The sequence below is a fragment of the Zootoca vivipara genome, chromosome 9 (genome assembly GCF_965207765.1).
Source record: "Zootoca vivipara chromosome 9, rZooViv2.hap1.1, whole genome shotgun sequence".
Taxonomy (NCBI): domain Eukaryota; kingdom Metazoa; phylum Chordata; class Lepidosauria; order Squamata; family Lacertidae; genus Zootoca; species Zootoca vivipara.
In genome coordinates this window covers 1,955,993-2,162,911 of record NC_142592.1, presented here as the reverse complement: position 1 = coordinate 2,162,911, position 206,919 = coordinate 1,955,993, and the positions used below count along the sequence as shown (strand labels likewise).

Sequence of the window (206,919 nt, the reverse complement as noted above, 5' to 3'; positions counted from 1 at the left end):
ACCATCTAGAGAAGATAGAACTATCCCCAAACCCCTAAGATGGGAATTGTGCAAAAGGAGGGAATTCAGAAATCTGCAGCTGCTAGCTGGCTTTTCACGTTGAAGGGGATGGAGATGCACATTGATTTCCTGTAAAAATCTTTCAACGATGAACCAGATACTAAAGCACCAGTCATAAAATGGAACACAAAGACAAAAAACACCACCCCAATTCTAAATTACAACACTTTATTGCAGCATCGGCAAAGATCAGTTTTCTGAAGCTGGTGAAGATCGGGCGGCATTTCTGACTGTGTGTACGCAAGTGTGAAATGTAACAAGTTGTACAAGTTTCGTTTTAAATTCTACATGCAGAACTCAACAGAGGTAAAAAGAATTTTAAAATAGTTCAGAATTATTAGCATACAGATGTGCTCTTTAACTGAATGTACTAGACCTACGTGAAAGCAAACAAACAAACAAAAAAATCCCCAGAACTATACTAACAAACAAGATTGTCAGAAACTGACCCAGAAACCTCATTTCCATTTAGAAAAATAAAAATTCTACTTGTTGCCAGCTAATTTTTCATTGTGTTTTAAAATATAGACACAGAGGCTTATCAACCCATGAAAGTCAACAGAACGTTCAACTCCACTTCTCGGCATCTGTCTGTCATGCTGACTGGCACATTTTGGTATTCAATGGTGCTTTAACGAGCTCCTCTAGATCCGTTCTCAGGCTGTTTGAAGCAACTTTGGGTCAATGCTCTCTACCTTCCCATCCACTCTGACCTTCAGTAGACCATCCCACTTCCCTGGATCTGCTCCCTTCATCACTTTCCCCCTCCCGCAACACATGCAGAGAAAGGGTTTCCCCCTTGAAACAAAATCATCTTTCTCGTGGAATATCTGGTGTTTGGGTAAATCAGATGTCTATTTTACCCTGCATGTTGGGGTTTACTATACGATAATTACCTCTTGCTCTACCACTTCTCTAATGCAGACTGGAGCCCCAGATTAATATTCTCCTGACATGACATGCCCAATTCAGAGAAAATGCCACTCCTATTAGGTTTGCTTTCCCCCATACTTCGCCATCAATACCGTCTCCATTCCAGCGTAATCCATCTTATTTAAGTTGCGCTTTGTTGTAACTGAATTGCTCACTGGTAAAGTTAACCATCTCATTTATTTGCTTCCATTCTCATGAGAAGATTAATCCTCACATGGTTCCATAACAAGATGCTTTTTGTTTGTTTGGTAGGCTGTGACTGGGAGCTTCCGCTATTTCTGTTTTTAGTGGAGGCTGGTGTATCTGCTCTATGGCTCCAGCCTGTCCCAGATTTTCGATTCTGAACTCTCTAGACCGACATGCTCCGATGTGTCCGCTGCTCTCGTTTAATTGCTGGAGGACTCCACTAATCCACAACATTGGAGATACAGGACCTAATGAAATGACGCTTACTGCTGGATCAACGTCTCCTAACAAAGAAGAGAAAAGACAAAGGAAATATTTATCAACAACAAAGAACTTCCAGTGAAAATATCAGAAGCCCAGAAGAGGAGCTCAATAAAATTTCAAGTGGTCAGGCTGGAGCTTCTCTGACTAAGACTCTGTGACTAAAAGAAACAGGATAAATGTTGCAAATTGCATAATTTATACATGGGGCAGAATACAGCTTCTCAATGCAGTAATTTATTATTTATTTATTTATTTATTTTACAGTGTAGTAAACTGACTCAGAACTGACTACAATGAAATTAACCATCTATGCAAGGTGCTTCAAGGACTGGGATCTAATGACATTCTTAGGCATGTGCAGCCTGACAATTTTTCTTCCTCATCACTCCACAATCTATGTCAGAGGTGGGGAGCTGGATTTGACCCACCCTCCATGGGTCTTTTTTTTTTGCAGTCCCATTTTTTAAAATAACAGAACAAGACTGTGTTAAGTGTGCCATGTATAAAATCCACCCTAACCCTCAGTTCACTGATTCAGTCCTTAGGGCAGAAGTCAGCTAACCAGTCCCATCAGTGGAAGTCCTGCACAAGAGCTCCCTCCTTCTGAAATTGACATGGGGTTGGGAGCTCCCTCAGAACAGCATACATAGGCAGGAGGGGGGAGAATTTCTCATCTGACAAGCTGCAAAGTTGACTTCCACCATTAGAATCCAAGGCTCAAATGTTGTTGTTCCCAAGTCACATTTTTTTCCTCCAAGTATATCTTACACTCAAAGCTGAATCGGAGTTGATCTTTCAAATATGAAGTTCAAACCTAGACCTACATATTTTGAAAAAGGTATATGGGTGAACTAATTATTTTTGGTGTCTTGGGTGGTCTACTATAGCCTCTCTGCCTGTCCCAGCCAGCAAAATGGCTGGGGCAGATTCCACAGGGGGGGGGGATGCACTGGGACAACCGATCTCAGTGGTCACGGGTAGGAGGAGGAGTTACGCTAAGACCAGACCATGTCATTACCGAGGAGGCAGGTTTAGTCATTGTTTGAGGACTATCTCTGCCTCCGGGTCTGGTCCTGACCGGATGGATACTGGAATCGGCAAGGGATACCCACATGACCTGAAGGTGCTGCTGTGCAATACCAGGTAAATGATGAATAAGACCACTGTCATTCACAACCTGATTGTGGATGGAGGATTTGACCTGGCATGTGTGACAGAGACCTGGTTGGATGAAGCGGATGGGCCTGTCCTTGCTGCTGCTTGTCCACCAGGTTTCTCTTAAGCACAGCAACCCAGGCCATCTGGGTGGGGAGGGGGGGTTGCAGTGATTTTTAGGAAGTCATCAGTTTGCACCAGGGGTCCTATTGGTAAGACCGAGTTTTCTGCGTGCATGTTCTGGAAGTTGGGCAATAGGGGCAGTACAGGATTCCTTTTCGTGTACCGACCTCCCCGCTGCACGACCTTACAAGGAGCCACTTGGGACTTCGTGGAAAGCATGGCCTCCATGGGGCTGTCCCTGAATAAGTGTGGCCCAACTCATAGCCGCGGACATGCCTTGGACCTGGTGTTTACCTCTATGGGTGTTGGTGATCTGACATTAAGTAAAAGTGAAACAAAAGAAGTGTCATGGTCAGATCACTTCCTGGTGCAACTGGACTTCTCCGCGACCCTTCCCCTCTGCAGGGAGGTGGGACTGATTTGGATGGTCCGCCCCCACTACTTAATGGATCCAATTGGCTTCCAGAGAGTGGTAGGGGATGTTTTATCCCATGTTGATGGCCTTTCAGCTGCTTCCCTGGTGGCCCGCTGGAATGCGGAGTTAACCAGGGCTTTTTACTGTCTGGCTGCGAAGCGCCCTCTCCGATTGCACGGAGCCCGGACAGCCTCGTGGTTTTCCCCAGAGCTGAGGGTGATGAAACAGTTGTTGAGACAGCTAGAGCACCGGTGGCGAAAAACTCATTCTGAATCAGACCGGACACGGGCTAGAGCTCAACTTCGAGCCTACCAAGTGGCAATGGCGACAGCAAAGAGGACCTTCTTCACCGTTTCTATCGCATCTGCAGAAAACAGCAATTTAGCGGAACCACCTGCTCCATCCGGATCTCCTGCACATGATCTCCTGCAATGCTTTTGCAAAGTTTTTTGCAGATAAAGTTGCTCAGATTCGGGAAGAGGTAGACTCCACTGTGGGAGCAGGGCCGGGGCAGGGGAGTGCTAAGAGTCCTGTCTAGTCAAGTTGTGTGGGATCAATTCCAATCTGTTACCTCCGAGGATGTGGACAGGCTGCTTGGACGAGTGAAACCAACCACCTGTCTCCTTGACCCTTGCCCATCCTGGCTAATAAAAGCTAGCCGGGAAGGGCTGGGCGATGGGCTTCGTGGGTTGATGAATTCTTCTCTGTGTGAGGGAGCCTTCCCAGACCCACTGAAAGAGGTGGTTATTAAACCACTTCTTTAAAAAACCATCTTTAGATGCAGCCAATATGGCCAACTATCGTCCAGTCTCAAAATTTCCATTCCTGGGCAAGGTGATTGAGCGAGTGGTTGCTGAACAACTTCAGGCACGCCTGGAAGAAGCGGAACATTTGGATCCCTTCCAGTCGGGATTCAGGCCTCATCATGGGACTGAAACTGCCTTGGTCGCACTGGTTGATGATCTCCGGCAGGCTAGAGACAAAGGTGAGAGCTGTTTCCTAGTTCTGCTGGATCTCTCAGCGGCTTTTGACACCATCGACCATAACATCCTTCTGGACCATCTAGAGGGCTTGGGAGCTAGGGGCACAGTCATACAGTGGTTCCGCTCCTTCCTCCTGGGCTGTGTTCAGAAAGTGGTGGGGGGGGGATGAGTGTTCAGACCCCTAAGGACTCACTTGCAGGGTGCCTCAGGGTTCCGTCCTCTCCCCCATGCTTGTTAACATCTATATGCAGCCGCTGGGAGAGATCATCAGGGGGTTTGGGCTGGGTATTCATCAGTATGCGGATGATACCCAGCTCTACCTCTCTTTCAAATCAGAACCAGTGAAGGCGGTGAAGGTCCTATATGAGTGTCTGGAGGCGGTTGGAGGATGGATGGCAGCTAACAGATTGAGATTGAATCCTGACAAGACAGAAGTACTGTTTGTGGGGGACAGGAGGCGGGCAGGTGTGGAGGATTCCTTGGTCCTGAATGGGGTAACTGTGCCCCTGAAGGACCAGGTGCGCAGCCTGGGAGTCATTTTGGACTCACAGCTGTCCATGGAGGCACAGGTCAATTCTGTGTCCAGGGCAGCTGTCTATCAGCTCCATCTGGTACGCAGGCTAAGTCCCTACCTGCCTGCAGACTGTCTCGCCAGAGTGGTGCATACATTAGTTATCTCTCGCTTGGACTACTGCAATGCACTCTACGTGGGGCTACCTTTGAAGGTGACCCGGAAACTACAACTAACCCAGAATGCGGCAGCTAGACTGGTGACTGGAAGCGGCCGCCGAGACCACATAACACTGGTCCTGAAAGACCTACATTGGCTCCCAGTACGTTTCCGAGCACAATTCAAATGTTGGTGTTGACCTTTAAAGCCCTAAACAGCCTCGGTCCAGTATACCTGAAGGAGCGTCTCCACCTCCATTGTTCTGCCCGGACACTGAGGTCCAGCGTTGAGGGTCTTCTGGCAGCTCCCTCGCTATGAGAAGCCAAGTTACAGGGAACCAGGCAGAGGGCCTTCTCGGTAGTGGCACCCACCCTGTGGAATGCCCTATTACCAGAGGTCAAAGAGAACAACAATTACCAGACCTTTAGAAGGCATCTCAAGGCAGCCCTGTTTTGGGAAGCTTTTAATGTTTGATGGATTTCTGTATTTTAATGTTTTGTTGGAAGCCGCCCAGAGTGGCTGGGGGAACCCGGCCAGATGGGCGGGGTATAAATAAATTATTATTATTATTATCCCTTACCTTAAAATGCCATGTTGACTCCTAGAGTAACCTTTTATGCTCTATGGCATATTAAACCGTAGTGCTATGGTTTAATGTCAACAAGAAACATGCTAGTGCATGCTGCTCAAAACCTCCTACAGCACATGCCCCTTGCTCCTGGTAAGCTATCAATCAAGCAAGGCCAAGACTGGTTAGTCATGTTATTCAAATCTGGACTTGTGGTTGGTCGTCGTCGTCGTCCCCGCCCGGCCGCCCACCACAAACTAACTGTGGTTACTGTTCATGGTTGGTTGGAAGAAATAAACCACAACCCTAGGTTCAGACAAAACAATGGGCCGTACTGGCTTGTTGCATTCATGGCATGGCATGAGCAGGGCAGATATGCAGCACAGCAGGAACTTTTGAGCAGTGTGCACCAACATGCTGCTCTTTCACATTAAATGGTTTCATGTGAAATGGGAACTGGACCTATGCCTGGAACCCTCCTCCCCCAAAACTCACTTTTCTTTCTGTTTCCGTGACTAATCTCAGCTTCGGCGCTGTCTGTTCCCTCTCTCTCGCCTGATCATATTAAAAAAATAGGAATGATAATGAAATTGAGAAGTGCTCTAGTTTCTTTATGAACTGCATTCTTCTGCAATATACTTATTTAGTTAAAGCATTTTATACTCTGCTCTTCAGCCAAGAGTCTACCAACCAACTTAAAGTTATCCTATTTCATCTTTTTTGAGGCTCAAAGTAGTACCTTTTTCATAAGTGGAAATACAAGAGGCACAAAGGTTAATTTTAACTTCCAAATCCCCACTCGCTGTAATTTTACACTGCAACTGCTCTGTTACACCATAGATAATGACTATGGTTAGGCAATGGATTCACAATCATGATCATGAAGTAAAACAGACATTGCATATTTTTAGAGACATTAATGTGATTTCATCCCGCCCCCCACCCCCCCAGTACAGAAACTGGTAAGGAATAACCCCCGAGGTGACCTGAATTGAGCCCTGTAACAGCTATCGCTGCTCCTCTGGACAGGAGTTGCTGGGCAAAGGGACTAATTCAAGAGAAAGAACGGAAGTGAACAGAAAGCGGTAAATGGTGCATGCTGCTGCTAAGGCTAAGTGTGAAAACCAGGAAACTCCCAGTTCAAATGTCATTGGATAAGTCGCCATTTCAGTTTCCTTCCACCACTAACAGCAGCACAGACAAACTGATATAAAAAGATAGAAAAAAAGAACTGGATTTCCATTTTGATGGGTATCTTGAATAAGTTTAACAACAATGTCCTCAAACTCCCTATCTATCAGCTAAGGTTAGGATTGCCTGTATGCTAGAATCAGACATCTGGATATCATAAATGTCCAGGGTATATATGGGAACCTTTTCTCCCCCAACAAGGGCAATTCTCTCAGAAAAGTAGAAACTAGACTACCTCTCTGGATCTTAAGAGTTTTCTCGTGCCTGTTCAAAAGATATTGCCAATTAAATAACCACTCTCTTTGTTTTACAGAGTTTTGGGCAACAGCAAGCCTCCTGCTGGGAGCTGAAATTCTGTTTTGTATGCATCAAGGAGGGGGTGTGGGTAGGGCATATACAGCAGGTCCTTGCCATGCAAAAACAGTTAAAAGCTTAATAAAAAAATTCCTTCAGTAGCACCTTAAAGACCAACTAAGTTTATATTTTGGTATGAGCTTTAAAAGCTTGTAACTCATTAGCTGTGTGTTCCTGAAGGAGTTGCTTTGTTCTCTTCTTAATAGCCAACTCTAGTTGGATTTCTTCTTCCCCCTTGTTGGCCACGGGGAGACCAGCAGTCTGCATGACATGTGCTGGAGGCTCTCTGTTTAACGTGGTATTGTAAGTTTGCCTAGCTAGATGGGCAAGTTTCAGTAATTAAAATATCTATTTTATTTTATTCCTATCCTAATACCCAGTGTTTCTCAAGCTTGGGTCTCCACCTGTTGCTGGACTACAACTCCCATCACCCCTAGCTAGCAGGACCAGTGGTCAGGGATGATGGGAGCTGTAGTCCAACAACAGTGGAGACCCATGTTTGAGAAACACTGCTAGCCCCTCAAATCTAGTTTTAGGTATTCTGTTTGTTCCAACAGTTTTCCATCTGGTGAGCATTATGCCAGAAAGAAATAAGGGCTGTCAAGAAGAGCCATAAAGCTGAGTGGGTGGTGCCACCTGTGAGCATCCAGAGGTGCTGGGTGATAACTCCCATGGCCCCATGCTGGCTGAGGCTGATGAGAGCTGGAAGCCAGAAAGATCGAGGGGGGGGGGACATAGGGTGCTCAACCCTGCCATGAAGGGACCTCTAGATAGGATTGCTGAGAGGAAGGAAGAGCCAAAGACATATAAACAAACATACAAAAATTGTAGAGATGGCAGTATTATTAAAGCATTTTGATTTGAGTTAGGTAAATTCTGCAACAGGAAAGACAAGTTAAGCATCTTAAGTTATAAACTCTCAATCCTTTTTTTTACAGAACCCTTAGAGAAGTAGATGTGGCTGGGGAAACCCAGCCAGATGGACAGGGTATAAATAATAATAATAATAATAATATTATTATTATGCATGGGATATGCTTTCTACACCAGAGATGGAAAAAAAAGAGGCGCATCTAAGGAGCAATCTCTACCCCACCTCAAAAAACCTGTAGCACCTTGAAGCTATAATGGCACTTATATGACAATACAGTCCCCCGTTCCCCGTAACTTCCAATTACACTTCTATATTTGTCAATATCCTCAAATACTTTTTCATCATCTTGTTCTTGATATTCTAGAGTCACTGGAGTAGCAACTGGATTACAATCATCCAAGCCATTTGACTCTAGCAGAGCTTGAATTTTACTACTTTGGCTAATAAAAAAAGAGCCTGATTCATCTCTTTTGCATGTCTAAGTAATTCTTCACTGCTCCTAAATTTTTAATTTCAAAATGTGCTTTCAAACCTTTTTTCAAACTTGTTTTTCTACTTATCTGAATTATAAATCAATAAAAGATCATTAACATAAACCACCAAATAAGCAATTCCATCATTATCAGTGTACAGACATTGATCAGCTTTGCTCTGCTCAAATACAAAAATTTTCAACACACTGTCTAATTTCTTGTTCCAACATCTAGCTGCCTGTTTTAAACCATAAATGAACTTTTTTACTTTGCTTACCAGACTTGGATCTTTCACAAAACCCTGCGGTTGAATAATGTATATTTCTTCTTCAAGTTCACCATATAAAAATGCAGTTTTAATATCAAAATGTGAAACTTTCATTTTATTTTCTGCTGCTATTTTCAACAGTAGCCTAACACTTGAATATTTTGTTACTGGAGCAAAAATTGATTCATAGTCTTCATTGTATTTTTGTGCAAATCCCCTTGCAACCAATCTAGCTCTAAATCTCTCTGCTTGACCTTGTTCATTTCTTTTAATTTTAAATACCCATTTGGAACTGATGGGTTTTCTCCCTTCAGGTAAAGGTACAAGTTCCCAAGTTTCATTTTTATGCATTACTTCCATTACCTCAGACATAGCATTAAACCAACACTTCGCTAATTTTGGTTCCATATCATCAATTTCTTCAAAACATTCTGGTTCTTAACTTACTTTCATTGCTTTATGTCAGTGATGGCCAAATTTGGCCCTACAGCTGTTTCTGGACTACAACTTCCATCATCCCTAGCTAACAGGACCAGTGGTCAGGGATGATGGGAATTGTAGTCCCAAAACAACTGGTGGGTAGAGTTTGGCCATCACTGTTTTATGTGTAGTCTGATAATTTTGAAATTCACTCCGATAATGTACAGGTGCTCTCCTCTCTCTTTCTGAACGTTTTAAAATAGGAGTACTCACTGTTTCAAGTTCTACCTTAACATCAGTTTCTCTATCCTGAAAAGTTTCTCCACTCATTGCTGTTTGTCTCTTAACTTCCTGTGTGATTTTTCAGTTTGTTTCTGTGTCTCACTTTGAGATAATCTCTGACTTGAAGACACACTTCAGAAGTATTTTGTCTACCTTGTGCTTACGCTCATGAAACATGACATCTCTACTCACTATTGCACTTTTGCTTTTTAGAGACCCAGTCTATACCCTTTTGTTTGAGAATCATAACCAATAAATTTACATTCTAACCCCTTGAAGATTGTGCTTGAACATGCACAAAACATTTACATCCAAACACACGCAAATGTCCTAACTTGGGTTTTACACCATGAAGCAACTTATAAGGAGTAGTGTTAGTTACAGAGGTATACGATCTATTTAGAATGTAGTTTGCTGTAACCAATGACAACAAGGCGGTGTTCCTATCACCCCAAGATTCTAAGCAGAGACATGAAGCACTTAACCCCTGAAAGAATTCCCTCTTACCTTAGGATATTATCACTTCTATCCTAAGGGGTTTTTTTATGCTTGAAATAGTGAAAGCTGCAGGAAGTTGAAAACAATGCAATAATCACCCTGTTTCTAGAATACCTACCTTCCGCCAGTTTTAAAGATTAGATCGGCATTAGGTGCTCCCTTTGGATGCTGATAACGAGGCCGCCGTTCCCTGTTGGTATTTGCTGGAGCTGGCCGCTGAGCCAAGGATTGCATCATCTCTGCATATTAAAGATACACATATATAGATAAAAATTTTAAAAGTAAAGAAGGCAGCAGAGGATATGGCTCAGGCAACCCCAAACTTCGGCCCTCCAGATGTTTTGGACTACAATTCCCATCATCCCTAAGCACTGGTCCTGTTAGCTAGGGATCATGGGAGTTGTAGGCCAAAACACCCGGAGGGCCGCAGTCTGGGGCTGCCTGGTGTAGCTTCATTGCAAAATCAAAGGAGTTCCAGGGATGGCTCTCAATTTTTTAATCTTTCAATGAAAGAATCCTGGGAAATGTTCTTTTGTGAAAGAGTTAGACCATGATGCAGCTGAAATACATGAACAATCAATGGAACACATTTATCACAATTTTCCTATTTTTGACAAAATACATTTTTAAAGGCAAAACCAGGCAACCAGCCATACAGGTTGGGTGAAAAAGCCACTTCAAATGATGACAAATGTCTATTTAATTGACACTTATTCGAAAGATTGAATCTTTTAATATTGTTTAATATTGTTTAATTTGGTAGTCAAGAGAATACAGGATCTGTCAATTCCTTCGCAGGAATCTGGAGCAGGTCCACACAAAACCAGTCAAATGGTGCTATGTGGTAGAAGGTTGAACCTCAGCAATAACCTCATCTATATGAAGGCCCTTTGGAAGAGTAACTCATACCTTGATAGTCCTCTTGTTCCTGCCGTTCATTGATATCCAATGTCAATTTTTTCATTCTCATCCTCTCCTCTTGCTCGGCTTGTTGTTGATTCCAGTGATTTGCAGCCAATTGAGATGACATTGGCACATTTAGGATCTTAAACTAAAAACAGATAAGACACCTCTGAGAACTTGTGCTTATTGTTTTATTGCTTGCATATTGCATTTGCATTTTTATCCTGGCTGCATTTTAAAAGTTACTGTAGATATTTATTGTACCATTGTATGGTTATGAGGAAGATTTTTTGTACAATTTATTTCATGTGGTGTCTTATATGTAAGCTCAATGAAAGGAACAAATGTATGACTTAACATGTTCTAGATGGAAGAAAAGTGCACAAATGTTGCTGGTTTTTATTTGCACCAATACTTGCAAACTCTGTAAGTCCAAACTATTTCCAGAAGTGGGTTTTGAGTGAACAGTGGAATGTCAATCAGGTTAAAGCTGACAAAACACCGAGCTAATCCCACAGATTTCAACAGAACAGAACTTCTAAAATGAAAAGGTGAATACTTAGGAAAGAAATGTGCCATTAGCTACAGAACTTTGCTACTTTAAAGTATTTTGTACATTATCATGCCAAGCATTCACACAGAGCTTTGGAATGTACTCAGAGCCTTTCACAGACATTCATTTGTTCTATTCCTTACAACTATCCTGCAAGGTAGATCATTATGATTCCCATATCTCAGATGGACGGCCCAGGAGAGACAGTGGCGCCCCTAGCAAGATCATAGGAGAGGAAAGATTTGAAGTAGATGCTTCATGATTCATAGTTTTTGGTTTCAGATCCCATGTTAACATCAGCTCTTGATCCAGTCTAACATGCGGCTACTGCTGTGCTATAATGGCTGTAATATAATTAAGCTAAGTGATATCCTTTAAAAGTGAAAATATTCTGGGAATACATTATTCTATTTTAACAGCAATTTCACCATTTTCATGAATCACAGCTAGATAAAAATTATTCAAACGTATATCACTCTCCATATATTTTTTAGAAGTAGTTTCTTGCTTTAGGCCCATATTTATGAGATGGGGAAGGATTAATGGTATTTTTTTTAAAAAAAGTTCTCCCAAAGGAAGGAAGGCAAACAGAAAGTCCATTTGACGCTTCAGTTCCTTATGATAGTCTGACTAAGACATGTGAGAGCCACAGCTGGCATTCCTATTTGCCCTCCAAAAACAAACCAGTTTCAAAAGGAGATGACGACAACTATGCAGCCCCTTTCCAAAATCAAGTAGTAGAGTCACTGAGCCACATTTCCCAAGACAGCAGTCAGTGAAGTATACAGGATGACAAAAATTATGAATGAAATTAATGTTGAAAAGGGCAAAAATAACTCCCTTGTACACAAGGCCTCACCTGTTGCTTGTTGCCTTTTCGCGTTAACATGACAAAAGGCATGGTGTCTCCAGATTCAGACTCTCCTTCCCCACCACCCAGAGGCGGACCCTTCTTCAGCTGGCTCTTGAGATGCAAAGGAATTGCAACGTCTAACTGATGCACTTTCACCGATTCCCCACTCCTTTGCTGAAAAGGCAAGAAAGGAAGGTAACGACAAAACCAGGATACTATTCTTTAATTTAGAAAAACAAGCAGGGTTGTGCTTAACAAGTTAATTCCAGGGCTGCCTCACACACCACCAGGTGGTTTTTAAGGCTCCTATAAGTCATAATGAGAACCTAGGCCTTTCAGCCTTACTTCCAGGTTCAAATGTTTGGAATTAGAAATGGTAGGTGGGTCAGCAAAATTATAAATTAAAGGCATATGCTGACAATGTGGTTTTAACATTGGAAAACCCACTAGAAAGTGAGCCGGCAGTACTGAAAGAAATGATGGAGTCTGGTAAATTGACAGGTTTTTAATTGAACAAAGATAAAACAAAAATGTTGAGTTAAAAAACCTGGATAGTCAACTTATGAAGGGTTTAGAAAGAGTCAGTGGTTTGAAGAGTGAAAAAAAGTGAAGTACTTGGGGATATGGTTAACAACGAACAATCATATTATTATGGTTGTTGTTTAGTCGTTTAGTCCGACTCTTCGTGACCCCATGGACCAGAGCATGGCAGGCACTCCTGTCTTCCACTGCCTCCCGCAGTTTGGTCAAACTCATGTTGGTCCCCTTCTCCTAGTGCCCTCCATCTCTCCCAACATCAGGGTCTTTTCCAGGAAGTCTTCTCTTCTCATGAGGTGGCCAAAGTATTGGAGTCTCAGTTTCAGGATCTGTCCTTCCAGTGAGCACTCAGGGCTGATTTCCTTCAGAATGGAGAGGTTTGATCTTCTTGCAGTCCATGGGACTCTCAAGAGTCTCCTCCAGCACCATAATTCAAAAGCATCAAGAGCCAGTGTGGTGTAGTGGTTAAGAGCGGTAGACTCGTAATCTGGGGAACCGGGATTTGATTCTTTAATTCCTCCTCACTTTCTGCCATCAAGGTTGTGTCATCAGCATATCTGAGGTTGTTGATATTTTCTTCCGGCAATCTTAATTCTGGCTAGGGATTCACCCAGTCCAGCCTTTCTCATGATGAATTCTGCATATAAGTTAAATAAGCAGGGAGACAATATACAGCCTTGTCGTATTCCTTTCCCAATTTTGAACCAATCAGTTATTCCATAACAAGTTCTAACTGTAGCTTCTTGTCCCACATAGAGATTTCTCAGGAGACAGATGAGGTGATCAGGCACTCCCATTTCTTTAAGAGCTTGCCATAGTTTGCTGTGGTCGACACAGTGAAATGATTTTGCGTCGTCAATGAAGCAGAAGTAGATGTTTTTCTGGAACTCTCTAGCTTTCTCCATAATCCAGCGCATGTTTGCAATTTGGTCTGCCCCTTCGAAATCCAGCTTGCACTTTTGGGAGTTCTCTGTCCACATACTGCTTAAGCCTGCCTTGTAGAATTTTAAGCATAACCTTGCTAGTGTGTGAAAAGAGCGGAATTGTGCGGTAGTTGGAGCATTTTTTGGCACTGCCTTTCTTTGGGATTGGGATGTAGACTGATCTTCTCCAACCCTCTGGCCACTGCTGAGTTTTCCAAACTTGCTGGCATATTGAGTGTAGCTTCTGAATTCCTCTTTGCAGCCACATCAGAGAAGATAAGCACACAAGCTGGGGTGGGGGGTGGGGGTTGATGTACAAGGAAGAATGGTAAAATAACCCCTCCATGCTAAGTGTCATTGTGTATAATGGATACCAATAAGAGTGACTGAATGAAAAGCCCATTAATACCTGTAAATTTTCAAGCATCATTTTGTCCAATGCCTGAATGAAGTCTTCATCTTCAGCACATGGGACACGCTTAAGTCCACCTCCTTTAATCATGACTTCCTGTTAAATAAGGGAGGGCAGGGAAACAACGTTATTATGTTCTTTAGATTAATGTGCATGAATTAACCCTCAATTGGGGTTGGCCAACAGGCTGAATCTTGCCTGTGAAGCAATATATGGCCACCAATAGTCATGCAAAGTTTTAAAATAAAAATGTGGGATAATTTCAATCATTAGGACAAAATGCTTTCAAAAAGGTAGAGAGAAGTAGAAAATAGTCCATGTTTTAATGCTCTGGCATTTGTATGTAATGCAGCTCAGGCATGTACTGAAGTGCATGTGCTCCGCTCACTCCTTACTGCTACATGCAGCTGGCTGTATTCTTTGGAACCAAGCCACTCTGAAGAAGTTGGGAGGATGGCAAAAATAGGAAGGTGGCTGGAGTATGTGCCTGGCTCACTGAGGCTAAACAGAAGACAAGGAAGCAGGGCTTTTGGATGGGTCAACAGCCTTAAATTCATTCAGACTACTGGTCAGAGGGAATTCGTACAATTACAAGCTCTCACTATAATTAAGGCTTTCTAGTTCTAACTATTAGGTTTAATGCTAAATTCTTACTTTGAGTTATGTAGGTTTCATATTGGGTTTTCTCCACAACACACACATTGCTTCAGATAGAGGAGGAAATAGGCTTGCTTTATAAAAGGGACACCAGGACACCACTTGTATCTCTCAGAAAACAAGGCTACTTTTCAGATTAGTTTCTAATACCGGAAGTTGAGTTAGCTGAAGCACAAGTTTTCTTTAGCCGCCCCTTATTTTAAATTACAAATAAAGGAGCTGCACTATGTATTTGTTCTCATAAAGTCTTAGCTTCAGATCCTGTGCATAGATGTTGCCAATACAAAAGCTGGCAATACAACAGTAAATTTCGTTCAAGGGTAATATGACCAATTCTATGAGGTACTATTTGTTTTCATTCATGCTCTTCCATAACACAAGACTTCTACGGTAGGCATTTTGTAGGTTTCTGATAAATCCAGTCTGGAGCCAAACATGTTACATCTTCGTAACTTGATATTCATATGAATTCGTGTGAATTGATAATCCAAACTAATTAATATTAACACCTGCGTACTTAATGGCCTGGTTTGCATGCACCTGGTTTGAATTTATGTGCTTGTGTTTTTCTCTGCACTGTGGTGCACAGGAGTTTTGCCAAGTTTAGATTCACTTTCAAAGAATCTCAGCTTAGACTCACCTAAGAGCCAAGATCTTGGCTTACAACAAACAGTGGTTTAAAAAGCCAGCTTCATAACCCATGATTTGAAATTGACTCGTTTACTAACCAACCACCATTTTAAAGGAGAACTCTTGGTTCTATGTAATGCTGAGCAAGATTTTATGAATGAACACTAAATTCAACCAAAGTCCTTTTTCTGGCAACTCAAGAGTAAGAGAACAGAGGGGGAAAGAGTTCAAGTCCAATGTTTTGCTTGGGCTTGTGGACTCTTGTCCATGTAATACTGCTGAAACAGTAAACCATGATGTGTGGTGTGACTTGAATGCAGTGTGCACAGAGCTTTTGGTATGCGATGTTCATCTTAAAGTTGGAATTTGCTCCAGAATGCAGTGTGAAGTGTGGAGATTGTTACCCATTCCAAGAAGAACTGAAGTGGCTGCCAATCCACCTGGCCAAGTTTAAGGTGGTGGTTGTTGGCGTCTTCTCTCAATAGATGTAGCTGTTCATAGAGACCTTCAGATGAGTCAGCCTACTCAAATTCATCTTGCGGTATCTGGGGGGAGGGTGTTTTCTGTTGTGGAACTCAGCTTTTGGAATATGGCAAGCACCAACTTGGATGTTTTGGTGCTTGCTAAAGACATTTGTTCATCCAGGCATTTGCTGGTCATTAATATCAAGCCTACAGTACTTATGCGGCTTGCTGTGGATTGAGACCACTTCTACTGTTATGAATCGACCTTCTAATGAATCTTTTAAAGAAATGTTTTAAATAAATAAATAGTACAGCAATACATACAGTATTTTCTTCATCAGTTTCATTCTCCTTATTAGAGTCTGTGAGATAATCAGTATTTTCTTCTTCCTCCTCTTCTCCCTCTTCGTCGTCATTATCAGAGCCCTCCTGAAATGTTTACTGGAGTTTTAATGCATAATCATAAACCATGTTTTAATGAAATTGATATACACGCACTTAAATTTACACTGTTTCAGAAACCTCTCCTCCATGTTCATTTTAGTTCTGCTTAGCCTGTTGATGGTGAGTGAAGCTCACTCAGAACCAGTTGCACTGTGCATGGCATGCATATGCTCATTCAAGTTCAGAAACTCATTTACCCCCACTTCTACCCTACTTAATAAATGACCAGAGCTCCGAGAGACTCAAAGGGGGTCTGGCAAATCATACTTCTCTGCGGCAGTAGAAGGACCTTGAGTGCAATAACTATCAGGTTACCTCAGTCTTTGAAATTTGGAGCCTCAACTGGTAATTGCTCATTATGATTGGCAAACAGTTACACAGCCCATCCCCTCAAATTATAGTTAAGTAAATTAATGGTGGAAAAAGAATACCTCCTCCTCTGGCTCATTTATTTCACTTTCATTTCCAGATTGCTCTTCTATCTCGACTCCACCTTCTTCTTCCTCCTCATCTTCCTCAAGGGTCTCTCCCTCAGTAATTGACTCTTTAGAGTCCTTGTCATTCACAAGGCCTAAGAAAGGAAATAAGAAAGGAAATAAGAATTATTAATGAGTGGCATTAGAAATAATTCTGACCATGTCTGAGATCCAACACACACGTACTTTTAAGGACTACTGAAATCAGTGGCTACTCACTCCCAGGTAACTAAGGTCAGGACTGCAGTTTTACTTGAGATACATGCAAAGGGTCAAGCTAAGTTTACCAACAATTCTCAGTCCATTTTACTATTACTATTTTCTTTTGATACATGCTTACCCTATCTTATTAACAGAGAACCACAAAAATAATGGCTTTTGTTACTTGATTCAATTGCTTTTTATAGTTTTGTTGCCAGCACTAAGCATGTGATCAAAATGTAGAATGCGTGTCAAAGGAATTATGCCATTATCTAACAGAAAAAGGGGTTGTGAGAATTGATATTAAATGCAAGGTTATTATTTATGTTATATTCTGATTCTAGGGAACACTTAGTCCTTCTGGGAAAGATAAAGGAACAAAAGATCTCTGCACATTAGAAGTAGCACAACACACAGGACAGTAGCACAACACACTCGGGTTGCAAATGTGATCCGTGTGGGAGGCACGTTCTCAACCCGCAGCGCCATGTCTGCGCACAAACAGGTCGCAATTCTACGCAAAGCACGATTTAGCGCTTCTGCACATGCACCGAAACCTGGAAGTAACCCGTTCGGGTACTTCCGGGTTCGGCGCAGGACACAACCTGAACAGATGCAACCTGAAGCGTCTGTAACCCGGGGTATGACTGTATAGCCAAAAAATGCAGAAACAGACAACAATGATTTCAGTTCCTTTCATTCTTGATGTAGCATTCTTACCTAGTTTGATTAAAAATTCCCTTTCCAGTTCTTGTACCTGCCTAACAGATTCTTCCAGGGAATTGCAGAGTTTTATCTTTGGTCTCAATAATTCTAATGTATCACTGATCATATAGTCAATGTCTATAGGGAACGGGTGATCTTTTGTCCAAACATCCAGGCTTTTCTTCCACCAAACATACCTCTGGAAAGACACAGATAATTGCAAAACAGATAGGCAACCACTAGAATTAGTCTAGTAGTGTAATTCAGATCTTAACATACAAATCTAAAACAAGGAACAAGGCTAAATTATCCCTAGGAGAAAAGCTTCAGGCTTTGGAGGAATAACCAGTTTAAATATCTTTTTCATTTTATTATGCATTGTTTCCCAAAAGCCTTTAGCTTTTTCACATGTCCGCCACATATGAAGAAACGTCCCTTCATTATGTTTACACTTCCAGCATTTATTTGACATAGTCTTAAAAATCTTTACCAATTTATTTGGCATTAAACGCCACCTGCATATAATTTTCATGTATTTTCCTTTAAAGTAAAACAGGCTGTATATTTCATATTCACTCTCCACAGTAGTTCCCATGGGGTCATATGAATATTGTGACCAAAATCTTTAGCCCAGTGTATCTTTGCTGATTTAACCGATTCATCTTTCGTTTCCCATTTCAATAACATTTTACAGTGTTTTTGAGATCAGTGTAATGGTGCCAGGCAAGCCTCCCTTCCACAAACAGGCCAACTATTGATTGAATGATACTACAGTTTCTTCTTCATTTAATTCATTTAATTGTTTTATTAACTTCTCTTGTCTCTCTCAATGATTTTGTTTTGTCCTTATAATTCTTCTCCTTTTCATCCTGGGATTACTCTTCAGTCATGCCTTCTTCACCTAATTTGCACTGCTGAACAAATGTGGCATAAATTCCACCTAGTGTCAGTCAGATTTAACACAATTTTATTGTCCTCCATTCTACCCTTTTCATTCAACTATTCTGCAACTCTTACTTTGGGCTGGTGACCCAACTGCGATCCTATCTGGACAGGGATAGTCTAACTTCTCTTGTCTATGCATTATACATAGGGCTTCCTCTGAAGACAGTTCAGAAGCTTCAGCTGGTGCAGAATTCAGTGGCAAGGTTGCTAACTGGGGAAATATGGTTTGAGCATATAATGCCAATCCTGGCTCACCTGCACTGTCTGCCTATTAGTTTCTGGGCCCAATTCTAAGTGCTGGCTTTGACCTATAAAGCCTTAAACGGTTCAGGGCCACAAGACCTCAAGGATCACCTCTCCACATGTGGACCGACCCAGACCCTGCAATAATCATTTGAGACCCTTCTTCAAGTACCTCCCTCAACAAGATGTCCAGAGAGTGGCAACACAAGAACAGGCCTTTTCTGCAGTGGCTCCCTGTTTGTGGAAGGGAGGCTTGCCTGGCATCATTATTATAAATCTTTAGTCACCAGGCAAAAACTTTCCTCTATATTTAGGCCTTTGGTCTGTAATTATCTGTGGCCTTTTAGAAGTGGATGATATGTCTTTAATACAATATATTTCTTTTTCCTCTTGGCTTTAATGTATCTGTTGTTGTGGGGGTTGGGGGGGTGTCTGTCTGTCTGGTTGGTTGTAAGTTGCTTTAGGCTGCCCTGGGCAGGATAAAGCGCCTAACAAATTTAATAAATAACATTCTTCTGGTGACCATCCAAATACATCTTAATAGTACTCTCATTTCTATATGTTACTTTGTGAGGGGTATGCCTATTTCCAATAAAATAATAAATAAGTAATATGTAAGAGACAAATTTGGTCACAGGGAAAGATGAAGCTTGTTCCTACCTGGAAATAGACCAAGAAGCAATCAAGTTTCCGTTTGCTGGATCCTCTGTCAAAGTATTGCCCACAGGTGTCAAGGATGGTGCACACCAGTCGAATTCGGAAAAGATGTTCTGGAGGATCAAGTGGGCTAGATGTACCATCCGAATTCACACCAAATGATGTAAAGGAGTACAGAGTTCGAAATATTACTGCCGACTCCACCATTCTGTAATTGTACAGTTCACCCAGGAACTTGGCACTGCTGATCCTCCGCTGGTTAAATTTTGGCTGATTAACCTTCAGCAAACAAAATACCACTGACATGTTAACATACACTTCTGAAACACTAGATGAAGTTCGATACCCTGCAGAGGCCTCATAATGTACTATGATTAAGCAAAAAGCTGTAAAGATGGAGGTAACGGTGGGGCTGCCTGCACTACTGTTCATGATAAATTAGCATAATTTAGTGGAGTGCAGTGTAAACATGCAGATTAGAGAATTTTGATCCAGGCCTCTCCATCCCTCAGTATCTCACATGCATACTTTATCAGTTAACCAATGAAAACTTGTCCTAAGAACTACCAATCCAGTCTAGCCATTTATGTCAAGGACAACGATGCTATAAAACAACCATGTCAACTCCTACCATCCTTCCTCAACCATGGGCCTCAAATGATTATAAAAAAGTTAAAGTACATAATTTCTAAACTTCTTTTAAAATGTTTTGTACTATGTTCTATTTCACATAGAAAAGCTTAAAAGTGTTTTACCTCCATTCCTAGCCGAATATCCTCTAGGACACCATCCACAACATGAATTCCAACATCCTCTTGGTAAAGTACCAGTCCTGCTAAAAGGTTGGCTACACAGTGAATACTATTGTATTTCACATTCCAGATGTTGATCATACAGCATATCACATAGTCTTTCACTTCAGGGTCATGCCAGGGCAATTTGCGCATCTGTCTCAGGACCTGAACAAGATTTTAAAGAAACTTAACTCAAAAAGAAAAAAAACAAAGTTGGATGCTTTACATACATATATGTTGATTATTAAGTAAAATTACTCCCCCTCCCTCAAAGAAAAAAGTACTTTGGGATACCCATAGTTCATTGTGACCCGTTATCTTAACACACACACACACACACACACACACACACACACAAAAACTCAGAGCCGACATATGAATCCATCACATAAAAGTGCTACTGCTGTCTTTAGTCATGCTACAAAGGATTTCCCATTCATCCCTTGAAGAAAGGACTGAAGCCAAGAAAGGACTCCCAGTAGAAATTGGAGAAATTGGTACCAACAGACTTGGTACACTCTGACCTGTGAATCTTTGCTGACGAAGAATTGTCGAAACAGGGCCTTGTATTGATTTTTTACTGGAATTTATTTTTATTTGCCTACTATACTGGGAATGATTCCTATTTGAACTCTTCATCACACAAATAAAACCTTGTGAAGATGTATTTGAAATTCGTTTTTCTTCTGGCCCGAGTTCTTACAATTTACTGTTTATTTCAATGAGGACTCACAACTCATTGTAAACCCCCAAAAGAGTAAAGGGAGGATTCACATCAAGAACCCCACCAGAAGCAAGCCCTGTGGAAGGGGTTCTGCTTGCACAACAGGATTTCCCCCTTCTCCCCCCCCCCGAAATTTGCCTGGGGAAGAGCAAGAGAAGCCCCAGAACAGTACCTGAGGGAAAGCTGATGTTTCCACAGGCAGAACATTTGTAAAATTTGTTTTTTTAATAACTATCATGCTGTTAGATGTGCCACAAAATGCATTAGTATGCTGCAGAGAAACAGACGGGCTTGTAGAATGCTATAGACAAGTAGTTTTTGGAGGCTTATTTTCAAAGTCTAGGTGCTAAACTTAACAAATGTAAGAATCTTTGCTATGGTCCATGGGGTCACGAAGAGTCGGACACGACTAAACAACTAAACAACAACAACAACAACAAGAATCTTTGCTTTAAGTAAATCTTTACATGATATACTTAACATATTGCTCCTGAGGACTTAAGTACTTTAATGTAATTTAATATTCAAGACAATATTCAGGTGTATTAGTTTGCAGTTAGCTTTCTGATCTACACTTTCCCATTCATTTTAGCATCCTTCAGCTTACTTCCCTGATTGTCTCATTCATTTTAAAAATATTAAAACAGGAAAAAAATTAATTTAAAATCCTATGTACTTTAGATTTCGTGCTTTAGAAGTTATTCTAGGATAAAATTCCATTCTTCTATTCCTGGGAAATGGTTTTGGGGAAAACCCACCAAGATTGAAGAGAACGCACCTTCTCAGTAGTGACTTTGGAGAGATCCTTATAAAGGAGCTTCCGAATATACTCCTGGAGAGGAGGGCGTTTCTTTTTCACTGTTTTCTCAGCGGGAGGAGGATTGCAGTAGTAGTAGGCATTTTCCACCATGGTGACATAGCGTGCATCCAGGTGCATTGCTTGTTTCTTTCGCATCATTTGTTCCTGGAAACAAAGAGAAATAATCACCCTGTGCAGAAATACTAAGTTTTCATAAGAACCATCTGTTGTGTTCTTCTAGCTCAGGGGTGGCCAACTCCCAAGAGACTGCGATCTACTCACAGAGTTAAAAACTGGCAGTGATCTACCCCCTTTCTGGGGTTCAGGTCAAAGTTGTTGAGTTTTTCAGGGAGGAGCTAAAATGTTGAGCTTTTTTTTAGGGGAGCCACAGTTGTTCAGCTTCTTTGGGGGGAGCCAGTGATCTACCGCAGACGTCCAGTGATCTACCAGTAGATCACGATCGACCTGTTGGACATCATGCCTGTTCTAGCTAAAGCAAAAGCCAAAACCTATTTTCTACCAAGACAATCATACTGTGAAATATTATATGGCTCACAAGCTAAAATCTACTTAGCTTTCCTACATTGCACCTCTAACAACTATTGCTGAATGTGCAGCCCTATATTTTTAACTATAATTTGATAATGTAGGAAGGTAAGACACATATCCTTGCTCCTTGTGCTTTCTACCCACCAAGGCCACAGATAGCTAAGCATATAATTCTCCACTGAAATTCAGATGGCTACCAAAGGGGGAGCCAATTCTCCCTGTCAGTAAGCAACTGCCACAAATCTCAATCCTCAAACCCAGGGGTCAGCAAGGCTTACCGGGCATAGGCCAGATCACTCCTGCAGAGATCCTTTGTGGGCCAGATTGGCGCAGCGTGACGCCGGAAATCGCTTCTGCGCATGCCCAGAGACTGAAAATCGCACCTGCACAGAAGCGGTTTTTGGCGCCTGGGCATGTGCAGAAGCAGTTTCCGGCGTTACGGACGTGTGAAGACGCGATTTCCAGTGTCTGAGCATGCAAAGAAGCGATTTCTAGAGCCACAGAAGAGAGTCCCTGCACCGTGCCATGCCTGTTTAGCGCAACACACGGGGACTCGCCAAGCGAGCAGCTCGGTTCGGGGGTGGCTCATGGGTTGGCGACCCCTACACAAACCCTTATCCCAGGCATCCCCAAACTTCGGCCCTCCAGATGTTTGGGACTACAATTCCCATCATCCCTGACCACTGGTCCTGTTAGCTAGGGATCATGGGAGTTGTAGGCCAAAACATCTGGAGGGCCGCAGTTTGGGGATGCCTGCCTTATCCTGTAATATATGTGGATGTTCCAGGAAGCGACTTGTAGGAGGAAATAGCTGATTTGTGATTTGTGTGACTTTGCCCCCGAGGACAGACTGCATAAAATAAAATGTGTTACACTGGGTATGGAAGTGTCTCTTCTGCCACAGGAATTGGCCCACCACCTGGTAAGCATTAGAATAATATCTTAGAACATTTTATTGTAACTATGGCTTTGAAAGAGTTGTCAAAGAACAACTTGAGGAAAGGTTGAAGTGTTTGGGGACTTTTTAGTTCAGAGAAAAGATGAATAAGAGGTGACATGATGAAAGTTTATAAATTTTTGCATGGCATGGAGAGAAAACATTTTTCTCCCTCTCACAAACTAGAATTTGTGGGCATTCAATGAAGCTGAATGTTGGAAGGTTCAGAACAGCTAAAAGAAAGTGCTTATTCACGCAGCACAGGGCTTAACTATAGAACTCGCTCCCACAGGAGGCAGTGATGGCCACAAACCTGGATGCAGATTAGACAAATTCACAGGGAAGGCTACTAGCTACGATGGCTATGCTCAGAAGCAGCAATACTTCTGGATACCAGCTGCTGGAAGCTGCAGGAGGGAGAGTGCTCTCGTGCTCAGGGACTGCATGTGCTTAGCCCACTTAGTAAGAAAAGGAGACTGGACTAGATGGGCCATTGGCCTCACCTAGCAGGCTGTTATGCTTATGTTTTAAAAACAGCTCTTTAAAAAATTTATTCTTACCAAAAGGACACTAGTTCTCAAATGAGATTCTGGAGATCTGAACAGGAATCTACCACAAGTCTCCAACAATGTACATGCCATTTCAATATGGTGATGAGAGAAGTCAGACAAGAGCATCTGTGGAAATAAATTACATTTAGAATGCCTTACATACTAAAAACATTAATTTATCAGAGTATTCAGAGTGGGATCAAAATAAACCTTGTTAGGGGCTAAAGTAAAATGTGAAATTCTTAAAGTGGTAACACAGCTTCATCCCATCTTATCTATAGTGATGGAATTCCAATTCTTAAAAATATGCAGTACTGTACATTAAATGATAATATACAACCCCACCCACTGTCGATCACGCCCAATTATTCTCTCTGCCATTATAAAAAGTATATTGAGACACAGCTTTGTATAGAGAACCTCTGAGTATCCCAGGAAAATAAAAGAAAAAGGGGATGTGAACTGATCCTCAGAGTACTTGAGCACCAACCTTTAAGCAATGCAGAGTGTCACTTTTGGAGAACATTTTAAACTTAGTAAGTTCGCCAATGAATCGCACAGTTTTATTCTTTGTTTCAATGTTGATCTGGTCCTTCTTTCTCACCTAAACATAGGAATATAGGAAGATTTACTTTTAGTATGCAACGAATTAATATTTTATTGCCTACAACAGATATGCAGCTGTCTATTTGATTGTTCGTGTGTGTGCATACACACACGCCAGAGTGTAACAAGGGGGTGGGGTAGTGCAGTACAAGGAGAAGCAGAAGAATGGTATGAGAATAGCCTTAGTTGTTAAATTGAAATCTGGCTTTATTACTGCAGTTAAGGCAGTTAAAAAATTAAAACAGTGTTTCTTGGTATAAAAATTGCCACTGGATGTACCGTATTTAGGATGCAAATAATAAAAACAGTATAATATTTTCAGGGATATAGCTAAAATATTCAGTTCTTTTTCTGGAGGATTTCAATTAGTTAACTGAATTACAATCAAAGAAGGGGTCCTATAAATAATGTTTGGACGTTATAAAAACATGGGTTCAAAATTCACAACAAAGGCAAACAAATGATATGTGGATATATTTGCATCAGGAAATATGGAATTATGTTCCTCCATTCTTCCCAAATATTCTCAAGATTTCCCTCTTGGTGCCAGATTCTATGCATCCAGGACTGCCGAGGCCCAGATTGTCCTGCTTCTTTGTTCATGAACAGGTAAAAGATTCCATAAAATAACCAATATTAAATGCAATTTATTGATGGGATATTGAAACACAGTGGCCAGAATCCAAAGAAGTATACAGTGAGTCTCACACGCCCCAGGAGTATTGGGCTTGTGCTTCATTAACAGTCCCTCTCCATGCTAAGTAGAAATCAAGTGGACTTTCAAATGCAAATTGAGATATGGCACAGGAGATTGCTGTTTAAAGAAGTAACAAGCCAAAACTCTGAGTCCCAGCCAATAGTCACATTAGTACTAAAAGTTAATGCAACAAATATCTTTATAAGATTGGACTGCAGATTTAATCGGTAGAGTTATCATCATATTGGTACTCTTTATAACAGTAATAACATCCTATAGACTTTTAATTTCTTAAATTAGTTCTTAACTTATAGTGAAGTGGCCAGGTGAATCATTAAAAATTAAATATGACTCTCTCTGGCCAAATTAGGTTTTTATTACATACCTGTTTATTTGGGGTGGGGGTATTTTTGAAGAATGACTGCTTTATGATATACAAAAACGCACAATTACAAAACCATGCGAGAGCAGAGACATTTATTGATTTGATTTAGTATTCTGTATGCATTCTGTATTCAGGTGGAGCTGTGTGATCAGAAGGTCGGCAGTTCAAATCCCCACAACCGGGTGAGCTCCCGTTGCTCGGTCCCAGCTCCTGCCAACCTAGCATCTCGAAAGCACGTCGAAGTGCAAGTAGATAAATAGGGACTGCTACAGTGAGAAGGTAAACGGCGTTTCCATGTGCTGCTCTGGTTCGCCAGAAGTGGCTTTGTCATGCTGGCCACATGACCTGGAAGCTGTACGCCGGCTCCCTCGGCCAATAACGCGAGATGAGCGTCGCAACCCGAGAGTTGGTCATGACTGGACCTAATGGTCAGGGGTCCCTTTATTCATTAACATTTTTATTTTATAAAATTGTTCAAATATATCATCCTTGGCGTTTTCTAAGAATTAATTGTTCAACAAAATCTCTCTTTTTTTAGTACCAGTTTGAGGTGTCATACTTTTGGGGTACCACATGAGAGGATGCGTGAGAATATTCCAGATTAAAAATGCAACTGCTGCATATCTCCTTTGTTGATGTGGTCCAATGAAGCTCTTTGCTGGAAGTGGGGGACTGCAGTTACATGAACTGCTGTAAAGGCAACTGGTTTTTCTATTTTAAACTTCCAGATTTAAACTAGCAGATAGGTTGCATTTTCTGCATACAGTGCACACATCATAGAACTCTGTAGCATTTTCACTGAGCTCCTGAGACCACACTGCCTCATGGAAATCTATATCTAATATATACCACTGTATCATATATACCGGCATCACATTGATTTACAACAAATCAAAGAAACGAAATAATAAAATAGCAGTAAGTTAAAAACAAATTAAAAGCAAAAATAAATTAAAGCAGCTCAAATCAACAGCTCAGTCAGTAAACCATGAGACTCTTAAACTCAGTGATCAAGCTGGAATACAGGCAGTGATCATTTTGCATGTGTCCAATTGACACACGACCACCACCATGTGTGTTATTTCAGCCCCGGAAGGGGGCAGAGCAGGCATGCAATGACCTGGAACGCAAACCCCGCTCAAAGGGAGAGTTGCTTGTATATGGGTTCAGGTGGTCCCTGGGGTATCCTAGATCAAAGTTGTTCAGGGATTTGTAAATCAGTATAAGAACTTTGAATTGGGCTTGGTAACAGACCAGCAGCCAGTGCAGCTGTTTTAAGAACTGTGTCGCATGTTCTCAAAGCTCCCATCAGAAATCTGGCTGAAGCATTCTCTACCAGCTGGAGCTTCAGAACCAGACCCAAAGGCAGCCCTACATAAAGAGCATTACAGTAACCTAACCTTAAGGTTACCAATGCATGGACTACAGTGGTGAGGCGTAGCTGGTGAAACAGATGAAGCTGGTAAAATGGTAACAAAAGACACCTGGTCTTAGGATATTCTGAAGATTAACATCTATAACAAAACCCATTCTCTTGTTAGATACAACTATTAATGTCTGTTCAAAAATATACATATTGCTGGTCAGACATCAGTTTATTGAGTAATACATTGAAAACTTACTCTCACAAACTGAGTCTTACTCGATAAAAACAGCATCATCATATTCCATTATGACAGCATGTCAGCATGATTACTTTTAACTTTTCACATTGTGTATTTTAAAACATTTCCTAAATGAATGTATCTGTGAGATGCAAAACAAATATAAACTTACATGGAATCTGAAGTCACCTTTTAGCATGGAACAGAGATCCTCTGCTACATCAGACATACAAGGATGTAATGTGCCAACCAGCCGTGCATAAAAGGGTAGCAAATCCAGCCTGCAAACAAAAGGTTACACATGCAATATAGCATTATTTTATAAAGAACAATATTACAGTTCTAACTGTTCTGTTTCGTAAATGTACTTCTGATATATTTATACATGTACATTCAGCTACCTTCTTGGAAGGAATATCTCTTTTTTTCCTACAGGTAAGTAGATGTTGATCATATTTCTTTGACTATACAGAACTACATACATGAAGGTGGAGAAGAAATGAATGGAATCTGCTCACCTGTTCTGTAAACATTCAAATGCCACTACTGAAATGCCATTTCTAGAGTCCACTGCCTATTTAACTTCATAGAGTCCACAAACACTGCCTATTTAACTTCATAAAATCCAAATTTGTCTAAATACTAGGGTGGGGTATGAAACTCTCATGAGGGATGAAATGTGTCAATATTTAATCCAGTTACCTGTTGGAAGATGATGTTTGAAAGCCTTTTATTCTTGCTAGGATTAATTAATGACTAAACAGTGGCATCTGTTTGCATTAGAGATGACATTTTTTTTTTGGAACTAATTAGGCATCTACATGTTTTTGTTTACCATGCTCCTGTTGCTTTGGGAGGTCATTTTAGCTTAAACCATTGTTTGGTGTCCCCGTTACTTTAGGTATCTCTGCCATGACCATTAATATGACATTTACATTAACACTTACCTTTGACGAGGAACTATGAAGAGAGCACGAACCAACTTCCGCCTATTTGCTTTTGTATTCATGTTCATGCAAAAATCCATTGCTGCCTGCAAGAACAAAGGTACTTAAATCTGACAATACACAGATTGTTTAAAAGGTGAAAAGAAAGAGTGTCACATACTCTTCGACACATGGGGAACAATAGTTTCTTTCATCCTAAAGAAGGCCAACTGGCAGTCCCTGGGCAAGATTACATCTGTTATGTCATTCCCTTTGACTCCTGGTGGTCCAACCATTTTTTAATTAAGTTAAGTCAATCACAGTTCACTTGGGAGGATAGAATATTGCTTTTGAATAGTCTATATACACATTTATTTACCCATAAAGCCACAGCCACGTCAGAATGTGTCTGCTCTGTACATTAGAAATGTAACTGTTGACAAATATCCAGGTCAATTTATGAGCACCTGAGGTAATTGGTACACAATTCACTGGTATATGTCCAAGCAAGAAATGTTGACAAACTGAAGTATATTTCTAGCAGTGTTCACCAATCTCTCTCAAATTTTAGGACATTTTTTACAAAATTTATTTGGGATTGTTACTGCCAACAGTCACCAAATTCCTGCTATACTGTATATTTGAATCTTACCATATTAACAGTGGGTGTAAGAGTGGCATACAACAGTAAAACTATCTAACAGATTATATCAACATCCAATAACCAACTTATGGATATAAAGAAGAAACACTACAAGTTTACTGTACCTTGTCTATTAGGTCTCTATTTACACAGTTTGGGAGCTGCTGAAGAAAAGCATCTACTATAAGTTTCAGATGTGACCCGGTACTGGCTTCTTCATCTTCTTGTTCTAGCCATTTTTAAAAAATAAAAAATAAACAAACGAGAGAAACCAAAAGCTCTCACACACTGTAGTACTGATACATTAATTGTTCAAGTATGCTTGCAAGTGCTATATAATCACTCACCTTAGGGAAGTGAATCACACTTTTTTCAATGAGGAAATAAACATAAGAAAAATGGTCAATCCCTATAGGCCATTCCCTAGTAACATCTTTGAAGGGAAAGATGAAATAGAAATGAAGAAATGTAGATTTGAAATGCACATAAAAGAGACAGCAAAGTTCAGTGCTACTTTCATTAGCAACAGCAAAGAAGGACACATGCAAGAGGGACGAGTAGGCAAGAAATAAAGAACTAACCTATGAAGACCAAAGAGATCTGGATTTGTCCTCTCCTAGTAGAACTGAGAATGACAACATAGACGTTTTTGGGAGCCAAGGTCCCATTTGCATCTAGGTTTGTGGATTCCTCAGAGTTCCAATCCTGGGAAGCTTTGATATCACCACCAGTTTCTGGTTTCAGGTTTGAAATTGAAAGTGGCCTTTTAAACACCAAGGGAAAGATCCTTCTATGAACCCAATTACCAACCCTCTACAGCAGGGGTTGCCTGCCTAGGCTTTCTATGTGGCGCCCAGTCTCTTGTTTCATATTATACTTTCCAATAGCAAAGGATTACAGAGAATTCAGAAATCAGTCTCCTTTCCTAGAGCAACGATTTGTACTCTCAGTAGGTTTAAGCCACAGTCAATTCTCTCACTTCCAGATTGTGCATGTATTTTTTAATGAAACTTGGTTCCTTTTACCTAAATACTATCTAATACAGACAAATCTTACATGCTCATCCACAACACTTCTCTTACTGTTATGAAAACTAATGCAGCCTAGTCAGACTATATACACTATGGATTGGACTGCAAATAGGTCTCACAGGTAAGGAAGATGGAAAATTAACTAATGTGTGGAACTATTTCAGCAATTAGGCCACATTTTTAAAAAAGCATTTAGGAGCTTTAAGGCAGACACTGAAACAAAGAGTTGCCCCTCCAAACTTTATGTGATGCGGAGGGACCCACAAATTTTGGTTTGCTTTAATAGACAGGCAAAATATGTCGTCACCCAACCTGCCTTCCCCAGTCCTGTCTTGACTCAGGGGAGGGGAGAGGTCTTGCTGCCAGCATCGTATTAAACTTCAAAGGCACTCTGCACAACTATGAACAATGGTTGCAATATTTTTAAAATGTTTTTGATAATAAACTAAATTAGCCATTTTAAAAACCAGATTACCCTCACATGTTATCTGAACCATTGCTGATACCGTATTTCGGCGCGTAATGGTCACATTTTTGATGCTGATTTTTCCTTTCAAAAAGGGGGGTGCGACTATTACATGGGGAAATACTAAAGTGCAACTATTATGCAAGGAATAAAGTGGGGACAACAGCAGGTGGATCTGAGGAGCCGGGCCAGCAGTGCAGGGAGAGTGAGGGAGAGTCAGAGACAAAGTCACTGTTGTTGTTGGAACCATGGGGAGAGAAAACGGACAGACATTAGTGTACCTTTCTGTAAAAATGAAGCCTCCCTTGTGCATATGTTCTCTTGTCCAGCCTACTGAGATGCAGCAGCATTGCTCATCTATCAGAATCTGTACGGTGAACAAAACCACTCTATACTTTGCATTGCAAGAGTGGAACAGCCATTCAAATTTGGACAGGAAGTTTCATAAGGAATGCCGTAGGAGCAGCAAATGAGGGGTGACGGCAGCACCTGTGGCCAGGCCTGCTGGGGGCCGCCGCCATCTCCCCTCAGCGATAAAAAGGCAGCAGCAGGAGAATGGGGAAACATTCCCGCCTGCTCCGCTCCCCCTGGGAACTCATGGCTGAGATGGTGAGGTATGAGGGCGGCTGGAGAAGGAAAGGAAGGGGCTTGAGGCCTAGTGGAGCTTTAGATGTTACCCTACAACTATTGTGCGGGGAATGCTCTGGGACCATTTTCAGAGTCCGAAAAAGGGTGGTGCAACTATTATGCGGTGGCAACCAGTATGCGGTGAAATATGGTATTTCATTGTCTTAGAAGAAAAACTTTACTCTCTCTAAATTTTTAGTGACCCTGGTTGGGTTTCTGAACTCAGATTCATAAGCAGTCATTGAAAAAGCAAGGTTTTCATTTCTGATAAATGTGGTGAGTCTAAAAAGTTTACCTTTTATGTGACCAAAAACACAATTTACATTTGGGTGAGGTTTGTCTCAGCCCTCACTGAAAAATTTCCTTCTGTTTCCACTTAAGCTTTTTACATTAACTTCTACGTGCTTTCCAAAAGGAATGCATTCAAAGTGGCAGCCAGAACACAAAGTCATCATTGGCTACCTACAGGAATTAGTATTTCAAGTTCTCTCCTAAGTTAATTTGATTATCAGTAGGGTCTGAACCATTTTTTAAAACCATTTTAAATATTTTGTTTTGCTCCCATATAGAAGCTTGACACAGCACTTATCTAAAACGGCTTTAGTTCATAGCTGTCAAGTTCTCCCTTTTTTTAAGGGAAATTCCCGTATGCTGAATAGGCTTCCTCACGAGAAAAGGGAAAACATGACAGCTATGCTCTAGTTACAGAAAATTTGGCATGAGTCACTCTGCCTAGAACTTCTATCTGCTCCCTACCCCCTATAAGCTTATCTGCTTGGTGCGGCTTCTTCTCCTTAGGTACCACCTATAAACTCACTTCGTGCAGCTTGCTTTCCGTCACTATTTTCAGCTCCGGTGCTATCTGCTCCCTGTTTCTTGCCTAATCGTATTAAAAATAGAACAAAAAAATTTAAACACACCCATAACAAAACATGACACAGAAGCAAATCTTTATTATGAAAAATAATAATTTCCTCTTCCTTTATGTAGATGTTCCCTCCCCAAGTTCATGTTACTTTCCATATTAATAGTATGCAATCAGGGTTTTTATTTAAAGTGCCTTGGGGTACAAAACATATTAATATTCTACTCTCACTACCACCAATAAACTATGTGAAAAACAAACTGTGCTGAGGTGAATATCCTAAAATTTGAATCTTAAACCAGACTGAGAAGTGTTCAAAGCAATGGGTTGCTTCTTGTTTAAAGACAACCACCACCATATTATCAGCAGGTCAAATATCCACACAATTTTGTAGACTTTTAGTATCAGTTTACAATTTGGGAGAGAATTCAATGAACGGAATTGAATTATTGTCCTCTCCCTGTCCCTCATCTGCTTTCTCTCACTCATACACAGATATCATTATACTTTTAACCACACAAAGTGCTTCACAACCAATCTCATTCATCTTAACAGCCTTGTAAGGTAGGTCACTATATAATTCATATTCCATACACACAAGAACTAAAGTTGAGAGAACATGACTTGTGCAAGGCTAGGCAGCAAGTTTGTGAATACTATCCTCCAAACATGACTAAGTTCCTCAAGAATTGCCATTTACCCTGGAAAATGAGGCTATAGCTAGCAGAGAACTATTTCAGGAAAACAACTTTGGACAGCAAAACTGGAATTGGAATTCACATAATCCAAAAAGGCTTTCTCTATAGTAAGATTTATAGTGGCCTGATTCACAAGTAGCACTGACCCAAACCATGGCTAAGCATGGACATAGAAGCACAGCAGAAATCCCAGACACTTTATTCCTCCCCTGGTCCTTCTGCTGCTGTTACCTGAAGCTAAGCCATGGCTTGGCTTAATGGTACATCTGAACCCAGGCTTGAGGCTTGTTTCACTTTACACAAACCAAGAAAGACTGGTAATCCAAAAAGAAACCTTGGCTGCATATTGTGGTTTGTCTGGAGTGACAGATAGCATGGCAGCAGCAGGAGAAGCAGGGGAGGAGTAAAGTGGCCAGGATTTCTGCTTTGAGTACCTGCACACTTGTACGCCCATGCTTAGCCATGTTTGGTTTACTGCCACATGCTAACTGGATGTTGATAAAAAGCCATGCAAATGGCTATCCTAATGGGAAAATGTGGTAACACTTTGATGAGATCAAACAAAATCTCATTGCTTTCTACGTCAGGAAGATATATTATTTTGAACAGCTGAGTAATCATTACCTCACTGTGTTTAGAAACAAAATTTCCCATGCTCCTCAGTAGAAAATCTCACATCAATTCAATAATATAGAAAATATCCTGCACCAGTTTCAACAGCTGTTTATCACATCTGGGTATGCCACCGCTGGGTTGTGTAAGGAAGCAGAACATGCTACCTTGGCATTATTAATGAACCCTTGCCAAGGAGCAATTTTTCTGCTCACAGGCAATGATATCAAATTACAGGGAAGAAGTATTACTGACAGCATGCCCTAGTAGTAACGAAGATTAGTTCACTGAAAGCAATTCCCTGGCTGAGGCACAGAAGCATCTTTGGTCATGGAAACACTAAAAAGAGGTCATGTAACAGAGTGGATGAAAGGACTATTGTGCATAATTGCAAATGCTTCCAAAATGAAGTAGCATATCCACAGTTTTGTCAATACCATGAAAAAAATTATATGCATTGCTATAGATTGGCTTGGTAATAAATTCAATTTAGGAAAACTAATAAAGACAAAAATATACCTCTCCATATTATTTTTACCTTGTTCATCAAGCAGCTTTTTTGTGAGATCTTCTGCTTCATCACCACAGTCTAATTCAAGAGCATCGTCATTAATGTCCAGATTCTCCAGGTCCAACTCCAGATCATCAGTACCAGACACATCTTTGTTTTCCTTAGTTTCTTTTAACTCTATTTTAAAAACAGTAAGATGTACATAATTTCCCCCATTTTTACCTGGCCCTTTGACCCTCCATGTTCATAGTTTACAGTTTCTGAAGAAAATATAACACAAAGAGTGAGCGTCTCTTTAATCACTGACATTTAGCACAAAATGTTGTGAACTAGGTAACTGCCTCTTAGAACAGCTTCGTTTTTCATAAGTTTTAAGCACTGTTCTTACTCCTCCAAGAAAATTAAGTGTTCATGTGATTTTTCAGTAGGCATGGGTAGCATAATAGCAAAGTGCAATTTGTTAAGAAGATACACTTGTGCTGCAGAGCTAGCATATACACGGATCAGGATAAAATCCTGCTACCCTCTCTACCACAACTTCTAAAACAATGTTGCAAAAAAATAAATGTACCTCTAGAATCATCTTTACCAGAGTCCTTAATCTGGGAACATTTTTCATTATCCTTGAACAAAATAGCTGGCACAAATGCTTTTAAATCAATTAGGTTCTCATAGAAGTTTCGAGCATCTTCATCCTCCCAGATGCCCCCCTCCAAATCATATTCACCAGGTTTGCCAGGGGTAAAAATGTCAATGCCAGGCCCGTGTTCTGGAATATAAAAAGCAGAAGGTTATGTATTACAGATTTCAGTATCTGTATAAATTTGACACATAATTCCTTTTAATATAAACTGGGATGAAATTAGTGCAAAAAACAGACACACCAAGAAGCAATACTAGGAGGAAAGCAACAAAACAAGCGCAAGAAGTTTCTCACTTTGCTTTGTTTTAATTCTTTTAAAAAAGTGTGCCGGAAGGAGGGGGGGAGAATAGCTATTAATATGCTTTTGTGTTTCCATCAGAACTAAAAAGTTTGCCTTCTGAACTAGGAAATCCCATACCTTCAGGCACTGGTTTATCCTGTGGGAGATCAGGCATATTTTCATCCAGGAGATCAGCTAAAGACTGGGAATTTGCCAACAGCTTTTGATAGGACATAGCAAATTCTTCATACTGCTTATGCCGATCTTCACTCAACTCTCCTTTAGAGTGCAAAATACGCCTAGAAATATAAACCAAGAAAAAAGAGAGCAATGAAGATTCCAAGTATGAACAAACTACAGTATTGTAACTCTAGCTTTTAATTCTTCTTAGAATAATCCAGAGTTAAAATGCACTAAGAATATTCAACATCAGCAAATATTTGACTATTAAAATCATACTAGCTGGCCCTGCCACGCGTTGCTGTGGCTAATCCCTGTGATTGCCCCCACCCTGTCCTGATGCATGATCTATTCTGTTTGTCCCCCGCCCGTCGGCTTATCCCTGTGAATCCCCCAACTCCCTCTTCCCGGTAACCCATGATCTCCTGGGCAGGTGCGGGTCCCTGGGGAGTGGCCTGGTCTCCGATGTGCGATCTCCGAGGCAGGCTTGGTTCCCTGAGGAGCGGCTTGGTCTCGGGGCAGTTTGCTCTCTGTTGGAGGCATGGTCTCCGGGGCGTGAAGGATTGTGGGAGTATGTTTGTCCGTTGTTCGTGGAATGTCCAAAGGAGGGCACAATTTTTTTGAACACAAATCCAGTTTTTTACCTGTGTTCGGTGTGTCAGCTGGTCAGTGTAAGTGCATGATTACCTGCTCACATATGACTCTGAGGTTGTGGCCAAATTTCAGGACGATTGGGTAAGTGCTTGTGGGAGAAAAGTGGGGAATAACACACATGCACCTTCACCATTTATATATATATAGATTACTGAGCCCATAAAAAGGGAGGATAAAGCTGCTTTGCAATCTTTAAAGAAAAAGATATGATCAGTAAGAGCAAAAAATGTTTTCTTTGAAGCCATACGTTTTCAGCAGCAACCTATTTGTAAGCTGCTCCGAAAATAATTATCAATACCTTTGAAATAAAATAAATTCGCATTCTTCACTTTCTCATAGCTATTACTACTTATAAGTATAGATTCGATTTTATTTTCAAATTATACCCCATATTTTGGCTAAAACAATGATTGTACTTAAAAGTTAAGCAAGCATAGCTAGAACCCTGAAGGGTGAAATATAAATTTCAATAATGGGACAAGTGACCCTGTACACATTCAGTGGCATGCAGCTAGGATGAAAAAGCTGCTAACACAGTATCTCAGTTGGCATCTCAAAGCACTATGCTCCAGAAAGCAATTGCTCTGTAAACACTTGCTTCCAAGCATATTTTAGTCACACAGTAGCACCACACTCACTAACAAATAACTCCGCTTCACAGAACTGCCTTTTCTTCTCCTGAAGATGTCCCACAAGGCAGCAGGTACTGATTTTTCCTTGGGGTTTACTCCTGAAGCCTTTCTCACAAATGAGTTATCACAAATGCAGAAATCTCTTGACATAATGATCTTTCCCCTCCCACCAACGGGAACAACCAGTAGCGCTTGTACCATACGCTAATCAGGTTGATCTTATAACTCATGACTGCCACCTCACATTTTGTTTCTCTGTGCAGCACCGAAGTGACCTCTCTGGGGCGCAAGCCAGGGCAGTGTGTATGGAGGTCCTGGGCTGCCCACCCCACACCTTGGCCTTGCAGATGTGGTCCAGGAAAAAAGCAGAGCAATATGTCTGGCACCAGCTTGGCTGCAGGAGTTATTGGAAGGAGGCAGACAGGACACCATCCAACCGCCTTAGGGACTCCACTCCAAATTTGTGTAGGAAGTTACTCCTTAGCCTTACAAACCAAAGACCAGTTCTATGAGGAACTAGACCAGGAGGCTGTCAGGAGAGTCCCAGATTGTGAACACCTATTCCTGCTGGGATATTTAAATGCCATGGGAAAGATGTAACAACTGCATAGGCTACTTTGGTATTGGCAGCATGAAGGAGAATAGACAAAGGCTGCTTGAGCTGTGCTCATATCACAGCCTCTGCATCACAAACATGTTCTTCACTACCAAGGCAAAACACCTAGTGTCCTGGACATCCAAGGTTAGGCCATTGGCACCAACTGGACTTTATTGTCACCAGGCAACCAGTGTCACACACTCCATGTCACACGGAGCTGCCACAGTGCCAATTGCAACATGGATCAGTCCCTGGTAGTGAGCAAGATCCATCTCCAGCCAAAGAAGGCCTATATTACAAAGCATTAAATGTGGCCCTCAAATCAACACTGCTAGAACAGTCATACCTGAACTTTGTGTCGCTTCTCTGATTCTGTTGAACAAGATCTACTCAACTGCCACAGAGATAGTGTCAAAGCAAGGTGGAACCACTACAGTGAGGAACTTACAGCACAGCTAGGTCTTCCTTGGCAAAAGAGAGCAACAGACCCTTGACTTGTATGAGGCCAGCATAAAGGACATGGAACCTATTATTGCTGCAAAGTGTGAGGCTCTCCTGAACTACAAGCATGCTCCCCTACAGTGAGAAAGGCAATGAGTGATGCCCAGCGGATTGCTAGATGATGTGCCAATGACTACTGGCTAAAGCTGTGCCAGAGCATCCAACTCGCTGCTGACACTGGAACATTCACAAAATGTACAAAAGCATGAAGAAAGGCTTTGGACCAACAATCAAGAAAGCTGCACCGCTGAAAACCTTGTCAGAAGATATCATCACAGACCACAGCAAGCAGATGAAGCAATGGGCAGAACACTATCAAGAATAGTACTCGTAGGAAAACATGGGCTCTGGCACAGCAATTACGAGTATCCAGATTCTGCCTGTCTTGGAAGAGCTGGATGTTCCTCTCTCCCTTGACGAGTTATAGGATGCCATCAACTCTCAGGCATGTGATAAAGCCCCAGGACAGGATGGAACCCCAACAGAAGTGTTGAAAGCCAACGTAAATACTTTCCTCATTACAAACCTCCACAGCCTCCTCTTGCAGTGATGGGAGCAAGGATCCATTCCACAAGGCATGTGTGACTCCAGCATTGTGATGCTCTATAAGGACAAAAGCAACAACTACTGTGGGAGATCTCTGCTGAGTACCATGCAGAAAGCCTTCGCCCATGTAGTTCGCAACATATTACAGTCACTTGCTGGAGGGTCTAGCCCTAGTCACAATGTAACTTTAGAGCTCAGAGGTCAACAGTAGATGTCATTTTCTCACTGCACCACCTGTAGCAGAAATGCCAAGAGCAGAAGCACCCCTTGTACATTGCCTTCAGAGACCTGACAAAGGCCTTATGGTCAGCCACCATAACCAGCAATCTCTCAATCAATGCTGAGCTGAACAAGCGTATTGGCAAGGCAGCTATGACAATGGCTTCCCTCTCCAAAACAGTATGGAAGAATGTGATGCTAACGTCCAGTACTAAGATGAAGGTCTACCAGGCTTGCGTGCTGAACACATTGATTTCTAGAAGTGAGTCGTGGGCAACTCGCAACTGTCAGGAGCAACACCGTAACGCCTTCCACATGTGCTGCATCAGGAGGATTTGGGGTATCACATGGCAGGACAAAATTCCAAACAAAGATGTGCTCTCCCAAGCAACATTCTCAGCGTGTTCACACTCCTGTCTCAGGGACATCTACACTGGCTTGGATGCCCAAGGATGTGCTCTGCAGGGAGCTGGTTTCAAGCACCAGACCCGTTGGCAGACCAACTCTGTGTTACAAAGATGTCTGCAAACGTAACGTGAAGATTGGCAACACCAACCCTGCCATGTGGGAATCCCTTGCAGACAACCACAGTGCCTGGAGACAGGCAGACAAGTCGTGTATCCATAGTAGTGACTAAAGGAGAAATTACCTTTGGGAGGAGCACAGAGAGGAGAAACACTATGGTGCACCTGCAAGAGCACAACTGGATGCTTTCATCTGCCCCAGCTGCAGATGAGCATGTCTCTACCATAACAGTCTCTACAGCCACAGCAGGCGCCACAACTTTTCAACAGCTTGACTTCACCCCCAAAGGCGTACTGCTTCATTGTCTCCCGAGACAGACAGATACCAACACAGAACTGCTCATTCAGAAGACATGTTGCAGAAGAGCAAGTTCTTTCTGTGCAATGAGTCCAGAGTTTGCAGGTGCACCTCAATATTTTGATTAAGACCTATGCTGGCAATACACCCAATGCTATCCACAAAATTACAAACTGGATGTATCATCTGAGGGGTGAGGAAGAGGTTCTTTCATGCCAATGGGGAAACTGTATTCTTAAAGTAACACCTTCAAAGTCAGGAATTTTAAAACTCAATTTTATTCATTAAATGTAATGCACAAGAGGAAGATAAGAAAATAGTCAAGGTGGGGCAAGTCAGGAAACACAGGTGTTGGAATGGATTTACTATTCCTGCAGAATTAAACATATTTATGTGATATTGTATCTTGCTTCTCTGGTTACACATAACTTCCCTTCCCTTTCTCATTCCCCCATTTCCCTAAATTTATGTGGCCCTATCCCACACTTAGCCCATCCACTTCTCTTCTATACAAATCTGCAAACAATTCTTAAGGAATGCAGGACGATATCTAACTACATCATACTCAGTGTAGATCCACCCACCAAAAGTCCAACGATTTTAACATATCTACTCTTGAGTATGAATAATATTTTGTTATAGACACATAGAATAGTAGTACTGGAAGGGACCCTGAGGGTCATCTAGTCCAACTTCTTGCAATGCAGAAATCACAAGTAATGCATCCATGACAAATTACCACCTCTATGTTTTGATTTTACATTTTAAAAAGATTAATGATTGTATTGTTTGATTTTAATGTACACCTCCCTAGAATCCATGTTTTGTATGAAGGTCCAGTTTAGAATGCAGCTGTTGTTCCTCCACCCCCATTAACCATATTTTATGGTATACCAAAAGTTTACTAAGGGAAAGCGGGCACAATGAGATTTAGGAGGCTGTAAAATACTTAATATTGTAAACTAGAGTGCATCCACATGGAAAAACAGAAGCTGCTAGGGCTTTAAAAAAAAGGCTAGCACATTCCTAAATTACAATGTGAATAATTCCAAATCAGAGCCAGAAGACACTGATAAACCTACAAGACGGTTATAAGACTAAGGGTTGTATCCAACATCATACTCAGAGAAGACCCATTTAAATTAACAGACATGACTTTGGGCACATTAAGTTCAGCGGGTCCACTGAGAATTTCATAGAATCATAGAGTTGGAAGAGACCACAAGGGCCATCCAGTCCAACCCCCTGCCAAGCAGGAAACACCATCAAAGCATTCTTGACATATGCCTGTCAAGCCTCTGCTTAAAGACCTCCAAAGAAGGAGACTCCACCACACTCCTTGGTAGCAAATTCCACTGCTGAACAGCTCTTACTGTCAGGAAGTTCTTCCTAATGTTTATCTGGGAGTAAGCCCACTGAACTCGCTGGGACTTGTTTCTGACATGTAGGATTGAAATGTTAGTGCATTTCCCCCATTCAAACCTCAAAGCATGAAATCATACTTTGTCGTCTCTTGGGGGGGGGGGTTCCATTTTGAAACTCTAGCAAGTATTAGAAACCTGTCAATTCATTTAAGAGCATTTAAAATATTACCTGTTTTGTCTTTCAATATTTTGCAGTTCCCTGTGGTCCCTTTTCAGATGTTTGGTCAAAGATGTAAAGTATTCTTTCAGCAGATTTTGGAAAGGCTGTTGTTTTTCTGGGCTAATGATTTCACTGGGAGGAAAACTCAAGTTAAATTTATCTGATGCACTTTTAACCTTCCTTGGTACCAAACCGGCAATGTCATCTCCACAGTGCCGACAAAAGCTAATAACCACTGAGACATGGGTGTGGGATTCGCGATCAGCATTAATAATGTTTTTTAGTTGTTCATAGATTAAAGACAAGCCTTCCTTATCAGTGAAAATCCCAACTATTGTCAATTCTGCAATAAACCGCAAGTCTGTTCTTAGTTTAGTAATGTTGGATGTCTTCTCTTCTTTCCTGGCTTCAAAATGTTTCTTCCAGACTTGAAGTAGTGATGGAGCAAAATCAGCATAACGTTGATGGAACAGAGAACACAAGTGCACAGCGCAATTCACATCTGATATTTTCAATTTTGCTTCCACTATAGAAGCAACAGCCTCCGCAATGTACTTGCTTAAATTGAGGCCATTAAAGTCATGGGACAAGGAGTCTCTCTGCTGTTCTGTGATAGTTTTTAACTTCTTAACAAAGGCAGTGTTCTTCTTGAGACTTGAATCCAGCCTGCTAAAGAAGTTCTCTTCAGGGCGGCTGTCTGATGCATTCTGGTTTTTACTTCGGAGTTCCTTTCTTGCTTGGTGGCGCTCCCAAGCTTCTTGGTGGAGCTGATGGGCTTCTTCTTTCTCTCTAAACAGAATATGAAGAATATTGTGTTTAAGTAGGGCTGAAATTTTAAACATTGTAATAGACTAAAAAGGCAAGCCTAATTAACAGAACATCTTTTTAATTTAAAGGTTGCAATAAATGACGTCTTTCTGGCAGCAGAACAGACTTCACCTTCCTTTCCAACCCGCCCTCCCAAAATCTGCTCTGGAAGTTTAGGGGGCCCTCTAGAGGAGATTTGGGGGGACTTGGACAGTTGCAGGGGAGAGACGAAGAGGGTGAACTCCTGTTGGTCAAGTGGATGCAGCACTGGATTTCACCCAAGAACTTGGCACCAGGCGCCATCTTAGAAAATGCTTTCCTCTTTCACTCTCACAAGGGACTGTTTCACTAAGATGGTGCCAGCTGCAACATATACATTCGCTGTCTAAGAGTATGTTTTTTGTTATTAAAATGCTTTCAATATATGCAAATTTAAATCAGAACTAGTCTGAGTAATCAACAAATTTATTCAGTCTGGTGACAGCACTAATTTTAAAGCAGAAAAGTCCAGATAAATGAATTTCCTAATGAATTGCAAAATTCATTAAACAAGTAATCTTGCTTTAATTTTTCCTTATCTCTGAACTGCAACATTTTAAAATGACATTATTGTTATAATGAAGTGATGCTTCTAACCAGCAACCCTTTGAAAATGAAGTAGCTTGTCAGTCAGAAATTTTTCACAAATACTCAGATATTTTGACCAGCAAACCTACCACTTAGCAAAGTCTACTAAGCTCCAAGAGTGGCTTATGATGTGGAAAAATAGATCTGTTGTTTGAGGAACACAAAGAGAGCTACCTTGGGTGCACAGAACTAGTTATATTGGGTTCCTGGGCATCAGTATTTCTTAAGATTTTGAAGTGGGGCTTGTCTAATTGTATTGTACTTCCACAGCCCAACAACCTAGTAGCAAGCATTTCTTTTGCACAAGGGAAAAAGGCAGCTCTTCTTTCAGATGGAGCAACTTCCCTTGCAATTTCCAAGGAGCTATTCAACCCACCCAGCCCTTAGCTCCCCGTGCTTCCCCATCTGTGTCCCAGCACCCTCTCTTATATAGTCTGAAAACCTACCGGCAGGCACTAGCAACAAATAAATAATAAAGTCTTACTTCAGCTGGGCAGCTGCCTCTTCTTGTTGCCGCTTTACTTCTTCTTCCTGCTTTTTTCTCTCCTCTTCAAGTTTTTGCTTTTCTTCCTCCTCTTTCTTCTTCTGCTCTTCTTCAGATTTTATCTTCTCATCGTCTTTTTTCTTCCGCTCCTTGTCTTCTTTTTTCCGTTTCTCCTCCTCCAGTTTTTTCTTTTTATCTTCAGGTGGTTTTAACATTTCTCTCTTCATGCCAAGCCTGACATCCTCTTTGGGTTTGTCCCGGCTGCTACCTGACCGCCTCTCATTGAACTCCTTATCTTTATTACTTAATGATGTTTCTTTTTCTTCCATGCTGGCTGACTTCTTATGCTCTGCTGGCATTATGTTACCCAGGCAGATCTGAAAGATTATTAACAACACATTGTCATTGCATTCACAAGTTATTAATCAAGGCCTCAAAATGTTGTTTCTAAACTACAGATGGATACTTTTTTCCAGAGCTATGTGCTGTCAAACTGGCTTGATTATTAGTGGAAGGTGATAAGTACTGCTAAATGCACAAATGCCTTCCTTCCTTCAGCACACAGTACATAACAAGACATTTTGATAACTGATAAAGAAAATCCAAATGGTATCCTTCTTCTCACTAATGAACATGTGGTACAATCTACAGAAAATTCTCCTACACAAATCCCACTGAAATGAAAAGCTGCACAATTGAGTCCTTCCCTTTCTCAGTTTAAACCCTCAATCTGCTGTCTAAAGCAGTCATCTCAACTTAGCTCAGGGTTTTGGCGCCTCTGACACAACAGAAAAACCATGAACAGCTGAGGGCAGAACATCGAGCTAGCACCAGAAACAAACTCCTGTAATAAATTATCTTCCTTCCCTTACATATGGTGGCATCTTGAGTTTTGACTTCCCGTTTGTCATCACCGGCTTGTGGTGGTAAAGTAAAAAAATACAGCACTATGACCTAGAGCAGGGGTGTCAAACTCAAATTAATCGGGGGCCGCATAAGCAGTTTGGTCACCCTCAAAGGGCCGGTTGTATCTGTAGGACTATGTATCCACTCTTTATTATCATAAATTATTGTCACTGCATTCAATTATTACTGTTTTTTTGTAATAATGTAAGTAATAACTAGCTCTGAAAGCAGAAACATAGTCAGAATAATGGCAAGTAGATATTCAAATGTACAATTATTGTACAATTTATTGAAAAATGATTTTTGGTAACTGCACTGGGTGGTGGAGGCTCGCTAGGGTTTCATGCAGGACCTTTGCAGAGCTACTGGTACCTAGAGATGCTGGGGTCCTTCTGCATGCAGGACAGATGTTCTGCCAGTGAGCCACCACCCTTCACCAAAGGGACTAGCTGAGGTTGACTCACTGGAGCTGCTCTCCTGGTTCCAGGGTTTAAGGGCCAGAAGTATAAAGCAGCATCCTATGTTTCTGAGGAGAGGGAGAGGGAGGGGGAGGGGAGGGAGGGAGGAAGGAAGAAAAGAGGGAGTGGGAGGGAGAGAGGAAGGAAGGAAGGAAGGAAGGAAGGAAGGAAGGAAGGAAGGAAGGAAGGAAGGAAGGAAGGAAGGAAAGAAAGAAAGAAAGAAAGAAAGAAAGAAAGAAAGAAAGAAAGAAAGAAAGAAAGAAAAGAGGGAGTGGGAGGGAGAGAGGAAGGAAGGAAGGAAAGAGGGGAGAGAAAGAAGAGTAGTAAATAAGGAAGAGAATAAAGAAGGAAAGAAAAAGAAAGAGGGAGAGAAGACGGAAAGGGAGAAAGAAGGAAGGAAGTAGAGGGAAAGAAAGAATAAGAACGAGAGAGAGAGGAAGAAAGAAAGGGAAGTGGGGGGTCGCCGCCTTGATTCAGCGCCAGAAAAGAGCGCGAAGGGACCCAGGGGCAAAAAGCATTTCCCCGGCCCCAGCTGTTTGTCAGCGCTTTGTTGGTGCGGCGCTTCAGCAGCAAGGTCCCACTGCTGGGTCCCGCTGGCTGGGGCGCTCGGCGGGCCACATGACGAGGTCTGGCGGGCCGGATTTGGCCCCCGGGCCTTGTGTTTGACACCCATGACCTAGAGGAAGTTTTCTACTTGCTGGCAAAGGGCAGACCTTGAAATGAAGATACAGTACTGTGTCCATTGGAAGCCCCGTTGCCTGTAAGAATTAATTCCTCTCAATAATATACACTGGATTGCCTTTTTTTAAACCAAGTGTCACAATCAGAGGACTAACGTCACAGCAGCTTAACAAAAGGAACTACTTCCAGTAGCACCTTAGAGACCAACTAAGTTTGTCATAGGTATCTGAAGAAGTGTGCATGCACACTTCTTCAGATACCGATGACAAACTTAGTTGGTCTCTAAGGTGCTACTGGAAGGAATTTTTTTATTTTGTTTCAACCACGGCAGACCAACACGGTTACCTACCTGTAACTAAAAGGAACTACAATGGCATACCAGCAGTTATAAAATAAGCAAAAAAGGTGCTTGCTTGAAAACGTTTTCAAAACATCTGCTTATAAGTGGTTTATCATTAGAGAAGGAAATTCGGGATAATATACTCATAGTAGGCCAACAGTGATCTATTGTTCAAGGGCTGACAACTTTACACACAACTATAACTTATTTTCTAGCATGTTCATGAAAATACACATAATTCCTTTCAAGCAAATAAGCTATGGAACTTACAAACTCATTGTATGGACCTGAAAAGCTTCTCCGAGTTAAACAAATCATCATGCACATTTGAGTATTATGTACACCTTTACAGTAGTGTATTGAATCCTCTAATTCAAAGCTGCACACTGATGCAATTAAAGAACAAAACCTGCAAACAATTAAGGAAGTTTAAGTAAACGCATTCGACTGGTGCACCATCTCCTTTGTTGGGAGGAGGGATACAGTTACAGAGGAGGGATATTTTTGATAGAACTTTCTTATTCCAGTCCTACAAATACTAGCTCTTTAAGATTCTTTAAAATGAGCAATTCACTATTAGATAGGTTAAAACCACAACATTCCAGTAAAATGCACACTGAAGTGCCTTCAAAACTAAGCTCTGAATTCTTACAGCACACACATTAAAACGTATATTCACCATTAAAATCTAGAAGAAAAAAACCAAGACTACATCAGCTAATTGTTACTGCTAAACAACAAATAGGATATTTACCACCTAATAATTGTTTGATAAAAGCAAGTATTACAGTCAGTTTTGCACTCTATTAGTTACATTCCAAATCTCTGCCTACTCTTAAGCACACCTGAAAAACAGTGAGAATTGCCACAACAGTTGCTTTTAAGCATTGGCACTACAGTACTTCCTTGATGGATCTACTACTGAACATCTTCCAACCAATCCAACATTAACACTCCTACAGCATTTATAACACTTGATCAGTTGTAATTTAACACCGAAGAAGCAGAAGTAGTACTCTACTGCTGTTAGACAGTGTATACAAATAACTTTGGAGTAGAACTAACTACTTCTGCTCACCTTGGCTGTTTCTTTTGCACCCAGGGCTCTTTACTCAGCTCAAGACCCATGTCTTCCCAAACCAGATACAAAGCAGGAAACAATAGTCCTTGTATATTTACCCTGAAACTGATGTATTATTAGTGCAAAAGAAAAGCACTATACTTAAAGGTGCATTCACAGCCATCTATTCAAAAACAAATACCATTTCATGACCTCTACTGGTAAATGCTTCCTCCCCCTTCATACTTTACTCTTTGACTACCAAGCTTTCTATACCTAGTCCTAGGCAGTGATATGGGTTGAAATGTTGTCCAAAAGAGTTCCACTATTTTATTTCTCTATCGAACGTTTTCAACTTTTAAAATGGATTGCTTCATAAAAATAATTAGCAACATGATGAATGAAGATAGTAATAGCCCAAAATTTAAGAACTGGAATGGTTACAATATTAATCTGATCTAAAATCAAATTTGTAATTAATTATTTTCAGGTGACTATCACTAGGAAGCATGCATATTTATGTGCACACGTCACTTGAAATAGTTGTGCAGGCCTGATCTGGTCCATTTTATATCAATAAGCCACCCCTTATGGAGATTCTGATAGAAAGTTTTACAAACAAAACTTCAAGTTCCCAGAAAAGCCAATCACTAGGTGATAAATTGAAGTTCACAAATGAAAGCATATGAAAATCTAGAAAAGAAATGAACTGTAACATAACTTCTGTTCAAAGCTTGTTTTGCGATTAAAGAATTACCAGGTTAAAACCAACAGCACTTAAAAAAATTCTGAAACCACTTAATTACAGTGCAGTATTTTAAGTTACAGCACAACAGCAATTGTCCTCAAAGCAATGCATATTCATTTATTTTGTGGACAAATTTCAGGTGCTGCCTGTACTTGAGTAATATTGGAACACAATCAAACTAAAGGAAGTCTGATGGATAAAAAGAATCTAATGGCTAATTACTATGAAGCTCTTTCCCACAGCACACACACACAGAGTGATTTTCCATAGTCTGGCAAAGAAATGTGTACTATTTGCTTGCATGCAAGGAAGGAAGACAATGAAAACAGAGCAGAAGTTGAGTTGTGCTAGCTAAAGATCAACTGACAACAACCTCTGAAACATTCCATCAGCGTTATGTACTGTCAAATTTCATTATTCAAACAGCTCAGAAACACTACATCTAAAGTTTTTTTTTTAGATTCCTGGATTTTTTTAAAACACAGAAGACTTTTTTGTAAGAGCTTTCAAAATTTCTTCCTCAATATCTTGCCCCTACTGTAAGGGGGGGAGCAGAATGAATGCATGTCTTTCCCTAAAATATACAGCCTGGCTCACTAAACTGAGCCATGAACATTATTTTACCCAGTAATTCCTTAAACCTCATAGACTCCTCAGATATACATATATTTTCAGCATTTCTATCCTTCCTTTCTATAAAAATGTAAGCATGCCTCTGCTCTCTGCTTGTAGCACAGTAATATGGATGAGATGGATTAATCTGCATGGGTGTGGACAGGCTGGTGTTGGTCTATTGATTGCCTTTTATTTGACTATGGTCAAATATCCTGTCAAGCCACTAACAAGTGTAAGTGGAGGTCCTACCTTTTAAATTGCATTTTCACATCCTCTGATACAAGATAGACAAAAGGTATGTGGAGCTGCAGGAAACATGGGCCATTACTCCCCAATATGCAATTTCATTCAAGAGCAGGGAGGGACATCCTGCTCTCTACTCAGCAGTTTAAAACTGAATTTTATCTTGTTACTACATGTTTTGTTTGTTTGATGCCTTTTCAAAAAGTTGAACAGCTGCACTATTTACTGTGGTTTAGGGGTATAAGTATGAACATATTTGCATAACATCAATAACTTTAACAACTGATTACATTTGTTAATTTCATTTGTTAATTCCCTTATAACACCCAGGTAATGGTAGGGGCTGTAGTAAGCACAGGTAAGAATTCTGTAAGAATTCTAACAAATTGTTTTCAATATTTGACCAAAGTGGTTTAAAAAAACACTAACCCAAGATATGTATAAGGAGCTTCCTGTCTTAGGGGCAAGTGTTCAGACTCTATGCTCTTTAGATCCCTTACAGCCTATGAAAGTTCTTCTTTCAGGTCATAATGCTGTGTACTTAGACACTGTCACTAGGGTATAAAGTACATAAGACGCAACAGCAGTAATCCTGCAGGGTTCCTAGTAAGCCATGTTAAAGCATTCTAAATACAAGTATGTGCTTTTTGAGATACAGGTAGGTAGCCGTGTTGGTCTGCTGTAGTCAAAACAAAATAAAATAATTCCTTCCAGTAGCACCTTAAAGCTCATACCAATGACAAACTTAGTTGGTCTCTTGAGGTGCTTCTGGAAGGAATTCTTTTATTTTGCTTTCTGAGAATAAGCAATGTGTCATTAACTTTCCCAACCTCTCTCAAACACTGCACTGTTGCTTACCGCATGTCACAGTAGGCAAGAAAGTCTACATGCACATTCTAGTTGCATTATCTTCATCACTTAACTTATTGAAACAATTGGCAGAGATTGTTCCACCCCCATCATTCTGCCCAGACACTGAGGTCCAGCACCGAGGGCCTTCTGGCGGTTCCCTCACTGCAAGAAGCAAAGCTACAGGGAACCAGGCAGACGGCCTTCTCGGTAGTGGCACCCACCCTGTGGAATGCCCTCCCTTCAGAGGTCAAAGAGATAAAAAACTACCTGACATTTAGAAAACATCTGAAGGCAGCCCTGTTTAGGGAAGTTTTTAATCTGTGACATTTTATTTTATTTTAATTTTTGCTGGAAGCCGCCCAGAGCAGCTGGGGAGATCCGGCCGGATGGTCAGGGTACAAATAATAAATTATTATTATTTAATCCCCTATCACACATCAGCAAACTACAGCAGCCTGATATTATGTATATTTAAACAATGTTTTAAGTCCTACTGTGTTCAGTCAGTGCACATGCCCAGAACTGCTGCTTTGTGGAGAACTAAAAGCAAAACAAAGCAGAGTTGAGCCATGCTTGTAAGTAAAATCTAAATTTAAAACAATCCTAAAGTGCTATGAATTGTGGACACTATTAATCCTAAATCACAATGAATTGCTTCAGAAAACACTTCACAGAAGGAATGGCACTAGGTGTTCCCGATACTGTACATGTTTGAGTTAACTATCTAAAACTATTGGAAAGAGAAAGTGAAGGGAGAGCCCATGGGCAAAACAGCAAGGAAGAGAGCAGCTTGCCATACTGAGAATTATTTCAGAACAGCAAGGAATAGAGCGGATTACCGTATTGAGAACAATTTTGTAATAGTAGTAGTAGTAGTAGTAGACCAAGCTTTAGACAGCTTTAGACAAGCCTACCTCATAGGAATAAGCAAGAACTGAAGAAGTGAAGACTGAACTTTGGAAAAGTGCAAAATTTCTGCCCCACCAGATGAGCATTTGTCACTCACCACTTCACACCATGGGAAGCATCACAACCACTGGGAGCATCTTTGTCCGCTCACCTTCCACAAGGGCAGGGCTACTGGCAATGGAAGTGGCAAAGGACTGAACCAGCCAGGCTGTCTGTAGACATGGGCAACCTCCCCAGTATCGAAAGGTCGGCCTTTCCTTTCCAGTAAACAAGGCAATAACGTTCCTCCTGCCCCGTCCCCGCTCTAAGGAGCTCCCAGGTGAGAGCTGGGAGGGTCCACCACTTTCTGTGTGAGACAAGGGCTGCCTCTGAGAGGCCTCTGCATTTCCTTTTCTCTCCGTTTTCGTTTTTATTCAGATAATATCTTCTTTTATCTTATTGTATTATGGAAAAGTTTTAATACATTTTACTATTATTATTATTATTATTATTATTATTGCTATTACTATTAATTTAAAAAAAGACCTCTTTTAAACCGACTCAAGAGAGCCGCCCTCCTGTCACTTTCAGGCAGCGGGGGACGCCCCCCCCCCGCACGCGCAGATGAAGAGGCCGCCGCGAGAAGCCCGAAGCGCCGTCTTCCCTCCCAACGACCTCTCCGTGCCCAAGGAGCGCGGGCAGAGGCCTCCTCCTCCTCCCCCACTCCCACCCCGCGGACGACTCCGTCCTCAGGCTGCCCCGTCCCCGCGCCGCCCCGAGTCCCGCTCCGGGCTCCTCATCTCGACGCCCCTCCCCCCGACGGAGCAGCCCCTCCCCCGCCCACCTGGGGCACCGCCGTCCTCTCCGTCTCCCCCGACTATGGAAGCTGAAGGGGCGGTTACCTCGGCCCGCTGTAAACATCGGTTCCAGCTTCTGCAGCTCCAGCTCCGCCAGTCTCTTCTTCTTCTCCCCCCCCCCCACGCAAACGAGGACCCCGCCTCCCCAAGGCTGCCATCGGCGTCGCCTGCTCGGAAGCAACCCCGCCGCCACCCGCCTTTCGGTCCAGGGCGAAAGGTGATGGAAAGATGGGTTTGACGGTTCACCTACCGGCGGACGCGGTCCCTTCCCGGGACGGGCTGCTGAAGACAGGGGCGGACGCTTGCCAGGCATCGCGTAGGGCAGCTCTGGCTGGCGGGGTCCTTCGGACGGAGTGGGGAGAGCAGGGCAACCCCGTGCTTTGGTTACCAGGGGAAGGCGGAAGTGCCCGCGGGCGGGGGAGGAGGAGGAGGGGGTGGAGCTAAGAGCGCCTCTTCCGCCCAACGCCGAAGCTTTTGAAATCGAGGCGGTGCAAGGCGGTGTTTTGCTCCCTGGGGAACTCGGGCCGAGAGCCGACGGTTCCCAGAGTTTACCTACCGGGGCTGCAGTCCGAGGTGCCGCACCCCAGGGAGCGCGCCCCGGGCGTAAACGTGCACACGCTCTTCTCCTAAACATATCGAAATTTGCTTCTGTTTCTTTAGACGAAAGTGGTAAGTAATGCACACTGCAAAAATGTAACTTTTAAAAACTGCAGCTAGCATTCTTTCAAGGCTAAATCTCTGCTTCCATTTGTTACTATTTTTGACTCTGTTTTTTCCAAATTTAATTTCTTTTACAGGTAAATAAAAAATAACCCACTCCTGTGCTGAGCTGGGTGTGTATAACTCAGTAGTTCTGAAACTTTTTTCCCTGGGTCAGACTTTCAGAATAAAAATTTGCTCGTGCCACACCAATTTTTTAATATAATAAATACATTGGAAAGCAAAAATAAACAACAAGTAGCAGTGCCTAATTTATAGCATAGAACTAACTACTTTATAATATGATCATGGGACATACAGAACATATTAAATGATGCAGCTACATAAGAAAACAAATCATTCCCAAAATATAATTATACTGTAAGTGAGTCTCTTACATATGTGCCTTAAGTAGCTACCTATACAAACACAACAAGAGGTGTTAGCTTGCAATCTCATTTATATTATGTCTCATTTGAGACAAACTCATCAACACAAAGAAGCATTTCTCTTTTCTGATCTTTCATATTTCTCAAGGGTTGGAAATCTCTGTTCACAACAGAGAGCTGTAAAATAGAGGCATGGATGTTATTTCGGGGGGCGGGGCATTTTTCTAGAAAAAGAGGTGCTGGAACTTGCCACGAATGCCTCTCTTGTTCACTTAGAATGGCAATGGTGCCCACCTGAGGGGTGCCAGAACTGAGTTCCGGTTAGTTCTGGCTGAAAAGATGACCTGTTAAAATTATACTATACTATACTATACTATACTATACTATACTATACTATACTATACCCAGTGCTTTTTCTTTTGGGGGGGATGCAGGGGTACACATACCCCTAAACATTTTGTGAATCTTTGTACTTTTGTCTATTTACTTTATTTATTTTTCCTGATTTGAACTATAAAATGGTGGTTTTCTTGAGTCAAAATGAGAGTACCCCTAAACATTTTAAAGGAAAAAAGCACTGACCATACTACACGGAAATGTTTAGATGTTTCTTTTATTGTCCTTGAATTGTCTTGCCACACTTACCCTCCTCTCTTGCCATACCCTTCAAGAACCACCGGTATAACTCCATTAATTTCAGTGGGTTTAGGTGTGCAGACTTTTGAATCATAGATCATAGAGTTGGAAGGTACCCCCAAGGGTCATCTAGTCTAACCCGTTGCAATGCAGGAATCTCAACTAAAGCAAACATGAGAGATGGCCATCCAACCTCTGCTTTAAAACCTCCACAGCCACTCATGGGAGTCCAACAGCTCTTGCTGACAGAAATATCTTTCTGATGTTTAGTAGGAATCTCCTTTCTTGTAGCTTGAAGCCATTGGGTAGGGTTCTAGCCCCCAGAGCAGGAGTAAATAAGCTTGCTCCGTCCTCTGTGTGACCAATATTTGAAGATAGTTATCATAATCTCCTCTCAGTCTCTTTACCAGACTGAACATACCCAGCTCCCTCAACTGTTCCTCATAAGGCTTGGTTTCCAGACCCTTGGTCATCTCAGTCTGCCTCCTCTGCACACCTTCCAGCTTGTCAACATCCTTCTTACACTGTGGATGCCCAGAACTGGACACAGTATTCCAGGTGTGGTCTGACCTAAGCAGAATAGAGCATTACTATTTCTTCCCTTGACACTAGACTTCTGTTGATGCAGCCTAGAATAGCATTAGCTGCTGCTGCTTCTTTGCTGTCAGGAAAGGCTGGATATATTCTTTTTTAACTAAACAAACAACAAATAGAATAATCCATTCAAAAAATAATCATATTCAGTTTTCAGTGGTTGAATTGCACCTCTTCTACATTAAATCTACTTCTACAGCTAGGCAGAATGAGACAGCTACCTCGGGTGGCAGATGCCAGTTGTGTGGGGAGGGACAATCTGGGGAGGGACAATGGTGATAGGACAGCCTGTCACTCCTCCTGAGCCCCCATGCTGTTTCTCACTTCCAGGATAGATCTGTGTGTGCTACAGCTTGCCCTATAATATATCCCTTAACCAAACAGTGTCTGGTCACATTACCCGTCCAGTTGACTTCTGTATGTGGGAAGGAGGGGGCGCGTCATCTTGTTCTTCACCTCAGGCAGCCAAATGACAAAGGAAGTGACTTTGTGCCAGAGGACAAATGGGTGCCCCCACCACTGCATCCCTCACTGTGCAGGGAAATTTTTGTAGGGAAAGAGTTAGGGCCACAGGCACCAGCTTGCGAAGGTGATGGGATGAGGACACCACACGCACCTCCCTCCCTAAGCCAGGCAGAAGCTTCCTAGGCTTTGGGAAGGAGGCACTGGGCTTTAATACTTTAATACTATAATTTACTGGGAACATTTAGGGGACGAGCCTTGTCCCTCTAGCTCACTGACCACATGCCACTACTCACCTGGCTGGTAGTGAGAAGTACAATGGCCAGAGTGGTGTGTGTGAGAGCTGGGCTAGAACCAGATAGAAGCCAGGGCTGGAAGCCAAAGCTGGAAGCAAGACCTTCTGGGGTGTTAATGCCATGAACTCCTCCACTGCAGGCTCAGGTTGTATATATTAGAATCATAGAATTGTAGGGTTGGAATGAACCACAAGGGTCATCTAGTCCAACCCACTGCAATGCAGGAATCTTTTGCCCAACATGGGGCTCAAGCCCACAACTCTGAGATTAAGTGTTTTATGCTCACTATTTAATAACAAAAACAAGCAGCAAAGATGATGACTACTTGTAGCAAGCCTGAGTTTCTGTGTATTCCAAATATAATGGGGTGAGGCAGAAAGATTATATGTGACCCTGAAGTACAAAGGTGGTGGTGGGGAAGAGCTTTTGTTTTGAATGCCACACTGCTTCCCAGAGCAGTCGTAGCTACCGGGGGGGGGGGGCGCTAGCCAGGTTTTTCCTTGGGTGAGGCCTCCAGGGGGGTGCCATTGAGGGTCTCAGCCTATGTATGTGTGAACACAAATGTGGATGGAGGGGTGCCAAACTGGGACTTTGAATGACCCGGGTGAAATAAAGCCTAGTTTCAACCCTGCCCAGAGATGGCTTCCCGTTTCTATATGTGTACGTATATAAACCACATATTTTACTTGAGCCACATTTTCAGAAGTAATATTTGCGTGAGCAAATGCAGCTACATAAGAACATGAATAATTCCCAGAATATATAGATGAACCTCTTGCGTTTGTTCCTCTTGGCAAACTCAACAAGAGGTGTGTGCATGCTTTTGCCAGGTAATCTCATTTATGTTAGGTCTAATTTGAGACAAACTCTCATCTCCTCATCAATCCAAAGCAGCCTTTCTCCTTTCTGATCTTTCATAGAATAGCCATTGCTCTTGCTCTCATTTTGAAGGGAGATCTATCCATATTCTGCAAATTAATATATTTATATAGATACTATATTATACTCTCCTGAAAGTTTTAAACGTTTCTTCAGTTGTCCTCAAAGCTTCCCTCCACACTTGCCATCCTCTCCAGCCACACCAGTGTGGCACAGCCTTTGGGAAGCAATGCCATATACAGTACTCTAAAGACGTTGGCTAAAGGTAAAGGGACCCCTGACAACTAGGTCCAGTCGTGACTGACTCTGGGGTTGGGGTGTTCATCTCACTTTACTGGCCGAGGGAGCCGGCGTACAGCTTCCAGGTCATGTGGCCAGCATGACAAAGCCGCTTCTGGCGAACCAGAGCAGCACATGGAAACACCGTTTACCTTCCCGCTGTAGCGGTTCCTATTTATCTACTTGCACTTGGACGTGCTTTCGAACTGCTAGGTTGGCAGGAGCTGGGACCAAGCAACGGGAGCTCACCCCGTCACAGGGATTCGAACCGCTGACCTTCTGATCAGCAAGCCCTAGGCTCAGTGGTTTAACCACAGCGCCACCTGGGTCCCTAAAGACGTGGACTAAGCAACAACAAAATAGACACCACATTCTCCGCTGCCCAAGGAATCTCTCTACAGTATTTAGGGTTGCCATATGGCCTCTCTTTTTAATGGGCATGTAAGATGAGAGTTCTCGCAGCGACCCACAGCTTTTTGCTCTTCAAAATGTGGCAACCCTAAATCTCCCTCCAAGCACTGACTCTGGTGCCTTCCAAAGGCGTCTTTTCCCTGGGCGAGCGGGGGCCCCGCACTTCCCTTTCCAGCACCAATCCGGAGCCGCCGACTCGCTTCTTCCCCCCGTGGGGCGGTCCCGCGTGCTCCTCCTGCCCCGCAGCTCAACCAACCGGGGCCGGGGGAGGGGGCCGGGCCGGGCTGCCGCCCCCTTTCTCTTTTGGGCTCCGAACAGAGCAAGCGGGGCCGGACTGCGATGGCGGCGGCGGCGGCGGCGTGGAGAGCCCGAATCGGGGCGCCCCTGGTGCTGCTTCCGCGGCGCTGGTACCGCTCCGAGAGGGGGGTTTACGGTTACAAGCCGAGCCGCAAGGTGGAGAGCGGAGCTGCCGACGGCGCGGAGCCGCGCGATTCCCGCAGGAGAGCAGGTCGGGGTGCGGGGGGGGGAGGCCGGGAGGGGGGAGTAAGAAGAAGAATACTTACGAATTCCATGCATCCTGATCCCATCCAGATCCATTCAACAAGGGGTCCAAGGTGGAAGCGCCTCCCTCCACTTATGCACGCCATACAAACAGAAAGGTACCTTCAAAGGTACCCTCACCTGAGAATAAATTCCTCTGGGCCATAGCTGCCAAGTTATCCCTTTTTTTAAGGGATTTTCCCTTATGCTGAATAGGCTTCCTCGCGAGAAAAGGGAAAACTAACTTGGCAGCTATGCTCTGGGCACACTGGGACTTGCTCTCACTACAGAGTGGATCTGTACAGGATCAGGCTGCTAAAAGTGGTTTGTCACCAGGCGGCTTGTGCCACATTTTTATAATGCATGCCTTTTAGTCAACAGCATGTTATTTCTTGGTCTTGGGACGACCCCCCCTCTTTCCTCTGTCCCCAAAGTGCATGTCTATACATGTCTGCTCATGAGTAAATCCCACTGTATTTGCAGCAGTTACGCTGTGTAAGCTGTGTACACCAAAAGGTGGCCTACATATAATTTTACAAGTAAATATAAATAAAATAGAGTTTACCCCCCAAATGAATGAGCACATGAATGCGGTAATAACACACTGATCTTTAAAAGGGTTACATGGAAGCAAATTCAATTGATTACAACCGTTTCCCCAAACTTTTCAGTAAGTATGGGTAGGACGGACTATGTGCAAAGCTGGTCTTGGAATTTTTCCAGCATTTCTGCTATGATGTAACAAGACCCTTTTCGCTCTTGTCGGTTCCCACACATGTAAACTTCCATACAGACACTAATTACACAGCATACTTGAATGTCTTTTTCTTAAGCGCTGCTCCTCTTATATTCTATAGCTGCCCTGACCATTTGTTCCGCAGGGGAGCATGTACATATCTTGTGCATGGAGATGCACAAACTCATCAGTGAAGGGATACTAATTCTGCCCAGGCTTTTGAATAAGAACAGAACCAACATGATATCATTGGATTGTGGGGTGGGGGCTTCTTCAACATTATTACTGATACTGATCAATGCATATCAAGCGTTCTTTGTTACTTACTTATTTTAAAAAATAGAAGAAAGACAAGGCAGGACCTCTCCAAACTTCCAAAGACTAGGCAGAGGAAACCGCATTAGAGCAAAGCAGTGGATGCCCGCTTGCACTATAGATCAGTAATGAGTCCTCTGAGGAGGAGAAATTAAAATAGTCTAATATTTGCTAAGTTTCAAACCCTTCCATGATCTTGTATCTCACCCCACAGTGTGAGAACCAGGGTGCTATATAGAACACATATTAACTTGAAAATAAAACTTTGAAACTCATGGCATTTTTTACCCTTGGCGATAAACATTGTGGGCAAACAAAGGGTTTAGTCTAGTCTACCAGGCTTTTTCAGATCTATGAAAAACCACGATGGAATATCACCTGGTGATTTGGGGTGAAGTGCTCATGGTAGCAGCTCTGTTTCTCCTTTCAACAAAGCCAGATGAAGTGATGGAAGTTCTGAGCAGAATTCATAAACTGAGTCCAGACAAGACAGAGGTGTTAATAGTAGGGAGCCTGACTTGGGAGTTCATGCTTCCCTGGTTCTGCATGAGGTCATACCAGCCCATCAGGAGTGCCAAATGATCCCATCAGGAGTGCCAACTTGAATAAAATATTGGGGGGCGGCACATAATTCCCACCCTGCATCACATGATATGGCTGGCACCCTCAAATACTTTGGGGGAGTGAAGGGACCTCAGCTCCTAGGAGTTGGCTCCTATGAATCCCATAAAGGTTAATAGCCTGAAAAAAAACCAATAAACCCCAAAGTAGTGCTTTGCTTTCATGCTCATCATGGAGAAAATGGCTGCTCTGCTGTGATCATTGAACTACTGGTTATTAACCTCTTAGCAGGCTATGATTCAATACAGAGCTGGGGGGGGGCATGCCCTCCAGAGGGGTCAGGTGCTGCCGGATCCTGTGCTGCTCCTGGATTCTTAGGCTGTGGCTGATTCATCTGCCAGGACCAATCCTAGAAAAGGACCATCTGCCAACTGTTATTCAATACATTAATTATCACCAAGATCTGCTACTGGTAATGAGCTCTGTAAGGGGAGACTCCTTTGGATTCTTCCCAGAAACATACAAATGTGGCTGCTTGGTTAACCTTAAACTAGCTAACAGGGATTGCCCAAAAGAGAGCTACATTGCTGACAGGGACCTGCAGTTGGTGGCTTCTTGTACATCAAAGCATTTCCATAGGCTCACAGAGCTTCCTTATGTGGAGGTAGGAGAGTTCACATAGTAGAGCTTTCCTGACAGCTCCAGGCATGTATCCTTTTGAATGCACATGAATTGAAGTGCATGAGAGATGGAATTCCATGGGTGCCTTAGAGAATCCACAGAGCTCAGTGCAGGGAGACAGGATTTTTTCTTCAAAGCTTTCAAAACAAAATACACTTAACATTTTTAGCCAGCAGTTTCTGTAACCACACCATATTGGCTTTCCAACTTAATTTTTAATGGTTTATAATAATTGGTATCTTTGCACATTGCTAAAAAGTAGTCTCTGTTCTCTTGTTTTTAGTAGACCATGGACTGGCTCGCTTAGTGACAGCATACTATGAACATGGCCACAAAGCTGCCAAAATCAACCCTTTATTTACTGGCCAGGCTGTGATGGATATGGTACCTGAAATCCAAGTTTTGACTGAAGTTATTCAAGGACCTTTCAATACAGCAGGTAGGAAAGAAAAGTGACTTTCATGCCGGAACGGTGTGAAGTCGTCACCCCCCCCCAACATGGTAAGTGAATGGTTAGGTAGCAATCAAGGAAATAGTACATTGGATGGTTTTGTTAATACAGTAGACCCGCAGCTTACACAGGGATTACCTTCTGGGAATAGTGCATAAAGTAAAAATTGCATATAGCCAACACAAATTGGGTGCAATGGTGGGATTGCCAAAGCTTTTTTCCCTGGATGCCCACCCCTTTTATCATTTTTAAAACAGTTTATACCAAGTGTGTACAAGTTAAATGTGTGTAAGTTGCGAGTCTCCTGTACAATGTTTGAGAATTGTGGATCTGTTACACTGCAGCAGTAACTTCAGAATGAACACCTTTGAGCTATTTTCTAAAGGGAAGAAAAAGAGAAGTTGCCTTATTGATGGACCACTTGGTAGAAGAGCAACTTAGAGCTTGATGCTCAGCGTTATTAATGTATCAATATAATCTATTAGACAATATTTTATTCCAGGACTTTTGAACATCAGAAAGGAGGAGGCATCCCTAGAGGATATATTGTCTTACCTGGGCCACATATACTGTGAACATATGTCTATAGAGACGAGTCAGCTGTCAAGCTTGCAAGAAAGAGAATGGATTGCTAAACGGTTTGAGGAGCTGAAACAAGAAGCATTCACTACTGAAGAGAAAAAGTATTTGTCCAAGCTCATGCTAGAATCTCAGGTGCATTGTATGTGTGTGCATATAATATAAGAAAGAGAATGAAATTATCTCTAGGGGTAAAAGTAGCACCTTAATGAAAGGATTATTGATTCATTTCTCAATATGAATAAAGTGTTCAATTGGTGGATTAAAATAGCATAATATTTTAAAACAACTGAAATCTTGAGGATTTTTCCTCAATTAAATGCTGGCAAATAAGTTAGCACGTAGTTGCATTAGGTAGTTTTGAAATCTTAACTGCAAGGGGAAATTTGTCTTGTTTGATTTGCACAAATGGGCTTTTCAGGCAGAGAAAATGGAAAGGCTTACATCTATGGAATAGAGCAGGGGTCCCCAAACTAAGGCCCGGGGGCCAGATGCGGCCCAATCGCCTTCTAAATCTGGCCCGCAGACGGTCCGGTATTCAGCATGTTTTTACATGAGTAGAATGTGTGATTTCACTTTAAAATGCATCTCTGGGTTATTTGTGGGGCCTGCCTGGTGTTTTTACATGAGTGGAATGTGTCCTTTTATTTAAAATGCATCTCTGGGTTATTTGTGGGGCATCGGAATTCGTTCTTTCTTTTTTCAAAATATAGTCCGGCCCCCCACAAGGTCTGAGGGACAGTGGACTGGCCCCCTGCTGAAAAAGTTTGCTGACCCCTGGAATAGAGAAAACACAGGATACGTTCCGAAGCACCGTGCACTTATGTGAAATTGTGTATAATTGGAGCACCCATTTTAAAAGCCTGCAAACACCCCGTTCTGCCCCTTTTTCTGATGTATTTTGACATTTTCAGGTCACTTTCAGGTTCCGCGTGATGCACGCATGAGCAGTCACGCATCCATCAGACGTGCCTAAAACGGTTGCTGCCTGTAGTGCATTTTGATCCTAGTCTCATCACAAGAGTGCAGATGATAAGCTATACAAGCCCCTGGTGTGTGTTTTTTGAAAAAGAAGGTGGAGTCATGCTGCCCCACTGCATGTAGGGCATATCAGTGTTGCTGAGTCGGCCCAAATTCCAGGAGGCAATGGATGACATTGCATGAAAAACTACTAGTGCTAAATTTTGAGTGTGAGTTTTTAGTAGATTTACTAGTGTAATTAACTATTGCTAGACCAGTGTATATATGTATAACCTAGAAGACAGCATTATCGGCAGTAGTTCCACAACAAAGAATTCAAGTAGTCCTGTCAAAATGCTTATTTCCCCAAGGTGATTTTTGAATATGCTGACAGGGCTGATCTGTGAGATCATCATTGCAAACACAATATATTGTTTTGTGATGCCCCAACTTTTGTAACAGACTGTTTTGAAGCAAATTTGTTGAACCAAACTGAAATAGGCTATTTGAGTATTCTTGAAGGAAGCAAATAAACAATTTTGTTCAGTTTTCTTGAAGTATATTTTTATAGCTATGACCAGGTGGAGAAGTAACATTCCAGAACCTCTTATCTACAGTTTGTGGATTACACAAATGATTACTGTGGTTATATCCCATGGGTTTGCACAAACCTTCCACCTCCCTCAGCACCTCTCTGTCTAACCAGGATCGCCCTCACAATTTGACCCGTGTTTCAAAATGCATTTGCAAGCCATAGTTGGTTAGCAAGGCAGTCCTGGTTAGCATTAACCACGGTTAGCAGTGGTGGCAGATGTAATGCTTCTTAGCACTCTCACCAAATCGTAGTAGTGAGAAGATTGCAGCCTGAATCCCTATCAAAGATACATTCTTCTAAATATGTAAATATATAATCACCATTCACATCTTACAGGAATTTGATCATTTTTTGGCTACAAAGTTTGCCACAGTGAAAAGATACGGTGGTGAAGGAGCAGAGAGCATGATGGGTTTCTTTCACGAATTGCTAAAGATGTGCTCATACAGTGGAGTGACGGACATCGTACTTGGAATGCCTCATCGAGGCAGACTTAATCTCCTCACCGGCCTTCTTCAGTTTCCTCCTGAGGTAAGTGGGGTTTTCTCTTAGGTGTGACTAATTTTGATTGGAAAATACACATTTCCATAAAATTGGTGGCAAAAGCTGCAATGATACTAGATTCTTTGGGGTTGCCCTCTTAGACATATTTAAAATTTCTTCTGACAACCCAGATGTAACGGTTACAAATCTATTAACACAAAACAATGCATTATTTAACTTGATGTGCAAAAGTCATGTGAAAATGCTTAAACCTTGACCCAAAAGCATCATTTACTTTAATTTATTAAATGTATCTCCCTCCCTTCCTCCGAAAGGAATTTGAGGCGGCAATTCCAAATAACCCACAAGATGAAACATCTGTGAGAAATATTTATGCTATGTACTTTCCTTGACATTCCTTGTCAAAACACACTTGATACTTTCACCATTCAGACTGCGTTACATATGTTGCAAGTTCAGAGGCTTGTCTCTAAAACAGTAAACCAGGGCCACTGTAATGTTCCAACTTAATGTTAAATAGAACTAGTAGCAAATACAGTATTCACAATTGTCTTTGGGACACAGGCCCCTAACCTCTAGCTGAAACATAATGGCTGCCTTACAATGGCAACTTCAAATGCTTCTACATAGCCATGGTTTTGTGCGGAGGTCAAACTTTTTGCCCCCGTCCAGTCCAGTGTTGCTTCTTCTGATAAGCAGAGGCCTTTCCCATCATGGTAGCAGATATTTTAAATTGTAGACCCCTGGTGTGGAATCTGGGACCTGTGCGTCTGCGCACAACATGTGCTCTGATATGCGTTTGGTCCCTGAAGGCCACTTAGTGTGTGGTTTGGCCTAATCCTGAAAGAGACTGCATGTGAATGTAGCATATGCAGAGCCAATATGGATGGAGCGAGTGGTTTCTAGGGAATCCTGGATTCAAACCCCCATTCAGCTGTGCCTTTGGGCTGGTCTCACTCTCTTAAGCCAACCTTCAAATGGATTGTTATGAAGTTTAAATGTGACAACCCATGTATGAAGCTCACAGTTCCCTGAAGAAAGTGAGGGCATAAACAGTATTAGGCCCATTGGAGCCAACTCATGGGGACCAAGGTCCCTTTGCCCCCAATAAAATATTTGAGGGGGCCAGGCCCCCTCTTGTGATCAGTTGTGTGGTGTGGGGCTTACCTCCCCCCCATATTTTATTCAAGTTGGCAGGGTGGGCTGCAATAGGAGGAGGGCTGAGATTATTATTTTGAGACCTGAATCTAACGGGGAAGTCCTGGGTCATTGCTCCTAAAGTTTGGGAACCCCTGTAATAGATTGCTTTTGTTCATCTGCATTCAACATACTCTGCAATTGTGTTTGAAACTTCATATTCATATCCTCCTGTGAAGCTGATGTTTCGTAAAATGCGAGGCTTGAGTGAATTTCCAGACGACTCACCGGCGATTGGAGATGTCCTCTCTCACCTGACTGCTTCGGTGGATCTTGATTTCGGGTCTCACCGACCTATTCATGTCATCCTGTTGCCAAACCCTTCCCATCTAGAAGCCATTAACCCTGTAGCGGTTGGCAAAGCTAGGGGGAGGCAGCAGTCTCTGCTCGATGGGGACTACTCTCTAGACAGCTCTGCACAGCCTGGAGACAAAGTCATCTGCCTGCAGGTATTTTGACAGCCAGTGAACAGGGTTCGGGAAGGGGTATCTTAACATTTCAGACAACTAGATGTGATGTAATGACATAGATAGGACTAATTTTCTGGTCACGGGAAATAGCCTGCAGACATATAGATCTGTTGTATTGTCAAAGCTAAGCAGGACACAGACTGATCAGTGCCTGGAAGAGAGGGTAAGAGCATGCTATTGGTTTAATTAAATCAGTAACAACATTTTACTTAGAATTCAAGTTCAAAAAAATATGGAAGGCCTGTGCCTTCCCTAGCAATCTTTAGATTGAAAGTAATGGCCCTCTGTGCAGGGTGGGAATGTGGGGCTTACTTGATTTCCTGGCAGATGAGTTGCTGCTGTTTACTGGGAGCCAGTGTGGAAGGGGCTGGTGCATTTGCACAGTGCCAAGCACCCTACTGTCCTGCCCGCCCCCCCCCTCTCCCAGTAAATAGCAGCAGCACATTGCTGCCACCTCACCCCATCACCTGCCACTTCTGGAAAGCTACACTCTACTTCCTAACTAAAGATTATAGCTGAAACATTTTAATCCCTCCCCAGAACAAATAACAAGTCCCCTCAAAGAACTGGCAGTGGTTCCTGACATAACTTCTCCATTTCTTTTTGTAATATAGGTTCACGGTGATGCATCTTTCTCTGGCCAAGGCATTGTTCCTGAAACTTTTACACTTTCTGGTCTGCCACATTTTAGAATAGGAGGAAGCATTCATCTCATTGTTAACAACCAGTTGGGCTACACCACTCCAGCCGAGCGAGGGAGGTCATCTCTGTATTGCAGTGATATTGGTATGTATCATGGGATTCTGCGGAGGCGGAAAGGTTATATGTTCTAAGGATTGAGAACGTGAGTGTCTGTAACCAGCAGTGGAGTGTATGATACTGCCATGTGGGGCGGCCGCATGGGGTGAACCCCAAGGGGGGCAGGGTACAGAGGGAGTCCGCTCTGTGCCCCTGGGTCATGCACGTAAAGTGGAGCTATGCTTGAGAAAGCTGCCTTGGCAGCATCCTTGTGCATCGCTGCCCAGCCGAGGAGAGGGGTGGCAAATTTGCCTCTTCTCTCTGCCCCCAGGTCAGGCTTGACCCAGAAGTGGAGCTGCGGCTGGCAGGTTTGGGCCATTACACAAGAAAGCTTTCTTCGCAGGGGGGTGCCTGGTTGCACCCCCTCGAAAAAATATGCCTGGTGCCATGCCCCCCCAGCCCCCACGCTTTACCACTGTCTGTGATCAGTTTTGAAAGTTAACAGCAACAATAACAATAAATTACTTCCCATTGGACTAGGTTGCCTCTTGAGTGGTTTCCAACAGAATATAAAAACACACATGATACATCAGACATTAAAAGCTTCCTGATACGGGGCTGCCTTCAGGTGTCTATGGAAGGTTGTAGAATTGGTTATCTCTTTGACATCTGGCAGAAGGGTGTTCCACAGGGTGGCGCCACTACCAAGAAGGCCCTTTCTGGGACGGTATTGCAGGAACAGTAGCTTCTACTTACTCTTATCACTTCTGAGTTCTTTTCCAGAAGTGAGAGGAGTTGGAGTGACTGGACCTGTATTTGAGAATGCTGTGGAGGCTTACGGGGGCATCATTAGTGAATGTGAAACTGCAAAAATATAAATAGACTGATATATTTAAAGTGATTTAATTTAATTATAAGCCTGGCTGGTGGCTACAGTGCACCGGACGTGCTATGTGACCAGCCAGGTGCTTGAGAATCCATTCTGCTTTTGCATTCATAGGCAACAAATGCAAAAGGAGGTGCGTCCTGCCTCTCATGAACTGTCATAAATTTCTGGTGAGCTGCATTTGCCTTAAGTTGGTCATATGTTGCATGAGACTGAAGTATTCTTTCTCTCATTCTTAGGCAAGATCGTTGGTTGTGCAGTTATCCATGTAAATGGAGATGACCCTGAAGAAGTAATCCGAGCCACTAGATTAGCTGTTGAATACCAGCGCCATTTTCGTAAGGACGTGATTGTCGATTTGCTGTGCTACCGGCAGTGGGGTCACAATGAACTGGATGAGCCATTCTTCACTAACCCCACCATGTACAAAATTATCAGGTATGGCTTAGTGCAGGGTCAGGGAACCTTTTTTGAGCTGAAGGATGCATTCCCCTCCTGGAAAGCTATCTCAGCCACATTCTAGTAGGCATTGGGCAAGGCCTACACACAAACAGATGCCCTTAATCAGGGGTGCCAACTTGAATAAAATATTGGTAGGGCCCATGTAATCCCTGCCCCACATAATTGATCACTTGAGGCAGCGCTCATGTACCATTTGAATGGCAATGCCAGACCCTTGGCTTCTATGCCCTTAATATTCACATAGACATACACAATCACACCCACTTAAAGCTGTTTTGCATGGAAGTGGAGGCATATATTTGATTCTTAGTAACTCCACTAAAATTTTACCTTCAATTTTTTTCATAGACTTTTTTTTTCACTAGCCCCCCCCCTCAAAAAAACAACAACACCACATCTTTTTAAAGTCTTGACTATGGAAAAGGACAAAAAGAACGTTGCAATCTCAACTGAGAAAAGCGAATAGTATCAGTGCACAGCTACATTAAAAAATTTGCATCGAAACAGTTGCAAAAGCAATGGAGGTTTTTTTTCTTTGCATATTTCTAAGTAGCACAGTGCAGGTGGCACTGTGGTGTAAACCACTGAGCCTTGAGCTTGGTGATCAGAAGGTTGGCGGTTCGAATCCCCGCGACGGGGTGAGCTCCTGTTGTTCGGTTCCAGCTCCTGCCAACCTAGCAGTTTGAAAGCACACAGTGCAAGTAGATAAATAGGTACTGCTCCGGCGGGAAGGTAAACGGTGTTTCCATGTGCAGCTCTGGTTTCGCCAGAAGCAGCTTAGTCATGCTGGCCACATGACCCAGAAAAACTGTCAGTGGACAAATGCCGGCTCCCTCAGCCAGTAAAGCGCCGCAACCCAAGTCGTTCGCGACTGGGCTTACTGTATTTTTCACTCCATAGGACACACCTAGTTTTTAGAGTAGGAAAACAAGAAAAAATATATATTTTGCTTTCTTGAATTGTCCTAGGCATAGCAGCCAACTCCTAGAGGCCTAGGTGCATTTGCACACACACACCCATTAAATATTTGAGGAAGCTTCTTTTGCAAAGGGGGAAAGCTCCATTTTTCTGAGGATCAGCTCAAAGTTGTGCATCTTTTTTGCAAAAGGGGAAAGCTCCATTTTTGAGAATCAGCTCAAAATTGTTGAGCTTACCTTGCAAAGGGGAAAATCCTGTTTTTATGGGGTTCAACTCACAGTTCTGCAGCTTCTCTAGGAAAGGAAAGGGACCCATTTCTACAATTTCCAGACAGATAATCTAATCAGCCAGTCACATGTCGCTGGGGAAACAAGCAACCTCTCTCTGCAGACAGCAATTGAGGCCTGGGCAAGGGGCCTGGGCGGGGTGGGAAGGAAGCTAGCTCCCTTATCTCCCCCCCTCCCCGATCTCTTGCAATCAGCTGCTGAGCGGGTCCTTTCAACACTCTTTCCCCCTTGTTAGCCTTTATCTCTTTCTATTTTTTTTTTAAAAGGCACGATTTGCCTTTCGCCCCTGGGGAATTTGGCTCCAGGGACCACGCATTCGCTCCATAAGATGCACAGACATTTCCCCTTACTTTTTAGGAGGGAAAAAGTGTGTCTTATGGAGCGAAAGTACCGTAATTGTCAGGGGTCCTTTGCCTTTACCTTTTTAAGTAACACGAAGATCTACATCTCAGAGACATTTTCTCCTCTGCTTTGATCTTCTTGTAGCAGTCCTTCTTGCAGAGGTAGAAGTTACATTTGTTGTTGTTGTTTAGTCGTTTAGTCGTGTCCGACTCTTCGTGACCCCATGGACCAGAGCACGCCAGGCACTCCTGTCTTGCACTGCCTCCCGCAGTTTGGTCAAACTCATGTTTGTAGCTTCGAGAACACTGTCCAACCATCTCGTCCTCTGTCGTTCCCTTCTCTTTGTGCCCTCCATCTTTCCCAACATCAGGGTCTTTTCCATGGAGTCTTCTCTTCTCATGAGGTGGCCAAAGTATTGAGCCTCAGCTTCAGGACCGTCCTACCAGTGAGCACTCAGGGCTGATTTCCTTAAGAATGGATAGGTTTGATCTTCTTGCAGTCCATGGGACTCTCAAGAGTCTCCTCCAGCACCATAATTCAAAAGCATCAATTCTTCGGCGATCAGTCTTCTTTATGGTCCAGCTCTCACTTCCATACATCACTACTGGGGAAACCATAGCTTGAACTATACGGACCTTTGTCGGCGAGGTGATGTCTCTGCTTTTTAAGATGGTTTGTCATTGCTTTTCTCCCAAGAAGCAGGCGTCTTTTAATTTCGTGACTGCTGTCACCATCTGCAGTGATCATGGAGCCCAAGAAAGTAAAATCTCTCACTGCCTCCATTTCTTCCCCGTCTATTTGCCAGGAGGTGATGGGACCAGTGGCCATGATCATAGTTTTTTGGATGTTGAGCTTCAGACCATATTTTGCGCTCTCCTCTTTCACCCTCATTAAAAGGTTTTTTAATTCTGCCATCAAGGTTGTGTCATCTGCATATCTGAGGTTGTTGATATTTCTTCCGGCAATCTTAATTCCGGTTTGGGATTCATCCAGTCCAGCCTTTTGCATGATGAATTCTGCATATAAGTTAAATAAGCAGGGAGACAATATACAACCTTGTCATACTCCTTTCCCAATTTTGAACCAATCAGTTATTCCATATCCAGTTCTAACTGTAGCTTCTTGTCCCACATAGAGATTTCTCAGGGGACAGATGAGGTGATCAGGCACTCCCATTTCTTTAAGAACTTGCCATAGTTTGCTGTGGTCGACACAGTCAAAGGCTTTTGCATAATCATTGAAGCAGAAGTAGACATTTTTCTGGAACTCTCTAGCTTTCTCCATAATCCAGCGCATGTTTGCTATTTAGTCTCTGGTCCCTCTGCCCCTTCGAAATCCAGCTTGTGCAAGAGAGAGAGATAGGGAGAGGGGTAGAGAGGGAGAAGCAGAGAGGGGAAGATAGAGGGAGGGGGGAGGGAGAGAAAGAGAGAGAGAGAGAACTCCCTCAGGTTTACAGGAGTGATTCACATTTACCCCATGCTTCCATTAATAAGCAGGTAGCCACATTTTGTACTAACTGGAGTTTCTGAACCATTTTAGAAGGGCAGCAGAATGTAGAGGACATGGCAGTAATCCAAATAATAGGCAATGCCATACATTTTAATACCATGTTTCCCCTCACAGGTCACGTAAGAGTATTCCAGACACTTACGCAGAGCGTCTGGTAGCCCAGGGACTAATGACAGAGGAAGAAGTGTCTGAAATAAGGACTTCCTATTACTCTAAATTGAATGACCATCTTGCCAACATGACTTTGTACAGCCCTCCATCCACCAATCTTCAGGCTCATTGGAGTAACATGGTGGAGCCCTCGCCAAGGATCACCACATGGGATACCGGCATACCAATTCCTCTCCTTCAGTTTGTTGGGGTCAAGTCTGTGGAGGTGCCAGCAGAAATGCAGCTGCACAGCCATATTCTGAAGACACACTCCCAGGTGCAAGAAATAAAATAAAATATGAAGTTGCACTAACTGAAAGCACGTACCTGCAAGCTGGTTCAAAACTTTCGTTGTGCACAAACAATGCTGGATGGCTTTAGGGAAGCCAACTAATTAGTTTTTTTATAATTACATGCATTTGCATATTGCTAAAAGCTCCTTTTTGTGACATACTAACAACTAAATAGCTTCCTATAATATTTGCTTATAGGAAGGGATTAAAAGGTCAAGGGACCCCTGACCATTAGGTCCAGTTGTGACAGACTCTGGGGTTGCGGCACTCATCTCGCGTTATTGACCGAGGAAGCCGGAGTATAGCTTCCAGGTCATGTGGCGAACCAGAGCAGTGCACAGAAACACTGTTTACCTTCCTGCTGTAGCGGTACCTATTTATCTACTTGCACTTTGACGTGCTTTCGAACTGCTAGGTTGGCAGGAGAAGGGACCGAGCAACGGGAGCTCACCCCGTCGCAGGGATTCCAACCATCGACCTCCTGTTACTGGATAATAGAGATATAACTATTGTACAGAAAGTTGCTGCTTTTGCATATACAGAGTAGCCAAAGATAAAAATGTGAAGTAGATAATGCATCTGAATCTCTTGATGATGTGTGATCCAGAAACCAGACAGAAGCTGGGTAGACCTTCCAGAAGTTGAGGTAACAAGGCTGTAATATTTGAATATTTTTGTTTTGTACAGTCAAGAATGCTGAAGATAGAAGAAGGAGAAAAGTTGGACTGGGCCACGGCTGAAACATTAGCTTTCGGTTCTCTGCTCTGTCAAGGTATTTTATGTTTTGAAATATAATAGTTTTTCTATTGTGACTTCTTAGCTACCTTGTGTTCCTTGGGAAGCAAGAGGGATATGAGTTTTTAAAACAAGTATCTTGTACAAAAACTGCCCTCAAAAGTAATCAGTAGAATGCATCCAAAATGAATATTTAGATACAAGTGCTAGAAGAAATGGATAAAGGGATGTTTCATCAAGAAAGGGAAACAATTTGGTTTTAAGATCTGAATAAAAGTCAACATTAGTTTAAAGAGAATTCCTGCAGGATACTTGGTATCTGTTGTTCTGTTGGTTACTGTAGTGCATGGACCGTGTGTGTGTGTGTGTGTGTGTGTGTGTGTGTGTAGCTTCCCTCATGACACTGGCATTGCTCCACCTCACCAAGACAGTGCAAGGTGGCAGCCAAGTCGGGGTGGCATGGAGGCACCAGTGGGAAGCCCACAGTGGCTTCGCTGCAGTATCCACACAGCCCTGCCCTTGCCCTGTCGGGAGGAGGACACTGGTAGCTGTGCTTTTACTCCATTCTTTGCTTTATACAAAGGTTTCAATATTCGCCTGAGTGGACAGGATGTTGGCCGAGGGACATTCAGCCAGAGACACACCATGCTGGTTTGCCAAGAGACGGGTGAAACCTACATTCCTTTGAATCACATGTCGCCAGATCAGAAAGGTTTCCTTGAGGTAAAAGTTGCATTTTTAACCAAGCAGCATTTCATTGACATCATGATCCTACTGTAATCTGCTCTTCATACTTCTGAAATGCTGCTTCATATCTAAGTTTTTGAACAGATGAAAACAAAGGTCCCCAGTTTTAAGCTTGCTAACTTGCTGAGTTTCTCACAGTGTCTTCAGAAGTCAGTGACCTTGAGGTCAATGGGACTTATTTCTGGGTAAATGTGTATGTTGCAACTTCCTATGTCCACCCCTGCATTAACCCTCTTTTAAAAAATAACTGGTAGCCTCCTGCAGTAGTTTGGATTAAAAAAGAAAATGCTTTTTTCTTGACGAGCCACTCTTTAGCTTCTGAATTCTCACCTTCTTTCTCTGTTAGGTGAGCAACAGCCCCCTCTCCGAAGAAGCGGTGCTTGGCTTTGAGTATGGAATGAGCATTGAGAGCCCCAAATTGTTGCCTATTTGGGAGGCTCAGTTTGGTGACTTCTTTAATGGAGCTCAGATAATATTTGATACATTTATCTCTGGAGGTGAGATTCCAATGCCAGTGCCAAACAGAAATGCATTTAGATCGGTTTTTATAATTATTGCTTACTCAAACGTGCTTCCCCGAATATCTCATCACTTCAGACTTTCTTTTTTATGTTGCTCCACATTTAATTTGGTTTCATTTTTGTTTTAATGCTTTGTTAGCCACCTTAAGTGCGCTTCTAAAAGACAAGGCTTAAATTCTTTTTAATTAATAGTTTCACTTGGGCCATTCACAATTCTAAATACTCTACTAGAAAGCAAGTCTCATGGATCAGACATACATAGGATTGTGTTGTTGGCTCAGTGATTGGCAGTTGAGTGTATGAGCTGTTTTCATGGAAAACCATCGGGTTTACAGTGGTATGGAGTGATAAGAAAGCTGTTTCTGTTGTGTCAAGGCTTTGTGGTCATTTCACACACGCAGATCATCACTTGATGCTATAGCCCTCAGGTGTCATGTACAGATGTGTGCGCTCAGCCACAGTAGAGAGACTTGCGGCTTCCTGTGTTTCTTATGTCCAAGAGGAAGATGTGTGAAACCTTTGGAATTGCAATATTGTGGTGTTTCAGACGCATTCTCAGTGATGAGGATCTTCTTGTGTGGACTGCAATAATGTCTAATCCTGGCATCTAAAATGAATCAGTCTTCCTTTCTCCACTCCAGGGGAAGCAAAGTGGCTTCTACAGAGTGGAATAGTAGTTCTTCTTCCACATGGCTATGACGGTGCTGGACCGGAGCATTCTTCTTGCCGAATTGAACGTTTCTTGCAGGTAGCCAGACATGACACGTACTACAAACTCATGCTTCACATGCTTGACATGCATAAGGTTCCTGGTTCAATCTTTAGCATCTCTAGGTTCATGGAGGATAAGGTTGTCGATGCTTATTATTATTATTGTTATTTATTAAATTTGTATGCCGCCCTTCACCCGTAGATCTCAGGGCAGTTCACAACATAAAGATACAACGTAAAACAAAAAAATACATGATGCAAAGAAGAACAAGCACAAGCCTATAACACTCCCTCTCCTCACCCATGATGGTAGTATATTACCTCCATGATCAGAGGCACCTTGCTTCTTAATGTAAGCTACTAGGAAATGAGAGCAGGGAAGGCATCTTGCCATAGCTGCCAAGTTATCCCTTTTTTACAGGGATTTCCCCTTATGCTGAATAGGCTTCCTCGCGAGAAAAGTGAAAACTTGGCAGCTATGCATCTTGCTAGTGGGCTGCTCCTAGAGCAGCTGGTGGGCCGCTGTGGGAAACAGGATCCTGGGCTGGGTAGCTGTTACTGTTCATATTCTGGCAAAGGTGAGGCTGACACTTCCAGGACTGTCTTCTCACCACATCAGGTAATTTCCAGGTCAGCTATGTTCAAACTTGGCCAGGATGAGAAAAGTGCTTTTTACATGGCTATAATGTGAAAGATTGTTCTAGAGCAGCGTTTCTCCCATCTCCCATCACTCTTGATTACTGGTCTTGCTAGCTAGGGATGATGGGAATTGTGGTCCTGCAACAGCTGGGGACCCAAGGTTGAGAAACACTGTTCTAGAGAATCTGTCCTGCTACGCACCAGTCAATTGTAGAGAAGTTTGCAGAGACAAATTGCCTTTGCACTTTATAAAACTACAAGTGAGGAACTCAAACTATATCCTTGTTCTTCCCTTGTGCAGCAATTATTCTGTCTGTGGTGATTCTTCCTGTCCTTGTAAGATGATGTGTCTTTCTTTCCTCCGGTTGTTGCTATAAATAAAAAATTGTCCAGTAGCACCTTAGAGACCAGCTAAGTTTGTTCTGGGTATAAGCTTTTGTGTGCATGCACACTTCTTCAGATATCAGTTGTTGCTGTTCCCCATCAGGCCTTGGGCGAAGCTGATATCCCATGGTTGTTTCAGAAATTTCTCCATTGCTCTGTCCCGTGCTCATTGTTTTGCAACTTTAAAAACAGCAGCTGTACTTGTTTTTTCCCAATTTGTTTTACATTTTCTGTTCATTTGTTTCACAGATGTGTAATAGCTCAGAGCAGGGTGTGGATGGTGACCATGTCAACATGTGTGTTGTGCACCCAACAACCCCAGCACAGTATTTCCACTTACTCCGGAGGCAGATGGTTCGAAACTTCCGGAAACCTCTGATTGTTGCTTCTCCAAAAACTCTGCTCAGGTTGCCTGTGCGTAGAAAGATTTCTTGCTTTGCTTGCTACTCATTTCCTTTTACTCCTAATTATTCTAAAACATTGCTTGTTAGCTCAGCCACTTACTGTCAAAATGACAGTTTCTCATGTGGGTCCTATAACTTCCTTTGTAGTTCCAATAACATATGGGCGAATTGACCTCTGGATGGGGGGTAGTGGTGTGGTTAATTCCCACCTGAATGTTGCCAAGAGGTGAACCCGGGTGTGGGAGCTAACCATGTTACTGGACCTACACATGTGATTCCTTTGTATGTATATTACCAAAATGCCATTGGGGAAAAACCAGGGAAGTAACTCTGTGTTGCTCTGGATTCATCCTATGCTATATTAGGCATAAGATGTTTGGAAGGGTCATTTATTTTTATTTGACTCTCTATGTGTGTGTTTGTGTAAGTGTGTGTGTGTGCGCGCACACACACACACCCCTACATTATTGAACATAATGTGTTATTTAAATGACCTTTCTCTGTGTTTATTCTTTTACATTTCATCTACCTTCTAACCCATTCTTCAAAAAAATTATGTGAAAGATCTATCACTTCAATGGGCTATACTTGTCTTGCACTTTGGACTATTCATGGATGTTTATGAAAAATCTTAATGACCAAACAGTTTTATTAGCTAGTATTTCCATACTTGTTCCTAAGTTGTCCCCAGATAGTCATATAAATCCAGTGCTTTTTTCTGGGGGGACGCAAGGGTACGCATACCCCTCGACATTTTGTGAATCTAAGTTTGGCCTTATTGAGGGGCAGTATTTCAATATGAGAAGGAAAAAGAGTACCCCTAAACATTTTATTTAGAAAAAAGCACTGTATAAATCTAATGGTTCAGAAATTTGTCTTGCTTAGACCCTTTACAGTTGCTGAGTGAAATATCTAGCTCTTCAAATGTACTTGATATGCATCCATTCAGTCCCACGTGGCCCTTTCCTTTCTATAGGCTGCTGCATCCAGCTTAGTAGAAATGGCCCCAGGAACAACGTTCAGACCAGTTATTGGTGATTCGACGGTGGATCCTAAAAAGTAATGAACTGCGGTCTTGTATTTAGTATTCAACATTCCAAATAGTAGCAGGCGGTAAAATAGCACAATAGTGCATGAGAGAGTAAAAAATGTAAGCATGACTGAGACTCGTAGATTTAGAATGAAGATTAAGGCTGCAATCCTATACCTGCTTACCTGGAAGTAAGCCCTGTTTTATGTTGTAAGGATCCAATGGCCTGAGTAAAACATGTTTCTCTGATTGAACTAGTTGCTTTTGACTATGTCCATAGAAGACAGGAGTGGGGGGCCGGATCTTCAGCCTTTTGCTTTGTGGGTGACTGGATTGCCAGCTGGAAGATTGAGAGGGGCCGGCCATTGCCAGATTGAGTATATCAGACATGGTCCTACGGGACAGATTGGATTAACAGGTAGGGATGTAGGGTGCATGTACAAGTGGCAATGCACACCTGGTCCCTGTTTGCCTGTGCTGAGTATCCTGTTCCCTTTGTGCTCAGCCCCTGGGGTGGTCTTTTTAGGAATTGTGTTTCCTGAGCACTTAAATCTTCTTAATGTATTAACTCCACTGTCTTTGGATCCTTTAAATTATTCTAACCTTTCTTCCGTGTAGTGTGAGCAGAGTAATTTTCTGTTCTGGAAAACATTACTATTCTCTGTCAAAACACCGGGAGATGCTTGAAGAAAAGAAGCAAAATACAGCAATTATCAGATTAGAAGAACTGTGTCCCTTTCCAATAGAAGCTCTTCAGCAGGAGATGAAAAAATTTAGTAATGCAAAAGGTTGGTGGGCTCTGACTCTTCAAAAGGACTTGGCCAAAACCTGGTCACTTCGTTGTTTTAGACTAATGTGCTGCAGTCCTTTGAGAACAGGGGCTGTAAAGCTGAATAATAAGAGGTTCTGGCTGACTTTGACTGAACCTATATAGACCTCCCCATTTGGCCCACCAGGGAGTGGCGGAGCAGGGGCATGGTGCGCTTCCTTGGGGCATGGCCTACCGCCTGTGGGGGCATGGTGCCCAGCACGGGGAGGGGGGAAGCCGCAGTGGCACCCCACTGGGATTGTGCCGCCAGAGGCGGTGCACTCCCCCTGCACCCCTGTTCCTCCACCAGCAGCACCAGGCTGTTTCCCCAAAGCCACACACAGTTGTGTAACATCAGGTGTGGGGAAGGTAGAAGCTGATCCAGGGGGAGTTCAGTCCTGCTCAGCTTGGTTGTGCCATCCGGTTTCCTTATGGTGCCCAAATCCTCCTTGGACAGTATGTCTTACCCCCAAACACACACACAATTGAGGGCCAATTATGGCAGTTAGGCAAGACACCCCACCTGTCAATCAACCATTATCAGTATGACATCAGATGATTGAAATGTGGGTGGTCCTGCCGACCTGTCGACGTTGGTCCTCAGGGGTGCAGGAGATAAAGATCTGGCCCACCAGACCAAAAAGGGTTTTATTTATTTATTACATTTACATACCACTTTTATCTTCCCAGAAGCTCAAATGGTTGCACATGGTTCTCCTCCTCTCTCCCCATTTCATCTCACAGCAGCCCTGGGAGGTAGCTTAGGCTAAGAGATGGCGACTGGCCCAAGGTCACTCAGGGCTGAGTCGGAATTCAAACTCTGCTCTCCCAGGTCCAACACTCTGAAACCATTATGCCACACGGGTTCCTCTCCCCGGATATATAAACAGAGGAGAGCCTATGGATTAGCCAGAATTCATAGGACAAACCAATACCTATTGTTTTCTCTTATTTTTTTACTCAGAATTTATATGGAGTCAAGAGGAGCCACAGAATATGGGGCCCTGGGCATTTGTGTCACCAAGATTTGAAAAGCAACTGGCCTGTAAGGTAAGATTCCAGTCTTCTGTAACATTGGGGTAAGTTACCCATTAGCTGAGCCTTGAATGCCTTAAATCAGTTTTTGCCATTCTTGCTACCATAATGGACTGAAGGCTAAGAAGCAGGTTTGAATTTGCTTTGTTCCCTGGATGAGAGAATACATTTGAACCCTTTTTATCTATATATCTATCTATCTATAAACCGCTGAACCAAATTGCATCAAATTAGGACAAAGTGTACCTTGCCCATCAGTGAGGGATCTGGCATAATTTCCCCCCCCCCCAAAAAAGCACAGCTTTCATACTTTAAATAGTGATTAAATACAAAAAGTGGCGCCCAAATTAGACGTCACCAGCAAAAGCTCTAAAGACTCCAGCAGCATCCAATAGAAAGGCAGATTAAATGATCAAATTAGGAGAAAAGAAAAATAATTAGTTAAGCACCCTAAAAATGAAGAAATCCAACTGCAGATTAAAAGGCTACAAATGAATTTAACAGATTTGATCAATAAAGAGGTAGAAAATAAAATTGTATGGACAAAACAAAGATATTTTGAGCAGGCAAACAAACTGGGAAGATTGCTACCGGTAGCCTGGTCGGTAAAAGAAAAACAAATGGAAAGAATAATAAATAAAATTGTGGAGGAGGGAAATGAAATCACAGATATAGACCTAATTAAAGATAGATTTGTAAATTATTATAAACAATTGTATAGAGAAGAATTGGTTGACAAAAAGGAAATTATAGAATACTTAACAGAGAATGGTTTGCCAGAAATTAATGAGAAAGAATATGAATTATTAAATGCGGATATTGATGAAGAAGAAATAAGACAAGTTATAAGAAGTTTAAAAGATGGAAAATCTCCAGGACCCGACGGGATCTCCGTGAGTTATTATAAAAAACTTGAGGAAATAATAGTACCAAAGCTAAAAGTATTAATGAATGGAATATTAGATAAGGGTGCAATACCGAACTCATGGCAAGAGGCGTTCATAACACTCATTCCGAAAAAAGATACAGATTTAAATTTAATAAAAAATTACAGACCGATTTCACTCCTCAACATAGATTACAAAATATTCACAGGTATCTTAGCAAATAGAATGAAGGTGGTGCTAAATAGAATAATTAAGAAGGACCAGGCTGGCTTCCTCCCAGGCAGACAAATAAGAGATAACATGAGGATAATTATAGACCTGATCGAATACACAGAAATGAATCCAAGCTTGGAGTTGACAATGTTACTAGTCGATGCCGAGAAAGTGTTCGACAGTGTGTCTTGGACATTTATGATCAACACCTGCGAAAGTTTGAACATGGGGAATAAAATACTGAATGGGATTAAGGCCATATACAAAGAACAGAAAGCCAAATTGATTATTAACAATGAAAGTTCAAAAGAATTCAGAATTGAAAGGGGGACAAGACAGGGTTGTCCTCTGTCCCCCCTACTGTTCATTTTAATACTTGAAACACTCCTAACAGCCCTGAGAAAAGATAAAGAAATAAGAGGAGTAAATCTAGGCTCAATTTGTTACAAAACGAAGGCATTCGCGGACGATTTGATTATTATAACAGAAAAGCCTATAGAAAGTATTACTAAAGCGTTGAATAAAATGAAGGAATTCGGCAAGGTTTCTGGATTTAAATTAAATAAAGATAAATCAAAATTGCTGGTGAAAAATATGAGAGGATTAGATAAGGAGAATTTAAGTAAAACAACAGGAATTAAAATAGAGAATAAGGTTAATTATTTGGGAATCTGGATAACGAATACCGGTAATAATTTTAATTTGTTTAAAGACTACATCAAAAAATGGAAAGAAATTAAAAAGAGCATGGAGAATTGGGAAAAATTAAAATTGACACTTTGGGGCAGAGTCTCGATGACAAAGATGATGATCCTACCGAAAATGATGTTTCTTTTTCAAAATATTCCGGTAGTCATAGGGCAGAGACACTTTAAGGATTGGCAAAAAGACCTATCCGACTTCATCTGGCAGGGAAAAAAAGCTAGGATAAAAATGGAAAATCTGACTAAGTCAAATGAATATGGAGGATTTGCCCTCCCAGACCTAAGAAGATACTACGAAGCAGCCAGCTGGAATTGGATTAAGGAATGGATACTCTTGAGAAATGAGGAAGTTCTGAATTTAGAGGGGTGGGACAAAATATTTGGTTGGCATGGATATATGTTTTATGGGAAAATTCAAATTCATAAAAGATTCAAAAACCACTTAGTAAGGAAAGCGCTTTGGGAGGTATGGAACCGTACCAAAGACAGAATTATAGATAAAATACCGGGTTGGGTATCCCCAATAGAGGCCAATGCCACCTTGAAAGTAAATAAGAAAAAAAACTGGCCGACTTACAGAGACGTAATAGAAGAAGAAGATGGAAGCGTTAAATTAAAGGAGTATGAAATACTTAAAACATTAGGAATAAGCTGGCTAGAATTTTTCCAATTAAAAGCGACATACAAGAAGGATATTGAATCTAAAGGAATTGTTGTCAAAATAACTAAATTCGAAAGAGAGATACTTTTAAATAATGAGAAAACAACATCGAAAATGAACAGAATGTTAGGAGATATAGAGGCAGAGGAAAATGTGAAAGGAAAATGGATGTTAAAATGGGAGAAGGATTTGGGATATGAAATTGCATTTGATAAATGGAAAAAATTTCTGACAAAAAAACATAAAATTCACTGCTAGTCTTACACTAAGAGAAAATTATATGAAGATGCACCACAGATGGTACATGGTACCTAGCAAATTGGCAAAAATGAATAATTCCTGTAGCAATAAGTGCTGGAGGTGTAATAATGCAGTGGGCAATTTTTTCCATGTATGGTGGGCATGTCCCATAATCAAAAAATTTTGGGAATTAATTCATGAAGAGGTCAAAAAATTGTTGAAAATATCCTTTCCCAAAAAAGCGGAAATGTATTTGTTAGGTATTCAAAACAATGAGATTTCCAATGAAAAGACAAATATTTTTATGTATGCCTCTTCAGCCGCTAGAATATTGATTGCGAGCAAATGGAAAAGTACAGACATCCCGACAAAGGGAGAATGGATTAATAAATTATGTGAGTATCTGGAGTTAGCTAAATTGACAGATGTAATTCATCAAAAACCAAAAAATTTAGTTAGAAAACAATGGGGGTATCTAAATGACTACTTGGGTAAACAAGGTCTGGGATCCAAAATTTGGCTATGTCTAGATTAACCTTGCTGAAATAGAAAAATGGAAAATAACAGGAGAAACGTATGGTGAAAATGGTTTTACATCACAAACAAATGGAAAAAGACAGATAAGTTTGAAAAATGTTAAATTACTTACTGTATGACAAAGCGGTGGAAGTCACGATTGTTTCTGCTTTTTTTGCTTTTTTTTCTTTTCTCTTTCTTTTTTCTTCTTCTCTCTCTTCTTTTTGCTCTTCTTTCCCTCCCTCTCTTTTTCTCTATTTTTTATTCTATATCTTTATTTTCTCTGTTCTATTTAATTTTCTTTTTTCTAAATTTTTGATTATGATTTATATTTTCTTTTATACGATCTGTAATTGTGTTTTATATGGATATGTATGGGCAAATTGTTCATATGTATTTTTAATTGAAATACTCAATAAAGATAAATTAAAAAAAAGAAAGGCAGATTGCACGCTGTCACCAGCAAAAGCTCTGAAGGGCGGTGCCAAATACTGACATAAACAACCAAGCAACTGAAACCACCAAGGCAGCAATTACCAGATCCCTAGGCCCCTCCTGAGATGTATGCTGAAGCCAAGACAGAGCCATAGAAGAGAAAATAAAAAAGGGTGCATACTGGTTATGTAGTACAGGTTTGTCTTTTACAATAATACTGTTTGCAGAGTAATGCTGAAGACTGCAGTCATGCACATAGTTTGGCTTGGACTCCTATCCCAAGTACATTTACTAGGGAGTTGTTGTTGCTTTTGGCATCCGTCTGTCTCAAGAGACAATGGAGTGTGCCTTTGTGGGTGAAATCAAAGTGCTGGAGAATCACAGCACCCACTGTAGCTGCAGAGACCAGTAACTAGTAGCCACTCCCTCCTGTGTTTTTGTTACTTTGGCAGCGCCGAAGGGACCACTCCAGGGCACAAGCCTGCGCAGTGTCTATGGAAATCCGGGTCTGCCCATATGACAAGATCCCCCTCTCATCCTCACTGATGAAACCCATTGAACACAGTCAGATTAATTCTGAGTAAACATGCTAAGGATTGTGTTGCCCCATTTGAGTCAAGTAGCCTGCATGCAAGATTGCAGCCCAGTTTGTTAATTTAATAACTGTTTAATTTGGACAGACAATAAGTGGTTTGTAATGCTGCCTTTCTAACTTCATTGCAGCTCCATCTTGTAAGTAGACCTGCGTTACCAGCACCTGCAGTGGGCATTGGAATGTTACACCGAAAACAGCAGGAAGACCTTCTCACCAAAACATTTGCTTGAGACCTATGATCTGTGTTAATTCTTGAAGGTTAAAAGAAGGTCTTAGTGAATGAGAACATTACAAACCTGAATGTGGTCATGAGGCTTGTTGCTTACGATTGTATATTGGGTACAAGCCAGCTAAAATTCATTTCAGTGTATACTTAAGCATGTATTTAAATCTGCACCCTTGAATGGAGCATAAGTGCATTTATCTGCATTTGGATCTTGCCTATTGCAATTTAATCATGTTTAGGTAAGAAATCTTTAAAAAATAAAATTATTTTTAAATTAAGCATCTTTATGCAGCTCCTAAAATCTGAGACTCTTATTGTACCTGTAATGACTTCCCACTTTTGTGCATTATTTGTTGATGGCAAAAGTGGCAAGATTTTGTATTTTTCATGAGCAAAACCCTTCTAAATTCAAGCACAACTCAGACATGTCATGCACAGAAGGTTGACCACAGCTGAGTGGTCTCTGTCTGGATGGCTACCCTTGGTTTAAATCATAGGTTATTGTAACTGTAATTTAAAAAGAAATTATTCAAGCTTGCTGGGTGTTTTTTTTTTTATGAGTGGGCCTTGTAGGCCTAAATTATATAAACATGTGATGGAAAAAACTGTTCCTCAGCTGTATCACTTCAGACAGTAGGTGGGGAAATAACTCAATTGAGTGGATGGGATCCCTGCAGTATAAAAAACTAGCATAATCTTAATTCAGACATCCAGGGCCTTTTTTCAACTGGAACTTGCCAGAACTCAATTCTGTCACCTCTCAGGTGGGTGCCTTTGCCATAAGAAGAGAACAAGAGGGGCATGGTGAGTTCCATCCCTTTTTTCCTAGAAAAATAGTGCTGGTGACATCTATGGTTCTGCGTGCTGTGAACTTGTTTTATTGGGAGTATTTATTCAGTCATGCAATCCCCTACCTAGCTAAATTCAAAAGTGATACAACCCAGGGATGGTTTTACCAGTGCATCTGCGTGAAGCAGGCCTTGGATATTCAGAGTCTTTCTCAATGGAAAATTGCAGCTTTTCCCTTTAAATGTGTTGTTTGTGTAAAGCAGATTCTTTTCTCATGCCTAGAAAAGATGGAAATAAACCTTTGGAGGGAGAAGTGGATTGTGTGAATATAGAATGTTGTCAGCTTAGCGTTTATTTTCTTTTTAAGCAATTTGATTTTTATTTGATTTAGTACTGTATTTGTATTCCGCTTTTCCAGTGACAAATACCAATCTCAAAACAGCTCACAACAATCACAACATCCCAGAGGGGAAGAGCAGCAGCACACTTCCAGGCAGCAAGATCTGTCATAGGTTTTAATCCTGACTTCTTTTTCACCCTGTATGGCTCCACGGCTGTGACTTCAGGTGGCAGCTCCTGGTATAGGTCTTGATTAGAGATGGGAAGGGAAACCGGAAAAATGGGGTGGGGAACCCGTTTTCCCTGTTTTTTCCCCAAAGCCATTTTTCCCAGAGAAATTGGGGGGGGGGTAGTTTGATATAGTTTGAATATTCCACACACTCTTTCCTGAGAAAACAGCTTCGGGGAAAAACAGAAAAAACCCTGGGTGCCGTTCCCTCCCTCCATTTTTCCATTTTTCTTCCAGGCCTTCCAGCACCCACACTTTAGAACTCCCTGCCGACTGACACCAGGCAGGTGCTCTCACTGTACTCTTTCCGGCAACTGCTCAAAACATTTTCATTGGGGCCAGCCCATCTGAACACAGAATCACAGAATCATAGAGTTGGAAGAGACCACAAGGGCCATCCAGTCCAACCCCCTGCCAAGCAGGAAACACCATCAAAGCATTCTTGACATATGCCTGTCAAGCCTCTGCTTAAAGACCTCCAAAGAAGGAGACTCCACCACACTCCTTGGTAGCAAATTCCACTGCCAAACAGCTCTTACTGTCAGGAAGTTCTTCCTAATGTTTAGGTGGAATCTTCTTTCTTGAAGTTTGAATCCAATGCTCCGTGTCCGCTTCTCTGGAGCAGCAGAAAACAATCTTTCTCCCTCCTCCATATGACATCCTTTCATATATTTGAACATGGCTCTCATATCACCCCTTAACCTTCTCTTCTCCAGGCTAAACATGCCCAGCTCCCTAAGTCGTTCCTCATAAGGCATCGTTTCCAGGCCTTTGACCATTTTGGTTGCCCTCTTCTGGACACGTTCCAGCTTGTCAGTATCCTTCTTGAACTGTGGTGCCCAGAACTGGACACAGTACTCCAGGTGAGGTCTGACAGGAGCAGAATACAGTGGATGCAGCCCAGAATTGCATTGGCTTTTTTAGCTGCTGCATCACACTATTGACTCATGTCAACACGTAGAAGTTGCATGCAATTTACTTCCTTTTAACCACTGCTGACTTTATGTCGGAAACCAGCGGGGGGGGGGGCATTCCCAGGTCCAAACGCAGGAATGTTTCCTGCCTCCTCCCAACGTTGATTCACGACCTGAGACTGTTTTGAACTCAGGCACATATTCCATAAATCTTGCAGAGTAAATTCATACAGAGGTGAGGCATGAGGTGTGCACCAACTACATTTATTGGTAAAATCTACACAGAACAAAGAGAATCATGTCTTCTCTCTCCGAGAGAAGTCTGGGGGGGGGGGGGACATACGGAAACAGAATTACATTAACATCCACTTCCCGTGCTCCAGCGATCCTTCTGCTGGAATCTTTTGAATACTCTTAAATACCTGCTTTTAACTGTGTTTTATCAAACATTTTAATATTCTGTTGTATATTTTTGTAAACTGTTTAGAAAGCTCGCTTACCATCATGCGGTTTATAATATATAATAACAAATTCAATTTAAAAAACACACACTCATTTTCCTTTCAAACAGAGTTTGGGCCTTAGTGCAACATACTATTCAGTAACATCATGGGACTGGCATGCAAAAAAAAAATTGCCTTACACTTTGCCCCGGCTGTCCTCAAGTAGAGATGGGAAGGCCTGGAAAAAACCTGGAAAAATTGGGGGGGGGGAACAGGTTTTTTTCCCGTTATCCCAAAAGCCGTTTCTTAGAAGTCCATGAGAAAAATGACAAAGAGGAAGAAATGGAAAATGATAGCGTAGTTCAGAAAATGAGATAGAATAAGATGCATGTATATGTTGTGTCTAGTGTTCTAGAGCAGTGTTTCTTGAGTTTCATAAAGTAATAGGCTACCATAACTTCTCTATTGGAAGCACACTCAAGGATTTACAGGGGTACACATTTATTGTGGTCCTTTGGGCCACTGCCACAAGTAGAATTTGCTTGATGCTATTCCGTGGTGGGGTGCTGTAAAACAGGGGTTGGCAAACTAAGGCCCGGGGGCCATATGCAGTCCCCCAGGCTCGTAAATCAGGCCCGCGGAGCCTGCTGCCCGTTCGGTCAGTCCCTGCGTGCTACAGACACTTCCCCGCGTGGGGACTGACTTCCGCAACACTGGCACAGCTTCTGGGCGGGTGCGATGCTGGCGCGGCTTCGGATTGCTGTAGGAAGCGCGGCTGCAGCTCATCAACGCCATTGAACAGGTGGCGCCAAGACGTGCTCCTGAGCGTGTGCAGAGTGTGTTCCTCCTCCAGGTCCGGAGGCAGCTGCGGGACCGGCTTGCAGGGTATTTATATTTTTCAAAATATAGTCTGGCCCCCCCACAAGGTCTGAGGGACAGTGGACCGGCCCCCTGATGGGAAAGTTTGCTGACCCCCTGCTGTAAAACGTCATGTTTTCGCGGCAAAATTGTTGCCACACTTTGGAACTGTTTTGGGGTGAATTAGACAATGTTAGGCCTTGGGGTGATAGTTTGACCCCAGGTTTAATTAATAATTGCTCAGTCGGTTTTCGCTGCAAAAGGCTGAAAACAACTGCAGCCGTTTGGCACCGGTTTGGAGCGGATAAATAAATGAATGGAAAAAAAAGCCCGTCAAATTAAATAAATAAAGAAAAGCGCCCCTCAAATTTAATAATAAATGATTAAGGCGCCCGTCAATTTTATTACACAAATATAAATAAATAAAAAATTTTAATTAAATTAAATTAAAGCCCCCGTCCAATTAAAGAAGTGAATGTAAACAAACAAGGAAGCGAGGTCGCGCGACTCTATACTTTGCGTGGCTCTAGGTGGCCGGAGTTTCGGTCGCGCCGGAAAAGGCGTCCCTGGTCACGTGAGTGGCGGCGGCGGCGGCGGCGGCGAGGCAGATGAGAGTGAGGGGAGGGGCCTCCTCCTCCTCCTCCTCCTCCTCCTCCTCCTCCTCCTCCTCCGGGCGCCGCCTCCGCCAGCATGGGAAGTGAGTCGGCGGGCCGGGAGGGAGGGAGGGAGCGGGACGGCGGCCGAAGGGGGTCGGCCGCCCTGTGCCTGTTTGTGCCGCCTGCCTGCGGCTTCTCTTCCTGCTTCGGCTGCCTCGAAGGCGGGCGAGAGCGAGGCGGCTGCGGACGCTGCCTGGGGAAGGGAAGAGGGCGGCAGCGCCTCCGCCTCGGCCTGGTCCTTCCCCTGCTGGCGCCTCGCCGCTCTCGCCTGCCCTTCCGCGTAGGGAGGCTTGGCTGAGGCAGCCAGGCTGTTTTGGGGCCCCCTCCCCCACCGCCAGGAAAAGGTTGCTCAGGGTTCAAAAACAGACGCGCTGTAGGAAATGCAAAAAGGGCAAAACTGGAAACGGCAGGATTTGTTTTAAATGAGCAAGAATGAGTAAGGCAACAATCTTTAACGATCTTTCTCATAGATTTGTAGAATCGTAGAGTTGGAAGGGACCCCAGGAGTTATCTAATCCAACTCCACCCCCGCAATGCAGGAATCTCAACTAAATCATACTTGACAGGTGGACATTTAGCCTCTGCTCAGAAATCTCCAAGGAAGAAGCATCAACCACCACTTGTGAAAGTCTGCTCCACTGCCCAACAGCTATTGCTGCCAGAAAATTCTTCTTGATGTTTATTCAGAATCTCTTCTTGTAACTTGAATCTATTGTTTTGGGTTCCAAACTCGAGTCTGGAGCAAGAGAAAACAAACTTGCGCCATCTTCCATGTGACAGCCCTTTAGATATTTGAAGATGCATATCATATATGATACATTGTGAAACACCATGAGATCTATGGCTATAGGGTGGTCTACAAATTTAGTCAATTATCTTCTTCATAAGCATCTCAAGTAGAAAAGAAATGTTTTAGCTCACAAATCATTTTGAACCATCTTGCAAATTGTGATGTTAACCTTACAAATTGTGATGTTTCAATTAGTTCATATTATTTATTTCTTAAAATTTATAAAAGACTTGATTATGAACAACCTCTAAGCAGTTTACAAAAAGAATTAAACAAAATCATTGGTAAAAACAGCTGAAAACAACTACCGTAAAATATTACAAAAAATTAAAGTCGGTGATAAACCAATAACAGGTTAAAAACACAATGTCCTACATATCTAGATAGGCTTATCTTAACAAAAATGTTTTAGCAGGCACTGAAAAGAGTACAATGAAGGCATTTGCCTGATGTTAAGAGAAAAAGAATGTCAAAGTTTTGGTGCTGCCACAGTAAAAGATTGTTTCTTATAAATGCAGAATAAATACTATTATGTGGTAGCTGTAACAGTTCAAATTCTACAGATCGAAGTGATGAAGTGATCATATTTTGGGTCAGGTAAAGTGATGCCAAGTTGTTCAGGGCTTTACAGGCTAACAGTAACACCTTGAACTTGACTTGGTAGCAAATTGGCAATTAGTGGAGATCTCTGAGTTCCATGCTGTGTTCCATGCTGATGGGAGTCTCACTCCTGTCAGCAGTCATGCTGCAACATTCTGCACTGACTGGAGCTTCCAGATCAAGCACAAGGCAAGCCCCACATAAAGTGCCTTGCAATAATCCAGTCTTGATGTAACCAGTGCATGAATTGCTGCGGCTGATCTTTCCTGGTCCAGGAATGATCCCACCAGTCAATGCTAGTAAAAAATGCTTCTAGCCACAGAGGCCAGTGACAAAGCTGGATCCAGAAGCACCGCACCCCCCTCCCCACTGTGAACCTGCTCCTTCTGGGAGAGGGCAACCCCATCCAGGGTAGACAATGGACTAATTTCTCGATCAGATGTTTTGAACTACAACTCCCATCAGCTGATGGTAGTACAAAACAGCTACAGGGCACCAGATTGGCAAAAGCTGCTCACCTTTGCTTAGTTCAGGGGTAGGAAACTGGATCCAGCTCAGAGGATGGATGGATGGACCTTCCTCATCCCAACTTTGAGAGATGAGAAAGATCACTCTCAAGTCCTATTGAGTTCAATAGGGGAGAGTTAAGTATATGCTTAATTCTCCCACTGTGACCAGCAGCCTGTTCCTGTGTGTGTTTGGAAGTAAGTTCTATTGAATTCAGTTAAATGCACTCACAAATTAGCAAAGGATTTGAGTTTTCACTTTTAAAAAAAGTGTGTAACCTGGTTTGTGGCCAAAGTTCTATTTCACTAATATATAAGATAGAGCTGATGAAAATAGGGATTCTGTCCCGTCCTGCCCCCGCCCCCATCAAACCAGGGCATATATTTGCAGTCAATATATGGTCAGACGTCACCTGGAGTACTGTGTCCAGTTCTGGGCAGTCAATATATGGTCAGACCTCACCTGGAGTACTGTGTCCAGTTCTGGGCACCACAGTTCAAGAAGGATATTGACAAGCTGGAACGTGTCCAGAAGAGGGCAACCAAAATGGTCAAAGGCCTGGAAATGATGCCTTATGAGGAACGGCTTAAGGAGCTGGGTATGTTTAGCCTGGAGAAGAGAAGGTTAAGGGGTGATATGATAGCCATGTTCAAATATATAAAATGATGTCATATAGAGGAGGGAGAAAGGTTGTTTTCTGCTGCTCCAGAGAAGCGGACACAGAGCAATGGATTCAAACTACAAGAAAGAAGATTCCACCTAAACATTAGGGAGAACTTTCTCACAGTAAGAGCTGTTCGGCAGTGGAATTTGCTGCCAAGGAGTGTGGTGGAGTCTCCTTCTTTGGAGGTCTTTAAGCAGAGGCTTGACAGGCATATGTCAAGAATGCTTTGATGGTGTTTCCTGCTTGGCAGGGGGTTGGACTGGATGGCCCCTTGTGGTCTCTTCCAACTCTATGATTCTATGATTCTAGTCAGGAACACTAGTATGAGAAATTGAAACATTTTCTTATCTTGGGCTGGTCAAAACCTACATTCTGCTGTTTTAATATGTCTCTTCTTTAACAGTCAAATTTCTAGAAGTTATTAAGCCTTTCTGTGCTGTTCTTCCGGAAATCCAGAAGCCAGAAAGAAAAGTAAGTGCACATCATGGTGTCTCTTTTATTTGTGCAATGTTGATCAAATGCATTTTGAATTAACACAGTGAGGTTTCTTTCAGGAAACATGCTTGAGATCATGTAGTCTCTTTAGGCTGTTGTTGTTTAGTTGTTTAGTCGTGTCTGACTCTTCGTGACCCCATGGACCAGAGCACGCCAGGCACTCCTGTCTTCCACTGCCTCCCGCAGGTTGGTCAAACTCATGTTCGTAGCTTCGAGAACACTGTCCAACCATCTTGTCCTCTGTCGTCCCCTTCTCCTTGTGCCCTCCATCTTTCCCAGCATCAGGGTCTTTTCCAGGGAGTCTTCTCTTCTCATGAGGTGGCCAAAGTATTGGAGCCTCAGCTTCACGATCTGTCCTTCCAGTGAGCATTCAGGGCTGATTTCCTTCAGAATGGATAGGTTTGATCTTCTTGCAGTCCATGGGACTCTCAAGAGTCTCCTCCAGCACCATAATTCAAAAGTATCCATTCTTCGGTGATCAGCCTTCTTTATGGTCCAGCTCTCACTTCCATACATCACTACTGGGAAAACCATAGCTTTAACTATACGGACCTTTGTCGGCAAGGTGATGTGTCTGCTTTTTAGGATGGTTTGTCATTGCTTTTCTCCCAAGAAGCAGGCGTCTTTTAATTTCATGACTGCTGTCACCATGTGCAGTGATCATGGAACCCAGGAAAGTAAAATCTCTCAGTGCCTCCATTTCTTCCCCTTCTATTTGCCAGGAGGTGGTGGGACCAGTGGCCATGATCTTAGTTTTTTTGATGTTGAGCTTCAGACCATATTTTGCGCTCTCCTCTTTCACCCTCATTAAAAGGTTCTTTAATTCCTCCTCACTTTCTGCCATCAAGGTTGTGTCATCTGCATATCTGAGGTTGTTGATATTTCTTCCGGCAATCTTAATTCTGGCTAGGGATTCATCTAGTCCAGCCTTTCGCATGATGAATTCTGCATACAAGTTAAATAAGCAGGGAGACAATATATAGCCGTGTTGTACTCCTTTCCCAATTTTGAACCAATCAGTTATTCCATATGCATATTCCATATTCTTTAGTCTATGTACTACCTATTTAGGTTTCTCTGGCTCTTCGGAATACTGTATACAGGCCCTTAGTTTGTTTGACATTGTGACAAAGTTTGTATTTGGGGATGCAAGTTGTGCTCTTCAAAAATCTAAATGTGTAAAAATCCCTCTATGTTGAAGTGGTTGCTTAGGTGCTGACATGTTTCATTGATGTAGCCCTATGTTTCTTTGGTCTAGTCACATGGAGCGCAACCTAGCAAACATTGGTCACAACCAACAGAGCAATCCCAACCCACAGCCCTCCATACTGGAGGTGGTTGGGACGAGGTGGAGGTGTCCCTCTTCCAAACCCTACTCAGCTCTGCCAGCTAGGGAGCACTGCTCCCAAACAGATGCAATGCCCCTGCTCAAGCCAGGGTGGGGAGAGAAGCCACTCTGTGGGCAGAAGCTACAGGGTCCTGAGCTGGACTTGCTGTTGTCCCGTGACTACAATGGGCTTCATCTGAGCTTCTTCACTGTGCCATTTTGGGACCTGGCATATCAAAGAAGCATTTATTCCTGTTCTCCTCACATTCCACTTTTGGCATGAGTGGCAGGACTGTGGATGCCCCCCTGGCTCTGCCACACCATCAAGCCTCATCATAGCTGACTGTGGGGTTTAGATTACAGCCCAAGTCTGCAATCCTATCATCTTCTTCTTTGGCGATCACTCGTAGCCAAGTAAGATTGTCTTCCATAAACACGGTTTTAACAATGGGTCCGTAAGTGACTGTGGAGGCCGATTCTGGATCCACACGTCCTTCCACAGTGGGGACATTGGTTTCCAGGCAGGAGTTGATCACGGTGTGGATTTGCCAAGCGTGCCTTCCTCTTAGCATGTTTCGCCCTTGCGTCCTGAGATCGAGTTTCTTCAAAGCCCATGACACCTTTGGTAAAGGCTGTTCTCCCTTTGAGAAGCTTACAAAAAGCTTGGCCTATCACTCAACATCCAAAAGCAACCCTATACATACTTAGCTGAGAGTAATCCCCATTGAACTTAATGGGCATGACTTCTGAGTAGATATGCCTAGATTGCAGTGCCTAGCCCATTGAGTCCAGTGGAATAAGCATTTTACTTTGCCTCTTAAGTAAGAACTTAAGGGTCAGATGTATTGTTGTTGTACAACAGGATGTGCAGACGGTTAGTGCTTCCTGTTCCTTTGCCACTTTGGAAGTACAGACATTGTCTCTCCTCAGTATTGGAGATACACAAGTTAGCTCCCATGTCAGAGCTCGTACATACCTTCTGGACTGGTGAAATGTGAATACTGTATTTTCAATATAAGATAACACCCCAAAGAGCTGCACTTACTCTACCTACATACCCCTGATAGTATAGCCTTGTAATCAAGCCCACGGAGGTTACTAAGCCACAGAACATATGAACTGACCTCTTGGGGGCTGGCAGAGGACAGATGGAGAGCTGTGTCTGTCTGTGCTGGACAGACATTTGGAGGGACTGCCCTGGTTACTTGGATGCTGGTGTCTAAATACAAGTCTGCCTTAAACTGCCAGTTAAAGGTAAAGGGGCCCCTGACCATCAGGTCCAGTCATGTCCGACTCTGGGGTTGCGGCGCTCATCTCGCTCTATAGGCCGAGGGAGCCGGCGTTTGTCCGCAGACAGCTTCCGGGTCATGTGGCCAGCATGACAAAGCTGCTTCTGGCGAACCAGAGCAGCGCACGGAAACGCCGTTTACCTTCCCGCCGGAGCGGTCCCTATTTATCTACTTGCACTTTTGATGTGCTTTCGAACTGCTAGGTGGGCAGGAGCAGGGACCGAGCAACGGGAGCTCACCCCGTTGCAGGGATTCGAACCGCCGACCTTCTGATCAGCAAGCCCTAGGCTCAGTGGTTTAACTCACAGCGCCACCTGGGTCCCAAACTGCCAGTTAGGGCTGCTTTATTGTATGTTCATTATACTATTGTCCTGCCCCCACCAATATCATACTACAGTGGTACCTCGAGTTACAAACGCTTCAGGTTACAAACTCCGCTAACCTGGAAGAGTTACCTCGAGTTGAAAAGTTTGCCCCAGGATGAGAACGGAAATCATTTGCTGGCAGCGTAGTGGCAGCCAGAGGCCCCATTAGCGAAAGCACGCCTCTAGTTAAGAACAGTTTCAAGTTAGGAACGGACCTCTGAAACCAATTAAGTTCCTAAATAGAGGTACCACTGTATATTAAAAATGAGACTTCTCTTTTTTCCTTTTTCTGTTTTGCAGATTCAGTTCAGAGAAAAGGTTTTATGGACAGCTATCACCCTCTTCATTTTTCTAGTATGCTGCCAGGTAAGTATCAACGTAGTAATAACTGGCACACAGGGCTGGAGACAGTAAGGGGGGTTATTGCCATGCAGGAAAAATGTCCCAGAAGTAAAGCACTATCTTAGAAACAACCAACAATTCACATTTTAAAAGAAAAGAAAAAAGCTCAGTGAATTATTCAAACAAAAAAGTATGATATTGGCTTGAAAATAACCTGGGACTTTTAACATTCTTTCTGTTGGGACTGTTTCAGGTCACAATCCTGTATCCTCTTAAGCTCACCTGAGTAGACACGTATAGGTTTAACATTGTTTTCAAGCTTTAACCAACAGCCACATAATTGAGAGAGTATTGAAGTAAACTGCTGATTAGTGCAGGATTATATTTGTCTGTGCTCAACAAATGGATGATTGGTGGGGGGGGGGAGGGGATTCCCGTGTGTGTGTATGTGTGTGTGTATATATAGTGTAATGTTGCTATGAATCTTGCAGATACCATTGTTTGGAATAATGTCCTCCGACTCCGCAGATCCTTTCTACTGGATGAGAGTCATTCTTGCATCAAACAGAGGTCAGGGTTCTAATCATGTCTCCTGCATATACTGTATTTTTCCGTGTATTGGACGAGGTTTTTTGACCCAAAATCGCATCAAAAACCGGGGTCGTCCAATACACGGATAGTGGCATGGCCGGGGGGGGGGGGGAGCAGTGCGCTGCCAACTAGCTCTTTGGCGGGAGCACAAATTCACCCGATGCCGCTGCATGCATGGGGAGCACTCCCTGGATCGTTTCCCATGCGTGGCGGCATCGGGGGAAGGTTGCGCTCCTGCAAACCAGATGGCTGTGGGGGGGGGGGGAGAGGCTCAACAACTTTGGGTCATCTCCCCTCATTTTCTTAAAATTTAGTCCCCCAAAATGGGGGGTCCCTTATACAAGGGGGCATCTTATAGACAGAAAAGTACGGTAGTTGGGGTCACATTGATAAGAATGTGCAATTGACAAGTGATCTTTTTATCCTGAAATTACAATTTGCATTGGTCTTTGGTACTGAGAAGCTAAATAGTAAGTTTTGTTAGAATTTGGAAAGTACTTGATGGGTAACAAAATTACTGTAATTTGGTATGTGAATGATATTTATCTATATTTTGCAAAATGTTCCCCCTCCCTATCACTGAAGATCTCTTGGATACATTATCAGCAGCTAATTTTACTTGGAAGACCACTTGCTATATATATAGATATAGATATACAGTGGAACCTCGGTTTATGAACACCTCGGTTTATGAACACTGCGGACCCATCTGGAACGGATTAATTCATTTTCCATTACTTTCAATGGGAAAGTTCGCTTCAGTTTATGAACGCTTCAGTTTATGAACAGACTTCCGGAACCAATTGTGTTCATAAACCGAGTTACCACTGTAGATATATACTGTGTGTGTGTGTATATATATGTGTGTGTGTGTGTGTGTGTGTGTGTGTAGAGCAAGTGGTCTTCCAAGTAAAATTAGCTGCTGACCATGTATCCAAGAGATCTGCAGTGATAGGGAGAAAAAACATTTTGCATATACACATACATACATACATACACACACAGAGTGCTTTTTTCTTTAAAAAAATGTTTAGCGGTACTCTCATTTTCCTACTCATTTTGAAATACTGCCCCTCAATGAGGCCAAACTTAGATTTACAAAATGTTTAGGGGTATGCGTACCCCTATTTCCCGTCCTCCCCCCTGGAAAAAGCACAGTGTGTACGTGTGTGTGTGTGTGTGTGTGTGTGTGTGTGTGTGTGTAATCAGTGCAGGTCTCTGAGACAGGGTCAGCAGCTAGTTTTACTTGGAAGACCACTTTTTTGGGGGGGGGGCATTCTCTGTTTCTCCAAAGTGGGCTCTTGCAAATCCAATAGCCAATGAAGCCACCTGCTGAACCTGTCAACTGGGGGGGAGGGGTGTATGTGACTTGTATTTCTGAAAGCGCCACATCTGACTCCCATTTCCTCTGTAAGATTTCTGATTTTAACTATGTAGTGCAGAGCAAGGAATTCTCAAAATGAGGCCATGGAGAGAAAGAGATTATGCAACCCATTCCAGATAATATGAGCCATGCTAAAGACACTGTACAGTTGAATCTTGATATTGTCTAGGAGACCTGGAGGGAAGGTATTTATTTCTAATTTGTACGGTAAATTAGTGTGCTCTCTTGTGCTTTTAAGAGCAGCTAATGCTGTTTGTGGAAATACCGTACTCTTCCACCCTTAATCCTGTTTAATACTGCAAGCACTCTGGATGCAGTGTTCAAAGCCCAGCACTATGGTTAGGTATGTGACCAATTATATTTGAAAGACAATGCTAGGGGGGGGGGAATATGCGGTGAACTGACACTTTGTATTACTTTACACTATTGTTGAGAGTATCTTCTCCTTTGCAGGCACGTTGATGGAGCTAGGTATCTCTCCCATTGTGACATCTGGTTTAATTATGCAGTTACTGGCTGGAGCCAAGATCATTGAAGTTGGTGACACACCAAAAGACAGAGCCCTTTTTAATGGTGCTCAGAAGTGTGAGTAATAATATCTTTGCCATAATGGAAACTTCCTTTCTTCTTAGCCAGGCATCCCCAAACTTTGGCCTTCCAGATGTTTTGGACTACAATTCCCATCTTCCCCGACCACTGGTCCTGTTAGCTAGGGATCATGGGAGTTGTAGGCCAAAACATCTGGAGGGCCGCAGTTTGAGGATGCCTGTTCTTAGCTAATGCTTTATTGAATTGTAGTAACCATTTTGAATTTGTTGTTGTTTGCTTTATTTATATGTGATTGTGTTTGATAGTACAGTGGACGCTCAGGTTGCGAACGTGGGTTGTGTTTTGGCGCATGTGCAAAGCGCAATTTAGCGCTTCTGCACATGCGCGAGCGTCAAAACCCGGAAGTAACCCGTTCCGGTACTTCCGGGTTCGGCGCAGTGTGCAATCCAAAAACACACAACCTGAAGCGTCTGTAACCTGAGGTATGACTGTATAGTGATTGTAATGTTTGTTGGTTTCAGTGCTTTTGTGATTATTGTGAGCCGCTTTGCATTCAACGTTTATTGTTGGAAAAGCAGAATAGACATTTTAAATCAAAATCAAATCAAACTTTACTTATGTCTGTTAGGTCATACAAGCAGGGAATACCTGCCTCTTTTGTTGTTATTTCAGTGTTTGGAATGATAATTACTATTGGGCAAGCAATTGTGTATGTCATGACTGGGATGTATGGAGATCCTGCAGAAATGGGGGCTGGAGTTTGTCTCCTGATTATAATTCAGGTACGCCTTCTGAATACTCTAAGTATAGTTAATAATTCTTTGTAACTGGTTCTTATTGTTAATTTTGATATTTCCTGTAAACCACTTAGAGGTTTTATTACAATGAAGCAGCATATAAATTTTGTTAAATAAATATATATATATATATTCAGTATTAAAAATTAAAGCAACTATATGTCCCTCAGTCAGTATACTAACAAAGGGAAATCAAACTTCCTTAAAAGTTCTAATTTATTTTGTGCCTTCTCTCAGATCACTCACCAAGGTGCTGTACCAGCTAGATAATATTCTATGATTATTTTTTGTGCTATTAAAGGGATTGGACCAAGGCATATGTAAAAACAAGATATGAGATCTTTTTTAAAAAACACATCTACTTGGATTTCTCCAATGAATATCCAGGAGTCAATTAACTATCTTTATTTTTGATAACACACCATTCTCTGTTTTGACAGCGGGTGGCACTGTGGGTTAAACCACTGAGCCTAGGGCTTGCCGATCAGAATGTCGGCGGGGGCTCGAATCCCCATGATGGGGTGAGCTCCCGTTGCTTGGTCCCTGCTCCTGCCCACCTAGCAGTTCGAAAGCACGTCAAAGTGCAAGTAGATAAGTAACGCTCCGGCGGGAAGGTAAACGGCGTTTCCATGTGCTGCTCTGGTTTGCCAGAAGCGGCTTTGTCATGCTGGCCACATGACCTGGAAGCTGTACGCCGGCTCCCTCGGCCAATAACGCAAGATGAGCGCTGCAACCCCAGAGCCGGTCACGACTGGACCTAAGGTCAGGGGTCCCTTTCCCTTTACTAGCTCCTCTAATTTTGGTACTATTCTTGTTGATGAGATTTTCTTTCAAGCATCTATGCTAAGAACTGGAGCATACATTTTAGTGATGATTCCAGAGGTTGTTGTTACTTCCATTACTCAACTGGAATGACAGAAGGAGGAACTGCAACTCTGAGAGCAAATGTGGCCCACTTTGGAACAAAGCAAATCAGATATTAAACCACTTTTGTGGATCTTTTGGTGTTTTTCACCCACAGTTGTTTGTTGCCGGCTTGATAGTACTGCTACTAGATGAGCTCTTGCAGAAAGGTTATGGCTTGGGCTCTGGGATTTCCCTCTTTATTGCTACCAACATCTGTGAAACCATTGTCTGGAAGGCTTTCAGTCCTACAACTATTAACACTGGCAGAGGTATAGTACACTTTGAAGATCTGACGTTTTGACCAAATGCATGCTTGTCAGCTGCTTTCTTTGGGTTAATTTAGTGAGTGACCATGGATGTGGGAATGGATGAGATCTGCGGATGGGGAACTAAATGAAGACATGGCATAGTGAAGGCACAACCTTTGCACCAAATGAACTTTTACAAGATGTGATATTAGAACAATCTCTTCACAAACAGCAAAATGTCCCAGATCACTGGCTCCCAATTGGTGGCCTGCGGACCCCAGGGGGTCCACGTAACACACCCAGGAGGTCCGTGGCACATACCCACCAACTGTCCAGTCCACCCCGTTTGGGGGGCCATGTTCTCGCACAGGTTGCCTGACGTGTGGCCCAGTTTTGCTCTGGGACATGTTGGAGGATATGGTGGCACCACATGCAGATAACAAACATTACCACAGAGATACCAACATTTTTAAAAGTAGGGGATCCATAGCTTGGCTTTTGAAAAGTGAGCCACCCAGTACTTAGCTAATTGGGAGCCACTGTCTTAGGTCACTATGCCTGCTTTATTTTCTGCTGCAGAAGGATAAGGAGGCAGCAGGGTTTTGATTATTATTTTTTTGCAGGGTGGGAGGCAAAATTGATCTGGGTTTCTTAACAGACTCTGGCAGACTCACTGTCCAGGAGGCTTTCTCATTGTGATAGCCATGTTACCACACCATGTCAGAGCAGAAGGTCACTGTGCATGTATGGTGAGGCCTACCACCATAGTGAAACTTCTGGAGCTCCCAAGAGTCTGGAACAAGATTCCTTTTGTGATTTATGATTTGTTCATTTATGTAATATATGCTGAATGGAAATACTGTGGCACAGTTGCTGTTTTCTGATGAAAGAATAACCCCGTAGTTGGGGCATCTTGCTTGCTGTGTCAAAAGTCTGCCTGGAAATCTGCAGTACAGAAATGTTAACTTTATTTGTTTTAGCCTCTCCAGCTTCAGCTGCAGAGTCGCGGTCTACCTGTAGAGAAGCAGTGCCCTTTTTGTGCTGAGAGCTTAGCATCTAGCATAACTTTTAAAATCCAAAGGGGCAATCCTATCATCACTTGTGCCTAGGTAAGTCCCATTGACCTCAGTGGGAATCATACACAATTAATTCAATGCAGGATTGCAACCCAGATTCTGTAACTGTTCCATCTCTCTGAGTGAGTTTCTCCCTTCTGATTTCCGAATTTTTTATTTCCTTGGATTTGCTTCTGCTACTGTGCCACACTATTTTATCTTCTGCTTGTCTGCATTTTCTCTCTTAACACTTCTGTTTTCCAGACTACTGATAGCTGGGGTGTGTGTGTGTGGAATAGTCCACTCTTGCACACCAGGAGGTTTACTTCTGGCGTGTGCAAAAGTAAGAATTATCTGAGCTCAGAGAAGCCTGCCTCCCGAGTCACTGTTCTGAGCATGCCTCCTAATTATGCAGTCACATACATGAACCCAGTGCCTAGACACAGCAGAGTTATTTACCCCTCTTGGAGGTTGACTGGAAGAAGGCAACACCAGAAAAGTGAATTATGCAGAAGAGATTTAATTAACTGAGGCATTGTTCGTGGGTGGTTCCCTAGACTGGATGGAGGGAAGATTGCCTGCTCTGGATGGGGTTACACTCCCTCTGAAGGAGCAGTACGCAGGTTGGGGGCACTCCTGGATTCTCTGCAGTCACTTGAAGCTCAGGTGGCCTCAGTGGCCCAGAGTCCTTCCGTCAACTTTGGTTGGTGGCCCAGCTATGCCCCTATCTGGACAGGGATAGCCTAACTTCTGTTGTCTTGGTTAGATTCCTGCACAGTGTTATATGTGGTGCTGCCTGTGAGGACAGTTTAGAAATGTCAGCTGGTGTGGAATTTGGCAGCCAGGTTGCTCACAGGCACAAGAGAGGTTCAGCATATTACACCAGGCATCCCCAAACTTCGGCCCTCCAGATGTTTTGGACTACAGTTCCCATCATCCCTGACCACTGGTCCTGTTAGCTAGGGATCATGGGAGTTGTAGGCCAAAACATCTGGAGGGCCGCAGTTTGGGGATGCCTGTATTACACTGATCCTGGCCTGACTGCAGTTGCTGCCAATTAGTTTCTGGGCCTAATTCAAAGTGCTGGTTTTGACCTATAAAGCCACAAATGGCTGAGGACTGCAATACTTCAAGGACTGCTTCTCCCCATATGAACTGACCCAAACCCTGTAATCATGATCTGGGGCCCTTCTTTGTATGCCGCCTCCTTGAGAAGTCCAGAAGGTGGCAACATGGGAACGGGCCTTCTCTGCAGTGGCTCCCCGTTTGTGGAATGCTCTCCCCTGGCACCTTTCTAACCTATCTTTAGGCGCCAGGCAAAAACATACCTCTTCTCTCAGGCCTTCAGCTAATTAAACAATGGTCTTTTAAACAGGGGGCCATGTATTGTTTGTTACCATGTGTGTGTGTGTGTGTGTTTGTGTGTGTGTGTGTTGCATTGCAAACTGCCCTGTGATCCTCAGATAAAGGGCGTTATAGAAATGTAATAAATTTATTATTTTTAAATGCATCACCCTAGCAGTTCTTTTGGGGCAAATATTTTGTAAATTATGACTTTACACTATCACAATTCAGACATAGTTAATTTGCTTATTAATCTGAGCTCTGAACAATATTTTTGGTCACAAAAACAAACTAGGAAGTCTTCCATTAGTCATATGTTTCCCATTTTGATTGAATTAGAAATTATGGAGAATAGATTTGGAATAGACTAGAATATTACACTGTCATTTGTAGTTTGCTTAATACCTAACCTTTACTTGGAGTTCTTATTCACAGCTTCCTGGCTCAGAGGAAACAGAAAGCTAGAATTAATGGGAAACTTCCTGGGAATTTTTTGCTTGGCCAAAGTGAGGAGCCAAAAGTTCAGACATCTTGTTCATATCTCAGCTTAGTAAGTCAAGATACAGTTGTCCAAATCTAGTCACTGAGTTGTAGTAACTTTTTGGATTACAACACCCAAATTTTGTAAAAAGAAAAAAGAAAAAAGCATGATGTCCTGCATTAAAAAACAGATATGTGTTGTCATGTTTGAGGTTTTGTAATACCTGTAGAAGTTCAACACAATTTATTTTATTTGTACGCAGTCCTTTTTAGCGTTCTGTTCCTTGTCAGATTTCATTCCTTGCAATTTTTTTTCTGTGTTAATTCCATTTCCATCTCTTATTAAAAATGAGCTTGTTTATCACCTGGTGAAATTTATCACCAGGCTTGTACTGGAGTTACTGATTATTATTTTTGGTACACACAGGAACTGAATTTGAAGGTGCCGTCATTGCCTTGTTCCACCTTTTGGCTACACGAACCGACAAAGTCCGTGCTTTACGGGAGGCTTTCTACCGCCAGAACTTGCCTAATCTTATGAATCTGATTGCTACAGTATTTGTGTTTGCTGTAGTTATATATTTCCAGGTAGGTGAAGTCTGCTGCGTACATCTTACTACAGAACTATTATTTTCCCCTCACAAAGGAACCGTGCTCTAAGCATCCTAAACAGCCCTAAAGGAGCTGTGAGTAGCTCGCCAGATGCCAGAACATTCACTGTAGCATTTGTGTCAGGAGGAAGGCCACATTTCAAGTTTGCAAACAACTTTTGTTAGGATAATTTTTATTCCAAATTAGTTTGACAAAATAATAAATTTCTCTGGCATAAAATAAACGAGGCTGTGTTCTTTTGGGTACAATGAACAAATGCTGCAATCCTTTTCAGCAGCCAAGGCCCCTATGAGGCTGCACCACTGCTTGGGTGTTCCTGCAAGGCTGTGCTCTCTCTCACACAGCCTCGTGGCATTGCAGGCCCCTGGATCCCTCAGCACCTTAAAGGCATTTTGCCCCTTTGTCTGTCTCTGTCTGTCTTGTCTCTCTCTCAGTCACAGCTACTCCCAGCACTTTATCAGTGTTCCCTCACCAAATTCCTTCCTTCCTTCTCGCTAGCCCACTGTTGCTTCTCCTCCCATATCTCTTCCTGTTTCCCCAGGCAATAAGTCTTATGAAACATATTAAACAAAAACATTATACAAATCCAAAGCATACACACACAAAAACATCCCCATGCACACACACATACCTACACTGAGATAAGTCATTGGTGGAACTGCTTGGGCATACCTAGTGGGACTTGATTTAAAACAGAAGTGGGGTCTGGTGCCATGCCACAAGCAACTTTTGAGAAGTGTCCTTTGTTCAAAAGCAGGTTCTGATTGAGATTGAGTGTGGGGAAAGAGGCATGGGACAGACAGAAGAGTCCTTGTATGTAGTGGCTGAGCTGGGAGGATTCTCGATTGTGACAGTGAAAATGGGCAGAGAGAGAGGAGAGGCACAATTGTGCATCTATAGAAGCAAGAGAGCTTAAGAAAAGACAGTGGAGATTTGAAATGTGGAGTGGTCTGGATGGGGAAGGGATGGAGGACTCAGACAAGGAGTATGGAGGGTGAAAGAGTGGCCACAGAGAAGTTCTGCTCGTGACGATTAATTGTAGAGGAGAGGAATTGTATATTGATTTGAAAAAAACTAGGCAAAACCTTTGCTTCTGGCTTCTAGACTTCAGTGTGCAGGCATGACCTGATAAATCCTTGGACTCAGGATCACAGATGACCAGTTCTGGTTAATTATAATAGAAAGGCAAATAATCCAGTCCAAAGTTCCAAGCCACTTAACAATTTCTGTGACTTCTTAGTGAATACATTTCTGGTTTTCTTATAGCTTAGTGATTAACTTTTCTTTTTTCCTTCCCAAGGGATTTCGTGTTGATCTCCCAATCAAGTCTGCTCGCTATCGCGGACAATACAGTAGCTATCCTATCAAACTCTTTTACACCTCCAACATCCCCATCATTCTTCAGTCTGCCTTAGTTTCCAACCTCTATGTTATTTCTCAAATGCTGTCTGTGCGGTTCAGTGGCAACTTCTTGGTAAACTTACTTGGGAAGTGGGCGGTAAGTATTCACCTGTTCCTAGAATGCTGCCTTTACAAGTAGCAGTATGTTAGCTTTTGACCTGCAAAAGGCACTAATGCTGCCGGTGTGTTTACTGTTTCCTCTCCAGGACGTCAGTGGCGCTGGTCCAGCACGTGCCGACCCTGTTGGAGGCCTCTGCTATTACCTCTCCCCTCCAGAATCCATGGGTGCTCTATTTGAGGATCCTGTCCATGTAATTGTTTATATCATATTTATGTTGGGTTCCTGTGCATTTTTCTCCAAGACGTGGATTGAAGTGTCAGGATCATCTGCAAAAGATGTAGGTGTTTTTCATGACTGTTCTGTAAACCTTTGCTGCTGTTCTTTGCACAAGGCTAGTTTCTAATTATCAGAAACACTGCAGCCGCCTGATACACATGTGTTTCTGCAGGTTGCCAAGCAACTGAAAGAACAGCAAATGGTGATGAGAGGCCACAGGGATACATCCATGGTTCATGAATTAAACAGGTAAGAGTTGCTGTGAGTTTCAAATTTACCCACTAAGGAGTAAGACCATGGAACCAAACAGCACCAAGCATGTGGTGCTGTGGGTTAAACCAGAGCCTAGGGCTTGCTGATCAGGTGGTCGGCGGTTCGAATCCCCGCGATGGGATGAGCTCCCGTTGCTCGGTCCCAGCTCCTGCCAACCTAGCAGTTCGAAAGCACGACAAAGTGCAAGTAGATAAATAGGTTACCTTCCTACAGCAGGAAGGTAAACAGTGTTTCCATGCGCTGCTGTGGTTCGCCAGAAGCGGCTTTGTCATGCTGGCCACATGACCTGGAAGCTGTACGCCGGCTCCCTCGGCCAGTAAAGCAAGATGAGCGCCGCAACCCCAGAGTCGGTCATGACTGGACCTAATGGTCAGGGGTCCCTTTACCTTTACTTATAATATGTTGGGGGCAGAACACAGATGCATTCCAGCTCAATCCTGCTGCCTCTACCTGGCCCCTTGTTGCTGCAGTCACAAGCACAAAGAAATATTGGGCTTTGTGGGTAGAAGTGATTCAAACTCAGGCTGTTATTAACTACAGTCATACCTCGGTTTAAGTACGCTTCAGGTTGAGTACTTTCAGTTTAAGTACTCCACGGGCCCATCTGGAACGGATTAATCCACTTTCCATTACTTTCACTAGGAAAGTTCGCTTCAGGTTAAGTACAGACTCCCGGAACCGTACCACTGTAGTCTACAGCTTTTTCAGCCTCTCTAGTGAATCAAGAGGCATGTTTTCATTTTCACGAGTCTAGTTTAACTTAATGGGGGGTTAGGATTGAAGTCATAATGACTTACTGTGCAGAAGACTGAGTTCAGCCTGGTAGGCCCACATTAAAAGTGATTTCTTCCCACAGGTACATCCCCACAGCAGCTGCATTTGGAGGCTTGTGCATCGGGGCCCTCTCTGTCTTAGCTGACTTCCTTGGTGCCATTGGCTCAGGGACCGGCATTCTGCTTGCTGTCACCATTATTTATCAATATTTTGAGATATTTGTCAAAGAACAGGCAGAGGTTGGAGGGGTGGGTGCTTTATTTTTCTAAATGTTGACATATCATGTGATGTGTAAGAAAGGAAGTCCTGTATTTTGATGACATACAATCTTTTATTGCCAGTCCCTCCCCCACCCCCGTTCCAAGTGCTACTTGCCATATTTCTCATAAGTGGTATTGCACAATGCCTGTGTGCGGCTTCTATTCCAGCTGCCTTAAGAATAAAATGTTTACATGGTCTGAGTTAAAAATACAAAAAATATCTCCATTGTTGCCCGTGATGCTGGAAACCAGTGCATCTGCCTTCCTGTGGAAATCGTCAAAAGATGCCCATTTTGCTAGAGAACACTTTGCACACTCCATTACGAGGTTTGAATGTACCTGCACACACTGGCAAAAGGGAACCACAACAGTAGAGTTCCAAGTGGCCACATGTGAGAATCCCTAAGCTTATTTTTAAAAGTACATACAATCCCCCCCCAAAAAAATATTTTACATGAATTCCTTTTTATATACAACTTAAAGAAATGTGACCTGTTGCATACCCAACTCTCCTGGTGTGTGGTCAGTGTCTGATGCCTTCGCCATGTTCCCTTGCAAGCGCCATGCTTTGAAGCCAGGAGGGGTGTGAGCATTTTAATAACTATCTCACTTGCAAATTTGGAGTCTGTAAAGGCACATGGCAGGAGTAAGGTTGGAAGTCCTTATCCAAGATTCCCAGCAGCCAGGAGCAGCCTTCTAAGTGCTGCTTTGCCTTATTGTAGACCCATGTGTTCTTTGAAGCAGGGGGAATCTGTACTGTTGAAACTTCTCCCCTTCTTCTTCCAAATGAGAAAAAAGCAAAGCCCTAGGTCTTAAAGCAGAGGAAATCAGCAAGTCACGCTGAAAAAGAAATCATTGTGCTTCTTGGCAGCAGTGTAAGCATTGTAAACATTAGACAATAAACTTATTTAATTAAAAGGTTGCTTTATTCGTTGTGTAAGATGCTTTACTTACTAACTTTCAATTCTCCCATTAAACTCAAGGGACTTAACGTTGGCTGGATAAAAATACTTTTACTAGAGCCTGTAAGGTACCTAGTGCTAACTCTCATTTGGGATTTATAAAAACTGGCTAAGAGAGATTAGCTAGGGGTTTGTTTGGTTTGGTTTTTTTTTCTTTTTTTCTTTTTGAGAGAGAGATTAGCTTGCTGAAGACAGCCTGCTTCCCCTTCTTCACTAGAGATTTATGGGCTCTGGTACTTGTTCTTACTACGGTATGTGCAAACTGCTTTAGCATGATTTTTATTTTGTTAAAATAGTTGGTGTGCCCCCAAGCCAAGAAGTGATTTTGCTACTCTCAAGGTGTGTAACATTACATTTGGTGTTGCCACAGCCTTCTCACCTTCTGTTTAGCACGTAGAAGTCTTTTAACAGCAGAGTTCTACTATCCTGGTTTGTAACACTGCAGTATCTATGGCATGGGAGTCTCCTGTGTCCTTACTTGCAGCACTACAGTTTGCAAAAGGGCACTCACAATGCTCCTTGCCACTCTGCCTTTATTTAAAACATTTATACCCTATGTCTTCCTGTATTAAAAAATCCACCCCAACAAAAAATAAAAAGCAAACTAAAAACTCTAGACTATTACAAGCAACAGTCAATGTGAGAAAATGTCCACATCGACTCAAAAACTTGACTCTTGACATCTCTGTGGACAGTATTCAAAAACTAAGCTGCTACTACAGTAGACATCTTCTGTCTGGTAAGCACCTGGCTAACTTCTCAAGTGACCATGGGATATTGTCATACAGTGCATGTACATTGTTAATCCCAAGTTGTGAGACGGCTCCTCTCCCTGATACCTTGGGCAAAAGACAGAAGGCAAGATGGACTGGGACCATCTTTCTTTGACAGCTGCATCCCTGTCTTGGAGAATGCTGCTATTTTTATGCACATGCCATAGTGTGTGTTCCTGATAATTTAAGAGAACTACCATGTACTGATGGGGTGAGTTTCTACTAATGAAAGCACCCCAAACATTTAATGTTTCTATTAAATGAGTGGAGTCTGGCTGTTACTTGGATTCTAGCATGAGTGCAGAATTTAGAAGAAGACAAAGTGTAATTTCAGTCCAGATCTAATTACTAAATGTTGCAGCTGCTGATCAGGCAAGCTATTGGGTTAATGTTGCCAAAGCAAAAAATTTTATCTAGTCCCCAAATAAGGTTCAAAAGCTTGTACTGTATTCTCTTGAATAAGTGGACTTTCCCATTTGGACCATATACTTAAGACACACACTACTTAAATGGGTTGTTGATATCACACCATACTCAACTTTTTAGAGTGCTTGAGAATATTGAATGCCTATGTAAAAACCCTTGCAGCATCCTCACAAGGTTAAAGGTAAAGGTACCCCCCCCACACACACACACCGTTAGGTCCAGTTGCGGATGACTCTGGAGTTGCAGCACTCATCTCGCTCTATAGGCCAAGGGAGCCGGTGTGTGTCCACAAACAGCTTCCAGGTCATGTGGCCAGCATGACTAAGCCGCTTCTGGCAAACCAGAGCAGTGCACGGAAACGCTGTTTACCTTCCCGCTGTAGCGGTTCCTATTTATCTACTTGCACTTTGACGTGCTTTTGAACTGCTAGGTTGGCAGGAGCTGGGACCAAGCAACGGGAGCTCACCCCGTTGCAGGGATTTGAACCGCCGACCTTCTGATCGGCAAGCCCTAGGCTCTGTGGGTTTAACCCACAGCACCACCCGTGTCAGCATTATTTTCCAACAGGAGAGTGAAAGTGTTCATGGAAGAATTTGGATTTGAAATAGGGAGTTTTAGTTTCACAGGATGCAATCTTAGTCCCACTTACTTGGGAGTAAGCACCACTGAATTAAATGGGACTTATTTTCAAAAGCTGCATTATGAATATTAATATCCATGGGTGGCGCTGTGGTCTAAACCACCTGAGATCCTCAGGATGAAGGGTGGTATAGAAATCTTAGAAAAATAAAAGCAGTCACGCCTTCCCTCAAACAATCATGGGAGCTGTGGTTTATTAGGGGTGCTGAAGGTCGATAGGCACAGTGGCGGCTATCCAATTGGGCTTGCCGATTGGGAGGGCGGCGGTTCAAATCCCTGCAACAGAGTGAGCTCCCATTGCTCTGTCCCAGCTCCTGCCAACCTAGCAGTTCGAAAGCACGCCAGTGCAAGTAGATAAATAGGCACCGCTGTGGCAGGAAGGTAAACGGTGTTTCTGTGTGCTCTAGCACTCGTCACGGTCCTCTGTGCGCCAGTAGTGGTTTAGTCCTGCTGGCCACATTACCTGGAAAGCTGTCTGTGGACAAATGCTGGCTCCCTCGGCCTGAAAGCGAGATGAGCGCCGCAACCCCATAGTCACCTTTGACTGGACTTCATTGTCCAGGGGTCCTTTATCCTTTTTACCTTTTTAAAATTATCCGATACAATAAAAGACTCTCTTATAAATATATTCTGCTAATGTAAAAAGTTCACTAAAGCTATTCATAATGATTCTCTAAGTTTAATACCAAATATGTTGCTAAAAATTTAAACTAAACATATATATTAAATTACTGACTAGACAAATTGTTAGTTTAGTCAGTAATTTAGTACCGTATTGGCCTGAATATAAGCTGCACCCGAATATAAGCTGCACCTTTAAAATTCAGGGGGGGAGGAGACAATAGCGGAATATAAGTCGCTCTCTTAAAATTCCACAGGCACTCACACTCAAATTCTGTTTCAGCAGTGATATCGTAAAAGCCAATTTTTGTAAAGTTGCAAATTTAAGCCACACTTTAACTTTTCAGTCAGAATTTGGAAAAAAATTGAGGCTTATATTCAGGCCAATACAGTGGTACCTCACAAGACAAATGCCTCGCACAACGAAAAACTCGCAAGGCGAAAGAGTTTTGCGTTGTGCGAGGCATTCGCAAGACGACAAGGTTTTCTATGACCACCACTTCATCTTGCGAAGCGTGACCATAGAATGTAGCGCGGGAAGGCAGCAAAGGAAGATCAGCTGTCAGCGCGGGAAGCTGACAGCTGATCTTCCTTTGCCGGGGGGCGGAGCCGAAGCGGTGCGATGCGGTGGCACAGCCGGCATGGGACGGGGCTTCAGAGACCTTCTCCGAAGCCCCGTCCCATGCCGCCGCCCATAGGAGCCCATAGGAACGCATTGATTTAATTTCAATGCACTCCTATGGGAAACCGCGACTCGCAAGACTAATTTTTCGTAGGACGAATTGAGTCCTGGAACGAATTAAATTCGTCTTGTGAGGCACCACCGTACAGTATTTATATTTAGTACAAATAGGCAAGCAATATTACTTACTCCGGTGATAATATTGATCGGAAATGTGCAGCCTTCATCTACCAGATATGGAAGCGTCTGACTTTTCTTAGCCATACCTTAGAATTACTGGACATGAAATCCAGGCTAGTAGCTTTGAAACACAAGTTCTCCTTGTTCTGTAACCACTCATTAGGACACCTTTGATGAAACCCTGCAATTTGAAGCTAATTATCAAATGCATAATGCGTACAGCTGCTTCAGGAAAGCATTTACTGTATATTCCTGCGTATAAGACTACTTTTTAACACAGGAAAATCTTCTCAAAAGTCGGGGGTCGTCTTATACGCCGGGTCGTATTTCTTACACAGCGAGTATATCCCAAACTCTATATTTTAATTGGAAAAGTTGGGGGTCGTCTTATACGCCCAGTCATCTTATACACCAGAATATATGGTACACTGTTTTCCTATTTCCTTCTAAGGCCCTTGGGAGAAAAAACAAGTAATACCTGATTTACAAATAAGCCAGATTCCAGCCCCTCACAAAGCTAGTCTTTCTGCTCACACTAATTTCAGGGCTCAGAATTTCCAAGACAATAGAAGAAGAACAATATCCTGTCAGAAGGCAGTAAGAGATTTATTGTTCTCAGGAAATCTCCAGTTAATTGGATACAGAAATTGAATTAAGTGAAATTGTTTCTTTCTTTTCAATAAACATGCCAGTTAGACTGCTATAAACTCTCCTCTTTTTTTAAGAAAAAGCTTACTGTTACATTCAGCTTGTTGACAGTCACAGGAAAGAAATGCTGCCTTAGCTCAATACAAGAACATCCTTCCAAACGACTAAGCAGTCTTGTTGTTGTTGTTGTTGTTGTTGTTGTTTAGTCGTGTCCGACTCTTCGTGACCCCATATCTTAGAATTTCATAAATGGCACTTGGAATGGCTGATCTGTTGCGTGTCTCAGTGCCAAGGCATAAGCATATACTTTTGCATCGACTATCATGTGCTCCTCTGACACCAACTCTGGAAAAAAATAGATATATATTTTGTTAAAGTAGTATAAGCAAGACTGGTTTAATCCTAGTGTTCCCAAGAACACAAGTCACACACATGTTGAGGAAACATCTATCGTTAGAATCAAAGAAGAACAGGATCGTAGAGTTGGACGGAACCACAAGGGTCACCTCACCCTGCAATGCCAGAAACTTCTGCCCCACGTGGGGCTTCAAATCCAAGACCCTGAGATCACATCGACTCAGGCTGTACTGACTGAGCTAATTTTTTTACATTCTGCTTTCAAGCCACAAAACTTTGCATTGTATGAACTTAACGCCGTTGAAACTACTACTGAGTTCAACTTGGTTTTACATGCACCTTCTGCAATGTGGTAGTTGCGAAAAAGCAAATCTGCAAAAATAATCAACAAAGTTTTCTGGGTGGTTCTCATCAAGTTCAATCAACAACAACAAAATAATCAGCTCTCTCTGAATTGTGTGATCTTAAATTGTCAGGAGAATATTACTATACTCGTACCTTGGTTTTCGAGCAGCTTAGTTCTCGAACATTTTGGCTACCAAATGCCACAAGCTTGGAAGTGACATTTCCAGTTTGCAAACTATTTATGGAAGCCGAAAGTCCGACAGGTCTTCCGCGGATTCCAGTTGGCTGCAGGAGCTTCCTGCAGCCAATCAAAAGCTGTGCTTTGGTTTCCAAATATTTTGGAAGTTGAACAGATTCCGGAACGGATTCTGTTTGACTTCCAAGGTACGACTGTACTTAAATTTTACCACAGTGGTAGCACAGTGGTAACATTCACTTTTGCGAGGTTGCCCAAAAAGGAATGTGGCTCTCAAGCCAAAAGGTTTCCCACCCCTGTTCCAGACGCAGAAAGACTTTGCTGTTTTGTTTTAAACCTCGAGAGTTCAGCCATATTGATGATGTAGTTTGGCTCTAAAATCCTTGAGGTCGTTTCTTTTTTAAAGGAACTTTAGTGGTTTGGAGGAAAAACAGCAGAGGGTAACATAGGAGAGAACAGCCCTTTGCAAAACACTTGATCAAATGCTTAAAATTACTTTTTAAACTCAGGCCTCTTTTTAAAAATATGGCCAGTGACCAAACCACTCTCACACACAGTCTTTTTTGCCTCTCAAGAGTTTTCAGTTACTTCCTCCACTCTTCTCCTTTCGACCCCCCCCCAAATTGTATATTTTATGTATTTTATTTGTTCCCCTCCATCTTGCTTCTCCCCCCCCCTTAGTTTCACTGTACCCACAAGCAGATCTTTTCTTCTTGCCAGTGATGCAGCTAATAGTTGCAGTTCCATAGGGACATGAAATCCTGCCTCAACCATCTACTCACAAGTTTTCAAGGATGTATGAATGAAGTAACGGTTTGCTGTGATATTTTGGAGGGTAATATGGGACCCAGGTGGCGCTGTGGTTAAACCACTGAGCCTAGGGCTTGCTGATCAGAAGGTCGGCGGTTCGAATCCCTGTGACGGGGTGAGCTCCCGTTGCTTGGTCCCAGCTCCTGCCAACCTAGCAGTTCGAAAGCACCTCAAAGTGCAAGTAGATAAATAGGAACCGCTACAGCGGGAAGGTAAACGGCGTTTCCATGTGCTGCTCTGGTTTGCCAGAAGCGGCTTTGTCATGCTGGCCACATGACCTGGAAGCTATACGCCGGCTCCCTCGGCCAATAATGCGAGATGAGCGCGCAACCCCAGAGTCGGTCACGACTGGACCTAATGGTCAGGGGTCCCTTTACCTTTACCTTTATGTAGGTGTAGCTAAGCATCCCTGCTCAGAAGACTCATGCCAGGTAGTAAAATAGGTCTCCTATTGGGAATCTTCCCTGGCATTCAAGAAAAAAAAATGCTTCATTCTCAGAAAATCCTTTTAGAAGGCCCTGACTTTCCAAACTCTGCCACCATTTCAATTTTCATGAATCTTTTCTTCAGTGATGGTACTTACCCTCAATTCTCTGCAATAAATCATTCTTTGGTAGTGTAACAACTTCTACAAACTCTGAGGGAGGGGAAAGAAAGAAAATGAGGCATTACATAATTTCCACTCTATTCCACAAGGTGACTCCCCTTTTAGTCTAAAGCAAACTGAAAATAAGATGAGTTTTACATATACTGAAACTCATAAGGAAAGCCAGTGAGCTACAACCAGTCCCATTCATGTTATGCTGACATGACTATGCCTCCTATTCACAGTACTTTGCTCCTCTACCCAAGGCCACCTGTTTCTGCAAAAAACTGCTTACTCCCCCTAGCGTTGAGTAATGGTGGGTAGAGGTAGACAGTGGCAAGTGTTTGGGTCACCAGGAATCAGAAAGAGGTGTTCTATTGCCAATATTGATGGGAGTTATTCTATGGTACACATGAACTAGGGTTTGGAGGACTAGATTACAGTGGAACCTCGGTTTATGAACACCTCGGTTTACAAACGCTGCAGACCCATCTGGAACGGATTAATTCACTTTCCATTACTTTCAATGGGAAAGTTTGCTTCAGTTTATGAACGCTTCAGTTTATGAACAGACTTCTGGAACCAATTGTGTTCATAACCAATTACAATTGTGTTCATAACCAATTACACCCATGCTTCAGGTTAAGTACGCTTCAGGTTGAGTACTCCACGGATACATCTGGAACGGATTAATCTACTTTCCATTATTTTCCATAGGAAAGTTCGCTTCATATATATAAGCAAGCGTCTGGGGACTTCTGCTTCAGTGTATCTGAAGAAGTGTGCATGCACACGAAAGCTCATACCTATGACAAACTTAGTTGATCTCTAAGGTGCTGCTGGAAGGATTTTTTAAATTTTGTTTCGACTACTCAACGTGTTACTGAAAAAAGTTAGGGAGACCCAGAAAGAGATAGCTATTGAATTTAAAAGACAAAAGGGCTTTATTGAGTCAAAACTACACTGGAATATTCAGAAGTATCTAGCATACTTATCTGTGATGTCAGCCATAGTGAACTTAAGTAGACAACGTACCTCCTTCCTCTGCATATACAAAACAAAGCAGAAACACAATGGGAATTAAGGTTTGTGACTCTAGATACTTCTGTTTTTCACTCTGATATCAGACTCCCTTGCTGAAACATTTATCCACAATATTATTGAAACATAGCTCTATATAGCTGCTAATGCTCCTGAATGGCGCAACACAGGATCAGGGTTGGATCAAGTGGTCCTGCTGTTGCTGGTACAGTCCCTGATGTCTGAATATACAGTGCCCACATGTGCAAAGGCTCCCTAGGTGCAGATGTTTGTGCTGCCACATGGAGGGTGGGAGGTGGTACTCAGCATGCATGAGATTGTGAACAAGGCTTGGTGTGGCTCCAGTGCTGCTCTACTTCTTAAGCCTAAAAGCCACTTATCTGAATTGTCTCTCTAAATGCTCCAGGACACTTAGCCACTTTTCTGTCTCTAGCAACCCCACACAATTCAACCCTTCAACTTTGCCTCTTCCTAAACAGCCTTGCCACTTAGAACACCCAAGATGCCTCTACTTCTCCCCACCTTCTGCCCCTGAAGGCCCCAGCTCTTCAATCTCCCCAGCTTCCGACCAGATCCAGGAAGCCCCCTGCCCTGGATCCCCACATACTGAACCCTTCTTCCCATGCAGCTAAAAGAGGGGGATGAGACCAAGGGGGAGGCAGACTCTTAATATTTATTGCACCTTCTTGAACTTAGGTTTATGCAGCTCCCAGACAGTTCAAGAGCTACCATGCCACTTTGTTTCTTATATCTGTAATTGTGCCAAGCAGTGAAAGAACTCTGGAGGGCACAGCTTCAGTCTGCAGAGCCTGGAGATCCTTTTTAAAAATGTGTTAATCATACTATATATGCTTTTAAAGTGGAGCAGTCGTCACACTGTACAAGCCTTACTTGCATCCTGTAAATAGGACAGTCCACAAAAATGCTACTACGGTATTTCCCATAAAGCACACAATGACTCCTGCTTTCTGGCTATTAGGTATAACATTGACAACTCTTATACGGTATTGAGGAATTATGTTTGGCTCCTTGCAGAAAGACACCAAAATGAATAGAAATTTGAATTTATGTGTATAAATATGGGGTGTTTCAAATAGGGCATTGAAAATGTTTTGATACAAGAATAAGAGAAGATTATATCAAGTGGTGGACTCACCTGGTTTTTGTTTGGGCTTCAGATTGGCAGGAATATCTCCATTAATGGTGACTGTTGCAATGTGTGATGTACAGTTAGTCAATCCAGGATCCAAGCACAAAGCTACAGAAAGCATCATTCTTCAGTTATTCTCCTGACATGCTAATAAATACACATTTGTTCTCAAAGACACAGAAGAAATATCACAGAATCTGCTCCTAATTAAGGACTAGATAAACAACTCGTAATGTGCCGCTGAAGACTAGGGAACACAGTACATACATTCAGATCCTCTAGTTCCAGCAAGCCAGAGAAATACATGGAATTCAGAAACTGGATAGCCAAGCATCTTACAACAACCAGTTGCTGTTGGGATCCATCTGTCTTGAGAGACAATGAGTGGGCCTCTGGGGGTAGACAAACTGCTACATTAGCAGCACTCAAGTGACCTCTCTGGGGAGCAAGCCTGGGGAGTGTGTCTGGAGGTCCTGGGCTGCCCAGACGACAAGACTCCCATCTCAGCCTCACTGATGTGGTTCAAAGGAAAGCGGAGCAATACATCTGGCACAGCTTGGCTGCAGGAGTTGCCAGGAGGAGGCAGACAAGGCACCATCCAACCATCTTCGGGACTCTGCTCCAAATTTGTGTAGGATTTACACCTTAGCCTTTCCTTCTCCCCAAAATATCCTGCAAGGCAGCAGAGGTTTAGGATCAGAGTTTCCCTTCTCCTAGAAGGGCTCAGTTTGGGGAAAGTACTTCCTTTCATCTGTCCTGAGCTTCTAACCCCTTAGCTTTATTGAATGATCCTGGGCTCTGGTATGAGAGGAGGGGGGGAAATAAACTTTCTCCCTATCCACTTTTCCCACATCATGTACAATTTTATGTACCTCATGCCCCGCCCGTCTCCCCTTTTCTCAGCTATAAAGCCCCAAATGTTGCAAGTGTTCTGACCAGTTACATCAGCACCTTCATATGTATGTCCAGAGTTTGCTAGGACTTGCCTCTTTGCACTGGTGAAATATTCCAGCATGCATTTATTACAAAATAATTAGACAGCATTTATGGTATGGCAGTTATGTTTGATATTTCCAACTGCAAAGTGCTCCATAAAATAATGATGATGATGATGATGATAATGATAATGATAATGATAATAATAATAATAATATATTATTATTATTATTATTATTATTATTATTATTATTATTATTATTATTAATACCCCGCCCATCTGGCTGGGTTCCCCCAGCCACTCTGGGTGGCTTCCAACAAAACATTAAAATACAGAAATCCATAAAAGGACATTGTAAGGGGGAAGGCTTATAGGGAACACCCCCCCCCCCAGGTCGAGTTCCTCGCAGAGCAGTAAGTCCAGCAGCGGATCAGATCACAGGAGCCAGGAAGCAGAAGGGGAGTCACAAGGCTCTGGCAGCGTCAGAGAGCCGGGGAGGAAGGGACCGGCAAGCAGTCAGAAGGAAGGCCCTTCCCCCCAACGCCTGAATTGAGACGAACGGCTCCCCGTAGGACAAAGGGGTTCCCGGGCTGTTATGTTGGGCGCGAAACAGAAAAAAGGCATTGCGAGGTTCTGACTCAGACTGAGCAGACATGATTTGCGGACACTTAGCACTGTAAATAATGTGCACAAATAAAAACACCTTAAAGACAAGCAGATGTGGAGAGTCGTTACTCAAGAGTAGCCACAACAACCCCTGACAGACATGCACCAACATTTTCCATTCAAACAATCAAGACAAAATACAGAAGTTACCTGGAGAGCATTCAAGGATCTCCCCTTTGTATCCTGTTTCTTCCTCCAGCTCACGTAAAGCAGCACTTTCTGGGGTTTCATTGCTATCAATTAGACCTGTGATGTAAAGATCAGCTATAATAAAAAAGACTTGGGGGGGGGGGTTGCGACATTGGCATGGCTAGGAAGAAAGCACAAGACTTAGTGGCAAGATAAATGTTCTAACTCAGGCATCCCCAAACTACGGCCCTCCAGATGTTTTGGCCTACAACTCCCATGATCCCTAGCTAAGAGGACCAGTGGTCAGGGATTATGGGAATTGTAGTCCAAAACATCTGGAGGGCCGAAGTTTGGGGATGCCTGTTGTAACTCATGGATGGGGAACCTGGTGCCCCCCAAATTTTGTTACAACTCCCATTTGCCCCAGCCAATGTGACTGATGATCAGGGATGAGAGCTGGCATACAACATCTAGAGGCCCACAGGTGCTCCCTATCACTACTCTAATTATTAAAATGCATTATACTTATGCATTGAAAAGCCAATCTCATAATGATGTTACCAGCAAGATTCTTCACAGGATGAGGCACACAAGTTGTGAAGAGTACAGACTATGGGGGCATGTTTAGAATCCTGAGGCTCCATAACAGACTAGATGTGTAGGACAAACACATGTATCTTACACAATATTTGACCTGTTTGCCAAAAAGAAGTGTGGAGGGGAGGCAAGTGAAAGCTAACCTTCCCTCTCAACATTCTTTGCTGCTTTCAACTGTTTTAAGCAATTACCTCCTGGTCTGGCTCTTTGACATGGGTTCATTTGTAAGTGTCTTCCATCCACTTTCCTCATTCATCTCTGATTTTCTTTTTTTAAAAAAAGCTTGTACAGTATATAAGAACATATTTAAATGTATTTTTCCATCAATGTATTCCCCCCCCTTTCTGGATGCACTTTATCCTAAAATACACATTTTTACACATTGATTTTTCCCCCAACAAAAAATTTCAGAGAAGTGCAAGATCAAAAGGATAATTGTGTTCTAATCTGTCTTAGTCAGGAAGGTGTAAAATAGGCCTGCTCACTTAAAAGGGCAGGCCAAATAAAGTTCTCCTCCATTCCTAGTTATAAGGCATTAATTCTGATAAAATCAGAAATAGTAATGTGCAGATGTGTCCAGGGTGCAATACCACTGAAAGAATTTATCCCAAGGGGTTTGTAACACAGGACTTGTGGCCTATTTCCAAACATCTAAGCATCCCAAGATACAGCTAGTGCCTCTCTCACAATGGCAAGGGCCTTACCTTAAAATTAACAAGGAAGCTGAGGTGAACCACCTACCTGCAGGGAATTCCAAGCAGTAGTTCCCCATGGGAGGCCTAAATTGCTTCACTAGGACAACACAGTCATAGTGAAGAGTTCTTTGCAACACTGGAATAACAGCAACCCCTGCCAATACAGAGAAGAAACTTGCAAAAACATTGCTGCACTGAAACAGATGAAGATCAGTAACTCCCTCAAGGTATCTCATGTAGTGGACTTGATGGTTGTGTCCATGTTACCATTTTCAGAACAATGGTTTTCACACTTTCTCCCTTCAGGAAACAATTTCAGTATCTATTTGGAAGCCCTGAATGTTGCAGAGGATTCTGGAAGATGGTTTAGGGCATATCCTCAGTTTACCTAAGGTGCTTGGTTTGACCTGTTGGGTCATACCATCCACATAGGCGAATGGAGAAGATAACCACCCAACACTCCACTGCAGCTGCCAATCATAGGGGAAGACTGGAATAGGTGGCAAGCTGTCCATCGGAGAAGCTAGTCTGCCATTCCTGATTATAGAAGAGTTTGGATTTGATATCCCGCTTTATCACTACCCAAAGGAGTCTCAAAGCGGCTAACATTCTCCTTTCCCTTCCTCCCCCATAACAAACACTCTGTGAGGTGAGGGGGGCTGGGAAACTTCAGAGAAGTGTGACGAGCCCAAGGTCACCCAGCAGCTGCATGTGGAGGAGCGGAGACGCAAACCCGGTTCCCCAGATTACTGGGTTCCCCAGATTATGAGTCTCTAAACCACTACACCACACTGGCTCTCACTGATTATAGCCCTGAAGAAGCTTTTAATGAACACCAGGATTCTCCAAAACACAACTGGAAACAAACATTAGTTTAGGAAATTCATATGGCTCCTTTTTCAAACCATCTTAACAGTGCTGCTGTGGCAGCAAGTATCCAAGCGGGTACTAGACCACACTGTTTTGCATCTTCCTTTCCACACTCTGATGATAAAAGGTGGGGAAGGGAAGACAGAGACTTGACAGCCATCTGTCAGGAATGCTTTGATGGTGTTTCCTGCTTGGCAGGGGGTTGGACTGGATGGCCCTTGTGGTCTCTTCCAACTCTATGATTCTATGACTGGCAGATCACTTAGCTTTGAGGGCATACCTGGGGGCCTGTTCACACATACAGTCACTGTTATTAACCACTAGCTCCTGAATGAAAATGGAAACCATCATTATAATTATTATAAATTTCAACAATAATAAAATACTTGCCTGAAATTTGGTGAACGACTAAATCTCAACAATCAATATTCCCATATATATTGGTGTTCTCTTATGTATGTCCCCAGTTTATCTAACATTGGGGGACTCTCAGCAGCTAGTGATGTAATAGGTGTTTTGTGTTTGTCAATGTAAAGACTTGCTCACCATCAGCAGAAACCCCCTTTTGTCTGGTAGTACGCTTCACAGATTCCCATACTCTATTAAATGGAAGGGAGAAGATGGGAAGAAGATAAATGTCAATGTAGACATGTTGATTCCAAAAATGAGATGTTAATCATTATTACTGTTATAATACCTCACTCTACATCCTAAGGCACTTCAAGAACGGAGTTCTTCCTGATGTCACAGAGAAATTTTCTTCTTCATGACAAAAATCTCAGTCTCAAAGCATAATCAAGGCTGAGTATATGCTTAAAAATGTTAAAATTTTAAAAAATAATCAAAAGTATGCACCAAATGAATCTAACAAATGCAGAATTCTGCAGTTGGAATAAATTATGCAAATAAAACAAAGATGACCTCTTTTTTGCCTAATCGATGCAGCATTTCTTCCCAGTTCATTCTGCTTTCACTGTCACAGGAAGAAACTCCAGATCATAAATCCGAACCTCTGAGCACTAGGAATATTGAGCAACCCCTGCTCTTACTCCCCCCTCCATAATTTTTATTGAAACTTTGTCATTGTAAACCAAGAAAATCCTTAATAAAAATTATTTTTTTTAAAAAAAAGAAACTTTGTCATCATACAATAAAAAACAAATCTAAATAAAAATAAAAAGAGCGAAGAAAAGACAATTCCCTCTCTCAAAAGTAGATCTTAATCCTTGCCTCACAAAGAAGGGGGGCCCCTCCCAACTCTCACCTAGGCATAGCTGCCAAGTTATCCCTTTTTAAAGGGATTTTCCCTTATGCTGAATAGGCTTCCTCGCGAGAAAAGGGAAAACTTGGCAGCTATGCACCTAGGAACTTCCAATATACATTAGGCATTGCTAAAAACTTTCAGGAAAACTTATGCAAATACATGAGAAACTTTCTTCTTTCTTTCTTTTTAATGAAAGACAAGATTCTCAAGTAAGTTACTTTTAAGGCCAACACCACAATCTGTGGCTTTTCTATGTTCCAGTGAAACATAAATATGAGTAAGAAATTGAGACAACTGGGAAAAAACTGAATTACAGTAAAAGAAGCAGAGCTGGTTCAGATGAAGTGTTCCTGGCTAACAAAGCAGGGTTTATTAGGCCATGAACATCTGCAGAGAATTCAGGGATGTTGTCTGAGGAGCCAGCTCATGAAAGGGCGGGCGGGGGGGGGGGCAGGGCACCTGCACCTTTAATAGGAGATTTCAGTAGGTGTGGCTTGTCGTCATCATCACTGGTGTCCTCAATGAAGAATCCTATATAAACCTTAGAGCTCCCTAGAACACTATTTAAAAACCCCATGGTTTAGAAAACAATAAGTAAAAATTATTACCTTGTTTGACCTTCAGGATCAATGTAAGTTGTCTGCTCCAGCTTCACCCATTTTCTTTCTGCAATCGTCTTGAGAGGGGGGGGGATCACTTAAAACATTTAAAAAACTTAAGAAAAGCCTGCTGGGTCTGGCTAATGGCCCATCTAAGTCTAGCAGCCTGTTCTCACAGTGGCCAATCAGATGCCCATGGAAAATTAGCAAGCAGGGTTCAAGCTTTTCCAAAACTGCTGCAAACTGGGTTGACCATCTTTATCGACCTATCTACTATGACCCCTTTATTTTCACCACAAAGATGATGATTTGGAACAATATGAAAACTGCCTCCACTGTGGTTACAGCCAATATGGAAAACTGAAGTCATCATCAGCATCTCTTTCAGCTCAGTAATTGCAGGATTTTACTTATAGATGAAGGAATAGTTTTGCCATTTCCAAAATGGTATTGTAGAAATTGAAGTTCTTGGTGCAATCAGGAAATCAAATGAAAAGGTTCCAAGAACTCGGGCCAGGAAGGAGATTAATTATGAATTCTTCAAACTGTTTTATGCTTAAGGTAATGAGACAAATTGGTACACAATTGTACATGGTACACCATGAGACTATAGCTGATGAAGAATAAACGAAACAGGGCCTTGTCCTGGATTTGAAAATAATTTCAACTGGAATTTGTCTCATTACCTTAAGCATAAAACAGTTTGAAGAATTCATAATTAATCTCCTTCCTGGCCCGGGTTCTTGGAACCTTTTCATTTCCAAAATGGTAGGCATTACCAAAGTACCGTATTTGCATTACATTAAATGAATGAAGAACTATTTGCTGTGAACACAGAGATGTGTGCAAGTTCAAAGTAAAGGGAGCCCTCTATAATTTTCTCATGTGCTCTTGGAAAGGATCATATGCCCTGAACAGGAAGGAATCTTTACAACACTAACTATTGAGGGCATTTTTTTAAAACGGCCGGAATCAACAATATTTGGAATAATTTGGCACTGTTATTTTTACAACATGGTCATTTTCTACGGAGAGTGCTAGAATTTCAATCAAAGGCAATGGGAAACAACAGGTATGTGCCTTTTCCTCTAGTGAACCAGGGATAGGAAACCTCTGACCCTGCAGATACTGCTGCATTACAGCACCCGCCATTCCTGACCATTGGTTGTGCTGGCGGAGGCTGATGATAGTTGGATTCCAACAACATCTGGAGGGCCACAGGTCACCCACCACTACACTATGAAATGGTGAAATGGACTTGCATTCTCTCTCAAAGCAAAGGTTGCCCAATAAAGGCAGAATGGTATGAAACTAAATTCAAGACTACTCTGCTCTTAATTCACACTGTGATGAGACTCAAACACTCCTTCTGTGTTCCCTTCAAGAGTACCATGCCCAAATTATTTTAATTTTGTTTTTTTGCTTATTGCACACCACACTCAATGAACAAATGGCCACCACCTTTGTGAGCTTTCACTTGTTATCTCTAGTTGTTGGAAAACAATGCTGGATGGGCTGGATGTCAGCCTGTTCCAGCAAGGTGGTTCTTACATTCTTGTTGGAGAGAAGAATTTTAGTACTAGTCCTATTAGAAGAACATGTGGGAGAAGAGCAGTGAAGAGTGAGACAGAATGGTGGGTAGAGTCAAGGTGAGAATGACAGTTGGAGGAGCCAGGTGAAAAGGACTGATAGTGGAACAGCAAGTCTGATATGTTGGGTCAGTGCATTAGGTAGAAACATTATTTCCTATTTATTGTAGAGTTCACCAACATGATGGCCAGTAGATGCTGAACTACAGCTCCCATCACCCCTCAACACTGGCTATGCTGGAGCTTCCTGTTTCCAGCGGTGAGAAATGGCTGACTCCTACACAGTCAGACCTCAGCCGTGCCGGTAATTCAGGGTTGATATGGGGGTAATAAGCCCTGCCAGACTCCCTCCAGGGTGGGGGAGGACTGTCTCGTAGACCCACAGATTGTCCGAGATTGTCAGCTGGCACCAAGGTGCAAGTGGCAGGACGCTGGGTCCCAGAGCACAACATGGCTGGCACTCACCGAAGCCACTCTCACAAGCTGGAAATATCTGTTTGATAAAATAATTAGATTTGGACAATAAACAGACATAGTCTGGAGTGAAGAAGACTGAGAAAAATTCTGCAGAATTGCATAGACCGTTGTGTTTAAGCTCGGACTTCAAAGAGATTCTCATCATGGTGTTTGGCTTTACTGAGGTGATTGGTACGTTCCTTTTTCTACTTTTCTATACCTACAATTGTTTTTCTATGCCAAGCCTCATTAAGAAACCTTTTTTAAAAAAGGTTTTATCTGCACAGACGAACATACTTAGGATAGTCCTACTATTCTGCAATTCAGTGGGTGTTGACAGAAGTTTACTTTGGATAATTTTATGGTGAGTGTGAACCTGAGTTACTAGACACCTACGGTAGTTACTTTGGCTTACCCTGTGACCTATAGAAGCCACGCTTTATTGTAGGACCCCAAGGACATCATACTAATGCTTTATTTATTGACAGAGTAGGTGTGGCCAGTGAATGGAAGGAAGCCATTGAGCCACAGAAATCCTTCATGACTTTAGAACTGCAGTTAGGAAGGAAAAAAAGAGAAGAGAAGACAACAATAAGAAGGAACAGCAGGAATCAAAAGGAGAGGCAACAGGAAAAGGCAAGTGAGTAGGAGCTCAGGGCTACAATCCTATGCACACTTACCTGGGAGTAAGTTCCACTGAATGTACTAGGACTAAATTCCAGGTAAACATACCTATGATTGTATTGTTTAGTATCAATAACTGCTGTTATAGGTACATTCAGAGGTACAAATGAAATGCATATTAGCAACACCACGAGAAAAGAGCTCTTGAACTGATTTCATAAGTAACAGTTAAGAGGCTATGTTGATCTCAGAAATCAGGTTTTGTGGAAATTAAGAGTTTATTTTAAAACGGTTTAGATCTGTGGACTCTCCAGAGAACTGTTGCCTAGAATGTAGTAAATAACAATAACTTAATCACTAAGTGGGAGAAAACACATGAAATTCCTCTTCTGTCATGGTCACACTGGACACACTCGCACCAGACCCGTAATGACTCAGCAATTGTTTGAAATGTAACACAATGTTACACAAAAGATACCGTATGAAGGACTAGAGAGATTTATTGTGACCCACTACACTGTTGTAACACAAATTGAAATCATTACCCCAACTACTCACAGCAACCCACGGGCATGTGATTGATAGGCGGAAAGAGGTAGGTAAACTGGACATTACATGGCCCACTGAAGTGGCAAAAATGCACCATGCAAGCAAGAGATCAAGAAAATCAATTTAGAGGCAGCTAAGCATGAAAAATATTACAGATTATTAACAAGTCTCTCTGATGGACACCGGATTTCTGCACACTGAGGCAGTCCCATCTTACTAGACACATCAAGAAGTCAGGTGGATGTTAAGTGAGGAACTCCATGAACCCTGCTCTTGATCCTTGAGAATCAACAGAAATTTGATTACCAACGCACAACTCACTTAATATAACACAAACGTCCTCAGAGCAATTAAGGTCATGTTGAAGAGCATTAGATTGCCATTAATTTCAATGGGAAAGTGTGATGCATGTTTGCTCAAAAGCAAGCTGGGCTGTGTTCAGTACAACTTGTTCCCTATGTTTGTAACCCACCCTTGAACCATTTGGTGAATAATGGAATATAAGTATAAAAGAAAATAAAAAATATGAATTGATTGATTAAATATGGTTATGTTTATAACTGCAGTGCAGACATACACTATAAGGACTTTGATGCATATGCTTTCTTATTCCTAACACATCTCATAACAGCTTCCAAACTTTTGATACCTAGCACAGAATAACCTCCCAAAGCAAAACAGCTATCCTGACAAAAGGTTGGAATTGCAAGATCTCTGGATGATAGGAAATGGTCTTGCTAAGTCATATAAAGGTGCCGCTTTCCCATTATCACAGTAGAAAACATAGCATTTGCATACTATATTATGCAATGCTAAGCCCAGTATTTGATCACAATAACTAAGATGCTTCAAAATAGCATGCCAAAAACCAAGCAAACATTGCATACCTCTTCTTTAACTATAGATTCTTGGGTGGTTTTCCGAGCTTCAGCAGATGCTTCTTTTTCCATTTTCAGCGATGTTGGTCTGTCACCTCAAGCACAAAGTCCACCTAACTACAAACCAGAGTCAATATTTGCCCTCAGGATCAAGTCAGACCATTCATCCTTTTCATTCTAAATTAACAAGTTAACCCTGCAGCAAATATAAACACAAAATGTAGACTCCAGATCAGGCAAGTAACATACTGGCTAACTAGAGACTGGTTATTCATTGGTGAAAGAGTCTGCCTTCATCTCACTGGAACATAAGATCAACAGTGCAGTATCCAAACCAGATGAGAAGACAATCCAGGTCACAATTAAGATAAAAAATTAGGATTGCACCCCCACACACATTAATCAAAATAGAAACATTGTCACCCGACCCCTTTCCTCCCCAATGTCTCAACAAATCAAAGTGATTTGTAAAAATGTTATGAGAGACATTGCACATATCTTTGTAAACCAAGAAAACCTTTAATAATAAAAAATGAGGATTGCAATATTTATTCTATCAGCTGAGTAATACTTTAAAAACCTTTTAATTGCTTGTTTTAAAATGTTCTCGCTAAAGTAACAGGACATATATTCTAAACTTAATATAACTATGCAGATTTAACAAATTGTTTAAATTTAAGATTCTTTTAATTGTAGCTCTCTCTTCCAATACTAAATATCCTATGATTTACCTAGTTTATCTAATTTGAAGGGACCCAGGTGGTGCTGTGGGTTAAACCACAGAGTCTAGGGCTTGCTGATCAGAAGGTCGGCGGTTCGAATCCCTGTGACGGGGTGAGCTCCCGTTGCTTGGTCCCAGCTCCTGCCAACCTAGCAGTTCGAAAGAACGTCAAAAATGCAAGTAGATAAATAGGAACCGCTACTGTGGGAAGGTAAACGGTGTTTCCGTGTGCTGCTCTGGTTCGCCAGAAGCGGCTTTGTCATGCTGGCCACATGACCTGTGAAGTAAAATTTTAGCTGGTTCCTATGAACCCAGAGAAATGGATCCTGACCCAGGGAGAGCCCAAGGATCCAGGCAAGCAGGCACGATGTTGCCGCTGGCCGTAGAATGACAAAGACCAAACTAAGGCTGTCAAAAGCAAAGTACAGTTTATTAAAGAATAAAAACTGTTGCAACAGGGTCCTTCCTCTCACGCAGGAGAACAAGGAAGGAACCCCAAACAAAGATGTCTTGCCCTTAAAAAGAAATTTGAAATTGGTTTCAGCCCACCCCCCAGAAGCATCATCCATATGTCACAGAAGGGGTGTAGCCCAAGACCCCCCCTCCCTAGATTCATCATAGGTACATCATGAACGGGGAGGTCTGGTGGCAGTAATCTGAGCAGTCTGGACCCTGCCCCCTGCCCCCAAAACCTAATCAACAAAATTGAGAGATATTTACATTTCCCTGTTTCCCAGCCAAGTTAATCACACCCTTTTGTCTGGCACTCAGGTATCAGGATGCCAGGGATTATCACTTTAATTCCTGAGACAATGAGAAGGTTCCCCCCACCCCACTTCTTCCTTGCAGAGGAACACCTGGTCAGAGAGAGTCAAAATGGTGTCAGTCAGGCCTGTTTTCCTGTGCTGCTTCAGACATGTTTCTGTACATTCATGTACATGTTTTATGAACAATTATTATTTATATATATATATATATATATATATATATATATATATATATATATATATATATATAACCTCAAAATTCTTATAACACCTGGAAGCTATACACCGGCTCCCTCGGCCAATAACGCGAGATGAGCGCGCAACCCCAGAGTCGGTCACGACTGAACCTAATGGTCAGGGGTCCCTTTACCTTTACCTAAGGTTGTGTGCATACCATACATTTAAAGCACATAACTTGTCCCCAAAGAATCTTGGGCACTATATAGTTTGTTAAGTATGTGCTGGGAATCATAGCTCTGTCAGGGGTAAATTACAGTTCCCATGACTGTTTAGGATAAGTCATGTGCTTTAAATGTATGATGTGCATGCAGCCTGACGCTGCCAGGGCAGATCACAGTGTAATGAGAAACACAAAGGTTAATAATAATAATAATAATAATAATAATAATAATAATAATAATATAAAGCATATAAACTAGTATAGCAAGTTAAAGCAAAAAACTAAAGCAGCAACAAATAAAATTAAATTGTTCACATTGCCAAAGAGTGTTTACTAAATATATAATCTAGCACTGGAAAAACTGGTATTTTAAAAACCTGCCTGGACAATGCAAAGCTATTGTTTACAGATTGCCCCACCCCTAACTGTGGGTTAATTCTATACGAAGTATGTGGCTACTTTGTTACTTATATTATGATCATTAATGGGTACAAATTAGCCAGATGACTTTGATACTATCAAAAGTATCATATACAGTATTTGAAAGAATATAAACAACCAACATAGCTGAATAGATTCAAGCATGAGAACACAGTATTGCTCCATGACATAATTTTTTAAATATGATTTCTGATTGCAACAACCATAATAATATATGCCAACTGGTACTGGAGTATCAATTTAAGCACCCAAATTAAGTGAATTTTATGAAAAATTGTGAGACAAAGATATAAGAAAGTAAAGAATTAAATTAATATGAGTGAAACCTCTCTGAAAACAAGTGGGGTTGCTTTATACAGTACTGTACTGAAACTTTAGAAGCTCCTCACAAAATTAGTTCTAGTTACAGGTAGGTAGCCGTGTTGGCCTGACATAGTTGAAACAAAATAAAAAAATTCCTTCCAGCAGCACATTAGAGACCAACTAAGTTTGTCATTGGTATGAGCTTTCGTGTGCATGCACACTTCTTCAGATACACATATCTTACACATATCTAAAGAAATGTGCATGCACACGAAAGCTCATACCAATTGAAGTAAAATTTAAGCTGGTTCCTATGAACCCAGAGAAATGGATCCTGACCCAGGGAGAGCCCAAGGATCCAGGCAAGCAGGCACAATGTTGCCGCTGGCCGTAGAGTGACAGAGACCAAACTAAGGCTGTCAAAAGCAAAGTACAGTTTATTAAAGAATAAAAAACTGTTGCAACAGGGTCCTTCCACTCACGTAGCAGCATGGAGTGAAGAACCCAGAACAAAGGAAGGTTGACAGTTTTATAGGTTTTTCTGTACAGGTTACACAATTGTATGAAAGGCGATAAATGGATTTGGGAGGAGGGCTATCCGGTGAGGACAAACAAGTTGATAGTCCTTGATGAGGAAAAACAAAAGGTGACAGTTCCTGGTGATAGTCCAGTTGATGCTTATGTACATTCCTTTATTGTTTCAGGCAACTCGGTTGGAGATGCGGCAGATGTCAGTGATATCAAAATCTAAATAAAGTTGTTTTTCTTCCTTGAGCTTGTGTATTAGTGTCATTTTGTCAAAGACTGGCTAGGTGGCAGTGTGGGATAAGGAATGCCAAGGTGGAAAGCGCAGAGAGTAAAAAGTCCATAGGATATATAGGAATTCATATAAAGTTGTCCATAAACATATACTGAGCCACGGAGCATACAAAAGTTAATAGAAATGAAGCTTGCGGGAACGTTTTGTCTAGTGGATACAATATCAATTGAAAGGTATCAAAAGTTACACTTTAAGGCTGTTCTGGGAAGGAGTTATACAATCATTGTAGCGGGAAGGAGGGAACACAGTGGATACATAGCAACTTCGTATTGACATTTTCAAGGAACGTTTTGACAGCTTGTAACATGGTTAAAAAATACAACGAAATCTCAGCCTAGGAGAGGGCATGGAGAAAAAGCTTTGGCTATACAGTATAAAACAATTAGTCCTTTTAATTGACATAGTTTATTAACACAGGATCGGTTGCGTTTCCTGGAACCGATAATCTCTTCTGGGAGGGAGACGGAGACGCTTCGTCAGCAGCCAGAACGGGATTTTTGTGTAATGATCGTGATAGCTTGTCATTCCAGACATCCTGACTTGGTTTTTGTTATGTGTGCCCCTCTAGGGTGTTGATAGCAGGGTTTATGATAATCGTGGAATGTTTACTAGGGTGGAGAGCATCCTGGGGCAAGTCTGGGCAAGAAGGGATTATTCCTTCCCTTGGTTCAGGCAGTTTCCCCTTTGACCTGATTCCCGATGTCAGGTAGAAATATGGCTTCTGTGTGGGCAATGAGTGTGTCCCCTCTCTGTTCATTTCTGGACCCCTTAAACGTGGATTGTGTACCCCGATTTTCTATTTCACAATGAAAATTTTGGTCTCTAAGGTGCTGCTGGAAGGAATTTTTTTATTTTGTTTCAACAAAATTAGTTGCAACTGTAAAATGCAAGAAACAGAGTGCCCCATTGCAAGAAACAGAGTGCCCCATTGTACTGTAGCCTACAGTGCAATGACCTAGAACAAACAAAGTGAATTCCTGCATATTTTACAGCCCCAAAGCATCAGGGAAATTCTGAATGCAGTTACTAAACAGGTATTAAAGCTGCAATCATAGTATCCCCCACTGATGCAATCACAATTAAGAGAATTAACATAAATAGACAATGGGCTACACATCGAGATGTTGGAATTTACAGGGAATGAACCTAGACTGAAACCAATGGAAGAAGTAAGGAGCCAAATTATGGATTGGTTACAGTATCATCAAATATATATGTTTAAATTAGATTTTTTTAAAATGGGTTTCCGGATCAAAGCTCATAATTTGAAAGAGAATTATTATGGAATAAGGATAAATTGTCAAAAACGTATAACTTATTATTAGAATGGGAAATGAAAGACAAGTTAGTCAAAGCTTCAATGACACACTGGGCAATGGATATAGGGCATAACATAGACCTAAACGTCTGGGAGAAATCTGGAAGTGATTTGAAATTTACCGCATGTTATGCTTCGAAAGAGAATTATATGAAAATGATGCACAGATAGTATTTAACCCTGAGTAGGTTGGTCAATATGTACAAAGTTGGATCAGATCTGTGTTGGGAATGCAGAGAAACAAAAGGAACATTTTTTCACATGTGGTGGACATGTAAAAAGGCTAAAGGCTATTGGGAAATTATCTACAATGAGTTTTTAAAAATGTTTAAAACAACATTCCCCGAAAAAAACCTGAGGTCTTTTTGTTAGGAATACTTCAGTCTGAAGTTCCCAGTTGTCAGGGGGGAAAATTTATGTACGCAACCATGGTGGCTCAAATTTTGCTAGTAGCCCCAAAATGGAAAGTGAGCAAGATCCCTAGTAAGGAAGATTGTCAACTTAAGATGACAGAATTTGCAGAAGCAGCAGCTGTAACCTATAGATAAGAGAGCAAGAAGAAGTTGCTCCAGAGTGGACCATTTTTGCGGAATATTTAGAAAATAATAGTGAACAATTTAAAATGCTGGTAGCATTTAGATGAATTCAACAGTATGGTAAATATCTGAAGGATGTAAAATGGAGAAACGATTAGATTGGCTATAGTAAAATATGCAGGAATGGATCGATACAGTGGTACCTCGACTTACGAAGGCGATCCGTTCGGCGGTGCTCTTCGTAAGTCGAAACCTTCAGATGCTGAAGCGTCCATTTTGCGCATGCACGGAGTGCGATTTTGCGCATGCGCATACCGCACACGGCGCTTCTGCGCAGGCGCAGAACATGCGCAGGATGAAAATACTTCCAGGTTTGCTGACTTCGTAAGTTGAAACCTTTGGAAGTTGAAACATTTGGATGTCGAGGAACCACTGTAAGTAAAATGAACCATGAAATGGGAAGGAGGGAAGTCAACTGTTACATGGTATTACGTAAAATGTTTATTTTGAGATGTATAAATTGAAAATAAAATAAAATTTGTTACAATATATATATTTATAAAGCTGCAATTTTAGTTCTGCTTTTTTAATTTCCCCCTATATAAATTTATTTCAATATATTTGTTGTTGTCATTTAGTCGTATCCGACTCTTTGTGACCCCATGGACGCCAGGCACTCCTGTCTTCCACTGCCTCCCGCAGCTTGGTCAGACTCATGTTGGTGGCTTTGAGAACACTGTCCAACCATCTCATCCTCTGTCGTCCCCTTCCCCTTGTGCCCTCCATCTTTCCCAACATCAGGGTCTTTTCCAGGGAGTCTTCTCTTCTCATGAGGTGGCCAAAGTATTGGAGCCTCAGCTTCAGGATCTGTCCTTCCAGTGAGCACTCAGGGCTGATTTCCTTCAGAATGGATAGGTTTGATCTTCTTGCAGTCCATGGGACTCTCAAGAGTCTCCTCCAGCACCATAATTCAAAAGCATCAATTCTTCAGCGATCAGCCTTCTTTATGGTCCAGCTCTCACTTCCATACATCACTACTGGGAAAACCATAGCTTGAACTATACGGACCTTTGTCGGCAAGGTGATGTCTCTGCTTTTTAAGATGGTTTGTCATTGCTTTTCTCCCAAGAAGCAGGTGTCTTTTAATTTCATGACTGCTGTCACCATCTGCAGTGATCATGGAACCCAAGAAAGTGAAATCTCTCACTGCCTCCATTTCTTCCCCTTCTATTTGCCAGGAGGTGATGGGACCAGTGGCCATGATCTTAGTTTTTTAAATGTTGAGCTTCAAACCATATTTTGCACTCTCCTCTTTCACTCTAATTAAAAGGTTTTTTAATTCCTCCTCACTATTTAAAAATATACACATTTACAAATAATACATAAATAACAAACACATACAATTGATAACTTCTATATGAATCAAATAATATTAACAAAATCAAATAATATCACCTAGAGAAACCTTCCATCTCTACTTATATTCAAGAAAAGAAAAAAGAAAAAGACAACACAATGACAGGAGCCCACATTTTCTAAAAGAAAAAGAAAAAGAAAAAACACACATACCCACCCCTACCTACAAAAATAACATTATGTATCTTTTGTTAGATACTATCCAATATGATTCAATCCTGTATTCGTATTTTTCTTAAATACCTTTCATATGGATTGAATCTCTATATGTATATACTTGTTATGGACTTCCATCCACCTCAAAACAGTTCATTTTTTCTTACTGTACTGTAAAATCTTTCCTGTGTTTAATGTTTCCTCATCATCTTGATATGAGGAAACAAAATTTCCCTACTGTTACAGAAATTACAGGGGGGGGGGTTACGGAGTTATTCCATACACAACCAAATCTTAGATATGGCGCCTTGTTTTGATAAATAATTGTTGAAGCATTCCCACTCTTTTTTTAAATTTTCTGATGACTTATTTCTTATTGATTCCATCATTTTTGCGAGTTTCAAGTACTCTCAGTTTTAATTGCCATTCCTCTCTAGATGGAATGTGCTCGCTCTTCCAATACTTTGCCATTACTGTAGTACCCTTGCTGCAGTTGCTGCATAGAGAAATGTTCTTCTTTCACTTGTAATGTTATTTGTTAGAATCCCTAGTAGGAATGCTTCTAGATTTTTATTAAATGTAAATTTTAATATTTTGTTCCTTGTAGACCGTGTCCAAGAATTTTTTAATTTCTGGGCATGTCCACCACATGTGGAAAAAAGTTCCTTCATGAGATTTGCATCTCCAATATCTATTATTGTAACTTTTATTTATTTTAGCCAATTTTGTGGGGGTTAAATACCATCTAAATTGCATTTTCATAAAGTTTTCTTTTATTAAGTAACATGCTGTAAATTTTAGGTTTGTATTCCACAACTCTTCCCATTTTTGTAATTCTATGGGGTGGCCTAAATCTTGCACCCACTTTATCATTACTTTTTTATTTCTTCGTCCTTAAGAATCCAATGTAGAAGTAACCTATACATTTTTGATAATGTCTTCTTATAATGTCTTGTAACAGTTCCTTCTCTAGTGCTGAAATTTTGTTTTCAAATCTGTTCTTTTATTTTTTTCAAAAATTGCATTTATTTGATGGTATTGTAGCCAGGTAATTTCTAGCCTTTTAAGTTCTTCATTTTTTTCCAATTTAAATTGATTTTTTCCCCTTCTAATTAATCTTTATACTCTGGCCAATTATTATCCATATTTTTCTTGTGGACGGAAATTGCCTCCACTGGTGAAAGCCACCATGGAGTTTTGGGCTCCAAGAGTGTTTTGTATCTTTCCCAAACCTTGTATAGGGCCTTCCTTACTACAGTATGTGATTAAGGAACCCTCTGTGGTTTTTCACTTTCTTATGTCCCAAATAGCCGTGCCATCCAAAAACGTTATCTCATCCCTCTATGTCTAATATTTTAGTGTTTTTAAATGTTATGCATTCTTTGAGCCAAACAAAGCTTGTTGCTTCATAATATAGTTTAAGATCTGGGACCGCAAAACCCCCTCTGTCTCTAATTTCTGTTAATAATTTATAATTTATTCTCAGTTTTTTATCTCTCCAGATGAATTTAGCCAGGTCTTTGTGCCAGTCTTTAAAACATTTGACTCCACTAATTATTGGTAAGGTTTGAAATAAGAATAACATCTTTGGTAGTATGGACATTTTAATTATTGACATCCTACCCCACAGTGACAGATTCAACCTCCCCCATATCTCCAAATCTTTTTTTATTTCTTACCATTTTTCTCCATAATTATTGTTGTATAGATTTATATTTTTATTCGTAATCCAGATGCCCAGGTATTTCACTTTATTTGTTATTTTAAGTCCTGTTTTAATTTCTGATTCTCTCTTTTCCACTTCACTCACGCTTCTCACTATTAATTTGGATTTATCTTTACAGTGGATGCTCGGGTTGTGAATGTGATCTGTGCGGGAAGCACGTTCGCAACCCGCAGCGCCACATCTGCGCACACACGAGTCGCAATTCTGTGCATGCGAAAAGCGTGATTTAGCGCTTCTGCACATGCATGAGCGCTGAAACCCGGAAATAACCTGTTCGGGACTTCCGGGTTCGGCGCGCAACCCGAAAACGCGCAACCTGAAGCAGCTGTAACCCAAGGTATGACACTATTTAATTTGAAGCCTGAGACTTCATAATGTTTCTAATATACTCTCAATTGGGTTTTCAGTAGTTATAATATCTTCTGCGAAGGCCTTGAGTTTATAGTATCTGTTGCCCAAATTAATACCTTTTATTTTGGATTCATTCCTTATGGCTATTAATGTTTCTAATATGGTAATAAATAAAAGTGGCAGTAATGGGCAACATTGTCTGATACCTTTTTCGATATTAAATGTTTCTGTTATTTTGTTGTTTATAATTAATTTGGCTCAATGGTTATTATAAATTGTTTTAATTCTACAATTTATTTCCTAATTTTATTGCCTCTATAGATTTCAACAAAAAGTCCCATGAAACATTATCAAAGACCTTTTCGGTGTGTACTAGCATCGTTGCTGTTCTTTTATTCGGTTTCATTTCCAGATATTCTAATAGATTAATTATTGTTCTTGTGTTGTTATTGTCTCCCTGATAGGAAGTCAGCCTGGTCATCGTTTATTATTCAATTCAAGATTTTTCAAAAAAATCTTTTTGCTAATATTCCTGTAAAAATATTGTAGTCCAAATTTTATAGATTGGCCTGTAATTTTTGGTATTTGTTAAATCTGCTCCCTGCTTTGGTATTAAGGTTATTAATGCTTCTTTCCATGATTCCAGGGTTTTCCCAGTCTCTAGTATATTGTTCATAAACTTTTTCAGGGTTGGAAGCATGGCCTCATCTAATATTTTATAGTAACTAATTGAAATTCCATCAGGGCCCGGTGATTTCCGTTTTCATTTTTTTTTATTACTTGTACTATTTCTTCTAGTTCAATATTTGAGTTTAAATATTTATATTCTTCTAATATTGCCGGTAATTTATTTTGTTGTAGATACTAATTTATTTTATTCTAATCTTAGTTCTACTTATTGGAGAGAAAGCCCCACTGAATTCAAGAGGATTAACTTCTGAGTAGATAAGGTTAGGATTATACTGTATACCATTAATGTAAAATCTTGCAAAATAAGTTAAAATTAACCAGCCTGTCAGCATATATAGTTTTATATGTATATTCCTGCGTATAAGATTACAGAACTTTTTAACCCAGGAAAATCTTCTCAAAAGTCGGGGGTCGTCTTATACGCTGGGTCGTATTCTAATACGGCAAGTATATCCCAAACTCTATATTTTAACTGGAAAAGTTGGGGGTCGTCTTATACACCCAGCCGTCTTATACGTCGGAATATACGGTAATTCACTGTTGATGCTAGAGATACATGAAAGTTGGTTTCACATTCTAACCTTGCTGATTTATCAGTTGGTTGGATTTTTGACTAATTTGTCAACAAGTGGTTGAATGTGCTATTCAGAAACAAATCTGGGCATCAAACAAAGTACTGTATCTAGATAGTTTATCATTCCAGTATCTTTTAAATATTGCAAAGAAACTCCATACACAACTGGTGGTGAACGTCTCCTATGAATGCAAATCTCCCTGAAAATGGTAGGAGTTTGCAGCTCCTTTTGATTTCAAGGAGAGTCATGCAAGGTAATTGCCTCCTGATTAGTGCAAAGGAGTGCAGAGAAACTCCTTTGTTGTGGTGCATCTGCACCAGCACAAGGCAATGCCTTTATCTGCCTCAGCTGCAAACAAAGCATGTCTCTCTCCTGTGTCAGTCTCTACAGCCACAGCAGGCACTGTTAACTCTTCAAATGAGTGCCAACCAGATGTGCAAATACCGGTAGCTACTTCTCAATACTTTATATAGCTTTAGAATGAAGTTGCCCTGCAAGCCACTGGGGCATTTGCAGCATTTATTTTCCAGGAGAAGCATGTCATCCCTACTGTGTTACTTCCTCTCTCTAGTACCCATTCACAAGGAGGCCCAGTCCGTCCTCAGGGGTGATGATGAACCTGTGGGAAAGCTCATGGGGAGGCATCCAGAACCACAGGCAGCCCGTGGTCAGAGCGGATCTGCGGGACTGGCGGCCCCTCGGGTGCCAGGGGGTGAGGCTAGACCGGCTTGCTCCCAGTCCCAGAGCCTTCAGCGCTGCCCGAGGCTCAGCAAGAGACAACCGGAAGGGAACAGCTACATACCCACGGGCTGTGTAAACCGACCAGCCGGCAGAGTTGCTTCCCCAGTGGAGGGGATCCTGGGCAGCCCTCTAGCCAGTGCTTCCGTTTTTCAATGGCGAGCCTGCCCTACACCGGCCCCCAGGCTGAGGGGCTTCCTCCTGAGGAGGAGGGAGGGAGGGGCTCCAGCTTGGCGCTCAAAACGGGGCGGGGGGCGGGGCGGAGAGATTCAGCTCGCCTGTCAGTGCCACAGAATCGCAGAGCTGGAAGGAACCCTCGAGGGTCATCTAGCCCACCCCCAGCAGTGAAGCGGCAGAGGCGAGAGGGAACCTCTCCTCCGAGTCCGCTCTCACCTCGGGGCCCGCAGGGCGGGGGAAGCGCCTCCTCCAATCCCGCGCTTCTGACTGGCTCGCGCACAGCGCCCGGGGGAGCAGCACGTGGGCGGGACGCGCCAGGCGGCTCCACCAATGAGCTCCCCGCTTCTGCGGTGCAGCGAGGCAGGAGTCCGAAGGAGGGTAAAGGCTACGCACGCGCACTCGGAGCCTCCAGCGCCGCACTTCGATCTTGGGCTCGGAGGGCGCGGAGATACTGTATAATAACCTGTACTCTCACTCGGTGAACCAGCTTCGGGTTCACTTTGGAAGACAGCTCCCTCTATAGGTAACAATGGGAAACGCAGGATTTTAGTTTGGTTTTGACTGACTGGCCAGTGTTTCACCCATCCTTCCCCAACTTCTGGCTCTTCCTCATTCAGGTCTTACGTAGTGTTTGGAAAACGTGATTTGCTTTTTGTTCAGTTAAATTTTTTTTTTTGACACAACACGTCTGAGTGCAAGTCAATAAGAGCACAAAGCTTCTCCGTGACTCCCAACAGTGAGCTCCGCCTCTGGAGCAGCTCCACTTTCCCACCCGAACATAAGAAGAGTCCTGCTGGATCCGGCCAGCTGCCCACCTAGCCCAGGATCCTATTCTGACAGTGGATAAACCTTCAGAGTCCCGTCTTGCACTCGTTTTGCAAGACAACGACTCAGAACAGAACTCTGCAGGTGGCAAGATTCGTAACCTCAGGTCTCTCCCACAAGAGACGAACCGGAATGCTGTTCAATTATTGAAACCTTTTAATATATTGTTTTATTCTATTATTTCTCGGCAATTTTACACACATATATAGATATTCAACCGCTGTGGTGTAACTTTTACAGAAATGCTACCTCTGTTTGTCTTTGTTTTGTTTCTGAAATGCAGTTTTTTACTTTTTGTGTTTGATGTACTTCGCTTGTGTGGGCTTTTTGCCACATTAAAGAATCTATCTAAGGATGGCGAAGCGTCAGCTCCATGTTTCCATTGTATACCTTTTGCAAAATAGTTTCCCTCCCTTTTTCCTTTTCCTTTTTTTTTGCACGCACAGTTCTGTTTAATGTTATCTATAATATGGATCAGGCTTGGCTTCTAACTGCCTCAACCGTTCCTCATAAGGCTTGGTTTCCAGGCCCTTCATCATCCTTCTTCTGCTCACTTTCCAGCTGCTCAATATCTTTCTTCAACTAGCCTGCACTGACTGGCAGCAGCTCTCCAGGATTTGGGGGGGGGGGGCGACGACATTCCCAGCCCCCAGGAAGGAAGACCTGCATGCCAAGCAGATGGTCCAATCCTGCGCTATGGTGATGCCTAGCCAGCCTTGAAGGATGTGGGGGTGGTCTCCCTTTGGGAATGGGGCGGCAGGAAGAAGGATGTGAAATGAAGATGCAGCCCAGCTCCAGGTGGAACAGCAGGTGCCTCCGAGTTCTGACAGAGGAGCATCACCACTCAGGTGGGGCCAGGTCCTGGGTTTTTTTTTGCCAAAGTGACAAGGACCCGCCCACCTTTGTGACATATCTTGCTTCTCCTTTAAAAGCCACTGACTTGCAGGCGGCCATTGTGGGTTTGTAGTGAGGCGAGGAGAGAGAGAGGAGTTAGTGGCGGTTGGTGGTAGTTGGTGGCGAATAGGAGAGGAGAGGAGTTTGGTTTGTTGTTATTTTTCCGGTTTCTTATTTTGATTTTATTTCTTGCTGTTATTTTATTTCTTACTTTTATTTGATTTATTTTGATTTTCTTTTCTTTTCTTTTAACACTTTTATTTATTTTATTTTATTTTTTGTTCTTTATTATATTATTTTTTGTTCTTTGCTTTTTGTGCACATCTGTGCATAGTGTGTATATATTTTGTACATAGAGTAGTTAGGGTTAAGTGTAGGGTTAGGGCGGGGGTTAGGTGTAGACTTGGGGCAGGGGTTGGGGTTGGGGTCAGATTTAGGCTTGGGTGGGCATTTTAGATAGTTAGTTACTTTAGTGAGGAGGGTGGGATCTTTTCGTGGACGAAATGGGCAGGCTGTAAGTAGCATTCCTTCCCTTTCTCTTCGTCTCCACAATGCCTTTTTATAAAACGCCCTACATACATCACATTTGTGTCCCAAACTGTCAGGTTTTTCTGGTGGAAACCTGAGTATCAGGTTTGTCCCTGTCCCTCCCTTGACCTTTACCTTACACCCATTAAGTAAAACGAAGGAATATATATATATAGATATGTTCCTGTTTCCTAGCCAAGTTGAATACCCCCCATTGTCCTGGCCAAGTCCCCAATCCATATAGGTTGGATCCACTCTTGTCCTTGAGATGGCTACCTGTCTGGCACTCAGAGACCAGGAGGGCAGTGATTATCACCCAGGCAGAAGGGTTGCTGTGTACGTGATCTCATGCTTCAGGGATGGTGGCTGCCCCTAGCCATATCCCAAGTGCCTCCTCTGGTAGCCATTTTCCTTCTGAGCAGAACAGCATTGGAACAGTGTCAATCCGATGTTATGATTGCTTTTGTATGAATATTTGAAGGTTTCCCCGCTGCAAGAGTAGGCAAGTGCAACAACCAGGTATCATCACCTCCTCCTCCTCCTCCTCCTCCTCCTCCTCCTCCTCCTCCTCCTTCCACTCATAGCCGGGGAAGATTGACTTCCATGAACAGTGAGTTTTAACTGTGAGTCTGTAAGTGACTGTGGAGGCCAATTCTGGATCCACACATCCTTCCACAGTGGAGACATAGTTTTCTGGGCAGGAGTTGATCACAGTGAGGGATTGCCAAGCGTGCCTTCCTCTTTGCTCATTTCTCCCTTGCATCCTGAGTTCATGTGTCTTCAAAGCCCATAACACCTTTGGTAAAAGCTGTTCTCCTACTGGAGTGCTCGCAGGCCAGTGTTTCCCAGTCATTGGTGTTCATACAACATTTTTTTAGATTGGCCTTGAACCTCTTTTGTTGGCCACCAGCATTACGCTTTCCATTTTTAAGTTTGGAATAGAGTAGTTGCTTGGGAAGATGATAATCAGACATCTGAACCACATGACCAGTCCAACGAAGTTGGTGTTGAAGAATCATTGCTTCAATACTGGTGATATTTGCTTCTTCCAGGACACTGATATTAGTTTGCCTGCCTTCCCAAGAGATGTGTCACATTTTTCAGAGACACCATTGATGGAATATTTCAAGGCATTGGAGATGGTGTTTATAAGTGGTTCATGTTTCAGAAGCCTACAGGTGGATTGGTAGTACAAGAGCCTAGACTGAAACGCAAAAGACTAGTTTCAATGGACCAAGAACGGTTTTCATGGCTGGTTTTGACTTTTCCCTTTTCCCAGTGGGAATTCCTATTTGTAGAGCAGAGGCCACGGCTGGTCGGCAGTTGCAGTGCCTGTGTGCTTTGTGCTGGGGGGCGCTGTTTAGCGGCACTCCTTGGTTGCTATTGGACAGTTACTTGGATAGGCTGAGCAGATTGGTTGAGCGCCTTATTTACGGGAGCCTCTGGAATGGAAAAAGGAAAGGACTGTGTCAGGATGATGTGTTTTGTGGGGACATTTGCAGAAGTGAAGCTGTTGATTTGGGCTACAGTTGGAGGGGGGTATGGTTCCTGTTGGAGGGCGAAACCCCCCCCCTTTCCATAAATTCTGGTAACATTGTTAATGAATGACCCAAAGCTCTCCCCTCTCCACATACGTATTTCTGTTCTGCCCATTCGGTGGTGGTTCCCTGTCTTCTCCAGACACCCCTCCTCACACACAAACACCCCCCAAGAATTGGGGCTGCCGGCGTCTGAGTCGCTCTCTCCGCTCATCTCTTCTAGGATCAGGTGCTTAAGGCGCCTGTTCCGGCGCTGCCACAGGGTGGCCCCTCAGCAAGGCCCAGAGCAGCCCGTGGCACCAGGTGAGCAAGTGGCCCTCCTTTTTTGGACAGAGGAGGGCAGGAATCGGCATGGGGGGAAAGCTAGTCAAAAGATGGAATGAGCCAGATGGCTGAATCCGACCCAAGGTCCATTGGGCCAGTGGCTGGAACCCCCTCTCCCCAGAGGCCAACCCGTTTTATGGGGTCCAATGAATGAAGCAGAGGGCTGGGCTGGGGGGCATAGCTGGGGGGGCAATTGCCAGTGGGAGGGGCACCTTCCCTGGGGAGCCACATTCTGGGGAAAGGAGGCCAGGATTGGCCCCCAAGGCCTGGGGCGTCCCACCTCTGTAGTAGGACTTGGAATGCAGGAGAAAACTCTTGGAATAGGCTTGCCAGGGGCTCAGGGATGGACTCACCTGTTCGCATGTCCTTCTTTTTGCAGTTCTGCGGTTCCACATCCCTTCCCCAGGGGTGAGTATTGCAGAAAACAAGAACAGGGACTGGATCCCTCAGACCTGCCCCCCACTCTGCACTCTCAGATGCAGAGAAGCCCTCCCCTCACAAGGAACTGACAGCCTGACTTTTGCATTTCAGCTGCTCGAGGATGAGCAAGTATACATCCTCGGGGTCATCCAGAGCTGCCAGGCAGCTGAGCTCAGGGGGCTGCGAACCCTGAAGTGCTCCAAGCAGGAGACGGCCAAAGCCATTCTGGTGAGTGAGGGGTGGTGTGAGGGACCCCCACGGGGAGGTGGGGGAAAGGAGGGCCTTTAGGGAAGGGGTTGTGCATCTGCGGAGAGGAGGACCCTGCCGCCTTAGTGTCCCCTGGAAAGCCAAGCCTGGTGTTGGGGGTCGGAGCTGTCCTCTGGAGGCCCCAGAAATAGCTGATTTTCCTCCTCTGTTCTCTTCCAGGACATCTTGGGGGCCTTGGAGCACTTCAGGGATCGCCCCCTGACCCTGGCCCTTGCCTTGGAGACCCTCCTCCAGCTAAGGTGAGTGGGGTCTTTGGGATGGATGGGGTTGTGGGGGGTGGGTGGGGGGCAGAACTCCAGGGTAGACTCGGAGGAGGAAGCGTCTAACCCTCTCGCTTTCATCTCTGCAGTACCATGAGGCCCAAATTCAGCTGCGATATGATCAGTGCGATCCTCCATAGGACCATGGAGGCAGTTCTTCAGGGCCCAGAAAAGGAGGAGGAAAGAGAGGTATGTCCTTTGTCTCAAATTCCCTTTGCATGGCTCTTTCTTTTTCATCATCATCATATTTCACCAACATTCAAACTCTCTTCTCTCTTTTCCCGCAGGAGCTGAAGCGCCGCTTCCGACTCCTCCTTGGAAGTCTCCTTATGGAAGCCCCCAATCCGGGCACCCTCCTGCAACTTTTAAGTGTAAGTGTCCCGATGGCATCAGGGGTGGTTTTAGGGATGCCCACCCTTTGTCCCTTACCCAACGGATTGCCCCATTTCTGGGGCGCAGAGCCTCTTTGGCCCTCAATTTGGTCCAAGACCAAAGCTGGCAAACCCTCACGGTCCAGAAGTGCCAGGGACTCTGTGGTGGGGGCAGTGAGGGCCGCTTTGGCCCAAACTGGCCCCTGACTCTGAGACGCTCTTTCCTTCTGCAGGACCTGCGAGGATACGCCCTGGGGGAAAGTGGGGAGGCTCAGAAACTAGCAGCCAGCAGCATTTCGTTGCTGCTGGCCATTGCCAGGAAATTCCCCCGCCTCCGAGTAAGTAGCTCGCCTTCTTCTATTCCTTCCTGTGTTTGCTTCCATCCCTCCAAGAGCACCTCCCTGAGTGACCTTTGACGCAGATGATGCGGTGTGTGTCCCTGGTGGCCAGGGTGAGGCCAGAGGCTGCCCTTCCACCTCTGCCCTCTGGAACAAGGGATTGGGCCCAAGACAGAGGGAGACCCGTCCTTCCTGGCTTGGAACTGCTTCTGTGCTCTCTTGCTGCCACCTGACCCCAATTTTTCTTTCCTCTGCAGATGACGGTAGTTCGGCCGGACCTGGCCTGCTTCCGCCTGAAGACGGAAGAAGGTGAGGCCCACACTATGGAGACAGCAAACTACCTTGTCCCTTATTTGCCCAAGACCCACCTCTGAGGTCTTCTTGCTGGGAGTCTGGCAGGACCTGCTCCCTGCCTGGCAGGCCTTTCCCACCTGACCTGGGAGGACAGTGTCCGGACTGACTCCAGCTACATTTCCAACCTGGGACCTTTGACTGAAGGATGGGGGGGAAAGGCCTGTGGGAAAATCTCATTTTCATTTTCATTCTCATTCTCTTCCATCCAGATGATATAATAATTGAATATTTATAGGTAGTGCGGACACCAGAAAGAGGCCAACATCCAAATGCACTCAGCAGGTAAGACTTTCTCAAAAGCCCACCTGTAGTTAGAGATGCCCTGTTTCATCTGTGAGAGAAGCAGGCACTCCTGGCATCCTGCTTACCTTTTTTCTCTGGCAGGTGACAGAATGATGGCAAAAGGACCCCCTTTTCCATATTTTCATAGGGGCAGAAGGGAAGCAGTGGCTGTGGGACCAGATCAGGTAGGGGGAAGCTGCCTTCTGGGGACAGAGGTTAAGGGGTGGAACAATGTCATGGACTGGTTGGGCACAGAGGAATGGTGGGAGGAAGCAGTTGGAGAACCAGGAAGGGAAGAAGTCTCAGAGCCCAGGAAGCGGTGGGTGCACAAGGATGAGCAGTCAGAGGGAGAAGATGCCAGGGGACCAGGGGAGGGTAGCCAATGGGTCTCAAACTCTCGGTGAGTGAGGGACTTCCCCCTCTGTCAGAGAACAGGCTCCGGCAGATGGAGCGGATGAGATCCAGAGGAAGCTGTAGAGGGAAGAGAGGGCGTGATGGGGCTCATCCCCCCGGAAGGGAGCCCATGGAGGAGAACTCTGATTCTAAACCTCTGCTGTCTCATGGGATGGCTTCAGGAGAAGAAAAGGCTCCAGAGTAAACCCTACACAGATGCAGAATGGAGTCCCTAAGATGGTTGGATGACATTTTGTAGACCTCCTTCTGGCAATTCCTGCAGCCAAGCTGGGGCCTTATGCCTTGCTCTTGTTTCCTTTGGACCACCTCAGGGAGGCCGAGAGAGAAGGGGGTATTGCTGTCTGAGCTTTTGGCAAAAGACAGGGCAGGGCAGGGAACAGAGAGAGATCCGAAAATTGTTAACATTATTTTGCCTCAAAAGATCTCACGGAATTTTGGGTTTTCCCGTTCCTTAGGATATATGATCTACTCCTGTGTAACTCCACGTGTCTCGGTCTCGAGCTGATTGAAGGCAGAGACGGGATTTCACTGATTGGTGAAAAGAATAAAGAGAACTGGAATAGCATGGAATAAAAACAAATATTTTTAATGGATTTTGAATAAATGCACAATAAATTGTTACTGTTTTGAATTTCCTTGTGTTATTGTCTTCCATTGATCTGGACACTTTTGTTGTTGCAGCCTAAAATAGCATTAGCATTTTTTGCTGCTGCATCGCTTTCAGGTTGACTCATGTTAAGCTTATGGTCCACTAAGATCCCTAGATCCTTTTCCCTACCAGCAAACTAGGTGTCCCTCATCTCATATTGGTGAAGCTGGTTCTAACTGCCAAAGATTGGCTAGAGGTCCTCTTTGCTCGCCACTACGTCGCAGTCAGTGTTGTGGTCACTCCGTGCGGCATTAACACAGTTCACTGCAATCGCCTGGTGACAATCCAGTCCCGCTGGTGCCAGTGACCTGACATCTAAGATGTCTCCAGGACACTGAGTGTTTTGCCTTGGTAGAGCATAACATGTTCGTGACGCAGAGGCTGTGGTATGAGCACAGTTCAGGTAGCCTTTCTCCGTTCTTGTTCAGGCTCCCGATACCAAGGGGGCCTCTGTGGTTATCCTAGCTGTGATGAACTCTCCCAGCAGGAATAGGAATAGTAATAGTAATAGTAATAGTAATAGTAATAATTTTATTATTTATACCCCACCCATCTGGTTGGGTTTCCCCAGACACTCTAGGCAGCTCCCAGCAGAGCACAAAAACAGAATAAAACTGCAAACATTAAAAACCTCCCTAAACAGGGCTGCCTTCAGATGTCTTCTAAATGTCAGATAGTTGTTTATTTATTTGACATCTGCTGGGAGGGCATTCCACAGGGCGGGCACGCACACACACACACACACACACACACACACACACACACACACAATGCAGACCGCTCCCCTGGCTACCTACCTACATTACTGATACAACCTGAGCCTACAATGGAGGGGTTCCCAGTATTAACACCCCAAGAGGTTCTGCCTTCTCCCATAGCCTTGGATTTAAGCAGACCCCCTCCCAAACTTTGCTCTCTGGCTCTCTCCAGCCCGCTGCTTACTACTGCATTGGCCCAAATATAGGCCACCATTTCCCCAAATCCTGACCATGAAAAGTTAAAGTGCGGCTTAAATTTGGGCTCCTAGAGACATGCCTTCCCTGGCATCTGTTGCTCCATCCCCTGGGATGGCTGCCCAGGCTACAGGGTTCCTGCCTGGCCCTAGTCTGAACTGCCCACTTGGCAGAGCCAGGACCAGGAAAGGAGGATCCCACCACTCATACCTTGCCAGGAGAGCTGGGGTTTAGTAGACAGCAGTAGAACAAAGATAGCCTATTGGACTTCTTGCATAGTGGCAGTGATTCAAAGGTTGTGGGTTCGTGTCCCACCAGAGCAAGCATCCCCAAACTTCGGCCCTCCGAAGTAGTTTTGGACTACAATTCCCATCTTCCCCGACCACTGGTCCTGTTAGCTAGGGATCATGGGAGTTGTAGGCCAAAACATCTGGAGGGCCGCAGCTTGGGGATGCCTTCACCAGAGCCACAGGTTTCTTTCATCCCTATCGCTTTATGGCCGCTTACTCCCTGCCCCCCTGGATGGTTTGCTGGAAGGCTGTTGACCTGCGTTGGCAGGGCGCAGGGTGTTGAGTGCCAGCAATGGCCACCCCCCCTTCATTGCGGTAGCATCAGGGAGACTGTTGCAGGGGTCCAACACCAGTGCTTGCTTGGGGAGCAGGGTGCCAAGCACCGGCACCAGGCACCCCCGTCCCTCATTCAGGGCAGTAGTGCTGGGAAGTGGGCACACAGTGCACTCGGAACCAAGCATTGGTGCCAGCATGGGGAGCGAGACGCCGAGCGCCAGTGCCACCCCCCAACTCATTGATTGGTTTAAGCATCAGGGCGCCAAATAATCATCAGCTGTGGCCAAGGGAGTGGTTTAAATCCAGGTATTGTATTTTCCCCCTTGAATTTTAAAGGTGCAGCTTATTTGCGGGTGCAACGTATGGTATATTCAGGCCAATGCAGGATCTCCATGCATAACTCCTAACTCCAATCCTTAAAAGCCTGGCCTAACCTATAACACTGGAATTGTCTTTTAAACTATCAGTTGAGGGAGAGAGGGGGACCACTCATTTGCAAATGAGATTTGCTGTTGATCTTTTGTTGTCCTAATCATTCAATACCCAGAGGCTACTGGCTCACGCAGGAGGCTAGGTAAAGGTAAGGGACCCCTGACCATTAGGTCCAGTTGTGACCGACTCTGGGGTTGCGGCACTCATCTCGCGTTATTGGCCGAGGGAGCCGGCGTACAGCTTCCAGGTCATGTGGCCAGCATGACAAAGCCGCTTCTGGCAAACCAGAGCAGCACACGGAAATGCCATTTACCTTCCCGCTGGAGCAGTACCTATTTATCTACTTGCACTTTGACATGCTTTCGAACTGCTAGGTTGGCAGCAGCTGAGACTGAGCAACGGGAACTCACCCCATTGCAGGAATTTGAACCGCCGACCTTCTGATCAGCAAGCCCTAGTCTCTGTGCTTTAACCCACAGCGCCATCCGCTTTTGACACAAGCTGATTCCTGAGGGTTAAAAGTGTCCAATACACAGCTCAAATTCACATATGGGTCTAGCATAGCTTTAATACTCTACACCTTAATTAAATCCTGTCACTAGCTTGATCCAGAATGTAGGATGTCTTTGAATTCATAACACTAGATTGACTATGTGCTGTGGGGGGAAAGTACTTCCTTTAGTCTGTCCTAAATCTTACATCTGGGTCTGTAACTGCCCCACATCCGCAACTGACTAAGGATATTTTGGCACCTGAGGTGAACCACAAAATGGTGTCTTCCCCCACCAGGGAAGAAGAATGGAGTGTAGATCTACATCAGGAACAATGTGGGGAGGGTCAAATCAACCATCATGTTGACGGCCTTTCAGCTGATTCCCTGGTGGCCTGCTGGAATGCGGAATTAACCAGGGTTATCAACTATCTGGCTCCGATGCGCCCTCTCTGAGCTCAGACAGCCCCATGGTTTTCTCCAGGGATGTGGGCGATGAACAATCGCTGAGACGACTAGAGCGCCGGTGGTGTAAAACTCATTCTGACACAGGTTTGAGCTCAACGTCGAGCCTACCAAGTGGTGATAGCAATGGCAAAGAGGACCTTCTTCACCACCTCTCTTGCATCAGCAGAAAACAGCAGCAGGAGACTCTTTCAGGTGGCTCACAATTTAACGGAACCACCTTTGCCATCGGGGCCTTGTAAAGACCCCAAGATCTCCTGCAACGATTTTGCAAAGTTTCCCCCCCATATAAAGTCAGTTGGATTCGGAAAGAGGTAGACTCCACCATGGGAGTGGGGCCATGTCTAGAGTCCTGTCTAGTCAAGGGTCAATTTCAATCTGTTACCTCCGAGGATGGGGACAGGCTCCTTGGACGAGTAAAACCAAGGAGCCTGTCCCCATCCTCGGAGGTAACAGATTGAAATTGTGATAGGCATGTTTAATATTTCAATTTTAACCACAATCATGTTCATCATTACCTCATTTCATGTTTAATACGCATGCGTGATAGGCATTGCCAACTCAACTTTGACTCCCACCTTGATCTGTTACATTGTGATTAGTATGCATGTTGGGAACCTGTGTTACAGTACCATGTATCAACTTATGTTCTAGCTTATGAGCTGTATCTTTGTGATTTGCGTATTAGCTGTCCTTCTGTCCAAGGGGGGAAGGCATCTTGCCAAATCATCAGTTTCTTAAAGCAACAGGTTACCATAACTTCTCTATTAGAAGCATATTCAAGGATTTATAGGGGTTCACATCATCACATTCATTAAGGCCCTTTGGGCCACTACCACATAGGGAAGTTTTAAATTTCTTATGTTTTCTCATAAGAAAGGGACCCAGGTGGCGCTGTGGTTAAACCACTGAGCCTAGGGCTTGCTGATCAGAAGGTCGGCGGTTCGAATCCCTGTGATGGGGTGAGCTCCCATTGCTTGGTCCCAGCTCCTGCCAACCTAGCAGTTCGAAAGCACGTCAAAATGCAAGTAGATAAATAGGAACCGCTACAGCGGGAAGGTAAACGGCGTTTCCATGTGCTGCTCTGGTTCGCCAGAAGCAGCTTTGTCATGCTGGCCACATGACCTGGAAGCTGTCTTCGGACAAACGCCGGCTCCCTCGGCCAATAATGCGAGATGAGCGCCGCAACCCCAGAGTCGGTCACGACTGGACCTAATGGTCAGGGGTCCCTTTACCTTTACCTTTATGTTTTCTCATGTTTTTAATATTCTGTTAGGAGCTGCCCAGAGTGGCTGGGTAGAAGTAATAATTTTTTATTATTATATTATAACCTTACTCAATGGTTGACAGAGGTCCACTCTGAATCCCACCAGGCAGGTGCGGAGCCCTAGAGACCCCAGAGAGAAGCCCCTGACATTTGCTCCCTTGGTGGGAAGAGACCAGCAGTGGCTCCTGTTCCCCAAGGGGCAGTATTGTTCCGCCACGGAGGCAGTATTGGGGAGGCTCTTCGGAGGAGGAGGAGGAGGAGCCAGTCTCCAAGGAGTTGTGGCCCTGCAGCAGCGGCAGCCGGCGTCGTGTTCCTCGGAGGCCAGGTCTGCTGCCCCCGTGGCTCTTGCAGCTGCCCGCCTTGCCTCATGGGTGGGCTAGGTCTGCCCACACTTCGTGTCCCACGCGGGTGCGGTTTGGGGACAGAGAATCATACAGTTGGAAGGGACCACGAGGATCATCTAGTCCAACCCCCTGCAATGCAGGAATCTTTTGCCCAACATGGGGCTCAAACCCACAACCCTGAGATTAAGAGTCTCATGCTCTACCAACTGAGCCATCAGGGGTTGCTTAAATTCTTAATTTCTCTACTGCTTTCTAAATGCAGCTCTTTCCTTCCAACCTGGTAAGAGGAGAAGCGGGGTGTATAATGAAAGCAAGAACTATTGCAAATCTATACTCTGTAGATCTCTGTTACCTAGTAACCAGGGAACGCAGTTTCCTCCTCCCCCGGCCACTTCCAATACCTGACATTCATTGGATCAGCGATCATATTTGCCAAACAGCTAGCCAACCAGAGTCGCCTTTATTGACCAGCTTTGTGACGATTGGTTCCCTCTCTTGCCTAGGCTGAAGGCAAGCGGGCGGGCGTTGCCAGCCAAGCTGCCTTTCATTGAGCCACCGACACGCTTGTATGGTAGTGGCCCAATCGGAGTAAGGTTTGGAGTCCCGCCCCACCTGTTGATTGGCTTGTCAGCCTGTACGGAGGTCAGGAAGATGGAGCGAGGCTCTGGAGGAGGCGAAAGGGGATAAAGCCCGGGCGGCAGGTGGGTTCGGCTGCCAGAAAGGATGCAAAACGATAGTAACGGTAGAAATTACCAGTAAATTAGTATTGACTTCATGCTTCGTGTTTAACTTGTTTGTAAATATTTTAACATGCTAATGACGTAAGTGCGTCTGACGAAGTGGGCTTTGGGTAGTATTTATTTGCCACTGAACGTGGGGGTCAGTTTCCGTTGCTTTTAGTGGTCTAGTGCTAGCTGCTTCTCTCCTCGTAATAGTTCTGTTCCATCTGTTCACTGGAAGAATTATGAACTAATTAAGAATTAGTTTCTCAAATTTCATTTCTCCTTCCAGATAGTTTTCATTTCGTGTTATGCCTTTTAGACTGTAGGCCTGAGGGCAGGACTGTGTTTTATCACTGGCATCTGGCCACCAAGCAGAATAAAATACATAATGCTTTCAATAGCTCTCATTATGAAAATGGTGATTAACCTTTTTAAATGGGGGGGGGAGGTGCAGATGGCGAGAGGATGATTTCTTGGCTTTGTGAGGGTGCTTTGCTGTAGCTTTGGGAATTATGGTACCTTCTTTCCTTTCTTTTAGATCTCAAACCAGCCTTGCACTCAACAAAGGAGCGTCCAGGCAAAGGGATGAAGAAGGAGCAAGTGCTGAACTGTCAGTTTTCATTCTGGTACCCTCATTTCAAGAGTCAGACCATCCGCAGGTGAGCGAGAATCCTTTGAGGCAAGGGCTTTCTTGAATGCCTAGGAATGAAGAAGAGGTATTCAACTTCTCCATCCTCTGTCTAGTCATTCAAATGATATCTGTGACCAGTACTTAGAAAAACAATATGCATTTCTTAATGTCAGCCTCCACATAGGTAGAAGTGATGGCCCCACCTCAAGGCTCCCACACAAATAAAGACCTGTTAATTAGGGTTTTGTTTTCTGTTAATGCATTTCCTATGAATATTTTCTCATTCCAAATTCACAGTGCAGATTTGAAAGGGGGTGGGTGGACTGCCACTCATTAGTGACTGTGGAAATTGCTGGCCTCAGCTTGTGATCTCCCATATCACGTTGTTTGTCCATACAAATGTATTGCAGAAAGTAAAAGCTGTTCACTGGGACAACAAATATATTGGTGAATCTCCTTGACCACAAATAGCAAATGGCTGTATTGTCAGCCTGTTAGGAGTTACCAAGTTCAGTGGCTCATGGGACTGGGAACTAGTGACATAAAAACCAAAATATTTGAGACAGTGTTCTTCAAGTTTAAAGACAAAATACTATTGTAATGAGTTTATATGAGTTTTGCTTCTTTAATAAAATCTTTGTACATTTCCCCCTCCCTCACTTCTCTCACTTTTATTTTTTTATTGTTGGATGAAAAAGAGATTTTCTTTCTTTTAAAAAAGTGTGTGTATTAAGATAATATGGTTAATATTATTAAATCACTTTAGTGACAACATCTATATGGAACATAGATAACTGGTATGTTTTATGTCTTCAGTTTTTCATGTTGTCCTAAATTAGGTTTTTTTAATCAATTCAGTATCATACTGCCACTGCCTCAGAATGTAAAAGATTATTTGCTGGATGACGGAACCTTGGTGGTTTCAGGAAGGTAAGAGATTATTTGTACAATATTTTAAAGATAAATATAAATTATTGCTCTGGCCTTTCACTAACACTCCAAAGAAATGTCCGCAGTTATTTTTCTCTCTCCTGTCTTGTGTGGTGGGCATGGCTTTAAAGTCAGAGTAAATAATAATAATAATAATAATAATAATAATAATAATAATAATAATAATTTTTTATTTGTACCCCGCCCATCTGGCTGAGTCTCCCCAGCCACTCTGGGCGGCTTCCAGTCGAATATCACAACAATACAGCAATAGCACAATTACAAAAGTCACAAACAATACATAAACCACATCAAAAAATACACAACCGAATAGAAAACAATTTCGACATAAATCAGTATCTAAAACTAAGAATACATCCTTAATACAGTTTAAATAACATAGGTAAAAAATAACAGGAATTTAAACAAAACAAAACAAAATGGAGCCCTCTCTGCCCAGCAGCAGCGGCGGCAACAGTCCTTTATAAAGCCCATCAGGCCCCGCCCTGGGCCAGGTGGTGAGTGGCAGGACTGGGGCCTTCAGGCGCTGAGCAGGGGAGTCCTCCTGGCTGGTAGCAGCAGCAGTTCTTATAGGCCTCAGGCCCCGCCAAGGCCAGGTGGTGAGTGGCAGGACTGGGGCCTTCAGGCGCTGAGCAGGGGAGTCATATGTTTAATCTAGTGTAAAAACAAAGGTAGAATAATGGCTCTCAAAGTAGTCTTTAGCTCTGGCTGCAAGTGTGTCTACAGCATGCAATTAGAAACCATAGATGTGACCTCAATACGTTTATTGAGACCAAAGTTTTAAAAAGTTACTGGTGTGTGTATTGGGTCTGAGGGATGCTTGACCTTTTTTGTTGCCTGCAAGGTCTGTGAATGAAAGTATCCTATCTAAATCTGAAAAGGCATTACAAGTCAAAGGAGTGAATGCATTATGGGACAACTTTTAAGGGTGATGGTAGTGGTTATCTAAAAAGTGTCTTCGTTCTCTTATATAGTGTTCCTGATTTGCAACCCTTTCTATCCATACAAGCAATGCAGCAAATTGACGTTTTTCACATGTTGTTGTTGTTTAGTCGTTTAGTCGTGTCCGACTCTTTGTGACCCCATGGACCATAGCACGCCAGGCACTCCTGTCTTGCACTGCCTCCTGCAGTTTGGTCAAACTCATGTTCGTAGCTTCGAGAACACTGTCCAACCACCTTGTCCTCTGACGTCCCCTTCTCCTAGTGCCCTCAATCTTTCCCAACATCAGGGTCTTTTCCAGGGAGACTTCTCTTCTCATGAGGTGGCCAAAGTATTGGAGCCTCAGCTTCACGATCTGTCCTTCCAGGGAGCACTCAGGGCTGATTTCCTTAAGAATGGATAGGTTTGATCTTCTTGCAGTCCATGGGACTCTCAAGAGTCTCCTCCAGCACCATAATTCAAAAGCATCAATTCTTCGGCGATCAGCCTTCTTTATGGTCCAGCTCTCACTTCCATACATCACTACTGGGAAAGCCATAGCTTTAACTATACGGACCTTTGTCGGCAAGGTGATGTCTCTGCTTTTTAAGATGCTGTCTAGGTTTGTCATTGCTTTTCTCCCAAGAAGCAGGCGTCTTTTAATTTCGTGACTGCTGTCACCATCTGCAGTGATCAAGGAGCCCAAGAAGGTAAAATCTCTCACTGCCTCCATTTCTTCCCCTTCTATTTGCCAGGAGGTGATGGGACCAGTGGCCATGATCTTGGTTTTTTTGATGTTGAGCTTCAGACCATATTTTGCGCTCTCCTCTTTCACCCTCATTAAAAGGTTCTTTAATTCCTCCTCGCTTTCTGCCATCAAGGTTGTGTCATCTGCATATCTGAGGTTGTTGATATTTCTTCCGGCAATCTTAATTCCGGCTTGGGATTCATCTAGTCCAGCCTTTCGCATGATGAATTCTGCATATAAGTTAAATAAGCAGGGAGACAATATACAACCTTGTCGTACTCCTTTCCCAATTTTGAACCACTCAGTTGTTCCATATCCAGTTCTAACTGTAGCTTCTTGTCCCACATAGAGATTTCTCAGGAGACAGATGAGGTGATCAGGCACTCCCATTTCTTTAAGAACTTGCCATAGTTTGCTGTGGTCGACACAGTCAAAGGCTTTTGCATAGTCAATGAAGCAGAAGTAGACGTTTTTCTGGAACTCTCTAGCTTTCTCCATAATCCAGCGCATGTTTGCTATTTGGTCTCTGGTTCCTCTGCCCTTTCGAAATCCAGCTTGCACTTCTGGGAGTTCTCGGTCCACATACTGCCTAAGCCTGCCTTGTAGAATTTTAAGCATAACCTTGCTAGCGTGTGAAATGAGCGCAATTGTGCGGTAGTTGGAGCATTCTTTGGCACTGCCCTTCTTTGGAATTGGGATGTAGACTGATCTTCTCCAATCCTCTGGCCATTGCTGAGTTTTCCAAACTTGCTGGCATATTGGGTGTAGCACCTTAACAGCATCATCTTTTAAAATTTTAAATAGTTCAGCTGGAATATCATCACTTCCACTGGCCTTGTTATTAGCAGTGCTTTCTAAGGCCCATTTGACTTCACTCTCCAAGATGTCTGGCTCAAGGTCAGCAACCACACTACCTGGGGTGTACGAAACCTCCATGTCTTTCTGGTATAATTCCTCTGTGTATTCTTGCCACCTCTTCTTGATGTCTTCTGCTTCTGTTAGGTCCTTACCACTTTTGTCCTTGATTATGGTAATCTTTGTACGAAATGTTCCTTTCATATCTCCAATTTTCTTGAACAGATCTCTGGTTTTCCCCATTCTATTGTTTTCCTCTATTTCTTTGCATTGCTCATTTAAGAAGACCCTCTTGTCTCTCCTTGCTGTTTTTTGGAAATCTGCATTCAGTTTCCTGTATCTTTCCCTATCTCCCTTGCATTTTGCTTGCCTCCTCTCCTCCGCTATTTGTAAGGCCTCGTTGGACAGCCATTTTGCTTTCTTGCATTTCCTTTTCCTTGGGATGGTTTTCGTTGCTGCCTCCTGTATAATGTTACGAGCCTCCATCCATAGTTCTTCAGGCACTCTGTCCACCAAATCTAAATCCTTAAACCTGTTCCTCACTTCCACTGTGTATTCATAAGGGATTTGATTCAGATTGTATCTTACTGGCCCAGTGGTTTTTCCTACTTTCTTCAGTTTAAGCTGGAATTTTGCTATAAGAAGCTGATGATCTGAGTTACAGTCAGCTCCAGGTCTTGTTTTTGCTGATTGTATAGAGCTTCTCCATCTTTGGCTGCAGAGAATATAATCAATCTGATTTCGATGCTGCCCATTTGGTGATATCCATGTGTAGAGTCGTCTCTTGTGTTGTTGGAAGAGAGTGTTTGTGATGACCAGCTTGTTCTCTTGACAGAACTCTATTAGCCTTTGCCCTGCTTCATTTTGAACTCCAAGGCCAAACTTGCCAGTTGTTCCTTTTATCTCTTGATTCCCTACTTTAGCATTCCAATCCCCTGTAATGAGAAGAACATCCTTCTTTGGTGTCATTTCTAGAAGGTGTTGTAGGTCTTCATAGAATTGGTCAATTACACTTTCTTCAGCTCCGGTAGTTGGTGCATAAACTTGGATTACTGTGATGTTAAAAGGTCTGCCTTGGATTCGTATCGAGATCATTCTGTCATTTTTGAGATTGCATCCCATTACAGCTTTTGCCACTCTTTTGTTGACTATGAGGGCCACTCCATTTCTACTACAGAATTCTTGCCCACAGTAGTAGATATGATAGTCACCCGAACTGAATTCGCCCATTCCCTTCCATTTTAGTTCACTGATGCCCAGGATGTCGATATTTATTCTTGTCATCTCATTTTTGACCACATCCAGCTTACCTCCATTCATGGTTCTTACATTCCAGGTTCCTATGCAATATTTTTCTTTACAGCATCGGACTTTCCTTTCGCTTCCAGGCATATCCGCAACTGAGCGTCCTTTCGGCTTTGGCCCAGCCGCTTCATCAGCTCTGAATCTACTTGTACTTGTCCTCCGCTCTTCCTCAGTAGCATGTTTTCACATATACGAACCAAAGATAAAGGAAGGAAGGAAAGAGGGGAGAGAAAGAAGAGTAGGAAATAAGGAAGAGAATAAAGAAGGAAAGAAAAAGAAAGAGGGAGAGAAGACGGAAAGGGAGAAAGAAGGAAGGAAGTAGAGGGAAAGAAAGAATAAGAATGAGGGAGAGGAAGAAAGTTGGGAAGGACGGAAGGAAGGAAGGAAGTAAGGAAGAAAGAAAGAAAGAAAAGAGGGAGCAGGAGGGAGAGAGGAAGGAAAGAGGTGAGAGAAAGAAGAGTAGGAAAGAAGGAATAAAGAAGGAAAGAAAAAGAAAGAGGGAGAGAAGACAGAGATAAAGAAGGAAGGAAGGAGAGGGAAAGAAAGAATAAGAACGAGAGAGCGGAAGAAAGAAAGGGAAGGGGGGTCACCGCCTTGATTCAGTGCTAGAAAAGAGCGCGAAGGGACCCAGGGGCAAAAAGCATTTCCCCGGCCCCAGCTGTTTGTCGCCGCTTTGTTGGCGTGGCGCTTCAGCAGCAAGGTCCCACTGCTGGGTCCTGCTGGCTGGGGCGCTCGGCGGGCCACATGACAAGGTCTGGCGGGCCGGATTTGGCCCCTGGGCCTTGTGTTTGATACCTGTGCATTATACATTTCTAAAGCTCCAGTCACCTTAAGCTAGTGCATTCTACAGAAGTAAAACCTTATCAACTTGTTAGGCTATTTCAAGTTCTGTGTCCTTGTGACTTGAAATTAATAGGTTTCAGTTTTCCTGCTTCTATTCTAGGGAAGATCCGCCAACATGTTCCCAAGATGATGATGATGGGGAAGAGGCAGAGGAAATACAGGTTTGTACAAACTGTGATATTCTCAAGCCCTGTATACTGATATCTCTGTGTCACCCACAGGTACCGTTACCAGCTTATAAGCCAAAGTTTCCCCTTGTACATTTTAAAAGTTGGCTATTGAATTGGAAAACAAATAATATCTTATTCTCTAGCCTGCTTCCCCACCCACTACACACCCAGTCCCTTTTTTGTGCTTTTACTTGCTGTGCAGTGCAAATGAAATTCTTATTTCTATCTTTATGCGGAAACCTGTCTTTCCCATCCACTGTAGGATAGTTTTACGTAGGGGTGCCAACTTGAATAAAATATTGGGGTGGTGGGCAAGTAAGCCCTGCCCTGCATAATCCATCACATGATGTGGTGCATGGACACCATTTGAATGACAAGTCCCATCAACTGGGGGGGGGCTCAAATATTTTAGGGGGGGCAATGACCCCTCAACCCCTAGGAGTTTGCTACTATGGCTTTGGGATAGCTGCAAACATATTTTTCAGAGACTATGCTATGAGCTGCTCAGGCACACTCCACTAGTTGTCCTTATCATTCATTCATTCATTCATTGTCACCAAAGTTCACAGCGGTGAGGCCTGCAGCAGCAAGAGAAAAGGAATCTTCCAAATAGATAGCTTTGATGAGGTTGATTCCCCCTCATAATGCAGTGAACAGGGAGGTGAGACTGAATGACTCCAAGGTCCCTTCTGCCCATCGATGATCTGAATGGACATAATACAAAAACATGCCCAGATTTCTGTATTTGTTTATTTCAAACTCTTTTCTTTCTTCAGTGGTCTGATGATGAGAATACTACAACACTTACGGTAAGGCCCTTTTTTTCTTTGATTTTTTTTTGTCCCAGCGAATGGTCCGAAGACATTTGAGGCCACCACCTTCCTGAATTTAAGCAGTTCTGGTGCTGATTAGTGCCTGGATGAATGATGACTTGGAAACCACAGCCTTGGGTTTTGTTGCTGAAAAAAGGCGGGATATGAATCTGCGTATTGTACTAATTCAGGCATTGTCTAATCAGATACAGTTGAGCTGCTGGGAAAATATGTATACTGAAGGGTTAATTGTATTTGCCATTAGAACTAACTTTTATCTCACCAGAGTTGCAGCAGAACTCTTTTCATTAGGTTAGAAATTGGAACTAAACTCTACTTGTTCCCAGAAAAGGCAATGGCTTGCATGGTAGTCCATTTAAAACTAAACAAAACTGTAAAAATAAAGGGTGTACAACCTTATTAATCAAATTAAATAGCATTGTATTTAAAGCATAATGATAACTTTGCTTACATACAGTGGTTGAAAGTATATTTTTGAAAAATAACTACTTGGGGTCAAGTTCTGCATTAACAATCAGACCAAATAAGAACTTAAGAAGAGCCTGCTGGATCAGGCCAGTGGCCCAGCTAGTCCAGCATCCTGTTCTCACAGGTGCCAACCAGATGACTGTGGGAAACCTGCAGGCAGGATCCGAGCACAAGAGCAACTCTCCCCTCCTGTAGTTTCCAGCAACTAGGATTCAGAAGCATTGCTTCCTCTGACTGTGTAGGTAGAACCAAACTAGCAGCCATTGATAGTCTTTACCTCCATGAATTTATTCTAGTCACAATCTTGTGTCTTTTCCAGTTCAACTCCCTACCCCCCCCCACACACTTATTTTGCTTTAGCTATGAACTGTAATGCAAGCAGTATTTTCTTTTTTAGTATTATTAAAGGTTTTCTTGGTTTACAAAGATATGTGCAATGTCTCTCATAACATTTTTACAAATCAGTTCCATTTGTTGAGACACTGGGAAGAAAAGGGGAAAAGAGGTAGATGGGGGTTGGGTGGGGTTGGGTGACTATGTTTCTATTTTGCTTAATATGTGTGGGGTTTTTTGTCAGTGTCACTTGTGTAGGTTCTCTGCTGTTCACTTGTGTTCCTTTGGTGGTGAGAGATGTTGGGGTTGGCCTAGGATATGGTTGTTCCATTGTGGTTGGCTGTGGTGGTCTTTGTTTCGTGTGTGAGTGGGGTGGATGAGTGTTTTGGGTCAGGTTAACCATATTGATTCATATGCTGTTGGTGGATTTTTGTCATTGTCTTGTTGGGCTGTGTATGTGATAAAGGGGAGCCATATCGGGGTGAAGCTGTCTTCTTCTATTTGTCCCCGTGTCAGTTTCAGCTTATTGGTTAATTTTTCTAGTAAGGCTGTTCCCCATACTATTTGGTACCATTGGTCCATGTTTTCTTCTGACAGGTCTCTCCAGTGTCTGGTTATGGTGTTTCTGGTTGCCGAGAGTAAGTGGCTTATGAGTTCTTTGTGATGCTGGTGGGTATTATTGTCTTGGAAGATGTTTAGCAAGGCCAATTCTGGGGTTATTTCTATTATTTGCTTGGTTATTTTACATATTTCTCTTATGGTTGTTTTCCAGAATAGTTGGATTTTTGGGCACTCCCACCACATGTGGAAATATGTGCCTGTTGAGGTGCACCCTCTCCAGCAATTTGGTGAGGTTCCTGGGCGTATTAGCGCTAGTTTTCTTGGTGTTAGGTACCACCTGTGAGCTTCAGAGTGAGTTCTTTCCTTTTTGCTGATATGGATTTAAAGGGGGGTTCGGACCACATTATGGTCCTTTGAGTGGGGTTAATCTCGTAGCCTATGTCTTCTTCTCATTGTCTTTTGATTGTGTCTAGGGGGCTTGTGGGATTTTGGAGTAGTATTTTATATATTGCAAATACCACCCCTTTGCCGTGTCCCTTTGTCATTAGGAGGAGGGTTTCAAAGGTTGTCAGGGCCTGGTTGCTGCTGATTTTACTGCTGGATTGTTTAAGAGGGCATGTAGTTGGTGTTGTGCTAACCAGGGTATTTGGGAGTCTTCTAGTTTATCTTGTATTTCTTGTGTTTTTTCTTTGTGTTCTATGAATAGTTTGATTTCGATTATTACTATTACTTCCTACATTCTGCATTCTGGGACCATTCTGGGCATTCTGCATTCAGTTATTCCTATTACTTCCTACATTCTGCATAATAATAAATAAATGCTGAAGTGTTTGGGTTGTAGATGATTTCAAAATCAACGAGCTGGGGGGAATCTAGATCAATGAAAACTGAAGGGAAGGGGAAAGTTCTGAAATCTTATTGTTTATCAAACCTGTGCTCTGAAACTAAACAGCGGATGACATTTGTAAATACTGGCTTTAACATGACAACTTCAATGGTAAGTCATTTATCACCGTCTATGAATATCTTCATATTCCCAAAACAATTTATTCCATTTGATGAAGAGAAAGAAAATAAAAAATGCAAGAAAGCCCACAAACATCTCTAAATCTGTTTGACCCAGGACACATTTTGTTTTTCACAAGCGTCTCATTTTGTTGTTGTTCGTCTAGGCACCAGAATTCCCTGAGTTTGCACTTAAAGTTGAAGAAGCAATTGGCTCACTGGGAGGCAGTGTCTTTCCTAAGCTTAACTGGAGTGCTCCAAGGGTGAGAACATGAATTAAATCCTAAATCAGATGATTAATTGATTTTTTTTAAAAAAAGAAAGGATAACTATTTCGTTGAGCTATTTGGGAAGTGAAAAAAATAATTGCACTGAAAAGAGCTAGTGGAGATAGTATAGCAATGCTTAAGAGCAGCTTGGGACAGGGAGGATGGCCAGAGTACGTAATAAAATGGTCTCTCATGCAGCATTTTCTGCTGATGTTTATGTATCGCATTTGAATCCTGTCCTTTACTGAAGAAGCTTAGGGTGGAGCACATGGAGTGATCATGTTTTAATCTTCACAAACGCAGTGAAGTACTCTGGGCTAAAAAATGGTCTCTTATCCAAGGCATGCTAGCATTCCTCAGTGCCAAAGAAGGATCTGAATCCAGATTTCCCACATCCGAATTCAGTATTCTATCCAGACTAGCTTTGATGCCACTGTGGAAGGTTTGGTTACAATGTGCTTAAAATAAAGTTTGTTTTTTAATTTTTAGGATGCTTACTGGATAGCACTGAATAGTTCACTGAAATGCAAATGTCTCAGTGACATCTTCCTACTTTTCAAGAGTTCAGACTTCATTACTCGAGATTTCACTCAACCGTAAGTTTTAAAAAGATGATTAGGTAGAGTTTCAGTGTGTGGTGTGGTGTTGCTGAGTTTTCAGATACCTCCACCTCAACTGTTGCCAGTTCTGAAATCTTGGATCTTTGGCTGAGATTATAGTTCAATTTGTTCTTGTGCATGAGCAGAGATGCTTTGTCAGATTATTCACTAGCCCTATGCTAGAGTTAGCCAATGTGCTTGGATAAGTTGGTCAGTGAACAGTGTACCCCAGCATGCCATTTGTTCACATTAAAATACAGTTTATTTTAGCTATGGCTTTATGCAAAACAGCCCTGCATTTATCAGGGTCCTCGACTATTCATGGGGTTCTACTTGCATTCAAACCATGCAACTTGAGAAGGTCTGGGGTGTTGCCTCCCATATAGGCGGATATTGGGCATAATTCTAGTTACAGGTAGGTAGCCGTGTTGGTCTGAGTCAAAACAAAATAAAAAAATTCCTTCAGTAGCACCTTAAAGACCAACTAAGTTTTTATTTTGGTAGGAGCTGTTTCAGTGTATCTGATGAAGTGTGCATGCACACGAAAGCTCATACCAAAATAAAAACTTAGTTGGTCTTTAAGGTGCTACTGAAGGAATTTTTTTATTTTGATTGGGCATAATGTTCACGCAGGGCTCATTAGGATTGAAAAACAGGATAAACACGTGTCTCTCTTTCAAGATGTGGACATGAATAGTTAAACTACCTCTCAGCAAATGTGCTGAAATTAAAACATCCTTATGTCAAAGAATCAAAACTTGGGATGTGATATTGAGCTCATAAGAGAAGAGAGTGCTCCAGGGCTGAGCAAGCAAAAGTCCATATGGGATGGAATGTTGGACTGTGGGAGCTTAAAGAGTGCCATCAGATTCAGTGGGACTTGCTCTCAGGTAAGTGTGGATAGAATAACAGCCTGAATTTACTCAAATGTAGAACAGAAATTCCTCTGTCCTATCCAGAAAAGGCTTGCACAGTAAGTGCTCCAGACCTTCAGATTAGGGGAGTCAGCACAGTTCTCGACTTTTAGATTTTTTTCTGAAATCTGCTGCACATAGTTCTTAGCTGAAGGTTGAATCCAGTGCTGCATGAACCAAGTTGCACTTGCTCTGTAGGACTTCCCATTATCTCTGCCTGCTCCCAAAATCTGCTCTGGAGCAGTTTTGAAGGTGTGTTGTTGTTGAGGAGTTGAGGGTATGGGGAGGGGAGGGAAACGTTATGCTGCACAAGCAGAAGTTGGCGATGGGAGTGGAACAGCAGCCTTGTACACAGCCCTGAATGCTATTCTCTGTGTCAGGGTCATGCCAATCATAGTCCTCCATAAAGGGCACTATTAAGAGACAGAATGTAGGATGATAGAGGGATTGCTGCACTTAAGAATGAGTATTTCTACTGCAATCTGCAGACTTTACCCTTTCAGTTATGAAAATATAAGCCATTTAAATAATTCATAGGGATTTTTATTTAATTTTCTTTTTTCATGACATTTCCAAATTCGCATGAATATACCTAGTCAGGATCTTAAGTTAACAGCCCTGCTGAACCACAAGACTTTTCTTCATTAATTAAGATATTGATTAAGCTTCAACACCCCTGGCAAGAGAAAATGAGAAATGTTACTGTTGTTCGGAAGGAAAATGCTGAACAAGTGGAAATTGGGTACATTTATATATCCTGTTAATTTGAATTGGCTTATAGATTCATTTTATTTTATTTATTTATTTATCTCTTTTTAAGCAGCACTTAGTCTCTGTTTAGTGACATGGAGAAAGTTCTATAATTTAACTGTTCCAAAGAAACATAATACTAATGGAAAATGTATGATGATTATGTTATACTCCTACCCTGCATAATAAATGACAAGGGCTTTAAAAAAAAAAGAAGTTAGCATTTTCTGAGAATTATTGGACTAGAAATAAGGGAAGACAGAATCTTCTGCCATTGTTACTGAGCTATATTGTCTGGTCTTAAGGGTACATATTCCTGAGTCTGTTAGATACACAGATACACAGCTGTTCGGCAGTGGAATTTGCTACCAAGGAGTGTGGTGGAGTCTCCTTCTTTGGAGGTCTTTAAGCAGACGCTTAACAGGCATATGTCAAGAATGCTTTGGTGGTGTTTCCCGCTTGACAGGGGGTTGGACTGGATGGCCCTTGTGGTCTCTTCCATCTCTATGATTCTATGATCCCACCCATAGAATTGTAAAGTTGGAAGGGACCCCAAGGATCATCTAGTGCAACCCCCTGCAATGCAGGAATCTCAGCTAAAGTGTCCGTGGCGAGTATCAGTTGAGCCTTTACTTACTTAGAAGCCCAACTCCAAGTGCAGTGCAAAACAGTGAAGCCATGCTCTGACCAGATGCCTCTCTTCTATACACAGACACAGGTAATTATAAAGGTTAGTAGCTGTACCCGGCCACACATTCCTGTGGCTCCGTCAGGGCCCCCGTTTCCCAGGACAGGCACATGCCATAACGACACCCCTCCCTCTGTTGCCCCTGGCGTATGACGTCATATTCCTGCCACGTGACATCACCCTCCATCCCATGTGTTTCATTTGTACATAAGACACATATAGGAGGTTTGTAGTGAAAGTAGAGAAGGCCCCCCTGGCCCCTGTTTCACAGTCCCCCAAGGGCGTTCTTGTAAATCCCCCCACCCAGTCCCAACCCATTGAGGGTCCCCGAAAGCCATGGGTCTCATGTACTCTCCATCGCTGTTCCCTCCCCCCGTATAGCTCATGTTCCCGGCGTGGCTCAGCGGTCGAAGGGGTGGGATTTGGGCGTCGGCCTCGGAACAGGAGCTGCCCACTCTCCGTTGGCGGTCCCTCTCCCCCCCTTGCATATGTCATGGTCCCGGTGGGCCAAGGGGCAGGATCCGGCCGTCGCCCGTGGAGCAGGAGTCGCTGTGGTGGGGGTTACAGCATGTTGTGTTACCCCCGCCCTCAGAGAAGGAGCTGCCGGATAGTCGCTCCCAGCAGCCTCCGCTGTCTGATACAAGTAGTATAGCGTCTGTTACGTCAATGCCCAATAGATGGCACTGTGTTGAGTTGTGTTTCCAAAAAACAGAGTTTTAGCTGCCACAGGTGTGACATCTGTCTACGCAAAGTATATGCAAACACTCGCGTATTCGCATGTGATGTTGTGTCCAAATTTCAACGCAATCAGTCAAGCAGTTTCGGAGAAAAGTGGAGACACACAAACATGGACATTTTACATCATTTATAGATCATATATGGATACAGACCATGCTACCTGGAACTGAAATCCAGACCACAAAAGGGGAAAGGATACAGCTCGGCTTTATCCTAATGCAAGTGCACATTCCACAAGGTCTTGGTACAATAACTTTGCCATCCAGGCTCCAGCAACAACAGGGCATCATTGCTAAACAACAATGTCTCACTCTGTCTGGACATTTCAGGTGAAGGGTATGGCCAGCCCTTCTGACCTTTTGACAGGCCCAGGGTGAGGCTTCGTTGATAGAACAGGCAGACCTAATGAGTGTGTGCTAGAACTGACGCATGAGGAAGTGAAGCTACTACAGTGGTACCTCTGGTTAAGAACTTAATTCGTTCTGGAGGTCTGTTCTTATCCTGAAACTGTTCTTAACCTGAGGCACCACTTTAGCTAAAGGGGCCTCCTGCTGCCACCACCGGGCGATTTCTGTTCTCATCCTGAAGCAAAGTTCTTAACCCGAGGTACTATTTCTGGGTTAGTGGAGTCTGTAACCTGAAGCGTCTGCAACCCGAGGGACCACTATACGTTCTGTGAGCCCTTCATGGTCGTATCCATGGCCCCCTGCTAATGTTACCGGTTGTCACGTTCTGTATAATTTGTCTCCTTGCATCACCTCTGCTTCTGCAGGTGTTCATCCCCACACAAACTCTGAACTGTTGACTTCTGGCCACATGGTGTGCGTAAACAGCCTTTGCTGGGCAATGCGTTCCTTTTCCACCAGAAGAGCTTGTGAAGAGCTTGGCCTTCAGCTCCCAGGCCCTGTATTTAGGCCTCTGTTGATCCCACAGGCAAGGATTCATAGGGGAATGCAAGAGCTTAAAGCAGTTGGTCTGAGATGCTGGTTTGGGGTTCAGGTGTGACACGCCAGTCCTTGTTTCTCTCAGGGTCCACAGCCTGCTCTTCACTAGATGAGGGTCTTGTTTCACTTGGGAGAGGTGAGCAGCCTGTTCAATACTGTATTCATAATTGAGTGAGATAAACTAACATTGTTTTCAACCTCTGGCTATCCTCTGCTCAGAAAAAAGTTCTGATGGTTGACCATCCTCAAACCGTTTTAAATGTTTCCCAGGTAACTTATAAACAAACAAACAAACAAACAAAACTTTCGTATTAAGAGGCTCAGAGTTTGCTTTGACAAAGACATTGGTTCAAACAATCCAGAACTGTTCTGAGAATTAGCATCTTGGATAACTGAGGGAACTTGCATTCAACTGTGAAGAGAAAAAGTATTTCCCAGTAGGTTTCTCTGTAGCTTGTTTTGCCTGGAGGGGTTTTGGGGTGCCCAGCAGACATACTAAAGCTGGGTATGGATGGACTGCACATCTGCTAAACATCCAAAAGGGGGCAATGTTTAGCTGAAACAGAACATTGTTTGTCCTAATGTTCTGAGGATTTCAGCAGATTTGACAAACTTTGTTTTCCTTGGAGAACAGCTTATGGTGGGTGATTCAAATTTAGTTTCATCATCTTTGGATTTTTTTTGGGGGGGTTACCATTTTTTTTGCTATTCCCAGGGTGTCTGGAAGCATATAATGCAGCAACCTTGATGATGCTGTGCGGATCTCAGCCAGGTACCCGGTGTCTGGATGGGAGGCCAGCCACTTGAGACCCCAAATTTATTTATGTCTTCAGTGGAGGTTTTGGAGCAGAGGTTGGCTGACAATCTGTGTTGGATGCTTTAGTTCAGAGGTCGGCAACCTAGAATCATAGAATCATAGAGTTGGAAGAGACCACAAGGGCCATCCAGTCCAACCCCCTGCCAAGCAGGAAACACCATCAAAGCATTCTTGACATATGGCTGTCAAGCCTCTGCTTAAAGACCTCCAAAGACGGAGACTCCACCACACTCCTTGGTAGCAAATTCCACTGCCGAACAGCTCTTACTGTCAGGAAGTTCTTCCTAATGTTTAGGTGGAATCTTCTTTCTTGAAGTTTGAAGGCCCATGGGGCGGAAGCAGCCCATGAGGGTCGCTTAACTGGCCCATGAGCTGCCCCCAAACCGAGCTTCCCACTTGGCAAGTCCCCGGGTGTTGCGCTAAACCGGCGCAGTGCAGCGCATGGACTCTCTTCCGCGGCTCCGGAAATTGCTTCTGCGCATGCCAAGACGCCGGGAATTGCTTCTGCGCAGGATGCGATTTCTGGCATCAGGGCATGCTCGGACACGATTTCCGGTGTCGCGCTGCGTCAGCCTGGCCCGTGGAGGATGTGATCCAGCCCATGCCTGGTAAGCCTTGCCGACCCCTGCTTTAGTTGAAGTTCCTGCATGGTGGGGGGGGGGGCGGACTAGGAGGCCCTCAGGATCCCTTCCAACTCTAAGATTCTATGATTCTATTTGCAGAACAGAGAAGTGATGATTATGCTGATATTTTTCAAACATAGTATTGTCAATGAAAAAAAGAGTTTGAGATGGAGTTGTTTTATTTTCTACATGTTAGCAGAGGCATCTATAGCTTGTAGCTATCCCAAGACCCCAATCCATGTTCTGCACTAAACTAGTATTCTGTGTATATCATCAGTCTGTGCTGTTCACTAATACTTAGAACTGGCATTTAAGGGTTGCATCCCAAGCTTTCCATGTGTTTGCAGAACAGGCTTCTAATGTGCATGGATGGAAGTCTATAATCACACAATGTTGGATTCCGCCCTAATTTTTTTCTCATGTAATTTATTTTAAGAGTTGACCAGATTTAATGAAGTATTTACAATTACCATAAAGATACAAAGAAAATGCATAATTGTTGGCAGTCACAGAACTTCCTATGTTCCCACTGAGATAATTGCTACTTGCCAGATGTAGGAACAGAATTGAGACCTAAGTAGATTACCAGCTTTCTCAAGAATAATTATTAAGAAAGTAGAGAACCCACAAGAAATAGAAAATAGGATTGTTCAAAAAGATAGAAGGAACAATATAAAGACTGGCTCAAGATAACTTGACCTGGAGTCACTTCAGTTACTTTAAAAGCACAACTTCCTAGTCCTCTGGAACATAGAGATGTTTGAAAAGTTCCTGTGTTTAATGGATGGGTATTTGGTGACTCTCGCAGTGATCTGTATTTCTTTCCTGTGTGAATTTTCAGTATCCTTGTCAGCACATCTCTGCTTCTGTTCTGCGACTGCTCTTTGTTGAACAGTTCTAAGTTATTTCAAACTTCTGAAGTGCCCAACTTGGCATAAAATACTAAAGGGATGCTGCTGCTTGTGAAATATGAATGGGCAGTGTCTGGGAACAAGGGCTGGGCATCTATAGGAACTGACTGAGTAAAATTAATGTAGCTTTCTACTGGATGTCTTGATTCCTCAGCTTTTCAAGCACCTGCCTGATATAATTATGCCTTGAAACAGGCTCTCTTGTTAAAAGCCACAACTCCTGTGTGTTTGGATTAAACACACACAGTGTGCTGTTTAACAGAATTGCAGAGTGTAATCATCTCTTTTGTGTTCTGGGCTTGTGAACTGACAGACTCTCCCAGTATATGTAAAGCTGCATATAATTAAATTGAGCATGTTCCAGTTTGTGTGTGTGGTTATTAATAGTGTTTATTTCTTCCGTGTAACAATTCCTCCATACCCTTCAATACAACATTTAGGTGTTTCAGGGGGATTCCACTCTGTATTTTTTGGCTGGAAGTACCCGATGCAACCCTGGGCTCCTCTGTGAGGAATGTATAATAAACAAACAAACAAACAAACATATAAATAATGCTGCTAAAAGCAAGATGGATTTAGCTCTGTAAATTGCCTCAAATGTTTGTGGTTCTTATTCTCAAAGCAAATTAGTGCACCTGCTTTCCTTTTCCAGATTTATCCATTGTAATGATGATTCTCCTGATCCTAATTTGCAATATGAGGTAAGCGAAAACTGTTTTTCTAGACTGTTGTGTGTGTTCTTACACACAGAGTTTAATAAGACAGCTTAATAGTTGCTTTGAAACTTACCAGAGTTTGTTTTGGACCAGGATTCCTGCACTGAGTGTAATACTAAGCCTGAAATACTTAGTAAAAATGACACTAAACTCTGCTGAGAGAGTTAATCCACATAGCCCTAAACCATGTTTTAGTTATGCAAACATGAGCAAAAGCTTTACCTCCATGTTAGCATTTCCCTCTTAGTTAAAAAGAAAGCAATGTACCTAGGGCTCTTTTAATTAGATTAACGGACGGTGCAAATTTCTTGGTGTTTACCTCAAATGAATTCTTTCTGTTTAGGTAATTGACTCCTGTTGCTTTGGCAGAGTTTGAACTATTTATAAAGGGTTTGTGGGTTGTTTTTTGCAGATGTTTGTTCCTAGAGGGGGGCAGGGAGGGAGTACAGAAAACGCCTCTTGCAAAAATGCTCATTTATGTTGGCCTTGCTATTCATCAGAAAAGCAGCTGCTGGGAGCAATTGGGGTATCACCTTTGGGCCTTGTTTGTGAACTTCCAGCATTATCTGGCTGGCTGTTATTGACCACTGAATGTTGAATTAGATGGACCTTTGGCTGGTCCCTGCAAGTCAAACCTTACCTTCTTAATGGAGGCCAAAGAAATATTTGCATACAGTATTAGTTAAGTGATTCTCACATACAAAGAAATGTGACAAAATTCTCACTTGAGCAGCATTTCAACTACTTGGCTTGTTTGCAGAGATAATTGTGCATACAAAGACAGTCTTCTTGCTTCCAGTGACTAAAATTTCTTAATTACTGACATTGAGAGTGTGCTTTTTTGCTAATTGATAGTTATCAAGATTTTTTTATGATTTTGTTTTTCTGCTATAGCTTGTACTCCGAAAATGGTGTGAATTGATTCCTGGGGCAGAATTCAGATGCTTTGTGAAGGAAAACAAGCTTATAGGTGAGGTGGTGAGTTATGGCTCTTCTCTGCTGTTTTAAAGACTCACGTAATAGGTACCGTTCCGGCGGGAAGGTAAATGGCGCTTCCGTGCGCTGCTCTGGTTCGCCAGAAGCGTCTTTGTCATGCTGGCCACATGACCTGGAAGCTGTATGCCGGGTCCCTCAGCCAATAACGCGATATGGGTGTCATACCTTTTATATGCAATAATATATGGTTTGATCTGGCTACGATTCCTATTTTGTTGGTTGTTGCTGCTCCTAATTGATCATAGTGAGTCACTTGATACATGTGCTGCTTTTCAATAGACGTTGTATTACAGGTAGTTCACAACAAAGTATTACAATGAAACAAGCAAAGATACAAATCAACAATACAGTTGTACCTTGGTTGATGAACGCCTTGCGAATCTAATGTTTTGGCTCCCAAATGCCACAAACCCAGAAGTGAGTGTTCCGGTTTGCGAACGTTCTTTGGAACCCAAACGTCCAACCCAGCTTCCACGGCTTCCAGTTGGCTGCAGGAGCTTCCTGCAGCCAATTGGAAGCCGTGCCTTGGTTTCCAAACATTTTGGAAGTCGAACAGACTTCCGGAACGGATTCTGTTCGACTTCCAAGGTACCACTGTACATCATTTCCCGTAATATCAAATATGGTTATATGATGCTAGTAGAAGATGGTGACAGTTTTAGTCCTGCATTATCTGAGCCATATGAATATGAGTTATGTATGTTTTCGTGTCTATTATTAGTGAGTAAAAGACAGAGTGCTACCTTGTCAAGAGTGTTCATAGAATTGTAGAGTTGGAAGGGACCACAAGCGCCATCTGGTCGACCCCCTACCGTGCAGGAATCTTTCACCCAATGTGGGACTTGAACCCACGACCCTGAGATTAAGAGTCTCCTGCTCTACTGACTGAGCTGTCCACTTCGAGACATTCTGGTAGACTCACTGTAGTTCAGCTTTGCAGTTCAGGCTGTCTAGACTAGGATAGATAACAGTGATTTCCAGGTGACTCATGCAGTTGCTGCAGCAAAGAACTGAATGTTTTCTCTCTGCAACAGGTGTAGCTCTTCATTTCATTTAAATGATTTCCTGGACTGGTTTAGAGCAAGTGCAGCATCCCAATATTTCTCAAGTAAAGAGAGATTGTGTACATCCAAATGTTGGACCACCAGTTCCCATGGACCCCTGCTAGCATGGGCAGGGTGTGGGTAAATGCCAGGATCTGTCCAGGTCTTCTTAGGCCCCTATGCCTGGGCAGGACGTCTGGAACACCTTCAGCATACACCCGGGAATCATGGACTCATAACTGGGCTTTATGAGCACCAAATCAGCAGTGAACAGCAGAAGCATTTGTAGAGGTTTCAAAACATTCCTCATTTATTTCTATTAACTACTGCATATTTACAGATCTGGCTTTGTGAGTGTTACAGCCTCTCACTTAGCCATCTTGTCTACAGAAGATATTAAACTGCACACAGCACACAGCAGAGAGCAGAGTCAGGAATGAAAAACAACAAAGTAACAATTCCTAACTGTTCCCTCCCAACAGCAGATATCACCAGATTTTCAGAATGGGAGGGGTGAAAATGCTCACAACCTCCCCCTTTTCATTCTGACCATTATGAAAATCTAGCACAAAAGCAATTTCTTTACATATATACCAAGTTGTTCCTTATTAACAGCTTTAGTCAAAGCATCAGCAGGTATTTCTTTCCCTGGCATATATGAGACTTTTACAACTCCTTTCTGAATGCATTCTCTGGCACGGTGCAATTTGATTAGCAAATGTTTTGTTCTTTGCTTGCACCCTTCTGAATGGATTAGTTCTATGCAGGCTTTGTTGTCCTGATAAACTTGAACTGGACAACAAATTTTTACTCTCATATCCTCACATAGTTGCAACAACCACTCTACATTCATGAGGGAAAAATTTAAAGCGTTGAGTTCTGCTTCACATGAACTCATGCTTATTGTTGCCTGTTTCTTACAAGACCAATCAAATAGGCACTGATTGTACAAATAACACACACCTGAGGTGCTCTTGCCATCAGTTGTATCACTACCAAAACTGGCATCGGCATAGATCTCAAGACCTCCAGATTTTTGGCTAGTAAGCTTCAACCTGTAATGCATAGTGCCTTTTAAATACCTAACTATGCGTTTCAGTGCCTTCCAGTCTTGCACTGTAGGTTGATTTACATATCTGCTGAGCAAATTTACGCTAACAGCAATGTTTGGTCTTGTGCACCTTGCTATAAAACTAAGTTTACCCAAAACACTTCTGAACAATGTAGTGTCAGGAAAAACATTAGCATTAGTATCATGTTGGTACCCTGTGACCATGGGGGTGTCTACAGAATTGGCATCTGTCAGATTTAATTTTTCAATCACATCATTGATCTTACGTGATTGATGCAGCAAAACATCACCTTGCTTATTTCTCTCTACTTCCAGTGAGAGATAATTGCTGACTTCCCCTAGGTCTTTCATATCAAAATGCTTTTGCAGTTTTGCAAGAGTGGTTTTGTAAATATTTGCATCCTTCCAGAAAAACAAAATATCATCCACAAAACAAATGCAGTACAATTTGTGCTGGTTAGATTCTTTAACAAAAACACAAGAATCAGCCTTTCCTTGCTGGAAACCTAAGGAAAACAGCACTTCTGTCAGCTTAGTGTGCCAGCATCGAGCACTTTGTTTTAGACCATACAGGGATTTTTTTAATTTACACACCATTCCCTTTTTTATCTGCACTCCGTCTGGCGGTGACATGTAAATACTCTCATTGAGAATTCCGTACAAAAACGCAGTATTTACGTCGTGATGAGATATGGTCATGCCCTCTTCTGCAGCAATTTTCATCAACAGCCTAACTGTCTCAAATTTGACTGTCGGTGAATATGTCTCATGATAGTCCTGATCAGGAACTTGAGAAAAACCACGTGCAACTAATCTGGCTTTATATCTGACCACTTTACCAGTCTGATCAGTCTTGGTTTTGTAAATCCACCTGCTGTCTACAAGTTTCATGCCTGGTTCTACTGGAACCAATTCCCACGTGTCATTTTGCTTTAGGGAATTCAATTCAGCTTTCATGGCATTAAGCCAAGGTTCGGCATCTTTTTCAGGTAAATTTTGAACCTCTTTGTAGTTAGTTGGTTCAAAAACTGAGTTTGGATTGCTAGTGGCAGCCATATCTGAAATAGCAGCTTTAGCAAATTCTTTAGAAAATCGTTTAGGTGCTTGTCCCTTGGTAGTTCTCTCAGATCTACGCAATACTCTGGGATCCTCTGGGTCTGGTTCCTCCTCCTTGGGAGAATGGTGACCTGTATCTGGCAAAGATTCTACCTCTAGATCAGTGTCAGACCCATCTGATTTCTTAAAAGAGGTCTTTTCATTCTGATCATCTGTATCAGTGTCAGAATCTGTGCTACCATCAGCATCAATTACAGGTTTTGCCTCTTTGTTAATTGGTTTCACCACCTCATCATCTGAAATGGGATGACATTGAAAAATGCCAACTTTGTCCCATTTTGGATTACAATCCATGCTTCTGGTCAGCCTAATTGTGTTTGTGTCTGTCATCAGCACACGATAAGAACCTTTTTCATAACCTAGAAAAATGCCATGTTGACCAGATTTGCTCAATTTGTCACCTTGCAGAGTATGCACCCAAACTTCAGAACCGAAAATTTTTAAATGTTTTACAAACGGTTTCCTTTTGAACAGCATTTCGTATGGGGTGCAATCAATGGCTGATTGATATCTGCGGTTGTAAATATAGGTGAAACACGATAGAGCTTCAGCCCAAAAGGGGTTGGGTAGGCCTGAATCATGCAACAGAGTTTTAATTCCTTGTTGCAAGGTCTGGTTTACTCTTTCACATAAACCATTCTGCCATGGAGATCTGGGCGTGGCAGTCATGTGCTCTATGCCCTGTTCTGCAGTAAAGTTTTCAAACTGTTCTGAACAAAATTCTCCACCCCTGTCAGTGAAAAGACAACGTACATGCTCATCGTGAACATTCCTGAGCCATGCACAAAATTTTTGAAACTTAGAGAAGGCTTCAGACTTCTTTTGTAACATATAGACCCAAACATATCTAGAATAGGCATCTATCAGAACCAAAAAATAACATGAGTTTCCTCTAGAGAGCGCTAGAGGTCCAACCAAGTCTGCATGCACAATCTCATAAGGTTTCTTAACCTCCCTCCCAGATTTTGTACCTTTGGGAGCTTGCTTAATTTTGTTCTCTGCACATGAGACACATTTCATATGATAAGGACACTTTTGAACTTTCATGCCCTCAACCATATTTTGCATTTTACCTACTGCCTGGAAATGCAAATGACCAAACAAACGATGATAATCATGAATACAATGGTTATGCAATTTCTCATTCTTATCTACTGATATATTACAGCACGCCTTTTCAGTTTCTTTAGTTGCTCCAGCAGCTGTACCTGTAACAAAAGGCAATACATATAAACCATCAACACACTTAGCATAAAGAATGAGTTTGTTGTCTCGAAGAATTTCACACCGAGAGTTTGCAAACACCACTTTAAATCCTTGAGCGTCTAGCTGAGAAACACTCAAGAGATTATCCTGCAAATGAGGAGCATACATAACATTTTTAACTGTTGCATTAAGGCTCTGCAAAGAAACCGTTCCCTGAGCCAAACTTTTAATAGTCGTTCCATCCGCTTGATGAATTGCTCCTCCCTGTTTCTCAAGATGAAGAAAGAGATTTTTATCATTGGCCACGTGCCTTGTGGCTCCTGAGTCGACAACAAAAACAGAACGTGTGAGTTGATTAGAACTGCGTGAAATCAAAGCCTTTGATGCAGCTGGCCCTTGGGGTTTTCGGCCTCCTCCCCCTTTGCCTTTGAAGTTGCCCTTCTTCTTTGAAGAGTTTTTACACTGATTTTTAAAATGGCCGACCTCTCCGCAAGAAAAACAGCGGCGCATTTTAAGAGCTTTTGCAACACTTTCACTTTCCCCTGTTGAAGGCTTGTAGGCATTTCCAACAGCCTTGTCCCTGCTTTCTCTAGCAGTCTGTCTGCGATCCCACTCATTCAAGAGCACGCTAGACACATAATCTTCTGTTAGACGGTCATTGGGCAAAGACGACAATTGAGCAGCTACAGCATCATAAGATTCATCCAAACTGTTTATGATAAGCATTGCAAAAACAGCTTCTGAAATATTTAAGTCTCGCTGGACAAGATCCTGTCTGAGACGTTTTAATTGGGCTAGATGGCTGGGCAAATCACCATCTTTCTGCAATTCCAGCCTACACAGCTTTTTAAAGAAAAGCACACTGGATCCTGCATTTTGTCTTAGATGCATATCTCGAAGTTTATTCCAAACAGCCCGTGCAGTCTGCTGGTTCTCCAAATTGACCAACAACTGGTCCTGGACACTCAGAATAATTGTCCCCCTGGCTCTCATGTCTGCCTCATGCCACGCTGGCCATCCATCATCATCCTCATTAGGGGGGTCATCTTCTATAATATGGTAAAGCTTTTCCCTTTGTAAAAGTGCTTTCATTTTGACCTGCCATGTAGGATAGGTCTCTGGTGTAAGGAGAGGAAAAGATAGAGACATCTGGCCAGAATGTGCAGAAGCCATGCCTGTGTTTAGTTAACAGCAAGACACTTCCCTTCATGCACCCCAAATACTCTTGACTCTCTCAGCAACTTCTCTCCCCACTCAGCACAATTAACAGGCAAACTGGAAAAGCGTCTCTGCTGTCTTCCTGGCAGCCAGCAACATACCTTTCTGTAAATCAAACAGCAGCTTGAAAAACAGCTTCAGCTCACAGCTCAACTCCGATGTGCAGCATCAGATGGAAATGGATCAGAAACATCCAATTATCCAACCATCAATAGCCATCTGCAACCACCAGTCTGCTACCAGCAACCATCCGCCTGCTACCATATGTGGGTAAATGCCAGGATCTGTCCAGGTCTTCTTAGGCCCCTATGCCTGGGCAGGACGTCTGGAACACCTTCAGCATACACCCGGGAATCATGGACTCATAACTGGGCTTTATGAGCACCAAATCAGCAGTGAACAGCAGAAGCATTTGTAGAGGTTTCAAAACATTCCTCATTTATTTCTATTAACTACTGCATATTTACAGATCTGGCTTTGTGAGTGTTACAGCCTCTCACTTAGCCATCTTGTCTACAGAAGATATTAAACTGCACACAGCACACAGCAGAGAGCAGAGTCAGGAATGAAAAACAACAAAGTAACAATTCCTAACTGTTCCCTCCCAACAGCAGATATCACCAGATTTTCAGAATGGGAGGGGTGAAAATGCTCACACAGGGGTCAGTAATTATAGGAGCCACAGTCCAACAACAACTCTGGTTCGTGGGGAGTACAGGTTTGGTTCGTGGGGAGTACAGGTTCCCCTTTTCTGGCAACTGGCGAAAGTAAAGGGAAAACAACTGAGCCAGACAGCTAGCCCCTCCTTCCAGGGCAGTACTGTGGCTAGCTTGTTGGGCTAGGTTATGAAAGTCCGTGGTCCCATTAGTGTCTCTTCATCCCAACCAAGCCCATGCAGCTGTTGTTAGGCTTGAAATAACAATTGCCTCTGCTTTGGTACCACTATCTTATTAAAATATTTTATGTTTTTGTAAAATAGTTTTGAAATCATGCTGGAATCCAAGTAACTCTGAGGAAGTCACAGTACAAAATATACAATATTTTATTTTATTTTAGCAGTAGTCCCAAATGCCATAATTTATTGCTTCATAAAAAAAGATTATTTAAGAAAACAATCCAGCTAACATGGTCAATTGCATCCCATGGAATTTGTTTTCAAAAGTTCTGTCAGAAGCCTTTCTGAATGATGATGTTAGCAAGGAGAACGACTAAGCAGTGAGCATTCTCTTGTTTTTTGTCTGTGAAAGAAACATCACAGCAAGCGTATTTCAGACAGCTTGATCTAATTCAACCAACAAGTTTGCCTTCTAATTGAATAATACATTAGCTATGGATGACTGATGTAATTCTCCTGACAGGTATATCTCAGCGAGACTACACTCAATATTATGAGCACATCTCAAAACAAAAAGAAGAGATCTGTAGACTCATACAAGAGTTTTTCAAGAAACACATCCAGTATAAGTTTTTTGATGAAGACTGTAAGTATTCTTAGAGCTAACAATAGAAAGGAACGGGTGCTTTTTAGAAGCTAAAGAGTTTTATTTAAATAGATTTTGGGGACTTATCTGGAAGTTTTTTGATTAAAAGTTGTTAGGGCTACAGTCTTACAAAACTAGGAACACCTGTGGGGTGGAAGCAGAATTCTACGTGCACCCAGAGGTATCTTTTAAAGTTCCACCTGCAGCCATTTACATAGCTGAAGAGGCAAGTTGCTTTTTATTCAAATTTGGTTTGCTTCTTTTGCCCTGTGAGAAGTTTCCCAAGAAGCTCTATAGACTTTGCTTGTTTCACATTGTACAGGTTCTTCTCCCATGTGCTCATGCAGTTTGTTAGAGTGAAATTTACATCCCTAGATTATTTTATTCAGTTTTTATGAGGTAAAGTAGTTTAAGGGCAGAAGTGTTTCCATCTTCCTTGAATGGAGATGTCTCATTTGCTCTTCAGCTTTAATGAATGCTATTTCATTAAATCCAAACTAAGGTTGAAAAATTGATACTCTTCACTAAAGAAAAGTAGTGCTTTTTAATCACTTAATTTGGAATTGATTTTTGAATTTGGAAAACTATACAAGCTGAACCCTGTGATGTAGGGGAATGTGTGTACAGAAATACTAATTTTAACCATACATTGGTGTGAAACGAGCCTCTCAAGGCAGCACACATGTCATAAAGGTAAAGACAAAGGGGCCCCTGATAGTTAAGTCCAGTCGCAAACAACTCTGGGGTTGCAGCGCTCATCTCGCTTTAAAGGCTGAGGGAGCTGGTGTTTGTCCGCTTCTGCAGACAGTTTTTCCGGGTCATGTAGCCAGCATGACTAAGCCGCTTCTGGCGAAACCAGAGCAGCGCACAGAAACACTGTTTACCTTCCTGCCGCAGTGGTACCTATTTATCTACTTGCACTTTGATGTGCTTTCGAACTGCTAGGTGGGCAGGAGCTGGGACCGAGCAACGGGAGCTCACCCTGTCGCGGGGATTTGAGCCGCTGACCTTCTAATCAGCAAGCCCTAGGCTCTGTGGTTTAGACCACACCGCCACCCGCGTCCCTTTTAATATGTCATAGGTATCTGTAAAATGCATAAATCCACTTTAAGCAACCATACTATAAAAATACTGTACAGGGAAAATGGACTACATTCAATCCAGCGTGTAGAGGGTCTGAACTGCTTAAAAAGTTTTGCGGCTCCATCTTGCAGTAGGGCTCTTTACTTTGCCACCGCAATAGCAGGAGAAGCCCCAGGCGACAAGGAAGGGTCCCACACTGGCAAAGCAATCCAGCAGAGTAGCTGTCGCCATATCCACAGGCCCATCACTCATGCAGCTCTAGGGCAGCCTCGTTCCCTCCTACAGAATGCCCTGTTTGGGGGCTTCCCAGGGACTGCTGCTAGAGAGGAGCTCATCAATGGCAAGAGCCAGGGCGTTTCATGCCAGTGGAGTGATGCCACTCGGCAGGTGGAGACCATTTGGGGCTGGATGACGGGGAGGTCTGCCCCGTACGAGCTCCCCCTCCCCACGCGTGCTGGATTGGGGGTTTGGATTGTGTTTTCAGTTGTCCTAGTTTTCTGGGAAGGATGAGGTTTATGGGAAGAGGTGGAGTGTGCCCTCCTCCTGCTTGGCCCAACACATCTCACAGCACCGGAAGAATTCATGTTTGCTTCAGTGTAACATAAGGCGAGCACCTTCAGTTCTAAGGCGGCCTAAAAGCATAAAATGGGAGGTTGCTTTCACTTTTGGCTTACTAAACCTATTAATCTTGCCTCTTCCCCTCCCCTCCCCTTTCCTTTTTAATCTTTATAGTTGTGTTTGATATCTACAGGGACAGCATGGTAAGTCAACCCTTTGGTTTGGAATGCTTTATTATTTTTATTCTGTGTAAATTTTTGACTACGGTCTCCTTGGCAAAGCAGTATTTCATTCTGCTTTTCAAAAAAAAAGTGATAGTGTACAGTAATAAAACAGAGTTGCAATGATATTATGCAGGGTCCCCATCAATAAGTATGAAGAGTACATATCTAAGTTGCTGCTTCAGGCACATTGGACTCTGTGAGTTCCCAGTGGGATTTTTCATTTTTTCTTGGAACGCCACACTATAGGCAGATTTTAATTTTTCCTCTCAGTTTCAGAAGCAGTTTGCTGTGCAGTAGGAGAAACTGCTGTTTGAAAAACATAAATCCCTTCGGGGTCCTGCTGGCTGCTTCTTTGGAACCTAGCTTACTTTACAAAGTAAGCCCAGTTGTGCAGAAAGGAGAGGGGAGTGGGGTTGTGGAAGGCTGAGGCTTGCTGCAGCTTGTTTTTGCTTGAAGAGATCTCCTTAAACCAAGGCTAGCATGACAAGAGGGTCTTCTTAAATGAGCAATGCAAAGAAATAGAGGAAAACAATAGAATGGGGAAAACCAGAGATCTGTTCAAGAAAATTGGAGATATGAAAGGAACATTTCGTACAAAGATTACCATAATCAAGGACAAAAGTGGTAAGGACCTAACAGAAGCAGAAGACATCAAGAAGAGGTGGCAAGAATACACAGAGGAATTATACCAGAAAGATATGGAGGTCTCGTACACCTCAGGTAGTGTGGTTGCTGACCTTGAGCCAGACATCTTGGAGAGTGAAGTCAAATGGGCCTTAGAAAGCATTGCTAATAACAAGGCCAGTGGAAGTGATGATATTCCAGCTGAACTATTTAAAATTTTAAAAGATGGTGCTGTTAAGGTGCTACACCCAATTTGCCAGCAAGTTTGGAAAACTCAGCAATGGCCAGAGGATTGGAGAAGATCAGTCTACATCCCAATTCCAAAGAAGGGCAGTGCCAAAGAATCATAGAATCATAGAATCATAGAGTTGGAAGAGACCACAAGGGCCATCCAGTCCAACCCCCTGCCAAGCAGGAAACACCATCAAAGCATTCCTGACAGATGGCTGTCAAGCCTCTGCTTAAAGACCTCCAAAGAAGGAGACTCCACCACACTCCTTGGCAGCAAATTCCACTGCCGAACAGCTCTTACTGTCAGGAAGTTCTTCCTAATGTTTAGGTGGAATTTTCTTTCTTGTAGTTTGAATCTGTTGCTCCGTGTCCGCTTCTCTGGAGCAGCAGAAAACAACCTTTCTCCCTCCTCTATATGACATCCTTTTATATATTTGAACATGGTTATCATATCACCCCTTAACCTTCTCTTCTCCAGGCTAAACATACCCAGCTCCCTAAGCCGTTCCTCATAAGGCATCGTTTCCAGGCCTTTGACCATTTTGGTTGCCCTCTTCTGGACACGTTCCAGCTTCTCAGTATCCTTCTTGAACTGTGGTGCCCAGAACTGGACACAGTACTCCAGGTGAGGTCTGACCAGAGCAGAATACAGTGGTACTATTACTTCCCTTGATCTAGATGCTATACTCCTATTGATGCAGCCCAGAATTGCATTGGCTTTTTTAGCTGCTGCATCACACTGCTGACTCATGTCAAGTTTGTGGTCTACCAAGACTCCTAGATCCTTTTCACATGTACTGCTCTCAAGCCAGGTGTCTCCCATCCTGTATTTGTGCCTTTCATTTTTTTTGCCCAAGTGTAGTACTTTACATTTCTCCTTGTTAAAATTCATCTTGTTTGCTTTGGCCCAGTTGTCTAATCTGTTAAGGTCATTCTGAAGTGTGATCCTGTCCTCTGGGGTGTTAGCCACCCCTCCCAATTTGGTGTCATCTGCAAACTTGCTCAGGATGCCCTCAAGCCCATCATCCAAGTCATTGATAAAGATGTTGAACAAGACTGGGCCCAAGACAGAACCCTGTGGCACCCCACTAGTCACTACTCTCCAGGATGAGGAGGAGCCATTGATGAGCACCCTTTGGGTTCGGTCAGTAAGCCAGTTACAAATCCACTGAATGGTAGCATTGTCTAGCCCACATTTTACCAGCTTCTTTACAAGAATATCATGGGGCACCTTGTCAAAGGCCTTGCTGAAATCAAGATAGGCTACATCCACAGCGTTCCCTTCATCTACCAGGCTTGTAATTCTGTCAAAAAATGAGATCAGATTAGTCTGACATGACTTATTTTTCAGGAACCCATGCTGACTTTTAGTGATCACAGAGTTTCTTTCTAGGTGCTCACAGACTGCTTAATGATCTGCTCTAGAATCTTTCCTGGTATTGATGTCAGGCTGACTGGGCGGTAATTGTTTGGGTCCTCTCTTTTCCCCTTTTTGAAAATAGGGACAACATTTGCCCTCCTCCAGTCTGCTGGAACTTCGCCTGTTCTCCAGGAATTTTCAAAGATTATTGCCAGTGGTTCTGAAATCACCTCTGCCAGTTCTTTTAATACTCTTGGATGTAGTTCATCTGGCCCTGGAGACTTGAATACATCTAAACTAGCCAAGTATTCTTGTACTACCTCCTTACTTATTCTGGGCTGTGTTTCCCCTGCTGAATCATCTGCTCCATATTCTTCAGGTCGGGCGTTGTTTTCTTTCTTGGAGAAGACTGAGGCAAAGAAGGCATTGAGGAGTTCTGCCCTTTCTCTGTCCCCTGTTTGCATTTCACCATCTTCTCCTCTGAGTGACCCCACTGTTTCCTTGTTTTTCCTTTTGCTACGGACATACCCATAAAAGCCCTTTTTGTTGCTTTTAACCTCTCTAGCGAGCCTGAGTTCATTCTGTGCTTTAGCTTTTCTGACTTTGTCTCTACACGTGCTGGCTATATGTTTGAATTCCTCTCTGGAGATTTCCCCCCTTTTCCATTTTTTGTACATATCCCTTTTAAATCTTAACTCAGTCAAAAGTTCTTTAGATAGCCAGCCTGGCTTCTTTAGGCACCTTCCATGTTTCCGTCTCATTGGTATTGCCTGAAGTTGTGCTTTTAATATCTCCCTTTTAACAAACTCCCAACCATCATAAACTCCCTTCCCTTTTAGTATTACTGTCCATGGGATTTCACCCAGCGTTTCCCTAAGTTTTCTGAAGTTGGCTTTCTTAAAGTCTAGAATTTGGACCTTAGTATGCTTGGTGGCTCCTTTCCGCTGGATAATAAACTCCAGAAGAGCATGGTCACTCCCACCTAATGATCCTGCCACTTCTACCCCACTAACCAAGTCATCACTATTGGTTAGGACCAGATCTAAAATGGCTGATCCTCTTGTTGCTTCTCCCACTTTCTGGACAATGAAGTTGTCTGCAAGGCCAGTGAGGAATCTGTTCGACCTTATGCTCTTGGCTGAGTTTGACATCCAACAAATATCAGGATAGTTGAAATCCCCCATTACTACTATCTCACTTCCTTTGGAATGCTTGGCCATCTGTTCCAGGAAGGCATCATCTGTGTCCTCAGTTTGGCTTGGGGATCTATAGTAAACTCCCACAATGAGATCACTGTTGTTTTTCTCTCCCTTAATTTTGACCCAGATACTCTCAATTTGGCTTTGAAGTTTTAAATCCTGGATCTCTTCACAGGTATACATATCCCTAACATATAAAGCTACTCCTCCTCCTTTCCTGTTTGGTCTATTTCTCTTAAATAGATTGTATCCCTCTATTACTACATTCCAGTCATGAGACTCATCCCACCAGGTTTCTGTGATGCCTATTATGTCATATTTAGTTTGCTGTACCAAGAGCTCAAGTTCATCTTGTTTATTTCCCAATGCTCCAACTACCGCACAATTGCGCTCATTTCACACGCTAGCAAGGTTATGCTTAAGATTCTACAAGGCAGGCTTAGGCAGTATGTGGACTGAGAACTCCCAGAAGTGCAAGCTGGATTTCGAAGGGGCAGAGGAACCAGAGACCAAATAGCAAACATGCGCTGGATTATGGAGAAAGCTAGAGAGTTCCAGAAAAAGGTCTACTTCTGCTTCATTGACTATGCAAAAGCCTTTGACTGTGTCGACCACAGCAAACTATGGCAAGTTCTTAAAGAAATGGGAGTGCCTGATCACCTCATCTGTCTCCTGAGAAATCTCTATGTGGGACAAGAAGCTACAGTTAGAACTGGATATGGAACAACTGATTGGTTCAAAATTGGGAAAGGAGTACGACAAGGTTGTATATTGTCTCCCTGCTTATTTAACTTATATGCAGAATTCATCATGCGAAAGGCTGGACTGGATGAATCCCAAGCCGGAATTAAGATTGCCGGAAGAAATATCAACAACCTCAGATGACACAACCTTGATGGCAGAAAGTGAGGAGGAATTAAAGAACCTTTTAATGAGGGTGAAAGAGGAGAGCGCAAAATATGGTCTGAAGCTCAACATCAAAAAAACCAAGATCATGGCCACTGGTCCCATCACCTCCTGGCAAATAGAAGGGGAAGAAATGGAGGCAGTGAGAGATTTTACTTTCTTGGGCTCCTTGATCACTGCAGATGGTGACAGCAGTCACGAAATTAAAAGACGCCTGCTTCTTGGGAGAAAAGCAATGACAAACCTAGACAGCATCTTCAAAAGCAGAGACATCACCTTGCCGACAAAGGTCCGTATAGTTCAAGCTATGGTTTTCCCAGTAGTGATGTATGGAAGTGAGAGCTGGACCATAAAGAAGGCTGATCGCCGAAGAATTGATGCTTTTGAATTATGGTGCTGGAGGAGACTCTTGAGAGTCCCATGGACTGCAAGAAGATCAAAGAAGATCAAACCTATCCATTCTTAAGGAAATCAGCCCTGAGTGCTCCCTGGAAGGACAGATCGTGAAGCTGAGGCTCCAATACTTTGGCCACCTCATGAGAAGTGAAGAATCCTTGGAAAAGACCTTGATGTTGGGAAAGATGGAGGGCACTAGGAGAAGGGGACGACAGAGGACGAGATGGTTGGACAGTGTTCTCGAAGCTACGAACATGAGTTTGACCAAACTGCGGGAGGCAGTGGAAGACAGGAGTGCCTGGCGTGCTATGGTCCATGGGGTCACGAAGAGTCGGACACGACTAAACGACAACAACAAAGCATGACATGTGAATGTTCCCTGCCTTATGTTCTTTATCAAAGTGTTGATTTGCAGAACTAAGAATTGTTATTTAAAACTCTTTAAATGTATTCTGTAGCAACTGTATTCCTTGCCAAATCAAATCTTCTCACCTTTTTCTTTTAACTCACAATAACTTCATTCATTTTAAGCTGGACAAATGAATTATTCTGTGGGGACAATTTTGTGTTAATTTATTGTAGCCTTATCAGCTACTAAGGGTCCTTTAAGTTGCGCCCAGGCAGGACAGAGACAGTCAATAATGACACCGGGGGTTGAATTCAGAGAAAGAATTCAAGGTGATCAGCTCACGACAAGAGTAAAGAAACACAAATTGCAAAGCTTCTTATACACTTCTTGGGCTCCTTTCCCCCCTCCTCTGTAAATGTGCGCACACAAGGGGGTCACAAGTACATATAAGGATCTTCCTGTGTCCGGTCCTGTGCATAAACACATGCTGACTCATGCTACCCCAGTAGCTTCTTCCAGCAGCCTTGAGTGCCTGTTCTCTGTGCGTCAGACTGATAGTGTCAGACAAGACAGTCATCCGGCCTTGATAGCTTAGCAGGGCATTCTGTCTGGCTTACCCTTTGGCACACAGAGAGGCAAAGAGAGCAATGGGTGTGTGTGGCTAAGCCATGCACTCAGAATTATACAATGCAGACTATATGATCAGACTTAGCTCAATAACACAATTGGCAAATCTCTCCCTTCAATTGTTTGGTATTAGCACCTGCTATCCAGATGCCATGTACCGGTAGCTATCATGGCTTATAGACACCAAATAGGTCAATCCTTCATAAGTCAACCTCCACGTATGTTTTAATTGTTAATGTGTGTTTCCTGACCTCCTTAGCCAGCTTTGCTTCCACCCCACCAGATCAGATAGCCATTGTGTTAATGAACTGAACCCCACATGAAAATTAGTGGAAAGCATGTGTGTCCACATTCCATTTTAAAGGCTTTCTTTATGTTGTCCTATATAAATAGATACATGTTTTGCTTCTGCTATTTTTCTTTTGCAGGGTAGAGTGTGGTTAATTGATTTTAATCCATTTGGCGAGGTAACAGATTCTCTACTATTCATGTGGGAGGAGCTGAGGTCTGGAAATGGTTTGAAAGATGACGAGAGTGAAGGTGGAGCCATGGAACAGGTAACAGATGGGGGGAAACACATGGAATGGTGATGTGACTGGAAATGCTGTGTTCATACATCTATGGAAGCTATTGGCAGGGGGTTGGACTGGATGGCCCTTGTGGTCTCTTCCAACTCTATGATTCTATGTGTCTTGTTTAAATGAATACACAGACTTTCCGTTGATTTTGAACTGCGGAGATAATAAGTGCTACTGGGCAGAGTCTGTTTTCTGCTCATAGGTTTGCTTTTCAAAGTGATTCTCAATGAGAATTAACTATCCACAAGCATCCTCTGGCAGGGCCATCTTGCAGTATTACCAGTTCCAGGTGTATGTGCTGATGGGACTACTGCAGGGGTCAGCAAACTTTTTCAGCAGGGGGCCGGTCCACTGTCCCTCAGACCTTGGGGGGGGGCGGGACTATATTTTGGAAAAAAATATGAACGAATTCCTATGCCCCACAAATAATCCAGAGATGCATTTTAAATAAAAGGGCACATTCTACTCATGTAAAAACATGCTCATTCCCGGACTGTTTGCGGGCCGGATTTAGAAGGTGATTGGGCTGCATCCAGCCCCCAGGCCTTAGTTTGGGGACCCCTGGACTACTGAATCTCTACTGAATGTAGAGATGGCCCACTTCCCTTGGTATCCCAGAAACGTAAATCTACAGTATTTGGATTCTGATGTCTACTCAGCAGTAAGGGTGTCAATTAATGGGGTGCATGCACATACAAAACCTAAAGGTCCATGTACTGTTAGTGTGTCATATCTGTGCATCTACTTACATTTTTAAAAAAATCCTTGCAAATGAAGCCGATCTTTTTTGCCACATCTTCATTCACAATTTAGTAGGTTCACTTCCAGCCAAATAAAATGGGCCCTTGATCTTTCATTCCCACTGCTACATTTTGAGCAGCTGGAGTTGTGAGGGAGTATCTTTCATAAATTTCCTTTTTGAATTTCTGCATATATACACTGATGTTCTGGACTTAAGGGAGCTGGAAATGGAAGGCAAGATTAATTTGAAGAAGGCCTTCCTGGTGATAGTTCTGCTTTCCAAGTTGCTTGTCATCCTGAGCTTTTATTGCACTTTCCAGGCAAAACAAAAACCTCTATGTGTAACAGCAGTCTTCAAGCATCACCTTTATGCACGGACTTTCTCACTGTACATTTAACAGTGTTCCATTTCTTACTGGATGCTTCTTTTATAATACAGTGGTACCTAGACTTACGAACGACTCGACAACCAAAATTTTCAACTTACGAATGGGGGTAATGGTCACGCGCTTACGAATGTCTCGACATCCGGAAAAAAACCACGGCGGTTTTAGATAGGGATTTTTTGACTTACGAATTTTTAGATAGGCTTGCTTCAACTTACGAATTTATCCGTTTCCAATGCATTCCTATGGGAAATCGCGTTTCCAATGGCGTTTTTCAACTTACGAATTTTTCGACTTACGAAGGTTCCTTCGGAACGGATTAAATTCGTAAGTCGAGGCACCACTGTATCAGGTCTTCCAACTGAACTGTTGATATTTCCAGTTCCATATTATTTTATCAGTATTTGAGAGCTTATGTAGCGAGAGTACTGATTCCCACTAATAGCAAAAAGTGGCAACTGAAGGCCCCTAGGCCAAGACCACCTTCATCCAGCTTGCCAAACAAAGGCCAACAGGGGCTGTGGAGGCCGCTGCATTTATGGGACAGAACCTGCCAGCAGGGCACCTCAGTGAACTCCATTCTTCAAATGACCCTTCTGGAAAGTCAGTTGTTTTTGTCCTTCCAAAATGTCTAACTCTTCTACAATATTTTGAGGCTTTTTCGTAAAACAATGTACATTTATAAAATACAATTTAAAATGTGTATTAAAAAGCCATTGATAAAGTAGAAATACCAAGTGAGTGATCCTTCCCAATGTGATCCTTTTGAGGCTTTTTTTTTGTCAATTTGAAATATACTGCGCTAATTAGATACACACAATGATGATTTTAAATTGACATCTCTTGCTTATTGCCTCCCCTTATTAGGACTATCCGTCATTCCGTTGTACAAACAGCAACCTTACTGTTCAGCCTAGCCCCTATCTCAGCTACAGGCTGCCCAAAGATTTTGTAGACCTTTCCACTGGGGAAGATGTTCACAAATTAATTGACCTGCTCAAACTGGTAAGTAAGTTTCCTAACAGAGGAGAATATCTTTAAGTATCTAAGGTAACTGCATACAGGCACTTCTTTGGTTCAGAGGCTAGTTCATATCTGTATGTGTCATTTTATTTCTCATGATAGTCTCCTTCCCACCTGATGAGCTGGGTGAGAGGACAGGCTCTTGTAAAGCTGGTCATATTAGATAATACAATGGTTTTGTTGGTGGAGGTCGATCTGTTGAGGTTATTTGTAGACTAATTTCCACATGGTGCTCACTGATCAAGTGATGTGAGACTCAATCAAAATTGTTTTCAGCTCTTTTATTTTTTACAATACCGTATTGGCCCAAATATAAGACGCACCCACAAATAAGCCACACCTCTAAAATTCATGGCTTATTTGCGGGTGCGGCCCGCAAATAAGCACGCTGGCACAAACTCCCCAAGCCGGCGCCAGGGGAGGCTTGGGAGTAGTGGGCGGGCAGACTGCATGCCACTGCCATGCGCTCCCAGGCTGCTCTTGGGGGGGGGGAAGCTGCACCGCTTTGCCAATGGCCTCCCCGCTTCCCCCTTCTTTCTGGCTGCTGGGGGAGGCTTGGGAGCAGTGTGTGGGCGGCATGCCAATGCCCTGAGCTCCCGGGCTGCTTCCTGGGGGGGGGAGGGGAGCCATGTGGTAAGGTCGTGAATATAAGCCACACTTTAACTTTTCACAGCCCGAATTTGGGGGAAAAAAGTGTGGCTTATATTCGGGCCAATAAAGTATATAATTCTATATAAATTATATACCAATAAGGTATATAATTCTAGGTGATTTTTATATTTCATCATATATTTGGTATACTCTTACAGGGTCTCTCTATTTTCATTTAGATTCTGCCCTTCCTGTTTTTTTTAGTACTGGTTGCCTGGTGTAATAAGGGACAAGAGTCATTTTGTGTAGAGGGAAGAATTTTGGCAAGCACAACTTCTCCAACCCAGTTGTTGCATTGCCTTGACATTTTAAATTTTAGGTTCACAATCTAAATGTAGATCCTAAGCTCTGGACAGACTTTATTTTTATCTCTCCAACACTTTTAACTGAATTATGCCATCCAGTGTTTCCAAACTTTTTTTAAAAAAACACGACATGATGATCAGGAAAAATGACACATGCAAATATTTAGTCACTATATACCATCTTTGTATATAGGAGTCATATAGGTTTTACTAGCCCATTTCAACAAAGGAATGCATATTTAGAACCCACAAATCACCAGCATTTTTGTAGTCAGGAATGGAGTCTTTAAATGCCTACTTAAATTATTGTGAATATATTAAGGCTACATTTCAGAGCAGCAGTTCTGAAGTGGTGTGTGTTAAGCTGCTGCAAAGCCACATTTCCTTACATAAGGAGGGCCTTGCTAGACAGAGTCAAGCCCATCACATCCAGCATACATGTGAAAAGGATCTGGGGGTCCTAGTAGAACACAAGCTTCACCTGAGTCAGCAGTGTGATGCAGCAGCAAAAAAGCTAAGGCTATTTTTGTTTGTTTGTTTGTTTGTTTGTTAGATTTCTATACCACCCTTCATCATAAGATCTCAGGGTGCTTCACAGAATAAAATTAAGGATAAAATCAAATAAATAAGTAAAACAAAACATAGAATCGTAGAGTTGGAAGGGACCCCAAGGGTCATCTAGTCCAACAGCCTGCAATGCAGGAATTTCAGCTAAGCCCCCAAGACAGATGGCTATTCAGCCACTGTTTAAAAAGCTCCAAGGAAGGAGAGTCCACGATTTCCAGAGGGAGACTATTCCACTGTGGAAAGGCTCTTACTGTCAGAAAGTTCTTGCTGATGTTTAGTCAGAATCTCCTTCCTTGTAACTTGAAGCCATTGGTTCGAGTCCTACCCTCCAGAGCAGGAGAAACAAGCTTGTTTCCTCTTCCATGTGACAGCCCTTGAGATACTTCAAATACATATTATAGGGAGTTGTTTTTGGTCTGTCTGATATAGACTGCGATGCTGAAAATGACATTTCTCCTGTTGTTTTTGTTTTTATGAGGTTAAAAACTCTTTACTCTTCCCCACCACTCTTGTACAACATTGTCATTTCTTGGCTGCGAATAAAAAAGTAGAAACTATATTACTTAATCACATTAGAGAAACACTGTAGATTTTCCTTAGAGGTGAATGTAATTTGAAGGAGGGTCCACTGTTTGTGGTGAATACACAAAACCTACTTTTGCCTCTTCCAGGGAGAAAATATGGGAATATAATTTGATAATTTCCCCCCAAAAACCATTCATAAGCTGTCTTTCCAGGGGCAAGTTGGGAGAATGTGCATGTGTTTATGCTTAAGTAGGGTTGCCATATTTCAAGGGCAATCGCCCGATAGCCCCTTTGCTGCTGCCGAGCCCAAGCTGCCCATGCCCAAGTCTGAACCAGAGCTGCCCACACACTTCTTTTTTTTTAAAAAAACCCAAAATCCAGGACATTTGGCTTTAAAATGTAAAATTCTCCCCGGATGGGCATATAGGAGCCCCCAAAGAGGACATGTCTGGGAATTCCTGGATGTATGGCAACCCTATGCTTAAATTTTCCTCAAACTACTTTGTGACTCTGTTCTTAGAATGACTGCAAGCCTAGTCTGACTACAGTCATACCTCAGTTTAAGTACACCTCGGTTTGAGTACTTTCAGTTTAAGTACTCCGCGGACCGTCTGGAACGGATTAATCCACTTTCCATTACTTTCAATGGGGAAGTTCGCTTCTGGTTAAGTACTCTGCGGACCGTCTGGAACGGATTAATCCACTTTCCATTACTTTCAATGGGGAAGTTCGCTTCTGGTTAAGTACTCCGTGGACCGTCTGGAACGGATTAATCCACTTTCCATTACTTTCAATGGGGAAGTTCGCTTCTGGTTAAGTACTCCGTGGACCGTCTGGAACGGATTAATCCACTTTCCATTACTTTCAATGGGGAAGTTTGCTTCAGGTTAAGTACAGACTTCCGGAACCAATTGTGCACTTAAACCGAGGTACCACTGTATTTGGTAACTGGTTTCCAGCTTTTCTCAGCAAATTAGGCATATTGATCACACAGTGGAAGACATTGAGGTTTTTACTTTTAATCAGTCAATTTCCTGCCATTCTAACGAGGTTAATCATATCACCCCTCAGGCAGAAGGAAAAGTCTAAATAACAATTGGCAACGGCATTGAGTGAAATCTTATCATTAGCATTTCATTGAGTGTTTTTTTGTTGTTCAGTTGTTGGTGGTTGCAGGTGGAGGGGGGGGCATTAGTTAATACAAAAGAAATTTATCCATCTGATGTATTGTTCCAAAAGAACATCCATTTACTTAAGGTTGTATATTTTGTACTGTACACTTATTAAATCTAGTGTTGATCTAATAACAGGACATGCCTTCAAGCTTAACAGAAGATCTCTTGGTGGTGGAACACAGGGTTTAGCTTAAAAGCCTCCGATGTGTCAGCCTATAGATCACAAAATCTTTAGTTCCAAAGCTTGTGGGGTTATCAAAAAAGCTGCAAGCTTCCCTGCTGATCTTTTCCCCCAGTGCTTTCATAAGAGTTGAAAGGACTGGAGCTGAGTTACAAAGTGACCTTTGTTATTAAGGTCACATTATGAAAATTGGGACAGGCCATTCCATGCAACTGCTGGATTAACCCGACAAGCCCATTGATGCATTAGCAATCTCAACTGAACTATTCATTATGTCCCTGCAGAACATGCTGTAGGGGGTGGCTGGGGTGGGGAGAGTGGTTACTAAACAGCATGTGCATTTAATGATGCATCCATCAGTTCAGGAAGAAGAGGAGAGTGTTAGATTGAACATGGAAGAGCTTCAAGGGTGATGTCACTTAACCAGGAAGTCATTATTAGTGTTCAGTTCCCCTGCAGTTCCCTGCTTTAAATGAGAGGTCTTTTTTTAAATCTTTTTTTTAAAGCCCTTTGATGTTAGTTCCTTCTAATAATTGATTCTCCTCTCTTGAATTATGTAGTTTTTAGTGTGCATTGATAATATCAAATTATGCAAACTTTTAAAAAGTAACATGTCCAAATACTCCTGGCTCTGTGGCTTTTGAACGGGGATGGGAAACCTCCCCCCCCCGCCCCTCTAGAGAGCTGTGCTCCTTTGGGGCCACATGCTGGTGGTGGGTAGGATCAGACCCAAAAGTGGACAGGCCATTCCCTCCTTCAGCCCACCGCCTTTTACCTTAGCTTTTTCCTCCCTGCCCAGGCAGGCAGCCAGGGAAAGGGGCACCTCACTCTTGCCAAAGGTCTCTGCTGCAGAGGGCTCTCTTGCTCTCCTTCCATCTGTTTCAGCTCTACTGTCCTCTCCTCTTCCTCGGAGAATATAGGCAGTGGGAAATGTGTTGTATTTGCTCAATTGCATGGCTGTCTCCTCTGGAAAATAGTTGTAGCATTGAATTCAATATAATTTCATTTTCTTGGTTATCCTAACAGAAACGAAATCAACAAGATGATGAAGAATCATGAAATGCGGGATGAAATTGGAATAAGAAACAAGGCTACAACTTCATGGGGAAAGAGCATTTTTGACACCACAAGCTCTGAGAATATTAGCTTTTTTATATTATTCCCACAACCTCGAGATAATTCTGATCTTGTGTGGGCGCTTCATTGAATAAATCTGTTTGAAGCTGACTTTGCAGTATTACAAGCTGGTTCTCGCTTAACACTGCTGGGTCTTCCCTTTCTCTTTATGACAACTTTTTATTTCACAACTCACTACAACCAAGAGAACTGTTGTTGTTTTTTCTGTAGTAAAGGTAAAGGGACCCTGGACCATTAGGTCCAGTTGTGACCGACTCTGGGGTTGCGGTGCTCATCTCGCTTTATTGGCTGAGGGAGCCAGCGTACAGCTTCCAGGTCATGTGGCCAGCATGACAAAGCTGCTTCTGGCGAACCAGAGCAGCACACGGAAATGCCGTTTACCTTCCTGCCAGAGCAGAACCTATTTATCTACTTGCACTTTGACATGCTTTCGAACCCCTCTAAAACTCTTTATTTATGCAGTGGTACCTTGGTTTAAAAACAGCTTAGTTTATGAACAACTTGGATTAAGAATGCTGCAAACTCTGAAGTAGGTTTGTGAACTTTGCCTTGGAATAAGAACACGCTTCGCTTCCTGTTGAGTGTGTTCCATTTGTAAATTGAGTCCCCTGCTGCTATGGGAAAGCATGCCTTGGTTTAAGAATGCTTTGGTTTAAGAATGGACTTCCAGAACAAATTAAGTTCATAAACCAAGGTACCACTGTATTCTAATTTATTGGCTGCTTGTTCATAAAAATATCTAAGCAGTGAACAAAATATACAAATATATAACAAATACATAAAAATCATCCTAAATACAATGTGTAAAACCCCTTCATTATAACAGTCTCTGCTACAAGCAAAACAAATATTTCAGTTGACAAAGGGTTTTAGCAGGCATCTGAAATAGAAAAGGTGCCTGGCTAATTGTCAGTGGAGCCATGTTCTACAAAGCTGGCATAATCACAGTAAAAGCCTGGTTGTTGGTAGTTTCATGCCTTAGAAATGGGCACTGCCAGAAACTCCCATTTGTTGAATGTTCAAATCAGGCCTAAGTCATAGGGGGGGCAAGGTGATTTTGAAGGTAACCAGTTCCTAAGTGGTTCAGGGTTTTATAAACTAAAATTAACACCTCTATACTGGGGCTGGTAGCACACACAGGCAGACCTTCTGAATATGAAACTGGCAGCCACTGTAGCAATGTGCTTACCTTAAATCTCAAAGAGTTTTCCTGCATTGCAGTAGTCCAAGCGGGAGATAACCAGAGCATGCACCACTCTGGCAAGACAGTCTGCAGGCAGGTAGGGTCTCAGCCTGCGTACCAGATGGAGCTGATATACAGCTGCCCTGGACACAGAATTGACCTGCGCCTCCATGGACAGCTGTGAGTCCAAAATGACTCCCAGGCTGCACTCCTGGTCCTTCAGGGGCACATTTACCCCATTCAGAACCAGGGAGTCCCCCACACCTGCCCGCCTCCTGTCCCCCACAAGCAGTACTTCTGTATTGTCAGGATTCAACCTCAATCTGTTAGCCGCCATCCAACCTCCAACCGCCTCCAGGCACTCACACAGGACCTTCACTGGTTCTGATTTGAAAGAGAGGTAGAGCTGGGTATCGTCCGCATACTGATGAATACCCAGCCCAAACCCCCTGATGATCTCTCCCAGCGGCTGCATGTAGATGTTAAAAAGCATGGGGGAGAGGACAGAACCCTGAGGCAGCCCACAAGTGAGGGCCCAGGGGTCTGAACACTCATTCCCCCATCACCACTTTCTGAACATGGCCCAGGAGGAAGGAGCGGAACCACTGTATAACAGTGCCCCCAGCTCCCAGCCCCTCTAGGTGGTCTAGAAGGATGTTATGGTTGATGGTGTCAAAAGCCGCTGAGAGATCCAGCAGAACTAGGAAACAGCTCTCACCTTTGTCCCTAGCCTGCCGGAGATCATCGACCAGCACAAGCAAGGCAGTTTCAGTCCCATGATGAGGCCTGAATCCCGACTGGAAGGGATCCAAATGGTCCGCTTCTTCCAGGCGTGCCTGGAATTGTTCAGCAAGCACTCGCTCATAGGATGTGAAGGCTCTGCAACCCCGTCGTCTAGCTGCAGCTTGTACATTTATCATAAAGGCACCACAGAGACTGACTCATTGTCCCCAAAGGGAAAACAGACCCTGACATGTGCACCTGGTAGCCCTGGAATCTCGGCCCGCTTGTGGAGATTAGCATGTATCAATATAAAATACAGTGGCACCTTGGTTTACGAACTTAATCCGTTCCAGAAGTCCATTCTAAACCAAAGTGTTCTTAAATCAAGGCGTGCTTTCCCATAGCAGCGGGGGACTCAATTTACAAATGGTACACACTCAACAGGAAGCGAAGCGTGTTCTTATTCCAAGGCGTTTGCAGCGTTCTTAATCCAAGTTGTTCTTAAACTACCGTAAGCTGTTCTTTATCCAAGGTACTACTGTATAGCCATTCAACAGCAGGATCCTGAACTCCAACAGTAAAGCTACAGTAAAGGCATAAATCTTTCTTAGTCACCACCTTGCCCATATGTGTTTCATCTGTGATTATCAAAGCCTTGTGACTGCAAAAATTAACCAAAGTATTTAAGTTACACCCGGTGGATTTATTCATGTAGCTATGTGAGACTCCCAAAGATCATTAGGGAAGGCAGCCAACAGGTGATTGCTAACATTTCCTTTCTCAAAGAGGCAGTTTCAGATGCTGTCGGAGGTCTGGAGTGTTATGTAGCTGGGACACCTCTGAACCACAGTAGTGCAGAATTTCAAAAAAGCAGTCAGCTCTAGAGATTCTTCACTAGTTACCCAGGCTCCATTTAAAATGATATCCCATTGCTCCAGCCATGCATTTATGCACAGAGGTTTGGGAATGCATTTACTTTCATGTTTGGAACACTTTCCACAAGGCTTAGTGAACAGCTTATTAAATGAGAGTAACTTAGCTGCATACCATTTACAAAAATATCCATGCAGAGATAGTTAGAATTAAAGATGATCGTTTCTGTTTAAAGTGTGCATGTCTGTCCGGATTGTTGTCATGCTTTTTCTTACATTATCAGTTTGCTGGGATATTAACTCAGGAGCTTAAAAACTATCTTAAACAAAGAAAGAGCATTGTTTGGAGTCAGTGTTTCAGTTTCCAGAGGTGGTCTGATATGTGGGAAGTGGATAAGATTCAAAGTAAGCTTTAAGGCCTGCTAATAAATCTCATTCAAGATTACATGGCAATAAAGCAACACATTTTAAATCATTTGTTGAGGTTACTTTCTATAGCTCTCAATGACAAGGGAGGATTTTGATTACATATGATGGGAAACACTGAGGAGGCTACTGATTTTCCTAAATGGCACCCCTTATTTTTCATCTGGAAAAGCTACAGAGGATTAGCAGAGTGAGTTGTGTGGATTAATTGTTCCACCTGAACTTTGCCTCCCACCCTGGGAAGAAGAGGAAGAGGGAAAAGTGTTCGAATTAAGACAGAGTGAAGATGGAGGGGTATTTGATAGCTAAGTTGTGCTATTAATGACATTCTTGAATGGAAACGAATGCAATACAAATTTACAAAATTTCAATTATTATGAGAAAGTGGAGGTTTATCACACAACAATTTAAAAATGAAAGTATTTTAAAAGTTGTATGATTTAACTGAATGACAAAAATAGGCTTCCACAAGGTGGCAATGTTTTGTTTTTTGCTTTTTTCCAGCTCTGATTTCAGTGCACCCCATACATACTATTTAAATTTAAATTAAAAATTCAGTACCCTCCATCAGATGATAAGAGTGTTGGATTCTAGAGTTTGGGTTAAGTTTGCCACAGTAATTTGAATAAGTCCAATACAAGTCCTATACAATGTACAGCAGAGTGTTTTGAACAAGATCCACCCAAAATTCCTGAAGTATTAATATGTTTCAAAACACATATGATGACTGTAGGAAGGGGAGAGCAGTTTATTCCACACCAGCCAACTCTTTCAGATGCAAAACCAAGACATGTTTCTTCTGCGTTTGCACTCCCTGGCGAGTCACGTGACACATGACCCGCTCTCGCCCCCAAAGCACGAGATCATGGCCCTGCAAAGGCATTTTTTCCAGGGTGAGAGCACAGTGTGTGAGATTGAGGCACCCAAAATGGTTACTGTGATCTTGTGTGAAAAAATGTCCAATTTTTTTCTGGGGCACTTGGCAGACATGTAAGCGTCATAGAATCATAGAATCATAGAGTTGGAAGAGACCACAAGGGTCATCCAGTCCAACCCCCTGCCAAGCAGGAAACGCCATCAAAGCATTCCTGACAGATGGCTGTCAAGCCTCTGCTTAAAGACCTCCAAAGAAGGAGACTCCACCACACTCCTTGGCAGCAAATTCCACTGCCGAACAGCTCTTACTATTCAGGATTGAAAGAAAGCCAATAGTCTATAGAGTATGGGACTAAGTTGGGGGCATTCTGTAACTATAAAGTTCATGTTACAATGAAATCATGTCTCCAGTACCATTATATTTTATTTGTTCATCTTAAAACTTACTAAATCCTGATCAAAAGCCTTGTCATTATAGTCCCTGATACACATAGCCTTGCCTGTTCTTTCATTTCCTCCCCAAGGTTCATTTCCACCCTTTAAATGTTTTGCTTGGTTAATTCATGCCGGTGGCTAATTAGGAAGAACAATTTGTCTATGAAGGTCTTATTTCCATGTGAAAAGGCATTACTATTAAAGTGTAAATGCCAAAGAGAAAACTCTCATGCTGGCTCCGAACAATTTGTGATCAAGATAACTAGAATTAGATTGACTAATTTTCACTTTGTGGAAATTGCATGGGGTGTCATTTGTCATGTACCTGTAGTTCTTTGTTCAAGCACTTCTGAAATTAATAGGAGCTGCACTAGGACACTCCTGGTCTCTTTGTTTTTAGTGGATCTTGTACAAGAGAACTTTACAGTGGGGTTGTGCCCATAAACTGATAAGGACATGACAGCATGATTTGTCATTTGCTTCACCAAACACAGCTCTCAGCAACAATGTATGGCAGTTCATTGGGAGCTGGATGAAACTAGTTTTGTTCCCTGCCTGGAAGTACCAGAATCAAGGAGTTTCTTAGGCACCTAACAAGCCACAATTCCTGGCTTAGGTGGTTACTTTTGACTGTCATTGTCACAAATAGTGCTTTACTTCTCTCCTTTTGTATTCCTTTATTTTTGAATGCCTAATGCTCTTTCATGCAATTTATTTCATCCACAAGATGACCTGAATCCTTTTATTACAGTGCTAAGTCAGGGGTTGGAAATGCCCTGACCTTCCTTCTCCTCCTGCAGGTCGCTTTGACCGTGTCATCAGGCCACACACCTCTCAATCACCTGACACCACCATGACACCAGGTGACCAAACTTTTAAACGCCCCCCCCACCCAAAACTATAGATCCCAAGGTTCCTGGGGAACAAGGAATGCCTGTTAACTCACTTTATTTGCATTCACATAGTGGGTACAAGCCCTGTGAAGGCACAGCAGAAACTAATTTCAACACAGAATACAGGCAAAATGCTTATTCTGTCCCTTTAAAGCACATTTGAAACACCTTTTACCCCTCAAAGAATAATGGGCACTGTAGTTTATTAAGGGTTGCTGGGAACTGTAACTCTGTGAGAGGTAAATTACAGTGCCCATAATTCTTTGAGGGAAAGAGCAGGCCTCAGGCTTGCTTGAAAGCTCCAGGGTGCTGATGCTTCTTTGGCGATCACTCGTAGCCGAGTAAGATTGTCTTCCATAAAAACGATTTTAACAATGGGTCCGTAAGTGACAGTGGAGGCCAATTCTGATCCACACGTCCTTCCACAGTAGGGACATCGGTTTCCGAGCAGGTGTTGATTACGGTGTAGATTTGCCAAGCGGTCAAGTGTCTTCAATGCCCATGACACCTTTGGTAAAGGCTGTTCTCCAACTGGAGTGCTCACAGGCCAGTGTCTCACAGTTGTCAGTGTTTATACTACATTTTTAAAGATTTGCCTTGAGACAGTCTTTAAACCTCTTTTGTTGGCCACCAGTGTGCACACAGCCATCGACTAACTGGTTGACTGTGGGATGCAGCAGATGACAACATGTATGTCGGTACACTTGTACATAGTTTATTGGGGCTTTCACATATCAATAAGATGAGATCAAAATCCATTGGATAGTATTCATAAGCTCAATGACCCTTCTGATATTTATCACAATACCAAGGAGGTTCAGAAGACATCAGCCCAAGTCAGGATTGGTCTATATTCTCAAGGGCCACTCTGGTCTCCAGGTTCAGCTGTGGGGACTAGAAATGTTATTTTGCAATACAACCTGACTTTCACAGGAAGCCAGACTAGAATACATTCAGCATCATCAAGGAATTAAGGTTGTTGTGTGTTTAATGGCTAGGATATGGCACACAAATCCTAAAGAGAGATGCTAACACACACAAAACCAATTTTGTTTCTTTAATGTGCATCTGTTTCTCATTTTGGGACTTTGCAGGGTACAACTGGCTTGTGAGCGCCACTTAGTCATCCTAAGTCAGGAGGATCTGAAAAGAAACATCAGAGTATTACAAAATCAAGTCTCCATGATCCTAGATGATGAAATAGAAAAGAGAATAAGATATCTGAAACAAAAAAGCTTTGAACATTCCAACAAGGCAGGGAAATATCTAGCCTGGCAGTGCAAAAAGAAACAAAAAGAAAGGATAATAGATAAAATAATAAAAGAGGGGAGAATAATAGAAGATCCCAATGAAATTGCAAAACACAATACTACTCTAATTTATATAAGGGAGAGAAGCCAAATCAAATGAAAATTGAGGAATATATTAAGAAAACTGACATATCAAAGATTGATGAGGGAAAAGCGAAACTCCTAAATGAACCGATCACAAAGGATGAGATACAGGAAACAATTAAAAGAATGAAACCGGGGAAATCACCAGGGACAGATGGAATTTCGGCGATGTTTTATAAAATTTTTGTAAAAGTACTGATTGAACCTCTACATAGATTAATGAATGAAATTTTAGAAAAAGGAATAATCCCTAAAACCTGGGAAGAAGCATATATAGCACTCATTGCAAAGCAGAATTCGGATAAAAATCAAATACAAAATTTTCACCCTATTTCTTTATTAAATATTGACTATAAAGTTTTTGCGGATTTGATAGCCAATAGAATGAAAAAAGTTTTGAATAATATGATAAACAAGGATCAGGCGGGATTTCTCCCAAATAGATTTATGCATGATAATATCAGGAACATCATTAATATCTTAGAGTATTTAGGTTTGAAGTTCAATAAAAAAGCCGCATTTTTTATGCTGGATGCGGAGAAAGCTTTTGACAAAATTTCATGGACATTTATGAAGAGATGTATTACAAATTTAGGATTTGGAGAGAAGATTGTAAAAGGAGTAGGGGCAATCTATAATTCACAGAGTGCTAAACTAATATTAAATAATGAGATAACAGGAGGAATACAAATACAGAGAGGGACTAGACAAGGCTGTCCACTATCCCCGTTACTATTTATTTTATGTCTGGAATTTTTATTGAAAAACTTGAGGGAAGAAACCAAGATAAAGGGTATAAGAATTGGAAAAGATATACACAAGGTTAAAGCATTCGCGGATAATGTCATAGTTACTGTGGAAGATCCATTTGAAAGCATCCCAAGAACCATTGAAAAAATCAGAGAATTTGGCGAGTTAGCAGGATTTGATATAAATATGAAAAAGACAAATTTGATAACCAAGAACATGTCAAAAGAGGAAAATAGGCAATTAAAAGAAATAACAGGTTTGGAGGTGGTAAAAAAAAAACTAAATATTTGGGAATATGGATAACAAACAACACAAATAATTTGGTAAAAGACAATTATATAAAAATCTGGAAGGAGGTAAAGAGGGATCTGGAAAATTGGAATAAATTAAATTTGACGTTATTAGGTAGAATAGCTGCAATAAAAATGAACGTCCTGCCACGAATGCTTTTCTTGTTTCAGATGCTACCGATATTGGGTACGGGGAATAACATCTTTAAACAATGGAAGACGGATTTGATAAAATTTATATGGAATAAAAAATAGCTAGGATAAATTACAAATTCTTAACAGATTCAAAAGAAAGAGGGGGATTGGCTTTACCAAATCTCAAATTATATCATGACGCGGCAAGTTTCCTATGGTTAAAAGATTGGATTACCCTAAAAAAATCATGAACTATTAGATCTTGAAGGATTTGATAATAAATTTAGTTGGCACGCCTACTTAGTGGATGGGAAAGTTAGAGTGCACAAAGGGTTCAACAATCATCTAATCAAGAAATCCCTATTAAAAACTTGGGAAAACTATAGACGATTGCTGGAACCAAAAACACCGAAATGGGCATCGCCAGTAGAAATAATTACAATAAAGAAATTAAATTCAGAAGGAAAATGGGGGAAGTACATAGATTTGTTGGAAGAAAAGGAAGGCAAATTTAGACTAAAAAAATATGAAGAAATAAAACAATATTTAACAGGGTGGTTGCAATATCATCAAATAAATAGTAGATTCAAGGAGGACTATTCTAAAAATGGCTTCCAGATTGAACCCTCCTTATTAGAAACTAATTTATTGCAAGGTGATCGGAAAATTATAACCAAGATGTACAAGGTGTTACTGGAATGGGAATTAAAGGATGAAACAGTAAAGGAGACGATGACCAAATGGGCGATAGATCTGGGGAAACCCATACAAATGGAGAGCTGGGAAAGGTTATGAAAAATCTCGTGGAGATTCACGGCGTCTGAGGGGATTAAGGAAAACATGGTTAAAATGTTTTACAAGTGGTACCTCACGCCGGTAAAAATAAATAAAATGTACAGAACTAAAGACAACCTCTGCTGGAGATGTAAGAAAGAAGTAGGGACATTTGTACATATATGGTGGCACTGTGACAAAGTTAAATTATTTTGGAATGTAATACTGGAGGAATTGAAAAAGATATGTAAATATAACATCAAAAGAAGTCCAGAATTTTTTCTATTAGGAATGGTAGGGGAGGATATCAAAAAACAAGATGAAAAAATATGTTTATATGCGATAGCAGCAAGAATCTTGTTAGCAAAATATTGGAAAAAAGAAGAAACTCCCAATATCAAAGAGTGGCAAGAAAAATTATAAGCTATGTGGAATTAGATAGATTAATAAACGTAATAAGGGGAGGTAGTGGGAAAATTGGGGAAAATTTGGAGAGTATTTTAAAAAGCATAGAACGAAATTTGGAAAATAAAAGAAACAGTGCAAAAAGGTATGAAGCTGTTAAAGAGGACAAGCGGAAGTCGGTTTATACGTGAAGTGTGAACATATAGGAATATATCGAGTATACAGGAATTTATTGTTTATGAATTTATTGTTTGCGAAATATAGGTAACATAGGAAGATACAGGAGTTATAAATTGGTTTACTTACATCTAGATTTATATTTTGATTTCGAATATATGTTTGGGATTCATTTTTGATGTGATTTAAGTTTTTATTTGAATTTTTAAGTTATGATTTAGTTTGTTCATTATTTGAATGGTGATTTACTATTATTATTACTATTATTATTTTTTGGTATTATTAGTTCTATTTGTACTTATGTATTTTTATTTTTTTTCTTATTTTTGTTTTTTGTATCTTTTTGTGTGCTTGTTTATTTATTTTAACTTTAACAAAGCTTATTATTATTAAAAAATAATAATAATAAAAAAGAAAGTTACATTTTTAAAGCTCCTGCTCCAAAAAGATAGGCATCTGTAACATGCAAATCTTGTTTATCTACCTATCTGCCAGTAATGTGATTAAGAAAGAAACTCCAGCATGGGCTATCTGTAGGAACATTTATAATACGGTATACTTTAGTTTAGTTGCAGAGTCAAACGTTTTCTCTCTGAGGTCTGCACAGCAGCAAAACGGCTTGCTGACTCGTTAGAGTCTTTCTTAGTTGTGAATCCCTTTCATCCCTCTTAAAAAACAATACACATGAATCTGTGTTATAATAAAACAAACTAGTTTACTGTCAGATTCATACTTAGGTTACAAAATGTTAACATATTAGTGAGTCTTCTTCATAGCATCTATCAGCAGCAGCAGCTTACCTGTTCAACAGACTAAAGCTAATTGGCTCAGAGATGACAGTTGTCTGACACATCCCACACTATCCAGATAGGAGAAATGGCTGGCATCCTTGGTGGCACAAGCAGCAGGGAGCAAGTGTCTTCTGCACCTCAGTGGTGACCTCAAGCCCATCTCTTCACTTTCTCTCATATAAATGAACAGTTGTTATTCACTCCTACAAGGACAATTCATACATTGCTATAGGGGGAGCAAGATCTGCCTTCTGCATGTAGTTGCATCTTCCTTTCTTACAATATGCAAAGCTTCCCTCCAAACGAACAAAAGGTAAAAAGAGGAGCTATATGTGCCCACCTAGCCTTTGCTGTAGAGTTTTCCTCCCAGAGAAGCCAGCCAATTCTGGTCTACTTCACAACAGTATGGTAGTCCTGGGAATGCTACGTTTATAAGGCTTAATTAAAAGGCCTGCTTCCCTCTTTGCTATGCAGCAGCGTTAATGTGCAATGTGAGACAATAACCGCATGAGCCAAGTTAATTTCAGCTGTGTTAGAAGCAGAGAAACATTAACTGTTTGGCAACTGTGGAAGAGGGGGAAAGAGGGAGATAAAGACAATTGTAATTTTAAATTTTGATAGCAGCAGCATTACCAATCACACTATGACAAGCTGATTGTTCTGTTTAAACAAAGAGAGTGATTACTTCACAAGCTACTGAATTGCTCTCATGGTGCCTCTTAAGTTCTCACCATTCTTGCAATTTATTAATTCACACAGTGATTGTATAACTTTGGGGAAGCCCTGTCTTAATTTATTCTGATGTCAAAATGGAATGGTAGTCTTCCAGCCAACTGCCACTAGTTCAGGTGGACTTGCAGAATCAACATAGGAGCATAGCTGCCAAGTTTTCCCTTTTCTCGCGAGGAAGCCTATTCAGCATAAGGGAAAATCCCTTTAAAAAAGGGATAACTTGGCAGCTATGCATAGGAGTTAGAGCTACCAGCAAAAGAGCCATGGTAGCCTAACACAAGGGCACTCATCTGCACTGTGAGTTAAACAGGCTGAGAAGCACACCCTTCATGTCACTTCTGTGAATTGGAGAGGCATTTAAGAGCTGCAGCAATTAATTGGAGTGTAGGGAGAAGCTATTAGCAAGCTGCCTGCCTGACCAGGCAATTATATAAATTTATATACTGCCCTTCATCCATAGATCTCAGGGTGGTTCACAACATAAAAATATTAACATAAAATAAAATATACAATATAAAAAACAGAAAATACGTAATAAAAAGAACAAACCAATCCAAACTAACAACCCCACTTCCCCCCACCCTCCCACAAACACATTTAAAAAGTTATAGGATGTTAATCAAGTCATACCTTCCTCTTCCTTTTACCTCACCTAAAAATCTTGGAGCATGGACAAGAGTTTAGGGTGGTGAGGCAGATCCTGAGTTAGCAGAATACAGCTCTGTTCAGGCAGACTCTTGACCATGAGAAAGCTGAAAAGGTGGGGGTGGGTGGGTGGGGGGCAGGCAAGGTCCTCCCCCACTGTTCCTAGGCGCATGGGTTCCTCTTTAGACCTGTAGACCCAGTTGGGTACCCTTTTAAATCACTATGAGTTTGTACTGTTTATTGTTCACAATAAAATCTTGCTGAATTTTCATGAGGACTTTTGTTTGTTTTAAATCTTCCAACTGATGGGTATATATGAAGTAGAGTTATTAACCATGGTTATAAAGGTTCCTGGTTTGCATTAACCATGTTCTGTGTTGCTCAGTAGTGGCACCCACCCTGTGGAACACCCTCCAGTCTGATGTCAAGGAAATAAACAATTACCTGACTTTTAGAAAACATCTGAAGGCAGCTCTGTTTAGGGAAGTTGTTAATGTTGGATATTTTATTGTGTTTTTAGTACTGTATTCTGTTGGGAGCCACCCAGAGTGGCTGAGGAAACCCAGCCAGATGGGAGGGGTATTATTATTATTATTATTATTATTATTATTATTATTATTATTATTATTATTATTATTTTCCTTCCCTGTAATTTTTAATGCAGATAACTAATACATGCTATTTCCATGCAGTATTAATTCTAAATAAAATTTAGTTGTATACCAGCAGCCTGGTGTGATGGTCACAGGCAGGACTTTTTATTTAAAAAAATCCCTTTCCTGAGCAACTTGGTTTTGTACAACAGCTCAGCTGGATTTGCCAGTCAAAGAGGATTAAAGCACCTGTGGGTTCATACTGACTGTAATGACAGAATCCATTGTGTCCCTGATACACAGCAGACAGGAGCATTCCGGGCACTTTTTGTTAAAGTATGAATAACTTCAAAGGGTTCTTACACTAGTAAATATTTCACATACAGGGCTGTGTTAGCACAAAATCTCTATTGGTGAAATGGCAATACTATGTCATTGAATCACTAGGTGAAAATACAAAGCTGTTAGCTGACAAACACTCAAAATGGACACTTTTCAGAGGTACTTACAACAGTCATACCAGAATGGACCAGTGGCAATTTTTTAAATGGTGGAGGTTGTCATGACAAACCCAAAGCCACACCTTCAAGGATATCTCCTATCCCCCCCTCAAAAAAGGGGGGAGCCATCTGATGACACTGGGGCACCATCTTTGTAGGAATCATGCAAATAATAAAGATCTTGTGATCACAATTGAACTCTTCCTCTCTTGTCATAAGCCTGCTTCCCATGCTGCCTGACAGCATTCACCCATACAGAAATGTCCTGCCATAGACCTTAACTTAGGCTTCCTTTGCCAGAAGCACAGATGTGTATCAGCCCATTTTTCATGCAGCTACTATTTCTCATGCAGCTGCTAATGGCACCTTTGGCCGTATGTTGTTGGCCTCCCTTGAAAACATCTCAGTGAGTTTCTTGCCGTGGCCCATCTCGTTCCACTGCCTTTCTGTCTGCTGGGTGTGGAGTGTTATAAAAGAAGTTTTAGGCTCAGCAGGCCAGTTGGATCCTTCGGAATGGGACCAGCCTCCTGCATATGCTTCTACATGAATGTTTGAGTTATGGGATGTGTATGGCTGTTAAAGCAGAGGTGCAGGTTTCAGGATGGGAAACCCAGAGCTGTAAATTTCTGCTTTGAAAAACAACACTGGTCCCTTGTCATGATCAAAATATAGCAGGTCAGGGTGGAGTCCAGCATAATCTATGAATCAAGGTGGAGTCAGGCAGGAGTGAAGCCTGAGAGAATTGTGTGGGTCGTGGGCAGAGCCAAGTAGAATCTGGGAGGCCGAGAGGCTGGGATGTTTGCAGAAAGCCAAGTTGTTTTTATATAATGTTTCAGTTATAATTTTGGTATGGTATTGTTTTCTTTGTTGTTTACTGAGGGTTGGTTTGTGCAAAGACATTTGAAACGACACTTGTTCATTGATTTATTGATGAACATATCAATGTATTTGTCATTGTCAGATTGGCTCTGACGTTTACTGGCTTTTCTGTGCTCAGTACTGGTAATTTGCCAGAATGCAGACTTGCTGCACAGACTGCTGAAAGGATAGGCAGTTGGCAATGGCAACCCTTGAGATACTGTGATTATGGTGCTCCTCCTGTCTGGCATCCCTTCCCACCCTTAGGAGTGTCTCTTCTCCAGTCTTCAGAGAGTGGCTGGAAGGTGGGAGGTAGAAAAAGGTCCTCCTTTCCTTCCACTCCACGGTTTCAATCTGAAATCTGCACCCAGAGCTCAAAAACTGCTCGTGCGAATGAAATTCCCTGTTGCAAAATGCGCCTAGAGTCTCGAACACTGGCTGGGCTCCCCCATGCACGGGCGGGCAGGTGGCTCAGCATGGCCCCACTTTGCCCCAGTGGGGGTGGGGTCACTCTGGGCTGGCAGTGGTGCTGGTGAGGGCTGGGCTGAAGGTGTCCACAAAGGTCCTGGCACTGGCACTACAGACATGGGAGGTTCTTCTGGGAGCTCATGTTCCTCAGCCTCAGGGGTCTCCTGGTTTCCAGCAGCAGACTCAGAGCTCTGGACCTGGCCTGGCTCCCTTCTGCCACTGCCTTGCTCCCGTGATTGAGGGGCCAGCACTGTGCGACATGCACAAATTACATCCGCATACTGTGTGATGTGCTGGCGTCAGTCTTGCACATCATGCGACGTGCTAACGTGTTGCTTGCATGCAGCACGGGCTACATGAGTAAGGCGAGCTTGGAAATTTTGTGCCCCCCCCCCGATGGCACCTATGGCCACAGGAGAACCTTAATTAAGTACTCAGCAGTCAAAGGCTAGGTTGTTTAAAAGAAAACTCAACAGTGGAGGGATTTATAATCTAGCCTGTTGAAAAGCTTCCTCGGTGTTCTGGGCCAACACAGCTACCTTTATTTACAGTGTACTTTTATGTTTAAAAAGATGCACTTCCATACTGTAGAGGGCAGTGTTACACAACAACACAAGGGGGCCAATGATCTCTTTACTATATTAAAGGAGCTCTCTGATAAAAACACGGCTGCTCAGCCTGCTCCCACAAAAGCTGTACTTACTGGCATACTAGTAATACAAACTGAAACGGAAGTTCTAGGCTAGGGAATATCACACATCTTACAAAAAATGAATTCGGATCCTGCAGACTTCAAGGTCACATAGTACTTTTTAAAAAACATGAATGCGAACTTTAAGCTTGTTATGTAGGCACGTTCTTTGTAAGTTTTTTTTTTTTTTTTGCTGCAGAATATTCCCGGTGACTCAGATCAAACTGAAGAACTGTTTTCACTATTTGCTCTGTTGCAAACCCAAGTTCTGTTTTGAGAGACAACTGGCAGTTTCTCCTTCTCTAGCAAACATTGTTCTTTTCCCTCTTAATCCCCTAGGTTAGTTTATTGTTGCAGAGCAAGAATGTTTCTTGCTTTCTTTGCATGGTGTGCTGGCAAAATAGGTTCACAGCATTACATCTCAAGTGGGGCTTGTTCCCCACAGCAGTGCACCATGACAGGCCAATAAATTCTGCATGCCATTCCCCTGCCCCCTTCCCAGACCCTCCAAGCACCCCTATTTTCCAGCCACAGTCCCAGATTTACAGAAGCCGTCCCAGTTTCTCATTTGATCCTGGAATGTCCTGCTTTTTCTTAGGACGTCCCTATTTTCATCAGAGAAATGTTGGAGGGTATGGAGTTATGTGACTCCCAAACCAAGGAGATAAGTAACTATACAGCCTTTAGAAGACATCTGAAGGCAGCCCTGTAAAGGGAAGTTTTTTATGTTTTATTATGTTTTATGTTTTTATGTATGTTGGAAGCCACTCTGAATGGCTGGGACAACACAGTCAGCTGGGCAGGCAATAATAGTAATAATAATAATAATAATAATAATAATAATAATAATAATAATAATAAATAGAATAGGTAAAGGTAAAGGGACCCCTGATAGAATAGAATAGGGCAGTGATGGCGAACCTGTGACACGCGTTGCGCTGTTGTTGTTGCCCCCCCCCATTTGTTCTCCCGCTCCTCACGCTACAGCTTGTCTCCACTATTAAAACCCGGATCCTTTTGTTGTTGTTGTTGTTGTTCCTGGTACCCAGAGATTGTGTTCAGCGATTGGTCTGTTTTTCAATTTGCTGAGTCAGTGGCTGTTTCTGATTGGGTGCAACAGGTTCGTTTTTTAAACCCTTTCTGTGCTGTTTTTGTTTGGCACTTTTTAACCCTTTCTGTGCTGTTTTTGGCACTTTAGCAGACTATGTCAGTGCTGCATGTTAGTTCCAGCGAAGGTATCATTCATTTGTCATTTATTTCTGTTCTCTTTCCCCCCAAAAAGCGCAGCAGCTTTGGGGCACCCCCCCAAAAGCAAAGCAACTTTTGCGCCCCCCCAAAAGCTCTAAAACTTTGCTCAGCAGCTCCCCCCAAAAAGCTCAACAACTCTGGGCACTTTGTGATAAATAAGGGGTTTTTCATTTGGTTAAATAATTAGTTTTTGGTTTATTAAGTACAGTTATATATTACAATTATACATTTTTGTTATTTAAACTATAAATATTGCGAAATTATGGTTTTTTTCTTGAAATGACACACCACCCGAGTTATGCTCGATTTTTTGGCGAATTGTGACACACCAAGCTCAAAAGGTTGCCCATCACTGGAATAGGGTGTCCCTATTTTCATCAGAGAAATGTCGGAGCGTATGCCTTCCCAGCCTCCCAAGATGGTTCCACCCTTCAGCCCCTTCAGGCCCCCCCCCCATGGATTTCTACCTATTTCCTTCCTTCCTTCCTTCTTCCCAGAAAACCCTTTGCCAAAAACCCAAGCCTCCTTCCTGTCCCCTTGGTAACCTCTGTTTTACACAGACCTGGGGGATTCCTCTTGAGGTGAAGGTGTCTCAGGAGAACAGCTGCAGCCTGCCCCCCCTCAATATATCAAATATTAGCTGGATTCTGACACTGATTAATTTATTGGGTTGGGGTGGGTTCCCTCTCCACAAACTTATAACAGTGTAACAGTAAAACGTACATTTATAGCCTAGCTCACTTTTGCCTCTGGCATGTGGTCCCCTGGGAAATGGCCCAGAACTCCTTCCCCACCCCCCGCTGGTAGGCATTGCCAGCTCTGTTCAGGGGCTTGAGCTAGACTGGGTAAAGGTGCCTTACTCACTGTGGTGATGTGTCACAGGAAGGCACTGCTGGCCTGCTCTCTGCTGTACTTCAGCATCACCTGTGCAGATAGGTAGGTACTGACTCAGCAGGAGTTACGGTAGGTAACAATGCAAGGCTCTGATGGGGGCGCCAAAATCAGCGTCACACAGGGTGCTGCTGAAATTTGAGAGTCCAAAGTCCATCTATGGCCTGGCTTCATAGCCTGAGTACCTTGATGCTTAGGTAAAGTCTGAATTGCTTTTGCACAGCCTATAACACACTGGCTCACCAGCCTGCTTGCTTGCCTGCCTGCAACTCTCCATATCATTGGCCAACTGTCCTTCTCCTTCTTTCGGTAGTGACTGGACCTCCTGCCTCGTCATCGCCTGCTCCATCTCCACCCCACCAGCTCTGATGCAGGGAGTGAGGCACCATCCAGGCAGTTCCATCTCCCATAGCATTCTAGAAGAAGCAGGAAGCAAGTACAACCCAACACAATTCATGCAGTGGATCTAGTACACAGACTTGTTTCAGGATACCCAGAAGACCCTTAGAATGGTGCAGATTGTCTCTGGTCCTCTTTCCTCACAATCCACTCCATTCCTGTATCAATGGGCTCTAAACCACATCGGGTGATAACGGCTGAGGCCTTTGTGATTGGTTTGACCATGGCTGCTGCGGTGACCCATTGTGACATTGTTCTAGTGAAGCAGAATTTGTGCTCAATCAATGACAGGTTCTTATTACATACAGGGGTACATCACACATTTTAAAATCTACACACAAGCCAAATGTTTGTGGTTATCTACATGCACATGTACAATGAACTCTTTTAAAAGAGCAAGTATTATCATCAGCAGGCTCCCACTCCCGCCTCAGCAATGTCTATGCTGGCTTGGTCATGTCCGCAGAATGGAAGATGGCAGGATCCCCAAGGACATGATCTACATGATCTACAGGGAGCTGGCTTCAGGCACCAGGCCCATCGGCAGACTAGCTCTGCATTGCAAAGAGACCTGCAAATGTGGCATGCAGACAACCACAATACCCGGAGACTGACAGTCAGGTTGTGCATCCATAGCAGTGACCAGGGGAGGATGACCACAGGGAGGAGTACAGAGAGATTCTGTTGTGGAGCAGCACAACTGAACCCCTCATCTGCCCCACCTGCAACAAAACAGGTCTCTCCCATATCGGTCGCTCCAGCCACAGAAGGCGCTGTCACATTCTGACAGTTTGACTTCACCCCAAAAGGCACACTCCTCCACTGTCTCCCGAGACAGACAGAGGCCAGCAACAAGTGTGCCAGAAAGCCAATGGTAGCACATTGCCATATACTCTAATCTGTCACAACCAGTTAAGTTCAATGGTAATGCCACACTATTCTATGGAGAGATGTAGCTGTTACAACAACCAGCTTGACCCAATATTAGCAAAGCAAGCAGCATCCTGCATTTGGCAAGTGGGGACAAGTCTGCCCTGCTAAGCTGCCTGTCATTTGCAAATGTGTTATGAAGCACAAAAGGTTGTGCTGATTTAACTGACTTCTTGGTGGATAGCATGCTTTTCAAAGGATGTGTCATTCTGCCAAATTCTGCATGACACAACAGCATTAGACATGCCATTACAAAGTCACTGGGGGATGCTGGCTGATGCTGAAGGAATCCATGGAGCAAGTAAACAAAGAGAGCCTATAGTTCAGGGGTGGGGAACAACTTTAGTCTGGCATGCTGGATCAAAAAGTGCCCACCACTTATGGACCACTCTTTACACCCACCCATTAATCATCTGATGACCGCTGGAAAGTTGCAGAGTTTGTGTTCAAATAGTGCTGAATGCAATCCCCATAATAAAGGAGCTAATGGGAGTGTAGTCATAGCCTGGTGCTCCTGATTGCTCATTTTGAAGGGGTTTATGTTTAAATTACTGTAAGTGTTGAATTCAAGCCCCATAGCAAGGATTCAGACATCTTATAAAATCCAGCTTCCTGAGATTCTTCAACTGGAGATGCCAGGATTGAGTTGGGGGCCTTAAACTCAAAGGGTTTTATTTAAAAATATTTATTTCCTACTCCCCCCCCCTAAGGAGATCAGAGCAGTCTATATATATATAAATGTTCCCACTGCGTGCACAGATGTCCCAGCCTTGAACCGAATTGCATCAAATAAGGACAAAGCGTACCTTGCCCATGAGAGGTTGTCAAATGCTTTTTCTGCGTCTAGCAGTAACAAGCCGGATTTTCTTTCATTATTCACTTCCAGGAACTCTATTATATCAACTATATTTCTTGTGTTATCTGAGATTTGTCTCCCTGGAAGGAAACCTGCTTGGTCCGGATGTATTACTTTTTGTATTGCCTCTTTCATTCTGTTGGCTAGAATATTAGCAAAAATCTTATAATCGCAGTTCAGAAGCGATATAGGTCTGTAATTGGACATAGTCTCTGGGTCACCTCCTTGTTTGGGATGAGGGTTATGTAAGCCTCTTTCCAAGAATCCGGTGTTCTCCCTTCCTCCAATATTCCATTCATTATCTCTTTTAATGGTGTTACCAATGTTCCTGCCATTTTTTAAATAGAATTCAGACAGGGCTGCTGCTGCGCTACCGCGCCGAGATCACCCGGCTACCTGGAGCCCCGAAGCCGAAGGGACTCAGGAGTGAGAGTGGGGTGCCTGGGGGAAGGGGAGAGACCCTGACCCAGATACCCCGCCATCGAGCTGCCTCCGCTACCCCCGCCGCTAAATTGAGGGAGAGGTAGGAGGACGAACTGCGGCCTTGCGGGAACACGAGGCTGGGCCTAGACTCAACCTGGGCCTGCTTTCCCGCCGAGTAGCGCGCCCAAAGTCCAAAGGAAGGCCCACTGGAAAGGCCTCGTTTGTTTTTTGTTTTTCTTTCCATTTTTAAATATATATATATATATATAATAAACCCCTTTTTATTTTTATTCTTTCTAAAAAATTTTTTTATATACTTTTAATGCTATTTTTTAAAATATGTAAATATTTTTATAAATATTATATATATATATCTTTCTTCCCCCCCTTTTTTCATTTTCCTTAAATTTTTCTTCTATAAGAACAATAACAACAAAAAGACCTTGATTTTGTTTCACCCCCACCCACCCACCCCTTTTTTTAAAAAAGAAAAGAAAAGAATATATTAATATTTTAACCAATATTTTTAGTATTGCCACCGTCTATTACTTCCACCTTCCACTTTTTAACACCCAACCCCCCTCTTTTTATACATTTTAACCCTTTAGGAAAAAACAGGCAAAAATAAAATCACAAGTTCCTAGCCCTTTTACTAAATTTCTATCCTTTTTAAGCTGCTGTCCTCTCTCCTCCAAACCTCTTTTACCTTAGCCTTATATTATTCCTTCCACCTCAATACATAAACCCTTTCCATACACTCAAACCCACCTCCCCAATATATCCTCTCTTTATTTTTACCCTCCGTCTCACTTGTTTCCACCCTCATTTTGTCTTCTCTTTCCTTTTCGGTTCCTTCTTTCCCCCTTTTAAATTGAACCCCCCCCTATCTAGTCTGTTTATTAACCTGTCTCCAATAGGGGAGCCTTTCCTCCCACTCATCACCCCCCTTTTAAAATAAACACTTCTATTTTATTTTTATCTTATTTCCTTCATTCCACTACATAAACCTTCTCCTTGAACCCCTTCCCAGACACTCAATTCCCCTTTATTTGTCCATTCCTTATCTTCCCCTTCCACCCCACTTATCACTCCTCACCCCTTCTTTTGTTTTATACCCTCTTTGTTTGTTGAGTTGCTTGTTTGCCCATCTATAACCCCCCCTTTTTTCTCTTTCTCTCTTTCCCCACCTGTTTGTTTGTCTACTCTCACCTGTTTGTTTGTCTATTTGTCCTTGGGTCTACCCGCCTCTCTGAGTACCTGACCACCGCTTTGACAACACTGTTGAGGCGAGTACGACAACCTCAGAGAAATTCACATAACATCGCCAAGAGATGACACAAATGATTGCCTAAACCGAACGCTCTGCAGAAGCCACCAGTCAACAACGCCTGACTAGTCCAATAACCCAACACCCAGAAATCCTCATCGCCATAACCCCTAACCGCAACACGTCCCACTCTGAGAGAATGCCAAACAAACCTCAAACCAAAAACGTCAAGGAGATGAAGGTGTCACCAACTAAAAAGATGGTAAAAAACACTGAGATCACAACACCTCCTCAAAATGATGAAATATTACAACACCTAAGAGAAATGGAAGAGAGAATGACTAGTAAACTGGAAGCTGCAGTGGAAAATGCAACGGCCCCTATACAGTTACTAATCAGCAATCTTATCTCCAGAGTGGAAGCTCTAGAAAAGAAGAATCAACTGCAAGAAGGAATAATAGAGCAATATCGGGATGAAACCACACGCATGACTGAGAAATTGTGCGAACTGGAAAGAGAAAACGAAGAATTGAGAATTAAACAAGCAGACATCGAAGACCGAAACAGACGCTGTAATATCCGCTTCCGCAACTTCCCAGAAAAAGCAGAGGAGAAAAGCCCAGCAGACCTGATTGTGAGCTGGTTGAAAGATACAATCCCAAATCTAACACTCGAGGTATCCGATCTGGAAAGGGCACACAGAGCTCTAAAACCTTTGCCAAAACCTGGTGCCCACCCAAGAGACATCATAGTGTGCTTTTCACGCTACAGAAAAAAGGAGGAGATATGGAACAGCCTCAAAAACTCAACCAACCTCCAATACAAAAACAATTCCATATTGGTCCTACAAGATCTATCCCAGGACACCCTAAATCGGAGAAAAAACCTACGTCCATACACTCAGCTTCTTCAGCAAAAAGGGATTCGATACCGTTGGGGCTTTCCCTTTCGTCTCATCGTGACAACCGACACAACGCAATACATGGCTACCAACGAAACGGAAGCCCAACAACTATTGAGGAACCTTGGACTCGATCCTCCATCGAACCAGCAACAGAAAGACTTACCAAGTGACAGCCGAGATCAAGAAAGTGGAATAACAGTAAATGAGTGGATGGAAGTAAAGAGAGGAAAGAGACAACAGAAGCAATACATCAAGACTCGTCGATTCAACCATCTACCATCGCGCACAAAATCATTCTACCGAACATTCTCCACAGGACGCCTAACCACGATCAACCGAACCAAAACATCACTGAGGAACAACCCTACAACAACAACAACCACAGCTAAATGAGGCAACCGGAAAACATCTCGAACTGCAGGACTGGTGATCCCCCTACCCCCCCTACCCCCTCCCCATAGGCCTTGATCATAACTATCATCATCAATATCCCCCCCAATCCCACACCTCCATAGAACCTACCCCATCCCAACCCCACCCTGACACCAGTCCAGATAACCTCAATCACATTCCCCATCAACCACAACCCATATCTCCAGTATCCCTTTCATACCAAACAAGAGAAAAACAACTCCCAACATCCATAACATAACACAACTCACTATCAGGCTAAAACATGATACCTATTCAACAACATGGTGGCACCAGAGCGCACCAACACATACACACACTCTAACACATCAGTGATGTTGCTATTAACATTGGCAACATTGCTCACGAACCTTATACCAGACACTAACATTACAAAACCACTCTACACCGTCTTGCTGATCACCCCCTGTCACAAACGACGAAGGGGAAGGCCTGTCCTTGAGTACAGCCCTTCACATCAGCCGAGACCAAGGACCAACCGGCTATTTGCCAAAAGGTCCAAAATACCCCAAACGAACACCTATATAACTACATATAGGAAACCCTCTATAACTTACCTCCCACTCTTTAACCCGATTCTAATTCTGATCCCATTGAACCCCCACCTGCCACATCATAAGTCAGCGCAACTCCAATGGTTCAATACACGACACGAAGTGAGGGATATAGGACAACCCAAACGGGTTGGCAAGGAACCATCCTACAGAATAAATAAACAAGATGGCTAGCTTAAAAGCAATCACACTAAATGTGAGGGGGCTGGGAAACCCAATCAAGAGAAAACGTATCACCTCATACATAA

The 206,919-nt window shown here is 42.7% G+C and overlaps 6 protein-coding genes across 30 annotated transcripts; 4 read left to right on the top strand and 2 right to left on the bottom strand.

The window, feature by feature from the left end:
* Nucleotides 1–211: 211 nt before the first annotated feature.
* UPF2 (UPF2 regulator of nonsense mediated mRNA decay) lies at nt 212–49,959 on the bottom strand. 14 transcript variants are annotated; one of them, XM_088652303.1, is made up of 24 exons: nt 49,821–49,959; nt 41,923–42,299; nt 40,014–40,793; nt 34,407–34,567; nt 33,917–34,114; nt 33,373–33,522; nt 31,477–31,539; nt 28,661–28,764; nt 27,914–27,999; nt 27,139–27,247; nt 24,165–24,278; nt 23,684–23,800; nt 21,617–21,802; nt 20,076–20,279; nt 19,324–19,599; nt 17,491–17,674; nt 16,525–16,664; nt 15,974–16,078; nt 13,896–13,994; nt 12,033–12,200; nt 10,627–10,768; nt 9,836–9,956; nt 5,853–5,912; nt 212–1,463 (listed from the first exon to the last, which is right to left on the bottom strand). In XM_088652303.1, exons 1-23 carry the CDS (start codon nt 49,881–49,883, stop codon nt 5,879–5,881), a joined length of 3,981 nt encoding a protein of 1,326 aa, XP_088508429.1. In that variant the 5' UTR covers nt 49,884–49,959; the 3' UTR covers nt 212–1,463; nt 5,853–5,878. The 14 variants fall into 14 exon arrangements, with proteins under 14 accessions (XP_088508429.1, XP_034983462.1, XP_034983461.1 ...); XM_035127571.3 differs by lacking the exon at nt 49,821–49,959 and adding an exon at nt 49,558–49,696; XM_035127570.3 differs by lacking the exon at nt 49,821–49,959 and adding an exon at nt 49,616–49,696.
* Nucleotides 49,960–54,520: 4,561 nt separating this feature from the next.
* On the top strand, nt 54,521–80,003 carry DHTKD1 (dehydrogenase E1 and transketolase domain containing 1). Of its 4 annotated transcripts, none has more exons than XM_035127568.3 (17): nt 54,521–54,723; nt 57,335–57,487; nt 58,002–58,213; nt 59,970–60,164; nt 61,514–61,783; nt 62,419–62,590; nt 63,668–63,866; nt 67,061–67,373; nt 68,077–68,161; nt 68,708–68,847; nt 69,218–69,368; nt 70,034–70,140; nt 71,376–71,540; nt 72,507–72,589; nt 73,179–73,348; nt 74,333–74,418; nt 78,783–80,003. In XM_035127568.3, exons 1-17 carry the CDS (start codon nt 54,555–54,557, stop codon nt 78,882–78,884), a joined length of 2,772 nt encoding a protein of 923 aa, XP_034983459.2. In that variant the 5' UTR covers nt 54,521–54,554; the 3' UTR covers nt 78,885–80,003. The 4 variants fall into 4 exon arrangements, with proteins under 4 accessions (XP_034983459.2, XP_034983458.2, XP_060135474.2 ...); XM_035127567.3 differs by having other exon boundaries at nt 57,332–57,487; XM_060279491.2 differs by having other exon boundaries at nt 54,521–54,729.
* Nucleotides 80,004–82,277: 2,274 nt separating this feature from the next.
* Nucleotides 82,278–101,420, top strand: SEC61A2 (SEC61 translocon subunit alpha 2). 4 transcript variants are annotated; one of them, XM_088652393.1, is made up of 12 exons: nt 82,278–82,479; nt 86,073–86,140; nt 89,446–89,511; nt 89,979–90,057; nt 91,916–92,047; nt 92,684–92,793; nt 93,830–93,983; nt 97,269–97,429; nt 98,754–98,951; nt 99,061–99,252; nt 99,364–99,440; nt 100,321–101,420. In XM_088652393.1, the coding sequence occupies exons 4-12, from the start codon at nt 89,997–89,999 to the stop codon at nt 100,505–100,507; spliced, it is 1,272 nt and encodes a 423-aa protein (XP_088508519.1). In that variant the 5' UTR covers nt 82,278–82,479; nt 86,073–86,140; nt 89,446–89,511; nt 89,979–89,996; the 3' UTR covers nt 100,508–101,420. The 4 variants fall into 4 exon arrangements, with proteins under 4 accessions (XP_088508519.1, XP_060135472.1, XP_060135473.1 ...); XM_060279489.2 differs by lacking the exon at nt 82,278–82,479 and adding an exon at nt 83,025–83,149; XM_060279490.2 differs by lacking the exon at nt 82,278–82,479 and adding an exon at nt 83,173–83,544.
* A 3,948-nt stretch (nt 101,421–105,368) lies between these two features.
* On the bottom strand, nt 105,369–119,857 carry NUDT5 (nudix hydrolase 5). Its single transcript, XM_088652395.1, has 9 exons — nt 119,777–119,857; nt 115,681–115,748; nt 114,355–114,407; nt 112,985–113,092; nt 111,668–111,763; nt 109,921–110,022; nt 108,759–108,767; nt 107,721–107,774; nt 105,369–105,774 (listed from the first exon to the last, which is right to left on the bottom strand). Exons 1-9 carry the CDS (start codon nt 119,837–119,839, stop codon nt 105,665–105,667), a joined length of 663 nt encoding a protein of 220 aa, XP_088508521.1. The 5' UTR covers nt 119,840–119,857; the 3' UTR covers nt 105,369–105,664.
* A 12,481-nt stretch (nt 119,858–132,338) lies between these two features.
* LOC148684518 (uncharacterized) lies at nt 132,339–138,348 on the top strand. Its single transcript, XM_088652394.1, has 12 exons — nt 132,339–132,585; nt 134,911–134,990; nt 135,391–135,419; nt 135,543–135,659; nt 135,858–135,937; nt 136,048–136,147; nt 136,246–136,329; nt 136,563–136,667; nt 136,925–136,976; nt 137,231–137,303; nt 137,406–137,488; nt 138,173–138,348. Exons 1-10 carry the CDS (start codon nt 132,476–132,478, stop codon nt 137,254–137,256), a joined length of 783 nt encoding a protein of 260 aa, XP_088508520.1. The 5' UTR covers nt 132,339–132,475; the 3' UTR covers nt 137,257–137,303; nt 137,406–137,488; nt 138,173–138,348.
* Nucleotides 138,349–143,528: 5,180 nt separating this feature from the next.
* On the top strand, nt 143,529–184,246 carry CDC123 (cell division cycle 123). 6 transcript variants are annotated; one of them, XM_035128026.3, is made up of 14 exons: nt 143,529–143,584; nt 144,144–144,264; nt 145,095–145,166; nt 149,960–150,020; nt 150,806–150,838; nt 153,397–153,492; nt 153,988–154,094; nt 161,135–161,183; nt 162,093–162,168; nt 169,208–169,330; nt 171,146–171,174; nt 177,316–177,444; nt 179,460–179,597; nt 184,046–184,246. In XM_035128026.3, the coding sequence occupies exons 2-14, from the start codon at nt 144,191–144,193 to the stop codon at nt 184,076–184,078; spliced, it is 1,020 nt and encodes a 339-aa protein (XP_034983917.1). In that variant the 5' UTR covers nt 143,529–143,584; nt 144,144–144,190; the 3' UTR covers nt 184,079–184,246. The 6 variants fall into 6 exon arrangements, with proteins under 6 accessions (XP_034983917.1, XP_034983916.1, XP_060135468.1 ...); XM_035128025.3 differs by having other exon boundaries at nt 143,529–143,625; XM_060279485.2 differs by having other exon boundaries at nt 143,529–143,704.
* Nucleotides 184,247–206,919: the final 22,673 nt, after the last annotated feature.

What these genes read in the sequence shown, in the direction of transcription:
- UPF2 (XM_088652303.1), bottom strand. Translation starts at nt 49,883, where the DNA reads ATGCCTGGCAAGCGTCCGCCCCTGTCTTCAGCAGCCCGTCCCGGGAAG. An exon ending in AATATTGAAAGACAAAACAG is followed by an intron (nt 34,568 to 40,013) that starts GTAATATTTTAA and finishes TTATATTTCTAG; the next exon opens with GCGTATTTTGCACTCTAAAG. An exon ending in AAAGCTGCTTGATGAACAAG is followed by an intron (nt 31,540 to 33,372) that starts GTAAAAATAATA and finishes TAATACGATTAG; the next exon opens with GCAAGAAACAGGGAGCAGAT.
- DHTKD1 (XM_088652313.1), top strand. Translation starts at nt 54,555, where the DNA reads ATGGCGGCGGCGGCGGCGGCGTGGAGAGCCCGAATCGGGGCGCCCCTG. An exon ending in TTCTTCAGTTTCCTCCTGAG is followed by an intron (nt 60,165 to 61,513) that starts GTAAGTGGGGTT and finishes CCTCCTGTGAAG; the next exon opens with CTGATGTTTCGTAAAATGCG. An exon ending in AAAATTTAGTAATGCAAAAG is followed by an intron (nt 73,349 to 74,332) that starts GTTGGTGGGCTC and finishes TTTTTTACTCAG; the next exon opens with AATTTATATGGAGTCAAGAG.
- SEC61A2 (XM_088652392.1), top strand. Translation starts at nt 85,151, where the DNA reads ATGCTTAATTCTCCCACTGTGACCAGCAGCCTGTTCCTGTGTGTGTTT. An exon ending in TTTTTCTAGTATGCTGCCAG is followed by an intron (nt 89,512 to 89,978) that starts GTAAGTATCAAC and finishes TGAATCTTGCAG; the next exon opens with ATACCATTGTTTGGAATAAT. An exon ending in ATGGTTCATGAATTAAACAG is followed by an intron (nt 99,441 to 100,320) that starts GTAAGAGTTGCT and finishes TTCTTCCCACAG; the next exon opens with GTACATCCCCACAGCAGCTG.
- NUDT5 (XM_088652395.1), bottom strand. Translation starts at nt 119,839, where the DNA reads ATGGAAAAAGAAGCATCTGCTGAAGCTCGGAAAACCACCCAAGAATCT. An exon ending in AAAGGGGGTTTCTGCTGATG is followed by an intron (nt 113,093 to 114,354) that starts GTGAGCAAGTCT and finishes CTGTATTGGCAG; the next exon opens with GGGTTGCTGTTATTCCAGTG. An exon ending in TTTATTGCAGAGAATTGAGG is followed by an intron (nt 105,775 to 107,720) that starts GTAAGTACCATC and finishes ATTTTTTTCCAG; the next exon opens with AGTTGGTGTCAGAGGAGCAC.
- LOC148684518 (XM_088652394.1), top strand. Translation starts at nt 132,476, where the DNA reads ATGGGGCGGCAGGAAGAAGGATGTGAAATGAAGATGCAGCCCAGCTCC. An exon ending in TCCACATCCCTTCCCCAGGG is followed by an intron (nt 135,420 to 135,542) that starts GTGAGTATTGCA and finishes TTTGCATTTCAG; the next exon opens with CTGCTCGAGGATGAGCAAGT. An exon ending in CCGCCTGAAGACGGAAGAAG is followed by an intron (nt 136,977 to 137,230) that starts GTGAGGCCCACA and finishes TCTTCCATCCAG; the next exon opens with ATGATATAATAATTGAATAT.
- CDC123 (XM_035128025.3), top strand. An exon ending in TTAACTGGAGTGCTCCAAGG is followed by an intron (nt 153,493 to 153,987) that starts GTGAGAACATGA and finishes TTTAATTTTTAG; the next exon opens with GATGCTTACTGGATAGCACT. An exon ending in AAGGTGGAGCCATGGAACAG is followed by an intron (nt 177,445 to 179,459) that starts GTAACAGATGGG and finishes TCCCCTTATTAG; the next exon opens with GACTATCCGTCATTCCGTTG.